Source organism: Astatotilapia calliptera, chromosome 1 (assembly GCF_900246225.1).
Source record: "Astatotilapia calliptera chromosome 1, fAstCal1.2, whole genome shotgun sequence".
Classification (NCBI taxonomy): Eukaryota; Metazoa; Chordata; class Actinopteri; order Cichliformes; family Cichlidae; genus Astatotilapia; species Astatotilapia calliptera.
In genome coordinates, this window is record NC_039302.1 from 5,445,282 (window position 1) to 5,705,281 (window position 260,000).

A 260,000-nucleotide genomic window follows, 5' to 3' on the forward strand; every position below is an offset into this window, starting at 1 on the left:
TTGTCATGTCACATTTTGGAGAGTATTTTGTGTTCTGACTTTCTTCAGGACATGCAGAGACTTGTTAATCCTTAACGGTTAAACTTCCTTTCCAGGTTAAAAAAAAACGTGTTTTATTTTATATTTGGCCATATTGGTTGTTTCAACTTCCTTCCTGTACCTTTGAGACAAAATTCACCTGATTGTCCCCTTACAAACAGAACAGTTTGAACCATCAGTAGGGTTGTGGTAGACCCTGGTATCCAGTAAGGGTCCTGGCTAGACGCCTCCATGCTAAAAACCAAGCCCTGGAATGGCGCAGCTACGTCTGCAGCCTGTCTGCAGCTCAGACACGAGCATTTCACTACATGTTGTACTCTGTATGATTGTGTATGTGACAAATAAAGGTTGGTTGGTTGTTTGCTTCTGTGCTTCATCTTGAGAGCACAGGATATATGCTCTCACTGAGATCATACAGAGCCAATAGGAGAAAGAAAGAAATGTTGGAAAGTGTATTTAGAGCAGTGTAAAACCCAAGCTTTTGGCTCACATAGATTACTTTTGACATATGTTGAAAATTAGTCTGTGTTTAATATGAGCATCCACCATTGACAGTATACACTCACCGGGCAGGTATACTTGTAGTGTTGGGTACATCTTGCCAGTACTAGGTTTGACACACGTTTGCTTTCAGAACTGCTTTAATTCTTTGTGGTATAGATTCAACAAGGGTCTGGAAACATTCTCAGACATTTTGGTTCATATTGACATGACAGCATCTGCTGGCTGCACGTCCATCTTCAGTTCCACCACATCTCAAAGTTCTGTTGGACTGAGATTTGATGAGGCCACCTGAGTGCAATAAACTCACTGTCATATTCAAAAAACAGTTTGAGATTATTTCAGCGTCAGCGTGTTATCCTTCTGGAAGCAGCCATCAGAAGATGGGCACACACGCTCAACAACAAAACTCAGTAAGCCTGTGGTGTTTAATCGATGCTCATTCATGCCTACCATCTGTATGTCCCAGCAGAAATTGAGACTCATCACACCAGGAAACAATTTTCCAGTCTCCTGTTGTCTAATTTTGGTGAGCTTGTGGCAATTATTGCCTCCGTTTTCTGTTCTTAGCTGGCAGCAGTGGCACCCAGTGTGGCCTTTTGTTGCTTCAAGGTTCGCTGTTTTGTTTCTTCAGAGCTGCTCCTCTGCAAACATCATAATGAATGGTTATTTTATTCGTCATTGCCTATCAGCAAACAGCAACACAGTCCTTCTCCCCTGAACCCTACAAGGCATTTTCACCCAGAGAACTGCCCACTCAATTTTTTCCCATTTTTCGGACCATTCACTGTAAACTCTAGAGGTGGTTGTGTTCCCAGCAGATCAGCAATTTCTGAAATGCTCAGACCAGTCTGTCTGGTGTCAATAACCATGCCATGTTCAGAGTCACTGAAATCTCCTTTCTTCCCCATTCTGATTCTGACTTGACTGACCCAAATGCAATGAGTTGCTGCTATGTGATTTTCTGGTGACATCTGTGTGTTAACGAGGAGCTGAACAAAAAGACAGAACAAAGTAATTGGTGTAATTTGTTAAAGTAACAAATCACATCAGCAGACTCAGTAACAAAACCATGATGTTAAGATTATGAAAATTTATTCCAACTAAGTTTAATTAAATGTTGTTTTAAAAAAAAAAAAGTTTTTTCATGTCTGTCAGTGTACAACATCACATAGTTTCTCTGTGTTTATACACCACTCTGCATTTAATCTTTGGTTCTTATTCATCTCTGGGTCTCTTGCACAGTGTGTCTTTTGTCCTCTATACTCTATATCTTAAATTGGTTGCAGCAAATGGCCTGGTTATGCTGAAGGTTTCTTGATGTTAATGAGAGTTTTTCCTTCCCACTGTTGCCAACTGGATGCTCATAGGGGGTATTCTCTATATTATTGTAGGGTCTTTAACTTACAGTATAAAGCACCTTGAAGCAATTGTTGTGATTTGGTGCTATATAAACAATCTTCAATTTCTATTTACTTGTCCCATAAGATTAAGAAAAACATAGCTTAAAAATTATTTCCAAACAACCTTTTGTTCCCTGAACAAATTTTCTGTTTTTTCTGAAGATCGTCCCAAACTGGACCACCTTCAGCTTCCCCCTGCCTCCTGCTCCTGGATCAAAAGTGTCCTCACTATCCGGCCCCAATCACTCAAACTCAGCCTCTGCAAAAAAGATTTAAAGTACCTTCGCAAAACTACAGTATTAACAATTTGTAGATCATGTCAGAAGTTTTTATTAGTTACAATGAGCAGAGTATCACTGTGCATACTCTGTGTTGTCACAGTTGGTCTTCAAATCACTGTCTCACTGTCCACTTGGTGTCATGTTTGCTAATCTAACAAGAAGGTGAATGACACTCATCCTTAACAACTACAATATAACGGGCCTAGAACAACTTAATATGACACAGCATGCTAAATATGTTAACTAACATCCACATGCTTTGCTAGTGGAAGCTCAGAGTATTCCAGCCATGGTACACTCATTAATTGCTCTTTGTTTTTGCTCTGCAGTTCTTCTTAATCATTTTTCGGATATGTTATAGTTGCATATATTATACTATGATCAGCTTGAAGGCTCACATTAATGCATTCCTACTAGTCCAACTGGATTAAGATGATGACGTCAGATGTATGCTTACACTTACAACAATTAAAATGAGAATGGTGAAATTATCCTTTTAAGTGCTGTTTACCCGATCTGCGCAATAGTTCGTTGATTAAAAATTAAATTAAAAAGCATTTAAGCCAGCAGAAGTTAATAATATAATCATATTAAGCTTTATTAACTTCATCTGTTTAATTATTTTGAGCGTTTATTTGCAGTGTTTCATTCCAAGCGGATATTTATGTTTAGATAACGCTTTCTTCTTTGTGAGGCAAATAAGAATTTCACGTAATAATCGGTTTCTCTATCTAAAACACCTGACCACACCCTAAGTAGGACCCAGCTTCCTGTGCAAGTCCCTGAACGCCCCATTATTCTACATCGATTCAACAGGCAGCAGAGTCTCAGGATTCGCCTCAAAACTACACCTGCGAGCCCAGCAGCAGTTTGAATGTTGGCGTATTGATACAGCCTCATGTGTGAGAGGGAAGGTGAAAGGTGTTTGGCTGCTTATCCTCTTAGTAGCATTATGCTGAGCCTCGTACAAGCCCTGCCATGCGGTGCGCCCTTGTAGTTCCCCAAAAACCGGAGTCAGCATCTCTGCGTCCGTTGCGCACAGCTGGAGGAGCAGTCCGCAGCGGCGCGGGGCCGAGCAGCCGGCCGCACAGGTAAGATCCGCGTCCTTGCTCTCTTCACACCGCTGCTTTCTGCGATTTATGCTCTTTTTGCTGATAGAGTGTAGATTAATGATGTACACCGACCTTGCATTATAATCCGGGCTGTCCTCAATTAAACCCCAACGCGCGTCTTTCACTCGCAGATTTCATGTTTTGTTTTTTGTTTTGTTTTTTTAAAAAACATGTTGACGTTAATGCACATCTGGCAGTATAAATTATTAGTATTATTTCATTTACAGCACGCGCGGATTTCATCACGCTAATTTCTGTGCGCTCTTTAAGCCACAATCAGCAGGAATCTCAGTATTTACTGATTTTATTTAGACGGATCTCCTGTTTTTTCTCGCCGCTTTAACATGTTTGACGTGTTTTCAATAGACTCCTATTATGTGAGAAGCTAAAGCCTGAGTGATTATGTAGCCATAGTAACAGGTGGCTGTCTGCATCCTCTATCACCCTCAAATACACACATAGATACACGCGCGCGCGCGCGCACACACACACAAACACACTTTTCCTTAGTATATCTGCAAGTATGCAAGCAGAGGGGACATTATAAATACACACGTGTTCATGATGTGATTTTAAGCTGTAGGTATTTTCTGGTTTTCAGTCCTTCCACAGGTCAAAGCTGAAGATGAAACACACTTTGTGCGTACATGTGCTTTTTTGTCTGCTGTTGGCTTCTTCACACCACATAAGAGCGCAGGCATGACTAAGGATTAGCAATGCATCTGACATAACTTCCTGTTTGGAGTCGAGACAATGAACGTATACTTGCCTCAGAGGAGGAGACTAAGGTGCAGCCGCATCCTCTTCTTTATCTCAGGTGTGCTGCTGTGTTTCGTCTACACCTTGACTTTGAAGGCCAGGCTGTCACAGCCACTAGCCTCCGCCCAGACGGATGATGGAGCGGAGGTGGGTAGCGATGAACATGTGGAGGTCAGCATCCAGGAGTTGATAGCGTCTAATGAGACTGAGGAAACTAAAGCTACCCTGGTGAAAGTCGTCAACAGGACGGATATCGAACAGTGTATCTATGTAGATCCCCAGCCTCCCAAACCGCCACCAACTCCACCGCCACTGACCACCGCAACTCCACACTACCCCCCAACCCAGCCACCTCACAGGAAGGGTGACTACCCAGAGGACTTGTTCTCGATAGAGCAGCGTCAACAGGGCTGGGTGGCCCTGCACATTGTAGGGATGGTTTACATGTTTGTCGCCCTGGCCATCGTCTGCGATGAGTTCTTCGTCCCTGCGCTGGAAGTCATCACCAACAAGCTGGAGATCTCAGATGATGTGGCTGGGGCCACATTCATGGCAGCGGGAGGCTCTGCCCCTGAGCTCTTCACCTCCCTGATTGGGGTCTTCATCTCCCACAGCAACGTGGGTATCGGCACCATTGTGGGCTCAGCCGTCTTCAACATTCTCTTTGTGATCGGCATGTGTGCCATCTTCTCTCGGGAGATGCTGCACCTGACCTGGTGGCCTCTGTTCAGGGACGTGAATTTCTACATCCTGGACCTCATCATGCTTATCATCTTCTTCCTGGATAACATGATCCTGTGGTGGGAGAGCATCCTGCTGGTGCTGGGCTACATCAGCTATGTGAGCTTCATGAAATTCAACAGTCAGATCGAGCAGGCGGTCAAGACCCAGCTTAACAAACACATGAGCATCGTTAAGGTGTGGACCACAGAGGAGCCAGAGAAGGTCAGTAAAGGTCCCTTTTTTAAAACAGGTGTTCAATGGCTACAGTTTGCCCTTTTTTCTGTCTTTCTTTTAATTTCTTGGTCTGATTGATGAATTGTGTCTTGCCTAGAGGTGAAATCATTAATTCCTGAGCTAAAATAATTAATTAGTTGAATAGTTCATTAACAGATGATAATTACACAGTACATTGGTTGGAAATCATTTTTAATACAGAAAAGGCAGTGTGCGTGTGTGTGCTGCTTGGACTAGCTTACCTGCCATCAGGCTTCCAGGCTTTCTTGGTCACTTTGGTTTTTTGCTCTTTAAATTTAGACAAATGAACACTTGCTGTGACACTTTTATTGCACTTTCGGTCAAATTATATTCAACATGAGCAACTTGAGCATCTTCTTTTGTTCATGGCTTCACGCTCACTGTGAGGAGAGATGGGGGTTGAAAGCATGAAAAAAAGTAACATCCATAAATAACTGCACATTTCTACAAAGACTCACAATTCACTGAAATGAAACATGAAATTAGGTAAAATAAATAGAAGAAAGAAAAAAAAGATTAAAGGTTTGCCTTCAGACAGGCTTATGGAGTCAGTCACTGTGCAGAGGTACATTGCTACACTGGGTTTGGCTCTTTCATGAGATTTGTTGACATTAGGAGAGAGAATGAAGCGTTAACAGGTGTTAGAGTTATTTTTGCTTCAGCAATAAGAGAACAAAATAATTTCTTTTATTCATCACGCATTTATCAAACATAAAAGGATGGATGCAGCCAAAACAGATGTTTCTCTAAGCAGTTGTTACCAGAGATACTATCTATCCATTTATTTTCAGTATACACAGTATATTTTCTATCCTTTCATCTCCGCACAGTTGGGACTGCCGCCTGCTCGGACACACTGAAAGAGAGACAGTGATTTGTGGTTCTGAGCAGGTGAAAGACTGTATTTGTGTAAAATCCTTTGATGGTACTGAACAGAGAGGACTCCAGGTGTCATAGATGGGGCGTCACAGGGTGGAGTGATGCAAGTGTCAGTCTTTCTGTCAAAGCCCTGAAATACCACTATATAGAGACATCATTTCATTTACAATTTAAAAACAAAGGAATAAAAGGTTCATTTCCTGCAGGCTGAACAGCTCTCTGCTCCGCTGCTGCTGGGAGAGATCAGCAAATGTCTGAGGCCGTAATCAACATGCAGAACTGCATTACAATATCTCAAGGGCCCGCAGCAGATTCGCCAATTAGCCTGAAGCATGTCTGCAATCAGCATGTGCTTCAGTATTAACACCAAGTGCAGTGAGATGCGTTGCCACATTGCTGGGTCAGAATTGCTGAAATTCAAAACCTCTTCACAGATTTCAGTACATGGTGTTCACATTTATATACATGCTCAACCATCATTTCTTTTTGTTCTTTTCATCAATAGAACACATTAATATCACCTGTTGCATACACAAACACATATATACATAGATTTGGGAGCTCAGTTTAGGAGCATTCATCGTGGAAGCTGTGTATCAGTAGGAATAATGCAGTTGTTGAAACTGGAGATTTAAAAAGGATCAGCCTCAAGGCTTAAGGGTTGTGACTTACTCTTCTGCTGATGGTGAAAAACTCATGCTGGCTGGACTTTTAACTAGATTAGGGGCTTACTACTGTCTTTTGTAAAGGATTAACCTGGAATTCTTGACCTGTCTCAAGACTACAGCTGGAACCATGTCAATTCATCACTTTGCATGTCTACTCCTATGACTGAGTTTAGACTGAGTTTCTACAGTACATTACAATACAATACAATGTTATTTATATAGCACATTTAAAAACCAGAGGTATGTCAAAGTGCTTCACAGAACCAATTAAGAGCAATAACACATGCAAATACAGACCAATCAAAACGCCAAAGCAATCTCCGCTGTTCATATGCTTGAATGTATACGTGTGAGGTAACTCGAACTACTGGTAACCTGAACTGCTGTTAAACTGCCTCACTATAGGAAAGTGAAGCACCACCACCTCCACCACCTGCTGCTGCTGCTCCAGCTGCTCCAGTTGCTGCGCCAAAAGTTGAAGAAAAATCCAAACCAGAACCTGTACAACCTCCAAGCAGCCCTCAAAGCAGCAAACTGCTGCCAGACTCACAAGATGACAAGACAAGACTCAAGGTTTGAAAAACAAACCTTTTGTTGGTTTAGACCATATGAAGGATTAACAAAGCCCCAGCTCTGAAAAATTAAATACAGTGAAATACTTAAATCTAGTCTTTCTATTGGCCAGTAGAGGGTGAACTCCCCAGTTGCAAAAAAGGATGTCCAGTTATATAGATGTCTGGCAAAACAACTCTAATGATCACTTTTTAAAGGACATCAGTAAGCACTTAAATGTTGAGTTTATGGTGTCAGTCATTATTTTCAGTTCTTACTGAATATAAAATGATGTTCAATTTGTAAATTATGGTTTAAATTACAGTCCAAAAAGATGACAAAACAGACTAGCTTGTTAGTGACCCCATGCTGTGAAAAAAAAGTCAATACCACATAAGCATGCAGTGTTCCTTGGCCACTCCATCACTTCAATCTGGCCTGGAAACACTAATATGGTAATGGGACAACTGGGTGATGCCACAATGGCCCTTAAAGCTTTTATATAAAGCTTATGTTATTTGTTGGCTAAATCTCCAGTTAAACTGTAGTGTGACTTCCTTAATTTCAAAGCAAAAATTAATATTTACTTTCAGATGAATTAATGGAGGGATGCATCAGCTCATAATGGAATAAGATCGTAAAGGATCAGCAGATATTTTATCTACACAAGGAGTGTAAGGCTCTTCCTGTTGTAGCTGTTGTAGTAGCATTTAAGTGTTAGATTTACTTTTAAAATCTGTAGGTTTGGTTTATTTTATATGTATATGTATTGTTAGCATACACACAAACTCTGATATAATAGCATAAGTTCTTTAATAATTAATAACCTAGTGAACTTGTTACTTGAATTTACACAAATTAAAATTATCAGACTTACTTGGCCTGGCTTGCTACTATGGTAAGCTAGTTAGCTGGACATGCTAATGTTAGCATCTTGCGTTAAAGCAGAGAAACATGTTGGTTAATCTGTTCCTCACACTTTCATTGACTGTTTTTGGCCCTTCAACGTTTGAAACAAAAGTCAGAAGTCATCTGATGAGACAGTTTGTTATTTGATTTTTGGGGTAGATATCGAGGTCCATCAGGCACTAGTCCTTCTCTCCCTTTTGTTTTTATTGTCCAATTCTTAAAGGTGTTTATCACAAGGCAAGATAGTGACATTGGCAAAACAGCCTGTACATATTGTTACCTTTATTATTGTTTTCAGCAATAAAACTCTAGAGTGAGATGACAGTGTTAGCCTGTAACATTTGACAATAATTGTTACCCATTTCATGCCAGCCATTTTGGCATGTCAGTGTAGGGTACGCTCAGGTGTCATTTACAGTCCTGTTGTATTTAATGTTTTAAACCCATTCCATTTATGTGTAGTACCAGGACCCTGGTTCCTCTAACTGGATCATAGCCATAGTTGACGTTATTAATTATACCCGTTTTTCTCCTTGCAATACCTTGTCAAAATGGCTGCTCTAACAAAAGCAAAACACCTTTTTGATTCTCACTGGTCTGCACTGGTTAGTATTATTAAAGGTTCCCTAAGGTTAAATGCTTTAGTTCTGACTAGGTGCCTGTTGTCCTGTAGGTGCGTCCAGCCCTGCAGCGAGGAGGCAGCTCAGCCTCCCTACACAACACCTCGCTTCGGAGCACCATCTTCCAGCTGATGATTCACACATTGGACCCTCTGGGAGAAGGTAACCAATGTTTTCTCGGGTGATAATATCACGTCTGCAGCAAAATTAGAAATTAAAAATGCACAGTGCTCATTAAAAACTGGTTCAACATACATATTTGGGTCAACAACCAAATATGTATGTGTAAATGTCAAAGTTCTAACCTCATTATTTAGCTACAATTTGATCCTTAATTTTAAAGGACTTTCTGTGATGAAGTATTTTACCATTTTAACATAAGTAAACAAGATGCAAGATGTTGGAGACGGTTGATCTGATATCCTCGTGTTGGTGTTGTTCCCAGATCATCATACTAAATGTTGTTCCAGGATCAACATTGCAAGTGACCAATCAGAATGTTGTGACATCATACCTTTGCGACTTCGGGAAAAACCGGCGTAAAACAAAAAACTGTACTTAAGCTGCGTGAAACCGCCTCTGTCCGCCGATCAACGGACCCTGACCCTAACCCTAACCGTAACCCTTTAATAAACAGTAAGCAGAATTGATATTGTCCTTGCAACATTGGAATTTCATAAATGCACGAATGGCTTGGAATAACGAATAATAACGTCACAACAATGTGATTGGTCACTTGCAATGTTGAACCTGAAACAACATTTTCATGATGGTCTGGGAACAACACCAACACGAGGATATCAGATCATCCGTTGGAGACAGCAGGACCTCACTAATGATTACTTTCATTATCAGTTCCCTAATAAATTTGTCTGTAATTAGATTTAATATTTTTTCTTACTTCTGTACCTGATGCTGCACCTTCCATTCAGGAGAAGTTAAATTAATTAACAAATAGTTAAATCTGCTTACAGCTTCTTTACAGTTTTCTTGACATTTATTAAAGGCCTATAAGCTTCTTATAAATGCTTAGAAGGCTTAAATAAATCATTATCATGCATAAGAAAAAAAAGCTGTAATTAATGAAGGAAATGAAGGAAAGTGGTGCTTAATGACCAAAGCAAAGTCTTCTCACACTCGCTCATGGACTGTAATTAAAAATAATAAATAAAAAACCAAGTGAAATCCTGTTGATCGATTAAATGTTCCAGCTTGTTGCAAAGTTGCCAGTGACTCAGCTGTATCCCTCCTGTCCCTTTCTCTGAGTCAGTGTCGCGTGATGAACCGCAACGACCTTCAGTCTGTCCTCGAACTCACCGGTGTGCTGTTCCCTAACTCAAAGCACTGAGCCACTGTTGATCCTTAATCAGCTTTTCAATACAGGGTAATAAAAGCTGGATAAGAGCCAGCATGCTAGCAAGCCGAGCGCTTTATCTCTGTGGAAGCAGAGACCGGCTCCTTGCAGCTGGACTGCAGTACGCAACCCTAACCCTAAACATGAGTGATTTCCAGATAAATAGACCCGTGATTTTTTGCATACAGTTCATTTGTGGAGCAACTGGTTTCAGTGCAGCAAGTGTGCTGCAGTGTATTTCTGTATTTGTGCTGACAGCAGAAGAGAAGGCTTTGGTCCGACATAAAGGAATCTGACTTATCCGTTATTTCAGCTGATCTATTAGGTTTCATTCACTACATCAGAACAATGTGAAGTTACATCTTTCTAATTCAGAAACTTCTGCTGTATTAGGGAGTGGTATTTAATTGATTTTTTTCATTCTTTTGTTAAATTTAAACAATATTAAGGACAGCGTTCCTGGAGGATTAAAAAGTTAAATTATAATAATTCCACAATAGTAATGCCACACAAAAAGTTACACATCAAAGAAGACGTTTTTGGACTGTCAGGTTGTAGCTAGACTTTCTTACTTTCCAGGATTTGACTTGAGTTTGTGGCTTCTAATGTTCCTCACAAGGCTGTCTGTTACAGTGTGGACAATGACTGCAGGGCATCTGATTTAAAGTATTCTTGCTAACAATGTCACCAAATTTGCAATGACAGAATTGGACAATGTAAGAAAACTTGACAAGGCATGGCAGTTGCATGGATCAAACTTCAGACCCTTAATCAACCTTTATGTATACCGATTACAATTATATTAGCAGAAGAGGAAAACCCATGAATGATGTCTTCCATTTTCTTAGCATAGTACAAGCAATGTTCCCTCTAATTTTTCATGTGTCTGAGCGAACGCACAAACTCCCTGAGCGGTCCCTTGGACCACTGTGAGCAACAGCAGATGTGTGCACTGTGGTCACGCCAGCATGGAATCGATCCAAGTCACATGGTTTATTAAAATAATCAAATTACAGCATTTACATTTATGTTAGACTACTTTTAATTAACTGCTTTAGCCCACTTACAATGAAAATGTAAAAAAATCTTGTTCATGACCTGTGTAGTATGTTAACACTATTGGAAGTAAAAAATAACTTGAACTCCAATTCTGAAAAAACAACTTTCTTCTTTCTTTTTTTTTTTGTAAAGCTCTGACTTGTATTATTAGTATGAGTCTGTGGTCTGGGAGAGAGTCCTGTAACTCTGTCTGCAAAATACAGTATATAATGTTGGGCAATTAATTACATAGTTACTTCTTCAAAAAAAGTAACTGAGTTATGCAAACAACAAGTTTTTTGCAGCCGTTTACCTAAAAATGCAGCCAAAGCGTTTTTTAAAATAAACATTTCAAACTATTTACAGAACAATCAGCTGTTCTGCATCAAATTTGATGCAGTAAATATAAACCACGATAGTATTCAGGAAGAAAACCAAACATTGCACATATTTTTTTATCATAATTCTGGTTTAATGTGGCCTATCAACACAATTTAAAAACTGGTATAAAGTCCACACTTTTTCCGTCAATTGTCCCGTCTGTCCTGCTCACATCTCCAATGGTTGTACACGTTGTCATTAACGTGGCTTCACTCCACATCAGCCATGCCACTTTGCTAGCTAAAACACCGTGCCAGCAGTGCGCAATTGCGCACGCGCGCAGCTTAGAGGGAACATTGAGTATAAGTACAGTATAATACTCTATATAATAATGTATATGTGTGTAAAACTGAAATAAAGTAGTGTATTGATTGATTATTAAGAATTTAATAAAATCAATGTATCTTTAGAATAGTTCAAACCAATAAAAAATGATACTTACTTTATGAATTACAAAAATAAATTGTAAAACACACACATTACATTTCCAAGTTTGCAGTCTTGCAAATTTTAGCCAATCTTTATGCGGTGTACTCAGCTGTAAAAGGAAAATGAATGTGACTCTAATTCTGACTTCTAAAATGCTCACAAGTTGCCAGTTATTTTGAGACCAGCTCAAACTGTTTTTTGATAAGCAGTTATGTGTGACAGCGTTTAACCTGAGCCTGTTACTACCATGCAGAGATATTATTTTTGTTACTATGAAACATTTACTGCACCATGAACCTGAAAACTGTCAGTCAAATTGAAATCAGAATCAGAATCAGAAAGGGTTTTATTGCCAAATGTTGAGCAGGTTTACAACATTAGGAAATTGCTGCGGTGCTTCAGTGCAAACATACTGTCATAAATTGCGCTTAAATAGACGTGAAAAAATAAAAGTAAGAATAAGAATTAAAAGTGCTACGTAGAAAGATATATGCATGAGATATACATGAGATATATACATGAGAATAAGAATTAAAAGTGCTACGTAGAAAGATATATACATGGGTGCAGGTGGTGATCAGTGCCAAAACATGGAATGATGCAGTGAACACAGCGTAGGGTCATGTGTTAGTGGTGGGAACAGTCGTACGTTTATTGTTCATGTGTCCAACAGCAGAGGGGAAGAAACTGTTCTTATGGCGAGAGGTTCTGGTGCGAATGGACCGGAGCCTCCTGCCTGAGGGGAGCAGGTCAAACAGACTGTATCCAGGGTGAGAAGGGTCAGCTGAGATCCGAGCTGCACGCCGCAGTGTCCTGGAGGTGTACAGGTCCTGCAGAGATGGGAGTCTGCAGCCAATCACCTTCTCAGCAGAGCGCACAACACGCTGCAGTCTCTGTTTGTCCCTGATAGTGGCTCCAGCGTACCACACGGTGATGGAGGAGGTGAGGATGGACTCGATGATTGCGGTGTAGAATTGCATCATTGTCCGTGTTGGCAGGTTGAATTTCTTCAGCTGCCTCAGGAAGTACATCCTCTGCTGGGCTTTCTTGATGACGGAGGTGATGGTGGGCTCCCACTTCAGGTCCTGAGTGATGGTGGTACCCAGGAAGCGGAATGAGTCCACAGAGGTGATGGGGGTGTCAGTCAGGATGATGGGGGGGAGTGGGGCTGTGTGCTTCCTGAAGTCCACAATAATCTCCACTGTCTTCTGGGCATTCAGCACCAGGTTGTTGTGGCTGCACCAAGACACCAGACGTTCAACCTCCCTCCTGTAGGCAGACTCATCCCCGTCCGAGATGAGCCCAATAACGGTGGTGTCATCTGCAAACTTGATTAGCTTGACAGACTGGTGGGTGGAGGTGCAGCAGTTGGTGTACAGGGAGAAGAGCAGAGGAGAAAGAACACAGCCCTGAGGGGAGCCGGTGCTGATGGTCCGGGAGTCCGAGACATTCTTTCCCAGCCTCACATGCTGCTTCCTGTCCGTCAGGAAGTCAGTGATCCACCGGCAGATGGGATCAGGCACATTCATCTGGGAAAGCTTGCCTTGGAGATGGTCTGGAAGGATGGTGTTGAAGGCAGAGCTGAAGTCCACAAACAGGATCCTGGCGTAGGTTCCTGGGGAGTCCAGATGCTGCAGGATGAAGTGTAGGGCCATGTTGATGGCATCATCTACAGACCTGTTGGCTCTGTATGCAAACTGCAGGGGGTCCAGGAGGGGGGCCGTGAGGGTCTTGAGATGGGAGAGAACTAGGCGCTCAAATGACTTCATGACCACAGATGTCAGAGCCACGGGTCTGTAGTCATTTAGTCCAGTGATCCTAGGTTTCTTGGGGACAGGGATTATGGTAGAGGACTTGAAGCAGGCAGGCACATGACATGCCTGCAGTGAGGAGTTGAAAATGCCAGAAAACACTGGGGCCAGCTCGTTTGCACAGTGTCTGAGGGTGGCAGGAGACACACCGTCTGGGCCGGGAGCTTTTCGAGCATTCAGACTCTTAAACTGCTTCCTCACATCTGCTTCATGAATATGAAGAGTTGTGGTGGGAAGAGGTGGTGTGAAATCCTATTATGTGTGGGGTGAGGAGGGGGTGTTGTAGGTGAACAGTTTGAAGGTGGTGATGGCTCTATGGAGGGGGGGGAGAGGTGGGGGAATTAGTGTCCAAATTGCCTCTATTGTTGGGGCCGTTGGAGGTGTGAAGGCTGCCTGATGGCTCGTCAAAACGGCAGTAAAAGTCGTTAAGGGTGTTGGCCAAGAGCAAGTCATCAGTGGAGTGGAGGGTTTTAGGCTTGTAGTTGGTGATATTCCTAAAACCTTTCCACACAGAGGCCGAGTCATTCTCTGAGATCTGCTGCTGCATCTTCTCAGAGTGCTGATGTTTAGCAATGTCCACTTCTTTAGTGAACCTGTACTTGGCCTCTCTGCAGCAGTCCCTGTCTCCGCTTCTGAACGCCTTTCTCTGGCCCTGAAGTTACAACCATGTCTGTGGTTTCCATCGTAGAAGCAGTTCTTAGAGGGGCCGTTAAAACCCCTGGCCCCAGAAAAGTCAGAAGAGGTAAGAGTTACAAAAAGTTGTTGCCTGGTTTGAAGCGTTTGTTGTCTTTAATTTTTTTGTGTATTTGTTTGTGGATCAAACTTCAGATTTCCTGCTTAGTTGTGTTGCTTATCTATGTTTTGAAGTCAAACTTTCTGGAACTCATCACAGTCACTCAACATGGGCATGTTAAACTTTTGGTCCTCATCTGTTAGCCTGGCTAATACAAACCTGACATACGAGACAATTCACCGCTGAACAGAATAATGTTTAGAACAACAGTGGGGCTCAAGGCCAGGAATGGATTAGCCACTGAGTTGGAGATGACTCCAGATGACTCCGACATATCATGTCAGCAGGTCCATCTAACCCAATCTAAGTTAGGCAGATACCACAGGAAACCACAGAGGTCATATCCAGGCTTCAGCAGGTCTCAGCTGTTTTAACCAATACCTATTCACACAGACAGTATGTGCATACCAAGAATATGTGGGTGTTTTTGTGTCGCGGTTTGGAGAATGAGCTAATTTTTCACCTTTGATGTCAAAAAGAAAAAAGTAATTAAGGAGTCAGACTGATAATGTGTGTTGTGAATGTCTGCCAATCAGAAACATCTTTTAATGGTGATGTTAGAGGGGAGGGGCCAGTACAGAGGAAAGGTAAGGTGAAAAACATCATTGCTGTTGTGTTGTTTCTGCACTAGTTGTTCTTGTGGTTGTTGTTGTTGCTGTTGTGTTCAGTCTGGTCTGCTATTACAGAACACATTTTTGACCGCTATGCATGCATTGGATGGTTGCATGTTTGTGTGTCCGTCAGAAAGCTGTGAGAATCGTTGACCTTTTGGCACACTCTGGCTGTTTGTAAAGAACATGACTAATTTATCTGTAGACTAGTGTCATTGGCTGATATTATGTATTAGACAATTTGCATATTATTGATCAAGAAACTGACCTCACAGCCCATTGTTGCTGGGTTCAGTCATTATGCAAATGTACTGTTTATAAGGTAGGGGAAACCCGCAGTCAGCTGAAACTGAAGAAATCACTTGGATGAATGAGGAAACATTTCTCCCACTGAGAAAATGAACACAAACAACTTTTTGGGGTCCAATTAATAAAAATCACATTTATTGGACGCTGCAGTGTGTATCAATAAATACATGGTTTGACAATCTTAGAATAGTTTCCAGGTTTTTCCAAGGGTAGCTGCATAGGCAAAGACTACCCTGACTAACTTCTGAAGCACACCCAGTCATTTTGGGGGGGCCTGAAATTTGACAGAAATTGCACAGTACAGAAGCTCCTGTGACTACGATGACCTGGATGACTGAGAACCTTCACAGACAGAAACAGGAGTTTCAAGGGTTACTTCTGGTAGGACTTATGAGCGCTGATGTTCCACCAGAGGGCACTCTTCAACTTCCATAACAGTATAAACCCAACAACCACATAAACCAAGCCAAGGCATGTGGAATGTAAACAATAAATTACAAACAAACAAAAAAATGTCCTTAAAGACTGGGAACATTGGAATGGTAAATAATCAGATATCTGTATTGGCCTGAAAAATCTTATCTTAGTCAGGCTCTAGAGTAGATAAAAGCTTGGTGGTGATAAACAGCTTCAAATGAGTCGTAAGTAAGGTTCACATTTTAGCATAGGTACCAGTAATTGTACCTGTTCTCACGTTTGCACTGGATTGGATTGGATCTTTACTCCTAAATGCTGGTCAGTGTGTGTTTATCAGGTCATGTTATTGTTAAAGCTGGTTGTAGAAGAACAGGCTTCACATGAGATTTGTTTGAGCAATGATTCTTTTAACTGCAGCGAAGAACAAAGTAAAGCCTATGAATGTCCCGATGACGGGCAAACTGCAGAGCAAGTCCCATCACCGCTGCAGCGAAGGTGAGTCGTTTGTGCGATGAAACGCCTTTCCTGAAAGCATACTTCCTGTGGGTGTGTTCCAGTGCCATCAGTATTTTGTTTGACTAAATGCATAGTTTTGTTACATGATTTCGAAACATAACCCGGATTTCCAACAACATCTGATTTATATGTTGAAGCGCTTGTATTTCTCTGGCCATTTTTACCTACAATCCTCTGTCATAACATTGCGTAATTTTGTATTGTAATGCAACAGTACAGAACACATATCAGTTATTTTTTGGCATCTGTCTGAGAGGTACGCTTGTGATGTGTGTTAGCCCAGTTTTGCATAAAGACTGAGATAAAAAAAAATAAAATCATATTTTAAATCACATGGGATAAAATTTAGTCTCAGTATGATGGTAAAAATCAAATATCAAAATATCTCCCTCTATAATCCATATTGTGTTTTTTGGTTTTGTTTTTATGTATTTTGTACTCCATTGTATTGAAAATGACTTTAAATATGTTTTGGCATTAGGCTCAGTTTACTTTTCCCATTTTTTGTGCTATTAGCTCAAACGGGTGAAAGAATGGATCTTTCTAAAGAGCTTACAGAATATGAGCCTGGTGTTTTAATAGGGTACCTCCACAGCAAAAACTCTCTTTGTGAAATTTCTTCCCTCCTAGATATTCCACGATCAGCTGTAAGCAATACCATCTGCTTGTCAAGTGATAAAGTATAGACCCTGCTTCCAGGTCTTTAGATGGAAACCAGCACTCTAACTTACTGCTTCTGAGTCAATTAAACCTCATAAATCATCTTTTTCAGGAATGCCGTGATGTTAAACTTTATTGTAACAGCTGGGATAGCAGTGATGCTGATCATTTTTATTGAAGATAAAATCTCATTGTTGTCACAGTGCTTGTTTAGGAACCGAAGAAGAGTTTGAACCTGGAAATAGATGATGTAAAGTTACAGAGCGGGGTCATCAAGTGCATGTGTAAAAGTCACAAACACTCTGCTCATTCACTAACTTCAGAATTCCAAACCTCCTCTGGTATTAACATCAGCACAAACACTGTGCTCTGGGAGCTTCATGGCTTTGGTTACTTGAGCTGAGCAGCTCCTGTAGGAGGAGCTGTGCATGAGACAAAGAAATTGGATTAAATTTATTCTCATCTTCTAATTTAAAAAGTTAATATCAGGCTGCATAAAAGGATCCAAAGGATGTTTAATTTGTAATTAATTGTGTGAATATTCAGATGAAGAAAGTTATTATTTTAATAGTTGTACTGTTGATTAATATTGTAGTGACTTGTGCTTTGACATTTATTGTGATATTGCGAGTGCACATATGCACATGGTCTTCTATCAGTAATCAGAGACAGTTTTGGGGTTTGAAGGAGGTTGTTCTTCAGACTCAGTTCATATGTTTGTGCGTCATAGTGTGGAGTAAGGAGTTGCTTGACAGTCTGAGGTGCACAGCAAAGTGGGGCTGTGAGGAACCTGGAGAGGCCTCGACAAGACCGAATCAATGAGCCCTGAGGATTAACATGCATATGAGTGTGCATGTGACTCTCTTCCCCGCCTTTAGTAGAGCATGTTTATTGCCAGACACTCCAATCACTCCCACTGCCACTTCATACTGGCCTCTAGAGCAGAATAATTTGTCAGTGTAACATTAAATTTGTGATTTATCTTCGCTAAGTGTGAAATTAGCTGCAGTTCTCTAATATTTAGATACGTTTAAAAATAAGTGTGAGCGGAAGTTTTCCAAATTCTTTAATACAGCAAACTTGCTTGGAAATTCAAATTCACCTGAATTTTTAATCACCTAACTGCAAAGTACTTTAGCTGATATAAGGTGAGGAGTCATCAGTCTGAAGTGATGGATTTAAAATGGTGACCATAACACAAACCAGCAGGGTTATTACATCATCCAAAAGTGACTCTGTTCAGTTGTGTTCAGTTAGATATGGGGAAACACTGCTGCATACAAAGAACAAACTAAAAGACATCTTTGCCCTTTCAAAATAAAATCAAAGGAAAAGTCAGAGTGGCAGGTAGACAAAGAAGACAGTGAAAAGGTCAAAGTAAAAGCATAAAGTCACTAAACATTTAAGTGAGGTTGATGTGTCCTGTTTGTAAAAAGATGCAGTGAAACTGTTTTATCTAAAATGGCTATGGGATATTTAAAATCTGCAGTGTTTGAAAAGCAGGTTAAAATTCATATTTTTATCTATATTACTCCGTGTGGTTTTCCTCTTTTTTAAGATCCAGATCAAAAGCCAAAGTCTGAGCAGCCAGCTGCTGCCGGTGCATCAGAGGGAGCAGCTACTGCTGAGCCGTCCACCTCACAGCCTCCAAAGGCAGAAGAGACAACTCAGGAAACATCTGACCAACCGGACGAATCGAAGGTACGAGAAGATTTCAGCTCACTGTGCAGTTTGCCACAGAAGTGAGGAAAGTGGAGATTTTAACAACTTTGATCCTATAGTTTTAAAAGTCGTGATAATACACGTCTCATCTTAATATGAACGCACGTGTTTCTTTAGCTGTTGTCATGTTGCCAAAAGAAACTAGTTAAGTTGTCAAGGAAACTGATGAAAACCTAGCAGCATCTGTATCCTCCATGCGAATTGCGAAGCACTGGAATGCAGTCAGATGTTAATTGCAATGTGAAGCCTGGGAAATAACAGGCGTGATGAGCATGTGAAGATGGCATTACTGTCTCCCTAGATTTGAATAGATTAGCTTCAAATTCATATTTCTGCTTCTTTATCTTTTCAACAGACCTGGAGACAGAAAGCTATGACTTTAACTATGTTTCTTACTTGATTTTGAATCTTCAGATTTTAAATTGGCCTCTAATTATTCCTGGCATAATGTATTTTGAAAATGCACCCAAGGAATATACTTAAGCACATGGTGTATTAGTAAAATTGAAGGAAAGATGGTAAGAGCGTTGGCTTCAATCTGCACATTTTCAAACTAATTTAAGAGGTTTTGGCTTGCTTCATATTTGTTTCTAGTATGTGTTCTTCTTTCCTAACATATTACATTTTGGTTATGTGGTACAGTTCAAAATAAAGCTTGAAAATGACAAGAATGTATAATCTTTAACAAACACATCAATTGAGAAATGAAGGTAACCGTTAACACCCACACAAGTTGCTTTCTGTCAGTTTAGTGTCACCTCAGTTTTCTGGCATACTGACCTCAGATCACACTTTGCATGGAGGCCTGTATATATCAGCTGCCAGCACTTTTTGAAAACCACATCGCCAAAGCCAGAAGCTGTGAACAAGGCTGTGAGGAGGTTGGATAACATGCAGTGTTGAAGAACGATGGAGGGCCTAACACAAGCACACTAGCTTATACTTTTTGTTAATTTATTGTTCATGTATACATAAAAAAATTAAAAAGGAGTGGCAGTAATGTTGCAGAATATTAACAAAGTATTATAGTAAGATATTAACAAATAACAAAGTAAGATATACTTAATCTATCCTAAAAGTTGGGAAATTACTGTGTTATAAGCAAACTAACACTACAAACTAAAAGAACCTCGCTCAGTGAAGTAAATACAATATCACAAAGCAAAATAGCTCACAAAGGTAAAAAGAAAAGACGCAAAATAAAAATAGAGCTAATTTAAATAGAAGAAAAAAGTGAAGAGCTAAGATAATAAGGGGGGCTTAATAAGTAAAGCTCTGACAATATAGGGATATGTTCCTTCTCTGTAACATGTCCAGGATTATGCTGCTGTAACTGGTGCAGTCCCTTCACATTTCTTGTTACCACTCAGAGTAACGTCTCTGTCGCCCAAAAGTACTGAAACCATGTACGGTCACAGTGGGGTCTGGAAAATGTGAGTGTGTCAATATCTTGCTGCAGCACTCCAGGATACACATCAACTGTGAGCTCACATTTGCCATGATGATCACTGGAAGAGCTCCAGAGCTGAAACCCTGTCTTATCCTCCAGGACTGTTGTGCTCAGGAGATAGATCTGTCAGTACCATCAGCTGGTGAAAGGTCTCCATTGCTCAATCTCATTAGAAAATAAACCAGTAGTAGACTGGTAGTAGAAGTAGACTCATCCAAGACTGGACGTTTCAAGACTTTCAAAACAAAAAGTCACAAGTTCATACACATAAATAACAGTGAAGTCCTCAAATAATAAAAAAAAACAGCTAATTTGTGAAATGTACCTAAAAAAATTCTCATGTAAAATCATCAATTCACCAAGACCAAAACCAGCCCTGAAATATTAAATACTAAATAATAAATCTAATGCATCTTTTATGTGGTTCCCGCTTCGTTGTGTGCAGTGAGTCAGGGGGTTTGACTCACTCTGTTCCTTCTCCTACAGGCAGCAGCAGCATCAGCAGGTGGATCAGGGGGCTCTGAGGGCAGCGCTGAGGATGAGAGTGGTGACGAAGAAAGCAGCGACTCGAGCGAGAGTGAAGATGATGGCGACAATGAAGACAAGGAGGAAGAAGAAAAGGAGGAAGAAGAGGAGGAGGAGAACCAACCATTGTCTTTAGGGTGGCCTGAAACCAGGCGCAAGCAGGCGACATATCTGTTCCTGCTGCCCATCGTGTTCCCGCTGTGGCTCACCCTGCCTGATGTCCGCAACCTGGTGAACAGCCCTCATCATCATTATCATTATGACCTATGACCTTAAAGCTTTACATACTAAAATGATGTATTTTATTATCTTTACCCATGGGATTGGAACAGAATTGGCTGAAAACTTGGCTTCTGTAAGCTGTACAAACTTGATAGTTTAAGACATATTCATGCAATATGTGATTTTGACCGTGGGCACTAACAATAATGGCCAAGGTGAAATGCTTAGCTAACCTACAGGTAATATAAAGTTTTTACTGATTTTCACATTTGGTGTTACTTTGATCTGATTTTCACCAAAATTAATTCATCTTCAGCTGTTTTTGGTATCTACCGACACACAAAACTTGAAAATATCTAGAAAACTGTGAATGCTAACAGACAGATAGAACCGACTGCAGTGAGTGAATTGTATGGATCAGATGCTATCATTTACAATGGATTACATTGGATTAATTTTTTATTTTTTGTAGTTTCAGGATCTAAGTCTCTGTTCCCAGGTGTCATAATGTTTTTGAACATGTAATGTGAATGGCTCTGGTGCTTTTCAGGCATCCAGGAGATACTTTGCCATCACCTTCATAGGCTCCATCATCTGGATTGGTGCTTTCTCCTACCTGATGGTGTGGTGGGCTCATCAGGTTGGTGGAGTCTTAACACATGTTATGTTGGTCTTTTATTCACACTGATAAGGACCCTGGCAGACTACTTTCCTACATGTCTCAGAGTAGTCGGCCCTGAGTGATGTCAATGATACTTTCAGGTGATGCTTCTGCAGTTAGTGCGGTTAGTTTAACATAAAGATAGTGAGAGCATAACATAGAGACAGTGAGACTGTCCTAGTTTTATAGAAAGTTTTGTCTTTTATTTGTCTCGTTTTACCTTGTGCAAGAAAAAAACATAATTTTGCCCAATTTCTCCTTAAAGGTCATCTCATTGTGCTTGCACCGCAGTTGAGGTCTGGGCTATGAAAGTTCTCGCTCTTCTGGACATTATAGTGGAATTTACAGCCTGATCCTCAGGCATGAATGCACAGTGCACAACCCCATGATTTTTAAAAATTGGTTTAAATTGGGAGATTATGGGCTTTTCCATAATGCTGTTTGTTCTCTGGGTTCTGGCCTCTTGAAATGGCAGCCTCAGAATAAAATTGGACAAAATGAGACTTCCAGTGAGTGTTTTTGTTTTTGTTTTTTTAAAGCAGCATTACTACAAGAGGTCCAGGGGTGCACAGAAAGACAGAGAGACTCCTCTCCCAGTGTACTTCAGACCCAGCCACACACTGAGACGAAAACTGGTTCATCCCAAAGACAAACTCCCAAACACAAACTTAACAACGTAGTGTATGCTGTACAGTATAGTGAGGAATGCTCAGACCTCTACATTGGAGAGACCAAACAATCACTTCCTACACGCATGGCACAACATAGAAGAGCCACTTCCACGGGACAAGACTCAGCAGTTCATCTCCATCTAAATGGCAAAGGTCACTCTTTCGTGGATGCCAATGTTCACATTTTGGACAGAGAAGACAGATGGTTTGAAAGAGGAGGGAAAGAAGCCATTTATGTCCACATGTCTTTAAGGAAACTTAAAGAAGTCCAGATGCTTTTCTTTCCAAGCTCCTTAGACTACGATGACCTGGATGACTGAGAACCTTCACAGACATCCTTGGAGAGAGACTATTTAGGTTTTTCTGTAATTTGAGTTTTATTTAGTCTTTGTTGGGGGAAAAATGAAGAAAAAAATGAATAATGTAGAGTAATGTTAACTAGTTAATTAGTCACCGATTTGGGCACACGGTTTAAAATTTTGGTCTCACTTTGTGGCACTTGGGCAGTTTTACCAACCAACTACAGCCAGGTTGGGGATACTCGTTCTGACACTTGTTTTTATCTTTTACTGTTTGCAGGTGGGTGAAACTGTGGGCATCTCAGAGGAGATCATGGGACTGACCATCTTAGCAGCTGGGACATCTATCCCTGACCTGATCACCAGTGTGATTGTGGCCCGGAAGGGTTTGGGTGACATGGCAGTGTCCAGCTCAGTGGGGAGTAACATCTTTGACATCACTGTAGGGTGAGTCACTCTTAATTCCATTCAGTTTTATTTACATAGCGCCAAACCACAAAAATCGCCTAAGGCGCTTTATATTGTAAGGTATTGACCCTACAATAATATGGAGAAAGCCCCCAGAATCCATTGTGTCTAGAATAAAGCATTAATTTATCCACCATTGTACCTGTACTTCAGTCAACAATTGCATCATTGTTGTAAACAAATAAGCCAATATTGTAATCACTATCAAAAAGTTACAAGAGGCTATGCTAAAATAGGCCAAAATATATTTTCTTACAAAAACAAAAAAGGAAGATGTAGCAGACGGGCTACGAAGGTGTGATGGTAAATAGCTTGATTTCTGCTTCTGTTCTGTTTGGTTTTAGTCTGCCGATCCCTTGGTTGATATACACCCTGCTCCACAACGGTGAGCCAGTTATGGTCAGCTCCAATGGCCTGTTCTGCGCCATTGTGCTGCTCTTCCTGATGCTCCTCTTTGTCATTATCTCCATCGCCGCCTGTCGGTGGAAGATGAGCCGAAAGTTGGGCCTCACCATGTTCGTACTGTACTTTGTGTTCCTCGTCCTGAGTGTTCTGCTGGAGGATCGTGTCCTCATCTGCCCTGTTTCCATCTGAGGGAAACAGCACCGTCACACAAGGCTTGGTACATCCACACACGAATGATACTGTAATATAGGATCTGTTAGAGAAAAGAACTGAGCCTAATGTTAAAAGGCTGATCAGGCACACACTAGATGCTAAATTAAAGGAAAATTCTACACTTAATGTGGTTTTACATATTTAATCTGACATTTAATGACATTTAATCAACATTTTCCAGCAGCTCCAGTCTCATAATAAAGTCTTACCCTCCACCTTTTTAACTGAGTGTCTAAGCTCTGTGAAATATATTCAACATATAGTGCAAAGAGATGTACACTCAATGAAATAAGGGCTAGGATGTTACTGTCTTTGGTATGAAATACAATGAGATATCCAACCGTGGCCTCTGTTGGCAGGAACAAAGACTGCCACTAGGTGCCTACTGCTTTAGTATGAGTAGTGGGATTAAACAGCAGGCAGGGATACATTGAAATGTTAGTAGAAGAGATTGGAAAATGTGAAGCTTAAATCATGGCTTTCAAGTTTGGAGGGTGTGTTTGGTATTGGACGTGTGGCTTGCAGGATTTGATCCATTTGTGCACATGTTCAGCCGGTAATCAGCAATCTGACTTTATTGCCCACAAAGAAGTGATTATTTCTAACATATTGTTTAATAGTTGCCAATAGGAGTCCACTGGGAGTGCACTGAAGCAAGCCCGACTACTGTGTGTCCATATTTCCAACATTTCCAACAGTTTTTTAATGAAAAACGGGAAAACGATCAGACTTAGCCGCTTAGTCTGCAGGCGCGTGATTAGAAAGCTAAGTGGTCACAACTATTTTTCTTTGTGGTTTAAAAGCAACTACCATTGCAACTATCATTTTCAAAGTTCATTACTAGCCATACTGTGCAACATGGATTTAATAAACTTAAGAGACACATTTGATTAGTGTAGATTGTACACTGGATGATGTTACCTGCCGAATCTTGGCCAAGATGAATGGCTGGTATTTCTCATGTGTGTGTTTCCATACTAGATCCTCATTTGTGCGGTCACAATATCAGCTGAGAGAAATTATCTTTAGTTTTTCTCAAGTACTGGTGTCAGCACATCATTTCATGTTGCACTCCTAACAATAGTAGGTGATAAAGGATATAACAGCAGCGGTGAGATGGCTGTCTTTGATTTCAAAACCATTACAACAGCCAACTTTGAACCTCTTTCACAGTGGGCTATAGAATCACCAGTTTGGAGCCATGACCAAATTAAGAATAGTTTTACCCCAAGAATCCTCTTCAAATGCAAAAAGTGCAACAGTTTTGTATAGTAGTGAAACACATTTACCTAACACATGAAAGATCACAGGTCAAGACCAGGAGAAGACACAAATCCTGAAGTCCAACACACAGATCCATCTGCTGTAGCGACCTGCTGTGAATGAGGGAGTAGCTGGAAGAAGCATAATTAAAAACTTCTTATCGCGGGAGCAATGACTATAAAATATCAATACAGCTAATGCACACAAGACGAGAGATGTCAGAATAAATCAGGAAATAACTAACGCTAAGACCAGGACTAAGATATATAAGATTGAAATAAGATTTGCCGTGTTGTGGCGTTAACGTCATTTCAACGAGATTAACGCTGACAGCACTAGTGGAAACACAACGAATATGACTGCACATTTACTCCGACATCATCCTAGTGCAAAGACAAGTGGAAGCAGATAAAAACAACAAGCACGCATGCTTCAAACTTTACCCGAGTCATTTAGACAGCCGTTAGCACATGATTCTCCTTATGGGGACCTGATATGTTTAATATGCTGCTGAGAATATAGCCCAGAAGAAGCGTATAGTATAGCTTTTATTTCGGAAAGAGCCATTTCTCTGTAATAAACTCTCTTTTCCAAAGATGAGTGATTTCTCAATCAGATATATTTATTTATTTTTATTACTTTGTTGTTTCAGCAACATTAAATTTCAAAACTGTACGTTTGAGTTAAAATATATATTTATAATTTTAATAAATGACAAATTAAAAAGGCATGAACATTTTTTTTGTATCAAAAAAATATCGAACCGTGACACCAAAGTATTGAACCGAACTGTGAATTTTGTGTATCGTTGCACCCCTAATATATATATATACTGTACTATATATATATATATATAGATATACACTCAACAAAAATATAAACGCAACACCTGTTGGAAATCAGAGTCACTGGATGCAACTTCAGTTTTGTATGTTTAGTATTTCTGGAACTATCATCCCTAACACCCTGTTCTGTATTTAACTTGACAAGTATTTGTTCATGTTTAGTGTTAAAAAGAGTTTTTGTGTCACTTAACTGTGGTGGAGAGAGTCAGTGTGTGTGTGTATCAGGAAGACACGCATCAGACTGTCTTAGCTGTGAGAAAACCTGACCCGTGTGATGTTTTCAGATGTTCCTGTTGTGCTCTTGTTGGATTGAAGTGGATGCAAACATGGATTATTGATAATGAAAAGTATCAATATTTCAAATTAAAATTCCATGCTGCAATAAATTATTTTTTTAACAGTGAACTGGAACAGTGTGCGGTGTTTTGGGGAACTGGAAAAGAATATGCTGTTCTTTTAATCTAAAACAATATATATGGTTACACTGGTTCTACCAGAAAGTATTTCCTCTTCCTTTGTCTTCTTTAATAAAAAGTATTTAATTAAATGTACATTATACTGGCTAAGTATAAAAATTGATGGTATGTCTGTTTCCCAGAAGTGATGCTGGAATTTCCACTTGTAAGTGGTTGCATAGTAGATTATAACGCCCACTCCAAACACAAATATGCAGATTAAACTACAATTAAACTGTGTGATGTTTATGCTAATAGCTAGCAAGCTAAGAGTGCAACAAATCTATGTCACGTTGTTTGCAGGTATGTGTGCGCAAAACCTCAGTATAAGGGAAAGGCCTTGCTGATGGATTTATGGGTTCACTGCAGTTTTGATTCATACTGAATAAAACATCTTCAACTAATAAAGATGGCGCCTGTTAAGACTGCAGACAGGAGGAAAAACCAGGCTAACAGTTTAACAATGACATGTCATTAGTCGGTTTGTTAGCCAAATGTTAGCTTTTCTTGAAACAAAATGACATTTGCGTTAACTTTTCTTACAGGCAACACAATTTGGCCATTTAAAGCTAGCATTCTGCTTGAGAAGGCTGATGGCTGATTGACTTAAAAATATGACGTAGCACTCATTTCAACACGATAAGTCAATGTATTCTTTTTTGTCCAGTCTTAGGCTTCAGCAGCCCCATTCATTATGGGTTGTCTTGCAGGTCCCTCCTGAAAGCTGATGTCTAAAGTGTGACAGTTCTTAAGCATTTAGAAGTTCTTTGACTCTACAGTCACATAAGGGGAAACTGGTTAGAGACCACAGCACAACCAGAATTTTTTTTAGCAAACATGTGCAATGGGCGATGAACTACACAGACTGAGTCAGACTCAACGTGAGACCATGACTGTTTGCAGACAGGTTGCCTCTCGCCAGCGACCCGTGCCGTCGTCTTGTGATTGCGTTGAGAATTCAATCCAGTCATTGGGAATCTTCCTCCTACTCACAATTGACGGATTTAAACATTAAATACATTTAAACTAAATATTTTAAGAAGACGACGCTACAGACAGCAACACTGAGGGTTTAAATGATTTTATTTACACTTAAACAGTCCTGTAGATCTGGTCGCTGTACAGAACGTCAGAACTTCACCACTTCTAAAAGGACCTTTGCACATGTGTGAATACACGGTTATAAAATGTGATTTATACAAAGGGCAATTCAAATGTACATGGCCCAGAATCTGCAAAATCATTTATTTTTACAGTACTATTGTTTTTTAAACACAACAGAAATCCACAAATGAATCACAGCCTTTCTAAGCTGATGTGTCATCTCCCAAATCAAAATTCACCAGTTAAAGAGATTTCCACACCTAAAGGTTTGGGTTTTTTTTTCAGGGACAAAGACGTGCAACTTGTTAAAATTTTCCAGTTTTGCTTAGCCATGCCACAAATCAAAGACTTGGCTGATATTCATAGGACCTTGGTGATTTCAGAGTCAGGGGTCCTCCTTCAACCACTCTGCCTTTCAAAGCTGGATTAATATCCTCACTAAGGCAGTAACAAATATAAGCGACAGAGGCAATGCACTCCAGGGTCCGTTTGATTTTCTCCAACATAACATCATACGGTCTCTAGAACTTAAATAACCCCATAAGGGTTTTAAAAAATTAAAATATGAACTTTATATTCAAATTAAAAGTGAAGTAGGCTCTTTGCAAAGTTGAACTCTGTTATCTTTACACCTGTCCAAAAGTTAAATCTTTAGTAAATTCAATGGTGGATACAGACCTCAGGGTGTAAACATCTCCAGGTATCAAGCTTTTCATAAATCCCACTTTTTATAATAAAGTCCTCTTTTACTGTTTGTTTATGCTAGCTGAAATAAGAATTCTTAATTTAGCTTTAGTCTGATACAACACTAATAAAACTGGCTGGATGTTGCCAGAGTGAAAAATTTAAACCTTTTCTCCACATATGTTCCCAAAAGATTCTGGCATCCTGGCTGCTCGGTGGCAGGTGACAACCTGCATCCATAGACAAGCAAAGAAGAGACAACACAAAACACAGGAGCCACCTTGAGGTCCAAGACATTAAAATGATTTGGATTATTGTATTAAACCGATATGGAAGCAGAAGGCAATGAGATTAAAGTCATTTGATTCAGCCACAGGCTTAACTGGCTGCATGTGCAATAAACACTCAGATATGCTGTTATTAAATGACAGGTGGGACTTTACAGTTTGTACCATAAACACAAAGCTCTTTTATTAACCTCCGCTAAGACTCATTGATATCTTTATAGTTGGATAATTGTTACCAACAAATCAAAACTTCACTTTGGTTTTCCCTCCAGATAAAGTGATTTAGGTCACATAGATCAATTGATATTGTATGTTGTAAGGGTGATTGTTCACGCTATTTATCCCACACTCCACCCACAATCCTTGACAGCACCGCACTGCTAGTTAACAGCACCGGGTTCCTGGGCTTACAGATACCACCTTCCTCATCAAAAGGTAGACAGCAGCGCTTGCGCTTCCTGAAGCGGTCAAGAAGAGCAATCAGACTCCCTTCTGCCCTCAACACTTCCCACAGAAGCACTACAGAGAGCAACATCTCAGAGCAAACTTCAGAGAATGGTGAAGACACCAGGTCAGGTCGCCAGGTCTCCTCTCTCACCCCCACAGGACCACACACCAAATCCTGCCTGCACAGAGCTGCCGACACGCAAACCGTTTACCATCCTGCCCTCTAAAAAACGCTATCGCAGCATTAGAGTCCTGAACTCTCTTTAAATACACACTATCACACACCAATCCAAGAACTGTTGTATATGCAAACTCTCACACAAAATGTCTCTGTAACTGCTGCTAATTTGTGCAATATTTTCAGTGTCTGCATAACATGAGCACCTATGTTTTTAATATTCATCAGTACAAAGATTCACATATAGTGCCTAAGTTTCTGCTGTGCAATATTTGTAGATTTTGATCTTAGCTGGGTATTCATGTATAATTACTATGACTATAGTGCATGGTGTTCTAGGAGAAACACAGTTTTGTCCCACTATGCAGTCCTTGTGTGGCCAGCATGACAAATAAAGTTTACTTTGACTTTAAATTTCAGTCTGCTGTTATCATCACGAATTAAAGAAATAACTGTGAATAACAAAAAAACTGCATAAAAGGTTCAGTATTATTATTGTTGTTATTATTATTGTTATTATGGCTGACTGTGTATATGTTTGCCATTTAAAATATTTAATTTGAACTAATTCATGCTGTGAACTCTTACAACCCCAAATTCATCTCTCGATTCGGGTTAGACCACGAAAATGAATGTAAACAAATGCGACGCACTCATGTGTAACTCATACCAGTGGCGGATGTGTTGGCTATTATTTTTACAGCCTTTGAACATCAAGTCAAGTTTCAAAGTAAAAAAACAATGGTTTGGTGACATGTTATCTTTTTTTGTGGTTGAGGTGAAGGTGGAGGTGTTACACATGCCTCACTGCTCCATCTATCATAGATTGTCTGCCATCCCTGTTAACCGCTCTGATTGAGCTTTAATGCTGATTGGCTGCAGAAGACTCACCTGTCCGCAATCTGCCCTCTTCCTCACCGCTATGTGGCTTCCTATAGGGCCGGTAACACCTCTGTAACACTGATATGTACTCTGACAACAAACACCCCGCTGAAGAAGACTAAAAGTGGTACTTTTCATGGGGATGAATAGCTTAAAGCTCAGAAATCGTTTTTTGTAAACAAACCCCAAACATACCATTTTCTCTGACAAGTGAAAAAAAATACACTTGATCTGGTAATAAGGACATATGCTCTTCAGTACAAGAAAAGATTAACGTGATCAGCATTCATCGCTCCCTGAGAGGATCAGGGTCATAACATTCACTGATTTAAAGTAATGAACATGATTGTTTTTTTACAATGAAATGTGCTGTTTAATCTGAACTGATTTATGATAGGGTCTTTTACTCTGTCACTGTGACGTGTTTCTGCTGTTTATTTTTATGAAAAAACTATTTTGTAACTCTGATGTTTATGGCTTAAACAGTGAAAAACAAATGCTTTGTAAATGCAGGATCATGCTTTTCCCCTGTGTTTCAGAGAAGGGAAGGTAGACCATTTTTCCCAGCTTGGTCTTTAGTCATAAATACAGGACACTTTATATCAGATTCATTTGATTTTGTTTGCCTCACTCGCCTCTCAGGGCTTCTGTAAACCACCGTGTTGGCTTTACGTTCCTTCACTTTTCGCTGACAACTAGAAAGCCTGTAGATATATGCAATCTGTCTTCAAAATTTATGCAGATCTAATTAAAAAAGTTCCATCTCATAAAGCATAGAAAGCTCACTGAAAACACACACCAAACATGTACTGCATCTTTTCCACACTGAGCGAAAACATTTTTCCTGGTTTAAAACTGCAAGACGAGAAGACGGCCAGCGACCACAGGTCAAAGTCAAACACTGCACATAACAAAAGGACGGTACAATACATAAGCTGACTTTGTATAAATAAAGTTCCAGTTAAAATATTGCTAATATTAGTCTTCATATGATGAAATGATATACAATAAGAATGGTACATTAAAAAAATCCTTTCCTGTTTTGTATTTACAGGATATCTGCATCACTGTCACTCATTCCCAATGTAAGCTGTTGCGGCTCACTCGACACTGCATGGAGAGGAGTTTATGAACGCTGCGTGTAGTGTTTCTGTCCTCATAGATAGAAGTCTCTAAAACTTCAGGCTACATAATGCTGTCCACAGTCACCTGTACCCCTATGAGCGCTTACAGAGTTCCCCCAAACATTCCCGTAGTGCACATTCGTGGTCTTCCAACTGGTTTCCTGAGCTAGTCTTAAAGCAACAATGAGGATAATGAGAGTTAATCATGGTGTGTTTAGGTGACTCTTTACAAGTAAGGCTCTCCAAAAGTCCTGCGACACTCCATGACACCTGTGCTCGGAGGACGGTCACAGTTGTGGGTCAGCTTCACCAGGTTGGGTGTAAGGCGATCGTACGCCAACTTGTACTCACGGTCGAAGGCGTCTGTGGGAAGAGGAGAGATCGGCAGCCAAATAACATGTGGGTGGAGATTTTTTCTTAAAACATTTAAACATGTCAATCAGTTCATTAAGGCTACATGTAACTGCACTCATTTACACTTTTATCTCTTTGAGGACACAATGAGGACTGGCTGAGCAAAACGGAGCCGATATTGGACTTGGAAACAAAACTCAAAAAAATCTTTAAAGTTCTAAAAATCTAATAAATAGCTCGCTAATACAATTGCTGTGAAGAGCAGTGATGCTGCATATACAGTTAGGTTCATTTATAGCTTATTAATACTTCCCCCAAAGTTCAGGTTTAAATGAATTCATGCTGTTTTATGAATTTTACAATAGAGTTAATCAAATGAATTATTGACACACACACATATATACGTATGTTATGTAAGAAACACTCTTTTAAAACATACACATCCAAGACATAAACTTAATACTCACCAATATCAATGTTATCTTTTCCCAGAGCCACCAAGGACAGGAAGAGGATGTCCCTGTACAAACTTCTGAGGAAGAAAGGCGAGGTCACATGCGATCAGTATAAATGGCAGATGAGTGAGTGCTTTAAACGTGTATATTTGAATCATTTTTTCCTAAACCCAAACTGGTAGGTCTTTCTTCCATAAACACAATAATTAGATGAACAGACACGCCGATCATAATGAGCAGAAGCACAAGGCAAACTTTGCTGCCTTCATGCAAACATTCAAGCAGGTATTAAACAGTCATGCTGTCTCCCTTTTCCCTCTCAGGTCCTGTTACTGCAAGTACAATAATTGGAAACTGTGTAAATTGACTGCTCGTTTGTGGTTGTCGGGGTTAAGTGAATGAAAATAAGAACAATAATCAAATCAACTCTCCAAATAACACTCCCTGATGAGCACAGTGCATCTCTCTGCGAGCATGTTTCAGTGTGTCACATTTCCGGACTCTGTGACATACACTTCCCACTAACCCAACGGCACTGACTAGAGGACTGAATTTATATCAATCCACAGCTGAAAATATTACCAAACAAAACTGCACGGCCTGTGTATTTTACACATAATAAATGCCTTATTACTGCATTTGTGGCCAATTTATATTACAATATAACTGGAAAAGCCTTCAAATATGAATTGTCCTTATACGTGACTGAACAGTTGGTGCTGACCTTTGCCTTTTGACCCCAAGCGTCTGCCCCAGCAGCTGCAGCAGCTGAGCCATCGGGCGGCTGACGTCGTTCCTCTGGATGCTCTTCACCATACTGTGCAGCAGCTCCTCACTGAACGGCTTTTCTTCCTCTGGGACTGGCCGAGACACAGGGTAACCAACATCTGGAACACAAGCACACACGCACACAATTCATCATGATTTTGCATCAGACATGTGAAAATAATTTCAATAATAGATCATCTGTGAAGAGTGGGCACTCTCTCTGATGAGAAGCACTTGGGGCTGGGTATCTGGAAGGCATAAAGTGGTACTACACTTGCAGGTGTTGAATAAGTAAATCTAGTACAATAATATTATAATGAAAAACATGGGTTAAAAAGTGGATGCACAGTACATAATGAATGTAACCCGGCAATATACAAATTAACAACTGAATACTTTACTTGTCATATACATTAAAATAAAAATAATGTTATCTGTAGCTTTTAAGATTTAAATTTAAGAGTAATTATTTGTTACACGTTACGTGGTTCCTTGTAATTACAGTCATTACAATCTGTTCTGCCAAACAGTACAGTTTTCTCTCAAAGCTTAACTAATTCACTTCAGAAACTCTGCTAGAAAACTACGACTCAACATCCTGTCATGAAGAATTGTTGCATTTGTTGCTTTATACTTGACCAGTGTAGTTATCTTCTTTCTCTCTTCAGGTAAGTTCAAATTAAATTATAGTTAAAATTATATATTATACATTATATTATAATTAGCTTATTATAACAGCATTGTGAGAGTACATACATGTGGTAAAAATGTCCTTACAGCAGAGCCCTGACTGCACATGTGCACGTCTCCCCTATTCTGCTGTCTAGTCTCATATTTGTGCCTCCGCTGTGCTGCATAAATAAAACTGAAAATAGCCCCCGAAATATACTTCAAACAGTTACCATAAGATTACATTACATGCAATACAACTGTTCACTGATATTTCTCATTTATTCTCAGCACAGAACTGCATTATTACTGCTCCTACCTACATACTGCTTCACTTTTTAATATAAAAAGATGGAAGTTTTATAATATATGTACACATATCCAGGAACACATATTACATTCATATTTTGCCTTTAGTTTCATATAAGTATTTAATTACTATTGATATAGTAAATGATATAGTAATGTTGTAAGATGGGCAGATACCCTCAGGGATAAATACATATTATCAGACATTTTCATGCATGCACAAAAAAATTACTACTACTATACTCAAATATTAGCATAAAATATATTTTTGTTTATGAAATTGTTAGAAGTTACATAACATACTAATTTCCTAGGATACTAGGGCCATAAAACACTGTCATGTCTATATTTACAGTTTAAAGACCCACCAGTACTGCAACCTGAAGCTCTGTACTAACTTCCTGTTAGTACATATAACATAGTATGATTTATATAAAACTATTTCTGAAGGTTAAAAGTTGCAATATATTTAGAAGCTAACTTCTAATAAATAAGAATGTCAAACTTTACACAGATTGCCTGTTAAACTACAAACAGTAACAGTGTTCAGGAGTGGCAGCGGTCGGTGTTCAGTACCCAGCCCTTTAAGCACCACACGTTGCTGAATGTCCTCATTACAAGTGGACAAACACAGCGGACAGTCACCACAGATGCAAACCCACGTTCAAATACAGAGCAGGGCTGTATTTGAGGCAAACATGTCAAAACCACCTCAGAGTCAAAGTCTCAGTAAGATTTTACACCGCACAAACACTTTCATTCCAACACTGGGAAACCAGCCGCTGACTTTCCACAGACAACACTGCAGTGCAACAAGCAAAGGACACAGAACAGAGGGAAACAGCCAGAGCAGAGGACAGCACACAAACAACAGGACTCATCTGAGGCCGTCTGCAGCAGAGGTGAACACTCACTCTCTAACAACAGAGTACAATTAAGTCCTGCAAGACAGAGAGCAGACACAGCCTGTTAGCACACAGATCGGCCACTGCGCCTCCTCCTCCGTTAAACAGTCAGTTACTGCAGACATGTTAGCACCAGGCTGTGGTATTCGCCCTCACAAATCCAGCTGTTCCCAGGACTAAAAAAAAAAGAAGACCCCCCCCCAAAAAAAAAAAACAAAAAACCCTGCAACTTCAGACTCATTTAAACGACCGGGCTTTTTTTGAAATTCTAATTCTCATTTTAATCCTGAATATCTTTTCTTTAGTTTAACTCACTCTTGTGATTGGAACTTGGAACATAACAAGTTTCAATCCTGAGAAATGCTGAAAAACAAAATAGTAATCGATGAGCATTTCCATCCTTTATCTGTTAGTAAGGACAAACTGGATTACTTATTTTTAAGCATTTTTAAGCATACTGTATAAAGCATTTTAGTGAAAGCTTCTGTAATTTTTCAGCCACACATTTCATAAATAATCTTATTATGTTTTACTTCGTGCTACTTAGAACTCTGTGTTACAGCCCTGGCCATAATTTGGATCACAGTGGCTGGATTTAGTTCTGTGTGTTCTGTTAAGAGTCTCTGGAGGTCATTCCTGATTGGAGAGCTGGCAGCTGCTGATTGGTCCCAGGGTCAAGTGGCTGTTTTAAAAACCCTCTAAAGCAGTTGTCCTGACAGCAGCCCCGTCCTTTGTGTGGCCTTTGTATGAAGACTGATAAACAATACTACTTCTTCCTAACTTTGCTACCTAGTGTGGATTTAGGGGTGTTTAATTGTGATGGATCTTTGGGAGAGCAAATGACAGTTACATTTTCTTGTCTTTTGATTGTCACCAGTCAGGCTTTCATTCAAGTTTAGCCCAGAAAACTTCCAGAAACCTCAAAAGAAAATATAATTAGAAAAAAATGTGCATCTACTACTACTACTATGTGAATATTAGAAGTCGGTGGAACTAATTCAAATTTACTGAAATTATTAAAACACAGCAGAATATATTCAGTTTGTAACTGTAATTAAAAAAGTTTGAGGCGAGCCCATGTTTGGATTTTCTTTTGTTTCCCACTTTTTTGTTAAAATATGGACAAAATTAGGCAGATGGAAATGTACTTACTAATATTATAGATGAGTGGTCTCACCTTTAAAAACAATATTATTGTTCAGCATATATACACGGGAGGCTTTCTGATCAAACTGCTTCTAGAATATATATACAGTTATTATTTAACATTGTTGAACATCTGTACTAACATTAAAACGAAGTGAGGCAAAAAAAGCTTATGCATAGATATGTTTTATGCATATATGCAGGCATATACTCACCCTAACACACATAAATGTGTTAAAAGGGTTTTTATTGAATTTCATAAAAAACGTTAATTAACTTACCTAACACACACAAAAAAATCTCTCTCTGTTTTTGGTTGAGAGCTGCTGAAAGAACCTCCATCTATACGCAGGTTTTACAATATTCTCTTCTTTTTTGTATTTTCATTTTGGACAGACGGTTACAGGACCTGAGCAAATTTCCCCAATATCTGAGGAAATAGAAAACATGTCCAAGCAGTGCAACTCACTGTATGTGTTCCAGAGGATGTACAGAGGCTGGATGGGGTCCTGGTGCAGCTTGAGGTTGTCCCACAGGATCTGGATCAACACATGTTTACTGTCCTCAGACATCCAGTGGTGAGGGATCTGAGAAGAAACAGTGTGAGTCAGACGTGCCAATGCTGAAAAATGCTGTGAAACAAAAAAATATTCCTTTCTTTTTTCTTCCATTATCACAAGCCATTGGATCTTTTGTGTGTGTGTGTGTGTGTGTGTGTGTGTGTGTGTGCGTGTGTGTGCGTGTGTGTGCGTGCGTGCGTGCGTGCGTGTGCGCATGTCCGACCTGGGAGTCTCTGTTGCAGTGCTCAGAGGTGAGGATGAGACCTGGCAGGTTGCTGGGTAGGTCCAGCCGTCTGAAGTACCAGACCAGGTTCCAGTAGATGATGGGGTGATGGTCCACCATGTCAGCCTCTGTGATCACTGAGTCGCCCTCGTTCTCCAGCAGACTCTCGAGCTCCTTCCACAGCACCAGTGGGCTCAGGTAGGGAACCGTCACAGGCTCTGGGTTGTGAAGCCGCCACTCCATACTCAGTGGGTCCTGAGTGTCACAAAAAGAGAACTGCTTAGGTTCACAGCCAGCTTGTGCTCTAGAGCCACGATCTGGCCTGGGAATTCCTCTGTGTGGGCTGCAACCCAGCCCCAGATAAGCAGACGAAAGTGAATGGATGGATCGATGGATGACAAATGGTAATGGCCTGCATTTGTATAGCGCTTTTCTAGTCCATAGGACCCCAAAGCGCTTTACACTACATTCAGTCATTCACCCATTCACACACACATTCACACACTGGCAATGGCAAGCTACATTGTAGCCACAGCTGCCCTGGGGCGCACTGACAGAGGCGAGGCTGCCGGACACAGGCGCCACCAGGCCCTCTGACCACCACCAGTAGGCAAACATGGGGTTAGTATCTTGCCCAAGGATATTTGACATGCAGCCAGGATGCAGCCTGGGATCGAACCACCGACCTTCTGATTAGTGGCTGACCTGCTCTGCCACCTGAGCTACAGCCAAATGACTTATTTATATATGCAGGAGATGTGAGTGATTAACATTGTTATGGTTAAATATTAATGAAGACAGGTTTGAAGTTATCCAACACAAAGGGATATGCAGCAACAGGTTTTTGTTTTGGTTTGCATTATTTTCAGAACTGGACGTTTTAAAACCTCTGTCTCTCCTTTCATTGTGTATTTTGTTCCCAGAGTAAACTACTAGAGGTACCGAACATGAACACTTAAGTTCACGGATTCAAGACATGCCGTACACACAACAGTCCAGCCTTACCGTGGCTTCGTTCAGACAACTGGGCAGGCTGCCTGATGTTGGCAAACAGCAGTTGTGTCGGGTCGTTTCATCCAGAGGACCAAAGGCGCTGACACTACGGGCTATAGGAGCTCCAGAGGATAGCGCCCCCTGCCGGCGTTCTACGGGTATATTGATGCCTTGATCCCTGGTTGACCGAGACCTGCAAAGATACAGCAAAGACAATTTGGCCCTTTTTCCCATAGACAATACTGACTATTTGAACATAGGGTCAATGATTAGGTATAGTGTTACTTTTCTATAAACAGCAACACTGATTTCTTTAGATCACATTAAGAAATTTCACTCTGCCTTCGAATTACAAACTGTATATTTTACAGGAGAGTGTCAGGGCAGCAACCTGAAGCAAACAGTGACTCAAAGCACAGCAGGAATGAAAACCAGAGTGGCTGGAAGAGAAAATTCAGGTTTTAAATGGCCAAGTGTGAATACTAACTTTAACCAACTTGAAATCCTGTGGCATCACCTGACTGATAAACTGAAACAGGAGCAATAGTTCAAAATCCCTTCTCATCCTGCAGCTAAAGGATGTTTTCACATGTTCAATTATTTGCCCACTGTGTACTGAGCTGTGTTTAATAAAGACCAGACAAATTTTCATGGTATTAATTTATTCAACTTGTACTTGTCTACACTTGGATGCAGATCAGGGAACATAATTCAAAAGCAATTAATGCCACAATTGTGGTAAATACACATCTGTTTGCTTGCTCTATGTCAAGTATTTTAGCGATATATCTGTTTCTGTTCATCCCTATTGCTCACACATTTCATAATCTCAAGTTTCCCCCCAAATACCTCACAAAATTGCACCTGCACACACACACACTCACACAGGCACACACACACTGAGCTTTGTTAGGACAGGTGATGCAGATTCACTGCTCTTTTACAATGCAGATGTGGAGTGTGTGGATGCAGCTACAGTAGCTTTTCAGTTCAATAGCATTGTGTAACCAGACAAGCTGCATGAAGATGAGCAGAGGTCCACAAATAAATTAAAAAAAATAAAATCATACAGCACATCTAAAACTAAACTACAGGAAGAACAAAATTTTTAATGATGATGATGATGATCGCACTGTATTTCAGATCTCAGACCATAATAACATTGTAACAGTTGTACAAGACACGAGGTAAAAGATACGGAAGCACAGACAACAAACAAACAGAACAAAAAGAAGTCCTTTTAATCTGAAGGTGTCTCAACAGTGCAGTACTTATTTTAATTTATTTTTTCATATTTTAGACAAAGCACCATCTTTTCATGTTTTCATGCATTGCTTGTTAACAAATATTGTGAAAGATTTTAAAAACATTTGTATGATTATTTGTCTCACTAACATGTTTTGATACTAAATTTAAATCAGAAATGAGCAAAAACATAAGTAGCCAAAAGCTCCACTACATTCAGGTGTGGTATGTTAGCAGCAGCTAATGTAGCCTCAAGCTTTTCATTATACAACAAATGTTTTGTTTATCTCTGTCAGTCAGTAATTGTGTTCTTTTTACTGTACGTGCTCCAGTTTCAGTCAGAGGGTTTCATTTGTCACTACTGTCCACACTTTAATTCTTAAAGAATTTCTTAAATTTTCAAAAGAAAACTAGCAAATATTTTGATTTTGACAAGAGCATGTAAACAAATGTAAATGTAAGAATGTAGTTTAACACTGAGTATGAGTGCATACCTTGCTGAGCACTCCTGCACAGCAATCATAGGGGACTGAGGGGAGATAGCTGTCGTGGGACAGGGAGTAGACAAGGTGGATGTCCCTGTGTCCAGCCCTGTGGAGGCAGAATATGACGAGGTCGTCGCCTCATCTACTGATGGGCTGCCCTTCAGGAAGAGCCTGCAGAGAGGAGAGAAAAAGGAAAAAAAAACATTACTTAATCAGTACTTAATAAGACATTTCTCAAGTAGTGGAACTTTAAGTAGAACTTAATCACAATGAAGGTTTTGTGCTTGTCTGTATTCTTCTTACTTACCTGAAGCAGCGTTATCGATACTGAAGAGAACATCAAGTAACAGAAATAATCAATTACACCTGTGGGGTTCTTTGCTTTTGAGACCAAAAGCACTCAAGTCTGGAGCCCACTTACAACATTTTGGTGTCGTCTAAAAAAATGATATGACTTTTAATTTAGTCATATCTCCACTTGGATGTGCTTATGCTAAAGCTAGGCTAACACAACATCCATAAAGTTCTGATGAAGGTCACCTTAGTTTCAGTGTGTTAAACGCGTAATAATTAATGACTAAGAATGTACGTGTCTCAACTCTAACTTTTGGTTGAACTTTATTTGAAACGAAGCAAGCCTTAGATCATTTAAAAAGTAACTTTACATAATTCTGGCATTTAATCAATATGGACGGAGGGGGAAAAGATGAAGGGGAGAAGAATTGAAGGTGATTTATTTCATCTTTTTTGACAATATAGTCAATAGTCAACAAGCACATAAAAACAGCATACACACATACAGCACTTGAGCATTTGCCTACCTGCCAGGTCCTCGCATGTCCCTGATCTCCACATTGAGGAACGGCAGGAATGGGTTTCCACAGAAGGGGCAGGTGGTGTTCAGGTTGGAGTCGTCTGCTGTCCAGCCGGCCATGATCTCCTCATCATACACCAGGCAGTCGCAGGTCTTACAGCGAGAACAGCTGGAGATCAGCAGCTGGAGGAAGAGGACACAGACGCAGAGACACGTTTAGCTTCTGTGGAAGATTAGTTTTGATATTTTTTATCTTGCAGTTTTACCTCCATGGCGTAGTTGTTGAAGATGCTAGTGTTGCTGGTGTACCGTGAAGAGCTGAGGTCCGACTTGTCTGGCAGAGAGAAGCCAGGCAGTCCTGCATCAGGATGAACAAACTGTCAGAATATGTGAGGGGGCAATTATATTTATTTGAATTTATTCTTTATTCTTATCAGACTACTTGTCATTTTCCATCTTGGTGTGTTAATGTTTGCCATAAAGAACAGGCCAGACTACTGAAAGCAGGTCTAAAGCATACTGTAGATAATCAAATTCTATATTCTTCTATACAAACTGCAAAGCTTTGTTTTTTCATTGACTACACTAAAGAGGAAAATACAGCGATAGCGTTTCTTGGTTGATAAGTAGAAACCCGTTGCCTAGAATCAAGCATTTATTTATACAGTGCTTTTCACATAAACACAGAGTGCTTTATGAGTCCAACACAACGCACATGAGAATGATATTAAAGAAAGAAAACAAAGCAGCACGAAACAGAAAGAAATTAAAAAATAAAAAGCAAAAAATGCACAATTTTTTAAAAAGGAAAAAGAACATTCATTTGAGTGAATCTTGTGCTGACCAGGGAGCAGAGATGTGGGTCTTCCGTAGCTCGATCCTGCAGTGGGACTGTCCAGATGGCTGCGGAGGGGGCTGCGTCTGGGACTCCTGCGAGGTCCTGGAGGGCCAACAGGGCCATTCCTCAATGGAAAGACCATTGAGTGCTCTGTGTCTCCAGAGTCCTCATCTAACAGTGAGGAGCAGTCTGGATCTCCCGCACCGAGGGAGGACACGCTCAAACGGTCACTCTGGCTGTCCTGGATGAGGAGAGCAGAGCATTTCAGTTTTTGCCAGTCTAACTTCAAACTTTCACAGCAACTGCAGATTATTTTAAATGACTTATTAGTAACTCTGACTGCCTCCAAGAAGATCAATGTAAAAATATAAACGAAACCACAGCACGAATCACTCAAATCTACAGGTACAATATTTAGTTGCTTATATGAAAGAAAACAAAAAAACAACAAACTGTGCTACTAAATTGTGCAATTTATTTAGGTTTTTCAGGGGGAAGAATTCACATGGATAATGTGAAAGTCTCAAAAACTCCAATGAGGACACACATTTCTGAAATGTCTCACAAAAGGAACACTCACACAGTTTGCACATGGCAGGAGAAGATTATGTACTGTCTTTGGGAGAGATTTTTGTTTTGTGGTGTTTCTTCTCTATTGTTTTGGAAACTTTATAATAAAGAGCAGAACACAATGACACAATTACTAATGTAGGATTTCACAGAATCCTGCTGGACGGCCACAAGATGGCAGCAGCACACAGGCTTTGGTCTCATTCATATGCTGAGTTATAGAATAGTTAATAGTTGATGTAAGTCACTGGCACAAACTTGTTACAGTGTAGAAGTACAGATTCTCTATCAATAAGACTACAGGCGTTTGCACAGTAGTTGGAGATATTTTTCACTTAAAACATACATTATTGGTTTAAAATTAGGGTGTAAATTCACATCTAATACTCTAAAACAAACAAAAATGGTAGCGTCAGCCAGACGATTTTGAGAAATCTTGAGGTTCCTGTGAATTTTCTCTAAAATATCAAAATCAAACTAAAGCCTATTTTGTATGTGGTCAGCACACCATATTTATTTTTTTCAATGAAAAGAGAGAGCAGGACTCTGTACCTTGGTGGGTGTTGTGTATGTGGCAAGGCGCGTGTACCAGCGGCTCGCTTTCTCTGCTACTCCCTTCCCAGCAGAGAACATGCTGGTCTTGAACACATCCAGTGTTGGCGTCAGGAGTGTATCTAAAGCAAAAGAGGAGGAGGAGAGTGAAGGTGACGTCAGGCTCATCCTGTCCGCCCTCTCTCTGTAGGGGCTGGGTCGAGGACTCGGGCTGGGGGTGGTGCTCAAGCTTCGAGTTGGAGGCGAAGACCACAGATGTTGGCGCGAGATGGGCTGCGAGGGCGACGGCGGCTGGAAGGTGCGGGAGCGAGACACTCCTGCAGTCCTGAGGGGGGAGCTGTGGGGGAGGCTGGCTCTGCGGGAGGAAGCAGAGAGTGAGGAATGGTGGAGGAGGACGGGGCTGGCTGGGTCCTGGAAGTCCAGACTGGGCGTGCGGCTGCTCAGCGGGCTGCCCATGTGGTTCATGTAGAGCTCAATCTCCCTGGCCAGGTGCCTCCGGGCACTAGGAGTGCTGGCCTGGTCCCCCTCCGTGTACCGTTCCTCATTTTGCTGATCAGACTCTGCTGCCAGGAGGGAGAGAGGGTCGTAGCCTGTTTCAATACCTGTGCGCTTCACAGTGCCTCTGTTTGTCATGGTGCTCACACCACCATAGCTGGCGCTACGTTCAACAGCTTTTTTATAAGGTTTTGCCCCCTTAGAGGGCTTTTCGAAATCCAAATCCTCCAGATCAAAAATGGCCTCTGTAGTGTTCCTGTCCTCATCGCTGGAGTCCTGCCGCTCCGCCTCCTCATCCACTTCCCTGTGATCACTACTCCTGGCAGCGTGTGACTTAGCAGCTACCCCCTCGAGCCCACCCAGAGCCAGGGAATGAGGCCTCCTAGCCTTAGTGAAGTTGGCACCAGCGAGGATTTTAGCATCTGCGCCCAGGTGTCCTGCGATTTTATCTGGATCAGTTTCACCCTGGCTCATGCCCAGGCCCAGGACAGTGGTGCCACTCCCACTGCTTCCCACAGTGTCACCACTCAGCCGACGGCTCTTTACACCCTGCCAGTCAAGCGCAGAGCCACTGCTGGCGCTGCCCACCACCTCCTCCAGAGTGCTCTTATGTCTCCGGAGCAAACTGTTTGTCTGAATCTCACCAATCTCATCCAGGGAGGTAGTGAAGAGGAGACCTGCAACGTGGTCTGGCAGACAGGGAGAAAGAGAAAAATGGCATTTGTATCAGGAGATGGCACGAGTGAGCAAAGGAAGTGAGATCACTTGACTTGTTAATTTTCAATGTTAGAGAAAAGATCATGGCCTCAGTCCAGCTTGTGCACATGAGGAAAGACACCAACTATAACTACAGAGGAGCCTTTCAACAAGGAACACCCAAAAAATAAAGCTGTGAACTGAAACAGCTAAATAATTTCAACTGTTTGTCACAAAATAAAAGTATGAGTACGGGTAAATTGTCCAAGGCACTTCTATGTTTATATTGAGGAAATCCCAAAAAGAAAACCTTGAAATGTGAATTACAGCAGAGAGAGACAGTTAAGGTACCACATTAGAAAATCTATTAAGCTCTAAAGTCTAAGGAGCTTGGAAAGAAAAGCGTCTGGACTTCTTTGAGTTGCTTGAAGATGTTTCGCCTCTCATCCGAGAAGCTTCTTCAGTTCTAAGGGTCAAATGGTGGAGAGTCACAGATTTAAACCCAGTGCAAGTATCCCCCCCAAAGAGGGACAAAGGACCCCCTGATGATCCTCTACCTAATAACATGAGCCAAAGTGTGAAAGCGGGTGTGGGTCACAATCAGCCAGGGTTTCGGGTGAGCTCATTGCGAAACCTGGCCCCACCCTATCATGTGATTTCCTGAGGTCAGATGGCCCAGGATGTGAGTGGGTGTTAAGGCGTCTGGGAAGGGATCTCAAAACTGGATTATAGATGGCAGACAGTTGGTGTCGTAAACCACCGCCTCTGTTCAAAGATGGTCGCTCACAGTGGACGTAAATGGCTTCTTTCACTCCTCTTTAAAACCATCTGTCCTCTCTGTCCAAAATGTGAATGTTGGCATCCTCGAAAGAGTGACCTCCTTTGTCCCTCTTTGGGGGGAAACTGGGTTTAAATCTGGGACTCTCCACCATTTGACCCTTAGAGCTGAAGAAGCTTCTCGGATGAGAGGTAAAACGTCTTCAAGCAACTTAAAGAAGTCCAGACGCTTTTCTTTCCAAGCTCCTTAGACTACGATGACTGAGAACCTTCACAGACATTAAGCTCTAAAGTTTGCAACTACCTGCGCTGGCGGAGCTCTTGGGTTTACAGGCTGAGTCATCAAATGGACAGCTGCTGCGAACAATGCCACGGGGTCTGAAGGAAGAACTCATCTCCAAGTCAAGCTGAGGGAGGCAATCTTTGCTTCCCTTGGCACTTTCTGTCTCTGACACTACAAACACGAAAAACAATTACAATTTATGCACACAGCACAAAACACACCAACATTCTTTAAAAAAAAATTAACTGCAGGACAACAAACAACTGAAAGCTTTGATGTTCATGAGAAACCAAAAGGAATGAATCATCTCTAGAGGAGACAGAAAGATCAAGGCAGAGGAAAGGGAAATCCCACGTGGCTACAATGCTGCCAAGTTAGGTTTTTTTTTCCCACAGTTAAAGGCAAAGGAATATCAGGTGACATCAGATCAGACAGAATACTGACAGGAGCTGCAGTCGCTCTCCTTCTTGTCGTCTTTGTCAGGGGCAGAGTCCTGGCCAGCGGGGTCTCCTCTCCGCACCTCCTCTTTTGACAGGGAATTATAACCCAAGTCTGACTGATCACCTAAAAAAAAGAAGGAAAAAAAAAAAGAGTACAACTTGGGTGAAAGACAAGGACAAACACAGGCAGTGAATTATCTGAATATCTAATTATCTACCTAGTAAAGCACAAAGTCACAGAAATACACATCACACACACGGAAAGTGTAAGCAGAGGGACAATTCAAGAACAAAGTTGAGGTCCAAGCCCTTTACTTCCATGTTGTATGCTAGATAACAACACTATACACTGCATTGCGCTATGGGACTAAAATCTTACATGGACAGGAATCTACTGTAGCTTTACACTGTAGGAAGAGAGATACATGAAACATCTATGAGAGAATGAACCAGTGAGCCATTTTCTTCTCTTTATCTTCTCAGTTCTGCCTGGCACATTGTTAGTGCTGGGAGAAGGCAGAAAAAACAGCTAAGCTGTACTGGATAAAGGAATCCCCCCCGAGGCACGCAGAGATCTACAGTTACCATATAAAAACAAACTGCATTTTTACAGCTGCTAATGATTCTGACTGCTACGGCTCGAGGCTCACGCTTCCATCTGTCTCTAAAAGTTTTCGGGGTCCTCAGGCAACGAGCTGATTGATTCGTTCTCCTCTTTCATCCTCCACACGAGCCTTTGTGGCAATCACCTCTAAATAAACCATGAGGCTGCACAGCTCAGCTGTGATACAGCATAGAACAACTTGCAACTGACGGCGAGTAACACAACTCCAAATCCTGGAGAGTAATAACCAGTTAGCTGCACATGGAGGTCCTTCCCACCTGCTGTGCTGTGAGCTGTGTCTCACTCTCAATCTTTATGCACACGAGGCGACGCTTCCTGCTGAGGTGCCATCTCCATGATTAAAATGATTTCCGTAATCAAAAAGAATGCATCTCTGGATAATTACTCGCCATAATTGACAAAGACAAATCACTCAGTAGTGAGAGTGAGAGTAAAACTCGTGGGAAAAATGAGCAAGGAAATAGAAGTGGACTTTGATGTGCTGGATGGAGCAATGACACAGTGGAGGAAAGAAAGAGGAGAGGAAGTCACAGGGAGGAGAGCAAGAAACAGTAACACGTAACAGTGACAATGACAATGACGAGCAAAATAAAAAATGTTGCAGAGCAGCTAAGATAGATAACACAGACAAACGCAACCAGAATCAGACAAGGCTGACTGAGAGAGAGAGGGTTTACCTGGGTGGAGGGTGGCTTCTCTGAGCTCAAAGCCCCCACCGTGTGAGTGCGCCACCGGGGCCCTGGTGCCCAAGCTGCCGCCCCTACAGCCGACTGCATGCGAGGGCAACACAGGCAGGGCCAGAGTGAAGGCAGGTTAGGGACAGAGCAGAGCAGAAACCACAGCCGCAAAAACCAGGCGGCGATCATGGATGCACAAAAGGATTAACAGGAGGAAAAACAGGAAGCGGAGGAAGGGAGGTGTAAATCGAAGAGGGAAATGAGGAGTAAGTGAGTTGGTGAGTGGATCGAATGAGGAGGGAGGATGAAAGGGTGACAAAAAGAAAAGAAAAAGATGTTGAATAAGATGGCTGCTATTGAAAGATGGAGTCACGCAGCAACCATCTGAAGTGTACCTGTGCTAGATCTATCATCAGTGGGGTCTACTTTGATGGAGTCGGCGGCGTAGGGGCCCTGCTCGACCAGGTTAGTGTCGGCAGAGCTATCCAGGCTGCCGTGACTCACAGCGTCCAGGTCGCTGCCATCTGCCCAAAAACAACAAAGCGTTAAAGGAGGCTGGTGGCGTTTAAGCTCAACAAGACACAGCCGCTCTATTTTTACCTCTTTTTACATCAATTACACCAGTTTGGATTGCATAGAAAATTCATTATTTTGTGGGTGGAAAGAAAAACGTGTTTTCATTTCATGAAAATTAACTCATAAATATTTTAAATGAAAATTAATGATTACTTAAAATCACACTGGAGTATCTTTGCAGGCGTACAGATGCCCATTTTGAGCAACCATCACCCCTGTATTGGCACAGCTAGATGAGTGTGTGGAAAAATCTGCCTCTGTGGGTTCATTTATATTCTCAAATGTCCAAATGACTTTTTTCTTTGAAACAGGATTTTTGTTAAAAGACATTAAGTTTTGTTGATGTAGTAAACAGATTTCATACAGCACGAGCACCACGGCCTCCACAGAACAGCACAAACTGACTGACCAAAGAATAAAGAAGACCTCGATTCACAACTGAGTGAGATGATGTCAGAGTCTCTAATTTGTCAGACAGACACCACACAGGTCCTCAATTGGAAGCCTCACTGAATGGTACCCATAGGAGCCAGACCATGACGTTTCAGGAAATGTTCTTTCTCTCTTCCATGAAAAAGTCTTCATTTCTCTCACTCCAGCAACTCTGACTTAGTTCAAAGCAAAATATTTTTTTTTGAAAAGCATTTTGGGACTAGATTAAAAACAAAGCTGATGACGTGAATACGTAATGCTTCTTTGATCAGCACGAAGTCAGCACTGCACTAACATTGTCAATCTGCCTTTTATTACATAAAATGTAACACATCAGGTAACATAGCGTGCCACTGATAACACAGGAGTCATGGTTTATGAAAATGAGCCTCTGCATGTTTTTATGTATATTTATATCAGATTTTTTAATTGATTTTCTGTCTAACTTATGGCTCAGTCACACTAGAGTAAAAACAGGACAGAAACCTCCTCATGACTAGAAAAAAATCCATGGCTGCCTGGTGAGCTTCACTGAGTTTCTTTCATTGATTCATTCCAAGTAGTAGCAGCTACCCGCAGGGTGTCCAGAGGTTGAGCATACAAGACCCTCAACATCTGGGTGACCCTTTATGAGTGCAAGGTGATTGCACAGGTTGCCTGGTGGGAGGCAACCTGTCTCCAAACAATCTGCAATCAGTCTCAGGCAGACTGGCAAAGTTTTGCAAATAACTGCTGTTGAGTTTGTAAAAACTGACAGATTACCAACATGTTGCAGTCTGGTTAGCTTCATATATAAAAGCAAGGTTGCTGATCACTCGATCATTTTGCAATAAAAATGCTGTCCTGCAGCAACTAGAGGAATTTCTCTTTCAAATCTGTGAGGTTCTGGTTGAACTCTGAATGTAAGTACTTCATTGGAATTTCTTTTAGGGGTGGGTTTGTTTCTGTCTGCGGGTCCACGCTTTGTGTTTTCGCCCTTTATGCGCTGATTCTAAAGCTGTTAGTTTGATGTCTCTCCAAACAATATTGACCGAACCAGCAGCAAAAGAAGATCCAAACTACGCTTCACATAAACATCGTCATGTTTGATGTTTGTCGTTCTTACTTTTACTGTTTTGCTTCGACCACGATGCACAGCTCTCTCTCACTCTCTCTCTGTATCAAGAACAGTTTCCCGTCTAAAAATCTGTTTTCTTCATTATTTGCTTGCTTGTTACGCACAAGTCTACCGTTGTTTACAGCTCTGTCGGCCGAGGTTTTTTTTTTCGTTTTATATACTTCCGAAAAGAAAACCTAATTTCTGCCGTTCAATACTGAACAAATTTAAACTTTTTAAAATTATGCAAAACGCTTAGCCGTGTCGCTAATAAAACCGCTGTAACTTCAGAGGTAATGTTCATGTGTTGATTAATGGTTTTCTTTCGTTTTTTGATGTACTGCAGAATATTTTTATAAAATCCCAGGCCAGGAAAACCTTCATGTTTTTCTGTGTTTTATCTTCAGCTACTTTGACACAAAGGCATCTGCTGTGATGCTCACACCTTTGATAAAGTCTTGCGTGTGTCAGCTTCCTTTTTATAGATACAAAAATATGTAAATGTACTGATCTGAATTATAATATTTCTGACTGTCAAAATTTCCCAGATTCAAATAGAATTGAATTAAATCGAATCGTGGATCGAATCGCTTGGGGACCCTGTGAATTGGAATTGAATCGATTCTAGAAATCAGTGACGATACCCAGCCCTAATTTCTTTGTATGTAGACGGCAACAGATTTTTTTCACAAACAGACTGCATTCACTCACATGTCCTATTCCCATTTTCATGCTTGAACGCATGACATTTCTTTGAGGTTGGCAACTGCACACGAGTAGTTACAGACACGGGCCCTTTGAAGAAAATCCAATTATATAAAACAGTGGTTGTAACAATTCACTTGGGTTATACAATTTGCCCAAATTTCCTAAACTGTAAATTTATTAGCAGGATAATATCTAGTAATTTTGTGTTAATTATAAGGAAGACAGGCTCAGCTGTTGCACATAAAATTGATTCATTCTAATTAGCTATTAGCGTAGACTAAAGAGTTGTTTGACAGTGCACATGTAATGGAAATTTGTTGTGTACTATAAATAAGATATAGTGCAATTGTGGCTTGTGTGCTTCTTGTGCAAGGATGAGTGTGTGCTTGTTAAATGGGAACACACAGGAACCTTTGGCTCTTTCAGACTGAATCAGCACTGAACTGTGGAGAAGAACACAATGCACCCGTTGCTAACAGGCAGTATCTTAAAAAAGCAGGGATTAGCAGGCTGGGGATTAGCATGCAGTGAGTGTGCAGGTGTTCACTGGCATGCAGGGGAGTTCAATCGCATGCTGAGATAGCTGTGTTTTAGAGTTTCACCTTTCAACTGTAATATAGGTGCAAATTTAATTTTAGGAATGGTGGACAGGTAGAATTTGTTTTCAGAGCTTGACATTCATGGATGGGCAAGTCTGATAGAAAAATGTGAGGGAAGTTTGCTTGGGCTTACAGAAGGTCCAACTGAACTTACGGTCAGATGTTTTGCATGTACTGCTGATGTTTTTATTATTATGAGAAGAAAAATCAGTAGTGCTCCTTTTCTTCTCGGCTCATTGCAGCGGCATGTGAGTATTACACATCATTAGTTTTAGTTGCAGTCCTCTTTAATGTACTGCACCTGAGCTACTAATTAACCATCAAGCCTGGAAAGCAACATCAGCAGTGCATTTTTCCTGGAGTTTGGTTGTGTGTTCATGTTTGTCATTGAAATCATAAGTAGATTTAAGCAGGAAAAAATGCTAACGAGACAGTCTGTGGCTCTTGTGCTGCAAGCTGCATGCTCAGTGTGTCATCTGCTCTGCCTGCAATGCTACACTTACTGCTTTATTGCCAAATTTGATTAGTTACATCCAGATCTTGTGGAGTAACAGTATTCCAAGACTGAATGCAAATCACCAGGGGACGTGTCAGGTCAAGGACTCTGACTCTCTTCATTAAAGATGACAGACTAATAAGAGAAAAAGGGACATTTCTTTTCTCAGGAATGCAGACTGTTACCGATCACAGTTACCTGACAGAGGGCTCTGGGTGAGGGGTGCGTGTCGTCGTAGTGCCCGTTTGAACTGCGCCACGCCCAGTATGACATTTCTTAGCTTCATCCACAGGAAGTATCCTCCTCTGGTGCTGGAGGGCCATGTGCTCTCCAGTACCGCCTGGGCAAGGAGCAGGACAAAGAAAATGAGGACGGATGTGAGGATAGGATGACATCAGGAGGGGAAACAGATTCCTATCATATCATGAAAAGAAAAATGTTTGCTGCCAAATTAATTCAAAAATAAAATATTTTCATATTCTTCTCCTAAATGAGCGTGACAAGTCTGACGAGCGTCCGACTTGATTCAATTTATTTCGACTGAATATTTTGAAGTGACTGAACTGAAATAGGACCGATCTCTGTTCCATATAAACCCATCTTGAATGAATATTTCATCAAAGGCATTAACTGCACTGGTATTAGATCTACAGTCACACTCAAGATCAGAAGAGCAGAATTGCAGCTGTTGGTGACCAAGTCACGTTCAACAGGCTGATTGGGGGGGGGGGGGCTCCCTGGAAAAATAACAATAATAATAAAGAAAAGTGATACGCAGCCGAACAGAACTGGGTTTATCACACCGTCGTTTTTTGTATGCAGGTTCAGAAGATTTCATTAAATAAGGTCGCACTACTGAGCTGTCAGCAGTGACAAGAGGGCTAGAGAAGAACCACATTTTGTATTCAAGGAAGAACTACTTTTTAGGCTGAACTGAATGGCATCGATGATGATATCCTGAGCAACATGAAAAAAAAAAGCTTGACATTTTGTGAATTGTGCTTCGTGAGGGTAGTTGGAAGAATATGACCCTCATATTGCTCCAGTAAATGTGAAGCTACAGGCAGCAGACCGTTTAGTTGGGCTTAGTTTAAAAGAAACAGAAGAGCAAGTGGAAATGATACCCCATTTCTGCCAAGGGCTAAAAGAAAATCCCTCTGCTAACATCTCTGGAACTCATTAATTAAAACACTGCAGCTGTTTGTAAAGTTCATCACCTGCTGGTTCTAGTTTCATACTGACAGTTGAACTGGCTGAAAACAATATCCCATTTTACATAATTAAAAGATAAATGAGATTTAGTTTTAAATGAGATTGACTGACTTCTTACTCTGATATAACAGTCTGACTATGAACCCAGTCCAGCCTCGTGTAGTGCAAAGACAGATCCATATGAAAGAGCACTGATGACAGAGAACAGTTGGTATGGTTTGTCTAACCCACCGAGGCCAAAAATCTGCAAACATTAAAACCTGTTCAGTTTGCTGCTGTGATGTCAAAGCTCTTCTCACTGATCATGCAATGTCGCATTTATGCTGAATGAAAATCCTTTATTTATTCTTTGACATGTGACATACAGTGGGGCAAAAAAGTATTTAGTCAGCCACCGATTGTGCAAGTTCCCCCACTTAAAATGATGACAGAGGTCAGTAATTTGCACCAGAGGTACACTTCAACTGTGAGAGACAGAATGTGAAAAAAAAAATCCATGAATCCACATAAGTATTTGGTCACCTCAAACAAGGAAAATCTCTGGCTCTCACAGACCTGTAACGTCTTCTGTAAGACGCTTTTCTGTCCCCCACTCGTTACCCGTATGAATGGCACCTGTTTGAACTCATCATCTGTATAAAAGACACCTGTCCACAGCCTCAAACAGTCAGACTCCAAACTCCACCATGGCCAAGACGAAAGAGCTTTCGAAGGACACCAGGAAAAGTATTGTAGACCTGCACCAGACTGGGAAGAGTGAATCTACAATAGGCAAGCAGCTTGGTGTGAAAAAATCAACTGTGGGAGCAATCATCAGAAAATGGAAGACGTACAAGACTACTGATAATCTCCCTTGATCTGGGGCTCCACGCAAGATCTCATCCCGTGGGGTCAAAATGATCATGAGAACGGTGAGCAAAGATCCCAGAACCACACGGGGGGACCTGGTGAATGACCTGCAGAGAGCTGGGACCAAAGTAACAAAGGTCACCATCAGTAACACACTACAACGGCAGGGAATCAAATCCCGCAGTGCCAGACGTGTTCCGCTGCTGAAGCCAGTGCATGTCCAGGCCCGTCTGAAGTTTGCCAGAGAGCACATGGATGATACAGCAGAGGATTGGGAGAATGTCATGTGGTCAGATGAAACCAAAGTAGAACTTTTTGGTATAAACTCAACTCGTCGTGTTTGGAGGAAGAAGAATACTGAGTTGCATCCCAAGAACACCATACCTACTGTGAAGCATGGGGGTGGAAACATCATGCTATGGGGCTGTTTTTCTGCCAAGGGGACAGGACGACTGATCCGTGTTAAGGACAGAATGAATGGGGCCATGTATCGTGAGATTTTGAGCCAAAACCTCCTTCCATCAGTGAGAACTTTGAAGATGAAACGAGGCTGGGTCTTCCAACATGACAATGATCCAAAACACACGGCCCGGGCAACAAAGGAGTGGCTCCGTAAGAAGCATTTGAAAGTCCTGGAGTGGCCTAGCCAGTCTCCAGACCTCAACCCCATAGAAAATCTGTGGCGGGAGTTGAAAGTCCGTGTTGCTCGGCGACAGCCCCAAAACATCACTGCTCTCGAGAAGATCTGCATGGAGGAATGGGCCAAAATACCAGCTACTGTGTGTGCAAACCTGGTAAAGACCTATAGTAAACGTTTGACCTCTGTTATTGCCAACAAAGGTTATGTTACAAAGTATTGAGTTGTATTTTTGTTATTGACCAAATACTTATTTTCCACCCAGATTTACGAATAAATTCTTTACAAATCCTACCATGTGGATTCATGGATTTTTTTTTTCACATTCTGTCTCTCACAGTTGAAGTGTACCTCTGGTGCAAATTACTGACCTCTGTCATCATTTTAGGTGGGGGAACTTGCACAATCGGTGGCTGACTAAATACTTTTTTGCCCCACTGTAGGTACAGATCATTGCATGCTCCCCTGCCCTGGGCAACTTCAAGTATTTCATTTATTTAAATTAAATGTATTTATTTTTTTATTTTCAGTTTAGTTTTCTATAGCTATGGATCACCTCAGGTTCTGCTGTTTTTTTACTTTTTTATATGGAACTATATGAATTTAATAGGGAATGAAGGGCAGAGTTAATATTTAAGCATGCTTATGCAGATTTCTCATTCCCATACTTGGACTTCAAACACCTACAGAAGCATAAAAGAGGAAGAAAACCCACCTGTAACTGTGAACACAAAGCTTGTGCCAGAGTACAACTCTGCCACCTCCTGCCTCCAGGCCATCTATTTCTAAGGGAAAATATGATCCTCTCAGGTGTCAAAACACTACCCTTAGTAACCTTTACTGCAGCCTTGCCTCTTGACAGTCTGCTCCCACATCAGCCAATTTACTTTTATGCTCCCTGGTTCAGCAGACCAGGGGCAGGTTACAGTGATAACAGGGATGTGGTTCATCCTGACACCTGCGGGTGATCGCACACCGTGTCACACAACCTTGGGGGTAAGCCGCAAATGTCAGCGATGTTTTCTTTTATCTGAATCTGAGTGTCTGTTTGCCATTGTAGCCATTGCTACAATGAAGTGCCTCTGCTTTGTGAGTGCCACCAAGAGACAGATGATTTTTACTGACTGTGCAATGAGCACAGCAGTGTGATTATCTGAATGCAATTATTTATGCGACTGCTTGTGAATCATGAATAAACAATCAACAAGGTTGCAATCAGTATGCCTTATTATCATCCAAATTCCTAAGCTATGTTTATCCAGAAGATCAAATTTGAGAAACTGCATTCAATCTGGGGCTTCAGAGGTCACTCAGAGGTCATTTCCTCTCTGCATCTTAATCTTTGCTTTTATTTATTCCTTCAGTCATATTAAATATGACATTTACTAAAACAAATACTTTTTTCATAATGTGGCCAGTAACCTGATTGATTTCTACAGTAACCAATTCTCCAGACTTTTATTACTCTGCCTCAGTCTGCACATTTATCCATCACTGCTGACAAAAAACAAGTTTCTTATTTGACAGTCGCTCTATAAATTGCCAGTTGGCTGTCATTGGTGTGTCCATGCACTAGTTAAAGTTGCAGTAAAATCAGCAGATTATTTATAATGTGCGAACAAAACAGATGGCAAGCTCAGGGGAGCAGGGAGGACAGCAACAGTGTTTGCATGTCCCAGCATTCACGTGGATCCGTTAGACAACGCAGAGCAGTTGATATCAGTGAGAGTCATAGCCTATCCATTTTTAAAACAACAAAGTGTAAATTTGTTGATAGATTAATTTCACACAAGTTCTGCCTTCATTATCATCAGCAGTACCACTGTACCTTGTTATAGTAACCATACGTTATGGCGTTGGGGTGGACTCCAGCCTTCTTCATCTCAAAGAGGACCCTCACTGCCAGGACAGGCTGCCCATACTGTCCACACAGCTGCATCAGAACCCGGTAGCAGACCTGCATGTGGATTGTTTGGGCAGAAATACTACAGACTGAAAAACAGACTGTGCAAGTGTGTTTGGACATCTTGAATCAAAAGACTGTAAACAAAATCTGCCACTGTTTTTAAACTGGATGTGATGAGTGAGGAGTGGACGACTGTGTAACTGAGGCTGGCAACTTTGTAATCACACAATCGAGCAATCAAGGATATCTTTTTTTTTATACTAATGGTAAATAAATGGTAAATGGCCTGTATGTGTATAGCGCTTTTCTAGTCCGTAAGGACCCCAAAGCGCTTTACACAACCAGTCATCCACCCATTCACATACACATTCACACACTGGTGATGACAAGCTACATTGTAGCCACAGCCACCCTGGGGCGCACTGACAGAGGCCATGAGTACCATCACATGAAAAATTAACTTCATGCTGTATTCCACATGATCTAAAACTAGCAAATGAGTCTATAAACTCATCAGAAAAGTGTAGACTTTTCTTTCCTTCCCGACAGTTAGAGAAAATACATGTTAATAATAATAATAATAATAATGATGTACACTTTTATTGATCCCCGTGGGGAAATTCTTCTCTGCATTTGACCCATTCACTCAGTGAAGCAGTGGGCAGCCACCAGTGCAGCGCCCGGGGAGCAGCGTGTAGGGATGGTACCTTGCTCAAGGGTACCTCAGGGTAGCCGTTCAGGGGATTCGAACCCCTGACCTTCCGATCATGGGGCAACCGCTCTACCTACTGAGCTATCCCATGTTTACGGCACTTCTGTACTGGCTTCACTATTTAGATCTGGAGGCTTTGTCAAAGTTTCATACACAGTCTATGATCAACAGTTAGCAGGTAATTTGGGGCAACAGCTGATGTACCTCATCAGGGGGCTGTAGCTTCTTTGCCTGCATCTTCCTGAGGACGTCGTAGGCTGTGCGAAGCGCTCGCACCTTGGAGTGGCACACCTTCACGTATGCTGGCAGGCAGATGAACCACAGGCCGTAGCAGTGACGCAGCAGGCACTTGGACCACAGCTGAGGAATGGATGAGTACTTTTTAGCAATCTTCTGGGCTGATTTGATCTCCTGTGGATGAAAAATAGAAGCAGAAATTATGCATAATTCGGTCTCGGGGACATGTCGAATTCACACAGGAGATAATGGCAAATGAAAATTACCTACGCTACTGTCTCATGTCAGAAAAAGCTGCAAGGAAACCATGTCAACAAGACAAAAACTTCTACTTGCATCTTTTTTAAATCTGTGGATTGCTTGAAGATGTTCAGTACTGTGTGCTTAATTATCAAGTATCAACTTTAAATACTGACTCTACAAAAGGAAATGTTTTTTGATGGTCTTACTTGCTATCAGCCTTGTAAAATTTTGGAGATTCTTGGAGCATGTTTGGACGTGTAGGTAAAGCAGCATGTATTTTTGCCTTATTTATAAGCATAAATAAATCAGTATGAAAATCCAAATGAACCCATAAATTGCAGTGTTACAAAAAACATGTTTCTGTTGTGCTGACCTGCTTGGTGCGTCTAAACATGGGGGCAGGGCTGGTGGGACAGCTGTGCCTGGCAGCGAGGCGGGAGGAGGGCGTCTGCAGACCCTCCACGGGGTCAAACAGATCTAAACTCAACACTGGGAAACCATCATACCTAATGAAAAACACACATTCACACATTAGTGAAAGAGGGCACACAGTTATTTACATGCATACAAAGTGGGTTGGCATCCATCAGGCTGGAGCCTAAACACCCTGTGGGGAATGGTTGCTTCCAAGGTTAGAGTGACATCAATACAAAACCTTTTTTGTAATTGTCTACAAAGAGAGCTAATTAAAAAATGTGGAAAACTGCTGGTCATTATGGATTATGATTGGGACATAACTTAAGTGCTTCTGAAAAAAAATAATAAATTATTCAGAATGAGGCATGACTGCAGAATACAAATATTCAGCTCCACACGGTCCAGCAGCAGAGTTCAGTCTTGGTCCTCACTTTGACAGCTCAACTCCTGCTGGTCCTCAGTCAGCTATTGAAAAGAAAGAACTAACCAAATTGAAACTTAATCTATTGTTCAGATTTTTCCCTGCAGTTAGCTGTGAGAATTTCCAGTTCATCTCAAGGAAGGACATCTAGTAGGAGGATTGTACTCAGCAGCATATTTGTATGTCTTTCCAAATTTAAAACAAATATTACTCGTCATTTGTGCACAACATTCGACTTTGTTATTCAAAAATGTCATGCAAACAAAAACATGCAGACATCACAGAATGAAACTAGAACAAAATACTATATACACCATGTGCACAATTATTAGGCAAGTGAAAGATTCATTTTACTATGGAACAAATCCAGTCCTCTCAGTCAAGCCAAATTGTTAATAAACCTAAAAACCTGAATGTTTAACAAAGGAAATGTTACACACTCTTTTGTTTAAAACCCAAATTTTCCCGTCGTACTTGTTTATTTTCATTTTGTACAGGAAAGATAACACATTTAATTAGCAAAGATAACATAGGCAGTCAGCCTATGGATGAAAGATGACTGCCATCAGCCTTTCATCCATAATCTGTCAATTTTTTTGTGCAGCAGCAGCCACAACCTGCCAAATGCTTAAAGAGGTATACTGTCTTCCCTGTTTGTAAATCTTAAGCTTCAGAAGGGCTAACAAGGAAGAGGGCTGTGTCATTATTATCATCTTTGAGACCTTTACTGGGTAGCCAAGCGCTGGAGTACTTGTTTTCATGCAGTTCAATGCACCATCATATGTACTCAACAGTCTTATTAAATGCTGCTAACTTTTTTCTGTACCACTGCTTGAAGAAAGTATCCTTTAGGACCTGGCAATAGGTTTGGGAGTTTATTTTAAGTTCATCTTCAATGGTGCAACTAGCTCATCCTTGATAATAGCAGCCCAAACCAGTGCACCTCCTCCACTTTGACTCTTAGTACCCTTTAACCATTCGTGATCGAGTTATGATCCCATCTATCTGGTCCATCAAGAGTCACTCTCGTTTCATCTGTCCATACAGCCTTTGAAAAATGTGTCTTCAGATATTTCTTTGCCCAATCTTAACATTTCTAACTTGTGTGTCTTGTTCAGTGGTGATCGTGTTTCAGCCCTCCTTACATCAGTCATGTCCTTGAGCAATGAACATCTCGTAATTCTGGACACTCCAGGTAGATTGCAGTTCTGGAGTACAGTGGTACTAGAGGATAATGGCTTCCTGGTAGCGTCACGTTTAATCCTTAAGTCTCTTCCAGTTAATTTGCATCTATTCTATCTATCTATCTATGCACCCCCATTCCTCCATTGGAAATGTAACTGTACTTCCATAAGTACAGTTTGTACCTGTAGCATAGTGGATGCTCCTCTCCCTCGGGCAGAGGAGGCAGCTCTGGAGGCGTGATGAAGACTGTGTGCTCACTACGCTGGGATTCATCAATCTCTATAAGCCGGGTCTCCTCCGGCCTGTCGCTGTCCACCTGCAGAAAAGAAAACACAAACATGAAGGAATGTGTGCAGGTCGTGAGACTGTGACCTGTCATCTATGACACCTGAAGGCAGTATGAAGCACCCCGTCTGACAGATCGGAAATTCCATATAGATCTTGATGTTATGGCCTATAATAAGTCTTAGCAAACATATCTTTGCCCAGTATTATTCCAAAACAGCTGATTCTGTTGGCAGGATTGTTACAGAATGAGTGTCAGAGCTGAGGAATGATGACAAAGAGTGACCTAGATTTTACTGCTTCCCTTTCCTTGCTTTTTTAAAGGATTATTTTTATACTTACGTTTCATTAGCAAACTGTTTAATGGCAGAACACAATATGACATCTGAGTGGAAAGTATCATCAGAATTGTTGTTATAATCATTACAACATACCAGAAGGGACTCAAAAATAACTATAATTACTGTTAGTGGTTTAAATGCCTCATTTCATGACATTCAATGTCATTTTAGCCCATTAAGGAGCTGCTCTTCAACTGAGTTGAGAGTCTAAGGGATAGAGGTTGTAATGTAAAGTACAGATTTTGAAGCCTTGTGTGTCTTAATATAACAAGGATACAAAAATAAAACTGATTTAATGTGACTTTGTTAAGTATTGGTGTTCTTGTTCAATTGTATGTCTGTTGTATTAGTGAGCAAATCCACTGAGAGTCTCAAATTCCTTGCTTGGCCAAAAAAGCTGATTTTGAAGTAAACAATGCTTTGAAAGTTTGAAAACTTGGAAGCTAGTTAAACACTGACATTTTTTCCCTCCTCATCTTTTCCATGTGTTTTTACTGTTTTCCATTTGGCTGAGGTCAGTGTCACTACAGCTATCATGAGCTGATACCTGGACCCTACAGAGATTGCACAGGCAGTTTAACTCCTCCAGCATGGCACATCGATACCTGCCAAGGTTTGCTGCCTATCCCAGCACAGTCTCAAGACTCCAGTGCTGGGACAGTTAATCAAGGAGAGCTGGACAGGGCCGTAGGAGGTCCTTAACCCATCAGCACGACTAGTATCTGCTCCTTAGTGCATGAGGGAACGGGATAAGCACTCCCAGAGTCCTACAAAAGGGACCTCCAGCAGGCACGTGATGTGAATGTTTCTGAGAAAACAATCAGAAACAGATATGACGTTCATAAGGGTGGCCTAAGGACCCAGTGTTCTCACTGCCCAGCATTGACCTAACTGGCATTTGTCATAGAATACCAGAATTGCCAAGTCTACCACTGGCGCCCTGTGCTTTTCAAAGATGAGAGCCTGAGCACATGTGACAGGTGTGAAAAGGTCTAGTGAAGCCGTGGAGAACATATGTTGTCTGTAACATAGTTCAGGTGATGGGTCAGTGACGCTCTGGGGAGGCATATCCATGGAGGGAATCACAGACCTCTACAGGCTATGCAATGGCACCTGACTGCCATTAAGTACTGGGGTAAAATCCTTGGACCCATTGTCAGACCCAATACCCAATACTTTTGAGTATCAGCAAAATTGACTAACCTGCTGAATCATTTTTCACTTTTGGGGTATCCTTAAATTCAGCCCTCTGCAGTTTGTTCATTTCTATTTCTATCGAACAATGTGGCATCCTTTCATTCCTAACACGTTACTCAGTCCATATCAATTCCATATTGTGTAGCAGCTTTATAATATGGACTGAATATTGTGTTTGCAAAATAGAATGGACAGATGGATGCACAGACAACCCAGAGGGCTGTGGGCGCAGAAGCTCAATAAATACAGAGTAAAGATCACTCATCCCACGCAACAAGGACATAAACTCAGTCAACACCCTCTCCTCCTTTATATATATCAACGGACACTGGAACAACTTTTCTGTGCAAGCCATCACCTAGAACAACAGTTAGTTCAGTAGCTTTCTATTCAGTAACACTGCAACTCAATTTACAACTCTTACAGGGTTAACTGAACTTAGAGTCAACATCTGTTGTGGTCTGTGTCTGGATTTATCTGACATAAATGGTTTAAAGTAAGAAAAGATGAGGCAGAAAAAACAGGTCATTTGTCGATTCTTAATGTTCGCCTTGAGGCAGCTGCATCGTTGCAAGCGGAAAGTTGATTTGGCTGAAGTTATTCCCCATTTCAAAGTGAATACAAAAAAACATTTCTATGAAATCTGATTATTTTGGGATTGTGTTAATGCATTCACTATCTACATATATACTACCTTCTTTTTCTTTGAACAATTTTTTCATAGCATACTTCAGCCTTGGAAGACCACCTGATTTATTAATATACAAGGACCATGATCAGTTTGATTTACACATTGAAAGATGAGCATATCATGCCAAAGTCAGCTTAAGGTATGAACTGGCTCTATAGAATCTCTCATAACGGTTTGTCCCACTGTCAGTCTGTTTGGCTCAGATACATAGCAAGGAGACTACACTCAGCATTTGGTGTTATGTTATTGTAAGGCTGAGTTTCCAAGACCATATCTACAACCGTATCTCTTTATCGAATGATAAAAGATTATAGGTGCCCACTGATGGGGAAAAAAAGGTGTTCTGATTTTTATTAATGAGGCCAGAAACAAATCTATGTGGGCAAATGAAACAACAGCATAATGGTCCTCATTTATCATTTTCATCAGTGACATTTGGAGTTAGTGCAAAGATTTTACTACAGCCATACTGGTAGGGCAGACAGATAAGACAAAGTGAATCTTAAATCAGAGGGTCTGAGCTTTATGGTGGATTTAAAACACCCAGTGTCACAGAGGGAAGCATCGTAAATTGAGAAGTGCTTAATGACAGGCTTTGGCGCTACAGGCAATGATTTTCTTCAAGCTGGAAAGAAGGAAGGTGAAGCACTTGCTTAAAGTTCATAATTTAGTCTAGTTATTCAGATGGTAATTAAAGTTTGATAACAACCTCAGTCAAGGCAGTGGAGTGTGGGAGTGTCTCTTCCTTAGTGCTGTCTAAAGAAGGCTTTCATTATTCTTCTTTTGTCCATTAAAGAACATCAGAGGACAACATGATTTTCTGTGCTGCTTCTATGGGCACATTTTAAAACACAGGAGTAAAAGCAGGAGCTGTCAGTTTTTCAAGGGTTTCTACAAACCCCCTTAGGTAAGATGTAGATGAGAGAGTTTGGTAAGAGTATAGCGACAAACCCAGTGGAGAGGGTTTTTAGGATTTTATATTGCTTTGTACAATAGCAATGCTGCTAGCATTAGCCATGTGGCTAACCATGATTAGCAATACAAGTCAGAGCATCAGTGTTCCCTGCCAAGCAGCTATCCAAACATATCACCACCCAGAAAGCAGAACTTGTACTTATCCAATTCACATCCAAATTATACTAACTCTGTGAAAAGCCAAGAAGTGTATTTTCCCAAAATGTCAAACAACTTCCTTTAAATAAACACTCTGTGACTTCGATGTGGCACCATGCTCCCAAGAGGTTCTTTCCGTCCATATTTTGGATATTTTGAAATTCTGCTGTGAACTGTTTCCAGCTATAAAACAAAACATTCAGGTGGCAGGAAATCGGGGTATTATAAAAACTACTGGGAGCACGTATTTGCAGACACACTCCACATTCAAAAAGTAACATTAGTTTTTACCAAAACCCTGAACAGTTTCAAATTCACGGAGAGCTGTCTAATTAGGGCATATGGACAAATGTTTCAATGTGATGAATAGATGAGAAATTTAGAAAAAACTGATTTATCAATCTCTACATGAGCAGTGCTTCTTTAATAATGTGTATACCTTTTAAAGAGTTACTGTTACCGAGGTCTTAATACTGCATGTAATACTGCATAGAATCCCATGACTCTTTGTTTGATATTATCTTTCTTGCATAATTACTACTAGTGTTTTTGTCTTTTGGATTTAATTAGTTTTGCTGCTACAGCAAACATCTTGCCCTCAGGGATGTGTAGACTTTAACCTTATCTTCATGTATGGGACTCCTGTGTGTGGGCTGAGAGATGCACTGCGTTTTGTCTCCTAGAGAGTAGATAACGTCATCCACATTGCCACAGTGCAGAGACAGTTTAAGGGATTTAATCGCCCATAGAAGTGACGCACAGGCTGCATCAGGAAACACAGGCTCCAGTGCAGGTCTGGGAAAACAGGGAGGGGAGGATGTGGATCCTGGCCTCTGTATTCACTTCCATTTTGTCTCAATTACAGCCAGAGCACACACACACACAATGCAAGGACAGCAAAGACTATTTCAAAGTCAGTTATAAATGTCACCTGCAAAAACCAGTGACCCAAAGATGCGACTTAGGAAGCAAAGCGGTTTGGTAGTCTTTAAAACAGCAAACACACAAAACTGAACCACAAATATGGTCTGATACGGGGACACACCCCATGAGCACATGAGGTCAACCTACTCAAAGTGCTCCCAATGGAAAAAAGGAGATGGACTGAGAGCAACTCCGAGTCTTTACACTGTCACACGAAAAAATGTGAGCCTAGTGGAAGAGCAAAGAACTAACTTCAAGCTCTGTTAGCGCTTCAGAAATCACTGAAGCGCTAAAAACCCTTACTCACTAGACTCATGAAAAATTGAAGGAAGAAATCTTCGCAGAAAACTGCACACATGGATTTTCCATGATACGGTGCATTCACTATCTCGGGACAAATTGCTGTGGCAGCAAATTTAATGTGGATGTGGGAGAATTTTCATTAAAAATAGAGAATGTGTAAAAAGGCTCTACAGCTTGGATCATAAGGAACTAATTTAAATGACACAAGAATACGTGGGCGGGATAACATGAAAGCTTAAATCATATCTGTATGGCTGGAGGGTTTTCTAAGAGCATTGAGACAAAGCTGTTTCCAATTATGACTCAAAATAATTTGGTTACATTATGAGTATCATGTAGTAGGTTTGGGCCATATTTCAGTCACAGGGTATGTAGAGGTATTTAGAGATCTGGCTGCTACGATTTTAAGCACCATCATTACATTGATGGATCTCAATTAGACTGGTATGGAGTTGTTGTATTGAGAGCATGCATTGTAGTGCAGCAGTAGCTACTGATGTATCATTCAAGTGAGCGCAGAGAGCTGTTAAAATACAATTCCAAACAGTAAACATATTCTACTTTAACAATACATTGTGAAATTTTTCACTAAAGAAGCTAAAACGTCCAATTTGGACATGCCCCTAGAATTTCCTGATCAGTTTAAATTAAAACTTGTACCATCAACTAGTCAAAAAGTAAAAACTATCCAGAGTGCGGCTAATGTTGGCAGTACTAGCACCAACAGCCTTCTTTCTTTGGAAAGACAGGAAAGTGAACATGATGTTGCACAATAAGCTGTAATACCATTTAGAATAGCTACAGAGCCAAATGTTATCTACTGCAGTTTTTTTTTTTAATCCTATTTCTGATGACAGTGAAGGCAGCAAAGGTTAATTGTCTGTCTGCTAATTCCTCAAATCCATTGCTACAATGACTTCTATCTAAGCTTTTAGGGGTTCTTTTCATTTGCTGGTTGTTTTTTTGTGGGGTGTTTTTTTTTTTGTTTTTTTTTTGTTTTTTTACACACCATCATCACACACCATGAACCCTGTTGAAATATCAGGAAGTAATAAGAGTATGAAAAAGTAAAGACCACCCAAGCTTACCATACACCATGCACAGTTCCTCTATCTGTAAACAAAATGTTTCAGGATAGGTGAGAATAAAAATAGACTTACCTTGCCTCCTTTATCTGCACCCCGCTCTGAATTGTAAAGCTGTTCACAAGTGGAGGCAGAAAGGAAGAGAGAAAGGGAAACTCAAGAAGGTTTGGTTGAAGACAAGTGAAGTGACACAGAGAAGAGGGAAATCTGCTAACACTACTGTAAGTGGAACACAGTGGGGGTCCACTGAGAAAAGAAATGCCAGAAAAGAAAAGGGCTTTTTTTCCCCCCTCTACTGCATCAAAATGAATATGTATGCATGTGATATAGCATTCTCTTGTATAAAATAAAAAAGCTCACTTTATCCACACAGTCGTCAAAGAAGGCCAGGCTGGCGTCTTTGTCGCTGACAAAGGAGCACTCTTCGATAAAGCGGATGAACATCTGGGTCTTCGTCATTAGGGAGTAGAACTTCTGGTGTGAGCGGTCGCGGCTCTTCAAGAACCCTGAGGGGAGAAACATAGATGAGTTATTAAACATGGTAGTAACCTTACTTTGCCGAGATCTAACATGTCAGTGTAATAACTGAAAGATGATTTGAGATTACAGTGGGTTTACCTTTATAGAAGATCTCACTCTAACTTCTGAAAAATGGTGAGCAGTCACAAGAATAATTTAAAGACTTCTTCAAAAGGTGTGTGAGTGTGTGGTTAAAGAACCCATTATTCTAGAACAAGCTGTATGTATACTGCATCCATTTGTCTTGGTTTGGATAATGCAAGCCACAATGTTGTTAGTGTAATGGCCAATACGGGATGTGCAACAACGTGGTGAAAAACTTCCATAATAGATGCTGAAAGCTTCTAATAAGTCACTGAGTAATAAGTCACTGCTGTTATGAGACTCAGAATAGGATGGATGGTTTCTGGCTCACAGCACGGATGTGGAAGCCAAACACTTCCTGCAGTTGATAAATATTTTAATCATGACCACTTGCAATTTGGGCCTGTTCAGGTCAGTTTCAGGGTAGCCTCACGATACCATTCTCTATGTCCTTCACTACATTTTAAAACATTGGCCTTAAAAATTAGTCCACTTACCGATTACTTAAAAAAACAACAACAAAATCTTTAATGCATTTCAAACTTTTGCTTTTTTGCTTTGTGCTGTCACTGAAATGCACTTTGGATCTGACAATCTGAGTGCCAAATAATTATGTTTATTTAGTTCACATTTCTTCCAGTGACCTTAAAAATGCAGTCCAGTTATTTTTGACCTGAGTTATGACTTCAAAACAACAACAGGGTAGACCCAAAAAAGTTTATTCTTTTCATCTGGACGTAGCGTTTTCAGTTGGAGAAATGTTTCATCATTCACCTGAGTGACTTTTTCATACACATACATTTGCATAATGACTGAAACTAGCACCACTGGTGAACAGTGGGCTGTGAGGTCAGTTGTCATGACCATTGATCAACAACCACTCACCATTGATCAGTTTTGAAGGGATTTCCTAACCTGGATGATTAAACAAGGATTAAGAAAACAATAGGTAGTATCGTCAAAATAATAAAATAATTTCTATGAAATAAAGTGCCACATACTAAATGTCTAAATGCCCCTTGTCTGTACTAGAAAAACTTCTGACCAGTAAGTACGCTGAAATAAAATCAACAAGCAGCCTACAAGGCTTTAGTGCTCTCTAGTTCAGGATTACGTTAGGCCCGTAGAGAACAAAAGGAGGTTGAAATGTCTTAAAAGCAGCAGGAAAAGAGCAAGGATTAAAGTTCATTAATGCTCATCAGAGAAAGACGAATATTTTAGAACACCTCTAAAACAGAGTGCCATCAGCACACTGAGCTTGGTGATACCATTTTAAAGAAAATGGATTGACTAGCAGGTGGTGCTTGTGTATGTGTTCATCTGTTATTTAGAAAATAACCTGAACTGAAGTAAAAGTTTGTTTTTTTAAATTTACCATCTGCTTTGCAAATTTGAAAAATCAGAGTAAAAAGGAACACAGCTGCAGCGTGTGTGTAAAAATGTCATAGACACAGATGTTGATTCATATCAACATATTAACATACTTAGTAATATTTTATTGTTGTGGATATTAAGTAAAAAGTGGTCAGGAGTTCAAATGTGATGTACGAGCTGTTACATATTTCTTTGAGTTATTATGTAATATACTGCAGCTTTTCCTGTTTGCTGTATCACATATTTCAGACAGGACGCAGCCTTGGCTCCAGCTATTCTCCAGTGGAGCAGGCTTATCACCCCAACTCACTTCAACTGTGATGCAAAGCAGCTTTCATGGGCTCAGACCCACAGGCAGGATGACAACCCTCTGGAGCTCAGAAGCTGCAGTGTTAACTGACTAACCTTCAGTTTGCAAGCAGCCTCGACCCTTCAACCCGAGCATCTCCTCAAAGCCTAGCCTTCCTGCCCAAACAGCTTCTCTGTGTATTTACTCGGAGGTGGAAATGGACACTTACGAAAGCTCATGTATTAAACAACGCCATCTGTGCTTGAGGCAGGCCAGCTGTCGAGAAGAAGGTGCGACAGATGATGTGGTCTTAGCTTAAATATTCAGAACGTCATTAGCACTAATCATGCATTGTGACTGTACAACTAGGACTGGATAATGATGAAAAAGTAGAGCAAAGTTAACTTTTGATTCTGCGCACCACATTGGATGTTAACAGCCTCAGCTCTGTTGGTCAATTGTCAAGTCAGTTCCCTAGAGCTCTTAGTTCTAAGAAGGCTCTTGTTGGTTGGTCTAGATTCTCAAATTAAAATGACTCAGTAAGTCTCCACTAACTCATTAAATATCCTTGAGATTAGCCAATAGCCATGCTAATAAAATCAATGGGGAAGGCATTGAGAAATACACAATAAATCTTCTTCCCCACACCCTCCAAAAAAATCTGACAAAATTAATAGAGCTAATCTGTCAGGATATGTCACACAATTTTCTTACTTTTTCCAGAAAGAAACTAAAATAATAGTATCAGCATTATTTTCTCCAAGAGCTCAGGCTGGCTTCTGTTTCAAATCGTCAACATTATGGACGTCAGCGGTCAGGAGACAGGTAAGACAGCAAGTGTATAAATCCTTCTGTAAAATGTGGTTAGTGCACTATTGTCAGAGTGATTGGCTCACAATGTGTAACACGCAACAAACTTCTACTAGTTCCAATTAGGGAATCTGGGTGGAAAAGTCTAATTAGATTCTTTATTACTCCACATATTACTAACAAATTTCAGTGGCATCAGCAACAATATTGGAGACAGTGTGGTCACTTAAAGACCAATCACTCTCATATCTTCTGGACATGTACACAATTGACACCATTATGGGACAGTATATTCAAGTTAATGGATGACATCATGGCTTATGCCACCCCTAAGGAACCCAAGACCTTCCTACTGGGTCTGCTACCCAGAGATTTGATACCAAAAAAGGACAGAAACTAGAAAGGCCATAACAAGGAATTGGATTAGCAGAGCAAGTGCTAGAGATTATAGAAGAAATACACTTGATCGAGAGACTAACTTTCTTTCTACGACTCGAAGGACATCTTTTTCCACAACACTGGACTAAATGGCACAATTACAAGCAAAGGCTTGAAGACTGTTATTTAATCCAGTCTATACCTCTTTATTTGTAAGATTCTTGAATAGTGTCCCAATTTGTTCCATTTATATTTCTGATATATTTTTGTTACATTTTTGTTGCTATGGAAAATTGGAAATAGAAAGTTTAAAAAAATGTGGTGAGTGCAGAAAAGTACCATAAGGTTCAGGCTATGTTAAAGAATGAAGGTGGTCATACCAAATATTGACTTCCAAGCTGATTAGAATTAAAGAAACTCTGTTTTGCCCAGTTCTGTACCTCTGAGACTTTTCATGTTTCTGTGTAAGGAATATGAAGAGGCCAGTGGGGTGAGGACACCAGCTAATTCATTCAGTCTGTTTCCTCTGCACATGGAGAGCTGTCGAGAGTTCAAGCTACATGTGGACACTGACATTATTCCTAATACCTTGCAAGTCAAAGAGTGAGCTAGCGTCTGTGGCTTTCTCTGAAGGCGCTTGAGTGATGGGGCGCAAGAAGGAGCGGTAGCCCTTCAGAATTGCTGCCATGAAGCGCAGAAAGGCTTCCTGGATCTCTAGCTCCAGTGTGTGGAGACTCTTCCCACAGCTCAACTCTGACGAATCGCTCATGCTCAGCTCCAGCAGCCCATCTGGTCGGTACTGACCTGAAGCAGGAGGAAAATGCATTTTAGCAGCTGACAGCACATATCAGGATCTTTAGGCTAATGTCAACATAAAGGGTAAATCACTACTTTCAGCTGAGCCAGCTGCATCATTTGCATTTTGATGAAGTGGTTCTGATCTAAGTGCATGTGTTGAAAGGTTTGTGCACAGCTGCAGTATTCCAGTAAGTAATCCTACTGTGAATGAGGATTAGTATTACATAATTACATTTTTTTAATCCTTAGTTGATATCCTTATTTAGAGACTTCCAACAGGGTTAAATGTCTCAACTACAACCTCTGGCATGCATATCAATATTCAGCACTTGTGGCAGTTACTGGCTAGATTTTCAACTTCACTGAATTAGAAAATTAAATTATTCAGATTCCTACAGCTCAAGAAGCAGCAGGTTTCATGTTCACTCAGTGGGTATGCTTCCTCAAACGCGCAAAAAGTTGATAACAATACAGTGAGCCCCACACCAGAGCAGACGGATAATTAGGAGATTATGCTTTGATAGGATTATTGCTGGCTTTCAGATTTGAATGGAGAGCTGGACAAAGGAAAGTGAATGGAGAGCAAATTGTAAAGGCAACACAATCAGTGACTACAGATGATAAAAATAGAAGAGCGTGCAATGTGGAGACCTTAGTTAGACCCTAATTATCATTGAAAGTGATCTTTACCATAAATACATCCAGAAATGAACTAAATAAACGCCAACACTGGATGCAGTTTTACAATAATTTGCCCCACCGCTTCAGCACTCACCATCAACAAGCTGCTGGTAGAGATTATTCAGCACATTCATTAGGTTTTTACAAGCTTTCTTTGGCAGAATCTTCCATGTGAGGGCTCGCTTATCTTCATGGCTAGAAAAGCAGAAACATACACTGAGGCCAACATCAACATGAGCAGTGGTTAGGCCAAGAGGGATTTCAGACCACCCCAACGTTGTCTGGCTGGTAATAAGGCCAAAAATGATGCGAACCATTACTGACCTTACCTGGCACGCTAGAAAATTGCATTCTCGTCATATTAAAACAAGTCTGACACTACCAAAATAACCATTTCCACCCAATCTCTGGCCTGATGTCTAAAGTTAGAACTCATGAGCCAGCAGCTATGCTGTCTGAAAAATAGAGGGACCAAAGGATGTTGAACTTATAGCTTAGAAGGTGCTGTATGGATCGCTGTATAGAACAATGAACACGGTGAAGATTAAGCTCAGCAAAATTCACTTTCTTACCTAAATACCTACAGCTGTGGGAAGGTTTTAAGGATTGTGCTTACTGGAAGATGGTGTTTGTGTCCAGGTCCACGCAACTGACATCCGGAGGGGGATCATAAAGATCAAAGTAGCGAGAGTCCACGCCTACAATGAACGGACAGGGGGCACTCAACACATCAGCCAACGCCAGGGGGCACAGAGGAATATACGGGCAGGGCCAGTGGAACGGAAAAATCATCTGAGGAGGGTGAAAAAGAGCACAAGAGCAGAAAAATCAGACAAACCTCCTTCAGTGAATTTCCAGTTAACACAGGACTGAGCTATAGTGCACGTGGTCAGATTCACAGTATAGCTGAGCCATGTATAGGATTAAAACAAAACGTGAACACCATCTGCAGTGTTAAGAAAATGTTTGTGACCCCCCATCCCCTCCCTTCTCTATCTCCTTTGACCTCCTCGTCCAGGTGTAACAACAGAATTACGGTGGATACAGGACATTCCACATTTCGTTTGGATTAAGGTCCAGACTTTGGCTTCATCATTCTAAAGCATTATGTTTAACTGTTCTTTGGTACTTGTATGCTTTAGATCATTGGCTCTCCTCATTACCCACAGATGTCCTGAAAATTTCATTTGTGTGCTGGTATAATTCTTAATTTTTTCTTAATTTTTTCCATCAGTGATGACAAGTATTTCTATGACACCACCACAATGTTTCACAGATGGAAAAAGGCTCCCATCCAGGAATGCTGATTATTCCTTTCTCCAAACATAATGCTTCTCATTTGAAATAAAAACAATCTATTCTCCATCCACAAAAACACTGGTTCAACAGCTTGCTGGCTTGTCCTGACTTGTCCATGTTCTAAAGAGAAGTTGTGTTCTCCTTGCATCCCTTTACTTCAAATTGCTGTTGTTTAGTATTATCTCGTTGGGGGAAACACGGAGTTAACTTCTGTGAAAGAGCCCTTTAGGTCCTGGGAAGTTACCCAGAGTTCTTTCATAGTCATTCAGACTTTAACATGACATTTTCCTTGAGTGATTTCTGTTGGTTGACCCCTCCTGTGGAAAGTAAGTATAGGTGGTTCTATGTCATGTTTAGCATCACAAACTTTTAATGTTAAGGTCAGGCTTGGATAAATCCACACTCTTAAAAGTAGGACACCCACTCACACCTGCTTGTCATCTGACTGAAAACACCTCTATCTAATTTCACCTTCAAATTTACTGCTCATCTTAGCAGTTCACTTTTCTATCACGGAAAAGTCAGTGGCCAACTATATATTTCTATGACTGGATTTGAAGGTTTTCTTTTTTACCTACAACAATGTTTTATTGTATTTATAGAGATATATAGACAGGGGTTCACAAATGTTTTCTTGCAATTGTAAATGCTGCCATTCATTTAAATTAAGTATAAAACAAGAAGGCAGTGAAACTAAGAGCAGATAGAGCACTCTATGACAGCTGAATGGAGTTACTTACAGACACGAGAGCCTCAGTAACACTGGTCAGTACGGCCGGTCGTAGTGAATGGATCAGGATCTTATGTTCAGTGACAGCAAACACCAGCAAGGTGACAGCGTTCTCTGGCCCAAGGTTGTGGAGCAGTGTGGAAAATCGACCACCACTAAATAAATAAATATATAAATGATTTTCTTTTAAATTGTTTCTTTTAAAATCTATTGTATATATTCTTTGAAAGAAAGGCTTTAGGTTTCTCAAACAACTCTAATATTTATAATATAAGGCCGAGTTCAGACCTGATTATATAAACTTGGCACAGAAAGTAAGGTAATTTGGATTTGGTGGATTATTTCTTTGTTGTAACAACAATTCTTGGAAAAAAATGTGGTACCTGGACAAACTTCAAATGTTGATTTTTAAGTAACCTAAGGTAAATACAACTGCAATAAAAATGTTCAAACGTTAAAGTAATACTCAGCCATGGAAAATTAAGGTAACTGATACCAATAGTACACCTTCAACTAGAACAGGGAAGGCCATTAAAGATGTTGAAGTGCTTCTAATGTTCAAAATATTAAAATGACCATTTAAGTAGAACCATGAAAGTCAAAACATGATCTGGAAGAACAGAAAAAAAAATTCAGATATGGCATTTCTGCTCATCAGAAAAACAAAAACACCCATATCACTGCAATGGTGGTTGCATGTGACTGTCAAAGCGTCACAGTCACATGCAACTGTGACGCTTTGATACACAAATGCAGTCTTGCAGTCCAAATATGAAGAGTGTTCAAAAGGAACAGTACCTGCAACCTCATTACAAATGTCTAAAGTCTGTAAAGTAACATCTGGATCAGCCAAAGTCATTTTGAAAACAAGTGCAGTGGACAGATGAAGGTCACACAGAGCTGTCTGGCAACAATCACAATGATTTGTAGAAATAAAGTGAAGCCGCGCCTAATTTAACAAAAACTTTAGATTGGAAACATATTTTCGTTTGGAGCTGGTGGGGATTCAGGGGCAAAGGAGAATCTGCATGAATAGACAAAAACAGGTACAAACTAACAAACCCTACCCAAAAGAAAGTAAGAGCATTGGCTACGAACCCACATTTTTCTATAAATATTTGTGTGGTCTCAGAATTTTACAATCTCAGTTTAAACTGAAACATTTAAGAAGCAAAGATTTAATTTTTCATGCAGTTTTATTTAATTTGATGGGACCAACATGCCTCTAAAACTTTGAGACACAGACAATAAAAGGCTGGAAATTTAAGTGGTCCTTAAAAAACAGCTGTGAGAACATTTTGCACCTAATGAGTGTCACTGGCAACAGGCCAGGAACACGACTGTATGAAAACAAGAGGATCTCAGGCACCACTGTGGGCATAACAGGGCATGACATGTTTCTGTCATGGAAATCACTGCATGGACTCAAGAACACTTCCAGAAGTCATTGTGCCATCCGCAAATACAGGTTAAAGCTCTATCATGTGAAGAAGAAGCCCTATGTGAAGATGATCCAGGAACACAGCTTTCTTCTCTGGACCAAAGCTCATTTAAAATGTAATGAGGCAAAATGTAAAACTGTTCTGGGGTCAGATTATATCAGTGTGTTCAGTTTGAAAGCCTGCATCTCTGATGATATAGAGTTGCATTAGTACCTCTAGAACTGACACTTGCACATGTGGAAAGTTGCCATCAATGCTGAGAGGTATTTACAGGTGGCAGCTTTTTCAGGGAAGCCCTTGAATATTTTAGCAAGACGGTGCTACTGCATCTATTACATCAGCATAACTTACATGCAGTCCAGACCTTTCACCATTTAAAAAAAGCTGGAAACAAAAATCCTGTATCAGACAAAAATGGGATGCTACACAGCAGTAAATATGACCCTGTTGCAAATTTTTTGGGACATGCTGGTGCAATTTTTTTCTGACAAACTGTACATTTTGTCAGTTCAACAATTTGATATGTTTTCTAACTGACCTTTTACACATATTTCTTTAGATCTGACACCAAAACTAACATTTAGCACTAAGAAACTTTGAGCACAGCTGCTCTTACCTGAGCGGTAATGGAGAAGAGACCGGCTGGCTCAGCATCAGGCTGTCATGAGGGGAAAGCTAAAGAAAAGCTGGAAAATGAGATAAAACCAACCACGCAAAAAAAGTCTGCACTGAATCATTTAAATGTTCATTCATAATGAAGGACCAAAAGCGGTGCACCCCTGCGGGTGAACTAACACCTTCAGAAATCAACTCATTCTTCAGCAAGATGCAGGTTAAACATTCTAGCCTGCATTAAATGCAATAAGCATCACAAAGAACCATTTTGCTCTTGCAGTTAAAACATACCTGCACAAGGATGCGAGGCCTTTGAGAAGAAGGGAAGGGAACTTTGTGCATGAAGTGGGAGATGTGCCTGGAATGAAGAAAAATGAGTGGAACATAAGGCCAAATATACCAGCAGTAGGCAGCAGAATAGTCCATCTGTTCAACCAGTAATGAGCAGGAGTGAAATACACAAAGCATGACTCTTCTGTTACACATTACCTTACCAGCAGAATTACAAGTATGTATCTGACCAAACACAATTTCTGTTCCCTTTTTTCTTCCTCCATGTGAGAAAAAAATTTATTTTCTCTTTTTCAACTCTAACATCAGGAAACACAGGTCCAGGTTCAGACACAATTAAAACTAAACTAATGACATATCTCAGCGTGACACCATGTAGCAAACTGCCAAAGAAAAGAGTTATATTTCCACAACCCAATCATTGTAGTCGCTAGAACACTAAATAATAACATGTTCAGCAACCAGAGCATACAATTTTTAAATGAAGAGAGAAAACACAGAGTACCCACTTCTCAATGGGCAGGGCATGAGGGCCTGAGATGGAGTAGCGATAGAGGAATGTGAGGAACTTGCGGAAAGCATCGAAGAAGGGCCAGTGAGAGAGCAGGCAGATACACTTGTTGGTGTAGACTGAGCGCGGGCTGCCGTTTGCGGTGCTGCTGGTGCCAGCGGCCATACAGCTGGAGGGAGAGGGTTTGTGAGGGTCGGGGATCAGGAGACCCAGCTGGGAGAGCTGCTGATCGGTCAGGCACTCCTGTGGGTAGGGCTCATAGAACTGAATGGCAGCACCGTAAACCTGGTAGAGGAGAAATAAAAACACAGGAAACCAGAAACAGTCTAAATACTTATATACCTCTGTGATGTGATAATGCCACAGTCAGACACTTTTCTTGGTTTAGATTTGCTTTTGAAAAGGATGCAAAAAAAGATTTTTGTAAATAATAATTGATCTGCCAGTGTTTCTGTGACTGGTTAATAAACTAAAAGAAAAAAAATCATGCCATTTGCAATTTTACATGCCCAACTTCACATCTTAAAATTACTTGCTTTATCTATCTGACCGCCTAAACTCAAAGATTTCATTTACACAATTCAGTCAGTGCTCATTGCAAATGTTGCAAATGAAAATCAACTAAAACCCATCAACCTATCAAAATAGTTCCCAACCACTTTATGCTAATCAGCCAATTAGTTCTGATAAGCCAATCATTTTCTTTAGTATCTCCTCTCTCACTCACACAAGCAGACATACTGGCAAAACCTGAAAAAGTTGATTCTCAGCACACTGGCATACCAGCTTAGCATGTGAGATAGTGAAATTAAAATGTTCTTACATTAAAAATTTTCCTAACATAATAATAATAAAAAAAACCCCACTTGAACAGTAATATCAACAGTTAAATTAGCCCACATCTTGTGCATCCTGTGAGTTGACTGAGGCAACACCGCACAGGTCACTGATGAAACATACAGCATGGGAATTGAGTTAAGCAGCGGTAAAGACCTATTGCAGTGCTTTGCCTCGAGGTTTCTTAGCATAATGTAAACTGTAATGGATTTTCTGCAGTTTATTTCTTTTTAGGACATCCAGTACCAAAATGAATGAATGCTGGCTCCTGCCCACCAGATTCTACAGCCTTTTCAGGGCGCAACGACAATCTAAAATGTCCTTGCTGTCCAGAAACTTTCCATCCAGTCTGTGTGTAGCTGTTTAACTTCTACTGATCATTGAAATGCCAACAGTGGTTCAAACAAACAGCAGTTAGCTGAGCTTTATAAATCTCCTCTGCTTCCTGGAAATATGAGACCTTCCCACAGATCAAAGCTAACGGGCTTATCAGCTGTGTTGCCTGTTTGGGTCCGTTTTTCACATTTTCCTCTGAAAGGAACTCAGGCCTTTGTTTGCCAATGAGTGGGTGTGTTTGCTTCTATGTACACACTGTGGTCAAAAATGAAGCCTTTTTATTAAAAAGCACTGTGTTTTCATTCTATGAATGTCTATGAATGACTTTCCTTCTTCCACCACAAAGTTTACGGTTTCATCCAGAAACAGAAAGCCAACTAGAAATAAAACTGGAGATTTGACACCTTTTAACTGACGATAAAGTTACAAAAAAAGTAGCAGAGACTGTGGTTATGGCAATAAATATAGAATATTTAACTTAGGCGTGATTGCTCAGTTATCAATGGAGTCTGCAGACTGCCAGAGTCCAGCTGGGTCTTCCTCTGACCTTGGCTAGTAAATGACAAGGCAGCAAACACACTGTCCTCACCAAATATCCCCCTTAGAGTCAACCTTCCAAACACACACACACAGAAACTTGACTCAGCAGCAGCAGACCGAGAAGGGTTTGGCACTGCCAACTGCTGCTGACCTCTAACTGACCTTGTTCAGCAGAGCAAACGATTAAACAGTGGAAGGCTTTGGATGTTATTTGTTTTCAATCGTGATTGTTTTACCACATAATTCACTAATATGTGTCAATATGACACTAACCACAACTGGACACCATTCCAAACCCAGAGATCAGCACAGCAGGCCAGAGCTTGTGTTTAGATTTGGAAACCAAGGATGTGCCTGTGTGCCTGTTTGAAACTGGAATTGTGCTCCTCTGCTGATGTGTCAGTGAACCTCTGCCGGGTTTGTTTGCATAAATTTACCCTTTCTTCTTTAATAAAGAATTCAAGATAGAAAAAAGCAAAGTTGGGCAACCATAAAAAGATGGCTTGTTGAGAAAAATGAGTTTCCTTTGGACTCCACAGTCCAAAAACATGCACGTTTTAGGATAACTGGTGACTGTAACTTGGCTGTCTGTCTCTATGTCTTAGCACTTGTAACCTTATCTATGGGGAATACTCTCCAATATAAGACTGCTGCAGCCCATTTTGAAATCTGAAAAGCCCCTCCAGTCAACCCAGGCCTTTAACCGTGATCATCACACAAGTCTATTGATTTCTTGATTACTAAGGTCTATCTTGGAAAATTAAAACTGTCCCTCTTTTTGAAGTGTGCTAAGTATTTGGATATTTTACTAATTCCTCAACATATCAAACTGTACGTATTGATGGATCAAAGTAAGTTTATATTACCCGCGTGAACAATGTTTACACCGCACAACACTATATTTTAGCCTTTATATAACTGGAATTGAAGGTAATAATGCCTCTTTTAAAGTGTGATATGATTTATGATGGGAAAATGCATGACTGGGATACTAAATATATCGGGTTACTGGTTTGATGTGCATATGTGTGAGAGAGTGACTCATTAACAGAAACAGAGTCTGCATTGTTGTGCCCTGAGAAGCAAAAGAAATAGCTCCATAAAAAGACAAAAGGAACAACCTTGTCTTTACAGTAGTGTTCAGGCATTTACTCTCCTAGTGAGCTGGTAGATTCTTTTTTGGGGGTGGGGGGGGGGGGGGGGGGGGGGGAGGCTGTTTTATTGTTGTGTTTTAATGCAAAGTTGCTGCCTTAAAATACAAAGCACTACATATGAGTTTATAAGGTTTTGGCAACATGCCTGACCTATTTTTACTTCTGGCATGCAGCACAATGTGGTTTTCTCGTGCCCTACTACAGTGTATGACTCTGTGGTCGTGTCAGCTGTACAGATGGCAGTTGAAGTCTGTTGATGAGGTCTAACAGTCAGTGGGAGGCTCTCAGATCCAATGCTGTTGCCAGAGAAGCTTGTAAGTCACCTGGATGAGTGAGAAATAAAGTAGTGTGGCCAAATATCCATTCATTTATCTCACCTTCTCTCCAGAGGCTCCGGTGAGGACAAAGGTGGAAAAAACAGGGAGGGAGTATTTGGTGTTAGCTGGCCAGCACTCAATTGTGGCCCCCATGGGAAGGCAGAAGAGAGGAACAGACTCTGGCAGAGGGAATGACTCATAGTCCTCCTCTGGATATCTGCTGAATAAACCTAACAGAAGGAAAAAAAGAAACAACAAAACCCCAAACAAACAACTGAGAACTCAATTTAGAGAGCAGCTGAGGGCAACAGCCTACTATGAATAACAATTACAAGCTAATGTGGATGCAAAATTGCCTTTCTAATAAGCTTAAAAGCAAACAAGTGCAATGTACTATAATCACAAAGATAATGTACAACTTTATCGAGGCAACGTGTCACTAGAAACGCCTGGCTTTGTAATAAGCAAACAGTCCTACATAATCGCACATTCAGACAATTAGTTACTGTCAGTGGACACAAATGAAGAACAATGAAGTACTGATTTTACTTTGGCACTTACTTAACTCTTGAGCTGCATCCAGCTTGATAAAGGATGATATGAACTAAGCGGTTACACAAAGAGCTTTACGATTTAAAGTTATGCCTTATTAGGAATGTGGACACTTCTGCTAGTTCAAGTAAATGACACTGCAAACACTTGCCAGCTACTTACTAAACAGTAGGGGTGGGGGAAAAAATCAATACTGTGTAGTATCGTGATATTTTGTTTGCTAATAATGTATCGATACAGGGACAGCAGAAATCGATATTTTGTTACAAAAAAAGTTTTTGTGGACTGGAACTCTTCAGAGCATGTTGATCCTTTTTCTGAGCAAGAATCCTGACATTCCTTCACTGTCCAAATGTGTTTAACTTGTTTTTTGGCAGCAATAAACATGACAGTTTACTTATTTTAATTTAAGACATGTTTTATTTTAATTAAGTTTAAAACTTTTTTATTTAATGTTAAATTATATTTTGTTTTAATTTACTTTCAAATTCTTCAGTTGCTGAATGGGCTGCATAGTTTTCATAAATTGCATAGTTCAGAATAGCTATAATTGTACCAGATGGTTGCATTCAGTTAAGTTGGACTAGACTGTAATACAAACCGTTCAGTTTGTCAACAATAAAACTGACTGAAATGAGAGAAAGACTGAGTGCGAGGCTTTGATATTAGATAAAATGAATATTGATAAAGTTTACCTTTATGTACAGAATATATTTTAAAAATAAATATTTTTAAAATATTTTAAAAAATTGCAATAATATCGTATCGTGCGTTAAGTATTGTGATAATATCGTATCGTGGGATGTGAAAAACTGTGTCATATTCTTTTTAGTTGTGAAAACTGTGACGAGTACGATACAAACTGGTGAAGGTAAAGCTGAAAGTAAAAAGTTGTATTTTTAGAAACAATGGTTGTGGTGCTAAAGATAAACTTTTACTTTGAAAGCAAATGGCTTCCATTTGTTTGTGGTGTACTTTGCTAAGTCTCACCACAGCTTGGTGATGATCTTTAGCTTCATTTTTAGTCTCCTCCAAAAAATAAAATATAGCCCTTTAGCTGTGGTTGATGAGAATGCTGAAATAAACAGCAAATGTGCCACAGGAGCCAAATAATTTCTTGAAAATGGTTATTAAGCTCGGTTACACTGTAAAGTTTCACTGAATTATACAGGCAATCATTTTTTCTGTTAGTCTAATATATATATATTGGATTACAAAACTTTAACACTAAACGCACTAAAAGGAGGAGGGCCTTAGCAGTTCCCTGTGCTAAATACCCTACTACATTAGACACTCTGACTAATGTCCTGCTCCACAGCTATAAGTGCTCCTTCACATGTCATTTCTACATGAAAACCAAACATCCATCGCAGAACAAACTTATCTTTGCTCACATATGGATTAAACCTGAAGCTTGTTGCTTGGTGGATTTCCTTCCTGGCTTGAAGTGTTGAAAATAAGCATCATTTCTGTGAGCTGACTCATCCAAAGCATTAGATAATATCGCTTCACAGTCTGCTGCATATTCACAACACAACAAAACGTCAGCAAGTCTGAGACTCAGCCAAACCCGGCGACTCTGAGCCAATAGTGTTATCAGAAAATCTTATGTCAGTGTTTTTGAAATGGGGAAGACACACAGTATTTAATGTGGCATAATCACCACCTTACATGTAAATATATGCTAACCATTAACTCCCTAGCAGGGAATAATGTTGGCATGCAGAGGCTTATCACTTCACTTCAATTCTTGTTTAAACAAGCCGAATTGCAAGCATTACTGTAGCAGAGTGCCCTCCTGCAGCCAGTGCAGAATACGCTTGTCTCAACATCACTACACCAACACAGTTACAGCGAATATAGAAACAACCGATATGCAATAAACAGTTAGGACTTCGACAATTTATTATTCATAAAAGAGTGGGTAACTTTCTAAATGCATTGCAAAATCCACTCTGACTAGTCAAATTTTTCTCACCCACAATGCAAATAATTTGGCAGAAGAGAAAGCTACCTACAGACAACATACCATTTGATTTCTTAGAGGTTCACATCAGTATTTGGATCTGTGTGCACTGACAGTTATCAGATTAAAAAGGCTTACCTGCTTTGTACGCTATTGTGTTGGTTTTGGCCACAGACTTCTTGTAACACAGGTAGACTGAGGATCCCCACTGAAAACAAGAGCAGAAAACAGGTCATACTGTTATCCTCTGGGTCATCTTAGGGCCAATCAGGATCAAAACGCATCAAAATCTCATCTGGGCTCGCATTCCACTTAATCCTTTTCAGAACTGCAATTCTTTCAAATAACTAACAACAAGCACTATTTAAGTGTTTTTATTGTGCAGCACAGTATCAGCCTAGGATCTGTTCTCTGTATGTGGATAGCCATAAAATCAAACTTGCTCCCATCATGTTTATTAAATGTAAACAAGATTAAATAATGGACCTAAACGGCAGAAGTGGCAGCCAACCGTGGCTGCAGCATTCCTGAGGGAGGACGCTGTTGTGATTAGTGCACTGATAATACTAAACATTTTCAGAGGAGACATACTGTATTGTCTCCACCAGCAATGTTTTGACCCTTTAGACTCTTTACGTTTGGAGAGTTACTGCTTTAGTCAGGAGAAGATATAGCAGATACACTAAGTATCGAATATGGCACCAATATTCAAAATAAATATATTTCTAAAGGTGCTACTGACATGAATTTCTCACCAGATGTTGGTAACGACCCATTTAATCTACACATGCAAAAAAAATCATAGTCATAGATCTCCATATATTAAGTCACATGTAATAACTAAAGAAATCTTTAGATTTATTTGCATAGATTTCTATTTATTTCCTAAAGCGAATGGTCTTACTTTGCTGAAACCTTCAAAACGACTTTTGCTTGCAACAGCTTTTGTCCAGATTAGAGGTGGGGAAGAGAAAGCCGAAGCAAAATCTGAATAAAGAACATCATAAACTGTTGACCCTTACATTTAGGAGATCTGGGTGTTCTGTTACTCTGTAGGGGGCATTTCGCTTGTATGGTCTAGTTAAATTGTGTGGCTTTAATTTATGGGCTATAAACAGTGCTATCTGAACTCCAGGGGGGCACACCAATAAAACCACTGCACCTATAATAACCTATATAAGATAAGTCGCTATGCCTTGAAAGAACTAAGTTCAATTTCAGCACATCTATGTTCTTCCACTTCCACGCAGTCTACAAAGTTAGATGGTTAAAAATCTAACTTCAGTGTGGTATGGTAGGACATGGTTAATGTCTCTGAATCAATAGAGTCCTCAATGGACACATCTCTGGCTTTGATTACATTAACAGCTTAGTAGGACACTAATGGCTTGCAACACAATACTTCCTGGTGCAAAAATAAAGCTAAAAGAAAATCCATTAGGCCCTCATTCTGTGCAATATTCAGACTCTCCAAAACCATCCAGGGGCTAGTTCTGTCCAGCAGGCTGGGTATTTCACACCTCTGCCTTAGAGGTTTGGAAATTAGTTCTGAGTGATCACATCACTGGTCTTTATCACAACACTTACGGGAGATTTTCCACTTGTGTGTCACTGTGTTAGATATTGTGCTCCATCACCATCATGAGAACACCAAAGACAGTAATATCTCACTCTGACTCGGTTTCCCAGACAAGTGTCATTTGGAACAATGCTGAGTGTAGAACTGTGTGTAAAATAAGTGGTAGAGCAGGTCATCTACTGATTGGAAGGTTGGTGGTTCGATTCCTGGCTTCCCCTAGTCTGCATGTCAAATATCCTTGGGCAATATACTAACCCCAAATTGCTCTCCGGATGCATCCATCGGAGTATGAGTGTGTGTGAATGTTAGTTAGAAAGCACCTACAAAAATCTGCTGGTGTGAATGGGTGAATGCACAAGTTGTGTAAAGCGCTTTGAGTGCTCAGAAGAGTAGAAAAGCGCTATATAAGAACCAGTCCATTTACATAACATCTGCCTGCCGATAAATCCGTCATGCTCTAAGTACTACGTACCATAAGTAAAGAATATCATCATTCATTGTTTTTCTTTAACTAAGGTCATTCTTGGGTAAATCCTAAAGGAATTAAATAAATAAAGTGCAATGAAAATTTTTTGTACTTTTGGGCATTTTGTATCAGTTATACTCCAATTAATTTAAAAGACCAAATATATTACATTTCTATACTTTTTAAATAAATATAAATATAAATATAAAATAAATAAATGTGAATATATAAGTCAAGCCAGACTCTTGTGAAACCATTAGCATGTGAAGAGAGGCAATGATGCATCATATACACAAACATGAAAAGTTGTCCCTGTGAGAAAAAGCTGGATTCCGACACACAGTAGACAAATAACTTAAGTAGAAGTATAAACACTTGTGTTAAAATACTATGGTAAAAGTTAAAGTACTGATTTGAAATTCTAGTAAATAATGTAATGAAAGTACAGCTCTAGTACTCAAAGTATAAGAGTAAAAAGTAGCTCTTTGAACGACATTTCTGCCAACGATTGTTATGTAAAATGGACTGAACTTCATGTCATATTAAAATAATAATATTTAAAAAAAATATTGGTAAATGTGAATGCAAACTGTATTTCCACTTAAACTCTAATTCTAATGAATGTGCTTAGCTTTAACATCTTTTATGCAGTACAAAAGCAGAGAAAATTGGAATTTAAAAAAAGCTCTGGGTGACTTTGCCTCCAGATCTAAACAGAATAAGGTGTACAGTGAGAGATGAGGGAAGCAGGTGGGAGAACCCTTAACCCTTAGTGGTGGAGTGTGTGGAAAAGAATCACTTAGAAGTAACTCACAATAATTTGAGCACAAGCAGATTTTATGTCCAGGTTGTGATCAGCTGCACTATGCTGCTAGGTCTTTGTGAATTTATCCAACTGAGTTCAACAAAATATAAGCAGATGTTACATGAGTTCATGTCACCCACCCTACATGGATACCTGCTAATACTTGTTGAGCTTTTAGTTAAAATGCATTTGAAAGTATCTGCCACTCAAAATTTTTTTACTTCTTTTGTGCTCACTCCTGTAGCATTAGCTGGATGGTAAAGTACAGTGACTACGACTTGCGGACATCTGCACCAAAAGTATGTTTCCAGATTTTTCCCTTCAACAAATGTTACATATAATAGTAACATATAGTATAGTACAACAAATGATGCATAAATTGGTTCATCTCTACCTGTGTGACAAGCACCATAATACACCAATAGGATTGTCTTCTAAGGTTTTTATTCCCTCCGTTTAGGCAAAAATTGATCTGGTGATTAGTGATGGGAAATAATACCCACACACACAAAATGTCTTGAACCTAAGGTAGGAAGGCTTTTTGAAAACTAAGGAGTAGTAAGAAGAGATATTTGTGTTTAAAAGTGAGGGAGTATAAGTACAAACACTGTCAAAAAAAACAAACAAACGCTCAAGTAGATACAGATACCTAAAAATTCTATGTAAGAATCTTATTGTGGTGGAGGTGTGGTCCCTGGCTCGGCTGCAGGGGAGGAGTGGTGCAGTGAGCTCAATGGGGCGGTGCTGGGGAGGCAGGTGAGAACACAGCTGGTGGCGTTTGGTCTGATGACAGTTTCTTCCCCTTTTTCGTGAGACGGGAGAGGAGCGGAGGGGAGCTTTGGAACAGCTGAGACCTGAGCGGACCAGACTGTGAACTGTCACAATAAGCAAACCCATAAATAAACGTGACATCTCGCTATACCGATCTGTGTGTGTGTGAAGTGCATTTTACACTTATTAAGGTACAGCACCAAACTTTTTGTACTTTATTACTTCCTACCTCTGCTTCTGACAACTAAAACTAAGGATGCTTCCAAAGTTTAATAAAAATATTTAACAGGACATCACATTCTGCTTCAGGCACTAAAAGTCTATAGATTAATGAACTAGGAAATTTCAGGACACATGCAGCCACAAACAGCACCTTGAAGGGGATTGCCTATTCTAAGAAATGCCAAATGTAGACCTCGCTGACACTGCAACGACTTTTACAGTAATTTAGTCTGTGTGTGTGTGTGTGTGTGTGTGTGTGTGTGTGTGTGTGTGTGTGAGAGAGAGAGAGAGAGAGACTGTGTGTGGTTGCATTGGTGGGTGAGAGAGAGAAGCAGAACAACATAAAAAGAATATGACAGGAAAGTGAACAGAGCACAAATACTGGGTGTGGAGAAACTGAAATGCAGAAGCAGACAACATCTAGCTCAAGGGGCTTCACTATATGAAAAAAAAAACTATATTAAGAAAACACACGCACACACAGCATTGAAAAAACCTTCATGAGGCATTTTGATGGTTCTCCATAATTAGATGTACTAGCCAATTGGAGCACCTTACATGAAGGCAGAGAATTCTCTTCAAAATACTGAAATACACATTTAACTAGAAAAAAAAACAATAAACAGATGAGATGGCTTTCACTCCACAACATGTGTCAGCACAATAAAGAAAAAAAAACAAAAAACACAGAAGTTTGACTTGAACAGAATGACTTAAAATCTTTTATCACATGACAGTATGAGAAGAAAAAAAAAGCTCAGAACCATCTTGTATTGCTGACAAGTTTCACACCAAAGCTTTCAGAGACTTAAAATGAGACAGCAGAGTGAAGTTGAGGATTCAAGACTTATGACTAAATGTCTTAGCATTTCAGGTGACGGCCTGACAGCACGAGCAACCATCTGCTGAATTCAAAATGTCATAGAGTACCTTCAGAAAGGGAAAAAAATCCACATTCAGTTGTTAAGAACTGTTTGTTTGTTTTTGAAATTACAAGTTATTCTGTTTTGAAGAATATGACATTATTGGGTTTACCCAGTTGCTCTCGACCTGCACCTATCATCTACTTTTCCTGTTGTTAAAAATCCAACAACACTACCATCAACATTTGCATTGGCATATTTAGACTAAAATGGCTCATTCCCATTCAAATATTTGGTTTATACTTTTAACTTATGTTTGCTTCCAGTTTACACTTTCTGTATCTTACCCTCTTTATGCTGATGTCATTCGTTCTGTTAGGTCTTTCAAACTAATCTTCCTCCTCAATAGCTGAGGTCTGTGGTTTTGAGTGTGTGTTGCTATTTTTATTTGTGTGCAACTTGTACATAAAGTTCAAAATGTTTGTTACACTTTAGTATTTGTGTCTTTAGCACAAAAATGAAAGATGCTACATCTCAAGGAGATTTCCTTCATATATAAATAAATGGCCTGTAATGAGTGCGCTGGATAATCCTGTTGCTTTAACCAACTGGGTTCTTTACTCTAAAGAACTAAAGAAATCAGTGATGTTAGGGCTGGGCGATATGGCCTAAAATTCATATCGCGATATAATTTGAAGCATGTGCGGTAACGATATATATCGCAATATATTCTTTTCTTCTGTATAACGTATTTTCCACACTATAAGGCACACTTAAAATCCTTTAATTTTCTCAAAAATCGACAGTGTGCCTTATGTATGAATTCTGGTTGTGCTTACTGACCTCGAACAGATTTCTGCATGCAGAAATCTGTTAAAAAATGTTTTAGTACAACTTTGATAAGCTGCACTGCTTGATAGACTGTCAGAGCATTACGGCTGCCATAGTGAGGAGCTTCGCGGAGTAATCTGGGTCCAAAACTCCGTCCATTCAGGTCCCAAAGTCAAAGGCTAAGGGCTAAAAACGGTCTAAATTATTTCATCTTTAATTAAATCATCAGCGTTGCTGCTTTATCGGGTGTAACAATTAAGTTTTACATCCATGCATCCATGAAAACAGAATTTATTAAATTTAACAGGAAGTTAGCTCGCTAGTTTACACCTAAACATTTCATACCATGTTCTGACTGAGAGATTTTTGAAACTAATTCAAACGTACAGCTCTGCTACCACTTCCAACATAAATGAAGACAGAAAACTAAACAGCAGTGCCGTTTGTAGGGTTACTAAAGTTGGACTACCTGGTATATAATGTTGTGCTACGTGATTGCTAGCAACACAGCTATTTTAGCATAACATTAGCACAGTGAAGCCGGAGGATGAACACCAACTTTTTTTCCACTCGATAAAAGTTAACGTGAGGGATTCTGGTGGTCAGGGACAAATGCAATCGCATAGCAGGACGCTATACACGGGCCAAACTTCAGTCAGGAGAACAACTGAGATTATTCATCCACAATACGAGGTTAGTTATTAATATACTGCAACAACATGGGAATAGAGCAGCTGCGAGAGAATTCAACATTAATGAATCAATGTTACGGAAGTGGAGGAAGCGCAGTTTTTGGTTTTCCCCATATTTCAAAAGTGCTTCATCTCTTTGCTATGACTGTCGCCCGGCATAATTTGCAGATGATAATGGTTGTAGCCGCTGCGATGCTTTCGACCAAAACAGACGCAGCTTGATGACATCATCAACATGTGCTATCGCGATAGAGCGATATAGTCAAAATCTCTATCGTTGGCCAAATTTATATCATTTATATCGTATATCGTTTATATCACCCACCCCTGAGTGTTGTATTCCTCTATTCCTCACCAGTTTCTCCCTTACCATGCTGCTGTTGAGATTCTTCTCCACCTTGCAGAAAGTGTGTGGTGGGGTCTCCCCTTTGCTCGGGATGATGATGCAGACGTCTGTGACGGCCAAGGCGGCGTGCGGCTGGCTCTCGGGAGCCCGGCGGTAGGTGATGTAGATGCGTTGGGAGGAATTACCACTGATGTTGGCTGGGCGACCAGAAGGTGTGGTTTGGATAAGGTGGCAGCCCTGCTTCAGACGCTCCTTCCACTCATACAGCACACTACAGGAGGAAGCACAGCAATGTGGTCAACCACATAAACTGCCACATCGGGGTGTAGTTATTAGTGTGATTTCCATGCACAATTGATTGCTGGGCTACTCAGCTGGAGCAAGTCCTACGCTAGTGCAGAATTCAGTGGCTAGCACAATGAAATTGATTAGTCTGCTCTGTATTATCTTATCCAAAGCAGCATTTGATGGAATTCATGAAAAACAGACATTTATAAGCATTCAAAGTGGCAAATTCAAGCTCAGAACCACCTCCATTACTTTGGCCACAATAACGCATGTTGCAAAGGAGGAAAAAGTCTGGACACTATCTGGCTCCAATTTAATAATGGAATTCTTGCCAGCCACAGTCTTGTTGAGCAGACATCCTTTTCCAGTCCAAATAAGACATTAGTTTACTAACATCTATTTCTTTAAAAGAACAGACAAAAAAAAGGGCCACATATCACAGTTGTTTGTCCAACACTGTACAACTACACTGTATATGCAAGGAGGAAGATTATAAATCACATTAGAAAATGATTGACTGATTGACAATGACTGAAAATACTGATGACCACCAGTGCTACCCCACCTAGATCTTGAGTTGAAGACTCACTGTGATTCCAACCTCTCTAAGGTTTTTAGTAAATGTGCCTATGGTATCGATTTGACGGTCCTACTTCGCCTCGTTCAGAAGTTATCGCATTTACAAACTTGTAACAAACTCGTGTCCAGGCAGTCCACCCACCCCTGGTATTGTCTAATGATATACTAAAACAGATCAAAAACGACACTATAGATCTCATTGAGAAACAGCATACGGCCCAATTAATACAGACAATATAGAATTTGCAATAAACATTACCTGTGACTAAATGGTAAATGGCCTGTATTTGTATAGCGCTTTACACTACATTCAGTCATCCACCCATTCATTCACACACTGGTGATGGCAAGCTACATTGTAGCCACAGCTGTCCTGGGGCGCACTGACAGAGACAGAGGGGAAAAAGCATTACAGATTCTCAATCTCTTCCATCACTCACAGGAGATAATCAGTATGGAAGCATGTTAGTTTCTTTCTAACACATATTAATTACAGCTTCTGGTCAAAGACTGTCAGCTTGGCAGCAGTGTTGCTAGTTAGCTTTCACATCAGGCAACGGTAACACGCCAGCTCACTTAAACAGACATCACAAGATCCTAATGTAGCCAAGTGAGCTGAGGCTGCATTCAAACCCAAACTGACAACAGTCTCTGCTTGTGGTGAAGCTAAGCAAGAAAAAAACCCAAAAAACAGAAAAACAACAAAACATTCCAACTTTGCTGTAGATGACACTGTATTTAGAAGCAGCACAAATTTAGCACCAGTGTTTATTCCAATGCAACCTTCTCTATTTACTGATTCCTTCTTATGTGCGAACTCAGCTTTCAGCTGGAACACTTTGACTTAAATGCACATTTGGTAATGAAAAGATATCAAATCAGTATTCGGTTTTTCTGCTTTTAATTGAAAATCTTATTTTTTAAGCAGAATTTTAACTCCTATTCGCTTGTACTTATCAGCTGAATTTGCCTTTGACTGACTTTGAGAGTTGTGATAGTCTTCACACATGTATATACACACAGCTTACAGTATACTGACACATATATTGAGCCTGTACTGCACAAGAGGACCCTTGTACAAACCACTTAGCGGACAAGTACTGAGAGATACGCAACAGTGGCAGTAATTTTAAACACTCCTCTTGGTATTTCCATTATGCACTTATCCTCCATTACTGTTTCAAGTGAACTCAACAGGCATTTTGTGGCACTGTCTGAAAGCTGAAAAGAGAAGAGAATGTAAAGTAGTCGACCGAGAGATTTTTATAGTTTCTTTCTTTTTGGTTCCTGCGCTGATTGCTGTGGTAGCAAAGTGACCGACTTTGCTCTGCACGTCTTTCTGTGCTGTTCATACGTGTATATATTTGTATTGACATCAGTCAATACAAATATATGTAATACACTCTTAAAAAATGGCTCAATAAAATATGTATTTATAAAACAAATATTCCCAGGGTAGGGTTACCTGGGCCCTGTCCTGGAGCCAGACCTGTGGAGGGTGCCCAAGGGTGAGCGCCTGATGGTCGGACCTTATGCCATAGGGCAGAGTCTGGTGCAGCCTTAAGAAGGGGCGTGTAGGGACATTCTAACTGTATCATCAAATCTGCAGTTGTGTGTTCTGGACACTGAGGTAAAGAGAGAGGCTGAGTTGCCACCAGGTGGTGAGTTGGATCAGGTGGTGAGGCAGCATACTAGACAGACCTGCATGTCATAACATATAATTAGGATGCTGCGCTGGGACCGCCTGAGAGAGGCCCCAGCCCGCAAGATCTTCAACTCCCACCTCTGGCAGAGCTTTGACAGCATTCCAAGGGAGACTGGGCACATTGAGTCCAAATGGACCATGTTCAGTACCTCAGCAGTCGCAAGGTGATCAGTGCCTGTTGTGGTGATAAAACGCAAACCAGATTCTAGATACTGCAGGTGAAGGGAGCCATCAGACTGAGGGAGTCCTATCGAGCTTGGTTAGCCTGTGGGACTTCAGAGACAGCCTATAGATACCAACAGGCCAGGTGGAACACAGCTCAGGCAGTGGCTGAAGCAGAAAGGAGGGATGAGTTTGGAGAGACCATGGAAAAAGAGTTTTGGACTGCCTTGAAGAGCTTCTAGGAAAACCTTCAGGCGACGGTAGATGTTGTAAGGCTGTCTTGGTTGACACGTCTCTACAATGTTTCATGGAGAGCAGGGGCAGTACCTTTGGATTGGTAGACCAGGGCAGTGGTTCCCATCTTCAAGAAGGGGGACTGGTGGGTGTGCTCCAACTATAGGGAGATCACTGCAGCTGCAGTGAAGTGGATACTGTACCGGTCCATCATGGTGAAGAGAGAACTGAGCATAAAAACAAAGCTCTCGATTTGCCAGTCAATCTAAGTCCCTACCCTCTCCTACGGTCACAAGCTTTGGGTGGTGACTGAAAGAAGTAGATACAAGTGGTGGAAATGAGCTTTCCCCAAAGGGTGGCAGGCCTCTCTCTTAGACATAGGGTGGGGAGTTCGTCCATCCAAGAGGGGCTCAGAGTACAGCTGCTACTCCTCCCCGTCAAAAGGAGCCAGTGGAAGCTGTTCAGGCTTCTAACAAGGATGCCTCCTGGGTGAGGTGTTGTGGGCATGTCCCACTGGGAGGAGGACCCAGGACACACTGGAGAGATTATATCTCTCAGCTGGCCTGGGAGTGCTTTGGTATTCCCCTGGACAAGCTGGAGGAGGTGGTTGGGGAGAGGGAGGTCTGGGCTTCTCTGCTTAGGCAACTACCCCCATGACCCAGCCCTGGATAAGCAGAAGAAAATGGATGGGACGATGAAGCTCCGTATGTTCCCTTTTTAATCCTCATTATAGACCTTTTTCAGGGCACACATTTTGAGCACTGTTTACAATTACCGCTTCTTGTAGTCAATAATATTAACAATTACATTTATTTAGGAGAGAACGATCCAAGGTGTGGTATTATATGTGATGGTTACTGAAGAGAGATTGCATAATTAATGAATAATAGTTAACAGTTCTACCTGTGGCTTTCCTGCTGTCATGAGTCAAAATGTGTGCGTTGAAAAACTTAAATTGCCACACATACACAACACTTTTTCCATTTGCAGACAGTGCCAGCAAAAAATATAATGTTTGAGTAAAACTGCATGCAAATAGTGCCTACACCTGTTCACCCACATAAGCCCTCAGTAACCATTAGTGTTGCCAGTGTCTGGGAAGTGCAGACCCTTTGGGCTTTCAGCACACAAAAGCTGCTGATATTGTCTGAGCACATTCTTTGTCAGTGCCTGATAAGCACTGCACTGTGTAGTGTCAGAGGCCAGTGAGAGCCTCCTTAGCATCATCACCCCTAGTATGGGAGTGCTCAGCAAACAGTATTGAATTCACACAGCTGAAAAGATGCTGCTGAAGAGGACACCTCTAACGGTGCTTCGCTTCCACTTTTCTGTTGGTAAAATCACAATGGCTGAAAGCAACTACTGCGGAAAACTGCCACCAAGGAGGATTCCAGGGCAGAGCAGAGCATTTTCTGACGTGAGAGCACTTCAGCTTTTTGGGCCGCTTTTCACAGCTGGTAGAAAGCTGCCAGTCACAGGAAGAACAACCACAATGTTTCCTGATAACAGCAACTGATCTTAAATAGGGCTTCTCCAGAAAGTTTGTTAACTGTGAAATGAGGGGAATTTAGTTTTTGTTTCAGCGAGAGCCAGCTTCAACTCTGGGCCAGTTACCAGGTTAACAGACTCCATGAAGCTAAACTGCACACTGGCAGGTTTTTAATTTTTTGTTGTTGAACTAGGACTCCTCTCATGCTTAGCCTGGCTGCGTCAATGCATATCATCATTCATTCAGTCGATACCAAAGCAAATATGGCAATACATCAATTAGCAGTTTTAAGTTGTTGTTTTTTTCCTAGGATGACTTCCAGTTAAACATTAATCACTCTGTGCTCAAAGAACAAGGACAAAAATGTTTTTATAAGCTGTTTTTTATAAAGCTCTGTGACTGTAAAGACAATAAGGCAACTGTCAGGTTGTCAGCCAGTTCCTCTGCACTCAGATCAATATCAATTACAACATATGGTGGTGACTATATGAATATATCCAGGTGAGGATTATTGCGGTGTAGCTGAAACAACTTAAAGATTCTTAAACTGTACTAACAATGTAGTTTAAAGGGAGATTTTGAATTCAGGGTGCAGGCAGTCCGAATGTGTTCAAACAGCATTTAATGCTGAAATATTTACACACCTCATAAATAGAATCATTAAATGTTGCCATGCAAGATTTGTGAGTCCAAAAGGACATTTAAAAGTTAAAAGATGGTGTGAAAAACTAAATGTAGTAGGATTCCAGCTTTTTTTTTTAATCTAACTGGGTAAATGATAATTGATTGGAGCAAAGAAAATAGAATCATTTTAACTTATTTTATATTTCCCTGCTGATTTTTAAGATAAATGTCACTGCTTCACATTGACATGCATTCAGAACTGGAATGGATGAAAAATGGACTGTTTCTTTTATATCGCTTTTTTTTAAATCTAATCCAGGGATAATCTCTGCTCATCATTTATGCATAGCCACAGTACTGTAGGCCAATTCCCCTTTTTTCCACACAGAGAGTTAACATACATAGCCAACTTATCCCTGGTCATGATCAGACTCAGAGTTTCTCATAAAAGAGTGAATCAACTCGAGTTTAGAGTTGAAATCAAATTTGCTAAATTTGCTTCCTGGAATGGTTCCAACAAGTAAGATGAATAATAAACGAGATTGTGTACTGCATATGTAAACAACAGCACTGCATGTCTTGGGCAGGCTTGGAGTCAGCACATCATTACAGTCATTCATCCGAGGTGTTTAGAAAATTCTGTCAAGCTGGTGAATTTAATGAGTAAATCCTAAATCCTAGCAAAAGTGACTCAATTTACATTTTCATAAATTTATTCTAATGTTCACAAAGCACGTGCTGTTATTTCAAAAGAGAAGTGTAAACACTTTCCCATTTGTCTTTTTCACCTTCTTTCTGCGGCAGAATTCAACTCTCTTTTTTTTTAATGTACAGATATTTATGTCTCCCAGAGGATGAACTGGATCTCTTTATTTTACATGCATTTATATAATCTGTCCCACTTGGTTTTTGCAGCCTATTCCAGTTTTCCTGACAAGGTGACACTTTTCCATGCTTCAGTGGTAATATGAATTGCTTCCAGACTGGATCCTCCCATCCCTAGCTTTATCATCATCATCATCATCATCATCATCATAAATTCCTTTCTGATTTTGCATTTTGATGGCAAAGTAAAATTGACATCTGAGCATTTACAAAAGCATTTGCAGGCAGGTTAATTCTTGGCCTACACAAGAAGAGAAATACTTTAATGAACACCTCCACTGAAAAGCTTTAGTCTCAGACTAGCCCAAATCCACGTTTGGGACACCAAGCTTTAACCTGCTTTGCATCAGCATGTAAATGTAGTCCCTGACAATGTTAGCAAGCTCACTTAAACAGCCAAATGCAGACTCAAAGTGGTGTTAGCCCAGCTATAGAAAAGGTTTTGGAAATAAAGACAATGTTGTGCTTTGCCTTGTTTAATTACAAACAAGGCAACCTCCTTTGGTTACTTACCCCAAGTCGGTTAGTGGTGGCTTGTCACGACCTCGCCTGTAGCACAATAAGATCTGCGGCGCCATGAGGGCGCCGTTGTTAAGATCAGCCGATTGGCCTGTCGGTGTTGTTTCTATGCATGTGAACCCTGGCGGCACCTCCTCCCCCACTGAGCGGATCACCACTGCCACATCTGTGATGGGTGCCTTAGGCTTGGCCGTCTTGTGGCAGACATCATCAAAGTGGATCTCCTGGTCCAACGGCTTGGACGGGTCCGTCAGACCAGCCACCACAAAGTAGTCGGCTACACGAGGGCCTTTGTCCTCCATCATTTCCCATCCCCGCCAACTACCTTCAGAGGGAAAAAGAAAGAGAGGGGTAGAGACACAGAGAAAGAGAGAGAGAGAGAGAGAGAGAGAGAGAGAGAGACAGACCAGGAGATTAATTTTCGTTGTGGTTGCAGGTACAGACGGTTCTTGTATCCTTGCTCTGGCTTTAAAATGAAAAAAAAAATCTGACAGCCATAAATCTTTCTAAAGGGAGGCCAGTAGAAGGGCAAATGGAAAGAGAGGGCAAAAATGTGGGGAAGAGAGGCTATATAATGAAGCAGCCATTTAGAGCTTGGGTAGTTAGCTGACAGTCTTTGGCCAGGTCACGTAATCAGCGGAAGGTTCAGCGTCCCAGCTCAAGGACACACGTGGATGTGATGAGGGCATAACATTTTTGGTCTTGAGGTTTTTCAACCTTACTCTAATTCTAAAGAGTGAAACTCTGGCTAGCTACACAGACCTGAGTGTGCATTTTGAACAGGGAGCAGTGAGGTGTTTCTTCACACATTCCACCTTAATTAAAGACTGCCCCCACGTATAAACCTGAGCTTACAAGCTTTGTGATATTACAGAGCCTATTAAGCCTGTGTGATAAAAGCCAAACAGTAGTTTTCTTAATCTAGCCCAGAAGGGCATGCTCAGACTCAATAAGATCATCTACATTTACTGAAGCAGCACAGTCTCAAAGGGACAATGATATGGTTATATAAACTAAAGAAATGCCTTTTGTTAGAGATAAAGAAAACATCCTCTGCAACTGACAAATTACAGAGTTGCACATGTTTACCAGCATACAAACCTCAACCTCTGTCATGAGCTGTCATGAGGTTAACTGAACTTCAGGTATGAAGTTATGACCTGCAGTCTATCTGGGTCAGATATAAACCAAGTTTAGGTGTAGTTTATTTTCGTTGTGCTGAGTTTTTACAGTCAGTTACAATAACTCGTACTGCGTAGTAGGGCTGCTCAATTAATCGAATTTTAATCTCGATTACGATCTGGGCTTTCAGCGATCTTTAAAAATGACTGAGCCGATTATTAGCCCCTCCCTCGTGCTTTACTCTCGCGCTGCTCCGTGTGGCAAATCGAGCGCACCTCTCTGCATTTCGAACACGTGTCACAACAATTAAGAGCAGCGGTCCCCAACCTTTTTTGCGCCACGGACCGGTTTATGCCCGACAATATTTTCACGGACTGGCCTTTAAGGTGTCGCGGATAAATACAACAAAATGAAACTAGTACCGGTACCGAAAAAAAGAAAATTTATTCATAACACACGTGAAAAGACCAAGGAAAACCGAGTAAACGATAAAAACGATAACAAAATAACGCTGAAAACCGATAAAAACCCTGAAAACCATACATTTCACACCTGAGCCTCAACTCTCGTGGCCTGGTACCAAACGACTCACGGACCGGTACCGGTCCGAGGCCTGGGGGTTGGGGACCGCTGATTAAGAGGACCCGACGGAAGCTCGGAAAGCTTAGCAGAAGTCATTTGGAGAGGAGAGTGACTGCCGTTGGTTGAAAAGAGAGGTAAAAAAAACTTCAGTGGTGTGGAAACATTATGGGTTCGCGGAGTCAGACGTGGATCAAGTAGACATAGTGTGTAAACTTTACTACAGTGTCGTAGCTGCACCACAGAGCAACACTGCAATATAAAAAATAAATGAAAAATGTAAACATCTATGTTTAGTGAACTTTGCAAACATTTGCACTGTTATCAGTATTTGCACACTATTTTATATTATTTTTTGACAATCTTTAAAGTCATTATTCAATACATTGTTATTGTTAATAAATATCGTCAAATAATCGAGATCTCAATTTCAGTGAAAATAATCGTGATTATCATTTTTGCCATAATCGAGCAGCCCTACTGCGTACTAGCTAGCATGATGGAGTTTCTATACAGCATGAATGCTGGACACTCAGAGACCTGTGTCTCTGAGTGGGAGACCAGAGATCACATTAACATGTGTATCGCTGTATTAACAAACATGCCATATTGGCCCAGTTCATTTTTCTTATCATTGTTGTGAGGAGACCATAAATAGCATTTGTATTTTTTGTTGTACAGTTCATTTGCTGTTATGGAGTTCTTGTTATGGATAAAAAAGTGTATTTTTTTGTTTCAAAATAGCTGAAAATTATTCGCTGATAGCTGCCAACATCTGCAAAAAAATACAATTCTATAAAGCTGTTCTATGTAGTGCATAACTGTTAATATAGAGTGTTATTAAATTTATTGCAAATGCAGTCATATGGCACACTGACCTCTGAGAAAATTTTAGATGACGTTTATTCAGCTGTGTAAAAACTATCACTTTAATCTCAGCCAAACCGCTTTACTCAGGAACAAATAAAATACTGAAAAAAGCCAAATAATAACATTTCTAAGTTATCTAAGTGACTTATATATCATGTTTAACCTGAGTAGCGAAAGACGGCGGTGGGTTTGAAAACCATTTGCCGGGAGTCCAGTGTTCTCACCGGCTCTAGTGAGCCTTGAACCCCGGCTAGCTGTCGAGCTGGCGGGTAACAGACGTTTTGAAAATATGTGGTGTCTTGATAAACTGAGCAGATATTTGAAGTTTACACAGCTACATTCTCGCCTGAAAATATGTTAAATGTTTATTTTGTTACCCAGAAAGAATAATAAGAGTAATATTAAAACTAACTAGCAGCCACCATTGTTGAAAACTGAGCAGGGCCATGCTATGAATTCTGGGATAGGTTGGGCCACGAAGTATACACCCGACCCATTCAAATCTGGGGAAATGAAGGGCGCATTTGTGGGCCGCATTTGTCGAATTTGGACAGTCTTTGTCGTGTCGCTGTAACGTAATCGGCCTACAAAAATGCGGGCACAGGAGGATGTGGTTCCTGAATTTGGACACAGATATGATACCGTCTCACTCCCCGATCCGTACCGGAAACCTGATCGGTACCACGCATGCGCAAATCTTACGTCACTTCCTCTCGTTGCCAACATTGCGACAGTTAATGTATTTGAGTGACACGGTTAGCGCCCAGTTAGCTCATAGCATTTCTCAACAGCTCTGCCTCCTTTTCAACTGCCCGGGACACTTAATGGATAATCTGTATACAAACAAATTCATGCTTTTCTCCTCAACAGATTGAACAACAGCGCCGTAAAATAAGAAGAATGGCACCTAATTACAGAGTTAATAATACTGACTTAGTAATATGTCACGTTAAGATTCATCAGCCAGATTAAGTGTTTCCTGACAATTGACAGTGATAGCGGACATCATCATCACTATTCCAACGATTCTCTCCACACAGACAAGCATAAACACACTCGACTATCACTAAATCAAATTTACATGCATTTGTAATGACGCTAGTTCATTTTACAATAGGGCTCATTCGCTCAGTCAGCAGGTGGCGTTATCCTCGTACACTGGGGAGTAAACTGCCATTAAACGAAACAGAAGAAGAAGAATAAATCTGCACATCAGCGGTACGGACCGGGTAGACCCGATTTGTACGGTCCAACTTTCCACGTGCGCAGTAAGGATCGGGGAGTCCTGATGCGTAACTATCGTTTTATTTTTCGTTTTTGTTTACATTATATTGAAATGTTTCATTACTGCAAACAATTTAAGCGATACTTAATATCCTTAACATCTTGACAGATACTCTAACCCGTAACTATCATAAATTGCTTGGGCCGGAAGTAGACACCTTTCGCACATGCGTGGTACCGATCGGGTTTCCGGTACGGATCGGGTAGTGACACAGCTTCTTCTTCTTCGGGGTTTAACGGCAGCTGGCATCCTTGTACATGCAGTGCTGCCATCTTCTGTTTCAGTCCGTTATTACACTCTTAAATCCTACTACTTATTCCTTATTCGACGATTTTGATAGTGGAAGTAATGGTGACTAGTCGACTAATCGTGGCAGCCCTAGTTCTATGTTACTTTGATCCAGCACTACAGGGAGTGCAGAATTATTAGGCAAATGAGTATTTTGTCCACATCATCCTCTTCATGTATGTTGTCTTACTCCAAGCTGTATAGGCTCGAAAGCCTACTACCAATTAGGTGATGTGCATCTCTGTAATGAGAAGGGGTGTGGTCTAATGACATCAACACCCTATATCAGGTGAGCATAATTATTAGGCAACTTCCATTCCTTTGGCAAAATGGGTCAAAAGAAGGACTTGACAGGCTCAGAAAAGTCAAAAATAGTGAGATATCTTGCAGAGGGATGCAGCAGTCTCAAAATTGCAAAGCTTCTGAAGCGTGATCATCGAACAATCAAGTGTTTCATTCAAAATAGTCAACAGGGTCGCAAGAAGCGTGTGGAGAAACAAAGGCGCAAAATAACTGCCCATGAACTGAGAAAAGTCAAGCGTGCAGCTGCCAAGATGCCACTTGCCACCAGTTTGGCCATATTTCAGAGCTGCAACATCACTGGAGTGCCCAAAAGCACAAGGTGTGCAATACTCAGAGACATGGCCAAGGTAAGAAAGGCTGAAAGACGACCACCACTGAACAAGACACACAAGCTGAAACGTCAAGACTGGGCCAAGAAATAGCTCAAGACTGGTTTTTCTAAGGTTTTATGGACTGATGAAATGAGAGTGAGTCTTGATGGGCCAGATGGATGGGCCCGTGGCTGGATTGGTAAAGGGCAGAGAGCTCCAGTCCGACTCAGACGCCAGCAAGGTGGAGGTGGAGTACTGGTTTGGGCTGGTATCATCAAAGATGAACTTGTGGGGCCTTTTCGGGTTGAGGATGGAGTCAAGCTCAACTCCCAGTCCTACTGCCAGTTTCTGGAAGACACCTTCTTCAAGCAGTGGTACAGGAAGAAGTCTGCATCCTTCAAGAAAAACATGATTTTCATGCAGGACAATGCTCCATCACACGCGTCCAAGTACTCCACAGCGTGGCTGGCAAGAAAGGGTATAAAAGAAGAAAAACTAATGACATGGCCTCCTTGTTCACCTGATCTGAACCCCATTGAGAGCCTGTGGTCCATCATCAAATGTGAGATTTACAAGGAGGGAAAACAGTACACCTCTCTGAACAGTGTCTGGGAGGCTGTGGTTGCTGCTGCACGCAATGTTGATGGTGAACAGATCAAAACACGGACAGAATCCATGGATGGCAGGCTTTTGAGTGTCCTTGCAAAGAAAGGTGGCTATATTGGTCGCTGATTTGTTTTTGTTTTGTTTTTGAATGTCAGAAATGTATATTTGTGAATGTGGAGATGTTATATTGGTGTCACTGGTAAAAATAAATAATTGAAATGGGTATATATTTGATTTTTGTTAAGTTGCCTAATAATTATGCACAGTAATAGTCACCTGCACACACAGATATCCCCCTAAAATAGCTAAAACTAAAAACAAACTAAAAACTACTTCCAAAAACATTCAGCTTTGATATTAATGAGTTTTTTGGGTTCATTGAGAACATGGTTGTTGTTCAATAATAAAATTATTCCTCAAAAATACAACTTGCCTAATAATTCTGCACTCCCTGTACAGTGGTTACTGATTTTCTGCTATTTCAAGACTGTTGTGCCCATTTTCAAGAAAAAAACAACAACACATAAACAGAAAAAAAGAAGAAGAAGAAACCTAGTGGAATCAGTGACACAGAGTGAAGTGTATTTGCATTTGGCCAAAGACCAAAACACTTAATAGTGTGAGGTGAGACTGTGGCACATCTAAAGGGAGCAGATGCTGAATCTTTGCTTAAAATGGATCATTTAACATGCACTGCTACATTGTTTTAGAAGCTAAGGTGGGTCCAGGTTTGAATCTGACCCACGGCCCTTTCCCTTCTTTCTCTCTCCCTCCGCTTTCCTGTCACTTTTCACTGCAACTAGCAAATAACGCCGGAATTTTTTTTAAATCCAACTGTATTAAGATGTCAAATTTGCCAGCTTCTTTATTCCCTTTTTAACTTTTAACTACTTTATAGTTAAAAGGTGCTTTTATATATGTAAAAATGCTAACAGGAACAGCTGCCTAGTAAGATCCATTATCTAACTTAATGGTTGCAGCTATTGTCAAAAGAAAAATAATCTTGGTGCTTAGAAACACAGTGTTTTAACTCACACCCAGGGAACTGCTGTTGTTAATATACTAGTGAGAATTATAACAATTACATTAGACAGATTTTTTCGGTAGCCTTGGACTGTGGCTATGTAGTCTCAGCCTGCCTCGCTAGCACAAGCCCATCTCTGCAGGTCAATGTGAAACAATGCCTTTACCAGCAGTTCCCTGGTAAGTTGTGAAAAGCCACAAAAACAAACTTGGTTCAAGACAGCTGTAATCAGGAGGTGAGAGAACTGTGAGCAGATACAGTTTTTTGTAAGGTTTTCATATAAGACCTATTTTTGCACAGTTGGCCAACATTTCTGTAAAAGAAAAAAGATTCCCTTAGCTGGCAACACAATCAGGGACTATTTCTCACCCGGTTGCATCTCATTGCAACCAGATTGTGTAATCCAAGAGTTTTGCTCAATTTAATAATAATAATTCAACTGGACAAGGCCTGTGATTCCAACCATATGCAGTAAGAGGGTGTTGGAAGGGAGGTTTAATTAGCAGGGTGTGTCAGCTTGTATAAATGCATTGGCTCAGGGGAAAAGGTGAAAAAGCTGCCAGCTCTAGTCTATGTGATGCTACGTGAGCAAGACTCCAGCTACCACTAAAACTACATAAAGCAGTGCGAGGGACTTTTCTTATTCACCTCATCATGCAAGAACAGTGTAAGTTGAGAAGAGATTAAAGTGATAAAATCTTTCCCTATTCTGGCCTCACTGACTCCTCTTACATCTGCGCAAAACATTTCTTTGTGACGCATGACACTGTACTGACAGAAAAGAACCACAGACATAAAAAAACAACTAAATCTTTTTTTTTCTTTTAATATTAAATGATTTGGAGTAAAGTTTGGAGAGTGGAAGCAGATGGAGCAGGACTTTTTAACCTAATGAGTAGTTCTAACTTAGGTTTAGCTGTTATGGGCACAACATTTGGTAGAGAAAGCTGGATGTTTATTGGCATCATGTAATGATCTTTGTAGGGGCAATGAGCAAAGTTTATATGCAAACAAAGGCCGATGTGAGATTTTTTTTTTTGGTCGTCCCTTCCAGCTATTGACAGATGGCGAGAAAATGCTGTGTTCACTGTGTTCTAGTTCTTACACTCGAATTACAAAATGCATCATACCTCCTTGTTTTCTCACTGTGGGAAACAAATGAGAAGGCTGCCACAGCGTGCAGCGCTGATGTTCTGTGCCAAGAGATGTCTGGCCAAAAGCAGAAGGTGGTCCTTCCATTACTTAGACAGCGTCGAGACTGTTCTGTTATATTTACCTTGAGGCGGTGGCGATCAACGGGAACAGAACAGGTTAAACAAAGAGTGACCAAAGCCGCTCCGAGGGCCACACATCTGCACTGCATCCTGAGTCCAAGACCACAGTCTGCATTTCAACTTCCTGCCCAACACACAGAGCGGGCTCATAAATGTTCCTGGGACACTCACATTACAACACATTGGTGAAACACTCAGAGGACAGGATGTAGAGCATGTGCTCACTTCTCTTTCAGAAACATTTACTTGGGAGTTGATGACAGTAGAACGAAACCACTGCAACAGTGAACCTTTGAGTAAATGGTTTAAATTGTTACTGCACAGCCTCACATAGAGCTAAGCACCGACTTTATTTTTTCAACCCTGCAGTTTGCTGCTTGGAAATGAAATCTGCAGTGGGACACAAACACACATTTCTTTTGTACTTTCATACCTTACAACTCTCTCTGCCTTTAAAAGTGCACATGTGTCTATGTGTGGAAAGGTTAACGGGGTGCCAGACAGGATGAAGAAGAAATGCGGCAAATATGAAGTTATGTGCATAAGCGTACAGCCACAAACTGTGGCACATGCCACTGTGTGCCCTCTCACAGTAACACCATCACCACACAGCACCTACACTATTTACCAAATCTGGGTCCCGACAACTTTGACATACAAGTTTAAGGGCTGCCATTTTGCCACAAAATGATAAGGATGGGACTTCCAGGTGGTGATCCAAACACAACAAGTGCAGTGAGAATGGTGAACTACTTCCTGAGGATTGTGTATGGTTAAACCTATGCAGTCTAAAGCATCTAGAACAGTCAGTAAGATTAGAAAAATGCTATGTAACTGCAAATATATGTCGCATTTCACAGGCAAAATAAAAGGCAGAAGCTAAAATGCTCAATATACACGATTTTCTTTACTGTGGAGCAACAGTACAAACCAGTGCACCGTGTATAAAAGAGGGTGGAATAGCACAGAGTGTCAACCAGTCCAACCACTATCCTGTTTCTTGCCTCTCACCGCTGTTTTATTGACCCAGGAGGATTTTGCATGAGACTCAACTGACATAAACCAGACTTGGGTATTGTTTCATGGATCACTCACTAAGTACAGTTAACTCCACACTTATTACAAAAGTGTAACAGAAAAAAGATGCTGACCTAATTTATTTCAGTTACATGAGTGCAAAGCAGAGAGCTCTGCAGTGTCACCTCCCTGTTTGAATGACACATGACGGGCCAAAGAATGACACTCATCCTTGCCATGCTGTCAGTCTGCTAAAAATATAAGCCAAAGCAGTAGTATCATGGCACATCAAGGCAAACGTTATATAAGGATTACATTTATATACAGTGCATATGTAGGACTATTGCGGACGCCCACTGAAATGAGCCTCAATTGTTTTCCTTGCCTGCCCTATATTTTAAGAATAGAAGAAGTCGACACTGCTGACTGAGTAGCAGTGGAAACACAGGTAATAGAAGAAAGAAGCATTTGTTTATTTATAAGTTCCTGTTTTCATGAAGCCATCAGTGAAATGTGGCTGTGAGGATCTATGGAGTATGAAACGCGGTGCTGCCAAGATGTGAAGCCCAGAAACTTAGGCTACGTTCACACTGCAGGCGAAAGTTCATCAAATCCGACTTTTTTGACCCTACGCGACCCATATCCGATCATGGTATAACAGTGTGAACGGCACAAATCCGATATTTTCAAATCCGATCTGGGTCACTTTTTATGTGGTACTGAATCGATACACATCTGATGTTTTAGAAAGCGACTGCTGTTTGAATGGTCATGTTGCATTAAATCCATCTTTTACGTCACTGACACAAGACAGACGCCAATTATCAGCGCCGGAGAAGCACCCAAAAAGACATCGCAAATGCTTCCTGGCCATCCCGTGTAGATGTTAGTGAAACTGTTGGGAAGACAACGGTGGAGAAATGTGAACATTTTATTTGTACTGTATAATCTGCAGATTCTGACAGACATTTCCAACTATAATTTGAAGCACCGCTCCTCTCTAAAACAGCAATAAGGATAATTATTAGGCCATTTGTAAATAACAAAATAACTTTATAACTTAAAGCAAAATTGGGAAACGTAAAGTCCGAAACAAGTCTTTATACTAAGGGCCATCAGTCAAACAATACTGTTTGGTCTGGGTCTAAACAGAGCGCGTTGTGTTTGACGTCTTCTTTTGCGCATGCGAGCCGCTTTGAGGATCACTGGACTTCCCCACGGGAGATGCATCCAAAAGATGCAGAGCTGTGACTCACATGGCGGCTGGCGCGTATGAATGAAAAACTGCATCACTATTTAAGTGGCCTAATCCAAATATCTTAATTCGCTGGCCGCCCTACTTCGCCCCTGGCAAGACTGACATGGAAGGAAAGCTTGAGGTAAACGCCCAGTGAGAGAGAAGTCCAAGCAATTCCTCCTATCATAAAAAGCAGAGATTGTTTAGGCCACAAATCTCTTTAAAGGTCACTGGAGCCCCTCACTGCACTAGAAAATGTATTTATGTTATTTCTGAATTATACATGACATTGGTTCATTTATCACAAATGTCTCGATTTCTCCCAAGACTTTGCAAGCTATTTGTCTTTGTGAGTACTGCCATGGTTAACTTGCTTTAAAGGTACTTTGTGCTGTGAGTCAGCTTAAGGAAGATTATCTGGGTTTTGTGGTTCTATCCGATTCTTGACAGTAATCAAGAATCAGAGAAAAGCACCACAGGCTGAGAACATTCAAACTTGGCCACATGACCGGCGTGGAGCCAGAGACATAGACAAAGCTTCCCAGCCCAAACTCGCTGACTCGTAATCACAATAGGAGTTCTGGGAGGAGTTCGATAAGCTGTCCAGGCCCAACAGGCCTTGCACAAGGATTTAGTTTAAGGCAACGTGACAGGGGAACGATTTCCAGCTGTCCAGACTTAGCAATGAAACTGGCGAAAAGGGCCTCTGTCAATTGAGGCTCCATTGGGCCAGCCTCTGCACACCAGCTCCAGCTGTATAGACATCTAGCATAGACAGCCACAGCAGGGCAGACACGTGGAGGAGGTGAAAAGGAATGCGCTTGAGAACATAAACACAAGCCAGTAGGAAGTCAAGCATCTGCTTCTAGTTAAGTCCAGAGGGGTGGGCGTTTGGCTATTCTGCATCCAGGTCGTGTAACATAGCGGAGGAAAGATAACCTCTGTGAGAAATAGCATTTTCCACGTCCACTGTAATCTCTACACCTTACTTATTGCCTAACCTTGTCGACCAGCCTCGGAGAAACTCAACATGAGCGGTTTCATGTTTCTGTAAACACCTGAAACCCCTGAGTATGATGCTGACATTTCTTCATTTTACAAGTGCTCCAACTCCAAGAACAATCAAAAGAATACAAATCACCAAAACTAATATCAAACCATATACTCACCGATAAATGAATAACTTTATCATTTTAAGTTTGTCCAGAATGTATATACTACCTTCCACACTGGCAGATAAGCACGTTCTTCCTGGAATCACTGTCACTGTAATTACCAAACAGCTAGCACTGAACATGCACTTAAACTGCAATTAGACTAAGTGAATGGGTGTATGTGTGTGTACAGAGAGGAGACATTATGCATAAGAGATAGCTGCTATCCATTAACCCTTCTTCAACACAGTGTATTGTTAATTAGGCAGGTGACAATTTGTCAGATTGGTGTATTTTTGTGTGTTTGCATGTTTAAGCAGCAAATAGGTTTTTGTTTTCACAAGCTCAAACAAATTTTCCCTCAGAGATTAATAAAATCGGCAATATACAAAGAAGCATCATTTAGTTAAACATGTAGACATTCACCTTGTTTTAATTCCAAGTTGACATACACATAGAAAAAAAGGTGGACAAAATTACAAAAGCCAGGAGGGCTATTCAGACCTATTTTAGCGAGTACGTGCTAAAAAGAGTGAGACAAATGGAGGATTCTAAACTCTTATTTTGAGCCAGGAACACATTACACTGGACACAAATGGAGGTTAAAACATTACGATTCACTAAGATGGAGGATTGGGCTCTGACAGTTAACATAAAGAGCAGATACTGTATTGCAGCAAAATAAAGATTTCTACAGGAGTTATATATACGCTGAATTTTCAAACACCATTTTATACCTTTTTAATACATTACTGAATACATTTAATAACACTTCACAGTCCAACCAGCCAAAGGATGAACTCATGATGGAAAAGTCAGAGGATGCATCACAGCCTGGGGTTATTCTTTTCTTGCATTATCCAGTGGTATATGAAGCAATTACAATGATAACAGTTTTTTATGGTCACCTGAACCTGGAACACTAAAACTGACACTTGGTCACAGTCACTGAGTTTCATGGCATGCTAACAATAACTGTTAAACATCAACTGGTGACTGAGTGAAACCAAAAAGGATTCAACTGCCCCCTGAGGCACAGTTCAAAAGCCCCATTCACATATGACCTGGCTTGTTCTACATCAGAGCTGATAGCTGGCTCACATCGTGCGCATTCCAATAAACGTTTGCACAGGTAAACTTGTTATTTGTTTTGTTTTATTTTGTTAACATCATTTGCGAATCAGCAGTATCCTTGGCTCCTATTTGCTCAGCCACTACGCTTAAAGCTGAGTGCAGTTTAACTCTATGCTTGTGACTTTTGCATAGCTAATACATGGGTTATCTCGTATGTCACTGCTACAAGTTGCTGAATTTCAGTGACATTCCCCAGTATCTGCTCTCTGTGTTGCTGCTAATCTCTTCCAGTGTGTATGCAACTAATACTTACTCAAGACGAGACGTAATTCTTTTTAACACTTTTCAAATCCTGCAGATAGACTGATGATCCATGATCCACAAAGATCACCTTACAGCTATAAACGGTGTGGTGTGATTCCAACCAGCCCCACAGGTTGTCATGAATACTGCATTACTGTAATTATTGTTAGAGTAGGTTATTGTATAAGTACGTTTAGTTATATGGTTAAATACGATGTGTGACTTACAATGCCAATTTTGAAATCAAAAGTTTTAAGCTGGAAGCCTCAGAAGCTGTTTGAATAAAGGAATCTTAATTTGACACAATAAATTTTGTTTTGCCTGTAGGATATTAGATGAATGAATTATTGTAGAATCATTTACAGATTTTTTTTGCTGTAATTGACTTGGTTTATGTTTGTACTGAGGCTGTGCTATGAAAGTTCTATTTTCTTTGCAAGATCATTATCAAGAGCATCTCAAAGGTCAGTTGATATTATACTACTGTACAGTTATAGCTTCATTAGGCATCTGAATCCACAGAAACTTCCACCGTAAATCTTCATTTACTTTCACTTTAATGCTTATATCCTCCAACATTATCAGCACAGGAAGAACAGAGATGGGACTTCCTGTGCCTGCTATTAAAAAGACAACAGAATAAAAACCATATCAGCTTCTGAAGCACACAACAAGTATACCGTCAAACAAGCATCAAGGTTAAAGAATGTAAAAATGTGCTGCTTTGTTCAATAAAGAGAGGCCTCCAGAATAACGTCTAGATAGCAACTTAAATCTTCCATATTAGGCACTCGACAAAGCAGGAGAAGCGTGTTGAAGCAACATTTTATTCACAAATACTTTACATGTGTCCATAAAGTAGCCAGTCATAATGCACAGCGACAGACCGTGGCGCAGATTGTGGACTTTATTGTGGCAAGGTTAACAATCTAGGTCCTGCTGTGACTAACCTATACCAAGAATGAATATGCTAATGGCACTGTAAGGTGCCTCAGCATAAACGCATTGGAGAGCATAGCAAGTACCTGGAAAAACTTTGTGCAAAGTCTTGACCTAAATTTCAAAGGATGTTTTTAAAATGCAGCTAAAGTTTAAGGCAACCTCTCACTCCTTCTGAGTGATGCGTTGGTTATGGATGATTAAACTCAAGCCATGATGGATGGGGATGTAGCAGCATGAGACACAGCAGTAACAGACTTTACCTGCTGGCAGCTGATACTATTAACCTCAATATGTGATTATAGACAAGGGGGAGAAAAGTTATGAGGCAAAAACAGTGTTCCATTTGTCAGAACTGAACTGGGAAAGAGGGCTTTTACTTATGCTGCCCCTTTCACATGGAACATGATGCAAAAAGACTGGAAGATAGCAGATCTTATTTCATTAAATGCTTTTAAGTCCAGATTGAGAGAGCCAGAGAAAAATGTTTTTAAAATGTAATTGTTACTTATAATACAGTGGGGCAAAAAAGTATTTAGTCAGCCACGGATTGTGCAAGTTCCCCCACCTAAAATGATGACAGAGGTCAGTAATTTGCACCAGAGGTACACTTCAACTGTGAGAGACAGAATGTGAAAAAAAAAATCCATGAATTCACATGGTAGGATTTGTAAAGAATTTATTTGTAAATCAGGGTGGAAAATAAGTATTTGGTCAATAACAAAAATACAACTCAATACTTTGTAACATAACCTTTGTTGGCAATAACAGAGGTCAAACGTTTACTACAGGTCTTTACCAGGTTTGCACACACAGTAGCTGGTATTTTGGCCCATTCCTCCATGCAGATCTTCTCGAGAACAGTGATGTTTTGGGGCTGTCGCCGAGCAACACGGACTTTCAACTCCCGCCACAGATTTTCTATGGGGTTGAGGTCTGGAGACTGGCTAGGCCACTCCAGGACTTTCAAATGCTTCTTACGGAGCCACTCCTTTGTTGCCCGGGCGGTGTGTTTTGGATCATTGTCATGTTGGAAGACCCAGCCTCGTCTCATCTTCAAAGTTCTCACTGATGGAAGGAGGTTTTGGCTCAAAATCTCACGATACATGGCCCCATTCATTCTGTCCTTAACACGGATCAGTCGTCCTGTCCCCTTGGCAGAAAAACAGCCCCATAGCATGATGTTTCCACCCCCATGCTTCACAGTAGGTATGGTGTTCTTGGGATGCAACTCAGTATTCTTCTTCCTCCAAACACGACGAGTTGAGTTTATACCAAAAAGTTCTACTTTGGTTTCATCTGACCACATGACATTCTCCCAATCCTCTGCTGTATCATCCATGTGCTCTCTGGCAAACTTCAGACGGGCATGGACATGCACTGGCTTCAGCAGCGGAACACGTCTGGCACTGCGGGATTTGATTCCCTGCCGTTGTAGTGTGTTACTGATGGTGACCTTTGTTACTTTGGTCCCAGCTCTCTGCAGGTCATTCACCAGGTCCCCCCGTGTGGTTCTGGGATCTTTGCTCACCGTTCTCATGATCATTTTGACCCCACGGGATGAGATCTTGCGTGGAGCCCCAGATCGAGGGAGATTATCAGTGGTCTTGTATGTCTTCCATTTTCTGATGATTGCTCCCACAGTTGATTTTTTCACACCAAGCTGCTTGCCTATTGTAGATTCACTCTTCCCAGTCTGGTGCAGGTCTACAATACTTTTCCTGGTGTCCTTCGAAAGCTCTTTGGTCTTGGCCATGGCGGAGTTTGGAGTCTGACTGTTTGAGGCTGTGGACAGGTGTCTTTTATACAGATGATGAGTTCAAACAGGTGCCATTCATACAGGTAACGAGTGGGGGACAGAAAAGCTTCTTACAGAAGACGTTACAGGTCTGTGAGAGCCAGAGATTTTCCTTGTTTGAGGTGACCAAATACTTATTTTCCACCCTGATTTACGAATAAATTCTTTACAAATCCTACCATGTGGATTCATGGATTTTTTTTTCACATTCTGTCTCTCACAGTTGAAGTGTACCTCTGGTGCAAATTACTGACCTCTGTCATCATTTTAAGTGGGGGAACTTGCACAATCGGTGGCTGACTAAATACTTTTTTGCCCCACTGTATGTATGTAACTTTGTAATTTCAACATGTTGTCGCCTCTTGGCCAGGACTCCCTTGAAAAAGAGGTTTTTAATCTCAATGGGACTTTTCCTGGTTAAATAAAGGTTAAAAAAAAAGAAAAAAAAAAGACAGACTAAATAGCAGTCCAAACTAAGGATGGCCACATGTCTGAGAAAGCATTTTTTCATAGTATTGCCACAAGGAAGTGTCGCAACATGTCTCCATGTAGACTGTATACAATAGAGCTCAAAATATTTTTTCCTAATTCCAGAAAACCCTGGAAGTAAATAATTGGTATGAAGAGCTTTATTGTTCCAAACAGCCTGAACTCTCTTAGGCAGGTTTCTTGTCTTTTCTTTAAGTAGTCTTCAGAAAATGTTATCAAGGCTTCTTGAAGGACATTCAAAACTGCATCTCGAATGTTGGCTGACTTTTGTTCTTTCTTAAGTTGACACCAGACTGCTTCAATAATGTTGTGGTTTGGGCTCTGGGGAGGTCAATCATTCATGGATCATCGGTATACTAATTCTGATGATCAGGGGCAGATTTAAATGATTAATTCTGATTAATCAAAAGCCAGTAACACACATCTTACTTAAAAAAAAATCCTCTCTTTTCCTGAAAAACATTCAGATCTAAACCCAGTTCAGAATATTTTTTTCAACTTTCAGTTTTAACCACCAAATCTGCAAATAGCTAAAGAACTGATCAAGATTTTAGTCAAGCCACTTTATCTGCCAATCTTTAATCAATAAATTTGCCCCACATTGTGGTTCCAGTGAATAGTGAAGTGACTTCATGTCTTTATTTCTGCACTCAGTGTCCCACTTATTGATGCTTCACTGCAGTCTGATTTTGGCAATAGTGCCTTAGATATCAGATAAACCCATTTGCCGAGGTTCCTGCACACCTTATCTTTCATTGACAGGTTTTGCTCTCCATCTTGGTGACATGCTAACAACTGCAGGCTGCAATTTAAGCATGAAGTGTAACTGGGGAAAAAATAGCTGCGGGGTGGAGAAAGAACTCTCTCACCTTTAATGAATTTCAAGATCATAATTTAATATACAGATATCAAAGTATAAACTAGAATCACTTGCCCCTGACTCCAGTCTTATATGTGATGTTACCTTCCTGGCTCTGTGTACAGTATTATCACAAGGAAGTGCTAATGCAGAGCCTTGTGGGAATTAAATAGCATGTCTCCAGGAAACCTGATCTTTCAGACCTGCCTTGTCTCCCAGCCTGATCTTTTAATTCCCTGTTTGGCAGAAAAGCATTCTTAAGGGTCTGACTTGGTCTTCAAGTCACATGCATTTGTTTGCATTCCTTTATATTTTATTGTTTTCATGGGTTTTTTTATTTTCAGCTTATTCACTTTTGAGTCTGGCAGTTTTGTTCTGGAGTTCTGGCAGTAACATCTTTATTGTTTTTGATAGGCACAGGTCTGAATATTGAGACGAAACTGGGAGAATAACCTTGTACCCTTGTGAAATCAGCAGGCCACACAGCAGCAGCAGCACAACAATGTGAGAACCAGAAAATTACAGCCTTCATTGGTCAGGCACTGACTGTGGCAAGCCTACGCTCAACATAGTTTTAGTTCAATCTGTTAAAGGGAAAGTTTATTCAAAGTGGAACAGAGCAGAAAAATACAGATCTTCAACGCTTGTGATTGCAGGCCCACCCATATAAAACAAAAACTAAACATGCAGTTTGCTATCATCTTTTAATTAGCCGGTATTATTAACTGACTGACTGACTTTTGCCTCTCTAATGTTAGTCTATATAAATTAGCGCTGTTTTTAAGCATTGCTGTGTGTATGTGTGTGTGTGTGTGTGTGATGTCAGCTGATGTTGTCAGCCAACATCAGCTGAGTCATCACTTCTATACTTCTATACAACTGACGAATCTCATATAGGCTACGATATTAAGCTGCTTAGCCCTGCCTAGAGACACTGTGCATCTGCAAGTCTCTTTGCAACCCACCCCCAGCTCAGCTCCTTTAACCTTATAACAGTGTTGTATCTGCTGTCATGAATGCCTGCTCTGTACTGCTTGGGTCTTGCTGCAGCATCTCCCTACTCCAGCTTTCTATAGAACTATACTGGCGATATAAATTACTGCTGATACAAATAATCTTTTTAATTAAAGTTGTCCTGACTAAACTACATTAACCATCATGTTAGACCAGATATGTTTCTTAATAGGCAAAATGTACTGAAATAAGGGTCTGCCACTTTTGCAAAAAAACAAAAAGAAAACCTTCATAACAAAAAAGGCAATTGCCTAACATTGTGTTTCTTTTTATTTTGCCTTTCCACTCATATTCTCATAATTCTTCACTTATATTTTTGTGAAATTGAAGCAAAAGCACTAACAAGCAATTTGTTGCTTCACAACCCACCCCTTGAGCCCGAGTACCTTTCCAGCTCTCCACTCTCACTGTAGTGAAATGTGATTAGCTCAATTTACACATATAGCCAACTGCTGGATAACTGCTGGAAAAAGTACCAGCATCTGAACTGAGAGAAATGAATTTTTGTATTCTGACAGATGACTTTCCTGGGTGCTATGAGCTCAGTTCCCAAATTTTAGTGTAACACCAGATGCCACCCACCAACTGAGGATACATCCTGCCTTTTTTTCCCTGCAGACAACGAGTCTGAGCTTACAGCTAATTAGTGTTTGTGGATGGTATTCCCTGGGAACATGTAATCCTACTCTCACTTGTTCAATGTGCACATTGATAGCAGCAGCATTTTCTTTTCCAGCTGCATCTTCTTTTGGCTTCTGTACATTAAGCTGGAAACATTATCCTCTTACGTTAAAAAATGTAGTGGTCTGCCTTCCTAAGAATTGAACTTTTTCATAAAATGCCAAAAAGTACAATTGCAATATAGAGCCAAAAGATGGCGCCTACTTTCTTTGTGTTGTCTTGAGCTAAAGTGGAAAGCTGCACACGGACACTTATTATTTTTAGATTCTTATTATGGTCTGAGTGTAGACCAATCTTTGAACTAAAAAGCTAACCTAGAGCCCCTGCTTGGTAAACCAACCACATGCTTCAAATTTTCTTTACCAACACATTAGAGACTGTGCACACTGATTATCTAAAAGCTAATCCACCACCTATTGGCTGCCAGTAATCCTTCGTCTGACTATACTCACTGACTTGATGTTTTTTGGCTGTTGTAAAAAAAAAAAATTGTCCTAAATAGGACAAGCTAAAAAATATTCTTTCTTGCATCTCTGCAAATATATTGCCAACTGGCCATTTTGGCCAGCTGGAAATGAAACATTTATAAAACATGCACTGATACATGGGGGAAAATATATGTAACCACTGAATATTGGTGAAATATTGATAGAAATTATATGAAATAAGATGGCATTTATAAATGTGAATGGTATATTTAAATAGTATAAAAGATGGACGTAGCTTTGGGGTCTGAAAAACCAAGCAATGAAATGCCTTAAATCTGCACCCATGGGTGATACCCATGACTTGCAGGCTTATATAAGACTGTAAACACCTTCCTGAGCCCATGAGTTTATGGGCTCAGTCTTACATTTCAGGTTATACTCTGTGACATGTTAAAACGACTGGCGTTTCTAATGGTGGACTATGCAAGGTATGCTCATTGGCTGATGACTTGTGACTGATAAATTACTAGGTAAGTTCTTTGTAAGACTTTTTTTTCCACTGTAACAAAATTGCAGATAGGTCAGTGGCAGTCAGTAAGGCAAACATCAGCCAATACTGAAGAATACTGAAGCGACTCTGATAAATCTTTACATTCATGAATGTGGAACCAGCCCTCACTTTAGATTTGGGAGGCAGACCTTCTAGATTCGGCTTACGACTTACCTTTTTGATAAAGATTACAGAGTAGGGGTGGATCAGGGGACCCTGAATCCTCCCTCAGTTATACTGCAATAGGCCGAGGCTGCTGGGGGCTTCCCATAATGCACTGAACTGAGCATTTCTTATTCACTCACAATTTTTCCCTCTCCATGTATTTATACATCACTTTGCACTTAATCATAAGTAATTATTTATCTCTGGCTTTCTTCCACATTGTGCCCTCCCCTCAACCCCAACCAGTCACCACACAAGACTGCCCCTCAATCAGACTGGTTCTGCCGGAGGTGTCTTCCTGTTAAAAGGGAGTTTTTCCTTCCCACTGTCACCAAGTACTTGCTTATAGTTGGTGGTTTCATTGTTGGGTTTTCTCTGCATTATTGTCTTTATTGGTCCTTACCTTACAATGTAAAACACCTAGAAGAATGCGTTGTTGTGATTTAGTGCCACATAAATACAACTGAACTGAATTAAATAGTTTTATGTAAGTGTTTATTCATTGTTGATTTTCTTAGGGAAACTATAGCATACAACATTTTTTAAAGTATGTGTTGTATATTGTCCACGTGCAAGAACTTGTGCACTGTGTTCACATGGGTCAGGTTGCTTCATTAACATCTTTTCTCTTTGAAAGTCAAAGAGTTCCTTCTTAGACTCACCTATCATGCATCAATTCACAGTCCTGCAGAAATCACCAGAGAGATGGAGAGGACAATTTCAAAAGCGTGACTGTCATTTATTTTCAGCATCTTTTTCACTGTCTCTATTCAGCCACCCTTGCTATCACTCTATCCAACTGTATAAGCCACAGTTGAATCCAACATCTCAAAGCTGAATATAATTATAGGAATATTTGGGGGCTCATTAGTAACCCTTCTACGTCAGCATTAACGTTAGTGAAAAGGTGCTGTCCCAGGCACTTGAAGAAACTCACTTTGGGCAACAACCTTCTGTTTATTCATTAACTTTACTGTAGCAAATCCTTAAAAGCCTCCAATCTTCACTGTGTTTTCATCACAAAATAAACCCAGGAGAGTGATCAACAGGATTTTTCCATACAGTTTGTGAACCCCAGAAAGGCTTCTCTGTGAGAGTGCTAACAGTGTATCTTCAGGGATACACATAGTTTGTGACAGAAATTGTTGGAAATGTAAAAGAAAAAAAAATCAATCTGCAACAGGCTAAATTGTCAGACTTGCACTCTGCCAAAAAAACAGATTCTCCAGTTCAGGCATCTAGAGCTACACTCTGTCACTGACAACTCTGTCAAGTCAAATTGTTTCCTCACTTTGTTTGTTTTCACTGAATTACACAAGATGGGAATAACATGAACCCTGTGCCTCGGGTATTACAACCATCACCGCCACGAGAGAGAGCACTGTGTGTCAGTTATTTACAGACAGTGGGCTTTAACTCAAGTCAGGACACTGTCTAGCTGTCTGCTCCTTTTTGATGTTTTACTGACACTGCAGCTCACTCCAACAATCCAGGCAATTGGTGCATGCTGTTCGGCTCCTCTGTGTCAGGCGACAGCACCTTCTTTTAAACTACGACTTAATTTCCTACCAGAAGGGTACCTTTCTGCCCTCTTGAGCACATACTGCAAGGTAATAAGGCGACATATAAACATCCCATCAACAGGATGCACAACAACACAATATTCCCATGAGAAATGTCCCATATCAGAGCAAAGAGAATATATGTGGGTTTACAGTTCAGGTTACCTTTCTGGTATGTGGAGCAGAGGTTTTCAAACGACAGGCTTTCTGTCACATGTGTGATTTGATCAGACTTGTCCATCTCATGCTATGGAAAAACACTAGGAAAGGATGTAAGTGGGATTTTTCTTTTTTTGCTTTTTTTTGGGGGGGGTAGACCTCCAGAATGTCAAACCCCAGTGGCTGCCACTGCTGCTCCTGTCTGATGTCTGACAGACTACACCAGCACCACTCCTGGTATGGGTCTGACAGCATTTCTCTGACAGAAATACGTGTAAGGATTTGCACATTAACAGCAAACATGTCCCATCAAACTTGCACGTTTGCAAACCCGCATTAGCACACTCTCATCACCCTTCACCAGTCATGAAATCTCTCACCACCACACAGCTTAGTGAAAACCACTGACATACCCTCCGGTCCAGGTTGAAAATCCTTCACATAAAACATAGGAAAGACTGTCCGTGCACTTTCTACGCCCCTGCTTAACAGCAAGGCTAAATGAGAGGTGTTTTTCCCCCCTGATACAAAGCCGAACAACCTAAAATATCCTCAGGCAACGGGGTGCAAACGGAGAGTGTTTTGGGTTATTTTTAGCTCGCTCGTGGGGTAAATCAGACATTTCAGCGGATCGTTTGAGGCTTGACGTGCTTTGACTGGCTGTTATGTCGTTCACGGTGACTAAAATGTTCCCAAATTTTAGCGATGAGTGCAAACAACCTGTGGCACATACCTAGATGTCGAGAAGCGGGGAAAGCATGGGAGTCGTATTGGTTCAAAAGCTGCGAGAGTGAATTGTCATTATTGACAGATAAAATATAAAAAAATGTCAACAAACACATACATGAGTTAGGTGACAGGGCTAGCATAAGGGATTTCCAGCTTGTTCGAGCACTAAGTTAGCAGCCTGCAGCCGTTCGGTAAATCCCTCAACACGCCAAGCAGCCAGTCAGGGTAACGGTTCATCATTTCGCACTTACCCCGCTTGTGAACGTCAGATTAGTCCTCGCACACAACTTCGGACGGTGTCTGGCTTCTACCGACGCTGTTGCATTACAGAAGGTGAGATGAACGGTGCGGGATGTGTTGTTATTGTATTTTTCTCCCCCTCAGAGTCTAACTGTTAGCTGTCCAACCGACCGAGGCTGCTTCTCCTGTCACTCACTGTGCCGAGCCGGCTGTCCGCTCCGCCGCCATCTTGGTTGTGATGGGAATCCGCCAACACACACACACACGCACGCACACACGCGCGCGCGCTTCTGTCACTTCAGAGGACGTTTAAGTGACTTGCAGTCATTCCCGGGAGACCCACGATAAGAGACTGACCACAGGTGGACTCAGGACTTTACTGCTATGTGAAAAACATTCTCATCACACTGTAAAAACAGAATATTTTAAAATTAATTAAAGTCCTCTGTGGAATAGGTTACCTTTAATAATAATAATAATAATAATAATAATAATAATACCGGTAATAATAATAATAATAATAGAAAAATTATTACAGAACAATAGAATAAAATAGTTCCTTTATTGTTATTGTGGTTGCTCCACACCAACTGTGCAGGAATAAGATATAAATAGTAAGACAGCAGGAATAAATGACTAATAGGAGAAATATATGCAATCAAGGGGGCTATATAGAAACTAGATGAATATATACAAAAGAAGAGAAAGGCACTCACAATAACAGTACTATTAACGATAATAATACAAGTATTAAAAGAAACATTACTAAAAACTGCTTTTTAAAACTTAATTCAGAATCTAATCAATAAATTAGATTAGTTTAAAATCTCAGAATTCAATTAAAGTTCATTTATCTGGGACCAAATCCAAGCAGCAATTGCCTCGAGGTGCTGTATAGTGAAAAGTAAAGAGCAAACAATAGGTGACAGTGGAAAGGGAAAAACTCCCTTTTAAGAAGAAGAGATCTCAGGTAGAACCAAGCTCAAGCTGTCCAAGCTTTCTGACCACCATTACTGGTGGTCTTGTGCAAGGTAGTGGATAAACTAGAGTGAAGTGGTGGTAAAGAGCAGCTAACAGGATAATAAAGGCTGCAAATCCAGTTATACAGAAGACTTTGGGAAAAGATCTCTCCGGTCCCAGTTTTTGACCTTAATAAGCATTGTATTGATAAATCTATGATGCAAATTGATCATTTCAAGTATCATTGAATCCAATATAATGCTCATTTTATAAATGGTAGCCACCACTAGAGAAATGAATGTAGTTAAAGGTATTCTTAATGGCTGGCCTACTATGTGAGTGACAAGTCAGTTTTAACAGCTTTGCAGTTTTAAAACATGCTAGTGGCATCACAGTGGCGTAATGGAGTGATGTTTATAATTTGTAAACATTAACATGTGTACAAAATGCACTTTTACAGCATAAGATAGGATTTCATGCAGTGCGGGCTGGTTCTTGGTTGTCTTGTCATAGCAGAGTGTTTTTTTAATGATCAGTCTAAAGATATTGGTTGCTAACGTTAATGTTTCTTACACTGTAGTTTGAATAATTATTTCCTAAGGAATTGGATCAATGCATACATTTAGATTTGAGTATGAATGAATAAAGCCAGGTTGCTGCTGCATATTGTGTAGGCCCACTGCCCTTTGTGAGTTTACTCACTGAGGAGGCATTTAAGATAAAGTATTATAAAAAAAATATTGTCAGCAGTGCATTTTGTTAGGGGGTATGGGATAGATCAACTTGAGAAGTGTATAACTTAGTGATGCTATCTGTGTTCATGGAAGTATAATAAAACAGGACATGGCCCAGCTGCACTGACATTTAGCTGTGTTAAGGGGCTGAATTTGAATTTATAATGACATTTTTCACAATGACTTAAAACTATATTGGGCTCAGTGTGCTAAGTTTCTGACATTTTTTTTAATGAGAAATAAAATCCAGCTTTGCATGTATGTTTCTTCATCGTAAAAATTCTTTCATATTGTAAATGCTGAGATAACTACCTGTTACCTACTAACTACCAGTTACTACAAGCAAACAGTGTTGAAAGCGCTGCTAAAACCAATAGTACGCTTTTAAAGATTACATTTTGTCACAACCACCAAACTACCCAGGGCTAGATCTGAAATGGATAAGAAGCTAAAGAAGGAAAATGCATGTGAAATATTTTTCTACCTGATACAGTAACAGTGATTAATGAATGTCAGAGAGATCATTAGTGAAGAGGAGACTGCAGTTTCATCTCCAAGCAGCAAAAGTATGATGCTGGACGTCATCCAAAAACAAGCTTTTGTGACTTTTGAAGCAGTGCCATGTGGGAAATGTATTTATGTACCTCTTGTTGATGGGGCCTGTATTTCAGTATGCACTGTGGCAAGTAAAAAAAGTTAGTGTTCAAGATGTGCAGTGCAGGCTTTTGAAATGAAATTCTAAAATAGCTGCAAAACAGAATAAAAATGAAGGAAAACACATAGTTTCTTTATGAACTATTGGTCTTATATGATGCACTTAGGTAACAAAGGTCAATACAAATGTCAGAGCATGACTTAACACAAACCCGAAATCTCTGCATGCAACACAACCACTTACAATGTAACAACATAATCTCAAAATAAAGAGATTAGAATTCATTCACAAGAGATCAAAAGAGGAGTTTACAATAAACAACACTGAGAAAAGTGTTTCACAGTTGTAATGGTTATACATAGTTATATAAGAAAGCCCAGCTTTTCCAGAATGTTTTGTCATTTTCAAATTCTACAAAATATATTTAAAATAATGTGACTCATTAGAACATTAGGACTCGTCAGGTTTTTATTTCTTAGTTAAAACAGGACATGAAATTGTGCGATAGTATGTTGATGCTCCAAAAGCAAGTGTTATTAGGGAATACCTGCACACCGTATGTCAGCATTAAATAAATTGAAAGATTACAAATTCGTTTTTCCAAGATACAAAATGAAATTTAACAACAAAAGCAGAACAAATATTGTAAGACACTAGAAAATTGGAAAAGACGGGAATTATAATCTTATTTTACATGTTTATGATTTAATACCTTAATATTTTCTTAGCACAATTACTCACAGATTCGATATTCAGTATTGTTTGGAGTCAATGAATTTGCAATGGTGACCAAATAGCCAGCCAACCTCACCAGAGAAATGACTGTGTTGATCAGCTGTTTTATGCTGTTGATCAGAATGATGTAAATGAAGGCGGCAACTTTCAGCAATGCTAATAAATTAACTTTTACAGAAAAACTGTGTCTCATTTGATATAGTTTTATATGGGGCAGGACTTCATCTTGTTAATCAAGACAATAAGAGAAGTCTGATACATATATTATTCTCATTTTTTTTCAAAGGTCAAACATTGAACAGCAATCCCAGCCTCCATGGTGATTAGCACTTCTGCCTTTTCACCATCGTACTACCGTCAGCCTTCTCTAAAGGTGCTGCATCAGCAAATTTGGTATTTTGTATGCTGTTTCAGCAAACACTCATGGATGTTTTTCTGGGACTTATCTTGAGTTTACCTGTTCTTTATCTGTTGTTTAGATATGAGCAATGCTTGAGACTTTGTAATACAAAGTAACTGCAGGTAGTTGGGTGCTGTCTGATAATTGTGTTTGTCAGCCTTAGAGGGAAAACCCAAGTTGACTCAGAAAGTATTTGTTTCATACGTATTTGTTAAATATGTAAACATAGGGCTGAATTAAGTCAAAGCAGCAAACTGTAGAATTTTTACTTGCTGAATCAGGGACATTGAAAATATTACATTAAAAACAGGCATTTATGGTCTGCTGAAACCAAAATCTGTGCTTAGGTTTCTCCATGCCCAATTTGAACAGAATTTGAAGTGCTGCTGGCTTCAGTAAACCTTAATATAGCATCTATTGCTTTATATAGCATAGTGAGCTCTTTGTGGTCCTTCCTTGGGTCTGTTATATGATGTTTTGAAGATACCCAATGTAGATAGATTACAGTAAGACTGTAAATTTGCTAGCATGCAATGATATATTTTCTCTTTTGTTGAGATAGTCACAGAGGTTATCCCCCAGTGCATGCTGGGACTGTATTATCCCCCATGGGTTCAAATGAAACACTGGAAATGTAAAACTAATGAATGAATGGGGCAAGCTGACACTTTCTTCAAACAGCCTCAAATTTCTAATTAGTTTTCAATTGTTTCATTGATTGTAAGGGACACTTCACTTACACGTCTTGTGCCAGCGCCTAACATTTTCAGAATCAGTCCAGTTTCAACTTTACTTTGTGTTGAAGGGCAGGATATATGATGGAACTGGCTGAAACAGCTTGGCTGTGAGTAGGTGTGAGGTTTGCTCAGCATCAGTGTGGGTGGAGAGCTGGCAGTAAGTATTCCCACACAGGCATGCAGAGTCATAAATTCCTTAAATATACATTTTAGTTTTTGTTGTCAGAAGTTAAATGTACTAAAAGAGCTATTATGAATATCTGAATGCAGATGTGTTTCTGGTTGTTTAGACAATGCAAGTCCTTTAGTAATATGTACATGATTGTCTAAGTGTAAAATTAACTGGAGCTTTACTTATCTTTACTACCAAACGCCTGACGTCTTCTTCCAGACTCTTACTAGCTGATGGTTAGAGTTGATTTACACAAAAGGAACATATTAAATTAATTTAAAACAAAAGCAAAGGGAATCCATGCTTTTTTGTGATAAATATACTGTTACAGTGGTGGATTTTCATATTAAGCATAATAAAGTCAGTACAGTAATCCATGAAAACCAAATGCTTCAGACTGCTCTACAGCTCCGTTTTAGCTCCATACAATGTCATTAAGCAGACATCCCTAATAGGGTGTGTTCAGGCACACAACCATATTTCCAAAAGTATTTGCTTGTCTGCTTTCACACAGATAGAACTCGGGTGACATCTCTATCTTAATCCATAGGGCTAAGTATGAAGTTGGGCTACCCAGCTACAGCTGTGAAAGCTTCAACTCTTCTGTGAAGGTTTTCCACAAGGTTTAGGGGTGTTTGTGGGATTTTTTTTGTCATTCTACCAGAAGCACATTTGTGAGGTCAGAAACTGATGTTGGACGAGAAGAATATATTTAGCAGAATATAAGGAAATGATTAGGTGCAAACAAATTTAAGTGCTGCATGAGTAATTTTAAGTAATGCAAAGTTATTGTGAGCTATTACTTAATTTCTTGGTAATTTTGCAAAAAAAGCAATCAATACTTGGTGTGATGTGTATAATGGAGTGGCTTAACCTTGCCTGTTCCTATTGTGCACAAGAGGAGAGACTCGTTTTAAGTACACTTGTTTGAAAAATTAGACTTGGTTCTATCATTATAAGGTTATATAGGCTTGCAAATTAAAACTGCAAGCTAGAAATGGAGAATAGTTATTATCAAATTTAGACTGGCAAAATAAAAGGATAAGTGAATAGTAGAACATCCATCATGCACATTAATGCAATGAGTATTCATAAAGGTGTAAAACAATTAAGGTCTAAAAAGGTCATATTAGTCAACTCCATAATATGGCCCATGCCACGAAAAGTACAGAGTATTAATCATTTAAGATGGGGAGATATTGTTTGTAACTAAGCCAAGTTTTTACTGCCTTGGTAATGAATCATTGCTGCCACCTGCTGTCTATTGCAGCCAAGCACAGCTCCAACAGATAATAAACATTTTTAAAGAAATGTAATTCATGTCAAGCATAAACAATGACATAGAGATGAAGCAGCAGGTTATTATTTTGTAAAAGTTTGAAACATGCCACCCAGGGACAGTAATCATCAGATCTTCTACACCTTCAAAACTTAAACGTCCCCGGCCTGTCAATAACAGATGGAACAGGACTATCAGGTGCCTGCGATACAGTAGCTAATGGTTTTAGTGGTGATTAACAGCTTGTGGCCTGTGATCATAAATGTGCCCATGGCTGCAGTGGGTTTGCTTTGCCATGTCAGGGCTTGAATCCACCTTGAATCCATCCTCAAGACCATATGAGAGCAGAGAGCATGCAGGTTGAATTAGAGCAAAATATAGATCCTCGCCAGCCTGCAATACAGCTGCAGTAAGTGCCTCACTTCGTCCCTCACTCATACCACACAGTACCGCCATACTTGTCAATGCTCTTGTCACATCTCGTCTGGATTACTGTAATTATCTTCTCTATGGTTTACCTCATAAATCCCTCCATAAACTGCAGTTGGTTCAAAATACAGCTGCTTGTATTATTTCCAGAACTAGATCCACTGAACATATAACACCAGTTCTTAAACAGCTCCATTGGCTCCCAGTTCACCTCCGTGTCAATTGCAAGATCCTGCTTCTCACTTTCAAAGCGCTTCATAACCTCGCTCCTCCATATCTATCTGATCTTCTCCATACATACTCGCCCCTTCCTACACTCCGCTCTTCTTCAGCTTCCCTTCTGTCAGTTCCACCTGCTCGCCTGACTACCATTAGACTCAGAGCCATTAGTTGTTCTGCCCCGAGACTGTGGATGCACTTCCACTTGCTCTCCGGACTACACACTGTCTCACCACTTTTAAATCACTACTCAAAACCCATCTGTTTAGAATTGCATACACCTGATCTGTCTTAGGCCATTTTTACCTTGCTCAGTTTTTATATTTGCTTTTATACTTTTATGACTGTTTATGTCTAAATTTTATCTACCATGTTTGCTATATATACATTTTTCTTATGTTTTTTATGGTATGTTTACGTGTTACTGTAAGGTGACCTTGAGGGTCTGAAAGGCGCCTATAAATAAAATGTATTATTATTATTATTATTATTATTATTTTAATGCAAAGAAAGTGAGAGGGATGAAATACAAATTTTAATATAATGAATAATTGATAATGGAGAAAACTCCAGTCATGTACTGCAAAATCTCTGAAATGTGCTGAATTTTTGCTTTGAAACTTTGATATTTCAGGAGGACAAGTCTCTATTAAACCACCCCTTTTCAAAAAGTTATAAATTATTCGTTATATAAGTAGGGAATGAATCTTTTATTACTGTTTTGCACCATAACCGAGCTATAAAAGGGAACTTGTGGACTTCCTTGTTGTGAAAAATCCTTTTAGCTTGTGTTTATCCTCTTCTACTTGTGTTGCCTTTTTACCTTGTAAAATGAAACTTTCTGCAAATAGGCAACATAACCAAATTTCATTGATAGTGCATCAATGCAGCCTCCGACTTGTAAAGCAGTTTGTTTGTTTGTTTTTGTTTGTTTTTTTTTGCCTGTCCCGTTTGGCTCTTTTGCCATCAGAATTATTGTCTAAAGGTGAAGAAAGATGCCCAACGGATTTACTTTACCAAATTGACCATCCCAGCCTTGCCGTAATGGTCCATTTGATTCACCTTTTATTGTTTATTTTATTTTCACTTGCTGAATACGGGACAGACTTGACTGGGGGAAAGAAGGGGAGAAAGAAAGAGGGAAAGAAAAACAGCTGAGAAGAGGGACGGGGGAGAAGGGCAAAAGACAAAAACCAACAGAATGAGCAGAAAAAAAAATGCATATATCAATCACCTGGATCACCTGTTGAGAAAGAAAAAAGAAAACAAGCAGAAGAAAACGAGAGTAATAGAATAAACAACATCACAATGATATATGGGAATATGACAGTAAATACTAAATATTAAACATTATTGTGCAGCACATAAGAACGACAGCACACAGTGCGCTTTGAGTTAGGAGCCAAAAAGGGTGTAGTTTGTGTGTGTGATCACCCGTGTGTACACCTGTGAGCATGGACGCGCTTGTTTTTTTAAAAGGTTCCTTCATGTAATGATCTGCTAGAGGGTGTGGGGGGGCCACAGCCCCGTCCTCCAGGGCATGAAGCAGGTATGGAGGAGATCAAAACTCCAGACATCCAGAGGCCCCCAGAACACAAGAGACCAAGGAAGACCAACAGAGGGGCAGCTGCGCCACTGTCCCAGAAAGAGCTGAGGAGAGTCCCAGATGAGGGCTCACTCAGCAGCCGCGGAGCAGAAGCCAGGGGGGGTTGCAGTGACGTGCCCGTGAGCTCCGCCGGCAGCCAGCTGTGCCTGAGTGACCGAGCCCCAGGCCGAGAGGCCGGGGGCACCCCACCTCTGAAGTGGCCCGAGCGAGCCCCAGGCTCCAGGCCCCGATAAGCAGCCGCCAAGGAGTGAGTCGGTGTGTACCTGGACGCCCATCCCCAGACACAAAGAACCACCAACGCACCGATGTCTGAGGGAGTCCGCCACTGGCAGGGGAAGTGGTGGGGGGAGATAGGCCTCCATACCTTGGAGGGCCTGAGATGTCCCCAGAGAGGTGGCGCCTGATACCCGACCTGACATATAGACACAGACCTACAGGCACACACAGATACAAACATCCATTCCCACCCTCATGCTCTCATATGCACTTACTCCACACTCAACCAACGTGGAGACAGACATAAAGAGACGCTGTACACACGATCACACTCCCCAAGCGTACTCTACGAACCGGGTCTAGGTACCCTTGCCCCTGGAGGGGGGAACTGCACCCAGACCCAGGTGGTGTTACCCTTTTCCCTGCGATGGGGAGAAGCAGACCGCCCCGACTCCGCAGCAGCAGGAAGGCTCCACACTCCAGACCCCAGTCGGACGGCCAACTCCTCCTCCTAGCCCCCCGCTCCAGCAGGCCGCAGGTACCTGGTACCTGTAATGATGGCTGCCCTCTTTTTTTCTGGCAAGACTTGGGCCTCCAGATTTGGGGCTTTCTTCTTCTCTAATGCTGGCTGTGGCTGGATGGACTCTGGGCTGATTGTGGTTGTGTTTCCCTGTAGGTGATAGTTTTCTTGCCACTCTTCCCCTGACTGAATTGCCCTACGTCTAAAGAAGTAGTGGCCCCTCAAGGCCCATCGTTACATTCTCTTAGACACTTCTTCCTGGCCAAGAAGATTGTTGTCTTTCTCTAGCCACAAACACAGCTTTGCATCTTGTGCCAATGATGCTCCATTGCTTGCTGCACTGAAAGCTTGAATCATTGCTATCACTGCTCCAAGGTCTAGTAGTTGTCTGTTGTCTGTCTGTAAGTCATCTTGCACCCCCAATTATGTGTTTTCTTCTTCTTAATTTTCTGAAGCCAGTATACCAATAAATAATTGGTACTGTCAACATGAATAGCAAACCCATCCCAGCCCCTGCAGGGATTATTCTCCCCAGCAAAAGTTTAAGAAATTGGTCTCATCAGGTCTTTGTTTACTAAGTTTACTGATTTTGGCTGACAAAACTTCCATAAGGTAGAGGTAGGTGTCTGAGCTTGGAGAGGAAAATGCAAAGCAGAAAGCTTTGTAGACATCAAATAATAAAGTGCTGCTGCAAATTCTGTAGATTTGTCAGTTCAAGTGACTCCAGGCACATTCGATTCACTCGTAACGGGAATATTATTGATTAGGTGAGCTATACGAGGGTTAAGCTGAGAAGATTCTTTTCACACAGAACTGTTCAACAGCTAAATTTAAACCCTCATTGAGGGACGACTATGTTCACTCACACTGTGTTTCATAGCTCTTCATGTTTGTATCACCGTGGATCAAACTTCCACTGTAAGATAAGCTGTGTGCACAGACTGAGTTACTGGAATTTCTCCTCTCTGTTATTGATTTTTAGTGAGGTTTGCAAATGTTTACACAACTAGGAAAAGACATACAAGCTATTTCAAATGATCCCCTCCCCTGATCTCTCCTCCATGCATTAGAGGTCAGGAGACAGGCAGGATGTGAGCCGTCTGATAAGCTGCAGAGACAGAAAGGCTGTCAAAGATTTCCCTGGTGGTCAGTTCGTCACTTTCTAACAACGATGCTGGAGGGTAGGACTGATGGAGTTACACTTCCATGCTGTTTGAACAGAGGGAAAAGTAAATACATTCAAAATAGGAGGACATAATATCCTAATTCAAATCTAAGTCTAGGTGTTCTCTGTTGCCCCCACTCCACACTTATAAAATAACATTTCTTCTCTCATCTCAAATATTACATATAACATAAATAACATATTGGGTATTTAAGATTTTATTATTTATGTTTTTATTTATATTCTTTCTGTCTTTTTTTGTTTCTGGAGTGCATTCTTTGTAAATACATTGCTCAAAAAATGAAGGGAACACTTGATCATCAAGTCAGTTAAATTTCAGGACAATCAATCAGGATGGCAGATCTATGGGTATGATTATACCCTTGCTTCAGATAACTAAATCCACAGTTAACAATTCACAGTTAACAAATACTCAATGACACACAGCCATAACCACAAAGTAACACTGTTGCTTCACCTTCTAATGGTGGCCTGTTTGTATAATTATGAAAGATTGTAAAGACTGTAAAGTACTGCTACCGGTTGAATGAGTCCACTTCCTGTAGACCAGTAGGTCAGTGTGGTGGCTGTTATAATAAGTTCTAAGTTTATCAGCTAACAGCTTTGTTCGTTGGTAAGTTTTTTATTGGACTTATATTTCACATTTCCTTTGAGAACTCTGGTCATTTTGAGCCAATTTTAAAGAGAACTCCCCACAATACAGATAGCTCCTGTTGGACAAAGATAAACAAAATAAGATGAAGAAAGTCTACACAATGACAATATTTGGAGAAAATGGACAAGGATGACATTTTGAACTAAAGTGCATACAATAATTAATCAACACACATTATAAGCGTCAACAAGATTTTCCTAAGCTGAACTTGTCTTCTGATCTCTGACCCCCCCCCCCTTCAAAGGAAGAACTTCCTTCCTTAGATCAATAAGGTGATACATTGATTGTTTTTGTTTAGCGGCTGGACACTGTGTGACACTGTATCGATCGTAGGAAGGAAGTTTTTCTTCCTGCAACTGCATAATGGACTGACACAGAAAAAAACCAGAAGTGTTTCACAAAATTCAGTAATTACTTCTAACAATAAGCAAGAATATTTTTACTTTTTACTTTACCTTGTGGGGACATCTCATTGACATAATGCCTAACCCTGACCCTTACCCTAAACCTAACCATAACTTAATTGTAACCCTGACACTAAAACCACATTTTGAGGTTTACTTTTAATTTCTTACTTTTATTTTCATTCATCATTTCAGCCGAACTCAAACATCTATATGTTTACTGATTATGTTCTGATCAGTACTGAACACAGTTAACTATCAGAAAATTTACACGATTCATAATATTGCCTTTAACCCTTACAACATGTAACATTATTTTTCTTGTTCAAAAGTATAAGGATGGGTTGGCAACACAGTTCTTATCTTGTCAAACTCAGACATCAATAAAAGGTCGAGGATGGATCATGTCGCACGCGAAATCTAGACAGAATATATGTTTTTACTACTCAGACTTGCATTTTTGACTTAGATTAAGAATAAAGATGACCTACTTACTAGCAGATAGGGAAAAGCTCTGTTCTAGCACTCTGATCATTTTTTTTAAAGGGTTGGGTGTCAAGTTCTTTTGTCCCCTCAGGTGTGATGGTTGGAGGGGGAGACTTCAATCTCTCTCTACTTCACATTATATGACAATGGACATGTGGAGGTCTTTATCAGGAGAAAAAGCTATAAAATCTATGAAAATACAGTCAAAAAATTATAACATTTATGCTGCCCTCCACATTTTCTAAAGTCCTCGTGTGGGCCAGTTTGGAGTCTTTGCTGTGTGGTTTTGTGAAGAATAAAAAATTATCAAAAGAAGGACTTTCAAAGTTTTGGCGTTTCACTTTAAAGCCTGTTACTGATGACATTTATCAACTGATAAACTCCATCACACAATGATGACACCAAGGGAGAATGCAGCAATGCCTGTAACAGTCAAGACAAGTAGTAAGTTCACCATGCAATGAATGTTTTGAAGATTTCCATAAAATGCTATGAATTCACAGCGAGGGTGAATTCTGTGAACTACAAACGAAGATGGGCTGCCTGTGAAACTGAGCCACTCTTACACTAGTGCTGTCGGTGCTCACTCTCCCTGCATCTGACTGTTTCTACTTAGTGCTCCTGAGTTTAGCCATGTCCGTCTTCAAACTACACTAGGTATGCCCTTTACAGTGGATTTCTCAGCGATCACATTTTGTCATGATGACACACAGACAGACAGCCTCTTCTGTAAAACTTCTGTGTTAGTTTTACAGAAGAGGCTGCTGATAATATGCTGCCTGGCATCCCTCGGGATGAATAAAGTATTCTGATTCTGATAGTCACAGAGTGAAAACAGTATCAGCTATGCTGTCGAGGCTGCTGATCAATGAATCTTATTCCATTTGCCCTGTGCTTTCTTGTATGCTCAGGATTTAGATGCATGTGGCAGTAATAACAAGTAATTAGGTTATCTAGTTGGATTCCCATCCTCTTCATCCTCTTAATATTGATCACTGCTACAATGTCCTGTCAGGACGTCATTACATAATGGGCCAGTGGAGTGTAAAACACTGTTAACTTACATCCTGCTGTCTCATTCAACTGGAGGTTATAGAGAATGACCCACCAAAATGTTTCTCTCCACTTTCTGAATCAGAGCCACCCTTTTATACTTGCATATTTTAAGATAAGCAGCATGTTAATGATTTTTGGAAGAGGTTTCCCTGCAACATCTATGCACCACTTCCTTTGGAACTGAAGCACCTAAAGAAAGCCATCATGGAAACAGCCTTGGCAGCTGAGACCAGCTCAAGATGGCTGTGGTTGAAGAGAGCTCACAGATGGAAACCTTCTGTAGATGAAGGCAGACTGCCCTTTGCTACCCCGCTAAAGCAAACCATACAGGTTAAAGTGAAAAAGCGAGACACCTACTGATGATGTGAAAAGGTTCTCAACATACAGGACGCTCTGACCATTCTCCCATTAAGGGACACCAAAGAAATCTTGCTACACTCTAGCACCACTATATTCTCATAGCTCCAATGATGTCTGCCTGTAGAAAGGTATCTTTGATGGGGTTTTTTTTTTTTCATGTTTACTGATTATAAGATACTTTTTCACTGTGGATATAGTGGTCAGAGTTCTTTTTCTAGCTCATCTGTGGTATTTAATTAGCGATTTGCATACTGCACATGAAGAGTATAGGGTATGCACTATATCAGTATCTGTGTATGTATATACACTGAGTCACTAAGTCCAATGACCGGCCTAGCTTAAGTTACGCGCTTTCTAATATGACATAGAAGAGAAACCTCTCTGTGTGCACCTTACTTGCGGGAAACAGAGCGGCGGTAGGCATAAATAAACCTCCCTGGAGGAAAGTCGATACTGTGGCTCACATGTCTAGGAGATGAATATCCAAGCCTGTCTGCATCTTAATAGCTACAAAGCACTGTGTATATAATACACCTAAATCTGCACTTTTATATGTGGAAGAACTACTAAAAAAGGAAATACAGCAGTGTCAGAGTGGAAGAAATAACATTTAAAGTTTTAATAACTAAATATATTCAAGAACATAAGAGTCTAAGATTTGTCAGCGTGGAGAGGAAGTTTGTCTTTTAAATTACTTCGATGTGTTAAAAAGAGTAGGGTTAGTAGCAGCCTTGCCATCAGGTGTTACCATCTCTATCAAAGCAGACGTTTGGGCACTTTGCTGGTCCAGAGGAATAAAGGTGTATATTGACACAACACAACAATCTTTCTAGAAGTGGGCATTTCATCAAATTCAACATAAGGTCAGACCAGACCATACAATGCTCAGAAAAAAATGCAAAATCCCAAGAGCGACATCTCAGGTTCTACAACCCTCACGAAAATTCATATTCTTCTTATAAACTTTAACATGATAGTGAAATATTAAAGTTTATAACAATAAAAGTAGGAAAAACACTGAACGAGTAGGGGTTGTATGGAAGTGTTGTAAAGACAAAATCTAAACAGAGTTTGCATAGTGCCAACGAAAAAAGCAATTAAATAAAACCTACAAGACTTTTGGAACAATGTCCTTAGGACAGCTAAGCACATCATATCAAAACAAACACCCCACACTAACATCAAGCACTGATGGAGCAGTGATGATTTGGGCTTAGTTTGCAGCCACAGGACCTGGGGATCTTTTGGTTGACCATGAGTCAATCAAACAATTATAGATACTCCAGGTTTCAACTCATGTTATTAAGTACACATGTCCACAGAGTCAGTTTCTTCCATTCCAGCCTCTTCACCACTATGGTCAAGCCCGAACAGCTGTCAAAGGACATCAGGGACAAGATTGTAGAGCTGCACAAGGTTGCAATGGGTTACAAGGCGGTCAGCAAGAACCTGGGCAAGAAGATGACAATTGTTGGTGAAATTATTTGGAAATGGAAATGAAACATAATTCACCCTCGGACTGGAAGTCCATGCAAGATCTTGCCTCATGGCTTGAGGATGATCATAGAGAAAGGCGGTGGACCAGCATAAAACTACATGGGAGGAGCTCATTAATGATCTGAGTTAGTTGGGACCACAGTCACCAAGAATACCATGAGTAACACACTATGCCACAGTGAATTGAAATCTTGCAGTTTTAATTTAATTACTACATTTTCTAAAAATGTGTTTAGTCTATTTGCAGGAGCTTGGAAAGAAAGCGACTGACCTTCTTTAAATTTCTTGAACTGTAATTTTGTGGTCATGGCTTTAACTATAAAGTGATGGGCTAAATTAGCAGTTATATCAATTTCATTTTAAATCTACGATAAAGTAGGCCATTCCCATGGGGTCTGAAAAAAGATTGACTGCAGAAAAGTCTAGGGCAAAGCAACTTTTTGGATATCTAGAGCTATAGTTTCAATTTCCATCCATCCATCTGTGTCTTGATTAGCTGTTGGACTTAAACCTGATTTTAAAAATATAAACTAATCAAAAGTCTATTATTTCACTTCACAGAACATGCAACCACATATTGTATATGCTTCCAAGACTAGGTTGAAACAAGGTAACTCAGGCTATAACATACCTAACAGTTCCTCCCCCATTACTGAACAAATGGCAGCAAACAAATGTCTGTTATAGCCTTCACATAAAACATATACAAGGACAGTAACTTCTCCATTCATTCAAAGCTGCATCAATTATTCATAAATGCTCTGACTCCAGGGATCGATGCCTCTATAATGTGGACTGATATGAGCCCCTGGTCGAGTCTTGGCTGCAGCAAGTTAATGGGCAGACTCGATTTCATCCACTGCTCGAGGCACTTCCTTCACAAAACTCTGCACCACACCCCAATGACACACTTTATAAAATTACAGAATGAAGGGAGATATCAGAACAGCACAAAAGGGTCAAAAAGCAGTAAATATGGTCAAAGTACAAGTGAGAGTATCCCCCCAATTTATTTTTGTGAAATTACCAATTATTTATCAACTGAGGGGTGAAACTTGATATGGCCCTGCGTAAAATTGTAAAGTAGGTGTCACAAAACTGAGAAAAAACTTTCAGTGGTTTTTAGGAATCCCCAAAATGTATTAGGTTTGAATATGCCCTGCGACAGACTGGCCCTAAGAGAGCTGGGATAGGCTCCAGCCCCCCCCCCCCCCCCCCCCCAACCCTGAAAAGGATAAGATGGATAATGGATGAATGGAACTGGCTTGATTATCATGAAATTAGGTTTGACATTTAGTTCCCATCAGAAATAACAGCTACTACTATCTTTCCTTGTTTGCAATAACATCTTTTTAGGGGTTTTTTGTTATGTTTTTTGACCAATACTTTTTGACATTTTATGTGCATTATAGACATTTGTCATCACAGCCATTTTATCATTAAATAATAGGTCATTAGTGTTACTAATCACATTAAGCATGCTAGCTAGGAGTTGCTAGCTTGTCATGCTAGCAATAGCATGAGGTATAGGAAGTGTTTATCCACAGAAAAATGATTAAGGTTGTGACACCATTCAGTGGTTTCTGTACTGGACACATTTTGATACCTTACCACTAGCATCATACAATCAAATTTTTTCCTTACCTGGGATGATTGAGCATGCATCAAGACTTTACCACTAGCATTTTATCTCCTGCCATGTTTGTTTTCAGAAGGGACTATGCAAGCTGTATGTGCAACTGTATGGGTACAAGTATATACCCATCATTCCATTAAAAATGCTTCAAAAGGCACAACACAGCAAACTACAGTAGAAGGGTCCAGTTAGGTAACTTGAATTAGTAGAGGTCAGTACTAGTTAAAAGTTTACTTTTTGACAAAGCTTATATATGGGCTGAATCAGGTGACCTCCCTTAGTTACACTGCAATATGCTAGGCTGCTGGGGGTTTCCCACAAAGCACTAAGGCTTTCTTTTTCACTCACGTTTTTCACTCACTGTGTGTTTATACAACACATTTAATAATTAATTATTATTAATATCTGCCTTGGCTCTCTTCCACAGTTTGTCTTTTGTCTGTGGTTGCAGCATATGGTTGCATCTCCCTGAGCCTGGTTCTGCTGGAGGTTTCTACCTGTTAAAAGGAAGTTTTTCCTTTCCACTCTTGCCAAGTGCTTGCTCATTATAGGTTTGCCAGATTGTTGAGGTTTTCCCTCTGTTGTTGTAGCATCTTACAATATATATCTTACAACATCAAGTACCCTGAGGTGACTGTTGTTATAAATGTGTTGCTATGTAAATAAAATTGAGTTGAATTGAACTTTAGGCATGATAAAAATGAGTTAAATATGATTTTAAGTGCTGTTATGTTCAGCATATTTATATGGGAGTCTACTGACCCTCTTTTGGTGCCAGTCTCTAGTGAACTGCAGTTTTTTGCTTGTCCACATTAGCTTCCTTTTTCAACCTGGAGTTTGCTGCTGGCTTTTACTCCGGCCATGGATTCCCAACCTAGCTCATGACACTTTTTAAAGAGAGTAAGTACCTTACTAAGGTTTTGTCATCTTTGTAAAGTTCAGATGTTTCATTTCAAAGTTTTGAGTGAAATAAATTGATCCAGTTGTTGACCACAACACATGGTGTTATTACCCTGTTCAGCTGTGTGGTAATGTGAAAAGCATTAAATATTCAGTTAAGAGGAAGTCGAGTGTCACTACATTATCTGAGATGTCAGGGATTTATTGATGACTATCCTTTATCTCTTTGAGCAGAAAGGGCACACAGAAACTCACACACACACACACACGCACACACACACACACACACACACACACACACACACACACACACACACACATTAAACCACTGGGAGTAATATTATTTGTTTGATAGATGTAGTCTATTTGTTTCATGAATTATAGATCTTCCAAAATGTCATGCAGAGCCAGAGGCATGTTCCTACTCGCACACTGTACACATGACATCATGCTGACAGATGAGTCCTATCAGCAGCACTTTCTGGAAGTTTTAACTGGGAAACTCAAAGGTTAGTCAATCAATAAGTAAAGCTTTTTAAAATGCTTCCTTGTTTCCTCCACAGAGCTGAATCATTAATCAGGCATACAGACTGCCTGTAAATCTGAGGCATAACCTCCTCCACACACAGACTTAAAGCTTTTCATGAAATGCACTTTGATCTTTTAGGTTAAGCTGTGGTCCTGGTCAGGTTAAAGCAACTCAAAGCAACATAAAGAAAAAATTATAAGCACGGATAATATATATCTTTTGTGTATGGACCAAAAAAATTCTCACTGCTGTGGTTATCTTTGATCTTTTTGGGAGATGGAATTTATCAATGGACATGTAAGAAGGGATGTAAGACAGAAAGGAGGATGTTTCAGTCTGAATCTGAGACCGCCCTCTCCTTGCCGCGCTACCCCCAACCATTCTGCTGGCTCGACCCCACTCTACCTCTTCTTATTCATTCAGACCCGTCCAGGGCGGAGAGGAAACTGCTGCCCCCTCAGGGACTTGGCATCATAATTATATAGGAAGCAGAGCAGTCTGTCGGTTGTTAGAGGTAAAGAAAGGCTGCAGGCTGGTCTCGTGCATGGACACCAGTGTGCAGTGGACAAGTGGTCATAACATGGATGTGGAGCTCTATTTCTGACACTGTTAGGAAGGTAAGATAATCTCATGCATTAATCTTCAAAGAGGTAATAGCAACAAAGAGCGATTACCAGTCTGATGTTAAATCTCCTGCTGTATACAATCTGTTGCCTTTAATTAGATCATAGTCGGATTGTCAGTGATGATGTTTGCAAACTGATGCAAATAGAAATGTTAGGTATTAAACTAACACGTCTCAAAGTGACTTTGCTCTTGAATTATTTCTAAATGAAGCTTGAAAAGTCTTCAGCTTTGTGTGAACAAGTCCGCTCTTGTCTGCAGGATGTTTCTGAAGCCTTAATTAGATTTATTGCCACTGGAGATGATGATCAGTATAGGAACAAGCAGTGGGAGTCCACAGCAGCCTAGATTACAGAAAGTTCTCGAAGGGTTCTGTGTTAGTCACAAAGCACTTCTAATGGTGCCAGTTAGATAATAGAGCTTTACATTTACATCTCATAGCCCATTAACTTATTCATCCCTATATCATAAGAAACTTTTTTTAGATAAACAAAGACACCTTTTAAATGCTCATACTCATATTCTGGCATATTTCAAACCTAAGACATAGTACAGTTGTCACAGAGTATTCTGTTTTTGCATTCGTCACAGATTGAGAGGTGGAAGCAGGCATGTCAGAGAAGAAGCCCCGGGGCTCAGACACTCGGCCCAAAAGTGGCTTCCGCAGCTGGAGCGCAGACAGTTACATTTGGAAGGGGAAGAAACGCTCCCGGAGCTCTCGCAATGGGTCGAGCCCTGGAGGCATGGAGATGGACGGGACGGAGGAGTTGGGTGTGGGGTCATCATCCTGTTCGAGGAGGCGCAGAGAGAGGAAATGTAGCTGCAGCGCTCTAGGGGACACGCTGACGTCTGGAGATATCGATGTGATGTGTCGGAAGGCTTTGTCACGGCGCTCTCTGCGGCAGAAGTTTCAGGATGCTGTTGGCCAGTGCTTCCCTCTGCGCTCTCACCATCACCACCACCATCACCACCATCATTCATCGGGCTCCTCGCGACCCTTTTCGGTGCTCTTCTGGTCCAAACGCAGGATCCATGTGTCAGAGCTCATGCAGGATAAGTGCCCATTCTCACCCAAGTCTGAACTGGCTCGATGTTGGCACCTTATTAAAAATCATGCTACCCACCCAAGTGCCCTCAAGGACATGGAGGCTCCCCTCAAACCTAGTGTCTCATCCACTACCTCTCCACCACAAACCCCCATCTCGTGGGAGGACATATGCTGCTCCCCTGGGCCTGGATGCACCAGTCTGGAGGACTGGGACCCTTCTTGTGCTCATGGGCATGAAGAAGGTAGGTGTGGACACACGGACTACATCCTGGTTCCAGATCTCCTACAGATCAACAACAACCCATGCTACTGGGGCGTGCTGAATCGCTTTGAGGCAGAGGAGCTGCTGGAGGGCCAGCCCGAGGGCACGTTTCTGCTCCGGGACTCTGCCCAGGACGAATTTCTCTTCTCAGTGAGCTTTCGGCGCTACAGCCGTTCCCTACATGCACGTATTGAACAAAACGGCAAGCGTTTCAGCTTTGATGTGCGTGACCCGTGTATGTACCGTGATCCAAGTGTGACGGGACTGCTCAGGCACTACAGCGACCCAGCCACCTGCCTCTTCTTTGAGCCACTCCTTTCCAGACCTCTGCCAAGGAACTTCCCTTTCTCCCTCCAGCACTTGTGCAGGGCAGTGATCTGCAGCTGCACCACCTACCGAGGCATAGACAGCCTGCCGCTGCCACCTCAGCTCAGGGACTATCTCAGACAATACCATATTAAGTGTGACGCGGCCTGTGCTGTGTGACTAACCAAATCAGGCCTCATACTAAGGACAAGCAAAAGAAGCTCACCTTGGCAAAAGTACTGCCATTAAATTCTAACAGTGTTTGCTGTTACGTGAGGTTTAAGGATTCGATCTTGAGCCAAGGATTGTCATTTGTACTGCAGTTCCATTTGGTGTGATAGCAAACAATGGCAATTGCTGTTTTTTTAGCCTTTCAATATTTAGGAGTGACAGCCTCACAGAACAAGAAAACAACCACTAAAGGGGACTGTGGCGAGACAGCCTGAGTGTTGACTTAAGCAAGCCAACACTCCATTACAGAAGATGTTAAGATCATAGAAATGTTATGGTCTTGAACCCTGAACACAGCTAGTGCAGTCAAATGTTTGAGGTAAAGCAACTCTGGGGGTATCTAGTAATATGCAAGCATTATGGATTTTTCACTAACTGCATAACCGAACAAATTTCTACATTTCATGATATTTCATCCCAGCCTTGCAATATATCTACATAAGTACTTAGTATGCTTTTCTTATTTTCTGTCATGCACATCTATGCACTGTTACTCGTTAAACATTCATTCCGAAAGGTCAAATAACGAGGTCAGCGTCATTGAGAGCCAAAGGCTCAGGCTTCTGTCTGCTCTGAACACTCAGACCATTCTTTGGATCTTTATGATGTCACTGAAAGGGGATATCTTTAATATGTCCATCTGAGGTATGTAGCTCTGTATGTGAGCAGCAAAGCTCCACCCAGCTGCTGTTCAAAACTTGTATTTGCGATGAACAAGCAGCAAGAACAAATCTGACTAAAGATTAAAAATCTGACTAAAGGCCAAAAAGACGTAAAGCAACCCACGTCAGAGAGCGAAGAACTACAGGTCTGTACCCAAGCCCAGTATGAAATGAATAATGGAAAGCTACTAGCAGAGTCCAAGAGTATATATATAGAGTATATAAGGTCATCTTTAAACATTGATGTAATATAACACAGAATTCCAGCTGAATCTCTTTGGAGAGAACTGCTTTGTGCCGGATGGATTACTCGATCCTGCACAGGAAAACTGAATCAGGCAAATGGACCTGACAACAAGGATGCTGTTTTTAATTTGGCCTTTTATCTGCTACACAAAATGGGTTCAAACACCCTGCTGGCAATCAATACATGTAAGCAAATTAGAGATGCATTATGACAGGAAAGGAGACTTAATTAAAACCCTACGAGGAGCACAAATGTCGTTCCTTTTGCCTTTCAGCTCTCAGCTGCTGTGTTGAAAGGCAGCAATAAAATCTGCAGCTTTTCATAAAAGAAACACGCAAAATCACAGTTATTTATATATAAGCGGTTTATAAATTTCTGATCAAATGTAATACGATAAAACAGAAAACAAGCTTCAGAGAGGAGATGCCCAAACAGGACCAAAATAAAAGCTATATAAAGAAGGCTTGTATTTATTTTAATTTTAAATTTAAAAAAGAAATCAATATTTGAAGACAGTCACTGAGGGTTGCTGACCTGACATTAAAAAAAAGATCCTCTTTAGTCCTCATTCGGGGCTTAAGAACAACTAACCCCCACCCACCACCACCACCAAACTCATCAAAGTAATGACAGCAGTGAAAGCAGCTTACAATCAAACCTGAAACTAACTCGTGGCTGATGATGAAGGGCGGCTTAAACTGGACTGATGTGCTCTTGTCTCTTTGAATGCAGATACAGGCCGGTGAAATGTCAGCCTCTTGTCCAGCTTGTTCATTTGGGTTGCATTCTTCTCTCCAGCCACGAGGTGGCGACAGCACTACATCGATCTGCTCCGTTTGCCTGTCTTTGAAAGCGCCTCTGTAAATGTGTCCTAACATCAGCCGTGCCTCTAACCTGTACCTGTTGTGACTGAGAAACTGTTCATAACCATATATTGTATTCATACACACACCAATAAATTTGATTTACACGCCCTCTGTTGTGTGTCTGAGTTTATTTATTTATTTATTTGTTGTCATATTAGGATAGCTTTTAGTAGGGGAGACCGGGGATAGTTGTAACATTTTTGACATTTCTGTCTGTAAATTGGAGCTCTTTTAAGGTAGTGGATTCAAAATGTAATGCAAAGTATTTACATGTCTCTGCTATTAAATAGTGCAGCTATTTTCTCTGCAGCACAATTACCCATTGCATGGTATGGTCTCAAACACAAAGAGTGAAATGTTACAATTAACCCCATAGTCTGGTTTAGTTCTAACATATCCTGGGGTAAAATGTAACACAATGAAATAAGGGTACTAACAAAACATTAACATGTAATCTTTGTTTATTCAACACATGAATGCACTTAGAGCCATTTATGTAGTTATGTGTGTGTGTGACAGAATGCAGAAATCTAGCTTTTGAACATATACCAACCCCCCAAAAAAGACAAATTATGGAATTTTCTGCAACTGAATATTTCATTAATTTTGGTTGGTCTTCCTTGAGTTTGGCCTCATTGGTCCAGTGGGCATTATAACCTACAACTCTTGCACCAATTTTGAACATAACAATGAAGCTGAAAAAATGTAGTTGTTCACCAGCATCGCAATTCCATTACTTTTTATCCTGGCTTACCTTGGTGTGGTTTTCAAAGTGCTTCAGAAAGATGAGGAAATCTGTTTCTTGCACCCATCCTGATTTATTTCCACTACCAGTACTTCCTACTGGTCCATCTCTGACACAGTGTGGGAATGTGTATGTGTGGGAACACAAACAGTGGAGGAATTGTGTTGCCAATGGCATTAACCGCATATACAAATGCGACCAGTGAACCTCTCTCTGCTGATGTCGTTGCCCCAACTTGTTTAATATAAGTTAAAGTAATAGTGTGATAAGTTGTAACATCTGCGTTATTGTTACAACTGACCCAGACTGTTGCTATTACAACTGACCCAGACTCCTATAGCCATGAACTAGCTAACATTACAGCCAACGGCTAAAACATTAGCACTAAAGACTTACACAGAATATATCCCCATAGACATACAAATAACATAATTTAAGTTTGATGAGTTTAACTGCAAAGCAGATAATGCTATTAGAAATTGAAATAAAGTAGAAAAACTTACTTTTTGGCATACAAATTACTTTTTTTCGTGTTAAATTGTTTGTGTTTGACAAAATGTGCTGATTTTTCACATGTGATAGCACAACTGAGTTGGGCATGCACAGGATGAGTCACATCATTTGAAACTTAGCCCTGATTGGAGAAATTGGAAGTGTTACAACTGACCCACGTTACAACTATCCCCGGTCTCCCCTACATCATGTGTATGCCTGCGTGTTCACGCTGCAGCTGTGTCACAGTTAGACAAGTTAATGGTACGGAAAATGCTGCTTTTGAAGTATCACTCTGAAAACAATTCATCCTGCTCTTGGCAAAGGACACCTCTAAATGCCAGCGCTTCTTTTGGAGATAAGGACATGAAAAAGACCGCACCCACACACACACAAACGCAAAGCTGGTGTGGAATGCAGATTTTTCATTTGATTTGTGTGTTGTTCAGCCTCTTTGCAACGCCAGTGCAAAGAAAAAGAAAATGTGCTGAGGTGACTTGCGTGAGTAGCTACACTTGTGTGTATGAAATATTCATCATGTAGCCATCATGTTTTTGGGGACCACGGTGTTTCTTACTTCAGTATTTGAAACAGAGACTGATTATTCACTAGTCTTTTGTCAGGCTGTGGTCTTTTTTGAGCTTTTGTTACATTGTTACTGTTCAAAATTAGATATAATAATATAGAGCTAGTTTCAGCAAATACCCCAAAACTACATATTGCATGCTTACTTTAAGGTGACAGGGCCCTCTAGTGGATCAGACCAAAGGAGGAGGTAAAGGAAGGTAGCCACACGTAGAAAGTGTGGCAACAGATATTAACAACAGATATTAAAAAGAGGGGTGACTCAAAACTTTTGCACAGAACTGTAGCTTCTTAGTTTATTTATAAAATCATCTTAGTTCAGCTTTAAGGACGTTCCCTTGCAATCTTGGGTTCAGTACCAATGTACCACAGAGAAAATGCTCCTTTTTTTCTGTGTTGACTTAAACTCAGTTTGAAATATTTGTGGGATTCTTGTAGCACAGGAAATTGAGCATTTACTATTTTTTAATCCTTCATGGGATAAAAGCCAGAAAATTACAGTTTTCATTTTAAACATGAAATAAACCAGACACTTGCTGATCACTTTCTCATACTTGTTTGTCTTTCATGTGGCAAACTTTATGTTTCATCACCCTGATTGCACACAAGTCAGTAGCCAGGCAATGGAGAGACTCAGGAGCCATGTCTATTGATCTTCCTGACCCATGTACATAAAGTATTAATGTTGTCTCATAGGAGCTGATTAAGGAGCTTAGGTTTTCAGCAACGCGAAGCCATCGTGCGCTGTTATATTGGATGCATCTTACAGTGGATTTCCAAGTTCAAGAACTTTGCTTTTGAGGTTTTATGTTAGTACATGACTGCATTTGGCAGCCCTGTGTAGACTAAAACACATAACTAAGCTTTAGGCCTGCTTCACATGTCCTGGTACAATATTACACATCAATGATATAATATTCAGACACACTGATGTCTGCCAGCAGAGAACTTCCTGTTCCACTAATCAAAGTATCCCCTGAGAAAACACTGAGGGGTGCATAATCTATATATATTAAAAGGTTCATATAAATAAATAATTAAACAAAAAGGTTTTTTGAGTGAATATTTACATGGACTTTAGTCTTATACCCTCACTATGTTTCCATGTGTGTTACAGTGGAAAGCGTCAGTCTGAAAAATAGAATGTGCATTATCCAAACAAATGCGAATCAAGTGAAATTATATTCTTTCATTCATTCTTTAAAAAAATTATTTTTTAAATTAAAATTACAACACATGTATTGTTCGAATCATAAATGTGAGATGAACTGAAAGACTCCTGTCTGACTTAAAATAATAATACTACTACTACTGACAATAATAATAATAATAATAATAATAATAATAATAATAATGATAATACATTAAAATGTGTACATTAAAATATTACATTTTAAAGTCCTCTAACAGACAAGAGCCTAATTATATAATTATATAATGTATGTATCACTTGCATGCACCATCCAACTGTAGTGTAAAATAAATTTGTCGGAAAACGACAGAAAAATTAAAATACTGTTTCAATGCTTTAAGGCACATTTCCTTAGATAACACTGGAATAAAATAATAACAGCGTGTGTCTCAACCACTGTCCAAAATCTGTCGTAAATAGCCTTTCGATAAATGAATGAATTAATAAATAAATAAACCCCAAATCCCGATCCTTGCTTCAAACGTGGGAGGGATTACAAAATTTGCGTCATGACGTTGCTGGCGGGAGTCGTGACGTGACGTTTCCTTGTTTTCAACGCAGCGCGGGAGATTCAGGAGAAGAGGACCGAGTGTGTCCACCCAAGAAACGTGTAAGTTGATTTCTAACGAAATACTCTGTTCACAGCTCAGTGTAAAACTGCCTCCAGTGGTTTAGTGTCTGATGCCGTGAACACCGTGGAGTTTGTACGAGTGTGGTCGGCTATATTTAGCTCTATTGTTAGCGTTAGCTCAACTCTGCTGTTAGCTCTCCATGGGTTAATAAGGCAGCAGTGGTGGAGGAGCAGGTGTAGACTGTGTTACTTGATAGAAGAAGAGGTTTTCACGTGTTTTCTCCTCTCTTCAGTCTGGTGCTTTGTCAAAATGCCATGTGAAAGGAAGCCGATGCGCTACGGCCACTCTGAAGGACACACCGAGGTGTGCTTTGATGACACTGGGAGGTGAGTCTGAAAACAAAAAAGTGTCTCCCTTTGAGCACTGACTTTGACAGCTAATGTACAAGTAAAGCTGTGATCTGATTGCGTTTAAGACTCAGATTTTACCTATGATCGGCCCACAGCCTGTGAAAGTATTGCTTTACAAACATGTCCTTTAAATTATTAGTGTAGCCCGCAGGTTAGTCAGACCAGACCAGGCAAGTACATATGAACTTGAGCGCATCAGTCTCACAGTGACATCAATGACAACACAAGTCTTTCAATGGGCTGAAACTGAGTAAAATGTGATTCATTTAAATTCTATGCCACGTTAAACTGAAGTCGTTCACAGTCCTGATTTTGGTTTCTGGTAGACTTAATAATTTAAACAGATCATTTCATCAATCTTATGCTGCACAAAGTTTCTGTAAACTAGCCTGATCAAATTGTCCACAGGTTCATTGTAACCTGCGGAAATGATGGAGATGTTCGGATCTGGGAGAGTCTGGATGATGATGATCCAAAGTTTATCACTGTCGGGGAGAAGGCTTACTCTCTGGCACTGAAGGTTGGATTTTCTCTGACTTTTCTACAGCTGTCATCATTATTCGGTGACACTCTGCATCATACAAGTGATGTTTGGACCAATGTGTTCTCTGCTCCACAGAATGGCAAGCTGGTAACGGCGAGCTCCAACAACACCGTGCAGATCCACACATTTCCTGACGGCGATCCAGACGGCATCTTGACCCGCTTCACCACCAATGCCACACACGTCGCCTTCAACAGCATTGGCTCGAGAGTTGCAGCTGGGTCCAGGTACTTGATAGTTGGCTAGCTTGTGCTGAACTGAAATGATATAAATGAAAACGGGATAAAAGTAATACCTTAGATATTTGAAGGAGCATTAATTAAGGTTAAAAGATAACTAACTTTGCTGGCTCATTGCCAGATACAGATATGGGCTGGATGGTGTGTAAGGAATGAAAGGATGCCACATCATCAGTCCATTCATTCATTCCAGCTCAGATGGTACTTCGTGGTTTGTATGGCCCCTGCATATTACATGTAATAATAATGTATACTTTATTGACCCCCGTGGGGAAATTTCTCTCTACATTTAACCCATTCACTCAGTGAAGCAGCGGGCTGCCATTGGGCACCCGGGGAGCAGTGTGTAGGGACGGTACCTTGCTCAGGGGTACCTCAAGGTAGCCGTTCAGGGGAATCGAACCCCTGACCTTCCAATCACGGGGCCAACACTTTACCTATTGAGCTATCCCTGTCCCCCACCCGCCTTTTTTTTTCCTCTCATAATAATGTGTACTTTAATGTGTGCCTGACAATGTAGGGTCCTGCTCCTAATGAGACAATAATGGGGGAGGGGATTTTCTCCCTGATCTGGACCAGGGCATCACTGAGCTCTGGAGGGCAGTCAGTAATATCAGTTCCTTCGTGCTCCAGGAGCTGCCTGCTTACTATCGCCACATGAGGCATTTTCAGAGATGACTGAATCCCATGTTCCCTCGTCAAAGGAACAATCCAGATCTTTTCTCCCAAATACTTTTAAGACTTCTACATGTGTTGTTTTGCCTTTGTAAGTAAGGGTGGAAGTAGAGATTTTTCTCCTGAGACAACTTTATTATATCTTTCAGACAGTCTCTAATTTGTAAATATCACCAGAAATGGCCGGGTCCTTCCAAGTTAAACTTTACTGTCAGATCATTAAAAGACATGAGTGTGTTATATTCATATAAATCACTTATTAATCTTATGCCTTTTTTGTGCCACTGTGGCCAATAAATTGCTTGTTTACCTATTTTTATTTTGGTGTTGTTCCACAGGGGTGCATATTTTTGAAAGCATGGGGACAGACTGCAGCTCTTGTGAACCTCTTGCCACACCATTTTTGAAAACTTTAAAATAGGGTTATCTGCTCTATTCCCTTTATTGTACGGTTTTTGAGCCAACACCTCAATGGGGGTAAATGGAAAGGCCAGTTCACGTTCCATTAGAACCCAGTCCAGGTCCGAATTTGTTGCTGCCCAGTGTTTACACAGCTTGGACATTTCAAATGCGATGAGGCCTCCCGGTGCTCAACGGGAGGAATCCAGGATGCGCAGCAGTCATGGTTTTGTTGCCTAGCCTGTAGAGAATTGTGCATCCCTCCATGGATATGCCACTGATCCACCACCAAATCGGTCATGCTGAATAATGTATAACTTTTCTCTACGGCTTCTCCAGACCTTTTCACACGTACCTGCTCTTGTCTGTTAATTCTGGTATTCAATGGCTAATGTAAGTCAGGCTCCATGGTGAGTACAGAGTGAGCACAGGGCCCAGTCGGGGACCTAGGATCCTCAAGCCACCCTCCAGAAACTGTCCTGTCCAGCTCTCCTAGATTAACTGTCCCAGCACTGGAGTCTCCTTGAGACTGTGCTGGGAGACACAGCAAACATTCTGGCAATGGCATGTATTGATGTGCTGGAAGAGTTGGACTACCTCTGACCTCACACCTGACATGACCTGATGTCCGGTGCAAACCTTCAGAATTAATTGAGTTACAGCTGACCAGACACACTCATGTGTTGCTTCTGTGATATTTTCCACCAATGATGCTGAAAGATGAACAAATGTCACTTCTGCTTTGCTAAACCATGCACGTCCACGTCTGCCTCAATTTCTCCCGTGGCACCTGGTGAGGCAGTCGTGCGTAACGGGATGCCCCCCCCAGGTGTGTGTGTGCGTGTTTATGGCTACAGCACAAGGTGATCCCATTAGGTTCATTATTGTTCCTTCAGTGCAGAATCAGCTCCACACAGCTGTGATGTTTCCAGCTCGCAGGCGGATTGGTTTCTGATTAGTCCAGATTGGAGATAAACGTGTGTTTGCTGCCAGAAATGATTTGCCCTAAACAGGTTTATGACAGTAATAAAAGCACAGAGCAAGGTGCCGTATTGATGCTGCTATTTTCACCCTGGTAATTTCAGTAGTGGGATTGATTGTTCAGATTCAGGCATCTGTGGCTGTTAGGGCAGATTCGGCATCTACCTTCTGGTAGACGGTGAAGGAAATCTGTGATGTTTTGCTCCTCTTGTTCATTGATTTGACAATTTGCACTTGTGTTAGGTCACAGCTGATGGACCCTTCCTCTCAACTATGCCGCTGCTCACTGGCAGGCAGTCGGTGACGTGTGAACACAGCTTACCTTTCTCCTTTTTCCACAGTGACTTCATGGTTAAGGTGGTGGAGGTGTCAGACAGCAGTCAACAGAAAACACTCAGGGGTCACGAGGCACCTGTCCTCAGCGTCACCTTTGACCCCAAAGATGACTTCTTGGTGAGTGAACCTTGTGTCTGAAAGCAGAAATTCAACACAGAGGCTGAAGTGAGTATTTGTGTTGAGTTACAAATGGGACAATATCTTCATTTCATTGCAACTTAATATGAACCCACACCCCATTGTTCCTCATCATATTACTGTGGTTGCTTCCATTTAGAGTTTTCATTTAAATGTATAAATACAAAAGAGAACCACACAGTGTTTTTAAAAAAAAAAAAAAAAAAAAAAAAGGAGAGAAGAGAAGAGAATTTATAACCTGAGGACACCTGTCGTACATCACATCACTGTCGCCTTTGTCTTTCAGGCCTCTGCTAGCTGTGATGGCTCTGTGGTGGTGTGGAATATTGAGGAGCAGGTACATCAGCATTTCAGCACTTTTCAATTAGAAAAATGCACATAATTCTGATTTTCTACATGATTTTTATCTTCTTTCTCAGACTCAGGTGATCAGTTGGCCTCTGCTGCAGAAGTCAAATGACGTCACTAACGCCAAGTCTCTGTGTCGTTTGGCCTGGCAGCCCGGGATGGGAAAGGTTGGTGACACGTCTCTTTGCTGCCTTGAATGAGAGCGAGAAAGACGTCAGTCCTAAAATAACAAAACATTTGCATTTGTCAGTTTTTAGCTGTTCCTGTTGAAACCAAGGTACACCTGTACGAGCGAGGCTCCTGGGACCACGTGAGCACTCTGTCCGATGATCTGCTCGCACAGGTGAGGTCCAGTATTGTCGACGTGGTGCACATTTTACACCTGACTATCAGTATAAGCAGTATTTGTTGTAACTGTGTACATGGCCTCACAATCCTGTCTAGGACATCAATATGCTGATCTATTTGTATGCTAATGCTAAGTAGTACAGCAATATTTAGCACTGCTTTTGGCATCATGACCAAAGACTGTATGTTAAAGAAGGAAGCAGCATCTGGGACATCACATTTTTGGTTGGACTGGGATGTTTCTTCTATATTAAAAATGAATACATTTAGTTTGAAGGGTGGACTGTTAAGTTATCAGCTAGCACTACCAAGCTTGAGATGCAAGTTAAATTCGTACACTGCAGGGTGAAACACGCAGACATGCATTACTTATTTAATGTTGAGGACCAGGCTAATAAAATAGTAGAACTGGACTTGCCACCTGGATGGCCTTTACTACACAGCAGGATAATTGCAAAAGGCACAGACAGTGCAAACACAGGTTTTAAAATAAAGTTCTGGGTTTAGAAAGAAAGTATTCACTACAGAAATACAAAGTAAAATTTTAATGGTCTGTTTGATACAATGGGAGAATCACTGTGTGAAACCACTCTGTGATTAGATAAGATAAAAGGCTAGATACGATTATTTTTTTGAAGAAGGTTTAGCTTGAGACTGCTTAAGTACTATATGGACAAAGTACTAACTGTGTATAGGTGCACCTCAGCACTTGGTGACCCCGCTCTGTAACTTGACATGTTCCTAAACCCTTCCACTTTGCAACAATATCATTTACAATAGATCCTGAAATATCTGGGAGGGAAGAAGTTTAATTAACTGCATTGTTGCCATGATGGCTTCCTGTTGCAGCACCTCACCCTTTAGCAGGACTCATTCTATTTACTCTTCAAAACTTTGTGAAAGGAGTCTGATACGAGTTTATGAGTCACTTCTTCCCCTTGTATGAATTTTTAATTGATTAATTCTATGTTTATGAGAACATATCAGTTCGTTGGAAGATGTAATTACAAATAAAGAGATATTTTTGAGTACAATGTTCTTTTATGTTTTAAATAACCTTAAAAAAAATACTGACTATACCTTTTAGCAGGTGTGGCCGGGTACTTTTGTTCCTAGTGTATATATATTATTTACTTCTTAGTTTGACCTTAAAGAAGAATTGAATGGTAGTTTTATTTCATTAAAGGTTTATTTAATTTATTTTAAACCCCTTTGTGGGAGTTTTTACTGTTTGTTTGTTTGTTTTATTATTAAAACCAGTGAGTGAGTTATTTAGATATTAAATAGCCGAAACAACTCAATCATTATTTTTCTTTTTTCTTAAATTTGATTTCCCCTCCTTAATTTTTGCAGCCCATTAACGTGGTGTCTTGGTCTCCTTGCGAGCGTTTCCTGGCAGCTGGCTGCGTGGGGGGTTTACTTACAGTGTGGGACGTGAACAGCAAGCTGTGTGTGGAAAGGTAGGAAACAAAGCTGTGCAGACGCTGAGTGAATTTAAAAGCATATATATGACGGGTAAAGGGTAAACCAGTTTAGGGGACTGATGCTGATGAAATTGTTTACCTTGGTTCCCAGTGCTTGAGGGCTAAAGATAACCGAGACTTAAAGGCTGGTGTCATCATTAAAGGAATAGTTTATTATGTGTTTTTCCCCTCCCCCAGTATTTGTATTAAACAAATCGTGTGTTCTTTCTTGGGCTTGTGTCTCTTTATATAGTTTATGCACAGATGATGTCAATCTTCTTGTAGTCTCTGCCAAAAGCAACATTGAACAGTAGATGTTGCTCACCACTAAAGTTTAAGCTTTCTGCTCTCTGCTGTAGGCAGAAACACGAGAAAGACTTCACAGTGTGCAGTTTGGCCTGGCATCCATCAGGCAGCCATATTGCCTACACGGACACTGAGGGCTGCCTGGGCCTGCTGGACGGACTCGGCACCTCCACAGCTGATAACAATAGGACCAAGGTACTGCTCAAGTAACCTTTTTTTGTACCCCCTCTGTACATCCCTGTACCATGAAGTAAGATTTTGAGACTCATCCAGCTCTGCAGGTTATCTTTCTTCATTAGATTAGCTGGGATAGATCTCTGCCGTAATAAAAGGAAATCTAACTACAGACAAGTCACTTGTAAAACATAAATTTACAGGTCAAAGCTTTAAAATCAGGAAGTTATCACTACTTTTTTTTTCTTTTCTTTTTTTTATCTTTCTTTTTTGTCCCGTTTGGATCTTTAGCCATCAGAATTGTTGTCTTACGACCAAGAAAGATGCCAAGCGGATTTATTTTACCAAGAAAGCTGTAGTCCGCGTCTGTGAACACCCGAGTGTACACCTGTGTGCACACCTGTGTGGATCAGCATGCTTGTATTCCAAAGGTTTCTCCATGTAACGATCTGCTAGGGAGTGTGGGGAGCCACAGCCCCGTCCCCCAGGGCATGAAGCAGGTATGGAGGAGATCCAGGCCCCAGACATCCAGAGGCCCCAGAGTTTTTTAATGCCTTTTAGTGCTATTGCATATTCTTTGTTCAGGAACAACAGCGTCCATAGATTGTTAAGTTACCAGATTGCATTTATAACCAGTTGAGCGTTGTTTGCGGTTAGTTCATAACACAACTGTAAACACGCCCAGCTTCAAAGTCTCCCTTTTTTTCTTTTGTTCAGTTAAATTCAAGCTGCTTAAATCTGTCATGGACTTTCAGCAGGTCGCTGCAAAAAATCCTGCAAAAGACTATGATGACCTGTTTGATGATGACGATGACAGACTGATGGATGAAGGACTGAGTGACACAAAGTCTCCAGCTAAGAAAGCCGTTGGCTGGGACGATGACGATGACGATTTCCTGGTGCCTGCGACTGGGCGGGTGAAGAACAGAGGAGCGTTCCTGGACGACGAGAACTCACTAGGTGGGTGAAGATGGGGTCATTGAGGGGGCGAATACAGATGGAAGATAAAAGCGAGGTGATCTGGCCATCACAAACTCCTGCTGTACCTAACTATTATTTTCATCATTTATTGATCTTGCAGTTATGTTCTCGAGCAATAGTTTGGTCCTTAAAATGTCAGAAATAATTGAAAGTGTATTACAAAACACAGGAAACGCAACGTTCAAAGATCGAGATTAGGAAATTAGAAATTCTTGCGAAGGGAAGGCTAAAAGTTTTTCTGTGTGCAGAAAAAAACAGATTCGACTTTGTGAAAGAAGCAAAAAAAAAAATCTTAACTAAAGAGCTCAATTGCAAAAGTTCAACATCAAAACAAGTGTTTAGAGTTTTTATTTGAATTTTGATCAGAAAGTCTGTAGCATGAACTTGGATTTCAGGCTCAAGAGGCACAGTTACAACTGTTTGCATGAATTTCCACCACCTGCAGTCAATGTTTAACCTGTTAATTATCGTTATGTTTGTCATCATTATAAGCAAAGCAAATGTTTCCTAAAGTCAGCACTATCTAGTGGAGAAGGCAGTGAAGTTTGTCTTTGTGCAGGTTAGCCTATTGCTGTCTTTAACTGGTAATGTTAATCTATGGGGGAAAAAAATAATTAGGTGATTAAAGTTACAAGGTGTTCAGATTTTAGAAGAAGTGAAACTGTGATCATCGCAGCATGTCTCAGCATACATCGCACATGAATGGAGACATCACCTGAAATTACTCCATTTATTTTTTTGTTTTTTTCATTCAGACACAGGATCACTGAAGCTTGGTCAGGACAAATTGGGGGACGACGACAATGACGCAGGCAGTTCTGTGGCGCCTGCAGCAGCCCCAGTGGTGCCCCTGCGTCCTGTCTACGAGGGGCCCGTGCCAACTCCTCCCCAGAAAGCCTTCCAGCCAGGCTCCACCCCTGCACATCTCACACACCGCTTCATGGTAGGACACACTGAGAGTCATTACACTGTAAATCTGAGTTGCTCGCATGTCATAACAGCAAACTGTGCCTCAGATGTGGAACTCCGTGGGTATAGTGCGAGGCTACAACGACGAGCAGGACAACGCCATCGATGTGGAGTTTCACGACACGGCCGTGCACCACGCCATGCACCTCACCAACTCACTGGGTCACACCGTGGCTGATCTCTCCCAGGAGGCCGTGCTGCTGGCCTGCCCCAGCACAGAAGAGCTCGCTAGGTAAAACTTCCACCTGACCTGCTTCTGGGGATTTATTTATTTATTTCTCCCCTTTCAGTATTTTCCCCCTCTCTCTCTCCAGTAAGCTGCAGTGCCTTCACTTCTCCTCGTGGGACACCAATAAGGAGTGGATGGTCGACCTTCCTAAAGGGGAGGACGTGAGGGCGCTTTGTCTGGGTCAAGGCTGGGCAGCAGTCGCCACCAGCACGCTGATGATCAGGCTCTTCTCCATCGGAGGAGTACAGAGAGAATTGTTCAGCCTGCCAGGGCCTGTGGTCTGCATGGCAGGACATGGAGAGCAGCTGCTCGTCGTCTACCATCGGGGTTAGAGACACACACACTCCTCTGTGATAATCAGCACATTGCATGTGCTTGTATGGTTCAAAAATAAAATTAGGAATTATTTATTTATTCTTAGCTTTGTGATGTAACTGTCGGTGTGTCATTGTTGCATGTCAGTTCCGTTCATTCAGTTTACTTTCCACCACATGGAGTCACCACAGAGTGTAAATGTAAAATGTGCAGCACAAGAGATGAGAGTAAAGGCAACCCCCCACTCTTAAGCTGTGATCTGGAAATTTCCACTCTCTCCAAATATAAGTACTGCAGTTTGCAGTGTTATCTTCCAGCTCTTTACATGTGTCTCGTTTTCCACCACCAGCTACAGGTTTTGATGGAGAACAGGCTCTGGGTGTCCAGCTGCTGCAGTTAAGTCGAAAGAGGAGGCAACTCATCAGTGGCGAACCCCTCCCCCTCTCTCAAAAATCGTACTTGTCTTGGCTCGGCTTCACAGCCCAGGGTCAGTATGTCAAGATATTATAATGTGAAAGAATCTCATGGGAAGCATCATTACTTTGCTGCTGGTGATGATTTGGAACAACCTGTCCTGGAATACATCTCGTGGTCTTTCAGGTACCCCGTGCTATGTGGATTCAGACGGCGTGGTGCGAATGCTGAACCGCTCCCTGGGCAACACATGGACTCCAGTGTGCAACACCAGGGAGACCTGCAAGAGCAAATCAGATCACTACTGGGTGGTTGGAGTGCACGAGAACCCTCAGCAGCTCAGGTGAGCTTTCATCTGCATCACAGCTCATTGATTTAGCAGTTTGAACAGGAAATAAAAAGTGACTGAGTGGTGCATATGAGCCGATACTCGATGCTGGTTAATTATTGCTTCTTAGAGGCTGACATTCCTTCTGTCCTCGTCCTGTTAGGTGTATTCCATGTAAAGGCTCCAGGTATCCTCCCACCCTGCCCAGACCGGCCGTGGCCATCCTACCCTTCAAGCTGCCCCTGTGTCAGACCACAACAGAGAAGGGGCAGATGGAGGTAAATAAACACAAGAATGAGCACCTGGACAATGGGTTATCGAAATAATCCAGTCCTCAGATCTTTTCAGGTGGCTCAGTGGTGTCATGGATCCAGTAACAGCTGAGCCTATCCTCCGCTGTTATTCAGGAGCAGTTCTGGCGTTCGGTCCTTTTCCACGACCACTACAGCTTCCTGTCCTCCAGCGGCTACGAAATAGATGAAGACGCTCAGAATCAGTCCCAGAAGGAGCAGCAGGAGCTGCTCATGAAGATGTTTGCAGTAAGTGTGAATGCTGCAAACACTTGGTGATCGAGACACTCCCAAAGTACAGATTTGTTTAGAGTTGTTGTTTTCTTACAGTTGTCCTGCAAACTGGAGCGAGAGTTTCGCTGTGTGGAGCTGGCAGAGATGATGACCCAGAACGTGGTGACTCTGGCCATACGATACGCATCCCGATCCAGACGCATGGCCCTCGCACAGCGGCTCAGTGAGATTGCTCTGGAGAAATCCAACCAGATGCAGGAAGAAGAGCAAGAGGAGCAGGAAGAGGAGCCTGAATACTCCAGCACGAGACGGAGCTCTGGGTAATGTCAAAAAGCATGCATCACTTTCACTGTTTGTGTAAATTAATCTGGACTGTCTGGCTTTGGCCAAAATAACAAACCTCACCCTTTATGGGTGACTACCCTATAGCACTGTCAGACGACTTCACGTCACCGCTGAGCGCAGCATAGATACCACACAAGGAGTGTGTCATTTCAATAAAATTATCTTTATCAAAGCAGGTCAGCTGATACATGTTCTTCAACGAGATGGTTACTTGGTTAAAAAAGCAATTCACCACAACAACAGTCGCCTCAAGGCGCTTTATATTGTACTGTAGATCGTACATAATTGATACAGAGGAAAAACCCAACAATCATATGACCCCTTATGAGCAAGCACTTTGTACGACAGTGGGAAGGAAAAACTCCCTTTTAGCAGGAAGAAACCTCCGGCAGAACCAGGCTCAGGGAGGGGCGGGGCCATCTGCTGCGACCGGTTGGGGTGAGAGAAGAAAAAAAAGCAGAGCTCTTTTATGATGTGAAACCTTAAACACTTTTTTTTAAATAGGTTATTTATGTTATTTTTATATGGATGAAGGAAGAACAAATATCAACCATGTAACATTTATTGCAGCATTTTAAGTGTAAAACCTTCATCAGTCTCCTCCAATTTATTTTATAGTTTACAAACAGATTAAAAATAGCAGTATTCGCTCTCTTTTTGCACAGGTATGGCCACACCGACGTCACAGCGGGGGGACGTTACAGCAGAAGACAGAATCAGCAGGAGGAGCAAGAGGATGAGGAGGAAAGAGGAGAAGAGCTCATGGAGGAAGAGGACAGACAGGAGATGGAGCCGGAAGAGGCGACAGAAACTAAAAAACGTCAGTTCCACCTCTTACTTTGCACAAGTTGCCAGTGCTGCTGCTAACATGCTAACACGCCTCCTCCATGTCTGTCAGGTGTGAACCCGTTTGCTAAAGAAGCCGGCTCACCCATCAAGCCGTCTCCGACACCAAGTGAGTAAACGCATATCTGTCAGTCAGCTTAGATGTTCGGTATTATGGTGAGTCACTTTAGCGTGATGTAGGACAAATAACCCAAATAACCCAATGGCCATGTACTGTCCTCCTCATGTTGTACACTTGTGGTGTCTCTGTCAGTGGAGTTTTAGCTGGGTTTGATTTCATTTCAAGTCTTTGTCAGTTGTTGGAAGGTTTTCAGAGTAAGATTAAAGTGGGACAGCCGCTCCCATCACCCAAGCCCATTTTAATATTCAAATATGAAACAGGACCTGTTATTAGGTGTTGAATGAAGAATTTGGTCAGCCAGTTTTATCTGAATCACTTCCCAATGTGTCTCTTGTTTTTCAGTTGGTAAAATGGGACGTGCAAATCCTTTTAAGGTAAGAACTGTGACTTCTTAGATTTTAATTTTGTCAAAATCAAGGATGTGGTCTCATTATAGCCCTTTTCCAATATTACCTACGCGACTCGGTACCAGGTGCTTTTTTTTTACAACATGCTTGGCCGGGGTTCCAGGCGATCTGATGAGGTCTTATGAGACTGCCAACTCCTTTGTTGTGGCATTTGTGGTGCACACAGATGATGTCACAGGACGTTCGGCTGTGTTGCTATAGCGACCCCACACACATTAGATAGCACTCGATTGTAATAGAAAACAAGTCCACTCGCTCAAGCCAATCCAAGTAGGTACTAATGGAAAAAGGCTTTTAGTCATTTTTTGATGTTTAGCCATTAATAAAAGACAACGGACTCTTTTGGTTTTGAATATGAATAAAGACTGTAAGAGGTTTAAAGAGAGAGAAGTGGTTCTTAAGAAGGTTTAGCTTATTCCTCAGATATCACTTTCATCTCTCCTGTCTGTCTGTGGAGCTGCTTTTAAATGCACCGTGTGGAGTCTGAACAGCAGCCTCTGTTGGCCAGCAGGAGCTGACTCGGGTTGCAAAAAGATCTGTACACAACTCTGTAAGAAAGCTACCCCATTGCACACTGACTTCTCTTTCCTTCTCTTTTTAGTGAGATAAACACTAAGGCAGGGTTTAAGTATTGGCTAGCCTTCAAGGCTCAGTTAAGTACAGTATAAAAACTAAAACGATGGGTGAAACACTTTCCTGCCTCCATCTTTTATATACAGGCTTTCTTCTTAATAAAGTACCTGGTAAGCCACCGGGTGTGGCTCAGTCACCTTGGAGTCAGTGGCAAAGAAGAAGAAGAAACGCACTGTTTTTGTTGTTGCTGTTTTTCATGTGATTTGTTGACTATAAGGAACATATACAATATCTTTAAGATATTTCTTTAAATTTTGTTATTGGTTTGGTGTGTTCAGGTTCCTGGTTCGGGGAAAATGTCAGCTTCATCCGGTCAGCCGCGAGTAACAAACATCCTGGACAACATGACGTCCAGCAAGAAGTCAGCTCAGCTCAGCAGCTCTGGGGGGAAACCCAGCAAAAGTCCCATCCTCAAACCTCTGGCCCCCAAGCCAAAAACCAAGGTACCGTCTCAGAATTTAAAGCTGTAGCATGTCTCCACATAGCTGTGCCGAGGTCTCAAAATAAGATAAGATAAGATAAGATAACTCTTTATTGTCATTGCACAGTCATACATAGTACAGTAGTACAATGAAATTGGAAAAACTGTCCTACGTCGGCACTACATATAACACAACACAACACGATATGACACATCACAACGTAACAAACAACACAACACAGTATATTAACTTAGTATAAAAAAGAAGAATAAGTGTATGTGTATTGCACACTGTTATTATTGCACATTAATTATTATTGCACCTTGTTATAAATATAAATATTATTGTTATCGTTTTAAACATTGTTACCTCCCCCTAAAAAGTCCAGGGAGGTATCCAGTCAGGTCAGCTATTTACATTGATCAGGGCTATTGCCCTGTTGTAAAAGCTGTCCTTGAGTCTATTTGTTCGGGACCTCAGCAGCCTGAACCTCCTGCCAGACGGCAGCAGCTTAAACACCCGGTGTCCTGGGTGTGTGCAGTCCCGTAGGATGCTGCGTGCCCTCTTGAGACAGCGAGTGCTGTACAGGTCCTTCAGGGAGGGAAGAGGATGTCCAATTATTTTTTGGGCCATGTTGATGACCCTCTGGAGTGCCTTTCTGTGTGCTGTGGTGCAGCTGGAGAACCACACACCGATGCAATATGTCAGCACACTTTCAATGGAGCAGCGGTAGAAGACGGTCAGCAGCTCCTTCTTCAGGTCCATTTTTCTGAGGATTCTCAGAAAGTGGAGACGCTGTTGGGCCTTCTTTAAGACCGCAGAGGTGTTAGAGCTCCATTGGAGGTCTGTGTCTATGTGCACACCCAGAAACTTGAAACTGGAGACCCTTTCCACGCACTCCCCGTTGATGCTGACAGGCTGCAGCTCGTACTTCCTCCCTCTGAAGTCAACTACCAGTTCAAATGATAGTACCTGGAAAAGATAATGCATCTTTCAAAACAATAAAATGTCCTTTTTTTCCTGTGAAGACTCAGTCTACTCTGCTGCAGATGGCTGCCACAAAGACAGCTAATAAGAAGGTTCAGGAGAATACAGAGCAAGCTGCAAATCTGCAGAAACAACCAGACACCCCGCCTCCAGGACCACCTGCAGATAACTCTGAAAACAAGAGGTAAAAGATTTCAAAGAAAGAAACGGTTAGACCCTTCGAACACTGGGATGTTCAAAAACAGATTCTACATGTAGAGCGTTTTTAAACAGGGCAGTATTTCTCGTTTTCTCTGTGCATTTAGGCCAAAGACAGGCTTCCAGCTTTGGTTGGAGGAGAACAGGAAAAGTATCCTAGCCAACAACCCTGACCTGGAAGAGACCGACGTCATCAAGGAGGCTATGGGACGCTTCAGGACGCTGTCGGCGGAGGAGAGACTGGTATAACACATCGAGGGTTTTAGAGAGGAGGGGGGTTGCTAAAACAGTGATGTCAAAAATTTCGAAAGCTGTCCAGTAGAGCTGGGCGATAGAACGATAACGATATGTATCGCGATATAACTTTTACTCGATAGAGAAATTAAGCTATCGCGATAGACCTCGCCGCTCTTGTCCTCTTAAAAAAAAAAAAAAAAAAAAAAAAGGGTCAGCCAATCCAAATCAAGTAGCGCAGAGCCGAACCAATCACAGCCGCAGCGTCACGTCGCGTGACTTGTTACGTACAGCACAAGTGCCACGCCGCACGTGTGTTTGTTTGGGAAGCAGCCAGCGGGTAATGGAGCCAGCGCATAATGGAGGAAATGAGTGTGCTGACTAGAAAAATCAACCGAGCGTGACCGAAGAGAAAACAGATGATGGTTCCAATGCCGGAGAGATTGTCGAACGGAAGAGCCATAGAAGTTCCGTAGTGTGAAGGTATTTCGGCTATTTCAAGTCTGACAAAAAACAGAGTAGCGTGCACTGTAAATTGTGCCGAAAGCAAGTCTGGAAATACAATAAACTGGTGCATGCGTCACACTGTGCGCCACGTTATTGTTTCGGTGAAATGAATTTCTACAATACTGTTACTGTTAATTCTACTCTCTGCAGTGTTTAAATGCTTACATATACACACAGTTACTGTCCGTCCACACATACGACTCGGTTCTGCTTCTATGCCCCAGCTTTGTTTACTTTTTCCCACCGAGGCTTCTAGACTTCTGATTGGCCAACATTTCTGCACGGTTAGGAATCTAGCGCCACCTGCTGCTTTGGCATGTTCATAGCAGCGTTTTCCTTCATTTCTGCCTTTATGTGTGGACGGGATTATTTTTTAAAACGAAAACGGAAAATCTCCGTTTTCAAAAATACCCGTGTACGTGTGGACGTAGCCTCAGTCTCTGACTGGAAGCGCTAATTCGTCATTCGGCTTTTGTCAGACTAAAGTAACTGTTAAAACTGTTTGAAAAGCTCAGCTATACAACAAGGAGAGATTGAGAATTTCCTTTTAGTTCTCAGTTTATTTGATATTGACAAAAGTTAGTCAGTTTTGTCTGTTCTTCTGTAAAACAAACTAAGATTTATTTTTAGAATTAATATTTTGTTTCTAAGTGGAATTGACAATTTAGTCTGTTTCGTTTGTTCTATTTTGAAACTTAAACGCTTTAGCGGCTGCCTTTTGTGTAGTTTGCAATATTTGCCTTTATTTATCTGAAAAAGTCTCATGTTCCTTAAGTACATCTACCCTGTTGAACTTATTATGGGAAATAAATATTTAAATAAAAACAAGCTGCTGATTATTTCACATTTTACTTGTGAGCAACGGCACATTTAAATCTTACAAATATAGTTATTTGGCTCATATCATGATAGATATCGTTATCGCCTGAAATGAAAAAAACATATCGTGATATGAAAAAATCTCATATCGCCCAGCTCTACTGTCCAGTGATTGGAGTCTTTGGCAGGTTGATCCTCAACCCCCGGAGCCCCCGTTGACACCCTTGTCTATAATTTCAGTAACCCAACTGAAATTGTAAATGCAGAGAATCCCATTTTCAGCCCTCCGCTTGTAAGGATTCTTTAAAGTTTTATGTGGGTGTGCACAATTTGCAGTTTTCATAAGCTGACTTCAGCTTTTGGCCATATTTCTAGTCCAAGCTGATTCCCATTCAGAAATCAAAGATGGTCACGTGTTCAGCAAATTAGAATTTAGTGTTACTCATAATTTAACCATCTAAATTCTTTTAGCTTTAGTCTAGTTTCAGTTGAGAAAATATCATAAAATTATAGTAAACTCGATCTGAAATTGGTTCAGGTGAATAACATATAAAATGTAAGAGTGTGTTGTGCTGATAGCTGCTCCACACTGTTTACAAAGTGTCTTATTTTCTTTCACATCAAATGAGAAATGTATCCATACGTGTACTCTTCTCTTCCTCCCAAGCACTGAAATGTTTTTCGCATTTTAATGAGAAGCTGAGAACATGGGAGCTAGTTGTACCGCTTCCCAGCAACAGCTCATCTGAAAACTCACCCATCACTAGTCTAACCAGCATAACTGCTTCGAATAGTCTCATCAGTACCGCTTGAGCTGTCCAACCTGCTGAAGCTTTTTATTTTTAAAAATGACTGCAGGTCTACAGATTTGAATAAAATAGATAAGTAGATTCCTAGATATAAAGAAATGTATTCAAAAGTTTAACACTCGATTAAGTTGTACTGTTATTAGAGTCCTGCAGGGTCACATTAACAAAAAAAAGAAAAGAAATCCAGTGCTTGGTTTTAACCACTTTTCTCTGAAATGCTGTGTCTCAGCTGTGGTCAGTCAATAGGTGAGTGAATGAGGGTGGTTGTGCCACTAATGACACGCCTCGTCCTTTCATCCAGCCGAGTGCTTCTGTGGTACACTGGCCCTGACCCTGCATACATCAAGACTCTCAGCAGAAAGCTGGATGACGAGGAAGTGGGGGTGAGGGGATGCCTGTTGCCTGGGAGCCCAGTCAAGTGTGTTTGGGCACTGAGGGCGCAAAGCATTGATGCATGAGAGACGATCGGCTGGTCAATCAGCAGGAGCATAATTCTGATCCGAATTTTCAGCTGTTCTGAAAGATGAATCCAGAGTGTCGGCTGCACACCCATGATGCACATTCCAGTTTCCACCACATTCAAAAGGTGCTCTGTTAGATTGAGGCCATGCAAGATCATTAGAGTCATTGCCATGTTCAAGAAACCAGTTTAATATGATCTGAGCTTTGCGACATGATAAGTTACGTTGCCAGATGTAGTCATCAGAAAATGATGTAGTCATATTAGAAAAACACTGTGGTTATAAAGGGATGGACATGGCCAGCCACAATGCTCGTGTAGGCTGCGGAGTTTAAATGATTCTCAGTTAATACAAAGCGACCCCCAGAGTGTGCCAAGAAAATATTCCTACAGCGGAACACCACGATTGTAACCAGTCTAAACTGTTTAAATACTGGGTGGGTTATATCCACACTCTCTTGTTCTTCCTGTCAAATTTTGACCCTAGCATGCAGCAGAAATTGAGACTCATTCAGACCAGGCAGTGTTTTTCCAATCCACCAGTCCTCTTTTGGCAGGCATGTGTGAAATTGCACACTTTCTTGTTCTTAGCTGAATATTGTTGGATATTTTCTGTTTTTCACACCATTCTCTTTGAACGCTAGAGATGGTTGTTCAGGAAAACTGCAGATCAGCAGTTTCTGAAGTACTCGGGCCAGCCCGTTTGACACCAACAAACACAGCCGCAACAGTTTGAAAAGATGAGACTAACTGTAGAAAACTTAAAAAAAAAAAAAACCCGCAATACCTTTGTTTCTTGTTTCTACCTCATTGATACTTAAGGGGGGGGGGGGGGGGTTTTGGTTTTTTGGTTTGTTTTTTTTTGCTGAGAAGCAACACCTACCGTTCAGGAGAAGACTGAAGCATATCCGGCACAAGTGAGCACCAGTATAGACCGGTAGCTGTAGTGACATCACAGTTGGCACCTGACACAAAAGATGCAGTGACCATAAGGAAACCATTAAGCTCACAGTGTCAACAGTGAGCAAAACTAGCTAACAGTAGCTTAGAAAAGTCCACTTACCACAAATGTCAAAAAACAACCGGCTCCCAACACAACACAGACTGTAGCTGTGGGTTAACATGGTATTTTGTTTGCAACAGGGTTAGCGAGCCCCAAAGCTAAAGTTAGCGGGCTAGCCGCTGACCACATTAGTTAGCGTTTGACCGTATTAGCTAAAATTAGTCAGACAACAAAAAGAAATATTGACCAGTGCCAGAGGAAAATATGGTCAGCATGAACAAGACATCATTTCATACCTGCCAGTTATTTTATTTAAACATTCACATTTTTAAAAAAAATGAAATTTTCTTTCAAGTTTGAACCAAAGGAGTTGATATGATTTTTATTAACTTGTATAAGTGCATTTCAGCTGTATGTTTACAGAAAAAAGAACCTAGATGATGGCCCTGCAGGCTTAACTTTAGCCTAAAACGGCTCGACCATTGTGTGTGTCTGTGTGTGCGCGAGTGTGTGTTGATAAAATTATTCAGTCCATATTCAATAAAGCAGAAGCTGATTAGTGATATGTCAAAGCTTGTACCATCTACCAGCTCTGTAATGGTGCCATTTGTGTGTGTGTTTGCTTGTGTGAATATGCATGGGTTAATGACAGTGTTTCATTAAGCACTGGAGGTGTAGAGTGTGTGTGTGTGCGTGTGTGTTGCTGGCACTGCACACACCAGGCCTGATGATTCATCCTGGCTCCATTACGTCCAGAAAAGCGCTTCCTTTTGTGTCGGCTTAGAGAAAAGGAGGGGGCTCGAGGAGGGAAAGAGCCAGCAGGCCAAAGAGATGCATGCTGTCAATAGTGATTATACGTGACAGGATGCAATTTCAAACTGCACGCCCGAGTGCCCATGTGTGCGTTTCGTCATCATCACGTAGGTTGTTTGGAGCCTGTATAGAAACAACAATACAATTTTTTGTTTTTGTAATGTGCAGTAATTAACATGTGCGATCCTTGTCTATTCTATCCCCCCCCCCCCTTTTAGTCATGGACAGAAAGAGCTAAAGGCCAGAGCGGAGACGCAGCAGATCTGAAGAAGAGGAAAAGAGCAGAAGGAGGAGAAGGCTTGGAAAGTGAAAATGAAAAGGCCGAAGCTGATGAAAGTAGTGCCAAGAAGAAGTCGTCTTTGGATCCCTCTTCCAAGCTTTCAGTGTTTGCGTTTAACCAAAACTAAACCTCCAGTGGACGGAGATCGCATGTATATCAACAACTGCCCTCAGTGTTGGAGACGGATGAGTGATGTTCAGTAAAAATGTACACTTGGTTCTTTTTTTTTTTTCTTTGTTTGTTTTTTACACTTACTGTATTTTAACAATTTAATAAATGTAAATGTTTGTTAGTTCACATGTTAGTCTGTGATTTAATTTTGTACAGCTTATTAATCAATTCAAATATCAAAAGAGGATTTCTAAGTTTGAGGGCCTACCTTACCTCTGCGTTTGAATATACCGACTTTAGCTCTCTGTGAAGGTGCTCGGCAGTATCCCTTTTGTGACATAACCAGCAACAACCCTGTTAATTTCTTGCTGAGTGACAGCTTAGGCAAACTATTGCTACATTTAAAGCTTCCCTAAGCATTGGGGGTTTATGATGAAATCTAAAGTGGCGTTCTTCTGGGTTTTGTTTTTGTTTTGTTTTTTTGCTTTTTCCATGAAGACATGAAAATACTTTCAAGATACAGAGGCTGTACTCTATGCCATCTTACTAACATGTGGTAATTCTAATTAAACAAAATACAAGACTGTACTTAAAAGATGGATGTGGCTTTAGAGTCTCAGAAGTGCTGTGGATGTGCACAAAGACTTCTCTTTGTCGAAGTCAGAGAAATGGTCTTTGGCTCCCTAGCTCTGTGAGCTCAGGAAACGTTTGGGTTCAGTGTTTTAGTTCATTTTGAAAACTTTTGTCAATATTAGAATCAGAATGGAGGACAAACCAGGGTATACCTGGGGGCAGCGGCAGTGACTAAAGAAGTTATTAATCAATGAGCTTGAGTTCTTGGTTTTACAGAACCACCCCTCATTCGATGTGTGAAGAGGCGACTATAAAAACACTCAGGACAGCATAGCACAGTGGCTACAGGCATCTTTTATATACAGTCTGTTTGAAAAGGAAAACTAGGGCACTATTACGTACTTATTACTTCGTACTTATTACTTGGCAATAACATATCCCCAACAGTGGTGCAGAGAGTGCCTCACAGCCCTCCTGAGCCTGTGTTTTAAAAGTCTAAAGAAAAAACAAAATCAACAGATACTCGAAAAAGAAAACGAAGATTGGCGAAAGGCTTTGTAATATACTCAGACACTGATACATGTATGATTGAAGAGATGAAGGACTGTAAGCAGCACAGTTAGAACCGTGCTCCTGTCTAAGAGAGGTCAGTGGTCGCTGTTATGTAATCTGGCCATAGTAATAAACACACTGAATGCACTTTGTTACCTTCCACAAACTGCAGAATGATTCCAAGCAGCAGGTCACAGTCAAAGCAGATAGCGGTCAAAGGGGGGTCTGGCCCCGCCCCTTCAGATCTGGCTAGCCAATAGGAGCTCGCTCTGGATTATCCTGCTGTTATAAAGGATGCTGAGGCTGCAACCGTGTCGCCCACTTGAACTCAAACTAAAGTACCCGTCAGAAACTGATGCAACAAGTGCTCAACTAAGAAGGCAAGAGAACCGCAGCGATGGACCGCTCCAAGCAGAACAAGTACAGCTCAAACGAGAAGAAGGACAACGGGGACGGCGGTTCCGTGCTCAACGGCCACTTTGACGGGATGGTGAAGCGGGCAGCCGGCGGTCCTCAGGCACCGGCAGCAGAATCCGCTCCGCACCGGTCGACCTCCGCTGTGATGGAGAGCTGGAAGGAGGAGCGCACCAGGAGCCTGGAGGACAACGAGATGAGCTTGCCGTCCCTGGCCGCTGCCTACACCACCATCCTGCGGGGTCTCGGGGAGAACCCGCAGCGGCAGGGACTCCTCAAAACCCCCTGGAGGGCTGCCACGGCCATGCAGTTCTTCACTAAAGGCTACCAGGAGAAAATTATCGGTGAGTTGTGTTTTTGTTTTTTGTTTTTTAAATCCACAAAGCCGCTCAGAGGTGCCGGGGATTTGCGCCGCGGTCAACAGGTGTGACAGGAGAAAGAACACGTCCCAAAACTCAGTGCGCAAAGAGCCGAGAGTGCACATGTGCTCCGTCAGGACCATCACAGGGAAATATAGCACAGTTAGTGATACTTGACTGTTTTAGTGGGGTGTACTTTGTTCCTATTGGTTTTGAAAAAAAAAAAAGTCAGGTGATCGAGGTCATCGGCTTCTTTATAAAGTATTTTAACAGGTGCCAATCTGAGTGGGGGGAATTTAAAAATGAGACGAGACCTCTGACAAATACATAATTAAGTAATTACCATCATTTATAAACGGCTTTTATAAAATTCAAGAGTTTCCCCTCTCAGCCGGCTTTCGTCATATTTTTGTGAATGCATAACGCTAATAATGTAAAGCTTTGGACAGTAGTAGTGGGACAGGATACGTGATTTTTTTTAAAGGAAAAGCAGATTTAAGTTTGAAAGGCAGATAACAGTGTTATCATGAATTATCATTCATGCGAAAGCAGCATTTGATCTTTTATGTTTTAGTTTTAAGCTTTACACAGCAAATCATCGTTTATTGCTTTTCAGATAGAAGTGTGGTAAAATATATTCAAGTAATTTAAGCATAAAATAAAGCACATAAGCACAATGCATCTACCTCACAAGCTGATTATATAATAGAAGCTGGCTCACAGCCATGTAATGTTTAACTGATTAACGCTGGGAGACCACCTCCCCCCTCAAAAAACAAAAAACAAAAAAACCAATAAAAATAAATAAAAGCCCCCCACACACACACACACACACACACACAACTGAAACACAAATTCAGTGGAAAGATGGATTTAATTTTGTGTTTCCTGCCAAATGAAAAAAACAAAACAATAATTATGTCTAAAATACAAATATAAGAATCTTATAATGTTTTCATTACTTCACCTGTGCTGTTTCTGCTTGTTTGAAGCTAATAAAACATTTGATAAAAGCACCATATCCTGCTTCCTGAGGATTTATCCATTAGTGTGCAAGGACTCTCGTCAAACTTTAGGTTTAATACCAATGACTACTAAATTGCCAGATTAATTTCTAGATACATCCCTAAAAGTAAATAATCATCACTTGCAGCCCTTTATATCAGGTAATGTGATGAGACAGTTCTTTTTAAAACTTTTTAGGTGAAAGTCGTCGTGGAAAAGACCCACTCTCCGAGGCTTTGCTAGATTTATGTCATGTTTGGTCCAGCTGAGCCGGCTGGCTGGCCTGCTGCTGTGAGGAGGTTTACTGCAGCACGTTGGAGAAGGGCTGTGCAGTGTCAGTTCCACATGGGCTTTTTTCTCCATCCTTCAGCATGTTGGAGTGGCTAGATTTGGGGATCTGCCCCCTCCAGAACTGCATCTGGAGGTAGTTTGGGTGTTGGGGTTGTGTGTGTGTGTGTGTGTGTGTGTGTGTGTGTGTGTGTGTGTGTGTGTGTGTGTGTGTGTGTGTGTGTGTGTGTGTGTGTGTGTGTGTGTGTTATGCAGCTTTAAAAAGAAGGAATGCAATGGAGAAACATGTGTGGGCACCAGTTGAGACAGTTAATTCATGTTTGTTTTTTGTTTGTTTTTTTAAATTTAATGTTAACCTGACTGAACTCATAGCATGGTTACATCTACCTGAAGCTCTTCTCAGCTCTTCTCAGTTGATGGTATGGACAATGATGGCTTTGCATGCGTTGTTGTTTAGGCGGTGGCGTTGCACCATCTGCCTGCTGATTGGTTGTTGCAGGAGCCTCCCCGTTGACTTACTGAAAATCAGAGAAAACAAAAAACACATGTATTGGAGGTCGCAGCTGGATGTTTGTGGAGAGTTATAGCATTTTGAGAGAAGTATCGCACTGTTTGCTCAGTGCGTTTATGTGTTTGTGTGTGTGGGTCATGGGTTCAGCTTTCATCACAACCTGAGCCTAAAATCCTCTTGCTGTCGAGCACATGACGAACACAACCTTAGTAAAGAAAAGTTATGCAGGGATTAAACAGGACTTCTGATCTGTAATGTTTCCCTGGCTGTTATTTAAAGGAAGATGTTTTTCTGTTTAGTGCAAATGTCATGCTTTTAATTCATAAGTAGATGGAGTTTGCACCTAATGTTTTCATTAACCATCAGCCTATTAACGCTCAAATTGGTTTCTACAGAATTGTTAAAACAAAAACAAAAAACCAAAGCATATTTTCTTTTTTGTTTTGTTTTTTGTTTGTTTTTTAATTTATTGTCAGAGAAATAAGTTAGACTCACCAAATGGTTGCATGTTCTTCATGAAAAATGTCTTACAAAACATGAACAAGTGAAAGGAGGCCTTTTAAAATCTAAACCTTAATTTTAAGCATTGTCATCGCCGGTCTGTTACATCTTCCACCACATTTTCAGGCATGCAGTGATAGAAGGATGTGGGCTTAAACCACACAGTGACTGAGTCTGGCAGCTCTGTTGTGTTGAAGGTGCTTTTTGATGACATGGATTGGACTCATTGTAACAAAAAAAGAAAAAAGAAAAGAAAAGGGTCACTGCAAATCAGTCAAACAAAGTTTGAGTAATTCCCTTTATCTTGGTTATGCCTCCATCTGTAGAGTGGTTTACAAGATCATAACTCAGAAGAACACCCAGCTGATTAATAAATAAAGAAAACAACAGTTTTTTTTATTTGGCAATTTATTAAACAGTTAATGTACAAATTGTTTCTGCTCCAATCTGAATTTATGTATCTGTGTTTAAACCATCTTAATTTTATCATTTTATCTTGAGACAGGACAATCCTCCCTGGATGAGAAAATATTAATTAATGTGAATAATGAATTGTTATGAATGAATGACACTGCCGATCACCTGCTATTACCATTCTTACAGTGAGGCATGGTGGTGGCAGCATCATCCTATTGGAATGCTGGGTGGATGTCCTTTATCTACCTTGTATCCAAACCTACAGCCAATATTAGAATGACCACTTAATGTGACATCAAGCTGTGGGCCATAACATCTTGTGTAAAACTCCTTGTTCTTCTCGTCACTGAAGACAGTTACATATGAGCCAGGCTGTATGATAGGGCCACTTAGCAAGCTTAAAAATTTTTAGGAATAATCAGAAAGCTTCCTGCATGTGCTGCATGGTGACTGAGAATCTGAGTCATCATCTAAACCTTCTGACTGTTCAGCACAAACTCCTATTTATCTATAACCTGGAGCAGTGAGTTTGTGTCCCCATTATTTGCTTATGTCTTTTGTCATTCACGGCACCATTTCCTGCTTCGCTCAAAACGTGATAACATGTGGCCTCTTCATTCTGCGTGCGTCTTTGTGGTATTCATTCACACACAGGAGGCAGCCCTATTGTAAGCACAGATGATGAGTAACACTGTCATTACCTGATAAATGCCTGGTCTCTCTCTGGCAGCCACAGGGTGTCCAAGCCAACCTTTGTTGGCTTTGCTTAGTTAATGTTGATTATCATTATTTTCCTTCAGGGTGCACACTTGATTATGTCTGAAAGAAATGAAACTTTCCTTTGAACTAGAGGTTCAGAAGCTGTAATGACTGAAATGACCTTAAAGGATGACTGTGCTTCACTACAACAGCTCGATCTGAGGACATTGCTGCAACAAACTGGATCAGGCAGGTTTTAACCCCTTAGCACTGTGTAGCATTCACACTTTTTCTTACAGTCCTAATTCATTCACACAGTCTTGGTATTTGTAGATCCAGTAAACCTTAAAAATGACTGACTTTAGCTTGTAGAAATTTCCTGGAAATAGTCGCAGTTTTAAGTTTTCTTGGATCTTACAATAATCTAGTCATGCATGATCTGACAGGGTCTCTGAAAACAGCAACTCTGAATACTTTGAATGGTGCCAAATTTAGGGAAAAATTAGTATTTTCCATATTAAATTTATTCAAAAGTGCACTTTTTGTCTGACGGTAATAAAAGGTTGAATAAACTGTTGGTTGCTTCGTGTAGCACTTTATTGACTTTGCTGTGTTCCCACACTATTTTAACTTTGCTCTTGATTGCAAAACTTTCAAACACGATTACCGCTTTGTTACCGTGTCAACCTGAAGGCAGCACTCATTCAGGATCTCGTTTGTAGGTCAATACGTCTTGCCTTAGAGACACCACATAGACTTTAGATAGATGGAATTCTTAAAGCCTCCATCCACAGGGTTAAAATATATATCCAGCTTTGCTGATCCCAGTAGAAGTACCTAAAAAGCCAGCAGTACTGCTCATCCCCAGATTAAACCAAAAACCAGTGTTTAAAAGACTGCAAAGCTTTGAAAGCCCTGCTCCTGTGGATGTCTTCTGTCTGTTCTAAAGCTAGAATCATATAGTTCCAGATGGTCACTATAAATTGGGGGGCATGTGGATGTAGATGGCTTCATCATCACCCTGTAATGAAATATGAGGTGCACCGAAATTTGCCTGAGGTTTGAAAATTGTTTAAGACCAAAATACACTTCTTAGGTTTCCTATCCCCCCAGATGATGTTTCTAAAAGTCTTGTTTTGTATGAGCAACAGTCCAAAGCTCCACTCCTGAGTTTTGTGTTATAAAACAGAATAAAATAAATAAAACAGAGCAAAACAGAGACTCTTCGTATATAAGAGGCTAAAAATGTCTGTTTTTATTTTTACTTGAAGAAGGATTTCAGTGATTTTTTTAAAATATTGGCAGTTTCATGGAACAGCAGCCTGTACAGGCCGTATCCTGCCATTCGCTCATTGGCAGTTGAGAAAGGCCCTTCAACCCTGAACTGGAAAAATAACAACAAAAATACTGGCAGTTATTGAACTAACCATTGCAACTCTAGTCTATTGGAAAAATGATTACAAGAATGAATGGTTCAGACATTAAAGTGTGAGCTATAATAATGTTGGTGATCAGGTCAACATTTGAACACTGTGGTTTGCTCTAATTTGTTGTTAGCTTGCTAAAATACAAAAAAAGGTGGTGACAGGAAAAATATGTATCGGTCTTGTCAACCCCACAGGCCTCTCCCTTTATGTGCACAGTGATAAAATAAGCAGCAGAAGCCGAAGCAACAAGTCAGTGTGTTCTGTTGTTTTGGTGACCTCACCCCTCCGTGTTCCGTCCTCTCCCTCTTGCAGATAGCAAGTCAGGAAATTAAAAACTGCTGCGATGAGAGCGAGAAGCGTCTGCGCCGTCACGTTCAAAAGATAAAACAGTTTATTGAACCCCGGCAACCAAAAAATGCAATAAGGCAACCACACGAAGGAGGATGCAGAGCTATAATTAGACAGTGGTGTTTGCCAGAGAGAAACACTGAAGTCCATCGTAAAGGGCGTGGCAGCTGAATGGTCAAGGCGAACCCGGCATCCTCCAGCATGGCTGGTTCACTTCAGTCTGTCTGCCCTCAAGAAGAAAAAATCCTGCATTGTTTTTGTTTTTTTTATTTTAGTTTTTTAAAATTTAAGCCAAACAACAACAAAAAACCTCTTTTTGCCTGAATTTGACTGTTACCTGAATTTTTTGCAGCATTTCTTGTTTGGTTGATTGATTATTTACTTTTTGCGATCATGCTGATCTATTCTGCCGTTCCTTATTTAGACTTTTCCTTTATGTTTAATCTCTCCCATTTTTTTCCTCAGACGTACTGAATGACGCCATCTTCGATGAAGACCACGATGAGATGGTGATAGTGAAAGACATCGACATGTTCTCCATGTGTGAACATCACCTGGTGCCCATCTTTGGCAGGGTAAAAGAAACCACACACACACAGAGCGATTCTGAAAGCACAAACTTGATGGTGTATGAGGATATTCCATGCATTTCAGGAATTTGGGGCCCGCAGAACAAGCTCAGTAGTCCTTCTAATGAACCTGTTACCAGTGCGCACCATCTCGTATTAGTAAAGCACGTGACTTCATGCTCCCTGAGTGAATGATTACATAAACAGGCCACGAGACACGGCAGGGTTGCTGTGGGCCTCCTTAGCTGAATGCTTAACCTGGTAACTTTCCTATAGCAGAATATGCTACATTTCTGTTTATCGCTGCTGTTCATTATAAGCTTCATTACTGGAATCATCATTTTTATACCCATCAAACGGTTCAGTGACCTCTTCATTTTCTAAGGGCGGGAGGAATTAGCATTAGCATTAGCACCTTTTCTTTAAAAATGACATCATTAAATGTCATAATTTGTTTAATGACCTGATTTTAAATTATGAAATTCAACATAAAAACGTATTTTCTCTAAACAGAATGACACGCTCCTCCAACTAGATACAAATGTAATTACATCCATGGGAACAGGACAATGACTAAAGATGCAGGTGACCGCTGGGGCAGAAAGGGAGCTGCAGTCCATGTGATGTGGCTGACATCTCATTGCATCTTTGGACTGCAAAAAGAGACACATAAACAAACACTCTGCTTTACTCACAAGGCACTTCGCTATATATATATTTTCCCATAATTTAGTGCACAAAAAATTGCCACAAACATCAAGCCGTGCAACCAGATGTGTATCTTCAAAAACCATTTCTCTCTGACGTTTGTCTGGACATCAGAGAACACTAGAAGCAATCAGATTAGCTGAGATCTGTTTTCAGCCTCCTCTCTGCCCCTTTGATATCATTACTCTCCACCAACCGGCAGACTGGCCTCGTCCCTCTTTCTGCTTTTCTTCCTCTGCTTCCCTTCTCCCTCCGTCTTCACCTGCAGGTGCATGTCATTTAAAACAATGGAGGCTGGCAGCTGATCTTTTTCCACCGGGTGTAAATGGGTTCTGATGACAGCAGTGAATCACACAAACGCCTCCTCTCGCAGTGTGTCCACTCATGTGCATCAATCCCCCCCACCCCTCTTGTCATCATCAGCAGCACTTCCTCTTATCCAGCCCCTCTCTCCGGCTGTCTGTTTGCGGTGTCTCGGTCCTCCTCTTCTGCTGGGCAGGTAGTCGCCAGCTGTTCAGTGAATAAGCTGTTTAAAAACATTTGACTGATTTGCAGTCAGCAGAGATGCTATCATGTCAACTCTTCAGAAAACGTTTGAAGAGAAAACACACTGGAACAAACATGTGTCCTTTGTTCTTGTATTCAGGCATAATTGCTTCTTCCCTGCGATGTGTTTCCTGTGGAAAACAAGCAATCGGGTACTGAGCTTTGGGAAAACCAAAGAACTATGAATTGTGGACAAACAAAGCAGTTTGGTTTGATCAGGACATTTGGCACTCCAAATATTGTATTTAATAACTTGCGTTATGATCTGCAGCCTTCTTTTACAAAGGTAACGTATTCAGTAGTGTCCTAAAAATATGAATGATTACAAAAATTACTTTTATCAGTCAATTCAAGGACTAAATACCTGATTTTATTTTGATACTTCTATATTAAAATGCCATCAGCATACAGTACTGTGCAAAACGCTTGAGCCACCCAGAATTTCTTTGATTTTTTTGTTTAAATCTAAAAAAAAATGCCAAAAATAACAAGCCTGTTTTTGCACTAACAAAGGGATTCTCAAAGTGCTGCTAGTCTAGCTGCAGCAGGTGAACAGTATTTAAAAGTCATGCCTTAAGAAACAGGAACAAACCCTGCAGTGACCTGACCCTTCAGTTCATCCATCTATTGTTTACTTAAGCCTTATCAAAAAAGGTCTTATTAAAAGGGCATGTGTCAAGTAGCCACTCTCGAGGGAGGGAAAGAGGGAGAAAAGGCTGATGTATTCCATATCATACAGTTAGTGGGCCGATAATGTGATGAATCCACATTTGAAAATTGAATTTCAAATCATTGCAGGTTGTGCAGGAGCACAACCTGCATCTACAGCCATCTTTTCAGTACTCGAAAGGATCTTATTGCAACAGTTTCATTTTTAAGCAACAGCTTATCATCGTCAATAATCCTAAACACACTGCCGATGCAGTAAAAGCACACCTGGATGGAAAAATACACAATGGAACAATATCTGGCTCTGCAGAGTTTGGACCTCAACATTATTTAACCAGTGTGGGATCATCCTGACTGGGAACAGAGCAAAATGTCACCAACATTTAAATTCACGTATCTTTAGAGAAAAATCATTCATCGTGAGAGTGAATGAAATTGTACACAGACAGACGCATGCGCCCAGTTTACCACTTTCTTTTTGTTTTACACCTGTGCATTCAGGTGATTTAGCATTACCTCAGTGCTATAAATAAGATGGACAAAATAAGAAATCACTTCAACACCTACCCGCTAAATTTTCCTCGTATCATAAAATGATTTAATCGGAGCCTGATGCTGAGAACAGCTGCCAGCAGGTTAAGTGAGAAACCTCCAAATAGTAAATATGCCAAAATATTTAGAACTATGAACAAAATATGGCTATTAAAAGAAAAAGAGTTGGAGTGTTATTGTGTTACACTTAAGCTGTTGTAAACCTCAGGAGGTTTTTTTTGTTTGCCTTGCCCCCTCCTCACTCACAGCGTGAGGCAGTAAATCTGACTAACGGGGACAGATAAGTGAAAAAAGCAGCCGCCATGCTCGGCCCGTTTGATGTCGGTCTATCAGGCCGCTGCAGCAGAGAACTAAAAAAAGTAACATCTGAAGGGAAAAGAGATCTCCACACGCATGTTGCCACTGCCCTTTCTCTCGTCTTGTCAAAAAATTGCGTCTGACATTTGAGTGGAGCGTACCAGTGTGTGTGTTGGTGTGTATATGTGTGTGTATGAGAATTGGAGCCTGCAGCCATCGAGCAGTGATTTTCCAGCTGATGACTCTGTCTCTCGCTTCTCTCGTCTTGTCCGCCTGCCTCTTCGGTTTTCATTGCCTTCCTTTTCCTTCCTGTTGTTCGTATCAACCTGACGTTCACTTCGTACCTAATGTGCGAAACTTGGCATTGGCAATTAGTGTACACCTGTGGCTTTATTCTGTTTTCTCTTTAAACTGTTACTCCTGATGGCAAAGCTTTTAACTAACTCCAGTTTGCTGGGCGGGGTGGATGCATTTCTTGAGCTGTCAGTGAAGAAAGATGTAATATGTCTGACCAGAGATCCAGTAGGGTTGGAAGGAGTGTGTACAGCAGGGCCATGTCCTTGGATTAAAACACTGGTTTGTGCCAAAGATGTGCTTATCCATCGATCAGAGTTGGAGCTTCAAACTCCAGTGTGATGAGAAAACAAAGAAAGATGAAAAAGAGAAGCCCGTGTTGAGGTTGAGGCTAAGAACAAATTAAAATACAACTTCACCTACTTCCAAGCTGCATGGAGAAGAAGATGAATCTGAGAAAGGTTGACGCTTCAGGAACACTTGTAGCAAAAAGAACAGCTTTATTACATGATTGGGGCAACCAGCGGCCTGTGAGGCCCATCCGGGTCAAGATAAAGGTTTCTGCTAAGAATAACGTGGCCACACTTGTTTTAGTTGTGCAACTGAATCTTTATTTATTGGAGTATCAGAAAGAATTGTGTCATGAAAGCACGGCTAATAAGAAAACGGGGAGGGTCAGTATCCTGTACAGTCAGTTCAATTTTACTTATTCAACATCAAATCACAACAATAGTCACCTCAAGATGTTTTATATTGTAAGGTCACTACAGTTATACAGAAAAAACTCCAACAAGCACACAACTTTGTATGAGCAAGCATTTGGCAACAGCGGGGAGGAAAAACTCCCTTTTAACAGGAAGAAACCAGGGAGGGGCAGACATCTGCTGTGAGCCCAGCAGCTACTTGGTGATGAGTTTCGAGAAACTCTGATTATGTTACGAGAAGCTGAAGATTAGATTTGAACGTAGTCAAATTAGTATGTGAAACGATCAGAACTGAGGCTAATGAGGTCGAGAGCTTTAGCTATACTGGCTGACACGTTCAGCAACAGCTGTCCCGCCGTGCAGCGTTGAGCTGAGCTGGGATCAGTAACACCTCAGTTCATAATTATACCATTAGTGAGTTGTATCATAAGCCAGAATGAGAGCAGGGTTAACCTTGAGCTTGTCACTTTCTGCAGGTTCACATTGGATACCTCCCAAACAAGAGAGTTCTGGGCCTCAGCAAGCTAGCCAGGTAAGTACATTTACTCTATTGTCATAACTGTCACATTATCTGTGCGTGTGTGTGTGTGTTTAAGCTGATTATTAAAACTTGTGTGTGTACTACCCACTGACCCCAATACCCTCAGGCTTACAGGCTAACACCCCTTACTAACGCAGTACTGGAGAGTCACTGCGACGGCAGCAGCTACACCGTTCACTTAGAGCATCTCTAAGTGAAATCCCTACAAGTGGAATCAGTAAACTACACTTTCAGATTAAGTTTTAAGATTATCTCAAGAGAATATAGTTATTTTTCTGTTATGGAGAACATCACAATGTTGTTTTTTTTCCTAACAAAATAATTAAAATAATAAAAAATATACTGACATAAGAGTGACAGCTCTTGATATTCATGATTGCGGTCATAAGGTTTCTTTATAAAGTTTGGCTTTGTTTTCAGGCAGATCGCCAGTGAAGCTTCACATCATTATACACGAGTTTTTAAGACAGATGCCAGTACCGATATTTAGTAATTATGACTTGTTTTTTCTGTTTCTGCTGTCTCCTCTGTACTTTTTAAATTTTCATTTATCTACTTTTACAAATGCCAATACCAGTATATCAGCAAATGGCTAATATATTATCAGCCTGCTGATATAGTTCAAATTTGGTTAACAAACATTTAGACCTGCAAAGAATAACCTTTAAAATACTGCCTTGCGCTTTGTTCCATCCAATGTTATTTTATTATAATTTTGTTATTCCTTTATTACAGCGGTCCCCAACCCCCGGGCCTCGGACCGGTACCGGTCCGTGAGTCGTTTGGTACCGGGCCGCGAGAGTTGAGGCTCAGGTGTGAAATGTATAGTTTTCAGGGGTTTTATTGGTTTTCAGCGTTATTTTGTTATCGTTTTTATCGTTTACTCGGTTTTCCTGGGTCTTTTCACGTGTGTTATGAATAAATTTTCTTTTTTTCGGTACCGGTACTAGTTTTATTTTGTTGTATTTATCCGCGACACCTTAAAGGCCGGTCCGTGAAAATATTGTCGGGCATAAACCGGTCCGTGGCGCAAAAAAGGTTGGGGACCGCTGCTTTATTACACATGTCAGAGAGTCATCAAATTTGCTTCACAGTCATGATCAAATGATTAAAAATGATTATAAAGTGTATTTATACAGATACAGACCCTTTTGCACCTTTAAAACAAAGCACATTGTGTCCATTATCACATTATCTTTAGGGGAAAAGAAAAACAGCCAGGCAATCGTTCTCTCAGTGGATAGTGAGCCCAAACCAGCTAAAGCCTCGAGAACACTCGGGAAGACTTGTTCGCATCACATTTGATGTCAGGATAAGAAAGCCATGACGGTTGCACTTTCTAAATGACTCCTGGACCTACAACAACCACCAAAAAAGTTCACATCATTTAAGGAATAAAATAATGATCTCTTGGTGCTGTCAACCATCAAAGTCTTATCTGCATCACTGAATGTAAGCAGGCTGTTTGCTTAAAATTTCCAGTTGCATTGAAGCCTCCAATAAGATTTTAGCTACACCACCATCTCCCTTAAAAAAAAGTGGGTTATCTCCTGCATGCTGCCTGCCTGTTTGTTCTTGTGACATTTCCCTGAAGGTGATTTGGGTCGAGTTTGTCCAAAGTGGTTTTGCTCACCGAGAAGAGCAACAGGTTGAAGGGGAAGACCGGGTGGATTCTGCACATCTACAAGAGCTGCGTCTGCTTCTAAAATTACTGAATGGAGCTGGTTTATTGTGTATGTCCATTCAAATGACAGGAGGGGGCGTATACTAAGATTAAAAAGTCTTGATAACTGATCATTTTTCTAGCCCCAGTCAGTTCAGGTTTAAAAAAATACAAATGTATGTTATTATACGCTCATTGTAGATAGTAGTTGGCACTAGTTTATTAAAAGGACCAAGGATTACATGCCTTAAATAATAGTATTATTGAGGATTTTTTAATACTGTAGACAACACATTAGTTGAAAAAATGCTCGGTTGCCAAGATGTGGCGATTCCTTTCTAGCTTGTCTATTCAGTGAAGTTATTCTGAGTGAAAAGTAACCAAAACAGAGTCCTTCTTTCACTTAGATTTTCATAAAAAACACATTTTTTGTGTCTTCCTTCCTATATTCATGAGTCAGCCCTAAATGTTTATTTATTTTTACCGTTTTAATCTTTGCTGCTAAAACTCACTGCTCTCATATTTCCCCTGAGGCTGTGTTAATGCTTTCCCTCTCCTCCTCAGGATTGTTGAGATCTACAGCCGTCGACTACAAGGTAATAAATAAACTCCTCCTGTCAACGTGCAGTTTTTGTGTGCTTGTACTTTGATTTTTACTAGCTTTATTTCACTTTTATTTTACATCTCACAGGGAAATATTCTGTTGGTTTACTGCATTTGATCTGACAGGAAGGGCTGGATGTAAAAATGTGTGTGACCATCCATCTTTTCCCAAATATAAAGTCAAGCCCTACAGGGTCAAGTACAGAAAGCACAGTAAAGCAGGTTATGGTTTTGGGTGAGCCTTCAATGTTTGAGTTTGAGGGTTTTTTGAATGATTTTCCATTAAAAACAACAAAAATTGAGTTGTTTTTTTTTCTTCGAGTAACCACTTCAGCACCGCTATGCGAGATATTGATTTGACCCAAAATGGTAAAAATATCAAACATTTTGCATGAAAACAAAGACCAACTCATAAATACTCAAGTTTATGTGTTGTCCCTTTTGAGAGCCCTGACACTTTGATTAAATTAAAAAAAAACTACCTGACGGTGTGTAATGTAATTAAAGCTTTATTAGCTCCATCTGTGGCGATGTTTACACAACGATGTAGCCACATTAAAGCTCACGAACACAGTAAATGATCATTTGTTAGCAGAGGTCCTGTGAGGACTGAATACTTCTACCAGCACTGCCCTTGATCCCTGACTGTTTGCTCTGGCCGTACGTCTGTTTGTACTCTCTGTCCACAGTTCAGGAGAGGTTGACCAAACAAATCGCTGTAGCTATTACAGAGGCACTGCAGCCCACTGGGGTCGGAGTTGTCATCGAGGCAACGTACGTACATGAACCAACAAGTGAAATGACCTTTTACTTTTAAAATGTATTATCTTGTGTTCCTTTCCCTTGCTTTCTCCATTCGTCTTCTTTTCTCTGCCCAACTGTAAAGGTTTGTTGTCACTGCACGAACTTTCAGGGGGAATAAATGTAATGTGAGAAATCTGCATTTCCAGAAGGAACCAGGATCTGTATTAAAACATGGCTTATTACCACTTAAGAGTTCTTAAATGATAATGTTGTCATGGTATAGGCATTAAAGTATTTTGAAACCCTTTATGAATTGTCACATGGACAGGAAGTTAGAATTAGGGTTGGAAAAGGTCAGGAACTTTAAACAAACACTTGGGTGGCAATTGCATGAACCATCTGTCTGTTACAGTGTAGCAGGATGACCTTCAACAAACAACAGGACAAGCACTGCCAAGGAAAAACAGTGCAAGAGACTTTGAAAGCCACTAAGGAGTCAGTGTTGTTAGCTAGTTCCACACTACGATTATTACAATGTGGCAAATCTCACAAAGATCCCCCTACAGTGCAAAGTTAACAGTTATATATGAGATAACCAGAATACGACCGGCTGATAATCAAAATGTGTTGCAGACGAGTTGCACTCTTCGGTACAGACTGGCTCAGATTGATTCCAACATGATGGAAATTATTTGCAAAACTTTCTCATTCTGTCTGAGAGGGACCTCAAGTCAGACCACAACTGTTTAGAGATTATTTCGGTGTCCTCCCACCAGGTGACCTGAGAAATCAAAAATTGCTTGCTGAATGTGAAATTCTTCACCTTTAATGATATTGTCGCAAATTCTTGGACAAATTTCCAGGTTCTAACCGTTTAAAAACATTTCAGTTGCTCAGCGAATAAATGACTTGGTCTTTGCACTTGTCTCTTCTTTTGGATCAAATCTTTTTATCTTTCCTGTCTTCCTCCTTGCAGTCACATGTGTATGGTGATGCGAGGCGTTCAGAAGATGAACAGTAAAACCGTCACCAGCACCATGCTGGGGAACTTTAGAGAGGATCCAAAAACCCGCGACGAGTTTCTGAGGCTCATCAAAAGTTGAGGGGGATGAAGCTTCTCGCCTTCCTCCTGTTGCCTGGGGTTACCTCCAACCTACATGAACCAGCTGCCGTGCTACCTGCGTGTGTGTGTGAGTGTGTTTGTACAAGTGTGTGCGTGTGTTTGTTTCCATCTCATCAAAGGCAGAGGCGGGTGTTTTCTGTGTTATTGTGCTCATCGGATAAAGTGAACTGTTACCTCTGTGATTTTAGTGCGAGGCCACTGGTTTACACGTTGTTTGCTTTTAGACGACAGGACAGACTTTGAGCTCTTTTGTGTTGTGTGTGTGTGCTCGTCTTTCAAATATCAGTCACAGGCCTCGAGGAAAAATGGAAGGACAGTTTATGGAGAGAATTCCCTCCCTGTAAAAGTAACCGGTCCTTTTAACTCCTCCGGATACTCACTGACACAAGTAAATAACACAAAGACAAAAGCAAACTAACAGCATAAATATTTCCACCAGTATTTCCTTAATTATCTGTAATTTTGACACTAAGCGGTTCAGATTTTGTTGACTGAAAGCCATAAAAAACAAAACAAAAATACTTTTAGGTTTGAAAAACTAATGAATCAGAATCCAAAGAATGTCCTCACTAAAAGCGGTGCCTATGTTAAGTCAGTAGATTCAGAGAGAACATCAAGCAACACTTGGCAGCTAACCCTGACCAAAGTGCATTAGAAAAACATCAAATATTTCCATTACAGTCTAACAGCCCAGAGGAGTCCGTGTCACTACAAGCCCTTTTTAAATTAACGGCTTCATCTGTCTATTAATGTGGTAGCACTTGGTCAAACGTGCAAACTCAGATACTTATAGTCAATGTTCCCTCTAAATTTTCATGTCTCTGAGCGAACACACAATCTCCCTGAGCAGTCCCTTGAACCACTGTGAGCAACATTAGACGTGTGCACTGTGGTCACGCCAGCATCGAATCCATCCAAAATAATCAAATTACAGCATTTACATTTATGTTAGACTACTTTTAATTAAGTGCTTTAGCCCACTTACAATGAAAATTTCAAATCTTGTTCATGACCTGTGTAGTATGTCAACACTATTGGAAGTAAAAATAACTTGAACTCCAATTTTGAAAACACAACTTTCTTTTGTTTTCTGACTTGTATTATGAGTCTGTGGTCTGGGAGAGAGTCTGTAACTCTCTGTCTGCAAAATGCAGTATATAATGACAAATGTTGGGCAATTAATTATATAGTTACTTCTTCAAAAAAGTAACTTTTGTAAACAAAGTTTTTTGCAGCTGTTTACCTAAAAATGCAGCCAAAGCGTTTTTTTAAATAAACATTTCAAACTTTCTACAGAACAATCAGCTGTTCTGCATCAAATTTGATGCCACACAAATTATTTGTGCCACTCCAAAAAATAATTTCTGTCCACTATGAGATAAAGGAGAACATCACAAGCCTGATACCTGCAGGCCTAACAACAGGAGATGTATCACTCCTGTAACACCTGTAACATTCAGCAGTCGCCTCATTGTTCTGACACACACAACCTATTGACTACACTACACACTAAGTACACAAGATTTGCGCTAAACGTTGCAAATCTCTCACATCTCAAAACACCGCTGTCTGTCCTGCTCACATCTCCAATGGTTGTACACGTTGTCATTGATGTGGTGGGAAGCCACGTTAGCCACGCCGCTTTGCTAGCTAAAACACCGGTGTCGGCACATAAGGACGCTGTCATAGCCTGCCGACGACGTTGATTAGCTGCGTATATACGAGTGTGAATCGCATTATTGGCTGGACTATGGGATAAGGTGGCATCGTTATAATCCTATACGGGAGCTGCCAGTCACTTATTGACTAATACTGCAAAATAGAATTGTTAACGTATTTATTTTAATTTCAATTCAGGTTAGATTTTTTTTTGTGCACAATGCAGATTTTCTGTGCGCAGAGACGCGCGCAGCTTAGATGGAACATTGCTTGTAGCACTGTAGTCTGGACATTTTACTTGTCACTGCTGTTGTGACCTCAAATATACTAGTTTTCGCTATTGTCTGTCTACTTTTTCCTCAGTAAGTAGATAAACCTGATTTTGTGGCCATTCCTCTCAACAGATTGGTGCTAAAGGTAGAATTATCTCATTAACTCGTCATTTGTTTGATCCAGTAATGGTTCAACACGGGTTTCAGAGCTGTGTGCCTGAGACGACCATATTTAGGATTTCCCCTCCTTGTGACATCATACAGAGTCAATGGTAGAAAAAAGGGCCTGAAGCCAATCATTTAGAGCAGCCTATATCCTGAGCTTGTACATACAGTGAAAATGGCCGTGTTTAATGTAAGTGTCCACCATTCGAACAATATATATGACATAAAATAAGGCCAAGTGTAACAGGTTCAGTGCAAAGCTTTGAAGGCCATTGGTCAAAACATCCAAAAAACCAACAACCTCTCAGCATATTATAATTCAAGTGGTCTGAACCTTCTCTGGGCTCTCTTTTCAGGCTTCATAAAGTCTTTATAAACTAAACCTGCTGACGTCTGTGAAGGTTCTCAGTCATCCAGGTCATCGTAGTCAAAGGAGCTTGCAAAGAAAAGCATCTGGACTTCTTTAAGTTGCTTGAAAGCAAACCTGCTGACTAATTTTTTAATATAATGTTTTTACATATATTAACGTATCTCCAGGTGTTAGACTGACCAACCATTTTAACAGTATCACTCTGAACTCTGGGGCCTTTCCAACTACATTTATTTGAACCCCCCCCCCAAAAAAGTATAAATAGAAAACGTAATTACAAACAGCTATAGCCCTGGATAAGATTTTTTGTGTCATTGGTTCATGCGTTTGAGCTTTAAACATGCTGTTTGTCACTTTAACACTGTGTCACTCTTTAAGAACCTCATTTCTAAAATTTGCTGTCACAACTTTTTAGCCCTTCAGTCTGTTTTTTTTTTTTAAATTAATTTACAACTCAAATTTAAATTAGAGTCTTTACCATGACGTATGTATTATTATTATTATTGACATTATTGTTGTTGTTGTATTAACATAATTTTAATATCAAATTGCGTGGAATCATCAATGGAAACATTCAGACTGCATCTTTACATTACACCAGTGTTCTGAGTTTTATTTGATTTTTTTCGTTGTCATTTGTTTTATGGTCCTTTGCAAGGGCCTGCCTTCATGTGCCAACTCGCTTCTCACAACAAAACCAATCTTTATCAACCAAACTGGAATTTGTCATTTCCATGAGAGGCAAATGAAGTGTGTGTGTGTGTGTGTGTGTGTGTGTGTGTGTGTGTGTGTGTGTGTGTGTGAGTTAGTGCATTTGTTTGTGCATACAGTTTGCATGCCAGCAGATGAACAGTATGGTGACAGGTGTGTGTGCTGTTCATGCTTTTACATTTCAATGCATCACAATTGTCCCCAGACAGATTTTGGGAGGTTTTAACTTGTGACGTGCAACATGATGACTGGATATGTGTGTGTGTGTGTGTGTGTGTTGGAGTGAAGATGGGCGCTAACAAACAGCTCTGATGTTGTTTTTCTGGCCTTGTCGAGAAGGAAAGCCTGTTCATTGGCCCCTTCGACATCATTGTCGCATCATGTACTGTGTTCACGTTGAAGACTTTTTAATCAAAGAAAATAAACCTCTGTGTGACAGCAGCGCCCATGTCTTTATTCACAGCACACACATAAGTTTACATGTAAGTTTATTTCCTTTAAAGCTTTCCGTAAATTCATGCAACATTAGCAGACAAGGAAAATTTTTGACTTTGGAAGTTTCGTGTTCATGCACCACTTGCTTTTTAAGTAGCTATGAACAATATTTTACTATGTAAAGTACAAAAGCTACAAAAAGTTTAATATTCAATTTCACAAAAACATTCACTTCATGACGCTACAATAGTACAGGGAACCAACCCCCTATGAGTGAGTACTTGGTGACAGTGGGAAGGAAAAACTCCATTTTAACAGGAAGAAATCTCCAGTAGAAACAAGCTCAGGGAGGGGCAGCCATCTGCCGTGACTGATTGGTGGTGAGGAGAGGGCGAAGGACTAAAGCAGCTAATAAAATCAATTTATCCTAAGTACAGTTTTGTTTGGTGTGTTGTGATTACGTATATTAATTAGCTCCCTTTCTGTGTGTCTCCCTGAGTGCTTGCATACTGTAAAAATGTAATTTTAATGGTGGTATATAAGTATATTTTAATATTGATGTTCTGTGGATATAAAATGGATGTTTTTTATACTGTGCTTTTATAAGGAGTTACAGAGGCATAAATGCTATAGATTTTTCGTCCTTTGGCAGGTGGTTGCTAGTAACCACCAATCACTATAATATGTAATCTAAATAAAAGCTTAACATGTACCTGTGTGCCAAGTTTGGCTGCACCTGTCTTGTTTGTGTAGGAGGGCAGATAGAGATTTTGTGTATTAGTAGGATTAGTAGGGTATGTATCACAGGCTTTTAAGATTGCTGTAATTAAACCAGTCCTTAAAAAGCCCTCAGTCTATTCAGCTGTCTCAGCTAAATAGAGACTGATTACCAATCTTACCTTTAGTTCAAGAATTGTTTAAAAAGTCATTGTAAATCAAGAAAAATATCGTATCCATCTGATAGATTCAAAAGTCAGTCATAAAGTTCTGTGCTATGACACAGACAGAGCTTCATGACTGTACTGGTGACATAAGACCTTCTTATTCTATACGAGCTTACTTCGACCAATATCGTTAGAAAGCACTGCATACGTTTTCGTTACTTTGTAGATGATACCCATTTATGTTTATCTATGACGCCAGATGGCACAAATCAAATAGCCAAACTACAGGCATGTACATAATAAATTATTTGATGAACTGTAATTTTCTGCCCTGAAATTCAGACAAAACTGCCCTTCACTGTAATTATTATCAAAACATCAGAAACATGGTGTGTATCCAGTTATTACCTCAGACTATGGATATGTTGTTTTAAGTGCACGTAAAACAAATATGTCAGACTTCCCTAGAATTTTGATTAGTAACAAAATGTTAAAATACACGAGTAAATAAATGTACAATTACAAGAAAACACTTAAAACAGTGTAGGCATGTGTGAGGAAGTTTGATATTGTTTCCATCCATCCATCATCTTCCGCTTATCCGGAACCGGGTTGCGGGAGCAGCAGCCTAAGCGGAGAAGCCCAGACCTCCCTCTCCCCAGCCAACTCCTCCAGCTTGTCTGGGGCAACACCAAGGTGTTCCCAGGCCAGCCCCAGCATTTCCTGGGTCTGCCTGGGGCCTCCTCCCGGTGGGAAGGACATGCCTGGAACACCTCGCCCAGGAAGAATCCTTTGTCAGATGCCTGAACCACCTCAACTGCCTCCTTTCAATGTGGAGGAGCAGCAGCTCTACTCTGAGCCCCTCCCAGATGGCTGAACTTCTCACCCTATCTCTAAGGGAGATAGTATTGGGTGATATTGTTTCCATATTTTATAAATTCACATTTGATACCTATGGTCTTTTGTCTACATTAACTTTGCCACACACAGAAACAGATACTTTCAACTAGTCAAATTTCAGAAACCATATTTGTCCAAGGAACCGCTGGAGCAACATTTCTTCAAATGTGTCTTGTCCTGGATATTGCAGCTGCATAGTCCTGTGCAGTAAGACCAAAGATTCAGACTAGCATCCACATTTCATTAGCTGCTGTCACATTTCTCTGTCCTTTAACACTACACGAGGTTTGGTATTATAGGGTAAAGTATTACTGACTGAAAAAAAGAGAAAAGAAACTGTTGATTAGAACTATTGTTTAACTGAAGACAACAACTGTGGTGGTTGTGGGCATACTCAGTCTTGCTCATGACATACTGTGTAGGTGTGGCTTTTAGTAGGCTTGGCCAAAACAAAAAGTGATACTTGGATACTAATTAATTACTGGATTAAATAGTCATTTGTAACAATATCAATACCAACTTCAATGTCTTTGTTTTTCTTGGTGGAAACCAAAAACAGACAGAAAAGAGAATGAACTCGGTTCATTGTGTGGACACAAATATGACTCTGAATGTACAGTGATGCTTCCTAATAACTGCACCATGTGTAAATAACCGACTGTTTGCTAAAAGGTTCAGTGTAGGTAAATGCTGCATGAACTGCAGGTCATTCCAGTGGAGTTACTGCAGTGTTCGGTGAAGAGTTTAACTTACAGACATGGACGCACAATGTCAATGTCAAGCAAACAAACTGCTTTTGTTGTGGCTCTTTGCTTCTTCTAACCTCAGAGGTACATGTCTGGTTCCTCAGCTGCAGATGTGACTGTTTAGTGCTGACCAGGAGATGACCTACGGAGCTGCACTTCCTCTAAAGCTCCAAAAGTGAGTAGATCCCCACATAATCCTGAGTGAAAATCTAATTGGGGTACGGATAACCAACTAGCATAAATTGTTCTTCAGATTCCAGGTCAGATCCATACTCTGCACTTCATATCTATTTTCAAAAAGATAAAACCGCTCACCTCAGTGTTGATATGGGAACCTCACGAGCTCAGTGATGTCATGGTGGCTATGACTATCTTTTATATACAGTCTAAAGGTCGATTAACCTTAGGGGAGCTGTAGATCCAGCTTACAGTTTGTTGTACGTTCAGGTTGAGCAACTCTTGTTCTGTAATTTGACCATTTGTTACTGTAAAAAAAGTGAAGCACTGCTACATGACAGCAAGCTTGTGTTAGACACACTAACTAAATGATTATAAGTATATTATAGATTTGCCTTTGGACAATTAGAAGCTAGTTTATTTATTCCATTAAAAAATTAAATCTTGCCATCTGATCCATTACAGAGTTATGTTGGAAATGATAAAAAGAGCAGTGAGAAGTTCATATAACCCTGGTCTGAAAGGGAAAGAAGAAAATGCTGAACTAAAGTGGAAACAGACAAAATGGGGCCCAGAGCTCATTTTAGCCCTGAGGTCACTTACTGGGTTAATCTGGCCCTGGGCCCAGAGAGAGCAGCGGGAAGGTGGAGCTGGTCGGGGTCTGGGTGTCTGACAGAGCATGACTCAGCAGCTCTACTCTCAGTTTGGACACTGACTCTGCTTCGTGATGTAGAACTAAAGGCTTCAGATTGAATTCCCTTTAAAAAGTTTCTGACAGTATTCAAAGGCTTAATCCTAAACATCTCCTTGATGGTGATGGCTCCTGCAGGCTGCACACCTACAGATCAACAGCAGGACTGCTGTGACAGTAATCTGTGCTGCAGGAAAAGTAAGAGGAGCAAGTGTTGGTTGTAATGTTGATACAAGCCTACATTTAACTGAGTATAGTACCGAGATGACATATTGAATGTTGAAACTGAGAATATAAAAAGTATAAGTGCCCATTTCATTTCTTTATTTATTTTTCAAATAACATTTTAGAATTAATGCTGTTAAACTGCTGCCGGGACACACTGCTGTTATTGTTATCATGAAAAAATAGTCAGCTGTTTATTGACACAACCTGGGTCATCATCATATTTCCTTCAATACTTTTAAAGCAAGTATCTTAAAGTAAAATTGAAAGTAAATCTAACACTGCACCACCACAACTCTTTTCCATTACTGTGTGCTGGATGCAAAATATCCCAACTTGGGCTCCCCCTGGTGGTTGTTTCGAGATGATAACCAAGTTCTCGTGACCTACTGTGTGAAAGTTGTGTTCACAAATGAGAAAAGTTCAGGTGACATTTACTTGAATCTAGGCAGCATTTTATGTTCTCCAGAGAGGTTTGTAAATGTCTGAGCCTGAGAGATAATGTGCAGAAATATGCAGACAAACTCAAGTTGGTAAACAGTACGTCGGATTTTTAACTGAGGGGATCTTAATGCTGAATAAACTAATGGAACACACAATGTTTTTATGGTCATTGAGTACAGATTCAAACATATACATATACACATACAGCATAAACGCAAACTTTTAACTTAACGTCTGTGAAGGTTCTCAGTCATCCAGGTCATCATAGTCTAAGGAGCTTGGAAAGAAAAGCGTCTGGACTTCTTTAAGTTGCTTGAAGACGTTTCACCTCTCATCCAAGAAGCTTCTTCTTCTTTCCAAGCTCCGTAGTCAGCTTTGGTTACTGGTACAGTAGAGAGGCAATTTATATATAGAAATTATAAACATGACTTAACATATCAGATTTTTAAAGAAAGCTGAGATTTGCTTCAAAATTAACTTCAAATAAATCAAATGAACATATCAACATGTTTATTGTTCACTGCATTTAAAAACGATAATCACAAACAGGAAATTGAATCACTGAAGAAAGTGTCGTTTACATGTAGCTACTGGTTTGATTCACACAAACGTTCATTTACAGAAATCTGATCAGATTAAATTAAGATTAGACAAACTTTCATTTTATAATAAAGCACAGGGCTGTGTCAGGGGATGCCTGACATGCTTTAAGTTCAGCCTGTTTGGGAATATCTTGTGATGCACTGAGCGTTCTTCTCCACCATGCCATTAGGTGTTGTCTTCTCTCTCCCATCTCCCTTTTGTGCCGTCTTCCTCCCCTCACCCCCAACCAGTCAGGCCAGATGGCTGCCCATGTTACTTTGTGGACAGAAATAGCTAAGTTACTAAAATAACTTCATTAATCAGTTTTAATTTTTGTGGTTGAGTGATTTGAATTGCTTAATGCTTTTTGTGTGCGTGAGAGTGTGTGTACGCACCATGCTTCAGGAGACTAGCAGGTCTCTGAGTTTTCACTGATGTTTTACCCATTTGTAAAGAGGAGTTATCTGATGGAGTTGACCGCAGGTCTAAATTCAGTAGAGCTTCAAACCAGCTCCTAGTGCTCATAGTTGGACGGGACAGCATTGAGCTGTGCGACCCCAGACACTTGGCGTGGTTATGACCATGTTTTTATTTACAAAATGTGTGTTTCTCAGTGTCTCACTCCCTCATTCTGACAGCTTTCCAGCCGTCTCCACCTGTCCCCTCTTCCTCCAGGTCCCAGCATCACTGACACAGAGCATAATTACTGAATTGCTTCCAGCTGCCTTGCCAGTTTCGCCGGCGCCACCCCCCCCTCTGCAGCCGAGCTGCAGACCACACCTCCACCACAGACCATATACAGTATGCCATATACAAATAAACATTTGTATATGGCATACCTCAAATACTGAATTGCTGTACTCTGTTCTTAATGTCACGGTTATCATTTTGGCAACATGTAATGGTCACAGTAATCATATGTGCGAACTGTTGCACTGCCTTTGCACTTATACAGAAAAACTGACATTCTTTTTGGAACATTAGCAAACGGATCAGATTTACTAAGAGAAAATGATGAAGCTTGGGACTCCTGAGATGGTGTGTTTCTGTAGAAGCTGTAGAAGACACTGTGACAAGAGACAGATTCTCTCCCCCCCTCTAAAATTAACCAGCACTTGTACAAAAACACTGGACAACTTGCAGCTTGTTCTTTTTTTTCTTTTCTTTTTTTAATGTATAACAGGGCATGCCAAGTCACAGCATTCTGGTACATCGCAACAGAAGTACAGCAAGACACATTAAAAATACTTGAATGTATCCTAAACCTCTCTCTCACACAAACACACACACAAAACCTCTCTCTCTCACTGTCACATAGCCATTCACACGTTTTTTTGTTGTTGTTGAGACCAGAATAATTCTTAACTTCATTCAGCATTAAGAAGTACCTACAGAGTACAGAAACAAGACGAGCGGCCGAGTTCACGTTCACCCTGCGTGCCTCACATTTATTTTAAGAAAGCAGCTTAAATCTAGGAAGCTGCATTAACTTAATAATCAGGTGGAGCAGTCTCCCTCCTCCAATCAAAGTCTATGCATCAGCACTTCAGACTGCAGCTGTGTTTCAAATGAACAGAGCATGTCAGGAGAGAAGAGAGTAGGCTGGCCCAATGTGACCAAATGCATAAAGGAGGAATTCGACCAGGACAAAGGGTTTGCAAGGTGTAATCTAGCAAATAACATCTTATATATATATTGGTAGTCTATGGGATGGATCACTGCATGAGTGAGCATACGCCGTGTTACCACCAGGTGAGGATCCAACACATCAGAACTCATGCCTCAGGTAGCAGGAAGCACCAAGCTCTTCCATTACAGTGAACAGAGTGTCTTTGGTTTTACATAGTTAGTCACAGTGAGACAAATCACTGTGTTATTATGGATATTGTTCTCTGTCCCTTTAAACAAGTAATGATATAATTAAGTGGTGTTAAAACTAGCAGTCAGCTGCAGTTCTACATACACGCGTTACTGAATATCACAGATATGGACAGTGATCAGTGCTGTAGCCAGGTAAAAATCTGATTTTTAACAACCAAAAAGTCCTCAGTGAGTGTCAAATATAAGAGGGTTTTGGGACACAACATAAAACTATATGATTTCGCAAGTTAATCAAGCTAATGTTTGTTTGTTTTTGTTTTTTACCCACCTGTACATGAATATAAGTGGAGCTTAATGTGAACTTTTGACATTTCAGGGCTGCAGTGTGAACGTGACCTCATACACCTGCTGCGCGTTTCATCCTGTATCATTACAGTTTTTAAAGTCCATATAAAACCATTTACATTTGGGCTAAATGTCTCGAGTACAAAAAAAGAAAAAGGCACTGCCATTTGTTACTTTGTTATTCTAAATATGACTTTCCCAGCCTTGTGCATGCAGTTTTAAAATATAAATTACACCCCCCTCAATTTTCTCCATTTCCTTTTTTTTCTTCCTTTTTTTTCTTCCTGTATTTCCTTCTTTTTTTTGTCTTTTCGTGTGGTTTTTGTTTTCATTATTAAACATACAATATTCTTTTGTCAAATATATACGTAAGCCTGCAGTCAATACAGGACATCGGCTCTTTGATAAAATAAAACTAAATGAAGTAAAAGGCAAACAATCAAGCGGTAACAATTTGTTACAGAATGGATGCTGCTGAATTTACAAAAAACAACAACAAAAAAACAAAAAACAAAAAAAAAACAACGTACTAAACTGCAGAATCTATGACAGAAATAAAAGATACAAAAACAGCATACGTGTCTTGACTTAAAAGTACATTAAATGTTTTTGGAATATCAAGGCGTCATCTAGCTGTTAATACTGCAGTGGGCACAGCGCTAGAAGCCTTCCTGGACACCCACAGAGCTGATATGCATGAAGGAAAAGCATTTGGTTTGACGTGAAGAGCCATCATCCCTCACAGGTATGCCCCTCTGTCCTCACACTTGTATTTCTGACCCACAGACGCTGCAAGAAACCACCGCTGAGCAGAAAGTGGAGGCCTGCCATGCTGCTCTGTGCTCAAAATACAATCCGCGCAACTTTGTTAAAAATCACACGAACTTGCTGTCAGTCAGTATTCATATAAATATGGCACTTTTTAAATTCAAAACCATAACTCTGGAAAAAAATAAATGCACAGCGATATAAAAGTACATAAAAATACTGACAAAAAACCCCTTTTAATAATCCCTTTGATTACATGACTGACTGCAGAACTTTTCTCATTATGAACGCATCTCACGTAAAGAAAACAAAAACCCCCCAGCAATGACCATCAAATCCTCACACAGCCTCCTCCTCTGTGCCATAAAGCAAGCCGAACTACTGCACATCCACCAACACGAATACAAACACGCCACTCATTTTCACTCAATGCATGTAACACATAAAAGTAGCACCCCACTCCAAGTATACCATCTTACTGTGCATGTACGTCGTCGTTGTTGTTGTGTGCCACAGACAGGAAATGGCCAGAAAGCACTGATGATTGGACTGATACATGGTCGAATGTGGTCTCGGGTTTTTTCATTAGATTTATCCACAGTGAGGAAACTGTAGAGCAATGCCACCTTTGCAAGTGGCATACGCAGAAACTTTGAAGCCTCGCTCTCCCAAACAGAACTCAAAGAAAGACATGGCCTGCAAGGCCATGGGTCCGCAAAGGACCCATCTACCTCCTGATCTCGCACACACTACAACAATCTATGCTAAAAACAACAAACTTTCTAATTGACCATGGATTGGTGTATCTGAAGGACCAGTTCTTGATCTCGGCTTCAAATTAAAAAAACAAAACAAAACAAAACAAAAAAACCCCAAAACATCTTAACATGACATGACAGATACAAATAATATCGTAGTTCATCAACAGCAAGAAAAACAAAAACAAACAAACAAAAAACAGTCCACAATAACTATGTTAATATTTGAGATGTACTTATGGTCACCAGCCATAACATGTTAATACATATGGTATTTTAAATAATATTACACCCACATGAGCATCACCTCTGCAACAACAAAAAAAAGAAAGGAAAAAAGAATAAATAGTAGTTTCTACTTTAAGTACTGATTCATATGGCAGTGACACTGAAAGAGTCTAAATATGATGACATCCTGATGCTGCCCGTCAGCGAGGGGCACCAACAAACAATGACCACGTCAAAGGTGCGGCATCCACGTGGGGCTGAAACAGGTTTGTGACCCACTCACGCTTTGGTGGAACCTTTGTTCATAAACATGACTCAGGGTGCAAGAGCAAAACACACACTCTTAATCCACACCAAGTAAAATCTGAAGTGTCCATCAGGGTCATAGCAACCAGACTACATGCATACCATCACACACACTTGATCATGTGTGTGTGCACAGATTCAGACTGCAGTGTTGAGCTGCCATCACGAGATCTGAAGCCATGTTCAGCTGGCCAGGATGAGGATGGGCTGCAGAGAGGTACCACATCAGAATTTATGCATGTTTTTGTCTTTATAAAGTCCCACACTCAGAGTGTTTTTAAATTCCATTCTCCCAAACATACCAGTAATTTCTACTTATGTAGTGACCGATATAACTAATGGCAATGGACAACAATTTTAAAAAGCCTGGAAAGTAACCTTAGTAATTAGTTAAACTAATCAAATCAGAAACCAGTCTGAAGATTTCAAATTGCTAGTTGTTATTGGCCAGAAACGGGTCATTCTGATTCTAATGCCATCGTAATCAACAGATTATGTTTCCAAGAAACTTTGAGAAACATTTGAAAAGTGATTTAAAAAAAAGAAAAGAAAGAAGAACTAAAACATGCACAAAGTCTTGTATGGCCACTGAACTGTGTGTGTGGGATACTTCAGATCAGGCGGTATTTCCAACCTTTAGACAGGTCAATGACAGGCATCAGAAGCTTTTTTTTTGTCTCTGGGTTCATCGTTGCCACCTTTTGTGCTTTGCTTTTCAACATCAGTCTGTCTGTCCAGCAAGGCTGTAATGCTACAGTCGAGAACGAGTGTCCGTCTGCTCGGTTTGATCCGACTCCAAAGCAAAGCATCGTTGCTCGAGCCTTGAACATTTGGATTGTAGTGTCTCACATTATCATATCAAGTGCAGGATACAAAGGAAATATGACAGAATTGCAAGAAACTAATAAACTAAACAATAATAATAATAATAATAATGATAAACCTCAAAGCTGACCTTTCAGGTTGAGGACTCGCATGCTGGGTTGAAAGCAGCACGGAAAGGAGTTAACCTAACCAGCTTATTTCAATATAAACCTAATCCTATAAAGTCTAGAGTCCAGGCACAAAACAACTAAGGATAAATATTAAGACACAGAATAACCATGAGATTAGAATAAAAACAAAAATATTTTCATATGATGGAGGCCTGCACTGACAGAACTGACAGAAAGCCAAGATACACAAGCAACCAACCAGCTTTGATATTTGCCCAAATGTTCACCGATGAGTTTTTATTGTTCTGCTGGCATCTTTAGTGCCTGCGTCTCCCTGGACTTCAGCATCTGTCCCGCCATGACTGCAACTGGCCAGCAGGTGGAGGTAAGCACTAATGAGATCTCAGGGAAAACTTCCCTTCATGGATTGACAGTGTTTCATTTCTCCAATGTTGCAATCCTCTCATGAAAAGGAAAAAAGAAAAGAAAAAAAAGATCTGAGTGGAAACTAAATCCGCCTCCCATTGCTTCCGCCACCTTCTCCACTCTAAATTTCACAATCTTCCTTTAGTTTTAACATGCAGCTTAAGCATATTCCCCTGCTTTAGAAAAATAACTAACTCCCAGTATCTGAACATGCAGACAGATCCCACTGACTTATTAATCTCCCAATATATATATTTATATGTATAAAAACATACATTTATACAGTACATGCTGTGGATGAACTGATGGTGCCAAATCCACTTCCTGCTACACTCACTTGCACGAACAGACTAAGGGCACGATCAGACGTGACATCATCTTCTTCCGTCGTCTCCAGCTAATCAAAGGTCCTGCCTCTGATGTCTCTCTCCTTTAAACATCCTCTTCCCTTTCTAATATCACTTCAGCTTGGTTCTTTCTTCTACTACTTTCTGTGTCTCTCTCCACATCCCCCTTCTTCCTCGTATCCCTCTCCATGCTACCTCCATCTCTTTCAAGTTCCCATCTCGTTTTCTCTCCATTAATATTCAGGCCAACATATCTTTGTTGTTGGCTGCTAAAATAAAAATAAGTATGTTGGTTGTAAACTAATGTGATGGCTACTCGTCGGAAGTAAAGCTCGTAGAAAGCCAAGGCTCTACAGAATATATTATGTAAATCATACCTGAAATTCATAAATGTCTCTGTACCCTCTGAAAGTAGCATCATAATGTAAACATTAAATACATACAATAGAAAGAAAAAGGTTTGTTGCCACCCAGTACTGAGCAAGCGGCCTTTTTGAGCTCTCCAAGAAACCGTCCTGGACACGGTGATCCTGCTGAAACCAGTCTGGGAAATCCCAAGCTTCCTTTTTGCATCCCTGTGGCTCTGCTCATCTCATCATGTTTTGGGTCTGAGGTACTGTTATGATCTGAAAGATGCCACAAACTGTGGTCAATGTGCAGGGACCAGACAATGTGGGCAAGAGAGAGTCTCACTGAGCCCTGATCCAAAGCCCAGCATCTCTCTTCTGCTGAGGCTAACTGGACTGCTTCTGGCCTCTCCATGGGAAGGGCAGGGTGGGGGGTGGGAACAAGGGGGAAAGTTTGCACACACTTTCCAGGCCGCGTTCGGTGCTTTCCATTCTCCTCACTCACATACAGGTGACTGTGAGTGTGCTGCCCGAGCAGGAAGCGTGTTTTTCCAGCCCGTTGGACGGTGCCAGTGTGATAGCTTGTGTGAGCGGTTTGATGGTCAGCTCTCTAGTGTATCTTGGATCCCGCCCGGTCCTTTGGTTGAGCTCTACCATTGGCTACAGGGAGAGGGAACGAAAGGGCTGGTGACCTCAAGGTGATTGTGAGAGAGCTCCCCAAACCTGCGCCGTCCTGCTGCTCTCACTCAGGTCCTCAGCTCATATTGTTGATGTGCGATCTGCACCATCTAAACAGGAACAGCAGAGAGAAGAAGAGGCATCACAGTTTAAGTCAGCAATTACGTTATTAACCCTGATAGAGTGATTGTGGAATCAAATGTGCAAATGAAGGCAGTCATGACTCCTCAGGCCCCCACCACTACCATTTCCTGTTCCCGGTTTATCACCAAAGTTTGCCAAGATAAACTTCAGCTTATGAATTGGACACAAAACGAAACATGAGAAAATTAAATATTAACTTTCTGCTTGCAGCTAGCTGCCCCTCCTTCAGCATGATTCTGCTGGAGGTTTCTTCCTGTTGAAATGAAGATTTGCTTCCCATTGTTACCAGGTGTTTGCTCATGGGAGGTCGGTTGATGGTTGGTTTTGTTCTGTGTTAGTGTAGGGTAGAGCAGGGCGATATGACCAAAAATATTTATCACGATATACCAATCCAATTTTATTTATAAAGCACTTTAAAATACCCAGCACAGGAACAAAGTGCTGTACAGAAAATAAGTTAAAACAATAGAATAACAGAATACAGCAAAATAAATAAATAAAACACATAATACATAAAACTAAAACAGCCATATACATTTGAAAATTTTCGATAACGATATAACTGACGATATAATTGACACTAGACAAAATACTTTACGACTCCACAAATTTATTAGTGAGAAAAAAAACAAAAACAAATCACAAAAAGAAAAATCTACGTATTTTCACTTAAACAAGCAGCTGTTTATGTGCATTAAAGTTATATAAAATGTAACAGTGCAAATTCCTTGCTGACAGTTTAACCAAAAGGCATTTCCAGTGGAAACTGGCCGACATCCTCAGCATAACTATGTATAATATCCACAAAACTCAAAAGAGGTTACACACACAATACAGTAATATTATGTTGAAGCACAGTACGTATCACTCCGCGAGGCTCCTGCCTACGATAGCCTTAGTGCTCCCACAATCCATCAAGCGGTGCGGCTTCGTAGCTTAGCAAAGTCGTACTAAAACATTTGACAGATTTTCAAGCGCCATGTACCACATAAAATCGTTTCAAGGTCAGTAAGCACAACGAGAATTCATACATAAGGCACACGGGATTATAAGGGGCACTGTCGACTTTCAGAAAAATCAAAGGATTGATTTTAAGTGTGCCGTATTTTCCAAACAACACGGTAATAACGACAGCCCGCTAGCATGCTCTACCAAAAATAGTGCTTTGTTGTATATCTGACAGACGAATGCTAAACCAGTGCCACACCACTGAAGTTGCAGCATTTTTACAAACCAATTCTGATTCATCCGTTTCATTCAACATTCCGCTTTCGCCCTTCTCATTCTCCGTCGGCGAAATGCTTTTTCCGCCATGTGCGTATGAAAACAAAGGCACTGCGCATGCGTGTTTTACCCATATTCTATCGCGTTATTTCATTTTCTTAGTGTTGCCCAATATTATACCGGTATTACCATGAACGGTATGATATGGCCCAGCCCCAGTGTAGGGTCTTTGCAATATAAAGTAACTGGAGATGAAGCTGATTTGAACAACAGAGAGCCTGATGGGGTTTAGGAGCTGTTACGTTCCAATTTGTTTCTAACCCTGAAGTACAAAACACAAAACTAAATAATAAAAGAGGAAACACAATATTTGAGAAAACATGACCTTACATTAATAAGGAACCATTAGGGCAACTTTCTTCTTTGTGATTGGACAGAAGTATCTTGTGACGGGCTGATGTAATTTCATTGTACTTGTCTCAGTTGTCTTCCTGCATAAAATTTAAAGTGAGTGTGAAAGGCAGGGTTCATACGCCTTTTTCAGGGTCAAATTCAAGCACTTTTTAAGCACTTTCAAGGTCCCTTTTCAAGCTTTTCCAGCACACCCCCCACACGCAATGCATGCTTCAATTCGCATCACCTCAGTAAGACCATGTGAAAAGACACCTTTGCTCCCCTTCTGTTAAGACATAGAAAAACACACCGCACAAAAATACTGCAAAAGGAAACCGTTGCCTTATATACATAGTGTATAAACTCAAAACGCACATTTCACTTAAAAATTAAGATGTGAAAATGTGAACAAATCAACTTGTTAGAGATATTCTTCTCCTGTTGAAAAAAAGTCTTCTCATCAGATATTGATGCTTCTTAAAATAGGAGACAGATGTTTGTTTTTTAAGTGAATTCCCAATAAAACTGTTTTATTGCTAACTACATTGCTGTCTGTATTAATGCTGAAGTCCTAAATGATCACCTTTAAAGTGTTTGTGCTAATAACATGTCAGACAGGCATGGAGAACAGCACTGACTGTTTAAGTAGTTTAATGTGCAGGTGCTGACCATAAACACATTTTGAATGAAAGCCGGGGAACTTTGGTAGCACAGAAACAAGTGGCTATTCTTTGTGACCATATGGCTCGGTCCCTCATATTACCATTATTTCACCCAAACGCACCAAGTTAATACTTAAAAAAGCTGCAGAAATACATAGAAATATAAACAGTACTTGGTGACAACTTTGCTTTTAGCCTTTAACCCTCTGGGGTCCAGGGTGTAATTGGCCGTTGTTGACTACTTTTGATTTGGCCTCTATATTTCACCTTTAAAAACTGTTTATCTTGCCAATCTGTTATTTACTCATTTTGACAAACTGTATCAGCACAATTTATCTAAATTCAGACAAAATTTAAAATACGAGTAGAAAGTGATATTTTTGACTGTAGAAACCACAAGCATGTTTAAGGAATCATTTTCATAACTTAAAATACAAATAGAAATTGTACATTTTTTAAAAATATGCACAAGTTTTGCAAACAACAAAGTTATATGGTACTATTCACCTAAAAATGCAGCCAAGGCTCAGACGTTTTTTATATAACCATTTAAAACTATTTACAGAACAATCAGGTGCTCTGCATCAAATAGAAAGCACACAAATTATTTATGCCACTCCAAAAAATAGTTTGTGTCCACTATAACACAGATGAGAACAGCACAGGGATAAACCTGCAGGTCTGACAGCAGGTGTGTCACTCAGCGTTTACACTGCAACCTGCCTTTGGTGGCTTTTTTGCAGCAACTGTGACGATCACTAGTAGAACTGACACACAAAACAAAACAACAGCTACACAAGACAACAGATTAACTTGAGACTCCAAACACGGTAAACGTCACAAATCTCTCACGTATCAAAACTCTCTCTCTCTCCTAAAACTTCCCCCTCTTCCCAAACAACCAAATGCCACATGTTGCCATATCATTTTTGATTGGTTGACATGGTACATTTTTCCGCAAATAGGGAAGGAGTGTTTTTTCTTTGTCTTTTTTCACTCACAAGCAAAGCGTTTGCTAGCGCTCTCCTTAGAAAACGCCATTTTTACAGTTTCTTCCCGAAGTAAACGCCACTGTGTTATTCAGAAAAAAACCTGAAAAAAACCCCCCCATCGGTTTTACGTGGCCTATCAGCACAATTTTAAAACTGGTATATAGTTTGAAGTCCGCACGTTCAACCTAAGTTGAAATGGAGACTCTGGGTCCCTCGACCCCAGAGGGTTAATTAGAAAGCCTTAAGTTAGCTAGTTATGTATCAGGCTAGTGTTTAAAGCTTTCACTTGAGTAAATTAGCTAACATTACTTAGCAGTGATATGTGTTAAGTTCACAGCATATTCCATAATAGCGCTGCCATACTGCATCACACTCAGTGCATTTCAATCATCTCTCCAGCGAGTTTGATAGCTAATAATAATAATCATAATTTTAAAAAAATAACACGTGTAACGTACGTATACTGGAAAATTATTTACTCACCTATCATGCGACTGGAGAGCGCAAACTGCCATTGTTGTTTTTCATCAACACTCATTAAAACAGCAACCTACAGGTATGTTAGCGCACTCATCCTGTCCGAGGGAGGGTTGGGGTCACACGTTGAAACAGACAGAGGCGCAAGGCAGCCCAGGGGTAGGGGGAATTTTGCTTTTACATTTTGCGACTCATTTTATTTCTCTATCTGATAAGAAAACTTTTCAATCAGATAGTTATTTATTGTGAATGAAATACAGTTACATTTTCAAGCACTTTTAAGCACCACATCTGAAATTCAAGCACTTTTCAAACCTTGAAAAGACGACATTAAAATTCAAGTATTTTCAAGGATTTCAAGCACCCATACGAACCCTGGATAGCGTAGTGGTTAGACTACACGCCTTTGGAACAGAGGATCGCAAGTTCGATTCCTGCCTGGGGCGTCTGTATCCAGTAAGGGTCCTAAGGCTAGAACCCCTATGCTAAGCAAGCCTACCGCAGACATGAGCGAGACAGATAAATATGAAGGCATGCCGGCTCGGACGTCGCCCGGATCAACAAGGTCCGCGTCAGGTGTTGAGGAACCAGGGCACCCTGACGAAAAGTGGGCTACTGGAACAAGAAGGCATCGGTGGGCAAGAGACGAAAACAGGGCGTTGTTGGAATGCTACTACACAAGTAACCCCGGCGGAAGGGGCTACATGAATAGGATGAGGGACCTATGGATTCTTCGATACCCAACATCCACAATGACGGCGAAACAACTAGTAGCTCAGTGTTCCAACATTCGAAAGAAGGGACTGCTCTCACAGCTAGAGATTGACGAGGTACAACACAAATGCTACGGCAAGGAGGAGTCAGGACCCCAGGTCAGGGGGGCGATATCATCACCCCCACCCGAGATTGGGTACATAGCCCCAAGTGCGATAGGAGAAGGATCGTTGAGTGTGAGAGGAACTGACCTGAAAAATAGGATCATGGCCAAGCTTGAAACCTGGATCCCCCGTAGCCGGTTACCAAGATTACGTGAAGTACCCTCAGAAGGTCTGCTAGATGATGTTAATGCAGCACTACGGGCAATACCTACAACCACGATTACCGACACTAACAAGCTGATTTACAATACGGCAGCAGTGATCAGTGAGATGCTTGGCTACAAGTTGAACAGCGACAAGGGGCAGTACCCTCCATGGAGAAGGAGGCTAGAGGGCAAGATCAAAGTAGCACGGAGGGAGGTTAGCCAACTAACGGAGTTGCAGAAAGGTAAGACAAATAAGGTGCCTAAGAAATACAGCAAGCTGTCCATACCTGAGGCCTTGGAAACTGCCAAGCAAAGACTCACAGCCTTGGCCAGCCGCTTGAGGAGGTACACCAGAGAGATAGAAGGCAGGAGAATAAACCAGCTGTTCTCCACAGAACCAGCAAAGGTGTACTCTCAGTGGCAAGGGAACAATAAGAGAACAGCACCACCAAGGCTGGAGACGGAGCAATACTGGAAGAGCATATGGGAGAAGGATGCAACCCATAACGGCAATGCTCAGTGGCTAGAGGATCTGAGGGCAGACCACAGCGACCTCCCTGAACAGGGTCCAGTAACCATCACAGTGGCAGATATCCAAGAAAGGGTCTCCAGTATGAAGAGTTGGACAGCACCAGGGCCCGACATGGTTCACGCCTACTGGCTGAAGAAGCTGACTGCACTCCACGAGCGTCTGGCAGCACAAATGAACCAGCTGCTAGTTAACGAGAGACACCCGGAATGGCTAACCGAAGGTCGGACGGTCCTGATCCCCAAGGACCCCAAGAAGGGACCGTTCCCCTCCAACTACCGACCAATAACCTGCCTCAGTACTACATGGAAGCTCCTGTCAGGCATCATATCGGCTAAGATGAACAGGCACATGGGTCAATACATGAGCGGGACACAGAAAGGAATTGGCAAGAATACCAGAGGCGCAAAACACCAGCTACTGGTAGACAGAACAATCAGCCGAGACTGCAAGACCAGACTGACCAACCTGTGCACTGCCTGGATTGATTACAAGAAGGCCTATGACTCAATGCCCCACAGCTGGATACTGGAATGCCTAGAATTGTACAAGATCAATGGGACCCTAAGAGCCTTCATCAGGAACTCAATGGGGATGTGGCGTACAACACTAGAGGCCAACTCCAAGCCCATAGCACAAGTCACCATCAAGTGCGGGATCTACCAAGGAGATGCTCTGTCCCCACTGCTGTTCTGCATAGGCCTGAACCCCCTCAGTGAGATCATTAACAAGACTGGCTACGGATACCGACTATGGAACGGAGCAGTTGTCAGCCACCTCCTGTACATGGATGACATCAAGCTGTATGCCAAGAGTGAACGAGACATCGATTCACTGATCCACACTACCAGGCTATACAGCAATGACATTGGAATGTCGTTCGGACTGGAGAAGTGTAGCCGGATGGTAACAAAGAGAGGGAAGGTAGTCAGAACTGAGGGGATTGAACTACCAGAAGGCAACATTGCAGACATAGAGGACAGTTACAAGTACTTGGGGATCCCGCAGGCAAATGGGAACCATGAAGAGGCCGCTAGAAAAGCTGCAACCACCAAGTACCTGCAGAGGGTCAGGCAAGTCCTGAGGAGTCAGCTGAATGGTAAGAACAAGATCCGGGCCATCAACACGTACGCCCTACCCGTGATCAGGTACCCTGCTGGGGTAATAGGCTGGCCAAAGGAGGAGATAGAAGCCACTGACATAAAGACAAGAAAGCTCCTTACCATGCATGGAGGGTTTCACCCCAAGTCCAGCACCCTGAGGCTGTACGCTAAGCGGAAGGAAGGGGGCCGGGGACTGGTGAGTGTCAGCACCACAGTCCAGGATGAGACAACGAACATCCAAGAATACATTGGGAAGATGGCCCCAACTGACCGAGTGCTCAGTGAATACCTCAGGCAGCAGAAACCCAAGAAAGAGGAGGGAGACGAGGAACCATCATGGAAGGACAGGCCCCTGCACGGTATGTACCACCGGCAGATAGAGGAGGTGGCTGATATCCAGAAATCCTCCCAGTGGCTGGACAAAGCTGGACTGAAAGACAGCACAGAGGCACTAATCATGGCAGCACAAGAACAAGCTCTGAGCACAAGATCCATAGAGGCTGGGGTCTATCACACCAGGCAAGACCCCAGGTGCAGGCTGTGTAAAGATGCCCCAGAGACAATCCAGCACATAAAAGCAGGAAGCAGGGTGCAAGATGCTAGCAGGCAAGGCATACATGGAACGCCATAACCAAGTGGCCGGCATAGTGTACAGGAACATCTGTGCCGAGTATAACCTGGAAGTCCCGAGGTCAAAATGGGAGATGCCCCCAAGGGTGGTGGAGAATGACCGAGCTAAGATCCTGTGGGACTTCCAGATACAGACGGACAAAATGGTGGTGGCTAACCAACCGGACATAGTGGTGGTAGACAAACAGAAGAAGACGGCCGTAGTGATCGATGTAGCGGTTCTGAATGACAGCAATATCAGGAAGAAGGAACACGAGAAGCTGGAGAAATACCAAGGGCTCAGAGAAGAGCTCGAGAGGATGTGGAGGGTGAAGGTAACGGTGGTCCCCGTGGTAATCGGAGCACTAGGTGCGGTGACTCCCAAGCTAGGCGAGTGGCTCCAGCAGATCCCGGGAATAACATCGGAGATCTCTGTCCAGAAGAGCGCAGTCCTGGGAACAGCTAAGATACTGCGCAGGACCCTCAAGCTCCCAGGCCTCTGGTAGAGGACCCGAGCTTGAAGGATAAACCGCCCGCAGGGGCATGCTGGGTGTTGTGTTATATGTGTTATATATATATATATATATATATATATATATATATAGCAGTGATAGAGGTAGCAAGACAGGGACTCGCATTTGTGTGTCTGCGTGTGTGTGGGAGGGGCAGTAATGCCTCTCTGAACCCTAGTTGTGGAATATTTTGTACAAAAAAAAGACTTTCTTCAAGTAGTAAGCGTGTGTTGTTGTCCTGTCCTCAAAAAATTAGGAACTGCTGCTATATGTGAGCAGATGAAGATTAGAAAATGGCCTCCGTCTATCCTGGAAGTGTACTTTGTCAAGCAAGTAAATAAGCAAAAAAAAAAAAAAAAAAAAAAAAAAAAAATTATATATATATATATATATATATATATATATATATATATATATATATATATATATATATATATATATATATATATATATATATATATATATATATATATTTATTTTTTTGCTTATTTACTTGCTTATTTACTTATTTACTTATTTATTTATTTATATTTCATATATTTATATATTTCATATATTTATATATTTCATATATTTATATATTTCATTCTCTAGACCAGTTCACACAAGTCTACAGAATTCTAGAGAATTTATTTCTCTATCATTTCTGAACGTGACACCATAGAAATCAGTACAATCAAACCACGCTAGCTATAAACACATAGCTATGCCCCTCCATCCTGTTAATCCCTCTACTAAATTAAAAAAACAAAAAACAGCCATTTGACTTCTTATGTGTACCAAATCTAATTCTGATCCAGCTACTTGTGTAGTGGAGCTTGTGACTCTGGGCTATGAATAATGATGTCATCTCATTTGAACTGAAAGCATGAAGCTTTGCTAATTCGGTGAACAGCAAGGGGGCTAGGGCTCACACTGTCATGGTGAGAAAACAACACATCTGTCAAAATACTGATAGAGCCTTTCAGAGGAAAACAACAGTCTGACACCTGCTGCTGCTGGTTTGGCTGAGGAAGAAAACGTTATCAAGCTGCACACCAGTGGAGATTTCTAATTCCACGAGAAGAAAAAAAGAAAAGGAGAAAGGGTTAGGGCTAATGTCCTCGCATGCTGCTGTTTAATAGTGTCGCAAAGGGGAGAATATACTGCATTAAACAAAACTATGACGGTTAAGCTATCCTTGAATTTTGTTTTATAATTGACCCAAAGGCCTTTAAGCCTGGGCTTGTTAAAGTAACACTGGCTTAAGCAGCTTGATGGAAGTGTGTACACTTTTGCATTTTTTTTAGTCCAATTTTACTTTGTGCAGTTTGGGAATATACATCATGACAAATTGAGAAGGAACACTTGTCGAGAGGCAGTTTAATCAAAGTTCATTTTAGTCCAGGCTGTCTAAAAAAGGCCATCTGTGTGCCAGAAGTCAGCATATTTTTCTATATGCCATCAAACATTTTAGGTCACTTCCTGTGGTTTGAGTTAAGTTACCAAGTTATGTTTCAGAAAACAGAAAAAAAAAAAAAAAGGTAAAAATTCTAATATACAGGGCATTTTTATTTATTTATTTATTTATTATCTTTTAAAGGTCGATGCACTCGTTTTTTTTGCTATGCCCAGTTCTGCTATACATAAACATACACACACATACGGCAGCATAAAGCAACACTTGTTCATCGTTCTGTGCTGAGGACTGAGAAGCACTGTCTTCACTTCAGCTGAGTTTTGGCCACGAGACTAAAACTCACTGTACATACGAGTATAGTTTCCACAACCAGGTCAACAACAGTCTGACTTGATTAAGGTCTCATCCACTACAGTCCTGTACAGTACTGACACATTTACAAGCTCATTTAATGTACAAGACATGGCTTTTTTTTTTTTTTTTTTTTTTTTTAAGATCAGCATTTAAAGCGCCACATCATTATAAACATTTTTTTTTAAAGCTGTTCATATCGTTAGATTATGCGTTTACATGTATTATTAGGCATCAATTAAAAATAATGTTTACAGCAACACTCTGGCATGCTAAACTACAGTATTGATTGATTCGATCAGCCATCCCTGAATTTCAGACTGCCAACTCACTAAAACTAAATGTTGTTTATTTATTAATTATGTAGTCCTATTTTTTTTTATTTTAAAATGTTGAAACCTTTATAAAAAATAAGAATTTATGGTAAACAACATTTTCTAGCACAGCTGTGTTACTTCAGCAGGCCACTAGGAGGCTGTGGCCCACAGTTCGGGAATTAATGAGTTGGATCAAAAAGTCACATCGCTCCAAGTTGCTCAGCAGCTCATATCTAATAATATACTGGCGAAAGCTGCTGCTAAAACTTGGTTTTTTTGTAAATACTGTGGTTATTCCATTTATCTCCCTCGTCTTAAATGAACTTGACTTTACTGCAGAGTCGCTGTCAGTTTCCCAGCTTAGCATTTTTTGGACCTATCTTGCCAGATTTAAACTTCAAAATCAAAAGCATCTGAAAAATCCTTGTTGTGTTCCAACAAGTCTGGAGTCAAAATCTAAAGCTCTAAAAGCCAACAGTGTTGGGAAGGGTCAATCAGGTCCTACATCAATGTTAAAATCAATTGAGGAGATCAAGCCATAGTAAGACACCAGCTATCTGACTTTGATAGAATCTGAGAAAGAGCAAAAGTGTGCTGCTTACTATTTGTTCCAATTCTCACATGACAGAAACAGAATAGATAATATTGCACACAAACAGGTTACTGATTACTGCTTCCTGTGTCAAAAACAGAACATGACCTGAACATAGTAAGAAAATAACAACTTCAGCTAACTGAGCCGCTTAAAATGTCTTTCGTGAAAATTTGTGATTGGATTCATTAAGCGCTTCTTTAGATCACAGGAGAAACAGGGAACTTTGACAGCCACTGCATCCACCAACTACAATCCACTTTAAACCTTCCCTTAAAGCTCACAATGCTGCGCTGGAAATTTCACAGCTTTCATTGGGCAACGTTATATTATTGATTATGCAGCTTATTAGAGCACTTCTTTATAAAAGGCTCTTCTTCTTGTCCTCAGCCAAACTAAGCTTTTCATATCACAGCATTGTATTTTACAGTTAAATATGAGGATCGGTGAAAAACATACCTCCCAAGGCGTGTTCGGTCATACTCAAACACAAAGACTCAAGGCGATTATTGATGTCTGGCTCTGTCACTGGTAACTGAAGATCTGTGCAGATACAAAAACATATTGAAATCAAGAACAACAGTGAAAACATCGAGCACAAACAGATGACAACTTGACTTCCTGAAGGAAGCAATTTATTAAAAAAACAAAACAAAAAAAAAACAAAACAGATATGTTGCAGATTTAGCATGCTAACCCAAGGGCCTGTGTATTAGCAAATTTTGTGTCTAGCAGCCTAAATAGGAACCTAGCAACCACTTCAAACCATTTAGTCCCTAGCCACTTAAGCCCCATGCCCCCGGTACCGGGGGCAAAAAGGAGGAGATCAGGTTTAATCGGTTATAACACGGGGTGAGAAATATAAGTCCAGACATGTGTGGTATCCACAGAAACCTCAGAATCTCAGCTAAAATGTCATATAAACCATTTCTACAACCACCAAACACACCGAAAACAAACCATGATTAAACGAGCAGTTACGTAAATGTGCAGACGTCCCCTAAACAAACGAAACCGAACAAGAAATTCTTCAGACTTCATATAACCGGCTAACGAAAGGCTAGTTATCTTCCAGAGCTATTACTGACTCCAAACACCAAGTTTCACCACACTCTGACCAAAATTCACTGAATGAGCCGCCAAAGAAGACCACAAAAAAACCCACACAGCGGCGCAAATTCTATAAGACAGAAATTGGCTTACCATCCCGATTTCCTCAGTTACTTTCGCCGGTAGCCACGTGATTATCAGCAGTTACCACGCCTAACTAGCCGCATCACAGCTGTTTTCCTTTGACAACCTCCATTTTAGACCCACCTACAGACATGTGACTGGACAGACGTCATATGCAGTAAATTCGGGCCGACGTGGTTTTTGGCCTTGCAACGTCTGATTGGTTGAAGTGACGTGAACGTGGCATTGTTACTGTGGCATTGTTACATTGTTACATTTTAATCGTTTGGCTCAAACGATTAAAATGAGGTGTCAATCATGCAAATTGACCAAAAGAAACCAAAGTTACAGCCGCTCAGAGTTTAAAGGGCCAGAAGCCAATAGCATATGCTACTTCCGGTGTGGAAACTCCTGTGGGGAGCTTTGTTTCCGGTGTCCTATTAGCGCCTTGTTTATGGTCCAAAACAAGTTAAGCAAATTAATGAATCAAGCGGCGATTTACATTTCTATAGATGTCTTGGGCATTTACCCAACATATCTGTAAATGATGTTCATCGACTTGTCGATATGTTTCCCCTGCGCCTCAGAGCAAAAGAGAAAGATTCAAATGTTATATTTCTCAGTATCTGTAAACAGCGGTCCCTTGTTTATCGCGGGTGTTATGTTCTAAAAATAACCAGCGATAAGTGAAATCAAGTAGCCAATTTTATTTTTTGACGGTGCAAAACATTTTGTTGACATGGTCGACATACAGTACTGCACTTCAATCAGTACTGCTAGCGATCGATGCAGCGATTCTGTACTGTACAGGAGAGACGTGACGGAGGAGATCGTCTGCAGCCGATCAGGACGCAGGACACAATGTGATGCACTACAAAATCTGCGAAACAGTGAGGTGAAAGGTGAACCGCGAGGGACCACTGTAATTTTGAAGGTAAGTCACAACATACCCTTCGTAAATGCTAATGTATAGAAACCCTTACCAGCAATCATAATTTTTTTGTGTGGCTTTTTTTCCACAGTTTGTTAACATGCTGTGTGGGTGTGTACCTGACTAGCTGATATCGACATAACGAGGAGACATCTAGTTTGACTATTCTTCACCTGTAGTTTGAATGTTGAACATTTGCCTGTTTAAATCATAAGACCAGTCACTATACAGAGATGTGCTTCTGAATGTGGACGATGTGTCTTCTGATTTTGTAACGCAGCTCTGCTTTCCTTGAGTGATGTAAACAACTGATCGATCTAAACTGTTTAAACGTCAAAATTGATCATTACATTTTTTTTATGACAACAGTGGTGAGTGTTCCCACCTTCTGCTCTTTGTAATTTAACGCGATCTTTCCGTTTTTGAGTTTTGGACATGATCTTGGAGCATATCTTCGCAGTAGCGATTGACTGCAAAGTAAAGCTACCGGGAATGTACAACCCTACATCCGGTCTCAAACCAGGAAGTTAGCATTTTCTCGTGCACAGGGTCTGTCACTACCCGATCCGTACCGGAAACCCGATCGGTACCCCGCATGCGCGAAAGGTGTCTACCTCCGGTCGAAGCATTTTACGATAGTTACAGGTCAGAGTACCTGTTAAGATGTTAAGAATAACAAGTATATCTTAAAATGTTTCCGATAACAAAACATTTAATATAATGTAGACAAAAACAAAAAAATAAAAAGATAGTGACAGATCGGGACTCCCGATCCTTACTGCGCATGTGCAAAGTCGGACCGTACAAATCGGGTCTACCTGATGCGTACCACGCATGTGCAGGGGTTTTCTTCTTCTTCTGTTCATTTAATGGCAGTGTACTCCCCAGTGTACGAGGATACCGCCACCTGCTGACTGAGCGAATGAACCCTATTGTAAACTGAATTAGCGTCATTACATACGTGTGTTAAATTTGATTTAGTGATAATCGAGTGTGTTTATGCTGGTCTGTGTGGAGAGGATTGTTGGAAAAGTGATGATAATGTCCGCTATCACTGTCAATTGCCAGTAAACACTTCATCTGGCTGCTGAATCTTCACGTGACATATTATAAAGTCTGTATGATTAACCCTGTCATTAGGCACCATTCTTCTTATTTTACGGCGCCGTTGTTCAATCGGGGAATGCTCTCTGTTGAGGAGAAAAGCAAAAATTTGTTGCGGATACGGATTATCCATTGTCCCGGTAGTCGAAAAGGAGGCAGAGCTGTTAAAAAATGCTAGGAGCTAACTGGGCGCAGTGTTGCCAACTCCTCAGTAAGGAAAAATCGCTATTGGTTGTCCTAGAAGTCGCTAAATGACGTCATCGCCTAATTTGCATAATTGGTCATGCTAATCTAATTGTAACCTATTGTTGTTGGAGAGAGAAATAACATTGTGGAAGAGACAAAGTGAGTAAAAAACATCTTAAATGCATTTAGAGTTTATTTAGAACTACAAATTAAATTTCTTTTAGCAATTAATGTTTGTTTTAATGTCACAATTCCAACCCTGCTCCTTTACCCGGGCTTGGACTGGCAAAAGTGACCCGAAATAGGCACTCTGGTAGAGTTACTTTGTGTGTTTATAAGTAGTTTTAAACCTTGTGATCCACAAAACAGCATAAGAGTAAAAGAGTAAAAGAAGAACTGACTCCGTTACAGCACCCACTGCTTGTTGAGAGTAAAAGCGATACGCGCTTTCACATCTTTGTCGCTAAGGGGTCTGAAAACTCGCTAAATATAGCGACAAAGTCGCTAAGTTGGCAACACTGACTGGGCGCTAACCGTATCATTCAAATATATTGAATGTCGCAATGTTGGCAAAGAGAGGAAGTGACGTAAGATTTGCGCATGCGGGGTACCGATCGGGTTTCCGGTACAGATCGGGTAGTGACAGGGTCTATTAAACGCACCATGCGCACAGCAGAAAAGGGCCATTGCCATGTAAATGTGTGGTTAATTCTTCACAAATATATTTTTTAAAAAAAAGCATTTTTAGGCCTGTTAATAAAATTAATTCATTTCTGCTCTTAAATACCTAAAAAAAAAAGAAAAAAAAAAATTCAACTGGCATGATGTCCAATTGTGTGCCAAAATTGGACATTTTTTGTACAACGTGTGGATATTCATGTATTGACAGTGCTGTAATTTTTCCACTGTTTCACTGTAGAAACATAAATCTTTGCATAGATGATGTTTATATGTTGGTTACTGAATTTCTGGAATGAATTGTGAACTGAGGCATATTTTTAAAAGAGTTATATGCTAAAAATAAATAAATAAATAAATTAGGCGAGGATAAAATCTACTTACTTTTTCTGTGTTCCAGTCTCAGTAACTTTGACACAGTAATATCTGCTTCAATATTTACACCTCTGATGAAATTTCACAAGTGTTAGCTTTATTTTGATACCAAGATTATAAGCACAGAGTTTGTAATTGCAGAGAAATAATCAATTAAATTTGGGCATTGCATTTTCGAGCAGGAAGCTCAGAAACCCCTTGGGGCTTAAGAGGCTAGCTGAGTCTCCAACACAGACTGGGCAGTGAAAATCTCTTGTGGAAAGAGAGACAGAGTTAGGCCCAGTAGTTTGCACTGGGCTATTTATAGGGTCCAAATCCCTACCATCACCCCTTCTTCCCCCACACCCCACCAACCCCCCTGTGTACAAACTTACAGCTACACAAACACACGCTGGAAACAAGAAAAAATAAAAACATCCAATCATCTAACATACACTTGTTTCCTTATCCTCCACCACTTTTTTGTCATTTAATGAGGAACCTTATTCAAATGTCGGTAAAGAGAAAGGCACATCAGACAGTGTGTGGTTGGAGGGGTGAGGGACGTATAGCCTTTCACATCAGTTACCCTGGCCAGACACAGCTTTAATCACCCTTGAGAGCAACTTATGTGTGCATGACTCTGCAGAGTTGTCAAAGATGGAGAGAAGGGGGGAGGAGGGGAAAACAGAGAGAGAGGAAAAGAAAGAAATCTAAGAAAGAAAGTAAATGAGTGAGAGAGGGATGGAAAGCAGGCCAGGGAGCCCCGGACTCACTGCACAAAGAGCCTCATTGTGAGACTCCTTTGACTCTTTCCTCCCTCCCAGCCTCCATCTCTTCCTCTCTCACATAGCCTCAACTTCTCCCTCCACCTAATTTCGCTCCTCTCCTTTGGTCTTTTTAAAATCAGTTTTTCCTCTTCATTCTAAAATAGGGATATTTCTGTCACAGCTTGTCCATAGAAATGGTAAATACTCTGTACTTGGATAGTGCTTTTAAAGCTTAGCCATGGCCGTTCCTTTTACTGTCCACTGTTAGTGACAAGTAGCAATCAGCAGAGGCTACTACAGGTCACTTTGCTTGGCTCCCGTGGTTACAGTGACTGGTGCACACATGGACATTACAGGCGGGCCTTCAGGTCCCAGCTCAGATTGTTAACTTAGGTTAAAGCAGTGCTGGGGTATGACACACAGCTGAGGGGCACTGAGGGTTTGAGGTGTTAGGAGCATCATTTTATTGGATGAATTTGGAGTTGAACAAAATACCCTATTTGTCTCACTCAGGAGTTTCTTGATGTGTTTGGTAACCCAGGGATAGTTCAGAAAACAGCGGATAGTTTGTACAACGACAGAGGTGTCCACAAGAAGATGGCATACACTAGGGGTCGGCAACCTTTTTGATGATTTTTGATGCAATTTTCTGAAGACAGTTAAACTTGTCAGGTAGTGATGTCCAGCAGGTGAAAATGCAAGCTCCATGAACACTCACAGCTGTGGATTCCAGCTGCGTTCTTAGTTCTGCAAACTTTGACCCCCACAGAGTCGAGGTTTTCATTTCTATCAGCTGCATTTCAATGTCGCATTAACTCAGCCAGTTAATGCGAGACAAATCCAGCTGCTCATTAAAGCTTTCTGGTTTGATCAGAAAAGAAAACATTGGTCCATACACCTGAAAGTCCCAAAAACGCATTGTGAATTCTGTCTTGAGTCTACGGATGTATCAGTGTATTTCCGCGGTGCTGATGCTGCGCTGAGTGGAGAGCTCCTGAAGCATTTGAAGTGTCAACATTGCTTGAAATAACTGCCAGCTAGCAATGTCGCTCTCACCGGTAGGCTAAGTGATTTTTAGCCAATTACAAGTTGAATCTGATAGTTGGGGTTGTTAGCTAAGATACCGTCATTAAGAAGCGGCACAACTAATGTGTCTATGTGAGCTAATTTGCAATGTGCACCGCTGGCCCGGCCATTTATTTTTTAATGCACCCTCTCAGATTAACTCATTGCGTGTTGTACCCAGGGCTGGACTGGGACAAAAAAACTGGCCCGGGCATTTTGACTAGAGACCGGCCCACCATGTATTATAGGAAAAGCCATAAAGCCTTTGAATGAAAACAAACGCTGTTGTGACAGTGATGCACACTGTCTTGTTGGTATATGTATGAAATCATACATATACCAACATTTTACATCAGATAAAAACTTTGGTTGTAAGATTCAGATAATTATTTATTAAAAGCAAGACATTTTAAATGAGAATAAGAAAGTTATTCTCATGTTAATGCCCTACCTGGCCCCCTGGCAAAACTTTGCTAGAGCCGCCCCTGCACAGTTACCAGCTGTCAGCTGCTTAGAAAAGGATCCTGGTGTTATTTGTCTCTCAGAAACAGTTCATAACTTCCCTTCAACTCATTCATGTCACCTAAAAGGTAAACCTGTTTCTCCATCACCTGTTCAGCTCTGATGATTCAGTAAGGACATCTCCTGGTTTCGTCTTCATGTTTCCCTCTCACTAGATATCCAAACCGGTATCATGACCAGCAGCTTTTACAGCTGTGGCTCCAGCAAACATCAGCTGATACTAGAAATTAATATTAAATAAATTCTAACAACAGCTGATCAAGCTTAAACGTGCTGCTGTTGTTTAACGCGACATCTGCTGGTTTCCTCTTTCTGGCGCAAAGTGGACGATAAACAAACAAGAGAGAAAAGCCAATCAGCTGATCATTGATCAGTTTCATGATTGAAGTAGCAACAGGAGAGGGAGGGGAGAGAATGAGAGGAGAAGAGGCAGCTGCAGTGTAAAGACACAGAATAACTCCAGCTTTGTGTCTTTTTTCATTCTAGCTGAAGTCCGGGACAAACAGTTTCTTTTCAGCTCAATACGAAACGCGTAATATTTTCCCTGAATACGGGACGATTCAGTTTTTTAACGGGACAGTTGGCAACTCTACTATCTAACCTTATGAATAAAATAAAGTTCACTATCAGTAACATCATAGCACCCACCCAGCTGTAGAAACTCCATCATGCTAGCTAGTACGCAGTACGAATTACTGTAACTGACTGTAAAAAGTCAGCACAACGAAAATAAACTACAACTAAACTTGGTTTATATCTGACCCAGATAGACTGCAGGTCATAACTTCTTACCTGAAGTTTAGTTCACCTGACACTCGGACTGGCGGCTGCTTCGGGTCTCTTCTCCTGCCTCCCCTTTCCCTCATCCACCTGCTGGCCTCTGTGGAAGCTCCGCCATAGCCACCACCAAACAACTGAGTTATTTTTACACATCGGCCAGCATCTGGCCAATCCACCACCTCTCATTGTTTATACCATTACATGAAAGAAAATAAATCATCGGCCCATAAAACCAAAAAAAAAAATAAATCACCATCGACCCAGCGGGCAAATTCCCGGTACGCCCGATGGCCAGTCCAGCTATAGTCGTGCATTAAAAACAATTTTGCCAAAGAAACATATGGGCCTTCAGACCACTTCTTCACAGTCTCAGCTGTGCCAAGTGAAAGCATTGGTCTGTGCCTGGGCTGATGGCGGACCAGGTTTTGCCTTGAGAGCTGCAAGCCTTAATGTCAGCACAGAGCAGGGACCCGTGTCCCTTGGTAGCGAAGTCCACAAACTGAGTGAAATTGGAACAAAGTCACTTCATTTCAGTCCCCAGAAGTCATGAGGAAAGTACACAGGTGCAGAGGGTAGTCTTACAGTAACAGACTTGATGATATAAGCCATGTTTGACAAGCATGTGAAAGGAGAAATGTAATCAACCAGCAAAATAGCATACAAACTGCTTGGGTATGTAATATAATGCAACTCTGCTACTAACACTTCAATAAGTGGGCTGCAGAAATGATCCTTCATGGTAATGTGACCAGGGTGGCACCATTTGCTGTTAATAAATGCAGCAAGTGCCGCCCCTCCTTCCTTGCCCCTCTTAAATTTGGTTCTGTTTGCCAGGAAGCATCTGAAAACAGTGAGTGGTAATGATGAGATCCAGGGTCTTTCATGCAGCAGTGTTTTTGTGAAACCCATAATATTCGATGCTCAAGGAAAAAAATTACTTAGTTTCTCACTCAGTTTTATATTCTAGTAACCTCTGATACCCCATGAGGGAAAAACAAGAGATGCGTGTCCCCTCTTCAACAGCCTATGAGGTCTGGAGTCAGACAAATGCCTATACAGAGGAACCTGCCCGAACTTCTGCTGAGATGTTAGCTCTTGTTCTGCTCTCCTGCTCATACATATAATCTGCTGGTTTGTGGCATAAATAACTGAGTGTTGATTTGCTTGGCAACAGTATGATGTTTAAATGAAGACGGTAATAGCATCATTTAAAAAAACAAAAAAACAAAAAACAAACAGCATAGGCATAGATGGCAAAGTTCCAGAAAGTCCTGAGCAGCAGCAACACTGTGGGGAAAAGAAATAAATAAAAAGTAGGAAATGGCTAGAAAAACAAATCTAACAGGCTGCATGTACAGCTGTTTAGATCTACGACTGCATAAAGGCCAACATTCACCACTTAGCTGGCATGTTCAAAGCCTGAAGATGGTTATGTAGCTTTGTCTTGTTCTAACACACATATAATTTAGTTGGGGGATTCTACTTTATTCAGCCCATCCCTGAAGTGTGACTTCTTCTAGCTGCCCCACTGTCAGCAGATACCACGCTGATGTCAGCGCCATCAATGCAGATGAATTAATGAGCCGGCATTCCTGCCAGTTCCAAGGTGTTAAAGCAAATGTTAGTGTTGTAATTAGTTAAAGTAAATGTAAGTGTGTCCCGGCATTACTTACCAGCTTGTTGGAACGTGACCACGGTTTGTGGTGTGGTGTGAACTGGTAGGGAACGTGTCCTCTGCACGGAACTGTGGGTACGACTGGGCATGCTGTTACTTCCTCCAGGATTAGCAAACCATGGACCCTGAGGAGGACATTTCAAGATTACATAGCAGAGAATGTGCAATGATATCCAAAGTCTCAGTCTTGGTGGAAATGGGTTTAAAATTTGTACAAAAGTTTTTGTTTCTGCTCTCAAAATGTAGTAAACTGAAATGTTCACCAAAACTCTGCTTGATCACTATCAGGACATTGCCAGAAAAAAAAAAAGGGGGGGAAAAATTATTTATAACTTCACATTATTACGAATGAATGTGGATCTGGGATGCACGACAAATGTTTGTTGTTCTTTTTTTTCTTTTTGTGATACAAGGAAAGTTAATTTTGAGAAGTTCCTGCTTTATTTGAACTTAACAGTGCCAGACCATAAGCATGGACTTCAGAACTCACACTGGCCTGTGGATTACGTAGTTAAGATTAAATAGAGAAATGTAATAGGCAAAATCCCATTTCTTCATTATGATTCAATGCACAAATTACAAGACCAAAGATTCTGCTCCAACTTCCCTACCGTTCCCCACATCAGCACTTTGGCTAAAACCTTCACTGACCAAAAACATGAATGCATGAAATGTGCAAGCTTGAAAAAACTCATGTAAGACCACAACTTCTTAAATACTTTCATTCCCCACACTCCTGTCTGAATGTCTAGCCCACACCTAATGACAGTCTCAGACGCTCACCACGTGAATTCCTCACTGTAACCTGCCCATTATACCCCAACAGCACTGCCACATGCCCCTCCCCTCACCAATCCACCCCACCCACCCCCACCCCTCCAGCGCCGCAGGCCAGGGAAAAACAGGAAATGCCTGTGCACTGTTCTCACTGCCTCTGACTGGCCCCCTCTCTCTTACATATATATAGACACACACTTAAACACTCCCTCTCTTGCTTGTTGTCCCTCCTCCTTCAACGGCACGGCTACCTCTCCCAAAATATGACTCACACATTTCCCCACCCGCCCTCCTTCTCCTCTCACTGCACATTCACACACAAGAAGGTCCAGCGTGACGAGGAGGAACTGAGGTATTTCCTCCCATTGTAAAGGATGAGAGAGCGAGAGAGAAGGAGGGAAAGAGAAGGAGGGACAGAAAGTTTTCCAGTGAACTAGGTCAGCCCAGACACAAGCGTGCCAGGATGGGCCTGAAACAGCTCCACAGCTCCTCCTGTTTCAATGTTCTGCACTGACGCAGAGCCTCTGGTATGTGGGGTGACCTGCCTATGAGTTCCATCCACCTCACTTCATTTGCCAGACACCACCACCACTGTTACTCTTCCTCACCCTGCATTTCTTTGTCATGGAATAAAAAGACTATTTCAGGCAGAATACATGCTGAAGAAGGAATTCTGCTGCCCGAGGTACTGTAAACATCCTGGAATGTATTATTATGCACTACAAAATGTTCCTTTGTACAGTCACATACACCACTGCCATTCACCACAGTCCCTTTAAACACACAATTTAACTCCCATTTAGTACTTATTGAAGTCAGACTCAAGGAACCAGTACATGCTGTAGTATATTGTAAACATAAATATGACTGAATCTATATAAACCAAGTCTGCTGAAAAGAGGGAACACTGCGAGGGGCTGTGGGTCAGGTGGTAGTGCATGCTGAGGTTAGCGACTCAATCCCCTGTTGTTCAGTCCATGTCAAAGTATGCTTGGGCAAGATTGTCGCCCATCTATTGGAGTGGGAGTTTGTGTGAATGTTAGACAAAAAGGGCTTAGGAATACATAAAAGCATTGTAGGTGTTATATTGGGTGAATAAGAAGTGTAGTAGAAAGCGCTGTGATTGCTCAGAATAAGTAGAATAGTGCTATTTAAGTACCTCTCAGTTCAACAAAACATCCTCAACATGCCCAGTGTGTGGAAGTAATAAAAAAAAATTTCTTTGAAGAGTTTAGGGATAAGACAACTGATTAATATTTTGTTTAGTTTTTGAAACAAAAACATTAAATCTGCATTTTCTACATTTATAAAGAAAAAAGCTTTCAAATATTTTAAACTGTAATAGCTAATCCACAATATAAGGACAGATTAACTGAAGATGATCAATACCCACAAATTAGCTGATAACCTTGCAGATTATACAATACTGGTAATACAAGTTGGTTATTATATGCTGGTCTTCCTGTATGTGTCCTTGTTGTCCACTGGACATTCAAGCGTCCTGCTCTTCCTATTTGACGACTCATATCTGCTAACTGGTTCAAACAATCTGCTTATTTGAACTCACATGTCTTCCTTGCTTGGGACCGGTGGGTGTGCTGCTGGAGCTACGAGGTGTGGGTCCCAGCAGCCCCCCGCTGCCCAACAGGCCCAGCCTGGCACCCGGCAAACTCCGGGAGGGCATCTGGAACTGGTGAAGGCTCCTCCTGGCTGACACACTGCCCCCAACACAGCCAGTGGTAGGGAGAGAGTTGGACTGGCCAAAGCGGCTGCGACAGGACAAAACAAAAGTTGTACAGAGGCGAGCATTGTCTAAGGTGTTTGGATGTTAAAAAGAACAGCAGCTGTGCATTTAAATAATATGAAGCACAGAAGAATCTTTTTGTAAAATAATTATGCCAACTTTAATTTTCTTCCATTTTCAGGAAGCTGTGCTGCTGGATAGATAGAAAAAAACATTATATGCAAATTTCACTTGACTAAAGTAGTTTTAAATTGACATTTAATGCATATGCTAGTTTGAAAGTAATTCAGTCCAGTAGAGTATAATCATCCCAAAGCTACAACACTGCACATGAATACAGAACAGTTTTTCCTCAAACTTAACTTGAACTGGCTTCTTTGTTGTCTACATTAATTCTTTAACTGTTAGACGTAAATAAAGTAGTTTGTGTAAAAATTAGCCACTAAATTTTAACACATTTAACTTTTGCTTCCCACTTATTTAATAATTTTCACATAGAAGTCTGTCTTTTTAAAAAAATGTTTTAACAAAGTTCGTCAAACTTTTTCAACTGTCTTTATTACAGGAAATACCACTGGAAAATTAAGACTATTGCTCATCTGTGTGCATACCTCCTCTGCGGTCGGTACCCTGCAATGTCAAGCAGGTTTTTCCTCGGAATGGACCGGAACAGCCTCTGGACCTGTTGTTTCCATGACAACAGTCTCTTCTTCTGCGTCTCAGTGAAGGACTGAGAACAAGGGAGAATGGGGATTATAAAATCTGGGGTGAAGTGAAGCATTACTGCTGAAGAACATGGCTCAGTGTGGCTCATGTCACACAGCACATTTACACCAAAGCTCAATGATGCTAGGCAAAAACACAAGACATTTAACAGACAAAGAAAAAGAGTGGCTAGAAATGATCTGTTATTTATGGTAAGTAAATAACAGATCAGGGACTAATTGGACAACTGCATTTCATTTAATTAGACATATTATTACTAGTTAAACTGTCCTAAATTTCAAATGTATTAATATCAAATATATAATATCCTGTGCTGCTAATCCCTTTAAACAACATTAATATTGGTAATACACAAAATTAACTTCCATTATTGTAACTATCTGTGAACAACTATAAAATCTATTTGCTGATATATTTCATTGACTGACATTTTATTTGGTATTTGGGGGAAAAATGAATTGCATTGAACTGATACTACTATCAGATATAAACATCAAAAGGAGGGGGTGGCTACCTCATGGATAAGGCACTTGTCAATGAGTTGTAGGTAGCAGCTGATGTTGTCCTCGTCTGACCTTGACACCAGCAGCTGTGTGCAAACTGTGGACAGCACAGATATGAAAACACAGACATTAAATCCAACTCATCCCTTGGCCCCAGAAATCAATCTCAATTGCATGTTGTTGTGAGGAGCTCACCTTTGCCCATAACACGAGTGAACTGACCAGGTATATCCCCCTCAGCGATCACACTGGTGCCAGACTCAGCCTCTCCTCCACTTCCCCCACTCAGGTGGGAGCCAGGTGCGGCGCTTTTTCCTTCCGGGGTCAGCAGAGGGCGATGCAAAGAGGCCTCTTCGCCACCACTGAAAGCCTTAATAGGAGTCATGATCATTTGGTGGAGCTCCTGGAGTGGGGCACGAAGGTTACCGCCCTCTAACACATCCTGGTGGCAGCAAATGACATCAGGTAAAGATGGTTTTTACTTTACAGATGAGATCCTAAAATCTAATGAAGTGACAGAAGAATTGTATCATTGCGGGGACCACATCTATGTAAAAACATTTATGTAAAAGTGTGCCAATTCTAACCTAGATAATGAATATTTAAGGTGTAATGTGTGAAATTCAGAATCACAAGATGTTGCACAAGCAGATGAGCATCTCAAGCAAAAACAAAGAGACACACCTCCCTCCACGTTTCATTTAAGCTATTATCAGAAAGCTTCTGACACGCTGGTCAGACCCAAGCACGCTGAAGAGATCACATCTGTCAGCTGAAGCCAGCTGAGAGAAGACAAGCTGGTGGAGATGGAGCAAACAGGGAGGTGCTGCTTAAAATCCTACCCCAATGAGCTAGATTTGGATAAATCAATTGACTAATAAGTGCACTTCTTCTTCAGGAGCACTGACCAAATGCTCCAGATTGCACCCTGCCATTTCAGTTTTACTTTCACTTTCACTCTCTTCTTTTTATGATAATTAGCCAACCGTTTCAAACAGAAGGACTCACATGCAACAACACGCACGCAAGGCGTTTCTGGCTTCAAAACACAGAAGCTCAGATTACAACACAGATAGAGGGAGTGCGACTTTATTCTCTGATAAGTATGCTTTACTCCACCATATCATCACACAACAAATTGTTCAAAATTGTACAAAAAAGGGAAAAATACAGCTTAATTTCCTTCACTTATGTCCACACACGTCATATCAGCCTACCTCCCACACTACACACTTCAAAGCAGTAGACAAGTCTGTGTGAACTCAAAATACCGAGCAGCAGGTGTCTTGTTTCCCAAGCTCTTCAAATGTACAGTAACATGCTTTTAAAATGATTCGTCATTGATGAAATCATTAATGGAAAGGTTAAGCCTGAATTTAGCTGCCTCAAGAAGTTGTGGCGTGCCCTTGAGCGTCATTGTCTTGCTCTGAAGGCTGAATGAAAGAGTGCAGGGGTGGGGGAGGCAGACGGGTTTAAATTAGGAGCCCAAAAGTCTCTTTCCTGGATTAGGTGTTCCCTTAGCTGTCATCTCAGATACATAACACCAACACCACAAACAAGCTTTGAGGTGGACTGGATGCAACATGTAGTCCTTCTGACCTTTTCCAGGCTCCGGAGTAGGTTCTGCCTCTCTTTGAGCTTCTGAATGCTGATAACAATCTTGTGCCGTGCTCCTTTAGTGACTTTCTGTTGGAGGAAACAGTTTGGCATCAAACATCTCTTCTCATTGACAATACAGGCCTAATGCAATGATAGCTCTCTTACAAACACAGTGTGATAAGGTTTTTCCAAATGGAAAGAGGTTTTGTGCTTATTTTTTAAATAAACATGAGTTAGGCCTGTCTTTTTAGGACAGATTCTCATTACTTAAAACGCTCTGTTGGTTTAGACTACATTAGCCTTTCATTTGGAGATTGGAAATTTTTGTTGATGATGACTCCTCTTGGACATTTTGTTCACAACATCTCAGTGAAAATGTGCACTTCATTAGGTTCAGCCTAAAAACAAATTAGCAGCACCTGGAGGAAGTACGCAACTTCCCAGTGGACGGAGTTGTGTTAATTTTAGCTACATCCGCTGTTTCAGAATACCCTATCCATGTCCTTACACACAAGCATCAAGAACTAAATGTCTTGTACCATTTAATACAACATTATCAGGTTTCAACTTGAGTAGATCTGACGTAGACTACACTGATTTTGTAGTCCAGGATATTAACATGTTTCTCTTTTTGCAATTCTGGGCCCTATGTCCCAGAGGTACATGCTCATCTACTATTTGTTTTTTTGTTTGTTTGTTTGTTTTTAAACACAGACTTATTGCCTTGCATACAAATAGCAATTTCTGAATTACTGTGCAAATATAAAGTTGGTATCTGTATAAAATTTGTCCAGAATAAAAGCTATACTAATTGTAGAAATTATTACTACATCAGCTCACTTTGTCTACAAGTACGTGGGTGCACATGTGTTTACCTGTGCTTCTAGTTGCTCTTCAGTCAGTGCCATCATCTCATCGTAGGTCATTGTGGAGAAGAGAGCGGCGTACTTATGGAGACGGAGACTCTTCAGCCAAGCAGGAACATCTGAGGGACAAAGACATATCACATAATCACTGCTGCAGACGACCAAACAAATGGGTCAAACTACAGAGGATGTTAAGCTTATTGCTGACACATCTTTGTACTAACGTAGAATAATAAGGGCTGCTGGCTTAGCTTTTTTTCTTTTCTAAAATATGCAATACTTTTTGCCTGTTTTGAGGACTGATTTGCAGAAGTTCAGAGACCAAAAAGGCACACCGAAAACCCACCCTCAATCTCCACCTACTCTGCCTGGTGTGATGTGGCTTGTGATTACACAAAGTTTGATGGTCTTTGAGAGCATTTGATCACTGGCACTTTTCGATTTAGCTGAATCATGAATAATGTGATAAAAGAGTCCAAAACCAAGTCTGTAATGCAGTATTTCATTGTTAGACTATGACAGCAACAACAACAGACAACTGAAAAACAAAACCCTCTAAAACAGATTTTACAAATGACAGTTTGTTCTCTTAGAACTATCAATGAAAACTGTCAGAACTGCATTCCTATTTATCTGAATGACTGCATTTCAAAAAAAAAAAGAAAAAAAAAAAAAAGACCCAGACGACCAGAAAGGGTTTCATGCTGTGCAGACACTGATCGCCTCAGAGTAAGGTCAATAAGGTCATTAGTTCTGACCTCTGCTTCCTCTCACAAACTGCACGACTGGATTAACAACTTGCCACGCCCTTTTACTGAATGCTTGTAAAGCACAAACAGCAGATAGTCATAAGTTTCCTCATAGAAGTGGTCCATATCAGTGATGGAGGAACCAAAAGAAAATAAGTGATGTAAATAAAGAAAGTTTCTTTGCCAAAGACACTTTAATATTGTAATATAGTGGGACTGATTAGTGGACAACCTGCTCCTCCACCTGAATCACATCCAATTACCGGTAGTAGTAAATGTCTGAAAGCTCGGCTGACTATAGTATTGAACCTAGTCTGTCTCAATACTCATTCCCACCAAATCAGTCAACCTAGGAGAGTACTTTTGATCTAAATAGGGGAGCCTGTCATTACCCATTTAACCTCACTGATAAATTGTTTTCATGTTTCATTTTTGTGAAAGCAAGTGTGGACTTCAAAATCAGTGGTTAGTTCCGACATCTTAATTTGTCTCTTGATTCTTGGAAATTAAATCTATAAAGTTATCTTAAAATCCAATATCTAGTGACTCTGTCCCAGAGTTGGCATTGCTATTTCGGGAGTTCTCCTTATTCCCTTGAAACTGTTATCCATCTATGCGCATTTCGACTGCGAGTCAGCCACCTCACTCCAATGTTTGCCATAATCCAGTAGGTCACGAATATTGAACAGGTCTCTTTCTTACTCACCCCTCATGCCACTGCCCTCTTCATGAAAGGAACTGCGATGCAGACCTGAACCTCCTCCTAAACCAGCATCCTCCAGATGCTCACTGCCTCCACTGCCAGAGGAGGCGATGCTGCTTTGTGGAGAGAGAGGTGCGTGGTCTGGGGCTGGGCCTCTAGCAGTCCGAAGATCTTCCTGGGAAAGCCATGCGTGACCCAGAAGCTGGTTGTTGGGGCCACTCATGGGGGGTGTGAGGGACACTGAGCGCTTTAAGGGACTGTGCTGTTGGCTGCCACCTCCACTTGTAAGGACTGTAAACCAACAACACCACTAGTCACTCAGACTGACTGGGAACATTATATAGTTCACGCACTCCTGTGTTCAAGAACACTGAACATGAAGTCATTTTCTTTACATTTTGGCGATCTATAGGCTTCTAATCCATATGTATTTGGACAATGACAATGACTGTGTACACCACCACAGTTGACTTGAATCAATATGTGACTTGAGCCCAGACCTTAAGGTTGGATCCAAGGGTTTGTTTGTTTTGTTCTTTGTTTGCTTTTTAAATAAAAATAAAAATAAAAAATTAATGAACTGTTTAGGAATTACAGCTATTTTTGTACACAGTGCCTCAAATTAATTAGGCAAACTAACATTTTAAATGTTTATGTTTTGATGCTGCTGAGCTCGTGTGTGCATTCTTTTTTTTAAATCAATGTATCAGATTACTGATTGGGCAACTCAAACTTTTTGCTGTCTCTGATTGGTTTATTTTGGTTTTTCAGCCTATTAATGGCCACCTTCACTTGCATCAACATCTCTTTGGACCTCATATTGAGAGTTCCAGTAAATAGCTACCAAATAAAAGACCAACAACATGAAACTCCTCGGTCAGTCAATTGCCCAATTATGTCTTAGCTTCTAAAAATGGGGGACTGTGTACAAAAATAGCTGCAGATCCTGAACAGTTAATGCAGATAATTGTTAACTCTTCCACTGTCAAACAGTTTATTGTGCTATTGACCCTTCTTTGGTGTCGTTTATTCGAATGGATGATTGAAGTCTGAAGAAATGAAGCAATTTAAGAATTTATTCATGTAGCAACCAGGTGCTTCAGTATAATGTGGAAGAACCATGAACAGCCACAACCCCATGGCACCTCCTCCTCATGCTGAGCAACAGCTTCTTTTCTAAGCTTTGCTTCTTAGTTCCAATTGTCTTAGGCAGAATTTGTACTCATAGATGAACATAATATTCCTTGACATGTTAAGGTGCACATGTTGCCGACATCAGCGCTAACGGGTCCGACAGTGACAGATGGACTGATTGACCGCTTTTCTACTCTCTTGGAGTACTCAAAGCGCTCTATACAACATGCCACACACACCCAATCTCACAAGCACTGACTCTAAACTGAGTGCTTTTCTAACGACATTCACACACATTCACACTCCGATGGATGAATCAGAGAGCAACTTGGGGTTAGTCTCTTGCCCAAGGATACTTGGCATGCAGACTAGAGGATCCAGGGATCAAACCACCAACCTTCCAATCAGTAGGTGACCTGCTCTACCTCCTGAGCTACAGCCACCCCAATAATGATCCTTCCGCAGGCTGGCTGTCATAGCAGGCCTCCCGACCACCCTATGAGACGGGCTGTGTGTAGTCTGTTCTGGATTATCTGGGTAGAGACCCATCGGCCATATCATCCTAACTGCAAATCTGTAGATGACTGCCATCATCTTGGGACGCCCAATTTGCAGCCTGTCTCCAACATTTCCTGTTATATGGAACTTCAATTGGGAGACGGTACTAGCTCTCACTTCAAATCGTGCTGCATCTTTGTTTTACAGAACATCAGCTTGAAGTTCCCCTATGGCACACCCTACCCAGATCAGTCAAATTTGGCATGCCTGGAGCAGACACCAATTTTCCACTGTAGCAAGGTCGAAGCTCACAGGTGCTGCTTATCAGAGACTAATTGGACACCTGTTTATCAGCACCTGGGATTCCAGAATCTCAAACCAACAGTCAATAGCTGAATAAGCTGTTTGGCAGTGGCAGAGAAGATTTGGCAAGTTTTTCCATTGGCACAACCCATGTACTCCACTCAATCGCCAAATGCATTTTCCTTACAAATATGACACCAGTTATTGCCAAGAAGCATTGTTACAACAAAGAAATAAGCGACCAAACAAAGTAGTTCAGACATTAAAGTAAAATGAAGTGTTTTTTGTGCTATTGGAAGAACGCGGCTGCATTTGCAAAACAGAAAATACATACGACTCTCAGGTTTATCTCCCCTTTGTGCTGCGTCTCAAATGATGTTGTGCCTGTTTAATACATGCACTGCATTTTCTGCCTGGGATTTTATGCAAGTGTACATTCTCAGTGTGTAAATTTATCCTCTATATAGAGCCCTCAAAAATTCCATAGTTGGCAAAAAAAAAAAAAAAAAAAAAAAAAAAGTAGCACACAACATGCCTCTTTAGGGCTTACATTAATCATAATCATCTTGTTTTATTAGAGTACTCAAAATCAGAATTTTCTGCTCACTATAAACTACAGCTCATCTGTGACATAAGTAGTTATTTAGATTTAATATCTGAAGTTTCAACCTCCAAGCAACATACTAAACAATGCCTGTTCAATGACCTGAGGAAATATTTTTCCACTGTGTAAATAACTTAAGTAAATCCATCGACCAAGATATCCATTTGCTTGAAAAGCCTTTCCTCTTCATTTCTTCATCTTAGTAAGTGAAGTCTACTCTTACGGGGTCAAACCAAGGTTACCATTACTACTAAAATAGCAATACTTTCATCTCAAAACAGTTCTAGGATCACACATTTTCCTGAGACTGTTGAAGTGGATGAAGAGAATGAAAAGGTGGAGAAGAGCAAACAACTTTTTTGTGTCGCCTGTCTGGCAGGGTAAACTGCCATCGATAGTCCAGGCTCTCTCTCCTCCTCCTATATGTGGTGCTCTTACTGTTGGCGCTATGTATAGGACTTCATGGGCTCCGTTTAAAATAGGTGCCCAGCTAACATTTCAAGTTCCACTCCCTAAATATTAGCCATTTTCCCTAAATACAGTCTGCCACAAAGGCTGCCTTACAAGGGAAAGGATGGGTGGTATGTGCTGCTGTGGTTTGGACTAAAGCTTAGAGTATGGGTGGGGTGTCATCAGGGTGTTCTCTCAGTAGAACACAGGTTGATGTGGTTGGACCATGATACTCCTATAGCCCTTAATGTGACCAGATGAAGACATAACCACATGTTGACCAACAATGTAAAAATAATTTTTAATAACTCAAATTAAATACCTAAGCCAAACACTGACTTTTTCTGATGCCAGAACAACCTCCCCGTGATCATTCTATAACTCTAAATGCCAACACATAAATACCAATTTGCTTTGAGTGTGTCCAATGCTTCTATTCATTTTACATTTATATTAAAAAAACAAAAAAAAAAAAAAAACAAACACACACAAGAAAATATACCTATGCTCTCTGTTGTCACCAATCCTGTACTGGTAGCTGGGGTAACTCTAGTTTTATCAGTTGTGAAATCCTATGATCTTGTTTGGGACCCAAGCTGTTAGCAGTCTAACATACAAGAGGATCTTTCTTGGAGCAGCAAGCAGAGCTTTAAATGTGCCTTTATTTATAAACCTTCAGCTGTTTCTTTCATCTCCCAGGAAAAAAAAAGAAAAGAAAAAAGAAAAAGAAAAAAACAGAGCTCTTGCATTCTTGTCTGGAAATATCCTGCTCTGACCATAGTTATGTTCAATTCCAACAGCCCAGCCCTCCCTATGTGTTGTCTTCCAGCCAACACTCAGCCTCTGTAGTTGCTGTGTGGGTTCTTCAGAGTGTACTCGGTCTGGTCAGGGTGTATTAACTGCTGTGACTATTTGCTCAGTACTTGTTTACGTTCAGTGTAGAGTGTTTCTTATACATTTGTTTAATTTATTTATAATGAAACAAGTATTTAAAAACACTGTTTTTAAATGTGGCCTGCCTTTTTTGTGCTTTGTTATAGATGCTTTTGTGCTTTTTGTGCAATTTCTTTAGTGGGCCCTTACGAAACTACTCTCTCTGATTTAAATAGAGGGTTTAGACAAGCTTCAAACCTGAGCGTTTGGCTCATAGGAATATAAGCTGATCTCATAATTTTAAACTATTGCTGTATTTAATATGAACATCTATAATTTTAATAATTACCTGACAGATTACAAGGAAATGAATAATAAGTTATCAGTTGCAATCTGAAATTAGCAAAGATTTTACAGGATGTTGCAGAAATGTAACCCACTGTATTACAATATTTATTACATCATTAAATGCACCAGTCTGTGGCTCCTATGAAAGAAACAGGAAAGACAGGACAGGTTTTCACTTACTCGCGTTACTGCCTCCGCCAATTCCAACAGTATTGATGGTTGCAGGCACAGAGGATGATGGGTAGAGAGGGAGGTGTCCATTTTCGCAGCCATGCTGATGCCAGCCTCCACCTATTCCTGAATCCCTGGAGCTCTGCCACCCATTGAGGCGGTCATCTGAGCCATAACGTTGGTGGTGATGCAAGTAGGGAATGCCTGATGAAGAGGTGTTGGTAGAAGAGCAAGATCCAGATGAGGTCAGGGTCGAAGGAGGTGTAGACTGGTGGTGATGGTGAGGCCCGGCAGGAGGAGGCCTTTCCAATGAGTCTCTCTCTCTCTCCTCCAGGTGGTTGAGCCAGAGTGCCAGAGCAGCGCGGTCTTCAGGGGAGGTGGCGGGGTGGATGAGGGCGTAGGAAAGGAGCTGCCGAGACTCCTCCAGGTGATGGCCGTGCTCGATCGTGTGGGCCAGGATGCGAGGCAGCAAGCGCATGTATTCTCCCTTAGCTTCAACGTTTCCCGGTTTGAGCAGCGGAAGATGGGTAAGGACGAGAGAGATGACACGTTCCTTGGGCTCACTCTGCCATTGGCTAATTATACCTGCAGGACAAAATGGAGAAAATTAATTAATAAAAAAAAAAAAAAAAAAATTACACACACACACACACACACACACACACACACACACACACACACACACACACACACACACACACACACACACACACACCAGTTTAAACAGTGCTTAAAGTAGAGATGGACGATCCGATATTACGTATCGATCCGATACTGACCCAAATTACTGGATCGGATATCGGCCAGAAATAAAAAATGTAATCCGATCCATTAAATATATGAAAAAAAAAAAAAAAAAAAAAAAAGCACCTCACAAAACTTGCTACACGGCATAACTCGGCTCATAACTGTAGCACGTCGCAGCAGTATGCATCACGTGATAGAGCGGCTGTGTGTATTTGTAGCCTCACCAGCATTTCATCTCCGAGGAACTTATCCCAGAGAGAAGTAAAGCAAGTGTGTAAGTTCATCTCTGAATGTCTGTAAAGCATTCCCACGTTAAGCTTAACAACAGACATGTGGAGTGACTGCCTCTCTCTCCCTCCCTCTCCTGCTGCTACTTCAATCGTGAAACTGCTTAATGATCAGCTGATCGGCTTTTCTGTCGCGAGTCCATCTCTCTTCTTTGTTTTTGGCCCACTTCTCACCAGAAAGAGGAAACCAGCGGCTGAACAACAGCAGCACTATTAAGCTTGATAAGCTGTTGTTAGAATTTATTTAATATTACTTTCTACTCGAGGATCTTTTTCTACGTAGCTGACGGCTGGTAACTGTGCAGGGGCGGATGTAGCAAAGTTTAGCCAGGGGGGCCGATAAGGCATGAACAGGGAAAAGGGGGCACAAAGACATACTTTTCTTTCTTATTCTCATTTAAAATGTCTAGCGTTTAATAAATAATTATCTGACTCTTACACCCAAAGTTTTAATCTGATGTAAAATATATAGAAGTCCATTACTGTATATAGTAACTGTTAAGTCTAATATACCCTAGTAAGCTATAGTACTTTTTCCTTTGGGAAAGTACCATCTGTGAATTCTGCAATTCTGTTGAAGAAAGATGTTGAATCTATTTAATTATTCTTGAAAAATAATTTATTTCTGTGCATTCCCCCCCCCCCCTGCATCAAATTACATTTGATTACATCGATTAAGCATCATGAGGTGGAGGGTGGTTCCCTATTTTTTTTTTTTGCTGGGAGTTTGCAACCCTATTAGTTGGCTTGCTTAATATTTCTGCTAAGTACTCTTTAAAATACCAGAATAGGGAGGATGGAGTAGGTTTAAGTTTATTAGATTGATCAGTGTTGCTGAACTATGAAATATTTTGGGTGCAGTGTATTTTTTTTTTTTTTTTTTAAAACATACAGGTATAACAGAATAGCTTTAGTGTTGTTATTTATTTAAACTTGAGTATAAACTTATATAAAATGCAGCAAGATATTAAAAAAATATTTTATTGATTTATAAAAAAAAAACAAAAACAAAAAAAACACTATATCGGATTCATATCGGTATCGGCAGATATCCAAATTTATGATATCGGTATCGGACATAAAAAAGTGGTATCATGCCATCTCTAGCTTAAAGTAAGATTTGTTTTATGATATCTAAAGGAGCAGCAGAGGGGAATGTAATTTATAGATAGACAGATGAATTAGTGAACACATGTATGACTGAAAATAGAAGACACCAAGATGATGTCAGACCCTGCACCCCGCACCATCATCGTTCTATTTTGTTCCTTCTAAAAACACCCAGGTCTGTAGATTGCTAACGGAGGCCATACAGTTTTGGACATAACGTGGAGGTCATGGAGCTCTATTGTTGTCCCAGTCAGTAGGCCATAAGAGGTCCATTCCTATAATCTTGGACCAGGGCTATAGATACAAACAGGTCAGGGCAACAACTCCGACAGCCACACAAATAGAGACACGAGGCACTAAGAAGGCCGGCTTCACTTCCGGCTTGTGAGACACGTCTGTATGATCCGTCCACAGTAGTAATTCTTAACAAAACATGTCTTACTTTGAAATCCCACACATGAGGTGGGGGGGGGGGGGGGGGACAGAAGAAGAAGAAAAAAAAAAAATCATCAGCTTATCATCCTGTTCAAAGACATCCCAAGGTCTTACTGTGGTGATGTACAGCTCTCTCTGCCCTGTCAAGTGGACAGATGCAGCTCTGACTGGGCAGATGGAAGACCCGTAAACCCTGAAGCCCCCTAAACAAGGCTCATGTTTACATCTCTGTGAAGTTGGACCCTTTACAAACATACAAGACACAGACGTGGTGACAGCAGTTCTTTATTTGAACAGTAAAAATACTGTGGCTTGCAATGGGACACAGACACTCCCGCTCCGCTATCACGTCCGCTCTCCTTTCTCCAACTGTCACTGTGAACATATAAAGAGTCACAATCACATTCACATCCCAGCACACCTGTTCACCCCGCCTCTGCGCCGCCCCAGGAGCTCACTGCGCCACCCCTCCTCTGCAGCCGGCCAGAGACCACACCCACGCCACAATCTCCTAATGAAAGATGACCAGGTGAATACACACATTTACTCCAGGCTGGTATGTATTTTGACGATTTAGTTTGCTTTTAGACTTCCTTGTTGTTATTTAGAGAGCAGGTTTATAAAAATTCTCTCATAATCTATAACCTTTCATTTTTACCTGATAATGAGACATTAAGTAGGATTTAAGGCAGAGCATCCAAAAAAGAGACACCAAATATAAGGTCACTGTCGGGACCTTCACATTTCAAGTTAACAGTAACAGCAAATATGCAGGAGAGACAACTGTTCAGTTTATACCTTTAATTTGGACAGACATCTTTTCATCTAAGATTTGTTCTGAAAACTAAATCTGTGCTCTGTTGCCAAACTCAAATTAACAGAGTTCTGTAGGTGGCAAAAATTTCTCCCAACACAATGGTCAAAAGTTCTTTAGACTTTCCAATCCTGCAATCAATTGTTGACAGAGGAAATCCCACCTCTGCAACCCCTCAGTGACCTGTAGTCGCCACAGAAACACAATTTCTACAATAGAAAACAAATAGGCCACTCTCTGAAAGGAAAAAAATAAAAAAATAAAAAAAATAAAAAGAACTGTCCCTATATCTATTAAGAAGGCTAAAAGACAGGAGTCACGTGGGACCGCCGAGGAAGATGGCTGCTCCTAAAGCCTGTTGATTAATGTTCTGAATTTGGAAACGTACACTTCAGTTGTAGTCATAAAGTGGACACCCCTTGTCGACTTTGAAGTTTTTCAAGGATTACAGCCTTTGAAAAAAAGGCAGGTAATAACAAAGCAAACTTTTTCCAAAGGAGATACCACGAGGAAGAAGCAAGCTAGCATTAGCCTCGTTCCGGAGCCGCCCGAAAACACACCTGTATCTGATGCCGCCTCTCCAGCAGCAGCGGAGGAAGGTACGGGGAGCGAGAGCTAAAAGGACAAAATTAAGAAAATGAATGCTACTCTTCAGGTCGTAGCTAAAGATGTCACCACTATTAAAGAAGCGACTAAAGAACTAAAAGATTCAGTGGAGGAGATAAAATTGAGGTTAGGAGAGGCGGAACACCGTATATTAGACATGGAAGATGCCAGCATGCTTACTGAGGCAACAGTGGACAAATCTGAGAAAAGGTTGGAGGTGTTGTGGTCAAGAGTGGAGGACCTTGAAAACCGTAGTAGGAGAAACAATGTACAGATTATTGGACTTAAAGGAGGTGTGGAGGAACCCGGGAAAGGGGATAAAAATGTAACAGAGTTTCTGGCCAAAACACTTGAGCTTTATGGAAGTGAATTTGAAATTGAATGTGCGCATTGTTCCCCTGTACCAATGCCAGAATCTAACGAGCCTCCCAGGGCCATACATGTCCGCTTTCTACGTTCATCTGCCACGGAGAAAGTACTACGGGTGGCCAGAGGGAAGCGTGGAATCGACTGGCAAGGCGCCAAGCTTTCCTTCTTTGAAGATGTTACAAGAGAGCTGGCGGAGAAGAGGAAAGCATTCAACCCGGTGAAGAAGCGTCTCCGAGAGCTACAAGTGAAGCATAGGCTGGTGTATCCTGCAACACTTATTTTTACGTGACAAAAGAAAATATTCAAAGACGGAAAGGAGGCTGAGAAATTTCTGCAGGAGTCGACTTAGGAGTGCAGAGCATAATGTAACAAATTGGAGAAATGTGTGTGAATTAAAAAAAAAAAAAAAACTAAGGTAACAAATAAACAATGGGTAGAACGGGGCTGCGGCAGCTGTGCTGCTGTCGGGGACAGTTAACGTGTCTCACGGACCAAGGAAAGTTTAGTGACTCAAGTTAAAGTTAGTTAGGGTTGGGTAGAATGGGAGGGAGGGGTTGCTTAGCAACGTTGTTCTGGGTTGTTATGCAAAGGGTGTTTGTTTTGTTCAGGTTTGTCTTTTTTAAGACAGCTAGTTTGATGGTACCAGATGGGTTTTGTAATATTGAGTGCCTATGTATATATTTGTGTTGTGTTGTAAAGTGCACAGGGAGTGTCCTTCCCCCATTTTTTATTAGAAAGAGATGAGCAGGTATACTAAAATAATATCGTGGAACATAAAAAGATGTGGGGGCCCAATTAAAGGAGGAAGGTTCTGACATAAACATACAGATATAGCGTTTATTCAGGAATCCCACATTGCTGGAGAAGAAGAGGCAAAAAAGTTTAAAAGAGACTGGGTGGGCTCCATTTTTCATAATTCATACTCAAGTAAACAAAATGGTGTTTTGAACCTTATTAATTTAAAATTAAGCTTTGTGTTGTTGAAAAAAATATAATGATAAAGAAGGGCACACTATATGCTTGGAAGCTTTAATCAATGGGGTTTGAATGGTTTTGTGTAATATCTATGCACCTAATAAAGAATAAACCAGATTATTTTTTTTATTTTTTATTTTTTTCCTCTTCTTCACAGAATTAACAAGATAATAGGTGATCGTGAGGGGCAGGTAATATTGGCCGGAGATATCAACCAGGTGATGGATGGGATAATTGATAAAAGCAAACCCAGGGGTAGGTCTACACCCAGGGACAGACAGGCTATTCAATTGCTGACGGAGGATCTTTGCCTAGTAGACATTTGGAGGTTAGTTAATCCTAGTTCAAGGAAATATACATTTTACTCCAATTGTCATAAAATGTATTCAAGGATAGATTTCACCTTAATATCAAAATCTTTGGTAGATTCAGTTGTAGATTGTGAGATTGGTGCCATTGCGATTAGTGATCACACCACGGTAGAGTTGTAAATTGATTTAAACACAGAACAAAAAGGATGTTGTTGCAAAACAAAAGTTTTAGTGAGGAATTAACAAAAGATCTTAAAATTTTCTTCAAAATCAATATGGGTTCCACACAAAGTAGCCACAGTTTGAGAAGCGTCTAAAGCATACATAAGAAGAAAGATAATTACATATGCGACAAAAGTTAAGAAAAGTGATTTAGAACGGGAAAAAACTTTAGATAAAGAAATGCATGAAATTAGAGCTGGGCGATAGAACGATAACGATATGTATCGCGATATAACTTTTACTCGATAGAGAAATTAAGCTATCGCGATAGACCTCGCCGCTCTTGTCCTCAAAAAAAAAAAAAAAAAGGTCAGCCAATCCAAATTAAGTAGCGCAGAGCCGAACCAATCACAGCCGCAGCGTCACGTAGCGTGACTTGTTACGTACAGCACAAGTGCCAAGCCGCATGTGTGTTTGTTTGGGAAGCAGCCAGCGGGTAATGGAGGAAATGAGTGTGCCGACTAGAAAAATCAACCGAGCGTGACCGAAGAGAAAACAGATGATGGTTCCAATGCCGGAGAGATTGTCGAACGGAAGAGCCATAGAAGTTCCGTAGTGTGAAGGTATTTCGGCTATTTCAAGTCTGACAAAAAACAGAGTAGCTGCACTGTAAATTGTGCCGAAAGCAAGTCTGGAAATACAATAAACTGGTGCATGCGTCACACTGTGCGCCACGTTATTGTTTCGGTGAAATGAATTTCTACAATACTGTTACTGTTAATTCTACTCTCTGCAGTGTTTACATGCTTACATATACACACAGTTACTGTCGGTCCACACATACGACTCGGTTCTGCTTCTATGCCCCAGCTTTGTTTACTTTTTCCCACCGAGGCTTCTAGACTTCTGATTGGCCAACATTTCTGCACGGTTAGGAATCTAGCGCCACCTGCTGCTTTGGCATGTTCATAGCAGCGTTTTCCTTCATTTCTGCCTTTATGTGTGGACAGGATTATTTTTTAAAACGAAAACTCTCCGTTTTCAAAAATACCCGTGTACGTGTGGACGTAGCCTCAGTCTCTGACTGGAAGCGCTAATTCGTCATTCGGCTTTTGTCAGACTAAAGTAACTGTTAAAACTGTTTGAAAAGCTCAGCTATACAACAAGGAGAGATTGAGAATTTCCTTTTAGTTCTCAGTTTATTTGATATTGACAAAAGTTAGTCAGTTTTGTCTGTTCTTCTGTAAAACAAACTAAGATTTATTTTTAGAATTAATATTTTGTTTCTAAGTGGAATTGACAATTTAGTCTGTTTTGTTTGTTCTATTTTGAAACTTAAACGCTTTAGCGGCTGCCTTTTGTGTAGTTTGCAATATTTGCCTTTATTTATCTGAAAAAGTCTCATGTTCCTTAAGTACATCTACCCTGTTGAACTTATTATGGGAAATAAATATTTAAATAAAAACAAGCTGCTGATTATTTCACATTTTACTTGTGAGCAACGGCACATTTAAATCTTACAAATATAGTTATTTGGCTGATATCGTGATAGATATCGTTATCGCCTGAAATGAAAAAAACATATCGTGATATGAAAAAATCTCATATCGCCCAGCTCTACATGAAATGGAGAAGGATTTAACAAGACAATACTCAAATGATAAATACCAGACTATCTGTAAATTAAAATACCAGCTGAATGACACTTATAACAAAAAGGTGGAATATGCCGTATTTAGGCTTAAACCAAAATTTTATGAAGGTGGTAAAAAGAATGGTAGACTATTAGCGAGGCAATTGAAGCAGCAAGATAATCATAGATATATTATTTAAGTTAAGAAAGACAGCCAAGTGAAATAAATCTCCTCATCAAAATAAATAAATTTAATTTTCAAATCATTTTATCAAGATTTGTATACTTCTGCTGGTGCACTTAATGAGGAGGAGGTGAAGACATTTTTTTCAGGTCCACAATTATCTACTCTTTCTGACGAACAAAAAACAAGACTGGATGCGCCTATAAATGAAGAAGAGGTCAGAGCTGCAATCTCATCAATGAAAAATGGGAAATCGCCAAGTTTGGATGGCTTCCCGATTGAGTATTATAAGAAATATATTGATATTTTAGCTCCAGTCTTGCATAAAATTGATCTTGAGGCACTAGAAATAGGCTCCTTACAGAGTACATTTAACGATGCACTAATCTCCCTTATTCCTACCAAGGATAGGGATATATCAGACCCAGCAAATTACCGGCCAGTAAGCCTTTTAGGAGTCGATTGCAAAATTTTGACAAAGGTTTTGGCCTTCCGCTTAGATCAAATATTACCAGATATCATCACTTCTTTATCTCATGCACAAAAGCAAATCTAGTCTAGCCCCTGTTGCGGCCTTCTCTCTTGATGCCGAGAAGGCTTTTGGCCGGGTAGAATGGGGCTTCCTTATGCCAACCCATGCAAAGTTTGGGTTTGGGCCTATGATTTTGTAACTGGGTCAAACTGTATATTCAAGCCCAAGGGCAGCAGTTTTGACAAATTGGATTGGTGTCAGAGTTTTTCCATCTCACTCACGGGACCCAGCAGGGGTGTTCTTTGTCCCCGCTGCTCTTCACAATATTTCTGGAACCACTGTCCTTAGCTATTCAAGCTAACAGGGATATCAGAGGTGTTCACGCAGGGAGTATGGAGCACAAGTTATTTCTATATGCTAATGACATCTTAGCAGTATTAACGGATCCCATTGAGTCTCTACCAGTGCTACACACATGAGTTGAGTCATTTTCAAGGTTGTCAGGTTATAAGATAAACTGGTACAAATCAGAAGGCATGCCACTATCAGCATCATGTCATTCTAGATACATTACTCCATTCAATTTTAAGTATTTACCTCAAGGTATGAAGTATTTAGGAATATTAAACCCAAAATTAGAGGATATTATGCTTTCAAATATCAAACCTCTCCTCCTAAAGATAAAAACAAATCTGGATAAATGGGGTAAATTGAATCTTACATTATTGGGTAAAATTAATGTGATTAAAATGATGGTGGCCCCACAGTTCAATTATGTTTCCATGATGTTACCTGTAAGAATTCCTTTACACATATTTAATCAATTTGAAAAGCTAATTAAAGATTTTTTATGGAATAACAAGAAGCCAAGAGTGAATATAAAGTAAATGTGGGCTTCTAAAGACACTGGGGGAATGGCCCTTCCAAATGTGAAGTTGTATAATTTAGCATTTGAAATGTCAAGACTGGGAAAACACTGGACAGGATCAGACTGAGCTGAGCTGGATTAAAATCGAACAGGAACTAGTGAGCCCTTTTACACCCTTGGATGTTCTCTCACAGGGCTCAGCTATTAATGGACAAGACTTTCATGATAGCCTAGTGCTCAGGCATTCTAAGGCTGTCTGGGTAGAGGTGCACAAGGTGTGTGGAGCATCTCATTTAAGACAACCTTATACCTCACAACACTGCTGTACAAATTAGGAAAAAAAAAAAAAAAACAGTGTACTGGAAGGAATCCAAAGTCAAAGGCATACACAGGATAAGTGATCTTTACTCAGGGGGAGTGTTTATGTCATTCGCTGAATTAACACAAAAATATGGTTTGATAAGAGAAAATAATTTTTGGAAATATTTACAAATAAGGGATTGTATTACCAAAGGAAAATTTACTCAAAGCACAAATACGGTGGTGGGATTTTTATAATTGTCCAGAACAGCACATAGAGCAGCTGTTTAACAATCTAAAAAAAAGGGGATATGTGAAAACTTGAGGATTATATGGCAGAGAGATTTGAGTTGTGTAATTTCTAAAGAAGATTGGTGTAGAATTTTGTCATTCTCCAATAAATATATGAGAGAGGCCAGAGGTAAATTTACTCAGTACAAATTAATACACAGATGGTACTTAACTCCTTTAAACTTTATAGAATGGGGAATCAGTCCCAATAATATATGCTGGAAATGTAGCTCAGATCCAGGGACATTTATGCATGCTATTTGGGAATGTGGGAAAGTTTATCCCTTTTGGCAAAAAGTATTGGACAAAATAGAAAGGTGGATTGGTTTGACAATACCCTTGTCACCAAGACTGTGCTTATTAGCGGATCGGCCCCTACCTTTTGTGGTTATAAAGGTAGGGGTTCCTCCAGAATATAATAGGTGAGAAGAAAATATGCTGAAAATGGTTTCATATGAAAAGTTCTTGGCTAGGATTAATGATAATATGGAGGTTTCTGACAAATCATGGGCATGTGTTTTTGGCTGAGATTGATGGATTTTATTTTGTCAGGGTAATTATGTTTTGTTAAATTTTATGCTTGCTGTGTTGTATGTTTGTTTAGGCACTCAGTAAAGGAATAACTTAAGAATTTGATTTTATTGTCCCTTTTTTTTTTTTGAGTACTGAATGTTAGTAACTATTAAAAATATACCCAAAATGCAAAGGTGAATTAACCATGGGATTGGAAGCAGTCTTTTTTTTTTTGGTTTTGTTTGTTTTTTTGTTGTTATTTTGTTTGGTTATATGTTAAAAACAAATAAAGACTTCAAGTACAAAAAAAGGCTAAAAGACAGATATGTTTCCGCAATAAGCCAACATCAGTGTAGTTTAAGACAAATGACAATCAAAACATAAAACCCAGGTGAGACTCCAGTGCCAGAGGGCATAATCACCATCATAATACACTGTCATAATTTAACAAAATAGTAACAACCAGCAGCATATCAAAACTACTAGAAACAGGAACATAGAAAAATATACACAGAACAAATAAAAGCTCTCTCTTGTGTTGTAGGGGTGGGCGATAAACGATATACGATAGAAACGATATAAATTTGGCCAACAATAGAGATTTGAAGTCATCAAGCTGCGCCTGTTTTGGTTGAAAGCATCGCAGCGGCTAAAACCATTATCATCTGCAAATTATGGTGGGCGACAGTCATAGCAAAGAGATGAAGCACTGTTGAAATATGGGGAAAACCAAAAACTGCGCTTCCTCCACTTCCGTAACATTGATTCATTAATGCTGAATTCTCTCGCAGCTGCTCTATTCCCATGTTGTTGCAGTATATTAATAACTAACCTTGTATTGTGGATTAATAATCTCAGTTGTTCTCCTGACTGAAGTTTGGCCCGTGTATAGCATCCTGCTATGCGATTGCATTTGTCCCTAACCAACAGAATCCCTCATGTTAACTTTTATCGAGTGGAAAAAAAATTGCTGTTCATCCTCCAGCTTCACTGTGCTAATGTTATGCTACTATAGCTGTGTCGCTAGCAATCACGTAGCACAACATTATATACACCAGGTAGTTGAACTTCAGTAACCCTACAAACGGCACTGGTGTTTAGTTTTCTGTCTTCATTTATGTTGGAAGTGGTAGCAGAGCTGTACGTTTTAATTCGTTTCAAAAATCTCTCAGTCAGAACATGGTATGAAATGTTTAGGTGTAAACTAGCGAGCTAACTTCCTGTTTACTTCTAACTCCGTTAAATTTAATAAATTCTGTTTTCATGGATGCATGGATGTAAAACTTAATTGTTACACCCGATAAAGCAGCAAAGCTGATGATTTAATTAAAGACGAAAGAATTTAGATCGTTTTTAACTCTTAGTGTTCATTTGACTTTGGGACCTGAATTGGATGGAGTTTTGGACCCAGATTACTCCGAAGCTTTTCACCAAGGCAGCCGTAATGCTCTGACTGATTGTCAGAGCATTACGGCTGCATCAAGCAGTGCGGCTTACCAAAGTTGTACTAAAACATTTTTTAACAGATTTCTGCATGCAGAAATCTGTTCGAGGTCAGTAAGCACAACCAGAATTCATACATAAGGCACACTCTCAATTTTTGAGAAAATTAAAGGATTTTAAGTGTGCCTTATAGTGTGGAAAATACGTTATACAGAAGAAAAGAATATACTGTATCGTGATATATATCGTTACCGCACATGCTTGAAATTATATCGTGATATGAATTTTAGGCCATATCGCCCAGCCCTAGTGTGTTGGTCTTTTTGTCATGTAATAAATGTAGGTAAGCCAGTGCTCTCTCTTTTCCATATTCTCCTATCCCGGGCACCCAATACGTTAGTGGTGCAACGGATCAAAAATTTCACGGTTCGGATTGGATCACGGTTTTAGGTCACAGATCGGATCAATTTTTGGATCAGCAAAAAAAAGAATAAAAAGACAAAAATTTAACATTTACTTATTGAAGTATTTTTTGCCTGTTAAAAACATTCAACTCAAGACTCATTCCACGCAATTATTAAAAAAAAAATTATGGTACAATATAGGCCAGTACAGTCTTTGTATCTACCACTCAATTCAATTTTATTTATAAAGCGCCAAATCACAACAACAGTCGCCTCAAGGCGCTTTATATTGTAAGGTAGACCCTACAATAATATATACCGCTCATTATATCGTATTCTGCTGTGATATAATGAGCTGTCACGGTCACGTAGCTTTCCGTTGCCCTGGAGGTCCACCCATTTGTAGTAGTTAGGGCAACAGAAGATGCCTGGGACAGTTCAGCCACAACTTAAAGCTAAACACCCCAATAGCTTTTGTAATAGCTTTAGCCCGGTCGGATTGGGGAGCAAAGGGCTGCTTAAATACCACAAACTCCTCTGCTCCTCCACTTGGACCGCTAGCGCTGGCCATAACTATCGCTTGACAGACCCACCACGCGCACCATACGCATACTTTTTTTTCCTCCCTTCTTTTTCGAATCTTCAGATCACGTGCGTGCCGAACCGTGGAGTGGGATCGGTTCAGATTACGGATCAACCGTGATCCATTGCACCACTACTATATGTCCTTTCAAGTTTTGAAGCCGAGTGCACTATCACTCTTTATTCTAAAAATTAATACAATGTTTTCAACAGCAGGAGAACTGCTGTGTGTGAATTACCTAATGTTTTGGTAGATCACCATCAGTATTCTAATCTATCAAAAATGAATGACTCTTCAGATTTTTCTGTTCCACTCATCAGACCAACCCCACCCACACTCTCTCTTTGCATCTGAGCAAAGCTGGCCCCACTCACTCACAAGTGCTTGATTAAGTGATCTGGGTTTCAGATGCCTTTAGTAAGGAGATCAGCTAATGTGAATGGATGCCATGAATGGAAATAAATACTGCACCAGACCAAACTGTCTAGAAACAGACAGCCTACACTTCGAGTAAGACAGCTAAGGGGGAGGAGGTAGGGTAAGAGGGAGGCAGAAACTTGGGATGGGGTGGGGGGATAGATGGAAGGAATGAGAGTGAGGTGTGTGAAGGGAGCCTTGGAGTTACTCCACTCTGCTCCAAGGATGATGTAATTTTTCATTCCTATGAATGAGACAAGCCTTACTCCATCTGGGAACAGGAATTGTTCCATGATTAAAACTCAGTTATATCCAAATGACTGGAAAACATTAAGATGTAAAGCAGAAATCCTGAATACTTTGGTTAAACTTACAGAAGTAGTGGTGCATAGCTAGCTTAAAAAGTAATCATTACATAAATGTAATCTTTTGTCAAATATTTGAACTGACTCGGGCAGACTAAGAGAACCATCAAAATTTACATAACGAGTCCATAACAAGGCCTGACTAAGCAATACTAACCACCAGCAAGTAAAATGTGTCAAACAAACATGTCAAAGACAAATCAAAAATACTACATTGTTAGAGTAATTTTGTTTGAGATTAAAAATGATGTACATGCTTCTTTTACCATGCATCCCTTCACAACACAAAAAGCTTCCTGTTCTCCCACAAACTACAATATAAAGACAAAACAAAACACTGAAAAACATCTGTATATAAAGAAGAAGATTTTACATCATTCAAATGTTTGGAAGAATGTTGATATAACTATATGAACCCGCTTCTAATGCAGATGACTACACCTAGAATGAGTTTTACATCAGCAATGAATGGATGCCACTAACACATACATACTGTCAGATCGATTCACTAGCCAGAAGCTTGGTGTGTGTGTGTGTGTGTGTGTGTGTGTGTGTTTTTGTGTTCCATGGCTAAAGAAGGAGACAAACACTGAGCAAAGCTTGGAAAACTTAACACCATGAAATCAGGATCCCACTTCAAGCTTACTGGGCAATTACTCCAAGGTTAAAAGGTCAAGAGGTCAGTTCCTCCCACAGTGAATCCACGCTCTCTCACCACATGAGTCATTATAGAGTCACTGAGAGCTTCACTGGAACTATGACGAACTTCTTCACCTCTACAAACACACCTCAGACACCTGTTTCTGTAAATAGATGCAAGGGAGCTCCATGAATAACAACCTACTGTGTGTGTGTGTGTGTGTGTGTGTGTGTGTGTGTGTGTGTGTGTGTGTAGCCAAAATAAAAATGTGAGAGGCGTGAGACAATCAGAATGAGACAACCAATAAAAACAACACAAAACAAAATGATAGAAGCGCATTGTGTCATTTTAAATGAGACATAGGTATGTTAGCTTTGCTCCTATACTAGTAGGCACAGTCGTGGGCATGCTGGGAGATGATGAATCATTGCGAAGAAATGCTGAAAAAGAAAGTCAGACACAAACACACAGGGAAAGCTCAGAGGGAGAGAGGCTGACACAGCATTTCCCAGATGTGAACAATGTGAACTCTGTGTGCCATCCCTGCCCTGGCACTGCCCTCTGACACCCTCTCTGGCAACAAGACAAAGGTGCTGCTTTCAACACAGCCCTGCTTCATAGTATAATTTCTCCACTGTCAACCTCATATCAAACTGCCCACCTTTCTCCCACAACACAGACACTGTGCTGGCACAGGAGGTACAACAGATACACAGAAAGGAAAAACAGGAGATCACTGTAACAAGAGCACAGTCTACATACGCAACACCAGTTTTTATTTATTAGCCTGCAATCACATTCTTGTTATTACATAAAAATCGTTAGTAATCATGCCACAAAGAAGTTGTTCCCATTCACAATATAGTACGTGAAGTTCTTGGTGATCCTGCTAGTAGGGCTGCTCGATTATGGCAAAAATGCTAATCACGATTATTTTCACTGAAATTGAGATCGCGATTATTTGATGATATTTATTTAACCCTTTAAGACCTACTATAGAACCAAGTCCGCCAGAGCTTATATTATTTTTTTTACATGTTGTAGTGCCGTTTGTGGGAGCATTTCAATTTGCTATGCAACTGTTATAGCCCATATTTTAATAATATGTATGCATTAAGTCCATAGTAACTACATTAATTGCAAAAAAGTGCAATAAACTACAAAAAAATTGAAAATCGTTTTTGTTTTTTTGTTTTTTACATATATTTCTACTTGGAGAAATTTAAGAGGTTTATCCCTCAAAACTTTAAATACAAAAAAGTTGCAAAAAATAGTTTACAACAACAGGAAATTTATTTTGAGTGTCTTCATAGTTTTATTTTGGAGATACACCAATTTTTATATACTGCAGGAAAAACGAAAAAACAATCCTATGATGCAAATTTGCAAAGAAAACAGCAGGTGCATCAAAATAAACTATTTCCAGCAGTGCAATTTGAGTTCTAAGCTCCCAGAAACTATTCAGAAAGGTCAAACATGACCAGTATAGGCTTTTAAGGCCTACAAGTAAAAAACTACAAATTTCCGCGAAAATGACGTCACTTCCGGTTTCGGGCAGGAAATGGCGGACATGCGACAGTTCGCGCTGACGTCTTTTTCACTGTGGGAAGTGTTACGAACAGCTGATCAGATCGGCAAAGCGTGTTTCTGGAATATTGTGTTTTTGTTCCTGCAAGAGCTTTTAATGCAATATTTGCAAAGCTTTATGTGGAAGGAAACCGTGACCGAGGACAAGCTGATGGCATCAGATGTAAGTACAATTCCTCCGGTTTCATATGCAAAACAAATTATTGCGCTAGCTTACACGGTTCCGGTTCTACAGGGATTTAAAAATAGTTACACAACACGGAGCGTGCTGCTCTGACCGGCTTTAAAGGGTTAACAATGACTTTAAAAAAATAATATAAAATAGTGTGCAAAACCACTGAAGTTTTTTTTACCTCTCTTTTCAACCAGCGGCAGTCACTCTCCTCTCCAAATAACTTCTGCTTAGCTTTCCGAGCTTCCCTCGGGTCCTCTTAATCAGCGGACTCCAACCTTTTTTGCGCCACGGACCGGTTTATGCCCGACAATATTTTCACGGACCGGCCTTTAAGGTGTCGCGGATAAATGAGGGAGGGGCTAATAATCGGCTCGGTCATTTTTAATGATCGTTGAAAGCCCAGATCGTAATCGTGATTAAAATTCGATTAATTGAGCAGCCCTACCTGCTAGTGTTTTTTTTAAATATGGCGGAACATGAAGACATTTGGCTGTCTTCATGTTTTAATGTGGCTGTTCCACCATATTTAAAGAATGGTAAACGAACAATAACCAGCAAATCGAAAGGCTGGAACCTGCATAAAAAATAAAGCAGTTTGGAGTAAGGGGTGTGACTCTTTTTTTCCCCAAACATCTCCCTCAGCAAAGTCTATCAATACAACACTGTCCAGCTACAGCACAAATCTGAATGCAACAAGTTCTCTCTTGTTCTGAGAAGACTGTTCAACTCCAATTCTGTGAGCAAATGTATCCACTTCAGAAACTTAAAGCCCCTTTTCACAAAATAAGACATGAACATGTTTCTCAACACAGCCACAGCCCTGGAAAACCCCACAGTAACACAAGAAAAAAAAAATCTTTGTGGAAAAGCAGAGCAGTCTCTTGTAGACATTTTAAATACAGACTGGCCTTTTAGAGAGATTTCAGTCTATTTAAATTGCACATTTTAACCAATGAAACATGAATCAGAATCAGAATGGGTTTTATTGCTATGACATTTATTTGTTAATAATTAATCAAATTAATTAACCACTTATCCCACTCAAGATGTATTCGTTTCTTCTTTAGATAAATGCATGTCAGCCTATTCAATAGGGATGGGAATTAAGAACCAGTTCTTGTAGAAAACCGGTTGCCAGTAGTCCAATTCCTTGGAATTGTTAGTCTGCCTGCCTATCGATCCTGCTTATCAGTTGTTGCACTGGAACTACAATCAGCTGATTTCAGTTTGCGTGTCAGAGAAGGAAAATAGTGACAGTCTAGAGAATGGATATGGGCATTTATTTTTATCGCACAAATGGACGAGATAAATGGTAAAGCGGAAAACTGCATCCAGGACAGAAACAACCGCATTATGCTGCTAACATAGCTTCGGTTCAGTTTGTCCAAATTAAAGGTATAAAACTGAACATCTGCACTACAAGTTTCAGCCCAGTGACTGAGTAGTTCACTACAGGATTCTAATCACTGACAAATAGGAAGGTAGTATTGGCTCATTACTTTGAGATGCACAGTTTTTCTGCTCTAAAAGAAAAGAAAATAACACTTCAAACAGCCAGGATAGCAAAAACAACTACAGGAAGTCAGCTCAATTAATACCAATAAAACTGGCTCTCCTGGAAAGGGGAGTTTAACTCTGACCCTAGGCTGGACACAGTGTGTCCTCTTCACAACCAACTTTGATCACAAGACACAGGCAACAGTGATGGAAACAATGTGATTGATTTAGCTCATTTGTTACACATTGGTTATGTTCAAACACTCCCCCAATGAGCACGAACACACACACACACACGAAGGCACATGATTCCACTCATTCTAAATATAGATGGGTCAACAGCATACAAAGCCACAACGAGGCAGCTAGCACAACAGATAAGCCTATATTAGTGGTTAGTAAAGGGACACAAAATCCCAATCATCCTTACAATGACACCAGCTTTGAATTTGTGCATTAACGGTGAGGAAAGGGAGGAAAAGAACATTGTGTATGAGTTGGTGGGTGTCTGATGATTTCTGTAATAAAAAGAGTGAGGTTTTAAATTAAAATTAGGATTACATTTAGGATGGAATGATAACACAGATACAGCTGATGTGTAAGCAATTAGGCTAGGGAATGCATCTAGTTTAAGAAAAATCCTACAAGCCTCACATTGTTAAAGACTTTATCTGCGAGTTTGGCCTCTAAACTCCATCCTGTGCTTCTCCTGTTAGCAAAACAAACACAAGACTGGTTCACTTTGTCCCATTTCTGACAGCTTGCTATAGCTGCTGTTGATCCAACACGTAGTCTTGTTCGTCATGTTTCCTTAACCAACCAAGAGGACAACAAACAAGAGAGAGCTTACCAACAATAAAAAGAACAGGACTTAACTAGGAAAGGACCTACCAACAGGGCTAAAAACGAAACAATGGAAGAGAAAAGATGGGAGGAGACAGAAATGTTTGAGTGAAAAGTCCTAGAGTAACTTTTTAAACCACAGACACATGAAAAAATTAAATCCTGGACAGAAAACAACACATATGGATTCACAAAAATTTCGGTGTCCAGGGAAATAATCTGTATAAAACGCAGTCTTGAGAAAGGATCTAGTGGGGGTTACTTAAGGAGAATGATGTTAAGAAAGGCTGAGTAGTAGATATTGGAAGTAAGGGGTGGTGGGTATTGAGGAAAAGTTCCTACTCCTGCTTTCCGGGTGGATTCTCCAGCTCAGCAGTGGGGAATGTGCTGGCATACCACAGGGCTTGCTGCTGAAGAATGCAGCAATTTCTAATGGATCCAAGTTCTCTCTCTTACAAACAGACATGCAGACCGAGCCCCAGACCTCTCCCTACTCACACCAAAGCTTCCACTTTCTAGTCACTCGCAATATCACCATGTCCAGTCATTTACACAAAAAACCTACATAAGATATGGTCAGCACTACCACTACAGTACATGACAAAATCATAACTATGACACTTCACCGTGCTTCAGCACCAAAGCACATACAAGCATAAACAATGGGATTTTTGAAATACCAAGTGTCTACAAAAAATATACAAACACATTAAAGTACTCGTGTCCCTGTATACTTTCAGTGAAGCACAAAAATATGTATGAAATTCAATTAAAAAGCAATTATTCTCAATCTTAAAATAATGACAGGGTATGTCTATTAACACAAAAGTACAACCTAACCATAACCCAATTGTAACCCTGACAGTAAAACCAGATTTTGAGTCTCAAAAATGCCTTCAGACTCGTGGGGACTGGGATTTAGGTGCCAATAAGGGCTGTTGGTTCCCACAAGTATAATAAACTTCCAATTTTTGGTCCCCACCACACACACACTAATGTGTCTTCTTTTCTTTTTCTATATATAAAATGAGTGAAAAAGCAGCCAAAGACCTTAAGAAATCCTGGAGAACTATCAATCAAGACCACTTTAAAAATGACAAGAAAATGCTCCTTGGAAGCAAAATACAAAGAATTGGCTCAAGACATAAACACAGTACTGTATGCATTTATTTTCTTTTAAATTATAGAACTGACTCCCGCTATTATATTTCTAAATTGTATCATTGATGCCCCGGCAATATTGCTCACCTAAAATTAATGCAAATAAAGCAAAGTGAATTGCATGAGAGAGAGAGAGCGCATGTTGTGACAAAAAGGCAGGCAAGCTCCCAAATCCTAAATCCAGACAGGATACGGGGAAAGAAAAGGAAGAGGGTGACAAATAGAGCACCAAGCTACCCAACCTGGTAACTGTGAAAAACATCATGCCAAGTGCTGTACAACAACAGACAAGGAGACTACACAAAGAACATCCTGACACGTCACTGACTTTCAAGCTAAAAGCAAGAAATCTTTCAAGAAGAATCTTTGGAAAGTCTGCGCAAGATACACTTTGTTCACACAGAGTAATTCACCAGCGAGCATCATGTGAGAATGTTTATATGATCAAAGGGGTGAGAGAAACAAAAGAACTGAGTGCAAATTTTAAAAAAAAGCTAGAACTAGGGATAAGTCAGGGGTTAGCCTGACCTACTGACATATATATGAATAAGGGCATCAGAGGAGGCATCCTCTTACTGCAGTACCCACAATGGCTTTCCCAAAGGAAAAGCCAAAAGGAAAGCCTCACAGACCACATTTATGATCTATTACAGATTTTAAATCAACAGTAGGAAAAAACATCTTCCAGCTTTTAAAACTAATGATATGGTGAACTTTTTGCGGCCAAACTACCACTGAAAGGCTGGTGTATATGGATAAAGCTGCACCTGACAGCACACAGACTGATGCCATGGTTCAGGATAATCACTTATGGTTCAACTTCAGAACTGAAACCTAACAAGTCCACTGCTGAAACTGAGGAAGAAGAGAGAAGAGCTATCCCTGTCCGTCTAAATATCATCATCATCATCATCATCATTTATTTATATAGCACTTTAAAAACACACAAGGCTGACCAAAGTGCTGAACAATAGAAACATAATAGATACCATAAGAATAATAAATACGATAAAATATTAAACATAGCGAAAACAATAAAATAAAAGTAAATACAAGTCAGTTAACCACTGAGTCAAAAGCCAGTGAATAAAAATGCGTTTTCAATCTGGATTTAAAAACCAGCACTGATGTCGATTGCCTAATGTGAAGAGGAAGATTATTCCAAAGCTTAGGAGCCATAATAGAGAACACTCCGTCTCCTCTCAGTTTCAGCTGTGATTTGGGGACTAAATAATTGCTGCGCCTGACACGTAAGGCTCAATGAGAGGAAACAGGCAGTCAAACTGTCAGGAAACCAGTTGGCAGGTGATTTACACCGCTCTCACTGCTGACTCTCGCTTGCATACATGCTCCTCTGACCTGGGTATTTGAACAATAGACTGCTTTACAAAAAAAAAAAACAACAAAAAAAAAAACAAAAAAAAACAAAAACACATGACTGACATGCATCCGCTCCATGTTAACATGCAGCCTGGTTTCCATCAATCAGACACAAAAGGAGTGTTGGTTACTGTCAGCTTGGGCATTCTGCATTACGTCTGCAATCCACGAGTGAATAGATGGTCTAACACTGTAAAAAGCAGTGATTACACACTATATTTAAATTGATGTAAGAAAAAAAACAGCAGATTTTTTTCCATTTACAAATAAAGACTGGTGATGAAATGATGACAAATGCATACTAAAGGATTTTAAAAAAAACTAACAAAAATTAAATTTCTAAATTAAATTTTCCCTAAAAAAATAAGACTAATAAAAACAATAACAATAATTACACAGGCTAACTCTAGAAAACAGACCACAAGAAATACTTAGAGCTCCTGTCTTCAGATCACACAGGTCACTATTCCTGAATGAAAGATTATTCTCTCCCTCCAATGTGCTTCAACAATCAGAGAAAGAAGCTGTGACAGGTTCCTGTAACTCACAATAGAACAGGAAGAGCATCACCTTTGTAGCAGTCTTAAATTGACACAGCCAGGACACCTGGTCAAATTATAGAACATAATACAAAGCACTGCTCTCATCTGGTTATCACATAGCACATTGTGTGCGAGTCTCTGTGTGTGTATTCACTACCACTGGAGTGCAGTAAGTGTAAAGTATGTCTTTTCCTCTCTGGTGCTTATTTATTTATACTGCTTAATGTTTTAAACAGTAGCTGATGTGAGTATGGGTGTATGTGCTTAAAGCGGGAAGCACCTGCCCGACTGTTGGTGTGTGTTTGCGTTTGTGCATGTGTCTGTGTGGGCGTGTGTGCGCTGTGACTCCTTTCCTCGGAAAAAGGAAAAGCATCATTGTGATTACTTCAGATGCAGACATCCTGCTTCATCGGCTTAATCAGAGAAGAGCAAAGCTCACATTGTCTGACATTATTTCACAGTCACGCTGACCCTCAATTAAAAAGTGTGCCAAGTAAAGAAAACCAAGTGGTGGCAGGACTGTAAGGTGCTCCTCGACCTCATTACAAGTTCAATTTATTCTTTATTCGGACAATTATTTTGGTAAAGACTAGTTTGTGATGATTTCTGTCCCCAGCAGTGGGGGAAATTTGGAAATAGACCGGCTGCTGTATGAATGGGAGACAATTCCTTGCCATCCTTTACTCCAACCCCCCTCCATTCACACTTCCTCTCAAGTCTTGCCCAACATGTATTAATTGGATATAGGTCTGGAGGAAGCAGGCTGGCGGCTGAAAGCAGGGCAAGTGATTTTTTAGTCTACCTGTAGATGTGTACGTAGCACTACAGTGTTGGGGAGGCTCTGAATGTGGCAGCCGCAGCTATGCTGGGAATGTGAGCCTCTGCTCTGCCAGGACTGGACTGGAGAAGCCCACAACTCTATTTAAGGAAATGGCAGTGAGGGGCCCATCAGCCGCTCTCTTTGCCTCTTCGTTTCTGTCTTTTCCGCTGGTCAATGCCACATTTCTTTCCTTATACAATTATTTTCCTTTGTGCAAGAAAGGTTTGTATGCATACCTACTTGGAAGAAGTAGCACACATTTACACACACGCAGACAAGTGTATGTACCAACCACTCACTGGTGGTGTGGTTTGGGTAATTGTTTCCGGTACATTTGTGACCTTAATAGGGATGCAGCTTTGTAAAGTGCTTTAGTGCTGTGGTCTGTTAAACAACAGTGTACTTGCAGAGGGGGGAAAAAGCCACCAGTTAAAGAAAGGTATTAAAGCTTAAAGGTTCTAAGCTGCAGTCACTGAAGGCAAAACTGAATGCACAGAAAACCTCAAACAAGCAGCAGGTGATAGTGGCTGCAGTAAAGCAAAGTATCTCAAGGGAAGAAGCCCAACATTTAGTGAGGTCCATGGGTTGTGGACTTCAGTTGGTGATTGATTTTCCTTTAAGTATTTTAAACAATCCTGATGTTTAAAATTGGCAGTTTGTTCAATTACTTCTAAACCTTTGAAAATGGGGCACTGTGCATGAAAATGCTAAACATTTATTGGAAAACCCATGTGAAAACTTAAAGTTTGCACTTTCTTTGGATACTATTTAGCATTCTGCCCTCAGGTTTATTGCTGACAACATATATTACAATCATCTTTGCATTTTATATGGAAAAGTTGTGTTGTATTCACTTGGTTGAAATATCAAAGGATGAGCACAGGTATAATTAACGTCACTGAAGGCTCAATTCCATTTAAATGACTCAGATCCAAGGTTTTATACTTGATGCACTGGATTGCTGGAGTGCCTTCCTGGGCTACGCAGTGGGACAGGACCATTATTAATGAAGCCGTTTCAAAAGGTTTTTCCTATTAGGATGAGTCAAAGTGAGTTTACCGTGACACCTGGACTGAGGTTGCAAATCTGGGAGATACAGCTTCCTGGAGGAATCTGGTTTGGGTGAGGTCATTTACACCCACCAGAGACTTAAAAAGTCCTGTTGTATGGCCGTCACAGCAACTGTTGCCATGGTGGGCTCTCATGGCGACGGATTCTGCTGATGTCACTCAGTCTTTCGCAGCCAACGGTGTGTCAACTAATTCAAAATAAATGGTTCAGCCGGCGGCGCCTTGCTGTGTCTCCACTGTCATCGTCCATTCATGTGAGGACAGAAAGGACAATCAGAGACACAGCTGAGACCGGAGTGGAGTAACACACTCAACTGCCCCTGGCTAGAAAACTAAAAATGTCTCTGGCAGCAATCACATATTAAGTTGTCTATGCCTTTCATTAATGCTGTTTTATGAGTAAGAGGAATTATTATGTTAAACCCCCCCCCCCCCCCCCCCCCAAAAAAACCTCTCAATCTAATGCTTATATCACAATGCTTACATTGCCTCATCACACATCTTTTTTTTTTTCCCCTGTGGTAATAATTTGTCAAACACCACTTGACACCACATTGATTCACACACTGTGTATAGGTTTAAATTACTTATCTGGTACAAATAGAAAATTCGAAAAGTTCAAACTGTAAATAGACTGAAACCACTTAAGGTTTGCCAATCTAACAGATGAACTCTAAACAATAACCTTTTTCCTCATAGTAGTGCATCTCTTAAGTTTGCAAGGTTGGATTACCTTTGCCATACATGAGATTGCTGCTTGCTGAGTACTATGTCTGCAATGAACAGACATAGTAATCAAATTTTGCCATTGTACTTTAATGAATTCAGTTTGAGGAGTCACAAGGACGTGAGTCAATATACACACAAGTACAAAGCAATCTAACTACACGTAAAACTATCTTATACATCTGACCCACGTTAACTCATGGACTGAACATACACACACACACACACACAATGGACAACTGTACCCTCAAACACACAATAATAACATGGAGTGAACCACCACTCACAACCACTAGCACTTTATATAGCCTCTGTAGAAATTATCCACACCCTCACTTACCTTAACTGCACTACTGTATAGCTCTGTGTAAACAATCATTCTGTACATACGATAATTTTTAACCCTACAACTGTTTACAACTTGCATAGTTCCCATTTCTGTATAGCTGTATATCTCAGATTCCTGTAAAGTTATTTATTTCATATTCTGTATAGTTTTTCATATTTATATCCTGTCCATATCCTGTACATAGCTTGTACTCACTACAGCCTGTACATACTTATAGTTATAGAATATTCACAACATACTTCATACCGTGTACATTATAACATAATAGACCCATTTCTGTAATATACTTACATATCTATATTATTGCTAATATATATTGTAATATATCTGTATCACTAAGCACTTCTGGATGGATGCAAACTGCATTTCGTTGCCCTGTACCTGTGCATGTGCAATGACAATAAAGTTGAATTCTATTCTATTCTAAATGTGTATACTTAAACCTGCATACAATGATTATTTCCGCACAATTTATTAGTGCAAGAACTGGTAAATCTAAGTTTTGGAGTAGAGCGGTGATGAGCTGTTCTTTTATTTAGAAAAAGAAACACCTGCTTTATTTCAAATAAATATTCTCTATCTAGTATGTACTGCTTTGATAAGGTTAATTAAACCTTCCAAAGTCAAGAGATATGATTCCTTGACTAATCTAAGAATATTTTTTCCTCTGAAATATAACCCTTTAATCTCAGAGAATATTACATGTCTAAAGAAGTACTGATGCAGTATTTTTCTTTAGGTGTTTTTGTAAGCATCAACAAGAGTTGCTACATTTTAGGGCATGAATGAATTTATCTGAATCTATACCTTTTGTTTTTAACAGGAAAGAAAGTTCAGATGTTTCTAAGGAGAGTAAGAAACTTAACAACTAGAGCTACAACTGCTGTTAAAATGTAGAGTGAATTAACTGCACATATACCTTATACAAACACCTTGTAATTATTAGATAAACTAGTTAATACAGTGGGACAGTGTACAGTCTAAAAGCCAGTCAGTACACTTGAGACTGGGTGGCTCCCAACCTTAAACAGCCTCCATTAGAGCAGGGCGATATGACCAAATATATTTATCACGATATACATTTTGCTACTAAAAGTAGATGACTTTCATTGCCCCTGTTGTCATTTGTGCCCTTGATGTTGGAATGCTTTCAGACATGTTTTGTTGGATGCGCTAACAAATTGACTGAGTGATTGATTGTTTGAGTGATATATCAACTAGGTCGTATGTTGAGTGTCTGTATGGGGCCTTAGGCCTGGATTGCTTGGGCGTATTTACTGTATGAGAATACTGTATTTTATATGTATTTCTATCTTTTATATCCTATCTATTATAGTTTTTAAGTATTTATCTTTCGTGATGTTGCACTGACCGGAGACATCTTTCAATTTCATTGTACTTGTGACAATGACAATAAAGAATATTCATTCATATTCATTCATATTCACATTTGAAAATTTGGGATAACGATATAACTGACGATATAATTGACACTAGACAAAATACTTTACAACTCCATAACTTTATTACTGCAAAAAAAAAACAAAAAACAAACAAACAAACCCCAAAACATCAATGTATTTTCACTTAAACAAGCAGCTGTTTATGTGCATTAAAGTTATATAAAAATTTAACAGTGCAAATTCCTTGCTGACAGTTTAACCAAAAGGCATTTCCAGTGGAAAATGGCCGACATATCCTCAGCATAACCATGTATAATAGCCACAAAACTCAAAAGAGGTTATACACACACACAATACGGTAATATTATGTTGAAGCACAGTACGTATCACTCCGCGAGGCTCCTGCCTACGATAGCTGTAATGCTCCCACAATCCATCAAGCGGTGCAGCTTCGTAGCTTAGCAAAGTCGTACTAAAAAATTTGAAAGATTTTCAAGCGCCATGTACCACATAAAACCGTTTCAAGGTCAGTAAACACAACCAGAATTCATACATAAGGCACACGGGATTATAAGGGGCACTGTCGATTTTCAGAAAAATCAAAGCATTGATTTTAAGTGTGCCGTATTTTCCAAACAACACGGTAATAGCGACGGCCCGCTAGCATGCTCTGACTGAAGTTCGGTCCGAGTTCGGACATGAGAACCTGGAAGAGGTGTCTGAAAGGAGAATGCTAAAAAAGCTTCTTTCTATCATGGACAACCCCTGTCACCCCATGCATGCCCCCATGGTGGACCATCGGAGCAAACGCAGCAAAAGACTCATTGCCCCGAAATGCAGAACTGACCGCCACAATAAATCCTTTGTGCCGGTGGCTATAAGACTGTATAATTCTTCCTCACTCTGTAGGTGATTTTCCTGAGACTATTACCAATGTTACTCTGTTCCCTTTCAGACCGTGCAATATTACCCAACAGTACCTTATTGAATATTTGTTTCATCTCCCCATCATGTGCTGCTACTCCCTTTATTCTATTGCACAATACTATGTCACTTTCTAGAATCGCCTGCACTGATAATCAAGTTATTTATTCTCCAGGATATAGTTATATATATTACTTTGTTAGTTATTTGATACTATGTCTTGCACTATCCTACTGTATATTACTGTATACTACTATTCTTATTGTATATCTTATTCATCTGTTCCTCTGTCTCTCCTGCTGCTTTGAGCATGTACATGACTAAAGAATTTCCCTCGGGATAAATAAAGTTATTCTTATTCTTATTTAACCATCATTCTTAGCTAAGGTGGAAGTTAACTGCTCTAATTTCTTATGTGAACATGTGCAGGCAAAGGGGAAAATGTAAGCACTGATATCATGATCAGTTTGAATTTAAATCTAGAATTTAGGAGGACAGACTGTTTGTGGTAGATCTGCATGTGATCCCCAGCAGGGCATTTTAAATAAGCTAAATGGATCACGATTTAATTACACCACAGTTACACTGTATATACAGTTATGTGAAAAAGAAAGATTTCATAGACTCTGTGAAGTCCTGTGAAAAACTGAGTACACCCTTAATGATTCCATACAAACTAAGAGGAAAAGCAGCACGCCAGAACAACTAGAAACATACTCAATAAGTACAGCGTGTTGGAAAAGGTTGCCGGGCAAAAGCCCATTTTCTCTTAAAAACAAAACAAAACTGGGTCATGGCAACACCTTGATTAAAGTCCAGACCTCAATCTGAGTGAAATGCTATGATGGGTCCTTTACAGAGCTGTGTATAAATGAATGCCTGCAAACCTCAATGAACTAAGACAATGTTTATTTGAAATTATTGCTATTAAAAGGTGGCTCTACATGTCATGTCTACATGGGGTGTAATTCTCAGGTTTTCCTGACCCAATTTAAAACCTGGCAAGAACTGGATAACATTTGTCCTGATATATAAAACCTTCAGACTGTATATACCACACACAGGCCACCTACCATTCCAAAAGGTTCAGCTGACAATGCATAACTTGTACTTTTATGCTACATAACATTTCAGGTTATTCATATTTTTAAATGACTGCATGACATCCCTCTCACACACACCAATTATGTTTCAGTCCACCTCATTGTTGCAACTTAGAGCCTTTATGAAGCGATCTGCTTGTTGCAATCACTTTGTTACTGATGCCTGGTCTCTCATGGACATACCTGGCTCTAGCTGCCTGTCGTGTTTACCATCCTGTCAAATATCGATCACCCTCATTGATAGTCATTTCCTTAACTTGACTGGAAGCCGAGAATCCCTCCTACTTTGTGTCAACGCTGTTTATTTCGCCTTCATTGTTTGAAGTTGCTGACTTTTATTGACTTTCTGTGGTCTCTGGTCACCACATCGTATCGCTGCTGCTTTGTTGCAGATTTTTTTTTCCAAATCCAAAAAAGGATCAGAGACCTTGGTTCAGAGCATATTCTCTGCTTGGAGTGTGAGACATCTTCAACAGGTTTGGTGAGTAAGCATTCAAAAACACAAACAGTTGTTGTTAACTTTATTTCATAGTGTAATTGTACTAGGAAATATAGTAGAACTTGCAGGTTATTTAAACTTTATCATTTACAGAAGTTTGAATACCTGTCTTTAGACCAAAGTATATGTAAAAGTATTTATTTTCTAATCATCTAAGAAATGAATTCAGCACAAAACACTCAGCACTAACAGACTGGCTATTCAATCACATTCAACCACAATCAGAGCATGTGCTTTAGGTTTGGGCTAGATGAACATAGATACACATATGGCACAATAATCCAACATGTTACAGAAGGTGAAGCTAAGATATCAAAGTTAGAAGCAAGCATAGAAGGGTGAGTGAGAAACTAAACCTTGAGCCTTTATGAAGCCCTTAATTGCATAATCCCTGCTATCACTGACACTACATCTGCCTCCCTCATAGAAAATATCAACAGGCTGACATGTCTGCCCAGTGGCTAGTTTGCTACTAGCAAACTAGCCACTGGAGTCTGTTTGGCAGTTGCAAATCCCCTTATTTTCACACACATATATACAGTAAAACGTAAACTATAAAAATACTAATTATACAAATAAACACACGCGTACACACACCCAACTGTACTCAAGCAACAAGGAAAAGCATTTGCTGTAGAGGTCTGGTGGAAAAGACTAATTTTATTTCCCCCTCTGGTCAATTTGGCAGGTTGTCTGTCCCCATTCCTGAGTTTCAGTACGAGTTCACAGAACACGCCGTCAACCTCCAGAAATAAACTGTTTGCTCATGCGTGGGTGCGATGAAATAGTTTGGCTCTCAAACCAGAGACAAGATTTTTCTCTCTCCCCTCTCCCTCTACAGACGTTCAAAAAGGCACAAAAGGCTGATGACAGAGCTTCTATGGGTGTGTATTAAAAAAGAAAATTCCACTTTTAAGTTTTATCTCTGTGGGAGACCGTATTTATAGATACTCATGTGGCAGAACAGGCCAGCTACATTAGGCTCAAATTAGATTGACATCCATGTTTTTTTTGTTTTTAAAATGTATGCTATAGCTCTTACAAACATTACTCATCATCTTCATCTTACTCAGGCATGTTTTTTTAGATCTCGTCAACAAACCCTGAAAGTCTCCTTCAAAAAAACCACAAAACTCCAAAACATCTTGGGCTGCTAAACGGTGTTGATCAACATATCTGTTCATTTCAACTGAGGCTGGAAGCCATAAGGTCTGTTAATATAAAGTTAATATTCAAAGTTAATAACATAACTTTAAAAGCCTTTGGAAAGCCATATCAGACAGAAAGCAGTGAATGGCAGCTGTAAATGGCAGCAGTATTCCTGATTCTTCATCTTCTCCCTTCTCTGCCCCACCCATCCCATCCTCTTCCTCTCTTGGGGGCAGGGATAGCTCAGTAGGTAAAGTGGTCGCCCCATGATCGGAAGGTCGGCGGTTCGAATCCACTTAACGGCTACCCTGAGGTACCCCTGAGCAAGGTACCGTCCCTACACACTGCTCCCCGGGCGCCTGCTTAGTGGGCTGCCCACTGCTTCACTGAGTGAATGGGTCAAATGCAGAGAAAAACAAGTAATTTCCCCATGGGGATCAATAAAGTATCCATTATTATTATTATTCTTCCACACCATGGTGTACTTAGGAGACCTTAGCTCTAGTGAGAGTGGAATCACTTTTCTCTTTCCACTGTCTACCCGCCACACACACACACACACACACACACACGGAAAGCCCATGTTCAACTCACACTGAGCTACTGACTCAAGTGTGCTCCTACGTGCCCACATTCCTAGACAGTATCCCCAACACCAGAACCGTTTACCGCCTCAGTCAGGAATGCTGATTTCCAGTACAGGTTTTCATCAGACCTAGTTTAGGCAGAGAGTGCAACAGGAATTCACTGAGTAATACTAGCCATTAAAAAAAATAAGAAATAAAAACGCAAACCCCCCCCGTCACTCACCTTCCAGACAGACTGACAGCGACTCTGCTTTCCCTCTCTCTACAATAACAGATACAAGGCTAATGCCAGAAGCCATATTTTGACCTACATTCAAACAGCTTTTTGAATTCAAATTCTTCACTGACGTTAAATCCCCTCATCCATTGTATAATTCTTACATTCTGCTGATCTAAGGCTCAAAGGTGTTAAGAAAAGTGCTTTTCCATTTGCTTCGCCTAATCGTTTCAAATTACCAAAAAGCCGCCAGAAACACGTCTCTTTCCATTTTGCACTTCTGCCATTCACAAACTAAACAGCAACTGAAAACTATCAAATGTAGGCATTTTTTCCATTTCGCTGGGAAGGTTCCTGTAATACTTTTCTTTAATGGAAATTTAAATTCATATCCATACTACAACTCTGAGCATTTACATCCCTCCAAATCTAACACAGGTAAACTTTAGGCTGTGACACAATGGCATGACCATAACCAATGTTCTACTCAGTCAGAGAGAGTAGGGCTGGGACATGATCACCCATGTGACTTCTTAGAGTACTGTATATGCCGCTGTGGTTGGTTGGCTGTAGCAGGAACAGGTTTGAAAATCTCTGAGCTTTCACATACCTGATTTCAAGCTTGACTGGACTGATCAGCTCTCTATACCCATCTTAGATAATGCTACATTAAAATTCAGAAAATAACAGAACACTGAAATTATTAAACACCTTTCATTCTTCTCGCAGCTGGTTACAAAAACAGCACAAACTGTACATTTGGATCTCCAAATAGTGCATAGAAGCTCACGGTGAAATCATTTATTTTGATAGGACTTGACTGTGACTTGACTGTGTTTGGCTGAGATTTTTTGATTGACATTGCCTTCCACACATATGAATGAATTTTCGTCTCTCCTTCAAAGATAATATATGAAAACTGTTTAAAAAAAAAAAAAAAAAAAAAAAAGGTGTCCATTGCTAACTCCCTTTACATTAATTTTAACATGTGCAACAGTTTTTCTCCAGTTCCTTAAAAACAGTTCAGCTTAATAATCACAGATCACAAAGAGTGAGAACCTCACAGGTGTTTTTAAAAAACAAACAAACAAACCCCTACAGGGTATTTTATCTTGCAAACTGTAAATAAAGTGGTTAACTTTCCATTACACTTAACAGCTACTTTACATGTGCCATCACTGTGGTTACTATAGTCTGTGCTGTACTGTTCTGCTCAACCTTCAAATCGCATTCATTTTGAGCAGTAAGAAAACAACCAGTGCAAAAGCATTAAAAAAAAAAACCAAAACAAAGACGGACTCCAAAACAAAGGAACTGCATATAAATACAGTGTCACCAAGTGCTGGCTGCTGCAACTCATCTCAAGTACAGAGTTCTACTTCTGTCCACCTCTCCAACACAGCTGCTGCTTGTATGTTCTCAATCCCTGGCAGCCTCCTTCCAGCTCAAACAGCCGTGCAGGCCAGGTCAGCAATACACCACACCACACAAAAATGAAGCTAGTCATTCAGAACACCAGGCCCACTGTCCTGCCCCAACCCCACCTCTTACACGACCCCTACACATGTGTGCATATGTCATCCTTCAGATAGCGCTCTGCACACTATTCAAGTCCTCTCAACTTAATCCAATATTGTCCCTCTTGAGGTTGCCTCAAAAGAAGTTTTGTTCTCTTTAGGAGGGGAGGAAAAACAGGAAGTTACATTCTTTCCTAATCACAACAAAAATGCAGCTGGCTGCTTATTAGCAGACAGCTAATAAAAACAGTAAAACCAGTATTCCAAATTCCCCTATGATTTCTGCACCAAAAGCCATCAAAGTTGCAAGGTGAAGTGATAAGAATGATTTGAATTGGCACTTCACTTGTTGTCTTTAAGCTTGACTTGAAAACTCAGTGGATGCAGGACTCCTTTTACACATCTGTGCTGGACTGTTAAAGTAAAAAGAGGCTGAGAAACACAAAAACCCTATAAAGTAACCAAAACCAGAGCGTGATAAAATCATGTTAATCCAATAACAAAGAGGAATAAATCATAAATCACATGTGATGCAATTCTGCAGGTCTCAGCGATCCCACTGACTGGGGCCACATCTCAAGTCACTTCCAGGGTCCCGAAAAAAGCCTGCCTCTGAGCCGCTTGGAGAAGTAGGTCACTGAGGATTCCATTCAGTTGTACAGCGCTTTCCAAATAGTTGCGCTTTTCCACTCAGCCCAAGACCTCCAGCTGTATGTTAACCCTTTAAGTGCCTGCAGGTCTCATTTCTGTATCAGCATAAAATCCCACTGTCCTGATTCACAAGCAGTCGGTAATTAGTGTTTTGACTCAGAAGTTTTGACTCAGTTTAGGATTAGTGAATTTGCTTTTTATCCTGCCCACACTGTATGTATATAATAGCTTGTTTTAATTTCAAAAGTGTACTCTGTGTTTTAGTCAAATCCATGAAGGGGGAAAAAAAAGATCTCACAGAACTATGTGCTAAAACTCTTTTGGGGAAGCAGCTTTTAAGTCACTGAAAACAACTTTAAAACTGAGAAACTCAAAAACCAATAAACTGCCCATACAAACTCAGAAAAAAACAAAACAAACAAACAAAAAGAAAACAGCTAACTGATCTATCAGCCTTACCCTAGTACATAAGCACTCAAACAAGCTACCACAACATACCAGAGGGATCATGTAACCAGACAATCTTCCCAGTCTCCCTCTTTTCAGCTGCATGTGCTCTGACGCTAGGTCCACAGAGCTGAAATGGGCCACGGATTTCATGTTACCAAGCTGAATCAGCAGATTAGAAATGGCCACAAGATGATCGAGGTGTGACAAAACTGAGGGGCACGACGTCAAATTCCAGGATTTACAGAAGTTAGAAACTCATTTAATAACTTTAAAATTATTCCAGTGAACTAGAGGTGCAAACTGAACACGCAGAGCTGACGTATATCAAATTGATAACTTCTAACTATTCAGAATACTCTGATTCAGACCAAGGACTTTGTCAAGAAAGAAACTCCAAATTATCCAATTTTCCCAAGTCATTCCACAATAGTATGATATGTTTTCTTAATAAAAACATCATTACCTTTAATGTTGACCGGAAAAGGGGTGAAAAATGATCTGTTTTGATAGAAATCTAAATAAAATGCAGCTGTTCTGACATGTTCTATACTAATAACTACAAACTTACTCCAACTGATCAGTTTAAAAGCATTACGAAAATTCTAGGAGACTTTACTTGAGTTACTATTCAAATGTGTGTGCTTCTGTAAATGTAGCAAAACCACAGAGTTACTTCACTTTGTAAATTCCTGACCTGATGACACTGAGATAAACAGACTCAGTTTTGAATCACCAAACCTGAACAGTGCAATTGTCCCTGATCTGTCTAAGACATAGGTGTCAAACTCTGGCCTGCAGCCTAATCACATTTGGCCCGCGAAGCCATACCAAATTACTATTAGAGCTGGCCTACTGGTATTATACAGCTAATATATATATTGTTTAGTATTAAGCTTTGCTTGTTCCATATTCAGTTTTTCAGCAAAACGTGTTTGAGTCCATAAGAAAAGATTCATTCTTATATCTGGAGGAATAAATATATTTCAATAAATATTAACGTTAGCCCGCGACTTTGTTCCAGTTTTGAATTTTGGCCCACTGTGTATTTGAGTTTGACACCCCTGGTCTAAGATGTCAGTAAAATTGAGGAAATCCTTCTTACATTTATAGCAGGTGTGTGCCTCACTCTAAAGGAGACTTTGGTAACAATCAAACGAGTATTCTAAACATTTCTTTTAAAAAATTATTATTATTATTAGTATTAGTAGTAGTAGTAGTACAAATATTTGGGTACAGAGGCAGGTACCAACTCTCTTGAACTACTATAGATTATAATTAGGCAGAAGCTGAGCGAGAGGTTTGTGCGACTGGTAGACAATTACTCCACAGAAGATGCCATCTCTTCTGTGGTTCACACCACCCTCACCCACCTGGAGCAGAAGAATTCCTACGTCCGTTTGCTCTTCGTGGACTTCTCATCTGCTTTCAACAAAATGATCCCACAGACACTTGTTGATAAATTACTGACTGTGGACTGAGCTCCTCTCTTTGTAACTGGTGTTCTGTGCTCCGGCATCAACGTGTGGCACGGAAATTGCACTGTGGCAGAGAGGAAAGCTCTACAGAGGGTGGTGAAGCCGCCCAACTGTCACAGACATATATAGCTCCAGATGCAGGAAGAGGGCAACCTGTATCATGAAGGACCCCACTCACCCAGCACACACACTCTTTGTCCCGATCCCCTCAGGCAGGAGGCTGAGGAGCATTAAATGCAAAACCACCAGACTGAGAAACAGCTTCATTCCAGAAGCTGTGAGACTTCTCAATGCATAAATGGTCAAGAACTGCTATTGTAGCACCTTAATCACTACTGACACTGTCACTTTATCAATGCTGGTCATCATGCACTTTGCTGCTAAAGTATTTATTTATACCTACACTCTATATCCATACTGGTACTCAGGTTGTTGCACTCTAGTTATCATATTATTTATCATATTGTTTTATTACTTGTTATTCTGTTTGTTAGGAAAAAAAACAACAACCCAAAAAACCCCAAATATTTATGTATTACTTTTTAAGAAAAAAAAAAAAAACTCTGTTTCTTCATTATTTTGTTTCTTTTCGCTCCAGGACCGCGTGTACATAATTTCGTTCCACCTCATGTTAACATGTGATGCGAATGACAATAAAGCTCCTTGAATCCTTACTGCCCTGCCTAGTTACACAAATTAGGGCTGTGCGACAGGACCAAAATCTCATATCCCGATATAAGACAATTTATCATCCCGACAACGATATATATCACAAAATTTTTACATTTTCTGTAAATTCTGTGAATCTTGGGCAACTCGACTTGGGTTTAGTGTTTTGAGCTGGGCGTCATGAACCTGGAGTAGAATGTTTTGACCGATGCATGAAACTGCATTTTTAGACATAGGTTGTAACGGCCGCCATTTTCTTTGTGAGTATTTATTATACAACATGTTTCCCTCTCTCACACCGAGTATCTGTCGATACTGTTCACTAATCTGATATCAGTGCATACTGTGAGGAAGAAATTGGAGATGTTAACGCTGTTAACTAATGACACTTTGCTGCTAGCTTCCTCAATGTTACACTGGTTCTCCTGCAACCTGCTCCTATCACTGTCAAGTGCTGAAGTAAAGAAAAAACTGATCTGAAAAGACTGGTTCATAGATCCACACTCTGTCACCAATATGCGTTTTAGTTTTTTCAATCAGCGGTTCGGGGATTTGAACCTGCAACTGTTTATACACAGACTTATTAAAAATTTGGGATGTGACAATTCTCCAGATCAATGTTTTTTACTTCTACATCCATTTACCTCTGTTTTTGTATGGCTTTTATGTTTTGTTTTGTTGAGAAAAACAAAGAAATGAGAAATAAAATAAGTATCATCACTTGTTCTTAGCTGGGTCAGCTTCCATTAGATCTAGATGTTTTAACCAGGAATTAACAGCTCCACATGACCAACTAGGATAAGTCAGAGTCTCACAATACATAAAGACAGAGTCACAACACAATGCTGTGCACTTTTGTCACACCTCTAACAAATACCCGTATTTGGGGTAGCTCCTGTAGGGGTCTCCTGTCCATCACTCACAGACATGGATGAAGATTACTTGAAAACTACACTGGCTGGTAAATATAACAGATCATAATGCTAAACTGGACTAATTTTAAGAAAATTAATCAAATGAAAAATTCTCCAGCCTCCTTTGTTAGGAATTCAACTGTCCTGTGAGAATAAATAAATAAAATCAACGTCTTGCTAGCTGTAAAATTAGGAGCCACACTGAACATAACTGACTTAAATATCACCACAAAGACCATAAGTCTATCTCGCATGATGGAGCACATTCTGAAAAGTAAAAAAATAAAAATAAAAATAAAAGGAGGAACAGCTGATGAATTAGAAGACATCAGCCCTCCTCCATCGCCTCTGTCCTCGTTTTGCTCTGATCTCTGACACTATAAACAAGCCTGACTTTGGGAGGGGTCGACCAAGAGAATTTCATAAACTGCACTTTGATGTCTCCAGTTTTACTCAATAATAACAAAGACCAGCTTGTATTAACCGAAGCCACTGACTGTGGTACACCCTGATAGAAACTCTGTAATATCTGTGAGTATCACTTCAGGCAGGTTTGCTGTGATGGCCCAGTGTTACCGCATACAGCTGTTGCCATAGGTGCACGGAGACGCTTTCACTCTGCTGCTGCAGCAGCAGCAGCACCGCTTCATTCTATTTTTCATGAGCTCAGTCGGTTGCCAGGGTTTTAGTTTCCATGGCCACACTGCAGTCTGATGGAACAAAAACCAAACCAGAATGCACGCCCGCTCCCCAACACCTCAGTTGTCTTGGCCCAGTACCCGCCCAGGGACCATCATGGCAATAAAGGCTGGCACACTAACCGACTGCCATCACCAACCACCCGTGGTGCCAGCTGAGGTAACGTGTGCGAGTTCTCAACCTCCTCTCACTCTCATCTACTGACCAGCCACAGGGTGCAGCACAACACCATCAATGATTCAGCAATTTACCACTCCTGCTGTATCTACAGGAACACCTCACACAGGAAGTTTATTCTAATGCCCTTGGGATGCCTGCACCATGATTGTCTAGTGTCTGTTACAAGATTGAGAACTACAATGGAACAATGGAAAAAACACATTTCGTTTTAAATAAGTGAAAAACCTGACCAGAAACAGCTAAACTGTCACAGTGACTGTGATAACTGCTGCATCAATGGATTCCAGCTCTGTAAGTGGAGAAGATGCATCACTCTTTCCTCTTCTGTAATAACTGCTGGCAACTCCCAGATTTCAGAAATATGCCTGAATAAATCGAAAAGCACAAAAATCTACTTTGGGTTAGGTTTTTTTTTTCCAATTTCGCAGTTCACTCCTTTATGATAAGAAGAGTGAAGTTGCTGAAGGAGAAGAGTGCAGTGTGAAGAACAAAAAAGTAATCGTAGTGTTTGTGAGTGCCTGTAAATGCATCTAACCAAGCATGTGGTAGTCCTACCTGGATTATTGGCCTCCCCCTCCAGGACCTGCAGCTCGGTGCACTCGGCAAGCGAGTGCTCCAGGCAGAGCTGCAAGAAGCGGGCCTGGGTTGGGCTCACCCTCTTCAGCAGGGACAGCAGGGCCACCGTCTGCTCGCACTCATTCCACCCCTTGAACCAGCTGGCCAACACACCCACTTGATCACGAAACATCATGGTCTGCAAGACGGGAGGGGGGGGTTGAAGGCTGGCGGATTGAAGCGTATCTGCTCTTAAGACTGAACGGTAGCTTTACAGCGGTTATTGGCGTCTCTGTTCAGCTGTGGCGCTGTGTTACCATTCTAAGCTTTTTTATTATTATTATTATTATTAGTCAGGTCAGCAGTCTCTGCCAGTATTCCTGGTGGAGCCTTCTCCTGTATGATAATCTCTGGGTTGTAAGGGTGAGAGAAGATGGGAGGGGGGTGTTAGTTGCTCTTCTTGCTGGGCATTAGGTGAAACGAACTCCTGCTGCTGCTTAGTCACTCTCAGAGCGATTGATATTTGATGAGTCAGCTTTCTTCCAGCACAGGCTGTGTCACATCAGCTTCAGCCTCACAGGCATTTTTCTTCAGGGAATCCCTCTCAGCCCTGCAAGAGGGTGTCAGATGTTAAGTGAGGGAGGGGAATAAAGGGAACATTTAACCCACGCTGCTCTCAGCTTCTACTTAAGTAGGTCTCTCCCTTCTTATCAGACCTCTACGGTGACTTTTACAGAACACTGAGCATCGTTAGAAACGCGACGGTGTCCCTGTTGCTTCAGACTTGCTGCTGCAGTGGGGTAGTTTGAAAGAGAGGGAGGAAAAAAAGAGAAAAAAAACCCTCATACTTTATAGGTCTCCTCCTCGCCGTCGCTATGCGAACAAGCTTGTGGCATTCACCACCGGGACAAAAATAAATAATTTGCGTTTTTTTTGGTATCCACCCATTCCTTAAAAATACAGCTGTTGGTACTAGTGGCGCTACATCCCGGAATTTTCCGAAAAGGACGCCGGGTTACCGACGGCGGCCACTGGCACGCCTGTGTGCTGCACAGACGATAGCACCGACTTCCCTCCGTTATTCTAATGACAGGTTACTTCGTATCGGAGACCGAGATCCGGCAGTGAAGGCTAGCTTTCAGCTGTAAAAACCCTGCAGAGCAGGCTACGAGCCGACTCCAGGTTCCCGAGCTTTTACCGCTGTCTAAAACTGTCACTTTGCCTCATCAGCACACAGGGAATGACTGTCGGCGTGTGTTAGAGTGTACGAGGAGTTTGTAAAATGTTGTGAAACGGAAAACTAGGGAACAGATCCGTACATTTATCCACGTTCCTATCTAGAACGTTTCCATAGAATAACCGCGTAGCAGCTGTAAATTTAACCCAAGTTACCGTTAGCAAATTTCCCAACAGTGTTAGCCCCGCGAATAAAATTTAATGGCTGGGAATTCCACATTCCCCGCGACATTACTTGAAAAGTCCTTAGTCAACCGCTAAAACTGTGTAATTTTCATTTAAAGACTGGGGTAGAGTTGATAAAACAACGGAGGGAAACAG

General features: G+C 40.6%; 6 protein-coding genes across 21 annotated transcripts in view; 4 read left to right on the forward strand and 2 right to left on the reverse strand.

Annotated features, from left to right (window-relative positions):
• The first annotated feature begins 2,999 nt into the window (after window positions 1–2,999).
• LOC113012185 (sodium/potassium/calcium exchanger 1-like) lies at window positions 3,000–23,880 on the forward strand. Of its 3 annotated transcripts, XM_026152267.1 has the most exons (11): window positions 3,000–3,315; window positions 3,938–5,040; window positions 7,026–7,193; window positions 8,755–8,863; window positions 15,044–15,094; window positions 16,262–16,339; window positions 18,579–18,721; window positions 20,679–20,948; window positions 21,490–21,579; window positions 22,851–23,017; window positions 23,383–23,880. In XM_026152267.1, the coding sequence occupies exons 2-11, from the start codon at window positions 4,090–4,092 to the stop codon at window positions 23,630–23,632; spliced, it is 2,277 nt and encodes a 758-aa protein (XP_026008052.1). In that variant the 5' UTR covers window positions 3,000–3,315; window positions 3,938–4,089; the 3' UTR covers window positions 23,633–23,880. The 3 variants fall into 3 exon arrangements, with proteins under 3 accessions (XP_026008052.1, XP_026008127.1, XP_026008205.1); XM_026152342.1 differs by lacking the exon at window positions 15,044–15,094 and having other exon boundaries at window positions 3,001–3,315; XM_026152420.1 differs by lacking the exons at window positions 15,044–15,094; window positions 16,262–16,339 and having other exon boundaries at window positions 3,004–3,315.
• A 3,404-nt stretch (window positions 23,881–27,284) lies between these two features.
• Window positions 27,285–114,371, reverse strand: LOC113012359 (C-myc promoter-binding protein-like). Of its 12 annotated transcripts, none has more exons than XM_026152704.1 (35): window positions 114,124–114,371; window positions 92,047–92,377; window positions 85,592–85,838; window positions 79,131–79,200; window positions 76,535–76,704; window positions 73,289–73,575; window positions 72,780–72,846; window positions 72,490–72,548; window positions 70,442–70,586; window positions 69,019–69,194; window positions 68,497–68,597; window positions 67,512–67,727; window positions 63,830–63,975; window positions 63,545–63,583; window positions 57,713–57,846; window positions 55,881–56,013; window positions 55,232–55,438; window positions 54,238–54,366; window positions 49,910–50,051; window positions 46,200–46,328; window positions 45,805–45,897; window positions 44,507–44,626; window positions 44,084–44,233; window positions 41,812–42,995; window positions 40,696–40,930; window positions 40,118–40,209; window positions 39,859–40,034; window positions 39,047–39,208; window positions 37,320–37,500; window positions 36,315–36,569; window positions 36,001–36,118; window positions 34,395–34,421; window positions 32,459–32,621; window positions 31,747–31,808; window positions 27,285–31,288 (listed from the first exon to the last, which is right to left on the reverse strand). In XM_026152704.1, the coding sequence occupies exons 2-35, from the start codon at window positions 92,355–92,357 to the stop codon at window positions 31,152–31,154; spliced, it is 6,063 nt and encodes a 2,020-aa protein (XP_026008489.1). In that variant the 5' UTR covers window positions 92,358–92,377; window positions 114,124–114,371; the 3' UTR covers window positions 27,285–31,151. The 12 variants fall into 12 exon arrangements, with proteins under 12 accessions (XP_026008489.1, XP_026008322.1, XP_026008409.1 ...); XM_026152537.1 differs by having other exon boundaries at window positions 31,747–31,811; XM_026152624.1 differs by lacking the exon at window positions 114,124–114,371 and adding an exon at window positions 99,717–99,865 and having other exon boundaries at window positions 31,747–31,811.
• An 18,346-nt stretch (window positions 114,372–132,717) lies between these two features.
• socs4 (suppressor of cytokine signaling 4) lies at window positions 132,718–133,939 on the forward strand. Its single transcript, XM_026154653.1, has one exon. The coding sequence runs from the start codon at window positions 132,719–132,721 to the stop codon at window positions 133,901–133,903; it is 1,185 nt and encodes a 394-aa protein (XP_026010438.1). The 5' UTR covers window position 132,718; the 3' UTR covers window positions 133,904–133,939.
• A 5,300-nt stretch (window positions 133,940–139,239) lies between these two features.
• wdhd1 (WD repeat and HMG-box DNA binding protein 1) lies at window positions 139,240–158,566 on the forward strand. 2 transcript variants are annotated; one of them, XM_026153548.1, is made up of 26 exons: window positions 139,240–139,353; window positions 139,608–139,701; window positions 140,134–140,245; window positions 140,345–140,496; window positions 142,905–143,016; window positions 143,324–143,374; window positions 143,457–143,552; window positions 143,636–143,728; window positions 145,087–145,193; window positions 145,556–145,697; window positions 146,435–146,636; window positions 147,413–147,600; window positions 147,674–147,858; window positions 147,941–148,182; window positions 148,520–148,657; window positions 148,771–148,927; window positions 149,076–149,190; window positions 149,320–149,451; window positions 149,533–149,756; window positions 150,447–150,601; window positions 150,680–150,736; window positions 151,091–151,122; window positions 152,067–152,231; window positions 153,239–153,381; window positions 153,503–153,638; window positions 158,259–158,566. In XM_026153548.1, exons 2-26 carry the CDS (start codon window positions 139,625–139,627, stop codon window positions 158,445–158,447), a joined length of 3,402 nt encoding a protein of 1,133 aa, XP_026009333.1. In that variant the 5' UTR covers window positions 139,240–139,353; window positions 139,608–139,624; the 3' UTR covers window positions 158,448–158,566. The 2 variants fall into 2 exon arrangements, with proteins under 2 accessions (XP_026009333.1, XP_026009251.1); XM_026153466.1 differs by having other exon boundaries at window positions 146,432–146,636; window positions 158,259–158,565.
• A 1,294-nt stretch (window positions 158,567–159,860) lies between these two features.
• Window positions 159,861–175,447, forward strand: gch1 (GTP cyclohydrolase 1). Its single transcript, XM_026153682.1, has 6 exons — window positions 159,861–160,314; window positions 165,991–166,100; window positions 170,341–170,396; window positions 172,633–172,664; window positions 173,361–173,445; window positions 174,392–175,447. The coding sequence occupies exons 1-6, from the start codon at window positions 159,954–159,956 to the stop codon at window positions 174,516–174,518; spliced, it is 771 nt and encodes a 256-aa protein (XP_026009467.1). The 5' UTR covers window positions 159,861–159,953; the 3' UTR covers window positions 174,519–175,447.
• An 11,205-nt stretch (window positions 175,448–186,652) lies between these two features.
• The window catches only part of samd4a (sterile alpha motif domain containing 4A), a 73,796-nt gene continuing 448 nt past the window's right edge, over window positions 186,653–260,000 (reverse strand). The window contains exons 2-13 of one of the 2 annotated variants that reach the window (XM_026153809.1): window positions 258,444–259,053; window positions 221,382–221,957; window positions 216,995–217,282; window positions 215,549–215,658; window positions 214,674–214,760; window positions 213,270–213,516; window positions 213,086–213,171; window positions 212,457–212,575; window positions 211,669–211,870; window positions 209,323–209,449; window positions 200,546–200,629; window positions 186,653–189,868 (exon numbers count right to left, since the gene is read on the reverse strand). In XM_026153809.1, coding sequence (XP_026009594.1) covers window positions 189,840–189,868; window positions 200,546–200,629; window positions 209,323–209,449; window positions 211,669–211,870; window positions 212,457–212,575; window positions 213,086–213,171; window positions 213,270–213,516; window positions 214,674–214,760; window positions 215,549–215,658; window positions 216,995–217,282; window positions 221,382–221,957; window positions 258,444–258,639 — 2,151 coding nt within the window. In that variant the 5' untranslated portion in view covers window positions 258,640–259,053 and the 3' untranslated portion in view covers window positions 186,653–189,839. The remainder of the gene's footprint in view (window positions 189,869–200,545; window positions 200,630–209,322; window positions 209,450–211,668; window positions 211,871–212,456; window positions 212,576–213,085; window positions 213,172–213,269; window positions 213,517–214,673; window positions 214,761–215,548; window positions 215,659–216,994; window positions 217,283–221,381; window positions 221,958–258,443; window positions 259,054–260,000) is intronic. The other variant, XM_026153898.1, reaches the window with a different exon arrangement.

Coding starts and splice junctions, on each gene's coding strand:
- LOC113012185 (XM_026152267.1), top strand. CDS start 4,090: ATGAACGTATACTTGCCTCAGAGGAGGAGACTAAGGTGCAGCCGCATC. Junction 7,194..8,754: donor ATGACAAGACAAGACTCAAG/GTTTGAAAAACA, acceptor GTTGTCCTGTAG/GTGCGTCCAGCCCTGCAGCG. Junction 23,018..23,382: donor ATCTTTGACATCACTGTAGG/GTGAGTCACTCT, acceptor GTTTGGTTTTAG/TCTGCCGATCCCTTGGTTGA.
- LOC113012359 (XM_026152537.1), bottom strand. CDS start 92,357: ATGATGGAGGACAAAGGCCCTCGTGTAGCCGACTACTTTGTGGTGGCT. Junction 68,598..69,018: donor GACACAAACACCATCTTCCA/GTAAGCACAATC, acceptor CTGCTTTTCTAG/CCATGAAGATAAGCGAGCCC. Junction 40,210..40,695: donor ACCCACATCTCTGCTCCCTG/GTCAGCACAAGA, acceptor ATCCTGATGCAG/GACTGCCTGGCTTCTCTCTG.
- socs4 (XM_026154653.1), top strand. CDS start 132,719: ATGTCAGAGAAGAAGCCCCGGGGCTCAGACACTCGGCCCAAAAGTGGC.
- wdhd1 (XM_026153466.1), top strand. CDS start 139,625: ATGCCATGTGAAAGGAAGCCGATGCGCTACGGCCACTCTGAAGGACAC. Junction 140,246..140,344: donor CTTACTCTCTGGCACTGAAG/GTTGGATTTTCT, acceptor TCTGCTCCACAG/AATGGCAAGCTGGTAACGGC. Junction 149,757..150,446: donor AGCACGAGACGGAGCTCTGG/GTAATGTCAAAA, acceptor CTTTTTGCACAG/GTATGGCCACACCGACGTCA.
- gch1 (XM_026153682.1), top strand. CDS start 159,954: ATGGACCGCTCCAAGCAGAACAAGTACAGCTCAAACGAGAAGAAGGAC. Junction 172,665..173,360: donor CTACAGCCGTCGACTACAAG/GTAATAAATAAA, acceptor CTCTGTCCACAG/TTCAGGAGAGGTTGACCAAA. Junction 173,446..174,391: donor GGAGTTGTCATCGAGGCAAC/GTACGTACATGA, acceptor TCCTCCTTGCAG/TCACATGTGTATGGTGATGC.